Source organism: Bos grunniens, chromosome 2 (genome assembly GCF_055505025.1).
Source record: "Bos grunniens cultivar Pamir isolate PY7600 chromosome 2, Bosgru_T2T1.0, whole genome shotgun sequence".
In the NCBI taxonomy this organism is placed as follows: Eukaryota; Metazoa; Chordata; class Mammalia; order Artiodactyla; family Bovidae; genus Bos; species Bos grunniens.
This window is the reverse complement of record NC_141166.1, coordinates 12,412,426-12,658,050: the sequence shown is the minus strand read 5'-3', so window position 1 is coordinate 12,658,050 and position 245,625 is coordinate 12,412,426. Positions and strand designations below refer to the sequence as shown.

The following is a 245,625-nucleotide window of genomic DNA, read 5'->3' as shown; positions in this document are numbered from 1 at the left end:
TCTGTCTGGGGCAGGGGGAAGGATCAGCTCCAAAGAGGAGTGAATGCCAGGCTGAGAAATCAAGGCAATGGGGTCTCTCTCGGTGGCTGGACCATGCCCGGGGCACTTCCATTCTAACTAGGGAGATAGGCACATCAGTGTTTACACCTGAGGTCATTTTACCCCCAAGGGACACTGGATTGTCATAATTGAAGGGCTGCTGCTAGGGTCTTGTGAGTACAGAGCCTAGTGAGTAGAGGCCAGCGATGCTGGCATCCTACAGAGCACAGCACAGTCTCTGTCAACCAGGGCCCATCAGCCCACATGTCCACAGTGCCACCGTGGAGAAACCCTGCATCACACCACAGGTCCCACAGTGGTTGTCATAGTGATGCGCGCTAAAGAAGACCCGTGCGAGGTGCTCTGAGTACCTAACCGAGGTCCAGTCCTAGACCTTCCTCAGAGGAAGCTTGAAAGCGGGCCGTGGGCAAGGCATTGCTTTATTCAGACAGCGAAGAACTGGACACTACGTGACTTTTTGGTGTTTTGCTTCGTGATCCACTCACCCAAAGCAAAGCACTAGAGACTTGAGGGTGTCTCCTTCATCACCTGGCCCTCTGTCCCTGAGCTCTAGAGCCTCACTGGGGTGGACTTAATGAGAGCCCAGTGCGTGCCTGAGGCCAGGGCTGCCTATGAGTGGCGTGGGACTGGCCCGCAGGTAGCTTTATCTACTCATGAAGCCACTTTATGGAGGCGTTCAGAGGGCCATGGGGACACAGCAGCTCTGCCTAAGGGTTTAAGGAAGGCCCCCCACCCCAGAAGAAGTATGGTCACAGCAGTCTCTAGGCCCAGCAGGAGGAGGTGTCCCACGCAAAGCCAGCAGCACACATGAGAGTCTGGAGGCCCAGGAGAGCCTGCCCATCACGGAACTGCCAACGGGCGAGTACAGCTGACACCTTGGATGTAGGGGTGTCGGAAGACTGAGTTGGGAGCCCTCCTTCACAGCAGGAAGGCTCAGGACTTGCCCTCAGGACATGGGGAGGGACTGGAGGGGTTAAAGCAGTGGAATGGTGGGGAAAACTGGCTCTGAAAGCTAGGGGACGCTCCGGTTTAGTTGCGCACCAGCACGTACATGGGCCCCGGCGTCATCCTCCTGTCTTTGGGAGCATCTTGTGTGTCCTCTGGAGAATAGGACTCGGCTTCAGCCTGGGACTGCGAAAGGTCTGCAGGTACCCTCTGGGTAAGATTTGCCACCTTGTACACCTGGGCTCAGAATCAGTCCCAATTCACCCAAATCTCTCCTGTTCTCTGTCCTTGAGGTTAGTGGGACAGACGTTCTTGCAGCTGGTCAACGTGGGCAAGTGCAGAAAGCCTGAGAGGGAGGGGGAGGCCACCCGAGGCTACAGGGGTGAAGGTTAGGATGAGGCTCATCAGGGAGCTCCACAAGCTTGGGCTTAGGGGCTCTGATGAGCCTTCAGCCATGGAGACGGATCTGGCCCCTAGTAGAGACTCAGAGCGGGCAGACAGAAGGGAAGAAGGTTCATAACACCACAGCACAGTTAGAGACCTCATGGGTGGGGGAAGGGTGTGCAGAGTCCCCTGAGAGTAGCACCTCTGGGGGTCTGGAGATGATTTGGGGGAGTGGAGGGGGCTACACCATGTGGCACTTGGGATCTTAGTTCCCCAACCAGGGATCGAACCCATACTCCTTGCATTGGGAACATGGAGTCTTAACCACTGGACTACTAGGGAAGCCCCTGGAGCTGACATTTGCCCTGGGTTTAAAGGATGATATTTTCTCAGGCAGGGAAGGGAGACAAGCATTACAGACCAAGGGACAGGTTTAAGTTAAGGCAGAACATTTATGTCAGAATCTACTCCTTTACCCCAAATACCATTCTACTTCTAAGAATTAAGACTGATGACTTTTAGGTGGCGACATGGGAGGCTGGAATAAACACTTTTCCCGCCTCCCTAGCAGCTGACAAGATCTGGCCCATGTGATGTAAGCAGAGGTGGGAGGTGTCTGTTTCTTAGGAACCTCTTTAAAATAAAGCTGACATCCATCCCTGTACCTTTTCCTTCCCCTTCCACCTTCCCCCTCCCCAGGAAACAAACATGGAATTTGCATAGCCATCTTTGACCATGTTGAGAACAGAACAGCAACAAAATCAAAGGAGCCTGGGTCCCTGAGACCCAAAAAACCCTGACTGCCCACCTCAGGATTTGAGAAATAAGCTTCTGTGCTGTTTAAGCCCCTAGTGTTTGGGCTTCCTCTGAACCTACTCCTAACTGATACATATTGTCTGATTTAATTTATATTGAAATCATGTCAGACCATCTGAAGCTGAAAATTTCACAAAATCACAATCTGAATAGTGGCAGTTTGTGATTACCAGCTAAGGAATTCAGACTTTACCCTGTGGGCAGTAGGGAACAAAAGATTTCTGAGCCAGATGATCAGAACTATGCTTTAGAAAAATCTCTCAGGCAGCAAGCTGGAGGACAGTTTAGAGGCCCTAAAGAAAGATAATCAGAAGCTCCCAGATAAGGAAAGTTTCCCTAAATTCTGAAGACCAACATAGGGATTACCAACGTTTAATGAGGCCAGCAGAGGAAAGGAGCCTAAGACAAAACAGTGTCAGAAGAAGAGAATGGATCATCTCTTACTTAATAAGTACAAGGGGGCAGGGGGAAATCCAGTACAGGATATTATTTTTAATTTTCAGGGCATGTGGAGTTGGGACAACTCTTCTAGCCCACCAAGTAAACAATATCCTTTTTAAACGGCAGGAGGAGGAAACTTTGGCTCCAGGAGACTGAAAGATGACAAACGGGCATGACCTAAACCAAAGCCTGGGCACCCCTGAAGTCCTGAAGCGTCATGCCTGGCTTTCCCTGTTGTCTTCCAGTAGCATCCGCCTACTGGTTTCTACTAGCAGGCGCCTACCGCCACTGCCATAATACTGATGACTGTCCGGTGTTGGGACACCAGTTAACCCCACTTTCCTCAGGGAAAGTCTGAGGCAGAAGGAAAAGTTTCTTGCATTAACCTGTGGGCGTTAGGCATCTCAGTCCTGGTGCCTTGCAGCTCTCAAGCTCAGCCCCACGGTCACTGGCAGGTTCCATGCCTTGGGCAGGATGCTGGGCCCAGCCAGGACAGCTGAAGGAAATGGTGGAAGCAGAGAGACTCCTGGCACAGCACCTGCCTGCAGGTGAAGGCAGGAAGATCCTGGGAAGACAGGTGAGCTGACATTACCTGAGGGGGAGGAAAGCTTGCCCTGTGTCCCTGCCATTCTGCGGTGTTCAGACGTTTCCACACGCACCGTCATTTGATTTTTATAGCTTCCCTGTGTCATTGAGGTTTTACTATCACCACTTTTCCAGAAGAGAAAGATATATGGGGAGAGGAGGTGAGCTGCTCGAGGCCACACATCAGGAAGCAAGCTGGCACCACAAGCCAGGCCCCCTGACCCTATCCAGTCACTGGGCCAGTCAACCCCCGTTCCTTTGGCCCCACAGTTGGCCCTGAGTTCCCTCTTTTCTCAGGACTCCTTGATTTTGTTCAGTGATAAACGACATGTCACCCAGTTTCCCTGAGTCCACGTCTCATGGAGAAGCATGAGAAAAGGAGAATAAGGAGGCCATTGAAGCAGTCCAGTTGAGAATTCATTCACTTATTCATTCAGTAAATAGTCTGAACACCTGTTATGTAAAAGGCACTGTCGAAGGTGTTAGGGATACAGCAGAAGACAAAAAAATCCTGGCCCCTGACACCAGAGAGTTTACATTCTGGTGGAAGAGAAAGCCAGTGAAGGCGCGAGTAAGTGAGGTGATTACAGAGCACAGCAAGTGCTGTGGGAGAAAAAAATACGGTGCTTTCATAGTGGCAGGGATGGGGGCGGGGAGGGGGGAGGTACTCGAGAGAAGTTGGGCAAGGAACATCTGAGCCCTGAATAAGTCAGCCGAATTTCCAGGCTGGGGGAACAACATGTTCAAAGCCCAGTGTCTGAATAACATGACGAGGCCTGAACTGGCTTAGTAAGTGGGAGTGGAGAGGAGTGGATTCGTGAATACTTACAAGGAAGGACAACAGGATAGAGTGAATGGAGTGGCACCTTAGCTGGAAGGAGGTGCCCGAGTTAGGGAGCTCTTTGAGCGTGAGGGTTTTAGCGACAGGCCTTTCGCCTCTAGGGGGCGCTCTTCCCATCTGTACAATAGGTTGAGCAGATGATATAACCACCAAGGTTGATGCTGCTGCTGCTGCTAAGTCGCTTCAGTCGTGTCCGACTCTGTGCGACCCCAGAGACGGCAGCCCACCAGGCTCCCCCGTCCCTGGGATTCTCCAGGCAAGAATTCTGGAGTGGGGTGCCATTTCCTTCTCCAATGCATGAAAGTGAAAAGTGAAAGTGAAATCGCTCAGTCGTCTCCGACTCCTAGCGACCCCATGGACTGCAGCCCACCGGGCTCCTCCGTCCATGGGATTTTCCAGGCAAGAGTACTGGAGTGGGGTGCCATTGCCTTCTCCCAACCACCAAGGTTAGCACTTCAGAATACTATGATCCTCACACTTTCCTAAATATCAAATGGATCAAGATTACAACATAAAAATCAGCTCTAAAAGTAACAGGATAGGGACCTCCTTAGGGGTCCAATAGTTAAGACTCCAGGCTTCCAATGGAGAGGGCAAAGTTGGTTGGATCCCTGGTCAGGGAACTAAGATCTCAAAAGTGACCTGTGGCATGGGGAAAAAAGATTTTTTTAGAATAAACCATGGGAAGTATTTTCTAAAAAATTTTACTAAGCTCAGAGTGAGGAAGGCCTTTCAAACTACAACACAAAATCCAGAATCAAAGTAAAATAAAGGATAAATTCGATCCCATGAACATCTGGTGTTTTTGCATGGCAAAAAAGCACTCTAGGCAAAGTCAAAAGTCAACAAACCGGGAAAAAATATTTGCAACTCATTTGACAAAGAGCTAGTGAACTATAAACCTGTAAGAAAAGTGGGCAAAAATATAAGCAGACATAGAAAGACACAGCAGAAAGAGAAAATTTATCTCTTAAATATATGAGGCTTACTGCACTCAACTGCAAATTAAACTACCCCGAGATACCATTTCTCATCTATTAACTCAGCTAAAGATCATAAAGTTTGATAACGTGTTGATGAGGAAATGGAGAAAGCTCCTTTTGTACTCTAATGAATGATTTTCAAATTTATCAGTCTATTAAGTGCAGAACTGTATGTATAGTACACCACCATTTACTTTGTATGTGTAAAATACTTCTAAAAGGACATTTACAAACGGATTACATTGCCTCTAGGCCACCAGAGGTCAGAGCTGGTTAAGGTTTTTCACTGTATAACATTTGAACCAGTTAATGAATTATCCGTTCAACATATGATTTTTAAAGTAAATAAAAACAGTAAAGAAACAAAACTTCTTTGTGGTTCTAGGTAAATTGGATTAGTGAAAAGAGACCCAATATTTATCGAGCTTCTACCACGTTCCAGATACTGTCCCAAGCTCTTTCACATCCACTTTTCGTCACCCTGGTAGTCCACTGAGATGGGATAAATTATTCTAATTTTACAAATTAGAAAATGGTCCAGTAATGTAGCCAGTATCAAGCCTAATCTGGCTCTAGTTCCAGCCTTCTTCACTTTCCACGTTGGTTTCATTAAAACAAGTCCTATTTTTAAAATAATACTGCTGTTACTTTATTGGGCACTTATGATGCGCTGGGATGTCCTATACTTCTCAGAACAACTCTGGAGGGTTGCAGTTACTCTCCCCTTTTATAGAGAAAACAAACGGGACTCAACGAGGAGGGCGTAACGAGCCCAAGGTCACAGATATTTAGATGACTAGAAGCCAGGTTTAATTCCAAATCTCCTGCTCGAAAAGTCGAAGCCACTCCCGGTGCAAAGGACAAAAGCAGAAACACTCGCAGGATTGTGGACGGAGGCATGGACGCTTCCGGGGGAAGCGGCGAAGCCAGCGGGCTACGCTGCGCGCCAAGCTCGCGAGAGAACGTGCCCACGCACCCGCCCGCACCGCCTGTCGATCACCTGGCTCCGCCCCGCGCCGGCGCGCCCGCGGACAGGCCCCGCCCCCGTCCCTGGCCGGGCGGGAAGCGAACGCGCTCTCTCCCTCCCGTTACCCTCCGCCTGCGGGGAGGCGGGAGGCGCGTGCTCGCGAGCTGCGTGCTCGCGTACGTCACCGGGTTCGGCTACGTCCGTCCCGCCGCCCGCCCGTTGCCGCCGCCGCCGTCGCCGCGCTCTCGCTTCGCCGGCCGCCGCCTAAGGGGGGCTGGGGCCGGGCCAAGTAGCCGCCGCCGTTGCCGGGATGCCACGGGTGTACATCGGCCGCCTGAGCTACCAGGCCCGGGAGCGCGATGTGGAGCGCTTCTTTAAGGGCTATGGGAAGATCCTGGAGGTGGATCTGAAGAACGGGTGAGGAGGACTGAAGAGGGGCCTGCCGTGTGGGGACGGGGCCCCCGGCGGTGGCGGGAGGCCGCGGGGACGGGAGAGGGACGCCTGCCCCACTAGGAGCTGTTACCGGCCATCTCCGGCTCCGCCATAGTAGCGGCGCCTCGGGGGCGCGGGTAGGCCCCAGTTCCTACTGCGCCTGCGCGGGTGGGGGTGGCGGAGGGATAATGGGAGCGATGGTGAGCCGCTGAGTGGGACGGGGGGGAGGAAAACCCGAGTGGGACTGGGGCTGCGGGCGGGAGGGCACACAGCTCCAGGGCGGCCTGGGTTTTTCCTTCTCGGGCCCTGGGACCGGGGCCTGGTTCGTCTCCAGCGGAGACCGACCTTTCCCGCTCTGAGGGCTGCTGGAAACAGATTTCCTGCTTCCTTTTCACTTCTTACCCAGTTTACTGGATCAGATGGTCACAGCGCATCTCTCCCAGGGACGGGAGCTCTGAAGGGACCAGCCCCCCCACCCCCGCCTTCTTTTTTTTAGATTTGCCATGTGCTATTCTTTTTTTGGGCGGGAGACTCTGGTTTGAATAGTCTAGGGACGGTTTCAAAAGTATCGACTTGGGGTTCTGAAAGCCTTCACTGTTCCCTCTACAGAGGTAAATTAAAAGTCTTAGCCACCTATCTTTTAAGACTGCGTACAGTTTCCATGCTGGGGTTTCCGTTCCTCAGCTTGCCAGGAAATTGCTCTGAGGTTGTCGAATTTGTTGGAGAATAGTGGCCACTGTGAGTTGTCAACTCGTTGATGTAGACGGAGACCTAGAGTTAGAAAATTGCTGACTTCCTCCCCGGCTATGGTGTGTTACTTGTATTCTGATCTATCTTGGTAGAGCAGGGCCCACAGGAGCTACAAGTTTCAGGGATAACAGATGAGTCAGGACTGGAGAAGATACTCAACAGGGAAAACTGAGAACCAGGAAATGTTATGTAGGACTTCAAAGACACGGATATTAAAAAAAGGAGTAGGGGAAATATTTTAGGGTACTAAACCTTGTATGTTAGAGAACTCTTGTCTGCCCCCTCCCCTTTTTAAGACCTGCTCTGCAACAGGTCTGACATGACTAGAGTTTATTCCCCAAAGTAATGCTAGCAGCTAACACTTGAGAGGTTTATGAAGTTTTAATTGAACACTGGACAAACATCGTAAGCTAGAATGTACTCAAACTGTTGGCTGAGTTTAAAAAGTCATTTCAAATTGTTAGGAAGAATCACCTTCTTATTAAGGGAAGTGTCCTCCGTCAAGTGTTCATTATGAATGCTAATTTCTTTCAAAGTAGAAGGCTTAGGACTTTCTTCATTTTGTGCATTAGAGCTTTCAGCTCTTAAGTTGGGCAGGGGGTTGTTACTGTGATAAATATGTGTCTGAATGATTAAGTTCAAACTCCCGGTTTTCTTCAGAGCCCAACCAAGTTGACAGAATAATTAAATTTTGGGGAAAGCATGGGTTTTGAAAGCAGACAGGCCTGGGTCAAATCCTATCTTCACCACTTACTTTCTATGAACAAGTGACTTCTCTGATTCTGAGTTTCCTCATCCACCAGGAAAAGGAAGATTAGAGATAAGAATTGTAAAGCATTTGGCTTATAGCTGTAAATGGTTTCTGTAATCAAAGGGATCTGACCATGATCCTAAGGAGACAGCTTGTTAAATGTTTAGTAACATGAAAGCATATTTGGTGAGGTCTGTTCTCTAAGGTTACTCAAGTGATAGCAAGAAATGATGTTGATACTAATGGGAAAATAATTAATGGAAACTAATTAATGAAACAAATATGTTGATAACAACCAAGATGGCTGTTGATGTGCTGAATGAAGGGAGGAGGCAGAAAAACAATTCCACTCTTGAGTAAATTAAGTGCCTACATTTGAATTAAGAAATGCTTGCTCTCTGTTTAAACTCAGAAAGTGAAACTTGGAGCAGTTTGTTGGAAATAGGCTTTGAAGTATGGATTGATGGGGTCTTGAAGTGAAGTGTCTGGGAATAGTGTATGTCCCAACTGGTGATGGTTGAATGAGGAAGAATTTTGAAATACAGTAAACAGCCTAGCTTGGATGAGTCTAACAAATGATCTAGAAGTTTAAAAACATAAATCAGAAACAACTATAAGGTTTTACACTAAATATTCAAAATCACGTGCTCTGGAGGGAGTAGTTGAGCAACCTGAGAAATGGTGATACAAGACGAAGAACCACTGCTCCTTGCAGGACCGTATATACATGGGTCTCTAGGGGGACTATTCATTTTTGCAGTTGTGCAGCTAAACCGTGGGATGCATGAAATCTGCGGTTGAAAGTCAAAGGAATGAGGAATGGGAAGTCATTCTAGGGATTTGAAGGCAGGTGTGACAGACACCAAACTGGTGCACCTCCTGGAAGCATTCAGGAATCCTTGCAGAGGAAAATGACTTCTGAACAAAGCAGATAGTTGTATTTCAAACACAAATTGACTGGAGTAGATGGCAGTAGTGCAGAGGAGTTTAAAAGGATGGCATAATTTAGCAACATATGTAAATTTACAGTCCTGAGAACTTAGGAAGCATAATAGAGCTCCTTGAGAATCACTTTTAACACATCTGGATTGTGATTATAAGTATCTCTGAAACTGAAAAGCAGAATTTGGATGGTTAGGGCTTTGAAGATTGCTGAAGAGTTGGAAATTTGTAGAAGTGAGATTCATCAGTAGACAGTAGATAAGTTGAGCTGAAGGACTGTGTGTAAAGTTCAGAATTAAATAGGCATAATGCAATGGTATAAATAGAAAGGTTGACCAAACGAGGAAGCAGATGAACTCTCCAGAGGAGATTTAGTATCCAGGAGAACCTTTTATGGACCCTCTTGGGATCAGGAGAAGGGAGATGTATACAGGAGTGCATTGCCTGCTTTTATTGTACCAGGTAACCCTAATCTAGATTGCCTTTGTTTTAGAGAACTCCTGGAAAGATGGTTCAATTTGGGACCACGAACACGTGCTGTAAATCTCCCACGACCATTTAGGCCTCTCCAGATCCCCTCTGGTCTCCATCTGTATGTGCCACACTGACTCCAGCAGGAGCACTGGGGGACCAGGGGTCAAGGAAGCAGCAATATTAGCACCCGTTAGAGCCCTGCCAGCTCTGTGGTAACTTTTGCTGTCTTTGATTATTTGTGAATTCTGTGAACTTTCTTTTTTGTTAGTCACTTTTTTCTTTTTTCATGTAAAATGTAGATAGGTTTTTAATACAGTATTTTGCCACACAATATTGTAGTCTTGCTCATAGATCTTTATATTTTAATTTTTTCCATATTTTAGTTAGTGAATGAGACAGATCCTGTCCTACGATTATTTTATTTGCCTAGTAGCTGGACAGGTAAACCCCCAAACCATTGAGGAGTTGGGGGGGGCGGGGGTTGGTTTTTTTAGTTGGTTAAATCTGTGAATTGAAACTCTCCAGGGAAACTTTGCTATAAATTTTAAAACCTGTGTTTCATATTACAGTGAAACTGTGAACAGCCAGAATTTTCAGAGGTGTAATTGGATTTTCATGATATCTAAGTATTACCAAGAAGTTCTTTGTTTTCACCCTTTGCTTAAAATTCCTTCAAGTGGAAGATACCTTAATTTTTTAAATGTATTAAGGCTTCAGCGAGTTGCATCGTTTTTCTGTTAGTTCCTGAGCACTGTAGGACATTGTTAGGCCTGAGATACTGGGATAGAATCTCTGCCAACCCCAGAACCTACACAGGGATGTTCTCTTTTGACTGAATCCTTGATGAGAGCTTGTTTTTCTTCTTGTTTTTTAAAGAGGCAATAAGGAAAATATAATTGAATTTGAAGTTATTGGTTTCTGGCTAATTGAACTATTCGTTTATTATTAAAAACCCATTCTTGGGAATTCCCTGGCAGTCCAGTGATTAGGACTCAGCGCTTTCACTGCTGAGGGCCTGGGTTCAGTCCCTGGTCAGGAAACTAAGATCCTGCAAGCTGTGAGGTGTGCCCCACCTCCACCCCCAGAAAAAAGCCCATACTTAATTTGTATGACATTTCAAAATACTGTTTTATTTCTGATTAAAAATGACATTCTTTGCACTTAGACTTTGCCTTTTCTTGCATGCACTTCTTCAGCCTCCTCACCTCCCTTTTTCACAAGCTTGGATTCATACTGTTAGGTTCTGTTTTGTAACCTGCTGCTACCTAACAGTCTGATCCTCTTTGTCATTAAGTGATCTCTTGCAACCTAGTTCTTAAGCGCTACATAGTATTCCCACATGTAAATACTGTTGAATATAGTGTACATAAGCGAAACCATGTTGTACGACAAGGCGATTGCCTTTGGTCTTCCACTATTTTGTACATATATAAATATCTTCCATATAAATATGGAAAATATCCTTTATGTAAATCTTAGGGCAGATTCCTAAAAATAGACTTGGAAACAAGAGTGTATACCATTATCCCTCAGTATACTCACAGGATTCGTTCTGGGACCCGTTGCAGATACTCAAGTCTATGGACGCCTAGGTCCCATAGTCCACTCCCCACACCCACAGGTTCAATCAGCCACAGATGTGAAGAACTGACTATACACGTTTTGAACTTTGGCTACCTTTTGGTTTCCATATTATTTATTTATACTTTCACTTGCCATATTTAAGAGTTCCTATTTTTCTGAACTTACTCTTGACCATAATGTTTTAATATTATGACTTTTTAAATTAGAATATCCAAATATATGTGTTAGAAGTTATCTTGCAGCCTTTAAGCCTTATCCATTTAGCTTACCAAGCATAACAGATTGAAGAACTTTTTTAAGAATAACTTTTTGACTGACTAGAAAATAAATACAGGTTCGTTGTAGATAATTTAGACAATACCAAAAGCATGTAGAAGTTATCATTAATAATCCTTTTAACATAGACAAGGTTTTATGTGCAATTTTATGTTCCTCTTTGTATGCTTAATTTTTCTCACATATTTTATTCTGTTACATTAAAGTCTTTCACATAAACATCATTTAGTGGCTACCTAAAATCCATTGTATGGCTGAATCATGCTTTACCCAAGCATTCTTCCTAGGTTGTCTCTAAATTCTTGCTGTTGTGTGTAACCTTGTGATGGATGTCATGTGCATAAAACTTTGTTTACATTTTTAATCATTCCTTAGAACAGGTTCTAGGAAGTAAAATGCATGTCACAGCAGGAGTGAACACTTTGAAAGCTCTCCATGGGCATAGCCAAATAAGTGTCCAGCAAAGCTACGCCAGTTACACTCGTACCAGCAGTGCCTGGGCACACCCATCACAGCAGCTCATCAGCAGGAGCAGTTGTGTTGTTTAAAGTCTTTGTTAGTTTACCAGGTGAAATGGTTGCAGGTGTCTTACAAGAGCTTTTCTTAAATAAGAAATCATGAAAAAACAGGACTGTGGATTAAGTAGCATCTGTCACTGTTTTGTTCGTAATGTAACTGTTACAAATGTGACCAAGTTGTTTTTGTACCGAAGTCAACATACCTCCAAAAAAATATATATATATATAGTATATATATATATATTTTTTTTTTCCCCTTAAGCTGTGGGTAATTTTTAAATTTCTGTCATTTTAAAAAGTCAGTACCAAGAAATCATACCATGCTGTGATTTGACCAAGTGTTACCTACCACCTTAAACTGCCCTGGCTTGAGACTCCCACTCCTTGTTCCTGGTTTCCCAATCAGTTTGTGAAAAGAATAAACATCTTCTACAGTAACCTGTCCAAGTCATCTTAAATCTCTATTCTCACTTTAATAGCTTGCTCCTCCTTTCCTGATTGAGGTATCAAATGAATTTAAGGGCCACGTGAAATGTTCTTCCCTTCTTAAAAAGTAGGCACAGGATGTAGACTAGATAAAATGTGGTTTGGGTTCACAGGATTTTCTTATTCTTCCACGTAGCCTAAACAGAAGATTGTATTTTGAGTTCCTCAGAAGAAAGATGCTCAAAGCATCTGAGAGAATACTCTTGGGGATAGTATTTATGAATTTGTAAGTTAACACTGAAATTTTAAAATAAACAAGTGTTATCTCTAGTTTGTACTGACAGGGAAACTGAGGCACAGGAATTTAGAGTGACTGGTCCAAGGTCACAAAATGAGTTATTGACAACTCTGGAAACTGAAGATCTGATTTATGCACATACCAGATACAACATGGGCGGTGTAGGTCAAAGCTGCTTTCACGCTGTTCCAGATGGTTCAGTCCTGTCCTTTGGGGCCTTGCCTCCAGCGGTGAGAAGATAGTTCGGGTTCCACTGCCAGAAGTCCTTAGTCTCTCTGCACTGGCTTCCAGCAGACCAACAAGTGAGATAGGTGGTCTGTTTTGTTTTAATGACATTGGCCCTGGGCAGAGACTGCACCTGATTCTCCTCAGGCTACTGTTTGAAGAGCTAAAGGCTGGTGTCAGCTTTGTGATGGCTGAGAACCAGGTAGGATTTTGTGCAGGTAAAAGGCGTAAACAGTCTCTGTTGTGTTGTCATTGCTAGGGCTGTCTGGTCTTGGAGTATCCTGGAGGTGAGGGGTGGTTTGTGCCCTGGATTTGCACGCCTGTGTTTTCAGGAAATGCCCTACATGACTCTTGCTGTATGTGGAGATGAAAGTCTAGAGGTCCTGGAACGGCACCTCTAGATTCCTGAAGAAGCACTCGGGGCCCTCCGCCAGGGTCCCCAGCCATGTCTTGTGCCTGGATGCCAGAGGCAGGCCTTCATGAACACCGGCCCCCAAGACCCAGGGTGAGTGGGAGGACTGGAGGCAAAGAGGTGAGCAGGAGGCTCGAGCAAGGGGGTCAGGAACCACAGACCAGATGACTGACTTTGAGAAAAGTTACTTCATGTGGATGAAACAAAGCTATTGATCCATTAATGTTTAAGGAATGTGAAACATGCATTAAAATATTAAGTGAATTAAATAATTTTCACGGGAAAGGCATCCCCAAGGTAGCACGGGGAGAGGCATCTTTAACCCAAAACAAACAGAGACTGTGAGGCGGTTATGAGGGACGTGGAAAGAGCCAAGATGGTCCCAAGAGGCATAACCTCTCAGAGGCTTTAACGTCTGTCACCCTGCTTGTAGTGTCGTTTAGAGGTAAGTACAAACTGGTTTTGTTTGTAGCTTTGGTGTGGATCCAGATAGTGTTGTCTGCTGAGTGTACACCTTTGTTTCATTAACTGCAAGTAACAGTGATTGTATCTTCCATTCCAAGAGTTTTATTCTAAATCAGCAGTACGACTTTCATCTCTTTGAGTTCTTTTAAACTGTTTTTAATTTGTGATCGAGTCTTCATGAACTTCAAGTGTGTCATCAGAGAGTAAAGTTAGTCTCTCAAGTCGTGTCCAACTTTCTGTGACCCTGTGAACTATACAGTCCGTGGAATTCTCCAGGCTAGAATACTGGAGTGGTAGCCTTTCCCTTCTCCAGGGATCTTCCCAACCCAGGGATCAAACCCAGGTCTCCAGCATTGCAGGCGGATTCTTTACCAGCTGAGCCACAAGGGAGACCCAAGAACACTGGAGTGGTAGCCTGTCCCTTCTCCAGTGGATCTTCCCACCCCCAGGAATCGAACTGGCGTCTCCTGCATCACAGGTGGATTCTTTACCAACTGAGCTATCAGGGAAACCCCATCAGAGAATAGTTGACCTCTTTTGAGACTTCTTAATTTCATTTACCCTTAATATTGATAAATGTCAGGAAATTGAAATGGATGCAGGTGTGATTGTGTTTACCCTCCTTTAAGGAAAGCAGCCCTGTTGACTTTAAAGGTCACAGTGATACATTCCATTATGACAGAGGGGTTATGGTTGTGATAGATTGAGCCACAAACTATTTACAAGTGTGTTGCTTACTAGGGGTAGTCCCATTTTGTAGGGTAGGAATATGGTAACTGCATATGAAAGGGAATTTTCTTAGTTCATTTTTGAAATAGTTTGGATAGTTGAAAAAAAAATGGTAAATAAGCTCATAGACCGGTTGCACAGTAAAACTAGGTTTGAATTTGGTTATAGATTCCCCTCTTCCTCCTGCTTTCTGAAGGAATTTTGTATTATCACTTAGTTTTTAGAATAATGATTATGTCTGTTCTTTTTTCTCACTCCAGTATGTGAATATTCCCTCAGAGATGGGCTGGTCTTCTTAATGACTATATCATCTTTCTGTATATTCCTTGACTGGTGTTGAAATGTTGATAATTGACATACAGGTTTGGTTCCACTAGTAGCTTAGAGAATGTTCGCAACTTGTCAGTATTAGTACACATCAGATGCAGAAATGATATTCCTTGTCATTTAATATTTCTCCTAAGATGTTAATATTCATGTGGGCATTAGTCTTCCACAGCACGTAATTTGATGTAGCTGGTTTTCTGTGCTAGAGCTTACATTTCTCAAACTGTCTGCTCTATGGAGCACTTCTTTCCACTGGCATGGAGACAGAAGAGCATGGCAATAGTGTTAATATTAGGTGAGGACCTAGGTCTAAAGAATCCCAGATATTGGGTTGCCTTTATTTAACTGTTCTAAGTCTTCATTTCTTCATCTGTGAAATGATGAGGAAAGCTCACAGTTGTAAACATTATTATAGGGAATAATAATATTATTATATGAAAAGGGAAGGAGGTGGGCTAGAATAGTCATGTTAATAGTGGTTTGGAAAAAAGAACAAAACAGTGGTTTGGAGTTAAATTATAGATGCCTGTCATCTGCAAAGTATTTTTCTAGTTGCTGCTATAATCATTGTTTAATTGAAAGTCTGTAAACCTTATCATATTCTTTGATTTCTGGTCTGTTTTTTTTCCCACACCATTCATGCTTATATTTTTTGGTCCCAGTTACCATTCCTTACAAAACTAATTAAACGCATCCTTAAGTACATAATACTGTCAATGTCCATTCACATTTACCACCTCTAGGCCCAACTTTCCATCATCTCTATGCTGGTCTAATTTTTGCTGAGCCTTAAAACCAAAGACCGATTCCAGGGGTTAATATGGGGCCTCCAGAATGGGGACTGCACAGAATAATCTTATTTTTCCTCTATTCTTCTAGTCTGTTATGTTCTGAACCCACACATGTTTTCGGAAGGACCAGATGGCTGACACTGGCTAATGGGAACCAAAAGAGGAGTGAAAGTAACCTGGTTGTCACATACCCCAAGCTTAGAGGTTCTTCACCTGCCCCAACATCAATTTCTTTTTTGCTCTGGAGAATTTACCCGACTGTATCAAAAAAAATGTTAATATAGCCTGGCTTATCTGAGATTAGATTATCAAGCCAAGCAGCAGCATTTGTTGAATTTGAAAGAATTACACTCGGGACTGTGGGAGAGAAGAAACACCTGCCTTTACAAAGGCAGTGTGGCCTTGTGGCTAGGAGCTCGGGTTCTGGAGTCAGGTGGGCCTGGGCTCTAGTCCAGCTGTGCTGCCTGGGAGCTCCTGGACTCTGTGCGAATGGCCTAACCTCTCCCAGCCTCATTTTCTCCTTGCAAAGTGGGAGTAGTAGTGCATTCTTCACATGTCATGAAGAATGAATGAAATATTATAGATGAAGTATTTACTTGTGCCAGGCACTATTTAGATAGTAGCGTTTGTTAAAGAGCTCATAATCAAATGAGAAGATAAGCACAAGGAAAAAGAACAAGGCTTGACATTTTTCTACTGTTTGAATTACATTTTAATACTGAAAGAAATATGTGAGACCTAGTCAATTCTGCCTTGATTAAAACTTAATTCCATTATATTCTGTTAAATCTGGTGGAAAAGGAAAAAAAAGAACAAGGCTTGAAAGGTCACCAAAACATTATCATGTAAAACAAAAAATTGAATAGAAGTGCTAATGGAAGTTTCTGGGACTCATGGAAGAGAATTCTCAAGTCGACAGAAGACGGTGGTTCTGATTCACCTTGTGTGATCAAGGCATTCCAGAGTTAGAGAATGGGTCAACAAAGATCTTTAGGAGTCAGTATAGACCTCTGAGCAAAAGAAGGATACAGCAGCTGGCTTTCCCTGCTACATTGAAACAGACAAGTTGCCTAAGTAAAAGTAGCCACATTCTAGAGCAAAGTGAGGTGAGACCCTGCTTGTCTACCAGAGAGGAAGAGAGCACCCTGAGAGCCCAGCAGAGGGAGCGCACAGTAGAACGAGGCAGTGCCCTGAGGGGATCACCAGGGGGAGGCAGTCAGGGGCGATGACAGGGCGGTTAGGAGTGAATATAACGGTCGGGGGACCGAGAAGAGAGGAATCATGAGGTAGGTTTTCTTCTTTGAAGGTGGGGAAAGATCAAGTGCAGACTGAGATGTGGCCAACGTTTGCAGACCAGGAATCCACACTAGCTCTAAGCAGAGAGCTCTTGGTGTGCGGGAACTGCCAGTTTGCCGACGTGAAAAGAGCCCCAGACTGGGTACTGGTGAGCCCTGAAGTCGCACCCCAGCTCTGCCACTCAGTGAGCACGGGTAAGTCATCCACCTTCCACGGGTGGCCGTGATGGCCCTCCCTCCTCGGAGGCTAAAGAGGGAGGCCGGAATGCCCAGAGCAGCCTCCTTCCTGTCTCAGGATAGAAAGGATCTCAGGAACCCACTTTTTGTGGTAGCAGCTCCTAGCAGTGGGTTACATACAACCCCCAGTTACTGGGGTTGTCAAATTGGAACCGTAATCTGTGACCCAGGGCAGTGAATGGGACATTGGTCAATTTTATTTTGAGAGCCTGACCGCTGCTTCCCTGGAATTCTGCAGACTTTTGGTATTGGGGATAGTAACACAATTGTCACAAGCTTTCTGAGTTGGCTTCACCTGAGCACTAGAGAGTTGGTTGCAGAAGTGCCTTTCTGCAGTTTTCCCAGCACTTTATGCAGAGAGCAAGAATTTGTTTTTTTATTACAGTCCTGTCCGTGTGCCCCTTTTGCACCTCATGACACAAACTGACTGAAGCGTAGGACCAACACTGAGTGCTTTGAAAGAGAGCTGTTTCGATTCCTGTTCACTGAATGCCATTTCTTTCAGGGTAGATTTAAGGGCTGTGCCCTTAAAGTACATTGCTTTTGACCCTAGTTTCAGGGTTCAAGCCACCCCATGGGTTAACTTCAACAGATGAAAATTTTTCCTTGGCTACAGCAACATCCCTAATCCTGACCAGCCATGGAGAGGTTCGGTTCTTGCCAGTGAATGTGGGAATGGCTCACCACATTGGGAAAACAAAACTCACATCCTGCTGATGTTGGCTGAGGACTGTCATGTCCACATACAAAGAAAAGCATGTGGCACAGTTTTAGGACAAAGGTGAGCAGAGATCCACCATGGAAAGGGGCAAATGTTTCTTACAGAGCGAGCATCCAAGGCGTGCCCCGCAGTGAGCAGCGCTGGCGGGTGAGGGCAGGCACACGCATGGAGGCTTGCTTCCCCTCGCCCCTCGGCCCCACTCCCCGTCAGTCAGCTGGTGGTGCACACCCCCTCAGTCACCCCCATTCAGGGAAGGTGTTTGGAAGACGGAGGTGGCCCTAAGCCCTCCCTAGAGGGTAAGGCAGGCTCCCCATTCTCTGCAGTAGGACATACAGAGTGGTGTTGGGGACCACTGGCGTAGGTTATTAGGATCAGGGGATGTGCACAATATCCCAACCTCGGGTGGTCATTCTTCTTGGGTGAAAAACTGATCAACTTTTCGAAAACTGAAGTCTTGGAGTACTTCAGTTTTAAAAGTGTGTCATTCCAGCTCCAGCATTTCAGAGTTCTGACTGACAGTCTGAGCAGTCCGTTAGCTGTTGAGTGGGGAAGACCTGAGCATTGGCAGTGATGTAAGAATGGATTGAGGTTTAGAACAGCCCACGTAACTCAAAGGCTTTTGTTTGTAGTGTCCAGATTACCTGTCAATATTCAGTAAGAATCATGGTACTCACTTTTCTTAGAAAATGGCAGGGATTCCTCTTCCTTCATTTTTTGACTAGATTTGTCAGGATTAAACATATTCTAGAGGAAAACAGTTCGGGGAAAGGCAGTTGTAAAAGAACACTGAAGAAAGGAATTTTTCTTTTAATTGGAAAGATTTGCATTTAATAGGTAGGCCAGGCTTTTTGTTCCTTTACACAGGCAGAGAGAGAGGACAGATGTAACGTCTGAGAGTCAAGCCAGAGGAGGCATACTGGTGGGGTTTTGGTTTGTGTTTTTATCAGTCCCTGCCTTAGAGGGATTTTATAATCTGTCATAGGTTCATTCTCCCAAATTACTTCATCTTCATTCTCATACTAGAGTTACTGAAAGATGGTCATTTTTCATAGAGAAGAGAAAGGATGTCTGCAGCTAGAATTAAGAAATTTATCTGCTAGGTTGTGACCATAAGGCTTGTGTACAGGTCATCTCAGTGGAATGTCTGAGTGCACGCATGCCAGCTCAGTGTGCACGCATGCATGTGTGTATTTTGCATCCCTACTTTGGCAAAGAATTCGAGAGGAGAGTACTTTAGGGGAGAGGAGATCAGTTTCATGGTGGTGGTTTTGTGTTTTTTTTTTTTTTGCTGCAAAGCACAAAGGAATTTTAAGATCTATTTAGAAAGATTCTCTGATGTTATCAGGGAGAGCTTTACTTTCTTAAAGGCACAAAAATTTAATTCAGAGACAAACTATTTAAATAAAACTAAAATTTTGTCCCATCATTAAGCCAGAGGAGGACTAACTTTATCATACTTGTGATGTTAGGAGAAACCTGAGAGATACGTAGTATAGCTCCCTAGGATTCAGAGAAATAAAGTGATTTTAACGTGCTTTCAGAATTGGTTTGCAGTGGAACCCAGACTAAAATCCAGGCCAGTTCCTGCTGCTCCAGTCCTAATGGAGTTCTGAAGTCAGGCCGCAGTCTGAACATCTGCTGTTTTAATTGTTTAATGCAGTGTGCCTCAGTTTGCTCATCTGTAAAACAGATAACGGCACCTGGTTCTTGGGTACCGTGTTTATTAAATAAGTAACGTTTAGTACATAGAGGTTACTTAATAAATATTCAGTACCACTTTATTGTTGCTATCTAGTCTTCTGCCTGATTTAGGGAACTCATTCACTCTATTCAGTGAAGTGAGGTCATCCTTTCAGTAAAACGGATCTACATGAACAGTGATATGGTGGAAGCAGCCACACACTGATCTGATCTGATCTTTGCTTACAGAACAGGAATCACACCAGGCATGGTGTATGGTGCAGGAGGATATTTGGCTTTGTCTTCCAGGCCCACCCAGCAAGTCAGTGACAGAGAAGAGTGACAGTCAGGTCCTGATTTAATCTTGGACTGGACTTTGGCATTAAAACGTTACAGATAGATTTTGTGGCTTTTCAGAGTGGTAGCCAAGATTTTTCTGTGGGATAAATTATATCTTAAGTCAGCTGTTTTAATAGGTGTTTAAGATATCCCCCAAAAATGTGGCTACTAAGTAATCTGCTCATTGGGACTTCTTAGAAATGTAGTAAATATTAGGGAAGAACTGCAGGGGTCCTTTTCTTCTGATGACACAAATGGATCGCTACAACTCAGAGAAAAGTTTTATTGGGAAGGTGTGCCTTGCTTGAGCCTCAGCTGCAGAGGAAGATTGATCACTGTGAGCATTATTATTATTATTATCTTTTTTTAGATAACTGTGTCTCCACTTAGCAGATTGTCACCTTCCCTCAGAGGCAGGATGAGCTCTTAGTGTGCACAGGGTGATCCTGGAGTCTGGGAGGATGCTCTGCCACAGAGTTCTGACCAAAGCATCGCTTGTCAACACACATCTGGCTTTCTATTTCAGGTTACTTGCAGGGCTTGGGGTCTTGCGTTCTCTGACTCCCAAGTGGTTGTAAACCCTAGTTGTTTTGAAGAAAACAGGTGTTCTGTGATGTCTTAATATAATCCTCGCAAATCAGCTGTTGTCCTTCTGACATCACATCAAATGAATTAAGGGCATTGAATGGTGCTGAGCCAGTGTGAACGCTTAGAGGGGAGGGGAGGCCACTTCATCATGCCCGTGTTGGATGTTTTCTCTCATCCCTCTGTACTTGGCATCTGGGCAAGTTGGCAAAGCAGACCTGTGACCAGTCTTGACAGTTAAGCAATGTACTTCTGGGGGCAAGGTGTTTTATTATCTATTTAGAAATAAACTAAAGTAGAAAAAAAAATTTTAATCAGCTCTTTAATTTTGTCTCTTAAAGTGATAGCGTAGCTTTCCTGAAGACCCACTCTACTTGGGAAAAGACAGCTAGCTGCAGTGTATTTTATCTGTTAGAGATTTTTTATGATCATAAAGCACTTTTTAACATAGTACATTTTACTGATTTTGAGAGGTTTTACTTGCTGTATCAACTATGACAGTTATGGGCAAAACCATTCTTAATACGCTGCTGGGCAGTTCCAGCTCATGGAAGTGTGAACCGTGCTTTAAAGTCTCCATAATCCATAAGCTGAGCCAGGTGTGTTCTGAATTCTGTTCCTGTAGAACATTTCTTATTAAACCCTGGGTGTTTCTGTGTTACTTTTCTTTAATGGAATTGAGCTTCAGTGACTCTTGAGGTTTGAATGCCACTCACAGACATTTCAGCATAACAAAGTTTTTAGCTGTACATTGTCACCTTGAGAGACTCTTTAGTAAAGGAAGACTTCCTCAGTTTTGGTTCTCTTAACATGTTGCTGAGTACAGCATTACCTGCTAAAGAAAGTGGAATAATTTTGGTCAGGCTGGATGAACTTCTGGCAGGTCTTAGAACTTGTTTTTAGTCTCAGTAGGTTTAAACCCAGAGGGACACCAGTCAGTGTCTGTGTACTTAGCTCTGTTAAAAGTTTAAAGGTGTTGATTGTAACTTGTGTGATTGAGATGGTTTTGATTTTTCAGTATAGACAGTTCTCACAAAGCTAGACTTTTCACGGCCACATCAGACCAAACTAAGTTTATTGATAATATAGTTTATAGGGCGTTTGTTTGACTTTGCTTATAAATATCTTACAAATTTTGCATTTGGGTTTTATAAGTTTTTCCCTTCAACGGGCATTAACAGGATTGGGATAGGAGGTTGTTTTCTTTTGGATCTGTGTTAAACCACCAAACCTGTTTGTTTGCTGGGAAATTCCTAGCAGTACTATGTAAAAGAAGTTTGCACAGTTGTATATAGATTTTAGAGAATTTTAGCCTACCTATAAACATGGAAGTGAATTTGGAATATCCTGAAGAAGAGAATAGCTCCAAATTTTTTTCATTGGTAGTTTTTTTCTAAAAACTAGGGTTAGTCAATTCACCTGTGACTTGTTTAGGTAGAGAAAAGGGGACTTTAAAAGCTTTTTTCTTTCACTGAGAAGAATTACAGTACTTTTTTTAAACTTGGTTTATTATTCCAAGCATGATCTAACAGTTAAGACACAGTGCCTGAATGTAGGTCTAACTATTCTCTAAGATACTACTTTGAGGCTAAAGCTAAAAAGATGAGTTTTTACTATGAGTTGAAAGAGCAAATATTCAATCTTGTAGGACTACATATTTTAATACCTTATACCAAGCATCCCTGTGGAGGTCTTTGCAGTTGCCACCAGCTACTTGGGGAACAGAAGAAATGATCTCTGTCTATTTAGCCAGCCTCCTACTAGAAATACAGGAGTCAACCTTGAGAAGTCTCCCTGCCCTTTTGCGTGCCCATGGACACAAAACTGAATGGTTTCAGCTAAAGGGAAGAGAAAGCTGAGCCGTAGTTTGCCAGACCTGCCTAACCTTTGCTAAGCATGAGCCTCAGTGCTTTCTCTTTGTGTTAGTGAAACCGGTGTCAGAATGGTACCAACCAGGATTTTGTTTGCTCTTTTCTAGATATGGGTTTGTGGAATTTGATGATCTGCGAGATGCAGATGATGCTGTTTATGAACTGAATGGCAAAGACCTTTGTGGTGAGCGAGTAATTGTTGAGCATGCCCGCGGCCCACGACGAGATGGCAGTTACGGTTCTGGACGCAGTAAGCATTTAAAGGGCATTTGTATCAGTGACATGCCTCTGTTATTAAATGTTAATTTTTTAATTAATTGATTAATGTTACATTAAAATGTATTGATTATTTAAGCCATTTGATTTATAAATTATGTATCTTTTTAAATGTAAAATTGTAAATAAACATCTTTAATAATGTTTAATTTTAATTAAATTGACATAAATTTCTTGTTTTAATACTTTATAAATATGTTTAATGATGTGTGTTTGTGTTGTTGTTTTTTTTCTCTGTAATGCAATTGTTTAACATAGATTTAACAAAGACCTCAATGTTTTAATTAAAAGAATCCTTTGAGGCTAAGATGACTGCCTGTTCCATTTGCTGACCTTGGGTTACCTTTCCATGCGTGGCTCTTTGAACCATTGTGGCCCTTGGCTGACCAAAAACAGGAAGCCATGTGACGACCGCAACCTTTCCCCATTAGACCTGGGTGGTGAGGATCCCAAGGGTTAGACACAGATGAGATTAAACTGAAATAGGTGCCTGAAAACTTTTTTTTTCCATATAAAATATTCACAAAAATTTTAATCACTGTGAGTAACACCAGTAACCGATTTAGTAATTTGGTTACTTATTTCTAAATTGTTAATAATTTGTAATTTATGCATGTTAATTTTAAATATAAGTATTAATATATATACTTACAACTTTGTAAATTAAATTAAATTTTCGTGTTAGCTGATTGCTTATTTTAATCTAGATTAGAATTAAGGGTGGGGATAGAGTTAAAATATATATATTCTTTGGGGTGGGGGTAGATGGTATATTTAATAAGGGGAATGTGTGCTGTGTTGTTTTTTCTTTTTCCTCCACTGAAGTAATCTCATCTATTTGAACCTTCCAAAGGTGGATATGGTTATAGAAGAAGTGGCCGAGATAAATACGGCCCTCCTACACGCACAGAATACAGACTTATTGTGGAGAATTTGTCAAGTCGCTGCAGCTGGCAAGACCTAAAGGTTTGGGCCCTGTTAACCTTCTGGGATACAGTTGGGCAGGAGTTAAGTTTGGGAAAGAGGTCATTTTATACAGGCCCAGGCACACCGAGAAAGCTTTCCCAGAGTATCTGAAAATTTTCCAATTAAAGTTTCCACAGGAACACAATCAGAACCTCACTATCCTGTATGTTACAGGACCGGCATGCTGGGGACAGCCTATGTTATATGAAGTTTTCTCTGTGGAGAATGTTACAGAGAGATCACAGTGTAGTTTTGCCCTAATAAAAGAAAAAATTACAACTAACGGTGTTTCCTGCAATATTAGTTGTAATATGCAAGTTTGTGTCAGCTTCCAACAGAGAGCCTCACTGGTGAAAATAACTATCTGACCCATGTTCTTTTCTAAGATTTATTTGTTTTTCATCGAATTTGTTTATTGTTGTTATTTTTTTTGGCCATGGAGCTTGTGGGATCTTAGTTCCCCTATTCCTGCTGAAGATCGAACCTAGGCCCACAGCAGTGAAAGCTCGGAGTCTTAACCACTGGACAGCCAAGGAATTCCCTATCCTGAAAAAGTTTTAATCTCAAAAGGGAAAAAACCTTATTGAGTAGTGTCTTAACCTGAGTGGTCTTAGGAGGGCAAATGTAAAGGAGGATTGGAGTTTCCTATCTCACTTCTTATTAAACAAGTCATCTCTAGCAAAATGAGTGGGTATACTTAGGTTCATAGTTAGGAATCCTTCACATTCAGGTAGTCTTAACTTATCAAAGTGCTTTTACATCTTTTTTTTTTTTTTTAAACTGCTCTGAACAGTCTTTAGCTAACAAAGATGAGATATAGGAAATGTTAGTTCACAGTTGGTCTTAGCAGAAGAGCTGGGATTAAAACATATGCTGGTATTTTTTTCTAGCACACTGTTGGTTGTCAGCATTACAGCAGGCCCTTACTGAGTGTCTGCCAGCAAGACTGTTCCCTTAAGAAATGACTCCAGTATTCTGAAAATTAAGAATTGAACATTATGAATTAAAACTAGAAAGACTTTCAAATTTGGGGTTAAAATGGAGCCTAGCCAACATCCTCAGTTGGTATTACGCTTCCATGCGCTTGGCAATTTAACTCAGGAGAGGAGAGCAGTTGATTTCCTAGGAAGTCAAGGGAGCCTTCAGAGCAGGACTTAGGAGCCTACCTGCCTGGGTGGATTCCCAGCTCTGCCACTTACTGGTTATTTTACTTGAGTAACTTACTTTCCTCTTGGGCCTCATACTGTTGAACTATGAAGAAGATTAATATTCACGTCTGTTGACAAAATAATGCATTTTTATATGAAAAATTGGAATGGTTCCAGGCACAATAAATGCTAGCTATTAACCAAGAAAATGCAAAATAAAATAAGCGAAAGGAATACTGTCAGTTTTTAAAATGTGTAAATGCATGCTACCCACTGGTGATGTTGAGATGAACTGCAGAGAATTGGTCGTTTCACCCACGGTGTGGGTGGTACTAAGAATTACGTTCCGAAGTCTGGATGTTATGTTCAGATCCCAGCTCCTTCGCTTAATATTAATACCTGAATGATCTTGAACAGTTTGCTTAATATCTCTTGTATTTCATTTTCCTGTAAAATGAGAGTAATGATTGTATCTACCTCATGTGACTGTGTATAGGACTGCATTAATTAAATCCTGCTTATCAACAACATTCAATATGTTAGGAGCTGTTATTGAGGATTTGGAAGTATGGCAGTATCTCACCTTGCCCAGGAATAGTCCCAGGTGTGGCATAACATCATAACATTTTCCTTACTCTTTAAGATGTATGCCAGTTTGGATGATAAATCATTGATATATGGGCCTTGTGCCTTTTGCCCAGAATCACCAGTCCTGCAAATAATTCAGTTGAAGTAAAGAAATTTTTGTATGAAGATGTTCATTGGTAGATTATGAATAGTAGCAAAAGACTATATGTAAAGCCTAAAAGTCCCAACAGTTAGGAAGTATTGGACACACTAATTATGAAGAATGTAGGTCATGTTAAGACATGTATACGTTTTATGACACTGAGCAAAGAAATAGTATCAAACAGCATATATTCAGTGTTGGTAACTTTGTAAAATATGGAGAGGAAAGCAATAACAAAAACGAATTGCTATGGGATATTTATGTATTCATTCCACAGATACTTATTTTGGGGTATATTTTATGTATAAACAAACATGGGGAAACTGGCTACAAGACCCTAAGTTTTAAATTTATCCAGATTTCATTTTCTTTTTAAACACTAATCACATCTCCTGTGTTCATCTGGCATGTTGGTTGTATTCTCTCCAGCCAACCAATTGGATTATATTAAGTCCTCAAAGAGAATGAGCAAAGAGCTTTATAGCAGTCATTGCAGAAGCCAGGGCTGGACAACACTGTTCTGTTGTCTTTTTGTCTTTACCAATCCATTATGATTTTGTTTACATTTTACCTTAGATGTTTATCAACAACTATACATGTTTTCAATAAGAATTTATAATGAAATGTAAAAGACTTGACTTAAATATAGTTAAGTTTGAGTTTCTAAAACTTCTATAATCAGAGAACCTACCACTAAAAAAATTGGGAAATGATGGTTAACTAAAAAATTTTATATTCAATTGTAAAATTTATATTCAAACAAAACAGTTTACAGGAACTGTTAAATATTTATTATCTCTACTACCCACCTAATGTCTGATTCTTTAAAGAACCTCAGTAAATAGTTGGTGTGTAGCTGGAAATACCTAAGGTCAACCTGAGAAACCTGGCATTTCTTCTTAAAGGCAAGGGGAAACGTTCATGATGATGATTGTGTTAGGTATTTTCATAAAATGTGTCTCAACCTATTCCGGGATTTTGTTTTTCTTAGGATTATATGCGTCAGGCAGGAGAAGTGACTTATGCAGATGCCCACAAGGGACGCAAAAATGAAGGGGTGATTGAATTTGTGTCTTACTCTGATATGAAAAGAGCTTTGGAAAAGTTAGATGGAACGGAAGTCAATGGCAGAAAAATCAGATTAGTTGAAGACAAACCTGGCTCCAGAAGACGCAGGTCCTACTCCAGGAGCCGGAGTCACTCAAGGTACTGTTGATGGCTTCAAGTGTTTAAGCTTGCTATAAATTCATTAATGAACACATGTTGTTTAGTCGCTGAGTCGTGTCCCACTCTTTGTGACTCCATGGACTGTAGCCCACCAGGCTTCTCTGTCCATGGGATTTCCCAGGCAAGAATATGGGAGTGGGTTGCCATTTCCTTCTCCAAGGGATCCTCCCAACCCAGGGGTCAAACTTGAATCTCCTGCATTGCAAGTGGATTCTTTACCATTGACCCATCTGGGAAGCCCCAAAGAGCACATAGATAATCCATTTTTATTGTCCTGTGGAAGTCTCCAGTACTGTGGTTCTATCTGCTTCAGTAACTCAGAACTTTGACCTGAACATTTATTTGTAAAACTCTTGAACACTTTTGTCATGAGTACAAATAGAAGTAAAGTCCTTTCTCTGAGGCAGGTATCAGTGACCTCCTTTCACATTTATTCCTGAGTCCCCTAGATTATACTATTACTGGGGGCAGCATGACCACTGGCCCATTGGCTACTCTCCCAGATACTCCAGCTACTCAGAAACGGAGACTTTGTCTTATTCAGCAGCTGCTCTGCAGATGGACCAGACACTTGTAAATAAGACAGATACGGTCCATGCTCTCATGAAGCTCAGTCTAGTGGAGATGATGGGCATTGAGCAAATAATTACTATCGTGCTTAGGATGTTAAAGGAAAAGTATATAGCCCAGCTCTGAAGAACTGGCAGAGACTTCCCTGAGGATATGTCATAGAAACTGATCCCTAAAGGCTGTGTTGGACATGATGGGCAAAGAGAGGGGGTAATGCCTTTTTAGCAGAGAAGACAATGTTTTTTGAAGGCCCTGGTGGGGGAATGGACAAAGCAGAGGAGAGCAGCTTGTGATGAGACAGCAGAGAGCCAGTTCCTGCTGAGCCACAGGCCAGGTTGAGGGTTAAGAGCAGTGAGAAGGCATTAAGCTTTCCAGGTTTTGTTATTTTGTTTTTTAACTTTTTATTGTGGACAATATTAAATATATAAAACATTAGAGAAAATATGAACCTCAGCCCCCTTATACTTATTGCCCATCCAGCTTCAGTACTTTTTATTTTGCCCGTCTTGCTTCATCACCCCCTCCTGCTACACTGTTTGAAGGCAAGTCTAGACATCCTGTCATTCCGTCTATAAATACTTCAGTGGGTATCTAACCTTTGAAATAAAATAATGAAGCCACGTCACAACACGTCTGTGTTCAGCTTTCCTCAGGTGCCTCATTACACGTGTATGTTTGTAGTTGGTTCACATTAGAATCCCAGTAGGTCTGCACATTGCAATCAAATGACATGTGTCTCAGTTCTTTAAATCACAGCTATCTCCTCCTTCACTCTCCTTATTCTCCATGCATTTAGTTGTAGAAGAAACGGTGTTCTGTTTTGAAGATTTTCCACAGTTGAAAGTTTGCAGATTGTATTTTTCTGGTGGTGTAGACACATCCCTCTATCTTATCCCCTGTGTTTCCCATAATGTTGCAGTTAGATCTTGAGGGCGCGTAGAGTAAGGCCAGGATTTTAGCAGGGGCTTTGTACTTGTGTTGCATCCCTTGTGTGGGATCTGGATGTCTCACTCTGGATGATGATAACGTTTATCGGCGGGAGCTGCCCATCATACAGCTCCGCAGCAGCAGCCCCCCCAGTGTCAGTGTCTGCTGAGCGTCACCGCTCAAACCATTCAGCAGCAGTTGTAGCAGGATGGCTGTCTAATTTTCTCATTCTTTGTGCATTTAAAGGCATTAGTTCTGTGAGGGATGATTTCCCTCTTATACCCTTTTGCTACCACCCTAACAAAAAATTTGTATAAGAAAAGGAAAATAAAAGTTGATACCTTTATTTACCAGTTTGCAGAATATTGAATGTGCCAAGCAACACCCAAAAGTGGTGATGAGGTTGCTTGTTTAGCATCATTTTGAATAAATTATTGGATCTTTGTATATTTAGTGTTTGATGCATTGCAGTCAATTTTTTAGTGACTCAAATTATTGGCTCAAATTATTCTGTCTTTGGTCATTGGGAGCCCTTCAAGCTGGCTTCTGTGTCTTTTGATTTTGTTTGATTTCTGTGTGAATGTGCTTTACTAAATACTTACCCAAATTTTTCATTACAACATTTTTAAACATTAAATATTGACAGAATAGTTCATGAGCACTCATGCCCTCCCTATAGCTTCAACAGTGCTGAAAGTTTGCCTTCCTCTGTGTTTATAGACCCACCCTATGCATGTATTTTGCTGTGCCATTTAAAGAGAAGGTGTAGAAACTGACACTTCATCCCTAACTAATAATATGTCTCCAAGAATGAGATTAACCACACTTATATTTTTTTACCTAACAACGTTATTGGTGATTCCATAAAGTCATCTAATGTCCAGGTCGTATTCAGGTTTCCCCAGTTGTTCATCGATGTCCATGGAGCTGTGTTTTCTCCTGGCCAGGATTCATCCAGTCATGTGTTGCAAGGAGTTGGGTCTCTTCAGTCTGAAGTAGCCTGCCTATATCATTCCCCCCTCCCACCCCATGACATTTACTTTTCTTAGTCTCTTTTTTTAAATACTGCCCCACATTCTGAATTTATGTTTTCTCTTTATATTGTTGAACTTATACTTTATTCCCTGAACTTCCATAAACTGGAAGTTAGGTCTAGAGGGATGTGATTAAGATACAGATTAAGTATTTTGAGCAGTTCTTTCTTAGATAATAGTGTCCAGAAATCTTTGAAAGTCTCTGTCATGGTGATAAGTCCCATCTTTGCTTTTCCTGCAAAGGCATTGGTCATGTTCCCCAAGGAGCCCTGGTTGCTTTTGATAGGAAACGATAGAGTCTACAGTCTTGGTACTAAAGGTTTTTTAAACTTGAAGTGTACAGTTGACCCTTGGACAAGTGGGGTTTGGGGCACCAACCATTCATATACAGAGTTCCCACACCCATGGATTCAACCAGCTGCAGCTGTGTAGTATTGCAGGCCATACTTATTGAAGAAAACCCCATGTGTAAGGGGACCCAATGCAGTTCAAACTCATGTTCTTCAAGAGTCAACTGTATTTAAAAACAACTCTCTGATCTCAGTGAATTGTATGACTAAGTGAAAGGCAGAGGTGTATTCAGGAAGGCCACTTAGGGGTCTTTGTGGTAGCAGGGAGAGTGGTGGTGGCTTGGGCAGGGCGGGGGGCGGCTGACGTAGTTAAGTGGAGAAGATTAAGAGGAGAGTCGCCAGTGCAGAAGAGAGTGAGGGAAGGAGGCAAGTCCAGGATGGCTGTGGTTTCTGGTGCCAGGAGCTGGTGAAGCACAGTGGCATCGGTGGGAACAAGGAAGAAACCCAGCAAAACAGCAGGTGCCGGGGAAACGGGCGTTGGGGATTGGAGGAGTGTTTGCAGGTGACTATCTCTGGGCCCAGTGCGTGGGAGAGAGTTCGCTTTCAGCTTGGTGTCTGGAAACTTCCAGGGTGGTGCATGTTTGGTTGAAAAGATGTCTTAATTGACTATTCACTCAGTGTTTTGTCAGCAAGTATTAAAAGTACATATTTGTTCCCCTAGGTCTCGCTCTCGAAGCAGACATTCTCGTAAGAGCAGAAGCCGGAGCGGCAGCAGCAAAAGCAGTCATTCTAAGAGCAGATCCCGGTCCAGGTAGGCGTTCCTGGAATTCACACAGGGCCCACCTGCACCTGGTCCCGCTTCGATGGTCACTGTGTTCCCAGCCTTCCCTCACCCCAGTTTTCTCAGCTCTAGGACTGCAGTCGTGGGGGTTCGGAAGGCAGTCCTGGGCCAGAACGAGCCGGGCCTTCCCTTGTGGGGCAGAGCTCCACAGGTAGCTGTAGTCCATCTCCTCTGACGGGGCCTGAGGTTTGAAGTCCCACGCAGCGTCCCTGTCTCCCCAGGTCAGGCTCCCGTTCCCGGAGCAAGAGCCGCAGCCGCAGCCAGAGCCGTAGCCGCAGCAAGAAGGAAAAGAGCCGCAGCCCCAGCAAGGACAAGAGCCGCAGCCGCAGCCGCAGCGCCGACAAGCGCCGCAGCAAGAGCAAAGACCCGGCGGAGGAGAAGGTGCAGAACAGCGACCGCACCGGCAAGTCCAAGAGCCGCAGCCCCAGCCGGCACAAGAGCAAGAGCCGCAGCCGCAGTCAGGAGAGGGGCGCGGAGGAGGCGCGGGGCAGCGCCAGCAGGAGCCGAAGCAAGGAGAAGAGCCTGCGCAAGAGCCGCAGCCGCAGCCAAGGGGGCAGCCGCAGCCGGAGCCGCAGCAAAAGCAAGGACAAGAGGAAGGGGAGGAAGAGGAGCCGGGAGGAGAGCCGCAGCCGGAGCCGCAGCCGCAGCAAGAGCGAGAGAAGCCGGAAACGGGGCGGCAAGCGAGACAGCAAGTCGGGCAGCGGCGGCGGGAGCGGCAGCAGCAAGAAGAAGAAGAAGGACGACGCGGACCGCTCGCAGTCCCGGTCACGCTCGCGCTCGGGCTCCAAGGAGCGGGAGCGTGCCAAGTCCGAGTCCGGCCAGAGGGAAGGCCGAGGGGAGGGTGAGGATGCCGGCGCCAATCAGGAGACCCGGTCCAGGTCGAGGTCCAATTCCAAATCGAAACCAAACCTTCCGTCAGAATCACGCTCCAGATCAAAGTCCGCCTCAAAAACCCGGTCTCGGTCCAAGTCTCGGTCCAGGTCTGGGTCCAGATCGCCCTCCCGGTCTAGATCCAGGTCTCACTCGAGGTCCTAACTGGCCGCGGCCACAGCTGGAACTCCCCGAGACGTCTTTTTGTACATGTTTGGTAGCGTAGCACAAGTGATTGGAGTAGAACATACGTCACTACTGTACATTTTTAATTCCCCTAATGGTGTGTCTACAATTGTTAAATCTAAGTGCTTCCTCTCCATAAAGCCTCCTGGGGCCAGGCCTTCCTGCTCGACTGAAAACAATCTTCTCTTTGAAAACCCCTTTTACTCATGGCCCACGGTAGAATATCCAGAATGCCTTGGCGTTCAGGCCTGGCCTTTCCTACAGGGAGCTCAGAACCTGGATGGCTTTAAGGCTGGAATGATGTCATAGGTAGGTATGGTGAGTTCAACCATTTTGCCCTTGAATTGATGCCCTTTGATGTATGCCATTTAGTGAAAGTGCTAAGTCTTAAGTTTCCTACCACTTTGGTTTCATATTTTTGGACTTAACAAAGTTGTGAATAGCAAGCACAGTCAAGGAAAATTGATACCTGCAGTAACCCATAGGAAATAAACTGTAGAGTTCCATATTCTGGTATTGTGATTATATTGTTTTATATTAAAAAAAGAAAAGAAAAGAATTTTTTTTAATTTTATTTTTCCCCGTCTTGCAAAGTATAGTGACCCCTGTTTCCATTAAATTTGAATAAAGACTATTTTTGCTTGACAAAATTTCATGGTGCTTGAATTGAAGTTATGTTTTCTGATCTTTCTTGATATCTTTTTCTTAGCATAAAAAGTTCATGGTATTATCGCTGTTTTGTTCCTTGAGATCACCCACGGGTAGGAAGCCAGCACTTTGCCTGAAGGATTTTTCTCACCCAACAGAATATGGTCACGTTTCCTGGAAATTTATAATTCCTTCCTCTCAAGACACTTAGAGCCAAGCTGATGAGAAAAGAATCAGTTTAGCAACTCAGCATCACTGGATGAGCTCCTGAACAGAGTTGTCTCTTCTGTGCTATTTGTTGAGGGTCTTGCCGTGATCCGTCTGAAGCGTGTAGTACATCGTCTTAGAATTGGGCTTAATCAGAACCGGAAGAAAAACCATTCAGGAACTTTGTCGCATTTGTCCTCTGCATCACTTGTCTGACCCGTCTCTAGAGGAGGTTCCAGAGATACAGTGCTTCTGGTCTGGCCTCCACCCTTGAGGGGCTGTAGAAAGGCATCCGTCAAAGCCGCAGGGAAGCTGGAGGGCCTGTGTGGCTCTGCAGCGAGCTTGGGAGGAGAGAGCGCCACTTTGCAGACTGCACGCACTGGGGGCTGTTCCTAGGCTTAAAATACCGTCCTGGGCCTGTTATAGACCACACCCCGTACGACTCACAGGGAAGACCCCGTCAGTGTTTCTTGCCCTCCTGGAGTTTGGTTGCAAGTGGTAAATCCCACTAGGGTAAAGCGGGCACTCGGAGAAGGGAGTTGGAACTTCCCCTAGGTTCAGAGGCATCAAGGAGGAGACAGCACTTAGGCTGAACCTTTGGAGACGGTGGGTGGGATAGGAGGCCTTATTGAAGGAAATGGTTGTGAGCAAAGCCGGGGAGCTGGGAAAGCATGGGGAATAAGAGAAGGAGGTTTGTCAAAGTGGATCAGGTCAGAGGACTTGTAAATTTGTGGAGGAGGAATTCGGCCCTTGGGGAATGTAGAAGATACGTAAATAGAGAAGGCAGGTTGTAGAGCTGTGCTGCTGGAAGGTGGACCTGAGAGCTTTCCCTGCAATCCTGTGTCATCCTGACAACGTGACAACTCCGGCCAGTAGACCTCCCAGTGCCTCAGATTTCAGGTTGGTCTCCAGTTGTCGTTTAGTCACTAAGTCATGTCCAACTCTGTGTCTCTAGTTGATGACAAGGATTCAACATCCCTTAATTTTATCCCTGTAAGGCTGTGAACATCTGTTTGAGGGGTTTTTTCTTCCAAGTTTAAATTTTTTTAAGCCTAATTTTTAAAAATTCACTCCAATTTTAGTCTCTAACACAACTTTCTTTTCCCAAATTATCATTGTTCATACTCACTTTTAAACAGTTATGTTGTGTTCATATAATTGAATGAACTTTGTCATGATGTCCACCTGCCCCCAACAACTGCTAGGTTAACATTGGTAGCTTCTGTGGACCAAGCTCTGTTTTTGCAACTGCTGTGATTAAATTTGAATTGCTCTGTCACTTCATCAAGACTCAAAGGCATGCCTGGGAGTGCCCATTTGGCCAAACCAGGTCGTCGTCATCCCAGATCCTAGATGCCAAAGAGCAGTAAAGAGGGTGGCTCATTTTAGCGTCTACGATGCAGAACGGTACATTCATCCCCACAAAAATGCATTCAGTAGGGAATTTCCCCAAAATTGGACCCCGCCAAAGAAACACAAATGCCCCTATAAGTCAACTTCAGGATGCTCAATATCCTGAAGTACCCTTCTTTTCATAGTTGATCTGCCTCTCCCCTGCCTCCTAAAAAGAGTGAAAGACAAAAATAGGAACAGAGTAGAAAACTAGCAAATGTGGTAGAAAACTATGTCAGTAACCACTTCAAATAATATTCTAAGTAACTGGGTTAAAAAAACAAGACCCAACTATATGTTGTCTTTATTATTTAAAATGGGTTTCCTGTAGACGTAGAAGTAAAGGTGTACAGGAAGATACCATAGTAACACTAATCAAAGGGTAACTATTTCAAACAAAGCAGACAAGAGCAAGGAAAATTATCAAGGACAAAGGCACTGCATAATGATAAAGAGGTCAGTTCTCCAAGAAGATAGGCCTAATGTGTATGCACCTAACAGCAAAGCATCAAATATATGAGGCAAAAACAACCATAAGGAGAAGGAGACAAATTACTATTCAGGTCAATAGACAGTTGAACAGTGCCATCAATGACTGGATCTCGTTGACAGTTATACTTCCGCCTAACAGCAGCAAAATACACACATTCCTAAGGCTTACATGGAACATTCACCAAGATGGACTACATTCTGGGCCACTAAACATACCTTAAATTTAAAAGAACAGAAATCATCCTACGAATGCTCTCAGACTACCGTAGAATTAATCTAGAAAAGTCAACAGAAAGATAGCTGGAAAGTCCCAAAGTACTTGGAGATGAAACAACACACTGGTTTTTGGTTTTGGCCATGCCGTGTGCTGTGGAGGATCTTGGTTGCCCGACCATGCCCCCTGATTTGGGAGCACAGAGTCTTAACCACTAGACCAACAGGGAAGTTCCAAGCGATACACTGCTAAATGACACGTAGATCAAAGGAGTCTCAAGAAAAATATTTTTGAGCTAAAGGAAAATATAACTTCAAAATTCGTGGGATGCAGCAAAAGCAGTCCTTAGAGGGACATTTATAGCATTAAATGCATCTATTTAAAAAGGAGCTGAAATCAGTAAGCCGCTTCAGGGAACTAGAAAAAGCAAATTAGGTCTAAAGGAAGCAGAAGGAAAGAAATATTCGAGCAGAAATCAATGAAATTAAAAGCAAGAAATCAACAAAAGAAAAACTGAGTCCTTGAGAAAATTGATAAAACTTCTAGGCTAACCCATAAAAAAACAGAAAACATGATTACTAATATCAGAAACAGGAATTTAGATCAAGGTGGTAGAATAGGAGGACATTCTAAGAGCTCACCTCCCCCCATGAACACATCAAAATTCCACCTACATGTGAACAGTGCTCACAGAACCACTCACCAAAAACTAGCTGAAGAACTCCTGTACAGCCGAAGGTGCAAGAAAGATTTCCATGTAACCAAGTAGGACAGACAGAAGGCGGGTCGGGACCTCCAGCCTTGGGGAGGGTCTGAAAGGAAGAGAAGGTCTGCATGGGTGGACCCTCACCCTGGGGAGCAAGCAGGTCAAGTCACAGACTGGGTAGCCCAGTCTGGGGTCCTACACAGAGGAAACAAGCCCCTTTGGCTACTGGGAGAACTGCAGGCACTGAGGGCTGGAGAAGCCTAGACTACTCGTGAAGGGTGCGTGGCTGCTGGGTTGCCAACAATCAGAGCAGAGAGAGCTCTGCACTGGCAAGCTATCACCTTGCCACACTGCAAGCAGGGTAAACACCGCAGCCCCACCCACCCCACACCACAGCTTGGTGCGGGACCTGGGCCAGACAGGTCCTGGGAAAGACCCAGAGGTGGCTTGGGGGCCTGGGGTGTGGCAGAGGCTGCAGTCACCACTTAGTCCTGTGACAGTACCACAGGAGACAGCATGATACGTTCAGTCTCCCAGCCTAGAAAAAACTCCAGCCCCACCCAGCCCACCCCACACCACAATTTGGTGCTGGATCTGGGGCAGACAGGTCCTGGGAAAAGACGACCACAGAGGCACACCAGGTCTCTGGCAACAGCACAGCCGTCTTGATTCCTGCAGCCACAATGCCCTGACTGCCAGCCTAACAAACACCCTAGTCGCTCTCTCTCCATGCCTCAGCCTTGCATTAAATCGGGTACAACCACAACAGAGAAGTAAGTGACCTTGGGCTACATCTGAGCTGAGCATGCTAAGTCGCTTCAGTTGTGTCCGACTCTTTGAGACCCCATGACTGTACTCCGCCATCCTCCTCTGTCCACGGGATTCTCCAGGCAAGGATACTGGAGTGGGTTGCCATGCCCTCCTCCCAGGGATCTTCCCAACCCAGAGATCAAACTTGTATCTCTCAGGTCTCCTGCATTGGCAGGCAGGTTCTTTACCACCAGCACCACCTGGGAAACTCTGAGCTGACCCAGACACCTACAAAGGCAAGGCATTTGACCTCTGAGTGCATGGGCCTCACGTGCTTCAGCTCTCCCATCCTTTGGGGCAGGGCAGGCAGGCACTCAAGGAGAATGACCCTTAAGTCATTCTGACCTTTAAGATGACCCTTAAGGTTCCTAATCCAACAACGATGGAACAGACCCCACCCCTGACAGAGCAGCAACTGCCAAGGGAGCCGAGACGAAGTCCCTCCTCATGCCCTGCACAGGCTTTAGAATCTCCAACACCAACCACACCCCCTACCAAAGTGATAGCAGCCGCAGACCCAGCGGAAAGGCATGCCTGGCCTCCTCATCAAAAGCAGCTCCTGTGGGCCAAAGACACCGGACGCGCACAGTCCACACAGGGACGTCCCCACATGAAAACACCCTTTCAAGACAATAGGTGACTGTTTCTCCTAAATTCATAGAGACAGAAAGTCAAGTAAAAGCAAAGAAAGGAGAGTTAGTCTCAATTTAAAGAGCAAGAGAAGTCCCCTAAAGGACAAATAATGAGGCAGAGCTCACCAATCTACTAGAGCCCAAGTTCAAAAAGGTGGTAATAAAAATGCTAACTGAATTAAGAAAGAATGTCAATATAAATGCAGAGCACTGTATCAGGGATCTAGAAACTGTAAAGATGAACCAATCAAAATAAATAATTCAATTTCCAAGATAAAAAGCAACCTAGAAGCAATGAACAGCAAACTAAATAAAAAGGATAAATAAGTGACCTGGAAGATAAAATAGAAATCGCCCAATCAGAACAGCAGACGGACGAATGGGAAAGAAAAAGCAACATACAAGATATATGGGATAATATAAAACATCTCAACCTATGCATAATAGGGGTTCTAGAAGAAGAGAGAAAGAAGGGGATCAAAAACAATATGAGGAAATTATGGCTGAAAACTTCCCAAACCTAAAGAAGGAAACGTAACCAGGTACAGAAGCAGAGAGAGTCCCAAAAGGATGAACACAAACAGATCCACACCAAGACACATAATTTAAACGACAAAAGTTAAAGAGAGATTTCTAAAGGCAGCAGGAGAAAAGGAGCTATTTACAAGGGAACCCTATAAGGCTATCATCTGATTTCTCTTCAGAAATTCTGAAGACAAGAAGGGAGTGACATGACATATTCAAAGTTCTAAAAGGGAAAAACCTGCAATCTGAGATATTCTACCCAGAAAGATTATCATTTAGAATAGAAGGAGAGAAAGAATCTCTTAGACAAGCAAAAGTAAAATAATTTAACAGTACTAAACCTATCTGAAAAGAAATTTGAAGGGTCTTTTCTAAATGAAAAAGAAGCAAGAATCTGTAGGAAAGAGAAAATCCCAATAGGAAAGGCAAATATACAGTAAAGACTGATGACCACTTAATAAGACAGTATTTAGATTAAAAAACAAAAAAATTATAAAATTGAATATAGCTTCAATAAAGAGTAAAAAGATAAGTATGAAGATGTAAAAACAGGACATCAAAACCACAAAATGTGGGATGGAATCTACATCTAAAAATGTATATCTTTTAGAATACGTTTGAACTGGAATGACTATCAGTTGAAAGCAAGGAGACATAATTACAGGTTAACATACATGAACCCTGTGGTAATCACAAATCAAAAGCAAATAACAGATTCACAAAAACCAAAAAGAAAGGAACTCAAGCATACTACAAAAGAGAATCAATTCACAAAAGGAAAAACAAAAAGAAAAATGAACAAAGAAGAACTACAAAAACAACTGAAAAACAAGAAATAAAATGTCAATAACCACATACCTATAATAATTACTTTAAAGGCCAATGGACTGGGAATTACGGGATTAACAGACAGCTACACTACATAAAGTAGATAAACCACACAGTTACTATATAGCACAGGGAATTATATCCAATATCTTAAAATAACGTATTATGGAATATAATTTTTTAAATGAACCACTATGCTCTACACCTGAAACGAACACAATATTGTAAGTCAACTAGACTTCAGTTAAAAAAAAGAGAAAGAAATGAAAGGTGCCATTGCCACTGATCCCATGGGCATTGAAAGAAAAATAAAGGAATATTATAAATGTCTCCACAAATTTGATAATATGCAAGAAGTGGAACAATTTCTTGAAAAACACAATATACCGAAACTAACAGAAATAATCAAACATGCTTGTATCTATTAAAGAAATTGAAGCTGGGAATTTCCTGGCAGTACAGCGGTTAGGACTTGGCACTTTCAGAGCCAAGAGCCAGAGCCCAGGTCTCATCCCTGGTCACGAAGCTCAGATCCCACAAATTGCTCGCTGCAGTCAAAAAAATTAAAACACTTGCTTTAAAAATAAAAAAAAGAAAATGTAATGATAGGAAAAAAAAAATAAGGAAATTGAGTCAATAATAACTTTTCAAAACAGAAAGTTCCAGGCCCAAGTGGCTTACTAGTGAATTCTACCAAACATTTAAGAAGAAATTATACCGATCCTCAAAAATAGAAGCCCAAGGAATACTTTCTAACTTGAGACCAGCACCAAAATCAGACAGACATTATAAGAAAGGAAAACTATAGACCAATATTCACGAACAGATATTAACATCCTCAACAAAATATTGGCAAATAGAATCCAATGATATAAAAAAAATTATACACCATGATCAGGTGAAATTTATTCCAGGTTATGCAAGACTATTTCAACATTCAAAAGTCAATTAATGGAATTCATCACATGAACAAGAAAAGCGACATGGGCATATCAACAGTTGCAGAAAAAGCATTTAACAAAATCCAACACTTGATTACAAAAAAAACTCTCAGCAAACTAGAAATAGAAAGGAACTTCTCAACTTGATAATGAAATCTACAAAAGGCCTACCACTAACATCGTACTGAGTGGTGAGAAACTAAATGCTTTCCCCTAAAACAGCAATAAGACAAGGATGTCCCCCCTCAGCACTCCAATTCGACATCACTCTAAAGTCCCAGCAAATTCACTAAGACAAAGGGACTAGAAGGTACACAGGTAAGAGAGGAAAAAATTTTAAATGGTCTCCATTTAGAAATAGCATGATTAGTAGAGAATCTCAAGAATGACACCAAAACTCCTGAAACTAATAAGCGATTATAGCAAGTTTCCAGGATACAAAATTCACATACAAAAGTCAATTGCTTTCCTATGTACATCAATAAAAATTAGAATCTGAAATTAAAAACAATACCAATAACATTAGCACCCTGCAAAATTAAATACTTAGATATACATCTAACAAAATTTGTACCAAGATCTCTGGTGAAAGAAATCAGAGAACAAAAACCAATGGAGAGATATTCCGTGTTCATAGGTAGGAAGACTCACTATTGTCAAAAACGTCTGTCCTTTCCAACTTGAGCCATAGATTCGGCGCAATCCCAGCAAGTTATTCTCGGGCTATTGTTACCAAAAAAGTTTCCCTTTGCTGGACACGCAAGCAAGCCAAAATGCTGACATGCCAAGGTTTGCAGCAACTAGAGGCTTACCCACAGGGCAGCCAAGCAAGAAGATGGGAGGACGAATCTCATGTCCACCTCCCCAAAAGGCAAGGAGCTTAAAAAGAGGCAGGGTGGTCTGAGGCACCGGGGGCGTGGGGCAAGGTAATTGGGGAAAGCTGCAGTAACTCATTCTATGCAGGTATAACTAGGTTACAGGCCTCAGTGAGTTCAGAGGGTGGCGTTTCTGGCCCTCTGATGGCAAAAAGGAGACACTCACACATGCCCTGGTGGAAGGGCCAGGGGTCCGAGCCAGTCTTAACCAACTAGAAGCAGCTGACTCCAAGTTCGTAGACAATAACTCAGGCAAATGTGTGATCATGTAGGCTGGTGCCACTTGGAGGTCATGCCAGTCTTAACCTCGATTAGCGAAGGTGGGTAAAATGGATTTAACCCACGGCTTCACTATCAACAAACTGATTTTCCAGTTTACACAGGCAAGCAGAAAACCCAGAGTATCCAGCACCGAACTGAAATTAAACAAAGTCAGGGGACGTATACGACCCACCTTCAGGACTTACCCTGGGCTTCAGTCATCAAGGCAGGTTTGTACTGGCTAAAGACTAGACAAAATAGACCGATGGGACAGAATGAAGAGCCCAGAAATAGGCCCACTGGTCTTTGGCAAAGGAGCGAAGGCGATGGTGCAACACAGAAAGGAGTTTGTTCAAAAACAGGTGCGAGAAGGGACTTCCTGGGTGGTGCAGTGGTTAAGAATCCCCCTTGCCAACGCAGGGGACATGGGTTCCATCCCTGGTCCAGGGAGATTCCTCAAGCCCCAAGGCAGCTAGGCCTGTGCCCTCCAACTACTGAGCCCAAGCCCTAGAGCCAGGCTCCACAACAAGAGGAGCCCCCACAAAGAGAAGCCCCCACACCACAATGAAGAGTAGCCCCTGCTCACCGCAACTAGAGAAGGCCCGCACGCAGCAATGAAGACCCAGCGCAGCCAAAAATAAATAAATATTAAAACAGGTGCCGGAACAACAGGACCTCTACATGGAGAAAAACGATCCTAGATACAGCCCTTACAGTTCTCACAAAAATATGAACTCCAAATGGATTGTACACCAAAATGTAAGACGCAAAACTACTACAAGATAAGAGAGGAGAAAATCTAGGTGACTTTGGGGTTGGTATTGACTTTCCAGCGTAAGACGCTGATACAACAATCCATGAAAGAAAAATCGATCTGCTGGACTGATCATTAAAAATATCTCTGTGAAGGGAACTGCTAAGGGAGCGAAAAGACAAGCGGCAGACTGAGATAAAATATTTGCAAAACACATATCCGACACAGGACTTGAATCCAAAATATATAAGGATTTTTTTTAAATTGAAGTATAGTTGATTTATGATGTGCCAATCTCCGTCAGTGTCGGCAAAGTGACTCAGTTATACACATATATGTTCTATTTTATATTCTTTTCTGTTATGATTTTTCACAAGATATTGAATTTAGTTTCCTGTGCTACACAGTAGGACCGTGTTTATCCACTGCATACGTAAGAGTTTGCAACTACCAACCCCAAACTCCCAGTCCGCTTCTGCCCCTCTCCCGCCGCCTTGTCTGCAAATCTCTTCTCAATGTCTATTGGCCAGTTTCTATTTCCTAGATAAGCTCATTCGTGCCGTGTTTTAGATTCCACATACATGTGATATCATATGGCATTTGCCTTTCTCTGTCTGAGTGACTTCTCTTAGTATGATAATCTCTGGTTGCATTCGTGTTGCTGCAAATGCCATTATTTTGCTCTTTTGGGGGGCTTTCCTGGTGGCTCAGATGGTAAAGAATCTGCCTGCAATGCAGGAGACCCAGGTTCGATCCCTGGGTTGGGAAGATCTCCTGGAGAAGGGAATGGCAACCCACTCCAGTATTCTTGCCTGGAGAATTCTACAGACAGAAGAGCCTGGCAAGACGCATGCAGTCCATGGGGTCACAAAGAGTCGGACGTGACTGAGTCACTAACACACACACACACATGGCTAAGTAATATTCCATTGTATATATGTACCACATCTTTATCCATTCATCTGTCAATGGACATTCAGGTTTCCATGTTTGGGGTATTGTGAACAGTGCTGCTATGAGCATAGGGGTACATATATCTTTTTGAATTCTAGTTTTGTACAGGTATATTCCCAGAAGTGGGATTGCTGGGTCATAGGCTTAAAACTCAACATTCAAAAAACTAAGATCATGGCATCTGGTCCCATCACTTCATGGCAAATAGATGGGGAAAAAATGGAAACAGTGACAGACTTTATTTCCTTGGACTCCAAAATCAGTGTGGACAGTGACTGCCGCCATGAAATTAAAAGACACTTGCTCCTTGGAAGAAAAGCTATGACAAACCTAGACAGCATATTAAATTGCAGAGACGTTACTTTGCCAACAAAGGTCTATTTAGTCAAACCTATGGTTTTTCCAGTAATCATGTAGGAATGTGAGAGCTGGACCATAAAGAGGGCTGAGCGCCAATGCTCTCACACTGAGGTGTTGGAGAAGACTCTCAGACTGTAAGGAGATCAAAGCCATCAATTCAAAAGGAAACCAACCCTGAATATTCATTGGAAGGACTGATGCTAAAGCCGAAGCTCTAATTCTTTGGCCACATGATGCAAAGAGTCAATTCATGGAAAAGACTCTGATGCTGGGAAAGACTGAGGGCAGGAGGAGAAAGGGGGCAACAGAGGATGCATTGGTTGGATGGCATCACCAACTCAATGGACATGAGTCTGAGCAGGCTCCAGGAGATGGTGAAGGACAGGGAGACCTGGCGTGCTACAGTCCATGGGGTCGCAAAGAGTCAGAGACGACTGAGAGACTGAACACCAACAAATGGCAATTCCATTTTTCGTTTTCTGAGGAACTTCCGTGTTGTTTTCCACAGTGGCTGCACCGACTTACATTCCCACCAACGTGTAGAAGGGTTCCTTTTTCTCCACACCCTCTCCAGCATTTATTGTCTGTAGACTTTTTAATGACAGCCATTCTGACCAGTATGAAGTGATACCTCATTGTGGTTTTGATTCACATTTCTCTAATAATTAGTCATGTTGAACATCTTTTCATGTGCCTACTGGCAATCTAATGTCTTTTTTGGAGAAAAATCTATTAAGGTCTTCTGCCATTTTTTGATTGGGTTATTTATTTCTGTTGTTGGTGAGTTGTAAAAGTTGTTTGTATACAAAATACACAAGAAGCTTTTCAATCTCAACAATAAAAAAAATAAGCCAATGTATTCATTTACTCTTTGGCCACACTGTGCAGCATTTGGGATCTTAATTCCCAAACCAAGGATAGAACCAGCACCCCCTGTATCAGAACTTACACCTGGACCACCAGGGAAGTCCCCATTTAAGCTGATTTTTTAAAGGAAGTTTCTGCAGGCCGCCTGTTATGAAACTACAGAGCAATCATAATGTTCTTGGTGCATTAAGACTCCAGCAGAAACTGGGGGGACCCTACTGGATGACGGGTGAGCATCCAGGCAATTCAGGACGACCAGCAGCAAGTTCCAACCGGCTGGTAGAGGGGGATCTAGTTCCCGCAGATTTGGAGAGAGGGGCGTGGCACTGCCTCCCCAAGATGCTCTATAATGGGGATGGCTCCCCCAAAGTAGAAGTAGGAGGCTGGGGGGAGGGCAGTCAAACACCCACAAAGTTCTGCTACCTATTCTCAAAGTCTGGTGTCATGTCCTGAGGAGGATTCAAAGATGAAGCAGAGATGAACCAGGCACGGGACTTCTCTTCAAGAAGCTTCACGACCTAAGTGTCCATTCACAGATGAGTGGATAAAGAAGAGGAATGGCATACTGCAGTGGAATACTATTCAGCCTAAAAAAGAATGAATCTTTGCCATTTGCAGCAGCGTGGATGGACTTAGGGTCATGCCAAGTGTAATAAATCAGACAAATGCTGTATGATATCACACATCAAATAGCATATGATTCCACTTATACCTGTAATGCAAAACACACAACTAGTGAACACAGCAAAAAAGAAGCAGATTCCCAGATACAGAGAATAAACTAGTGGTTACCAGTGGGCACAGGGCGGGGAGGGGCAAAATGAGGTAGAAAATTCAGAGGTACAAACTTATGTATAAAATAAGCTACAGCCAACGTTTAATAATAATTATAAGTGAAGTATAACCTTTAAAATTCGTGAACCAAGCATTCCCTGGTGGTCCAATGCTTAGGAGTCCACCCTTTCACTGTCAAGGGTGTAGGTTCAATCCCTCTCCAGGGAACTAAGATCCCGCAAACTACAGCAGAGAGGCCAGTAACAAAAATAAATAATAAAACATTTTTAAATAAAATTGTGAATCACTATATTGTATACCTTTAACTTATATAATGTTATCAGATCAGTCGCTCAGTTATACATCAACTATAGTTCAGAACTTCCCAGGAGGTAAAGTGCTTAAGAGTCTGCTTGCTAATGCAAGGGACGCAGGTTTGATCCCTGGTTCTGGAAGATTCCACATGCCTTGGAGCAACTAAGCCCGTGCACCAAACTACTGAGCCCATGAGTTCTAGAGCCTGTGAGCTGCAACAAGGAGCCCGCTCGCCGCAACCACTGAAGTCCACGCGCTCTAGAGCCCAGCACAGCCAAAACCACACGAACAAATAATTTAAAATATTGTTCAACAAAAATTTCTTAAATGAGACTCAAGAGTTTCAGAAAGCCTCATTTTTAATGCTAAAAGCCGAATTTAAATTAATCCATGCTTGGTGCAGGAGTGCTAGCTGGATGAAGCAAAAAGGCCAGGACTTGAAATGTTGTTTCGTTTCAGCTAATGTTTTGATTTACCCCTAGGTAAATCAAAGAAAAGCAGAGTCACACAAGGAAAAAAGAGAGAGAAGAAAAAACAAAAGCAAAGCCAGCACCGGCACGTTTGGTGTGGACCTGCCAGCAGAAGGCAGGTACGGGACTGTCCTCAGCAGCTTTAATTGTAAGGGCCGGAAACCAGAAACAGCCCCGAAGTCTTTTCAGTAGGAAAGTGGATAAGCCATGGTGTGTTTCTGTAACAGACGCCCTCGGGAATAAATACGAATAAACTACAAATGGAGAGGAATTTTACAAACTAGAAAAGCCAGACACACAGGTGAACACGACCTTAACCCCAGGTATATAATACTCTTGCCTGGAGAACCCCATGGACAGAGGAGCCTGGCGAGCTGTAGTCCATGGGGTCGCAAAGAGTCAGACACGACGGAAGTGACTAAGAACACACATACAAACTTCTTCAACAGCCCCAACTACACTATAGCTGTTTAGAAAAAGAAAAGAAAACTAAACTGTAATATTAGAAGCCAGAACAGTGAGTACTTTGGGGCTGAGGGAAGAGAAGGTGGTTGGAAACGGCCTCCTGGGGTGTGCCTGGTGGGAGTTAGGTGGGAATTTGCTTCAGGAAAGTTTTTGGACCCTCAGGTTTTATGTGCATTCCTGGATGTGTGTTATATTCACAATGAAAGAGTTTTACCAAAAGGCAAGAGGAGATTGAATCAGGTCCATGGAAATCTAAATTCCTTTTTTCCTAGATAGGATCCTTATCCTTATTTCACACTTTGCAGGAGACCCTGGTGTTTCTTAGAGAGTCTGTTAAGAACCTGAAGATAGCCCTAAGAAAAGCAAATTAGAACAACCATTGGTAGTGTGTTTGCCTGGTATCCATTATGAACCCGGGCTGTGATTCCAACTGGGCACTGGGAGGCAAGCAGGAGGGGCAACGCTGGGACCCGTGATCCCAGGCTTTCATCCTGAGGCGACAACTCAAAGAAAAGAGCTCCAAGTATATACAAAGGTATATACTGATGCCATTTATAAGAAGAAGATGCGTGAGAACCATCCAAGTGGGACCACAAGGGACTCTCCACAACCTGTGTCCTAAGTCCCCTCCCAGGCCATTTCACAGCTCCCCACCCCAAATCACTGTGCAATTCCCTCCCTCAGTCCTGAGTTTATGTCTGAAAAATCTTACAAAGGCTTAAGAATCAAATATCATTCCGTGAATCACCTTTATTGGGAAGGCTTGAATTACTTGAAATGGACACTTCATGACCACACACATCCCTGGCTCTGATGTATGCTGTCTTTGTCATTTAGCCGCCATTCATGTTGACTGTGGGGTCTTTCAATGACTTTTTAGCCATTTTAGGGTTTTCCCTCAAGCACCTCTTGGCAAGAAATCTGAGCAGTCTCTCGGAGCATCAGCAGTGGTTCTTCCAAACCAGAAACTTGTGCCAGAGCCAAAAGTGTCACAGACGAACGGCGAGTGCTCCAGACAGGGACATCTTAGCTTGATGGCCGGAGGCACCAGTGTGCCAGTGAAGAAGCTCTGCCGGGACTCGCGACTATCTGAGGACATCGTCTCCTCCTCCGCTTGGCAATCTCCTCTTACTGGAATACGATCTGGGACATAGGCTCCCAGGAAATAGCAGTAGGGGCCAAGTGAGTGATCTGATGCTACCTGTGTGCCAGGCACAGTGGGGGCGGGGGCAGGTTGGTTACCAGTCACCAGCTCTGTAAGGTCCGCGTGCTGTCCAAATTCTACACATGAGGACATGAGCGATGCTAGGAAGGTGGGGATTCTCATTACTTTCTTGCTCTGTGACCCTGGACAAGCCCCTTAAACTCTCTGGGCCATAGTGCCCTCCTCTGGGAAACACGAATAATAATTCATATCCCCTATCTCCCAACTCAGTGTGGAAAAGACTCTGAAGTCAGACAGACTTGGCCCAGAGCTTTGATCCTGCTCCATATGCTGTGTGACTTAGAGGATCGGAGGTCATTTCACCGCAGAACCCGGAAACCAGAAATAATCCAGTCCCTGCTACACTGCAGGAAATGAGGTCAGTGGCCTCCTGCAGGCCGGGTGTAAAGCGCTCAGTGAGTGAGGGGTTTCCTCCAGCCCCAGGCGCCTTTCCTGCACCTTGAGAGCTCGCCTCACATCAGCTCCTCCATGGGGGCTGCCTCCTCCGGTCCCCACCTCCCGGGTTGGAGCTTCGAGGTTGGGGGCAGGGAGTTGCGGGCATCGGGGAGGGCACTGCAGCTCCCCACGTCCGTCCCCTTCGAATCATCTGTAAAATGGGCAACAAAGCTACACGGATGCGGGTGCCCCCGGGGCGAGCTGCTTTCCGCACCTCCCGCATCGGAAGTGAAGGCTGGCGGGGCAGGGGGCCTCGGATGGCCCCTCTGCAATGGGAAAACAGTCACCATAACTGTCAAAGGACGTGCGGCCTGTCTGATTAAAAAAAAGCCAGGGTCTGCAGGCCGGAGCTGCGCGGCCGAGCCAGGGACACGGCCAGGGACGAGCGTGGAGGTGGGCAGGGAAGCAGGCGAGCCTGGGGCAAATAACCCAGGGCTGGAGTCTGGGCTGAGAGCAGACAGTCCTGGGGGGCCCACCCAGCCCTGTCGGTACCATTTCGTGTCTCCCAGCCGATCACAGGGCTGGGCTGGGCCAGTGCTGCACTCCCTGGGGCGTTAGGACATCGCAGGGGCTCCACGCCGGGCGAGTCTGACTGCAGCCTCCATCCACCCCACGGCCACCCTGGCTTTGTCCCCTGCGGCCCGGCCCCGTCTCCCCCGACGTCCCCGGGGGGCAACCCTTTCTGTCGCCTGCAACCTACGGTTTGCAGCAAATTCATCCGTGAGAGCCCAAGGCCGGCGACCCCGGGTTCGCAATGACCGCCAAAGACCAACACCTGCGCGCCCAGGATCACCGCGTGGGGAGTCGGTGGAGAGACGGGATTGGGCCGCAGCTTTTCTATTCCGAGAGCCGGGGCTCGGCGACCCCTGGCGGGCCTCGGCGGGCTGGGTGCAGTGCCAGGGACTCTCCGCCAGGTGGCGCCCGCACGGGCCCGCCGCGTCCAGGCTTCCCGGGGCAGCCGGTCCACAGGCTCCCTGGCTCCACGGCTGTGTCTGTGACGCGTTTCTCGCCCCCGCCCCTGCCTCTGGCCTGGGTACCAAGCCTTCTGCATGGCCCGGAGGCAGAGGACTGCTGCCTGAAACTGGAGTCCTGCCTCACTGTGATGGGAGAGGGTGAATTGGGATGACTTGACTCTTCATCTTTCAGTTTCCTATCTTTTTGCCTTTTCATACTGTTCATGGGGTTCTCAAGGCAAGAATACTGAAGTGGTCTGCCATTCCCTTCTCCAGGGGACCACATTTTGCCAGAACTCTCCACCATGACCCGTCCATCTTGGGTGGGCCTACACAGCATGGCTCATAGTTTCTTTGAGCTAGACAAGGCTGTGGTCCTTGTGATCAGATTGGTTAGTTTTCTGTGATTGTGGTTTTCATCCTGTCTGCCCTCTGATGGAGAAGGATAGAGGCTTGTGGAAGCTTCCTGATGGGTGAGACTGACTGAGGGGGAAACTGGGTCTTGTCCTGATGGGCAGGGCCATGCTCAGTAAATCTTTAATCCAATTTTCTGCTGATGGGTGGAGCTGTGTTCCCTCCCTAGAAAACTAAGATTGTGGCATCTGGTCCCATCACTTCATGATAAATAGATGGGCAAACAGTGTCAGACTTTATTTTTCTGGGCTCCAAAATCACTGCAGATGGTGACTGCAGCCATAAGATTAAAAGACACTTGCTCCTTGGAAGAAAAGTTATGACCAACTTAGGTAGCATATTAAAAAGCAGAGACATTACTTTGCTAACAAAGGTCTGTCTAGTCAAGGCTATGGTTTTTCCGGTAGTCATGTATGGATATGAGAGTTGGACTATAAAGAAAATTGAGCACCAAAAAATTGATGCTTTTGAAGTGTGGTGTTGGAAAAGGCTCTTGATAGTCCCTTGGACTGCAAGGGGATCCAACCAGTCCATCCTAAAGGAAATCAGTCCTGAATATTCATTGGAAGGACTGATGCTGAAGCTGAAACTCCAGTACTTAGGCCACCTGATATGAAGAACTGACTCATTGGAAAAGATTCTGATGCTGGGAAAGACTGAGGGCAGGAGGAGAAAGAGACAACAGAGGATGAGATGGTTGGATGGCATCACCAACTCGATGGACATGAGTTTGAGTAAACTCCGGGAGTTGGTGATGGATAGGGAAGCCTGGCATGCTGCAGTCCATGGGGTTTCAAAGAGTCAAACGCAATTGAACGACTGAACTGAACGACTCTTCACTGGGCTGTGTGACCTTGGACATGTCACTCACCCTCTCTTGGCCTGTTACTTTATCTTCACAGTACACAAAGCAGTTCATTCAAGACCTTTGGGTTCTGGCACTTGACCCCAGGTTGTAGACAGAACTGGCACCAGTTCAGGGTTGCAGTGTGGGGTCGGAGAAACTGGACTGTATGATCTGAGAGCTTGGGAGCCACTCTCTGCGGGATCAGGGTGACTGATAGGTAGACGGATAGATAGAGCGTCCCCACTGGTCCCTGGCTTTTTTGGCACAAAGGATGGGAGGATGCCTGGCTGGGCATGCCGCCAACACCAGGGCTCCCCTGACCAAGGGGCCTTGCCCACAGGATTCTCACCTTGAGAATCCCAGACTCCAGAGGGGCCAGCCTTACCCCCATCACCAGTGCTGTGGCACTGCCTGGCTCATCTGCAGTGTGACTTGTCACCAAATGGAGGTGCCACACCCCTGGTGTTTCTGTGGCAAGGACTCCTAGCCATCTCCCGGCATCCATTTCCCAGCCTCCCTTGGAGCTGAGTGTGGCCACATGCCCTAGTTCTGACCAGTGGGAAAGAAGCATTCCATTCTCCCTGGTTGGTCTGCAGACTCAGGGACAGGGAATACTAAGCATCTTCAACCATGAAGATAGGGAGGGTGCTGCACCCTAAGGATGACAGAGCAAAAAGATGGAAGGAGCCTGGGTCTCTAACTCTGCTGGTGGTGGGGGTCTCCTTATTGATGCTGCACAGCTAGTGCTTCAGCTATAAAGAGAAATACATGTTTAACTTGCTTAAAATCATTGTTCTTAACTTCTGCTCTAGCAACATCAGCAGTTTCCTTGTTCGGTCATTGAAATAAGACAATCATACGACTAGCTGCTATTTAACAAGTGCTTACTGCACCAGGTGTATTAACCAGCTTTCACTAGGTTATGCTGCGGTAACAAATTAGTCCAATTTCAGTGGTGTACAACAAACACAGGCTTCCTGATGGTGTTACATGTTGGCCCTGTGAGTTGTCTGCAGCCCTGCTCCACTCAAAGACATGCCTCCCTGAACAGTGATGCTGTTCCTAACTTCCAAGGGAGGAGGGAGAACACGTAGGTGTGATTTTCTTGGGTGAGGTTTCTTGCTCTGAGGTTCCTACTGTGACCTGTCTGCTGTGAGCCCTCCAGAGGGAACAAAGGGGGAAAAGATCTTTGCTGGGACCCTCCAGCTGGGACCCTCCTTTGCTGGGCACACGTCATGGCTGAGGGCATGGGTGCCAAATAGGTGCCCAAGGTCACATTTCTGGCCAGCAGGAAATCTTGCTAGGAGATCACTCAACTCCCAAGGTCCCATCTCTTTCCCCTAGCCCGGCAGTCAGGACCTAGCACCCTCCTCCAGGCTTCAGAGAGAATCTACATTTCTAGCCCCTACTCACTTGGACCTCCTGACCAGTTTCCCACTTCCAGTCCTTGGCTGATTGGACCAGGGAGAGACACCTGATCCAAGCTGAGCCAATCCAAATATTCAAGAAATTGAAAAAGGACACAGAAGATGAGACAGAATATTGGAACTAAGTTAATAGCAGTAGAAATAGTAACAGTGAAAATAACGGCAGCTAAGGTGTATCAGGCGCTTCTGGGTAGGATCTGTGAGCGCTTGACAAGTATGAAATCCTGGTAACTGGTGGTAGTCAGATGAAGTGATCTGAGTCTCAAAGAGGGGAAAGGACTGCCCTGAGGTTATCTGGGCACGCATACCTCTGTCTCTCCTGGGATTAACTTCTTGAACAGGGCATTCTAGGATCTTCAAAACCTGGTACCAGATCCCCTCCTACCCCATCCCCCACTCTTCCCCCAGCTTTCTCCAAATGACTCACAATTCCTTTCCTTCCCGCCTCCACACCTCTGCCCTTGCAGTGACTTCTGCCTGATCTCCAAGTCCCTGCTTAAACACCTCCTCTTCCAGAAAGCCTTCATCATCCCTCTCCTCCACTGCAGATGCCCTGGGCCCCCAGTGCTGGACACAACCCAGAGACCACAAGCGGTACTCCCTTTGTGTGTCCACCTTCCCTGCAGATCGGCCTCCTTAAGGGCGGGGCCCCCTTCGGGTGGGCACCGGGTGCTGAGCCCTCTTGTGCCTGTCCCACTTCATTCTCTTGGAGTGGGGGATTATGTTTATATCACAACACCATTTTACAGAGAGTGAAAAGGAAGGCTCGGGAATACAGAGTGGCCTCCCCTGGGTCACACAGCCTAAGTGGCTGAGCCACAGTTCCAGCCTCAGTCTCAGATGCCTAGGTCTGGGCCCTGATCTAAATCACTTCCTTCTCTTCCTTCCTTCACTCCTGTCTCTGAAAAAGGAGGCGGGGAGGGTCCCAGGGCAGGGGTGAAGCAAGGGAACTGGGAGGGGTCTGGGTGGGCGGAGGCCAAAGCAGCTGGCTTCAAAGACAGAACCATAGGGCCTGGGAGGTGGGGATTGCTGCTTCCAGACACTTTTCCCCATGGCTTTCTGGGGCTTCATCTCCTTCTGCAGGTGGTAAGTTTCCCCGCCTGCTCCTGGGTCAGCCCCAGCTCCATATCACGCAACTCCTCTCCCGTGTTCTCAGAGAAACAATTCAGGTTCCATACCGACAGTCTGTAAAGTCCTTCCCCAGGTACACAGGGATCCAGCCTCTCCTCTGTTTTCAGACCTCCAAGGGCTCACAGTGCCAGGGGGTTGAGCCCCAGATGTTGAGTCTCCTGTTTGAAGTGCTCTGTAATCTGGCCCTGACCCCCTTTCATGCCATCCTCTGCTCCCCTCTAGCACGTGACTCCCACCCATGCCTCCAGATTGCCTGCCTGCTCCCCTGGAATGTCTCCCCGCTCTGCAGCCGGAAAAATACTCTGACCCTGAAATCCAGCAGGGGGACTCCTCCTCCATGAAGTCTTCCCTGCTGCCTGCCCCAGACATGGGGTCAAGCTGCTGCTTCCTCAACTTTTGGTGGCTGGTCTTTTTACCACCCCCACACGAAGCATCTGGATGAGGCCCAGGGCTGATGCCTCTCTGGTCCCCAACAGCCAGCCCAGAGGAGGTGGCTAAGGAGACACAATCGCCAGCCTCAGCTTCACGTTTTATTGGTGTAAGAACCAGCTAAAGGCCAGAAAAACTCTAGCGTGGGGCTCCATCCTCATCGTAGCCCTTTGGGGTCGTTCCAGCCATTGTCCCCACTTTGCAGAGGAGGGAAGAGAGGCAGAAAGCAGGGGAGCTGATTGGGCCGCAGTCATGGGACTAGTGGCAAGCTGCATAACATCGTGGTTAAATCCGGTCCCCAGCGGTGCCACCGACCGGCTGTGTGACCGCAGGCAAGCCTGAACCTCACTGTCCCTGTCTCTGTACGTGTGACAAGGGGTGACGACGATGCCTCACTCTCACAGCTGCCTGGCACACTTAGGGAGGTTAACAGGTATGAAGAGCCCGGCAGCAGGGAGCTCTGCGCAGTGGTGGTATTCCTGCTGTTGTCTCTCTGTCTAGGGGCTCAGGTAGGGGGCTGGCTTCATCCTGTCCCCCCAGGGCGGGGATCTCAGCTCCCTGCCCTTCCAGTGTCACATCGGCTCGTCTCTGGATTGCGGAGGGCAGCGGAGATGGGGAGCTGGTTCTGCCTGTGGCACCAAGACACCTGGTGAGAAGCCCAGCTTGCCAAGCTCAGAGCTTCCCTGGGTGGGAGGAGATGGCTTTGGGGTCCATATCCCAGAGCCGTCTAAGGCCTTGAGCCCCAGTGGGACCTGTGACTCTGGGGCTTGAAGCCCAGCTCGATATTACCAGCCAGGTCACCCTGGTCGAGGCCCCGCCCCTCTGGGGCTGTTGGTGTCCATCCCTGTAACAGGGGGCCTCGGGACTGGGCTTCTGGACTCTACTTACCCATCAGTTCTCTCTGAATGGGCACCCCAGCCCTTTCCTCCCTGGGAAGGTCACATTACACAGGCAGGGGCTGTGACCTGGCTGAGGGCACCCAGCAAATGACTGAGCAGCATAATCACACCGGGAGCTCAGAGCCAGGCTTCCACTCTGAACCAGGGTTCTGGATTCTTAGTTGAGCCTGTGGTTCCGTTGCAGGTTGGGGGGAAGGGGAGCCCACTGGCACAGGGTTGTGAAGGTTTTAGAAACCTCTGGGGCTCAGGCAAGAAATCCAGGGCAGACTAGCCCCAGGCAGATGCACTGTTCTAAAAATGATGATGAGAGAAGATGGATTCCCAGGTCCTGTGGATGTGTGGCCCCAGGGTGGGGCTGGGACATGCAGGCGTCACTAGTCGCTTCCTCCCCATGGTGGCTTCTGGAAAGCACCTGGAGCCTCAGTTAGGCAGGAACCTCAGGGTCACCGTGTCTGTTTCTCTGCCTTCACAAAGAAGGCTCAGGGTAGCACGCTGACCACTGTGGTCCCTAGGGGACAGCTCACCCAGGCCCCTCCTGGTTCAGAAGTGGAGGGGTCCAGGTCACACAAGACCAAGGCACAATTTGAGATCAGTGTCCCAATATTGAGACACTGGCTGTCTACACACCTGCACACCCACAGGGCTAAACCATCAATGGGCTTCCATCTGTGGAGGGTCGGGGGCACCGGTCAGTCTGACTGCGTGTCTGTGGGCAGGTCTCTTTGCTCCTCTGAGCCTCATCTGTAAAGTGGGCGTAATATTGACCTCCCTGAGCCCTCAAGAGAATTGAAAAGGGTTGTGTCCAAGAAGAGGGGCCCTTTTCTCCCCAACCACCCCAAATGACCAAAGAAAGTTTCTCTGACCCACAAACTCTGTCTTTGGGGTCTGAAGTCCACAGGCAAAGGGGGAGCGGCTGTTCGGTGGATGTCCGCTTTGTGCCAGGGGCTGAGCACGTGGACTCTAACCTTCGAAACACTAGGAGTATTACTCCCCGCTTTTTTGCAGATGGGGAAACAGAGTTTTGTTTTGTTTCGTTTTCTTACCTCCTGTTGCCTGAAATGGGCCCCAGGGGTAGAAATTAGGAGGGGCCCCAGTGGCGGGGGAGATGGGCCAGTTGAGGGCCAGTGGTGGGCAGGCACTGAGCTGGGCACAGGGGTGAGCAAGAAAAGCCGAGTCCTGCCCCTCAGAGCTCATGGCCACAGGGGACACAGACAGGACATAGACTCAGTTCCCTAACACTGATTCCAATTCATCTACGTGCAGTGCTGCTGCGGGGAGTCTTGTGTGTGTGTGGGTAGGTGGTGGGGGGGGGCGGTGGTGGGGAGGAAGGTAACAGAAGGGTAGAGGACGGGCTGGGCTGGGCTGGGGGCCGAGGGGAAGCCCTGCGAAGGTCTGAAGGATGAGTAGGAGGCACGGGGACAACCAGGGGCGCGGGAGCTCCCGACAGGGGGCAAGGCACGTGCCAGAACGCAGAGGATTTGGGGATAGAAACAAGCTCAGCTACCCAGGAGGCATGAGTGAGAGGGGCAGGGCTGGTTTGTGGAAGGAAGAGGGATCTAAACTCAACTCCAATACTCTTGCCCGGAAAATCCCATGGACAGAGGAGCCTGGAGGGCTACAGTCCATAGGATTGCAAAGAGTCGGACACGACCGAAGCGACTTAGCACACAGTACACAAACTACACTTGGGAAAAAACTGGGGAGCCCCCTGAGGGCTTGAAGCAGGGAGTGAGTGAGGAGTTCAGATTCACCCACCTCTGAGACCTGGGTTCATCTGATCGTGAGTAGAAAGATGCTTGGTGCCCACCTGGGGAAGAGCAAGGCCTGGCCTGCAGCAGGACAGGGGCACTGGGGCACTGATTCAAGATCCCTGGACCAGGGTCCACAGGGGCTTGATGGATTAGACAGAACCGGGAGAGGAAGGTGCCCAGATGACCCTGAAGTATCTGGCCTTAGGCTGGGTGATGGGTCCACTCACAAAGTGAGAAGAAGGGAAAGAGCAGGAACCGACTGCTCCCCGCTGTCCAGGCAGATGGCTGGCTGCTGGAAGCGGGGTTCCTCCTGGGGCCCAGAATGGAAGAAGCCCCAACACTGGGGAGGGCAGAGTCCTGAGGAGGGCAGAAGGCGGGAGGAACAGGTGGTAAACGGCGGAGCAGAGGGGGCAGCGGGACGAGGCCCTGGAGACCCCGGGTTGGCCTCTGGAGTTGGTGACCCAGTGAGCCGAGAGGGGCAACGGGGTCGGGTGGGGCTTGGGGAAACGCTGAGAGGGCGGATGTGGGGTCCGTGTGTGAGGAGCGCACTGAGGGCGAGACGAAAGGTTCTCCAGCGGAGCAAGAAGCGGGAGGAGGCAGGAAGGGGGCTGCGGCCCCTGCGGAGCGCCAGCCACGGCCCAGACGCGAGCTCGGGCCGCAGCAGCCTCGCGGCCCACGCGGGCGGCAGGAAGGCGGTCTCGGACCCGCAGGGATGTGGCTCCGGGGGCCGAGGCTCGGCCTTGCCCACTTGCGGCCTCCTCGGGGACCCCGGCCTCCGCGCGGTCGGCCTACGGGGGAGGCCCCGCCCCCGGCGGTGGCCTCGGTCTCTCCCGAGGATGCTTGGTCACCGGTGGCGGGGCAAGGCGGCTTCCGGGGCGCCTACGCCACCCCTGGTCTCCTCGGTCGAGCCAGAGGACCGGAGCCTGGGTTCGAGGCCCAGTTGTGCAGTGTGGCTCCGGGACCCGGCAGCGGGCTTGGGGGTGGGGGGGGACCGAGTTTCCCCTCCTGGCCCCCCGGCGCACAGCCGGGTCTCATTACCGCCCATCCCCCTTCACGAGCGCCCCGAGGGCCGGGGGGTCTCGGCGACCGGGGGAGGGGCGGGTTATAATCAATCCCAGGCCGGAAATTCCTCCCGAGGGGCCCTAGCTGGGCTGCGGGAGTGGGGTGGGGGGGCGGCCGGCGCGGAGGCTGGCAATCTGCCCGCACGTCCCCGCCCCCTCCTCCTCCGAGTCCGCCCCCCGCATCATGGAAACTGGGCCGCCGGCCGACCCCCTGGCTCCGCGCCACATTCTTGCCTCTGGGGGCGGGCGGGACACGAAGGCCTGGCAGCCCCCTTTGGGCCGGTCCGCGGGGGGCGCCGCGGATTTCCGAACCCGCCTCCTCATTTGAGACCAGCACCGCCTCCCCACTCCCGCTAGGCAGCATCTTCTTCGGCGAGGCTAGGGAGGCCGGCGACGCTCCATCCGATTCCCTCGGCTCTGAGAATCCGGTTCTTCTCTATTTACCTCCCCGCCAACGTGATTGGAGCAGGGCATGGCCACACACTCCAGTATTCCTGCCTAGAGAATCCCAAGGATAGAGGAGCCTGGCGGGCTACAGTCCATGGGGGTTCCAAAAGAGTCAGACACTACTTAGCAACTAAACAGCAAAGTGATTCCTCTCCCGAGCGCTCGGGGGCGTACCCCGGGCTGTGCCCCTCTAGTGTGCCCCGCCCTTAACGCCGAATTTTCACCCCTCGGCATCTTGTGAAGCAGAGACCATCACGCCCATTTTACAGGTGAAGACTGTGAGGTTCAGATTCAGGAAGGTTCAGATAGTAAGGTCGGGCGGAGCAGGAACTCTGGCCGCCTCCTCGGGAAGCTCCCCGGACGGCGCTTGGCACCTGTGGGCTCTCAGTTGCCCGAGGGTCCTCTCCGGGGCGCCTGGAAGGGATGGACTGTGCGAGGCGGGGGAGGACGTGCGGCTTGCCCTGGGTCTGCTCGCTCCGGTTGCAGGGCGAGGCAGGGGTCTCAGTCTTCCCACGTGGGGAGGGCACCCTCCCAGGCCTTCTGAAAGACGTCAGCCGGGGACTTGGGGCCCTCGGATCCTCCGAGTCACCGGGCGCGTACACAGCGCTTACCTTCGAGCCTCGGCCTTGAGACTCGCTGCCTCCTTCCAGCCGTGGGGCCGGGCCGGACACTGGCTGGACACCGGCCGAACTGGCCCCGGGGCTCCCGGTGGGCGGGGCGGGGGCGGGGCCGGACCGGGGCGGGGCCGGGCCAGGGGGCGGGGCCGGGCGCCAAGAGTCCACGGAGACCGCTGCAGGGCTGGAGCCCAGGCGTGCGGACTCGGACCCGGACCCAATCCGGCGCTGAGCGCCAGGTAAGCGAAACTAGGGGCCTGGTGGGGTTCGCCTCTCCACTTTCCCCAACTTTTTGTTTGGTCGCTACCTCCAGAAAGGCCCTGGGGGTTGAGGGGGAGCGGGAGCGGGGTTCCCTTTTTTCCCGCGGCAGGAGTGTGGACGCGCGTGGAGGCGGGAGCCCGGAGTGTTAGGAATCCGGCCCTCGGCAACTTCCTGCGACCAGGGATCTTCGGACTGTGTCTCCAAGTTGCTGCCTCTCCCGGGGTCCCCAGCGTCGACTCACGCCCTCCAAAATCTCAGTGTTTCTGAGCTTGTCCCCATCCCTCTCTCTACAGGCCTCCGTTTCCTTCCCTACCCGCCGGGACCGGAGGGTGGCTCGAGAGTTGGGACGGGGGCGCCAGCTCTGGGCTGGGGCTGGGGTGGTCATTTCTCCAGTTTGGGGCTGGGGAAAGAGCTCCATACTCAGAGACCAGGAGGGGAACGGGCCTCCCCTCCTCCCAGGACGCTCCCAGGGCTGTGCCGAGAAGTGCCCGGGGTTGGGTTCTGTGTGGACGCCCCCCCGTCCTGCGTGGCGTGCGCTGCGTGACCCCAGCAGACCCGTCCACTTCTCCGGGCCGCAGTTTCCCTCTGTGAACCCCAGGCCTTGGACGCGGAAGACGCCGGGCTCCATGCTAGGGCCTGGGCCTTCAGCGCTTCTGTCGGAGGCAGGGATGGGATGTCCTGCTTTGAGCTTTGGGGTGCGGATGGGGAGAGAGAAGGGTAACAAGGCCGCCTTGCTGGGGCCTCAGCTACGGGTTCCAGCGATGCAGCTGTTGGGAAACCAGACTGGGGCAGTCAGGACGCACTACTGGACAGCGAGGTCCTAACCCTCCTCTCCTGCGGGGCCCGGAGCTCCTGGGCCGGGGCACCGTTTCCTCCCACACCCTGTCTTTCGTGGGGGCTACATCACACGTATCCCGGCTACTCCCGCCCGGCCTGGATTCAGTCCCTCAGGCCGCAGGCCGGGTCGCACCAGCAGCTGGGAAGGGCTTACGCCTGGCGGCCCAGACCCTGGGGTGCAAGGGCGGTGCTGCTCTGGCTGGGACGCGGGCCACTAAGGCCTCGGGCTGAGGAGGCCGGAAAGGAGGCCAGGCGGCGGGAAAGGGGGATGATTCATCCGGAGGAGCCCAAATTGGAAACGCTGCAACCTGGGGGCCAGGAGAGGAGCTCACCGGCAAGGCCCGGAGCCTGGCACCCATGGCCCCCTGCCTCCTGCCCGGACCGTAGATGGGCGGCTGGAGGAGGGGAAGGGGGCTCTTCGCGGAGTTTCAAGAAATCCTGCGCAAAGTCTGCCGCTGGTTTTGGTCTGAGCGGTCTTCTCTGAGTCTAGCTCAAGTCTGTCTTGCTGCAGCTTCAGTGCTGACTGAGGAGGTCTGGAAGGAGGGGGCGGGCAGGAAGAGGCTGGAGTCCGTGACAACCCCCCCCCCCCCACCACCACCACCTTCCTCCGCTGCGGTACGTGTAGCGCAGAAGGGGGAAGGGGGGCCCGCGAGCGACCCCGGCGGCCCCGGGCGGCCAAGTGCCCCCTCCCTCCTTTACTATATGGTGCAGCCACGTGCGGGGGTGAGCTCGATCGCGGGCGGGACTTACCCTGCAGACGCCGCTGCCGGGGGCCCTACGCCTCCCTGAGCCAGGGACCTGCAAGCTGGCCAAGAGGGCGCCGGCGGCCGGAGCCCCGCAGCCGAGGATGCGCCAAGGAGCAGCCCGCGCCCCCCTCCCTCGTCTCCGCCCGCGGGTCCGGCCAACTCCGGCTTCTGCCGCGCGTCCCTGGCTCGGAGCTCCGCTGCGGAAAACCCGAGCGGGGGCGGCTCCCCGCCTCGCAGCCCGGGAAAATCCGGGGGTGGCCGCCAGGGATCTCCAAGCGTCCTGGGCGAGGCGGCCCCATCTTCCCTCCCAGACTGGGGCCCCCGACCTGGCGCTCCGACCGTAGGCCCGTCGGTTCACTCCTTGCCTCCCCACTTCTCTCCGCAGAGCGCCCAGACGGCGGCGAGATGACGGCCGGGAGCCCTGGAGACTGCGGGGAGGTGCGGAGGAGCCCCGAGGGCCGCGTCTCGCGCCTGGGCCGCCGCCTGGGCCGCCGCCGGCGCGCGCGCTCCCCTCCTGAGCCCCTGCGGGTGCGGGCACGGCTGCGGCTGCGCTCGCCGTCGGGGGCGTTCGCGGCGCTGGGGGCGCTCGTGGTCCTGGTGGGCATGGGCATCGCGGTGGCCGGCTACTGGCCGCACCGCGCCGGAGTCCCGGGACCCCGGGCTGCGAACTCCAGCGCGCCTCCCCTGAGCGAGCTGCGGCGCGAGGGTCGCGGCGCCGGCCGAGCTCACGGCCCGCACGAGCGGCTGAGACTCCTTGGGCCGGTGGTCATGGGCGTCGGCCTATTCGTGTTCATCTGCGCCAACACGCTGCTCTACGAGAACCGCGACCTGGAGACGCGACGGCTTCGCCAGGGGGTGCTGCGGGCTCAGGCGCTGCGGCCCCCGGACGGCCCAGGGTGGGACTGCGCGCTCCTCCCCAGCCCCGGCCCCAGGACTCCCCGAGCCGTAGGCTGCGTGGAACCAGAAAGCTGGGACCTGTCCCCGCGTCGGGGTACCTCACCCGTCCCGTCAGTGCGGAGTCTGCGTTCAGAGCCAGCTAATCCTCGCTTGGGGTTACCTGCCCTGCTTAACAGCTACCCACTGAAGGGCTCAGGACTGCATCCACCCTGGGGTCCGCGGCCCCAGGCCGGCCATGTGATCATCACCGTGCAGCCCTCTGGCTCCTGCATCGAACATTCCAAGTCTTTGGATCTGGGCCTCGGAGAGCTCCTGCTGGGGGCCCCAGCGGCTAGGGACTGTGCTCACCGAAGCTGGCCACGGCTGGACCGCCTCAGTCTGGGGGGTTATGCCAAGTTGGGAGCAGGAGGGGACTTGGGGGCCCGGGTCTGAGGAGGAGGGGCACAGCCTGCTGTGAGGCTGCAGCGTGGACCGTGGTACAGCCCTAGGAGTCCTGATGTCTAGTAGAGGTTTCAGTCACATCCCAGCGGGGGAGGGGGATGGATGCTCCAGCCCCAACAGCTGCCAAGGCCTCCTGACTTGCATGTTGGCAAAGAAATGCCAACTGCACAAGGGTTCAAAAAGCTAGAGAGGTTGTGTTTTAATGTGGACTCTGGAGACCAGCAGGACTCAGCCTCAGGAATTCCTTCAGCCTCCAAAAGTGGCCTTAGCCCTAGACAGATATGAGGGGGCTGGAGGCCCAGGGGATACATCTGGTGGGTGTCTTGGCACACCCCAAGTGATGGGTGAGGGTCCTCAGACCTGGAAGGTAGGTTGTGGTGTTACAGGCTGGGACAGGCTCCCTCCAAGGTGGCACTGGTGCTGGGGTTTGGGCCTCTGGGAAGATGGGCAACGCCGTAGAGTTGAGACCTTCCACTGCCATCTGGGACTGAGCCTTTAACTCCCACCACCTAAACCTCTTTCGCCCTCAGCCATGCTGGGTACATCTGGTAAGGGCTATACTACTGCCAATGCCTCCGTACTAGGCTCTGGCCCTTCCCCAAACAGGCCTGAGAAGCCCCCTTCTCTCCTTTGTCGTGTGGCCCATGCTGTGAAATCTTTCTCCAGGTGGCAAAATGCATTTGCCAGTTCTCAGAAATCCTTTTATATGTTGAAGCACCCTTTTGGTCAGTGTGGATAGCCTTAGAAAATGGCTTGGATTTGTGTCTCCCTGACCCATGTTTTTCCTAAGTTGCCAGTAGGGGAAGAGAACTTTAAAAGTTGATCAATCTTCACAGAGTCAGGTTTTTTTTTTTTTTTTTGAGTTTATTGAAAAATGCAATACAAGAGGAAGCAAGACCAAACTAAACAGTAGTATCTAAACACTACCACCACTTCTCTTACTACAAAAGACCCAGATGGCAGACCTAAATATTGCCTATTTAATCTAAGGTTGTTGTCAATTTGATCCGGCTGCCATAGTCTCCTATTTTGTTGAGAAATGAAAACAACTACTTGATATGATTCATAATTTTTTTTTTTTTTAATTTACAAAGCTCCTTCATTTTTGTCACCAAAATAAAACATTTGAGAGAGATTTGTAAAACCAGCCAGCCCAGGGACTGAGATACTGGGCAGGTATTTCCCATGAGCATTCCTTGGTGTTGGTCAGGCCGTAGCTCTGGCTCCATTTCCAAAGGTGGACTGTTGCCTCGCCACCCTTAGCTGCCCTGCAGAACACACGGCGGGGACTGGGGGCGGGCAAAGATTCCCTGACAGGTCCCTGCAGCCAGGCTCTGTGGGGCCTCAGCTGATAAATTCAGGTTCTGCTTTGTGGGTGGGTGGGTGACAGAGACCTCAAGTGGCTTGGAGGAAATCTTTATTTCTCAAGTGGAATAAAAATCAAATTGCAGCGAGAGTTGGTACTGTGGTGTGTCTGAGTCACTTTAGGAAAATGGCTGCTAAGTTGTTGACCCTGGAAATGAACTCTTCTCCCCTCTTCACCATTTCCACCTGGACAGTCTGTTTTTCTTCTCACGCACGCACGCACACAATTGCAAGAAGGAAAAAAAAAAATTCAAACAACCGCCAAACACCAAGTTCGGTAACCAGAGAGGGAGGAAGATGAAAGAGGCTTGGGAGGATACCCCTCGCATTGGCTTGTCCATATCATGGCTTCACAGTGCGGCAGGGCATTGGAGATCTTCTGGTCCAGTTTATAGTCAGGGAAGCAAGGAGAAGTGAAGTGAGCTGGTAACAGACCGAGGGGAAGTTCAGGCCCCCGATGTGTGGTCCAGGGCTGTGAAAGCAGCCACTCTGAGCAGGTATCACGGGATACAGGGGCATCAGATTCCTGACGCACGTGCCCTGCCCTCTTCCTTTGCCCATCTCCATTCCACAGGTGTCAGCTCTGGGCTCCTGCAGGTCTTCCAAGCAGCAGAGCTGGCCACTGGCAAGCAAGCTCATCTGGCACATCTGCTTGATGTGAGCTGGATTCCCAAGGTCGCCACCACTCCGGGTCACAAAGCCCTTGGCTTGGGCACCGCCCAGAAAGCCCCGTCACTCCAGACCTACGCTCCCAGGCTGTCAGTCTGTTCCTGAGACAGGGCGCTCTCCTTCCCCTACGGCCGTTGACACATCCTACCTGAGCTCCTCCCTGTCCCTGCCCAGAGATAGAGCTACCTGTGGGTTAGTAACAGTCTCAAGGAAGGACTCAGAGAAAAACGCACACACGTGAGATCAGTTCAAACCAATTGCATCTGTTGAGACAAAGTTCAGCCAGTGGACTCCAGGCATGTGCTGCTGGGTCCCACTGCAGGGAGCAGAGGCTTGTAGCCGCCTCTGCTCACCGCCCTGGAGCCCCCAGCGATGGCTGGGTGTGACCCACTGTCCACCTCAGGGAGCTGACCTTCTGTCCTAGACTTAGGATTCTAAGACCGTGTAGGCAGATCTGTCTACTGGAAGATTAGAGAAGGCCTACTGAATAAAAATGCCCCCCGCCCCCAAATCTTTACCAGGAATAGTGGGATTGGGAACATCAGTTCCTCATTTTCAAAAACAAACAAAAAGAAACCTTAAACCCACCACAAAAATCAAGCCACGAAACCGGACAGACCTCAGATGGCAAGTGGGGATGAGCGGAGCTGGTGTTTGTGCCCCTTTGTTAAGGGGGGTTTTGTGGGGAGGGAGGCCCGTGAAAGCCATCCCCCTGCTCCAGAAAGGATAATCTGCAAGCAGGTGCCGCTGGTGAGGAGTAAGGTCATGGACCACAGTCGCCTGCTGGGTTACACTCCCTGTCACCCGAGGATTAGAGAGAGAGGCCCAGGGGTGGTCTCCTGGAAATACATCCAAGCAGATCTGGCTGAGTGAGGCAAACCCCAGCACACCCTCGTGTCAAGTGCTTCTGGCCCAAAGTGCCTACTTCCCCATGAGTTTTGGTCTCCTGAGATGGGAGGTGGCAGGGGGAGCTCTTAGCTGAGCCACTGCTTCTGATGAGGTAAGAGGGGAGGGAGGGCAGGAAGGTGAAGGCCACGGATACAGTCAAACATTCACAGTATCAGATATGTCTGAAGCAACGTCTTATGTCTTTGATCTAAAGAGGCTCCAAAGAGAAAGAGTTGGGGGAGAGGAAGGGAAACAGCGCTGCATTCTGAGCAGAGTCTCCACCTCCGCAAAGGGATGGGGGGCACTTGCCTAGGGCCTGCGCCTTAGGGCAGCCGCCCTGCCTGACATTCTGGTAAAGGGACATCATTGGCTCTGAGGAAGGGCTGGTTTATGAAGTTTCTGCAGTCGCCTACAGAGTATAGACTAGGGGAGGATCGGGGAGGCCCCGTTAAGCTGGCTTTGTCCCCCCAGCACAGCTGACAGTGTCATTGGAGGATTTCCAGGATGCTATGGACCCTGTCAGTGTAAGTGGGGAGGGGCTGGTCTGAAGGGGTTCCAAACCACCCCATTTAAAAAAAAAAAAAAAGAAAAAAGCTCTTTAAAAACAGTCCATAGAGTGAAAAGTTGCACAATTTCTGGTATCACAATATAGAAAAAGGTATTCAAAAGGATCAGTGATGTCTAGAAGACTTTCTTGGTATAAACTCCAAATAGAAAAAGAAATTGATTTTCTGGTGGTTTAGAATCAATCATCTTAAAAGTCTGAAGTCTAACTATTGCTGGTTAGCTTCTTTATCATTCCGCTGGTTTTTCTCTGGGATGGCAGACGGGCAGGGGGTCAGGGGTTGGGGGGAGAGGGTGGGAGAGTTCCTAGAGGGAAGAAAGAAGCAAAGTTTTAAAATCTTGCAAAGGAGACCTCCCTGTCCCCCTGCCAAGTTCTTGAGGCCACAGGTGACAATCAGGGCCTGAGTGGGTTTTACAGGGCCCCGTCCTACCTGGTGACTGATGGCTTCTTCAAATTATTTGTAAACTACTTTTAGGCATGGATTTATCTGGAACCCTGGCTCCCCAAAAGTCAGCTACCCTGCTTCCAACTCTCTAGTCTGGCCCCAGGGCTTCAGCCATCTCTCTCCTACCCTCCCAAAAGCCTCATTTCTGGACAAGTAGTCCTGGTTTTCTTGGTTTTGTTCTCTTCCTCTGACCTCCCAGGTCTCGACTCAGAGAGCCCTGTGACAGCAGAGAACACAGCAGCAGGGAGAAAGGGAGGTGGGAAAGCAAGAGGGTGAGGGATGATTCAAGAGGTGGGTGGGGTTTACATCCACGTGTGGGGAATCTCTTCCAACCCATCACTGACGGGACTGCTGGGGCAGGAGGAGGACATCTGGCTGCTTTAGTTGGGCGCCAGGGACTTAACAACCACCCACACCCTCCTCCTCAGCCTTCCTCCACCTTCAGTTGATCAAGTGCTGATGTGGACCCCTCTGGAGGGATAGGTCCGCCCCCCAAGAACAGCCCCTACCTGAGCTCACTCCTCAGAGATTTCGGTTTCCTGGTGGACGACCACCTTGGTCACTGACATGTCTGGGTGCTGCTCCTTGGCCTCCTTGATGGCCTGCACCAGGACCTGAGGAAGACAGAAACGACGCCCATCAGACAGAAGGCAGGCTGGCTAGTGAAGAAGGAAAGGGTCACGGGACACCACTTCTCTGGCAAGTTCAACCTTGCTGTCTGAAGAAGCAGGGCCGAGGGCGGGCTGAGCCACACTGATGACAGCTGAACCCATCCCGGGCTGCTTAGGGAGGGCTGGACACAGGGAAAGCTAAGAGCTGTCTTCAGGAAGTCAGGGGGACTTCAGAGGTGACAGGCTGGGTGGCTCTGGGAGGATTCACTCAAGACAGGGCGTCTAAAGAACAAAGCAAAATCTGTGCTCAGTGCAGGGTAACCAGGAGGCTCAGGACAGGAGAAGAAGATAATAAAGCATGCTACAAGAAGGAAGAGATGTCTTTGGCTGAAGTAGAGAAAAGAAAGGAAGGGAGAGTGGGAGGGTGTGTGATATGCCATTACTTATTATTATTTCTTGATCTTCACAACTCAATGAATCAAGGTAGTATCCTTAATTCCATTTTATAGAACCAAGGTTCAATGGTTAAAATGCTTAATGTTTCAGAGCTACTAAGTAATACAAAGGGGATTTTCACTTACATCCATCAGACTTTCCCCTTTACCAGACTGGTTTTCAGTTTCAGCAGGAGGTGGAAGGGCATGATGACCCTGTTTTAGCATCTGGAGGAGTTTTGATCATTTTAGGAAAGCAAAAAGGAGCAGATGAAAAGTTAAAGAAGAGTAATGACACCACTGGGCTTCCCTGGAGGCTCAGCGGTAAAGAATCCGCCTGTGATGCAGAAGACACAAGAGACCAGGCTCAGTCCCTAAGTCAGGAAGATCCCCTGGAGGAGGCCATGGCAACCCACTCCAGTATTCTTGCCTGGAGAATCCCATGAACAGAGGAGCCTGGGCTACAGTCCACAGGGTCACAGAGTCAGACCCGACAGAAGTGACTGAGCACGCATGCACGCACAATGACATCGCTACTCCCCTCGGGCTGCAAGTCTCGGAGCCTCAAGCTCAGAGCACCCCAAGGTGGAAGAGCCCAATACAGCCTTTGGGGGATGGCCGCATGGGATTCTCAGAGACAGCCTGTGCCCCACCCCACTCCTCCATCAGAAAGGGCTTGAGCTAGATTTGACTGGCTGATTGTTGAATCTGGCTCTTAAGACTACCCCTAGGAGGGATGGGAAGAAGGGAAATCCCTCTTCTGGTCTCCTGACTCCATGAAAGCCATTCCTGGAACTGCTACCCCTACAGAGCCCTGCTCATCCCCCCTCATCCTGTTTGCTCAACCAAGGCCCCGCCCAAGCCCTCTCTCTGGTTCCTCTGGTCTACACCTGCTCTCTCTGACAGCCTGCATCTTCTTCAAGAGCCCCCTCCCCATCCAGAGCCCACCATGTCTTGTTCCCTCCACGTGTCCCCATGTCTCAGGGACTGGAGGACAATCAAGCACCACTCTGAGCTATCAAGATGTGCATGTCCCTTTGTCACAATAACCTGAAAGAAACCTATGATTATTTTTGTTTTACAGATGGCAAAACTACAGAAGAGAAGTCAAATAACTCACTCAAGGACATATAACCAGTAAGTTACAGAGTCAGGATTCAAGCCGGGTCTGTCTCACAGCAAAGCCAAAGCTCCTTCCCAGGCCATCTAGCACACTAAGCACGTGGCAGGGGCTCAGAACACATCAGGCCGCGTGGGTGGATGCAGGCTGGTAACGCAGCACGATCCCCTCAGCTGGGGCAAACAGGCTGCCAGGGCTCCCACCTGGGCTTCTGCAGCCTCGCTGCTGGGACCCTCAGTCCAGTGTTTTTAGCTGTAAGTCTCAACCCTGCTACCAAGGGAATGGTCAGCACTGCAGCTCAGTTTTGTGTTTTTTTTTTTAAGGCGCTCAGCATATCAGCATAAAGGCCACAGAACTATGGCTCCGCGCTCCTGTCAATGATTCCAGAAGCATTTGCATGCAGTCTCTTCCACCCCCTCTTCTCTGCAGCTTTACTGTTCTAACTTCAGCTCCCAAAGAATTGGGAACATTAATCCTGACCTTATTATTTGCTAATTGCTTCAAGCACACAATTAGCACCTAATTAACATAAAAGCATAGAATTTTAGCACTCACAAGGGCCCAGAAATGATCTAGATCAACCTACTCTCTTTTAGGAGACGAAACAACAACAACAAAAAATCAGAGGTAAAGTGATTTGCCCAAGGTCACACAGCAAGTTCTTGACAGGTCTGGGAAGAAAGCAGGTTCCAAGTCTCCTGAGTCCCATCCTCTCACACGCTGTCCCCGCTGGCTGGCCCCTCCCAGTGCAGAGATCACAGGCTGGTCTGATCGCCTCTACTGCCTCCAGCACAGGCTACAGGATCCCCCCCAAACAGCGGCAGTTTTTCCATTAGCTTGGAGTCCACCGCGTGCCACACGATGTACATCTGTATCTCACTTGATTCTCACAACATCCTTGAAGGAAGATCTAGCTTATAGATGAGGAAACAGAGGCTTGAGGGAGTTAGAGCTAAAATCTGGTAAGAACTAGGATCCGAGCTCAAGTCTTTTTGAGTCTACAGCCCATGTTCCTTTTATTCCACTTCGCTGCTTCCTCAACCTGCGGTGCCCCCCTACCCCCACAGGTCTCGTGGTCTGATTCCCTTTGTCCTCCTTAACTGAGGACTGGAGAAGCTGGGGGGCTATTTGGAGATAAAGCTGTTGTCTTGTGCAAGCCAACTCTGGTATCCATCGGTCAACCCACTGGGAAACCTTCCCACATTCAGAATCTCCTTGGCATCCCTACCTGATCGTGGTCAATATCTGCATCTCCTGTGATCACAATTCTCTTTTCAATCCGAGTCTCTGAAATCCCACCTTTTACAGTCTGCAACCAAAGAGAAAAGTTATCATGTAAGAAAGAAATAAAGAAAGGAAGGGAGGAAAGAAGGAAGGGAGGAAGGAAGGAAGAAAAGAAAAACCCAAATAGCAAAACAAATAACATCAAGCAATCAGTCTGAAAACTATACTCCAAATTTTAATCTGCTGTGGGGTACTGCATAGATAGCCTTCTCACACACTTATTCACAATTTGGACTGGATCTGCTAAAATGAGCACACCTCTGTTCCTCTGTATTGCTAAAAATTCTTAATAAGCTAAACATAATTCTTTGAGTAAATAAAACAGGTGTTTCTTTTTGCTCTTTTCCTGTATATTTTGATTATTTTCAAGAGGAAAAAACTCAGAAGACTATAAACAAAAATGTCATGCAGCTTGAAACTAAGCTCTTTGTTTTAAAACAGTTTCCTATGACTAATGTCAAAAGATCCTCAAATAATGCCCCTACTTGACATATGAGGAAATCAAGGTCCAGATACACGAAGTAACTGGCTTCCAGTCATCTGTGTGTTGATGAAGGAGTTTGGTCAGGAATCTAGATTTCTTACTTACAAGAAAATGCTTTTTCCTCTAGTGCCACTGCAAACATGGATTCTCTATAATTTTCTGGGAGTAGTTCCAATTTTAGATACTTTGTCCCTCTTGCCCCCATAAACAATAGTCTAATGATTCCAATATTTCAGCATCTGAACTAGTTCCCATGGCCTGGATCCTCGATGTGGCATAAAAATTCTTTGTGAGACCTTCTTTGTGAGACCCCCAAGTTCTGATTTTTGGCTTAGAAAATACGGTTGCTTAATAATCCCAACAAAACTTGCCTTTAAACTGACCTCCCCAGCCAGACAGAGGAAGCACTGACCAGGGAGACAGAGGAATGTGTAAAGAGAAAAACATGTGACTCTATGAGACCACTAAAGAGGTAGGGATGCTCAGGGTCTCCCTGGGTTTATTACTGGGGAAAGCACCAGGGCCTTTCCACCTGAACATGGGGAATAACTTGCCTCAGTAAGGATAAAGCTGAAAATCCTTGTTTATGGACTGGGGTTCTTGCAGAGAGGCAGCAAGCCTGGCATGCCACTTGATTTCATAAGGAATTTCTAGCTGTCTGTTACCTTGGTAATTTGAGTTGTGGTGGTGCTGCTGGTGGTCTCGGATGTGATGGTCTGAGCTGTCAGCAAAACTCCTGGGTCCAAGTCACCGTTGCTGTCATCCGTCTGCAGAAGGAGACACAACACATCAGCATGCCTCTCAGGAAGCCTTGGGGGCAGATGCTGGAGATGCAGCTTTGCTCTGCAGTTGTGCATCCTAAAGCAAACCCCCAATTCCCTTCCAGTGATCTCTTACTTAATAAATAAAAAAAATCTCCTGGGAACAAAGCTCCTTCCAAAAAAGCCGGACGAGTCCAGTTTCCTCAGCATTGGGTCAGGGATAGGAGTGGATCAGAGACCGGAGGAGGCTGTGTAACCACAGATTCAAAACCAGTGACAGTAACTATGCATAAGTATACAGCATGTGACAGCTCACAAATGACTTTCAAAACTTCAGCTTTTTTTGATGCTTACATGAGTCCTATCAATATGAGTAGAAAAGGCAGAAACTTAATAGCACTCCCAGGTAAGGTGTGTGTGTGTGCGTGCTTCAGTTGTGTCCAACTCTTTGCAACCCTATGGACTGTAGCCCGCCAGGCTCCTCTGTCCCTGGGATTCTCTAGGCAAGATCTGAAGTGGGTTGCCATGCCCTCCTCTAGGGGATCTTCCCGGCCCAGGGACCTAACCCACATCTCTTATATCTCCTGCACTGGCAGGTGGGTTGTTTTTTTTTTTTTACCACTAGAGGTAAGACTCAGGCTCAGAGAAAGTGAATGGTTTGCCCAAGGACTCAAAACCAATCCTCTCTACAAATCTAGAGCTATTTACACACCACCCAAGGCAAGAAGGAAAGGTATAAACTCTTGGTTGCTAAAGCAAGGCTAGATTCTGAGTCATATGCCAGAACTTTCCAGAAAGAACCAGGAAAGGTCCCTGATGGGGTATAAGGAATCTCGGGCTATCTTCTTTGAAGATCAATATGAAAGACTGGAGCACGTGAGGTATGTTCTTTCAAGGCTAAGTAGGGGGAAATACATAGAATATCTCAATGACACTTACTGAGACCAAAACTATCATTGAAATGGGTCCTCCTCATTACAGGAGGAGTTTAAAACTATTTAAAACGCTGGGCTACACAACTAGTCTACATAGAGAACAAGGGCTGGGGCTACTTCTTGTTTCTCTGGAGCTCACTCTACTAGGACCAAGATAAATATATTATGATCAGGCTGAGAAACGACATTAGCAAAAAAGGAAAAGAAATGTTTGGCAGGAGCCAGACTCCGCCTGATGAACAGTTATCAGCAACCATTTGGGCCAGTAGCAGACTCAGAGCTGCTGACAATCCCTGACCAAGATGAAAAGAAACGAGGGGAGGAGGATGGAGGCTACCTACAGCTACACGCTTTTCAGACAGGCGAGGCCGGAACTGCCTGACACTGGCATCAAACACTGACTCAGCGGGGGATTTAGAGAACTGCAATTGTTTTCATAAAGTATCCTGCAGCAAGCAATGTGTTGGTTACTCTCTTTCTCTGCCTCTTTACAGAAGTCATTTATATTATACGTAGAGGCCTCCAACCCTTTTGAGTAAGGACCACATTTCATTGAGCCAAAAATTTGAGGCATCAAGGGGAGGGCAGGAGGAGGGGAAGAGCATTAGGGAAGAGTCCCTGGCTGGGCTCCCTTCCAAGTAGTGAAGTGAAGTTGCTCAGTCGGGTCCGACTCTTTGCAACCCCGTGGACTGTAGCCCACCAGGCTCCTCCGTCCATGGAATTCTCCAGGCAAGAATACTGGAGTGGGTTGCCATGTCCTTCTCCAGGGGATCTTCCCGACCCAGGGATCAAACCCCGGTCTCCCGAATTGCAGGCAGACACTTTAACCTCTGAGCCACGGTGGCTCAGATAGGTAGGAATCTGGATAAAACAGAGGGAACTTGATGGTGTCATCTAAGTCTTTCACTCATGCCAGCCACCTCTTACCATATTATTGACTAGTTCACTAACACCTTCTTCAGCCCAGACCCACTGATCTACCTTAGATTCAGACTCAACTAATATTTATTGCACTCATGCTATATGCCAAGCATATAATGCAACTGTTACCTCAATCACACCTATCGATATCTGAAGTAGGTTCTATTATTACACTATATAGAAAGTTAACTTTCTATAACTTAACTGTATAGAAAGTTAAGAAAACTGAGGTCCAGAGAAGTTAAATAAACTGTCAAGGTTCTACACTAGTAAGTGTTTGAACTAGGACTGAGGGCAAAGACATCTTGTCTAAAGACTGGGGTTCGGGTCCCAGCTCAGACAGTGGATGGCTATGGGATCTTGGCAAGTCATTCTGACTTTTCTGAGTTTTAGTTTTTCTCACTTTTACAACAGGAAGTCTTGTGCTCTGCTTCTACTGTAGCTGTGAAGATCAAAAGAGATTTGAAAAATAAAAGTATGTTGTAAGTTGTTAAGAATTTGTGTCCCAATATATACACAATGGATATTACTCAACCATAAAAAAGAATGAAATAATTTTGCCATTTGCAGCAACATGGATGAACCTAGAGATTATCATACTAAGTGAAGTCAGAAGAAGACAAATATTATATGATATCGCTTATATTATGTGGAATCTTAAAAAAATGATACAAATGAACTTATTTGTATAACAGAAAAAAATAATAGACACAGCAAAAGCAAGCTTATGATTACCAAAGAGGAAAGGGTGTGTAGCAGGGAGGGATACGTTAGGAGTCTGGGATTAAAATAAAACTATTATATATAGAATAGATAACCAACAAGGACTTACTGTTGGTTATCTATAACCAACAGGAACTATATTCAATATTTTATAATAACCAATAATGGAAAAGAATCTAAAGAATGTGTGTGTGTGTGTGTATATATATACACACACACACACATATACACACATACACACACACACATATATATATATATAACTGAATCACTTTGCTGTATACCTGAAACACAACACTGTAAATCAAGTATATTTCAATATTTTTTATTTTAAATTTATTTATATTTCAATTAATTTATTTTTTAATTGAAGGTTACTTGCTTTACAGAATTGTGTTGGTTTCTGCCAAACATCAACATGAATCAGCCAAAGGTCAATAACATTTTTAATTAAAAAAAAAAGAATTTGTGTGCCAGGAGGTCTAAATCTTCTTGAAGAGCTCCTCCTCTGCTAAACCTGAGAATCTATTACCTCCACCCACCCCCTTATTCCTCCTTTTCTGTCTTGAGAAGGTAGAAGAGGGAGGAGACACTGTTAAGATTTCTGACTTATGCTCTTCCCACATGGGGCCTCTTTTCTTGCCGATGTTTCCAAAAAGGGTTCTGTGGCTCTCACAGTTGCTTATAAAGTTAACCATTCCCTCATCCTATGACACAGCAGTTCCCCTCTTAGGTGTTTACCCAAGATAAGTGAGAACATGTGTCCACAGAAAGACTTGCACGTGAATGTTTAAAGCAGCTTTATTTATATTTCCCCCAAACTGGAATCAACTCAACTGTCCACCAAGAAATGAGAGGATAAACAAATTGTGGTATATTTGTACAGCGGAATACTACTCAACGATACAAAACAGTGGACTATGGATTCATATAATGTGCGTGACTCTGAAAAAGCATCTTTAGACAGAAAAGGGTATGACTGTATACTTCCATTTATATGAAGTTCAAGAACAGGCAAAGACTGGAAAAAGCTATGAAGAAGTTTTCAGGGGTCATGAAAATGTTCTGTGTCCCCAAAATGTCTTGGTTACACACATAGACACATTTATCAAAACCGATCAAACCGAACTCTTATCACTGTGCATATCGCTGTATGTAAATATTACCTCAAGTACACATACATACGTATACATGAAAAAAGTAAAAAACCCTATTCTGGCTCCCCACCTCCTCTCACCATATCCCAAAGTGTAGGAATTATGGACCAATTGAAATAAGGTTCCCAGGTTTACTTGTCTGGCAAGATAATAAAAACAGGAGCAGAAATAATTATAGTAAATAGTAACAATAGCAAATAATTATCTGGTGCTTATCATGTGCCAGTCACTTTTTTCTACATATTACTTATACCATCCTGCACTGTGCTTTTTCATTTACCAATTTATCATGTAGATATTCCCATTAGAAGCTTAAAAAAAAACTGTAAAGAATTACCATAACTGGATGTACTATATATAATTTATGTAACCCGTTCCCTATTGAGGGGCACTTGGGTGGTTTCTATGGTAGTGACAACTTAATCTGAAATGCACATTTTATGTACATTAACTTATTCATTCCTTGCAACAACCCTATGAGGTAGAACTATTATTAGCCCCATTTTACAAATGAGGAAACTGAGGCACAAAGTGATTTAGTAACTTGACTGGATACTAGTAAGTGATGAACAGGTTCAAATTCAGTAAATCCAATTTCAAAGTCAACACTTCCCCACCATACTTCACTGTCTAGTCAGTAAGAAGCAAGACAAACTATAAATTTGTCTTAAGCCTGGTTAAAGTGAAATGAAGGTAGATGTATGCAAGTGAAATTCACTCAGTTGCATCCAACTCTTTGCCACCCTGTGAACTAAAGCCTGCCAGGTTCCTCTGGTGATGGAATTTTCCAGGCAAGAATACTGGAGTGGGTAGCCTATCACTGCTCCAGGGGATCTTCCCAACCCACGAATCAAACCAGGGTCTCCTACACTGCAGGCAGATTCTTTACCAGCTGAGCTACTAGGTAGCTGGTAGCTGGTTAAAGTGTCTTAAGCCTGGTTAAAGTGAAATAAAGGAAGACACATAACAATATAATAATAGCTACCATTCTGGAATAGCCACTATGTACCAGGAAAATATTATCTTTATCTCAATAACCTTATAAAGGTATTTCTCAGAAGAGAAAGCTAAGGCTTGGAGATTGACTTGCTAAAGGTCACAAAGCCAGCAGGTGCTGGAATTAAGATCCAGGTTTCTCGAGGACTTCCCTGGTGGTCCAGTGGCTAAGACTCTGTACTCCCAACACAGGGAGCCTGGGTTCCATCCCTGGTCAGGAAACCAGATCCCACAGGCCACAACTAAAAGTTTGCATGCCACAGCTAAAGATCTCACATGCCACAATGAAGACCAGCGCAGCTAAACAAATAAATGACTATATATATATATATATATATATTTTTTTTTTTTTTTAAGAAGATCCAAGTTTCTCTAACTCCAGGGCCCACAGGCTTTATCTTGTACATCATGGGGCCTCCGTATTTCTCTTACATGCTAGCATATTTTAAAATGAATTTTTGTATGGGATACACTCAAACCATACATGGGCTTCTGTGGGCAGAATGGCACTAACAGTTTTTAAGTAATTTATTTTGAACCATTAAAAGTTTTTTTGATATGCACATTACAAAATTTAAAATATTCAAAATGGAGATGAAATGTCAGTGTCCCTCCCACTCCTGACCACAGACTGAAGTCCCAGGCCTCTTCATCCCAGGCCATCCAGTGGTGGGTTTTTGTGTTTTTGAGCACCCACTCAAGAGACAGTATATTCACATATAAGCCTTTGTATCCATACCTATACATACAACCCTTTTCCCTCACATAAACAGCATATTATTTATACCATATTGTACTGCATTTTCTTCATTTACCAATTTATCACATAGATTATTCCCATCAGAAGCTTTTTTTAATGGTTGCACATAATTACCTTAATTGGACGTACTATAAATTGCAAACCTGCTCTCTATTGACAGACAGCTGTTTCCATGGTTTCCATGGTAGTGACGGCTTAGAGAGTTCCCTCCCATATGCAAGTGCTTCTTTCAAAACGCTCCTGGCTCACTGTGCTCAATCTTAAAGGGACGTCCTCTGCCTTCCTCTGCAGTCCCCACCACTGCCAAGTCCTGTTCATCCGTCTCTGTCTCTCCTGACATAGCTCTTTCTTCTCGTTTCCTCAGGCTACACTTCAGTTCTTCACAAGCATCCCCCTAAACCTGCCAGAAGCCGTATCCCTGTCCCCAGGCAGCCCCTCCTTTAATAGATTCAGCACACAGCTTTAGGAACCATCTTCCAAAACCACTGCCTAAATGAGGCTACTTTATCACCACTGCCAGAAAACCTGAAGCCATGGAGCAAGTCATTATTTACCAAACTCAAATTCCACAGCTGAGACCACAAGAGGGAGAAGCCGGAAGCACACCACGTTAACTGAATGTCTATGAACACACCAAGCGCTGTCCAGACGCCACTTCGCTTCATCCTTCTCCAAAACCTGCAGTGGTGGGTAGTACTATCCCCATTTTACAGGCAGGAAACAGAGGCTTAGAGATTAGTGATTTGTTTAAAGTTATCCAGCTAGTACATGGTTGAGCTGGGATACAAATTCCACTTGTCTAATTGCAAAGAATGTGCTTTTAATTGGCAAGTGACACTGCTGCCCAAAGGTGGATGTCATCACCCAGCTTATGGTGATGTGAGGATTAACCGAAAGGATTTGTGTGCAACCAGCCAGCCAGAGCTCCACGCGGCCGCCTCCTTCCCATCATGCAGGCTTCAGCTAAAATGTCACCTTTTCGGAGAGGATTTCCTTGACTATTCCAGGCCCAGAATAGCAACTCTTCATGTTATCGCATATTGTCTGACTCTTGATCCTATTTTAGTTCCTTTAAAGCACTTATCACTGTCTGAAATGTATACATCTGGGTTTTATTGCCTGTCTCTCCAGACTGGAACGTCAGTTCCAGAGAGAAGGGCCTGTGTCCACCCTGTACATTGCTTTGGCCTAATACATAAATGCTCAAATACTTGCTGCAGTAATGAATAAACAGTTCAGTTTACAGACAGAAAAGTTTTTTGTACTTTTGGTTTCTGTGAATGAAAAAGGAAATGACTCAACCTAAGCAAAATGAGTTCATTCAAATTATTAACAAGGAAGGAGAAATTTTACTAAGAGTAGGAAGTAAACAAAATTTTAAGCACTAAATTCTTATATGATTTTAAATTTAATTGTAGTAAATTGATTCTAAATATTTTAGCTCTTACTTCCTTTTTTTAATATTTTATTTTATTTTTTTTTAATTTATTTTATTTTATTTTTAAACTTTACATAATTGTATTAGTTTTGCCAAGTATCAAAATAGTTCTTACTTCCTTACTTAGACTTCCCTGGTGGCTCAGACGGTAAAGCATCTGCCTACAATGTGGGAGACCCACGTTCAGCCCCTGGGTCAGGAAAATCTCCTGGAGAAGGAAATGGCACCCCACTCCAGTATTCTTGCCTGGAAAATCCCATGGTTGGAGGAGCCTGGTCCTCCGTGGGGTCCATAGGGTCACAAAGAGTCGGACACGACTGAGCGACTTCACTTTCTTTCTCTTACTTACATTTCAGGTGTGGTGTTCAAGTACCATCTTACACAAGTTTCACAACAGAATCATGAGGTAGATACTAACACGATGCAGGCGGGTATGGGGGGTGGAGCGGGGGGCATCAGGGATCCCAGATGCTCAACCGCTTGTTTAAGTTAATATATGGAGAAGCTGGGACCTGAGCTCAGGTTTGTTTGACCCAAAGCCCATGTTCTCAACCATCACACTGGATTGTCTTCCCTAACTGAACTCAGTGGATATAAGCCATCAGATCCAAGATAATTTTGCTTTTAATAAAGTATCTGGGGACATCTTGAGATGAGTGATCTCTTCTGAAAAGGACTGCCCCAGAAAAGCCTAGTATTATTTGCAGCAAGTGATGAGAAACCCTGTGTAGAGAGGTGATTTATCATGTTTACTGGATAGTCTCTGGTTCTGAAACATTGAACCGTGTCCCACCTGGGCAGCCTCGTACGTGATGGTCTTGGTCTCCGTGTGGACGATAGGGACGTCTTTGGTTGGAATTTCACTTTTCACAGCATTGGCAGTGTCTGAGATCGTGACGGTCTGAGTCTTCACCAGGGGAGGCTGTGAGGCAGTAAAGAAAGAGAGTTACCGGAGTCCTCTGGAGGCTGTGGCTACCTAATCTTCTGACATTGATCTGATCAAAGCAAAGGGCTAGCTCAACCTCTGCCCAAGCCTTGGACACTATTCCAGTGTAGCCCTGACAAGGTGTCGAATCACCAAGGACATTAAAGAACAGCACTACTGTTCACTTTCGCAGGCTTAATGGAAAGCAATGGTATCAGACAGTTACGAATGGTGAAACAGAACACTTCAGATGGACCTTCAGAATTTGAATATAAAACTATTTGCCAAAGAGCAGTCACTTCTGTTTGTCCTTGTGACTGTACCATTAAAATTAAGGAAATCAGCCACATTTCCTCCCCTTAGTACAAACGGTACATGACATAGCACTGGCATTGGAACACATTGCCCTGCAATTCATTAACTTCTTTCAAATCAATGTCAGACATTCACTTTGGAGTTATTGAAAAGAAAACAATATTGGAAAAAGTGGAGAGAAGATAATCAGTTTTACCACCACCTGGTGATTAATCTCAGAATTTCCAGAGAATGAACTTAAGCGAAATATCAAAGGTTTCCTGTCCATCAGCTCACCTTCCCCAAGACTATAAATCACCCTGAAACTAGCATATGATTGTGGTAAAGTTAAGTGGCCATCCACCTTAGCATAGGAGATTAGTGCCTATGATCATGGAAGCTCCCGTGAGTGCGGTCAGTGGGAGTGGTGGGCTGCACTATTTGGTGCAATACATAAGCCATTATTTGGGGCCTGACTCCTCATTTAAAAAGTCAGTTACCCCTTTTAATTGATTAAGAGTATTTGAGTTTTGGGGGCAGGGTCTCAGAACACTGAAGGCCCCTCATCACAGAAGTCTCAGAAATTCGCCTCTTTACGAAGCCCGTTCTCAATCGAGGAAAAGAGTTTTGGGGGTAGTATTAATGACTCTGAATACATTTACTTGTAGTAATCAAGAACTGCAATTTTACTCTGTGATTTTTGAAAAGAGCCAAGAGGCAACTGTCCTCACCACTGCCACCACCACCTCCTCCGCAGAATAGATTCTGGCCCTCTCCCAAAGTGAGTCGTTAGATCTGCATCACTGAATCAGTTACTACCTGGAAACTTCGAATGAGGGTGGGGAATTGGTTACCCACACGAGAGTCAAGAAATGATCCGTTTTGCTTTCCAAGTGGCTTTCCTGGTGCAACACGTTGCTCACTACTCTCTGCCTTTTTCTCACCAAGTTGCAGCTGGGAGGAAGCTGGTGATACTGAGGCCCGTAAGGCACTGGCCTGTTCCTCCACTCCTACACACTCCCCACTGGGACCTCTCAGCTCTTCCTTAATATCAAGAGAGCCAGCTGCCCCCAGCTCCTTCTCTTCTGTCTCCTTGCTGCTTACAGGGAGGGAGCCAAAGTCAAAGATTTTTGGAGACTCCGGTGAAGCGGTCATTTGGCTCTTACTAGGAATTACTGAACGCTTGGGGCCCTCCCATTCAGAGTCGGGGTTGGTAGATGGCCCCGTGGTCACGGCAGCCACCTCCTCGGTGCGAATGCCATTTATATTCTACAAATGAATGAACACACACAAGAGTGAGAAGATTAGGAGTAGGTGGGGAACACAGTGAACTCTGAGAATCAACAATGATTTCTAAGAGGCCTCGAAAATATTAATACTAATATAAACCAGGAATCTAAGCTCCTGAAGGTGGTCAAAAGGAAGAATTACTTGCTGTTCACTAAACATGTCAGCAGCTTAAACAATTCCAATCCCATTTTAGTCATAGTTCTACAGCATGGTTAATCTGAGAAATGATTCTGATGTGCCTCACAGAGGAACAGTTTGTGTTAACTATGGACTTCTCTGTAAAACATACTCTTCATACTCAGAGGGGAAACTATTCCTAAACACCTAACTCATTACTATGCACAGGACACAGGGCAATTTATGAGTCGATAAAACATAGCTGGATGAGTCTGCTCAGACTGAAAAATGTTCCATACATCTCCAAGCCATATGTATCATCATGCTGGCCCATGATGGAGAAGCTGAAATCTAGACTTTGGTTGGCAGAGATATGGACGGTGAGTACATCCAGCACAGACAATCCAATCATGGTCAAAGAATTAACTACAATATCAGAAATAGTGAGACAATGCTTTTAAACAGAATAAACATGATTTATCAGCAGTTGAGAAGTATTTCTCCATGGATGAATGACAATGTCTCCAACTCCTGAGAGAAATAAATCCTGGAAACATAGAGTTCCCTCTTGGGCTACATGTCTCACATCAAAGGATAAACAGATCTAAAATAAGAACTTTGAAGAGAACGTGGAAGAGAAGGTAACATCACAGTGTGTGGACCTATTTCTAACGCTTAAAGAAAAGTGCTGTGGTTGGAAGCAGAGTAGGAACTCACATAGCAGGAAAAGAACACGAAGCATGTGAGAAACGAACAATCTAACAGAAGCCAAATGTTAGGAAAACTGGCATGCGCTCACCAGAGAGCTATAAATAAGCCACGTAGGCCTGAAATTTTGGTAAAATCAGTTTACCATATTACATGCCATATAGGAAATTAACAGAAAAGCACTCTTTTAAAAAGGTGTTCCTGGAATAGACAACTTATGCTTGGACCAGCCTACACGTTTTAGTGCTGCAATCACACTATGTGTATTATATTAAAAAAAAAAAATCGTTGCTGCTCCTTAAGTTGTAAACCAGTCTACACTGTGATGAATATAAACCAGCGGTCTAGTAAGAGAAGAAAAGATGCACTGCACTTCAGAACTCCAGGCCAACTTTACCTCTAAGAACAGTCTAACTTAAGAGCATTTCAAAGTGGTACAAGTTGAACTCACATTAGGTAGGTCTTTCATTGACTGATCATGAATATTACGTAGGACATGAAAAACGGGATTGAAAGATGACAAGAGAAACTGTCTTTGTCTGAAGGTATATCAGAGATATATAAACTATTCATGCTAAGCATATATGAATTTCCTCATATTTAAAGTGAGAATAATACTTGGTTTGACTCACAGGGTTCTGAAAGATCAAATACAATAGTATAGGAAAGCACTCTGTAAATTCTCTATTACCATGTAGATTCACTTAATTCAATCAACATTATCTGAGCACCAATAATAGGCTAGGGCCTGGGGGACACCAGAATGAGTTTGTTGTTACGTTACTAACACTCTGTACTACTTTCTAAGGCACTTATCTCACCATTTCTTTCGAGTCAGACAAGCTGTTATGGAGCTGCCCAAAATAGATTCACTGGTAATAAACAGATAGGCTTTCTCAAATTGCTGTATGCTAGCTCTAATGCTGTGAACAGCATATCCAAACCCAGTCACATGGAGAGGCTTCTCCAGATAATTTTGTCACAACTGAGAAGGTTGATTAATAACCAGGAAAATGCCTAAGATAATCAAGGAAGAGCCAATTTTATACCAGTCTGACCAACTGATAATCAAACATTGCTGAGGCCAGCACCACCTGGCCCAAAGTTGCCTACTGCTGAGTAAAATTAGATAGATTGATCATTTTTTTTCCAAAGCAGGAATTGAGGAGACCAAGGGAAAAGCTGTGGCCACAGTAATATCAATTCAACAAATATTTACTGATCACCAAATACGTATTAGTCATTGGAAACAAAGGAAAACTGATAACAGTTGGGTTGGATTACTACTTAGAGCACTCTCACATATGGTCGAATCAGCCGCTCCAGTTGGCTCCGCTGTCGAGATCTCTGGGACAACACAGCCAACTACTTACTGGACACTCTCCCAGGCATATGGGATACAATATGCCCCAAACTAAACTCATCCAGTCCACTTTAGTGTGTCCCGTATCTGCTCTTTTCTATTCCCACACTTAATGTCTCCATTCAGGCTCTTATAATGCCTCACCCAACTTACTGCTAATGCCCTAAACAAATTTTCTTTTCCTTCTTCCTTTCTCATCTCAATCCTTTCCTGAACACATCCTTTATTCTGCTGTGAAAGTGTTTATTTCTAAAAATGAAACACTGAAAATTCCATTTTTCAGCTTAAAGTCCTTCAGTGACTCTTCACTGACTTTTGGTTAACGTTCAGGTCCTTTTCTAACACACAGAAAATACTTTAAAATATGACTCCTCTCTCTCTCTCTCTAGCTTCACTCTGCTACACCTCCACATACACCCTTCTCTCTACTAACTCAAGACAATTTGCAATTCTTAGAACAGAGCATGCTTTCTTTTGCCCCTGTGCCTTTGTCAATATTGTATTGTTCCTTCTGCCTGCAAGTCCTTACTCAGCTCATGTTAGTTCTTCTGGAAGTTTTCTCCTGGATGCCTAAAGTATGTTTAGATACTGCGACTTTCATTCCCACTGTACCCTGCCATCATTGGTTTAGTCATCTGTCTTTTCCATCAGACTGAGCTCCTTGGGGGATAAGGACTTCTGTAGTTCTTAGCTCTATATCTCTCTTGCACAGTTTTTGGCACATATAGATGTTCAGTAAAAACTTGCTGAAATTATACTAGATAAATTCAGGAGCCCTGAGAACTGTTTTGCCTCAAGCTATTCAAAAACTGAAAAGGCTCGTTTAGAAAGAACATAAAAAGTGGCCCCCTTGACCAGACCAGCATTCAGTGTTCTACATCAGAGGAAAACTAACATTATGGCATGTTCACCATGTGACAGGTACTCTAGCAAGTTTTCTCTTTTCATTTTTCACAACCTCATTACGAGGTAGTCACTATTTCTATTTTATAGATGAAAAAATGGAGAGGGTAAGCAGGCGAGAGCTGGGAACTAATGGAACTAGAGTTTAACCTAACCCTAAGGTCAGTGTCTGATTCCAAAGGCCATTTCTACCCATGGCAACAGAAAGTATTTCTAGTAGGCCCAAAGGACACATCCTATTACATTCAAAAGAATATACAATAACCCTGACTTTTCTTTTGGGAAGTACAAAAATTGCCCAAAGTCCTCTCAGCGGAGTCTGATCTTAGTGGCTGACACCATACTTTGAAACATAAGCAGATGGCTGGAAAGCCAGAAGAAGTGATTGGGGCAAAAAGAAGATATAAAATCCTTATGACATAAGACACACACAATTTGGCATCTAACATGAGTAAAGAATTTTAACTGACAGTGCTGTGCCTTTGGCTATGACCATCAGCATGGACCATTGGATTATATAAGATTCTGCACAGCCCCATATACCAAACTGGCCTGGAAACTTTAAACAGATCTTCTGAAGGATATGTCACAAGGTTGTCTAGTTGGTTTCAAGAATATGAGAAGCAAAAATGTTAGACCAGTATTTAAGTGAGCAGGAACACTGTTTGACTGAAAACTCTGTTTTACTTAAGAAGTCAGTAGTTCCTGCTAAGTATGATAAACCAGTATTTTCTTTGGGGGAGAAAAAACTCTTGATTTTTTTTTTTGGAATTTTTTTTTCCTCCTAAAGCCTTTATCTTGACAATGACTTACTCAAACAGATTATGTCACAGGATCATCAAGCCCTGAGCATGTATGTGCTTTTATGAGTTATAAATAACCTCTCTCTTGACTCAGGGATTACAGATATTATTAAAAGTGGGATATGGGTGTTTTATATGTATTTCGCTGTTATTTCATTAAATGCAAACCAGTGTCTTCCTTTTTAGGTTATTTTTGAAGGAAGGGATTTATCTATTTTATTGAAATAAGTACAGTTATGCTGACAAGACTCTCTTATCCTATAAGCATCACAGTGAAGATAAATCCTGAAATCTTTCTAAAATTTTGCTGCATAAGCAAGAGCCATATACTGTTGTTTTTTTTTTTTTTCTGGAGGGTCTATGTAGTAATTCTCTCCATTTTGTCACTTGTTCCTTGCCTAGTAAAGTCCAATTTTACCTTTAGTTGGCAATGGGAAAATAGTTCCTTTCTCTGTTAAAAAAAAAAAAAAAAGAACCTGCTATTGTCTCACTTTATCTTCGTATATATTAAAACCCTGGGTAGGCAGTTGAGGACCAAGTGAAGAACAGCTTTTTCACTGTCAACCTTGTCACATGATTCCAGGGATACATTTTGATTTCAGGACCATGATTAGATTGTTGGAATGAGGGAAGAAGGCAAAAATGCTAACTTCAAAGACTAAATCTTCCTCTTGATAATATACTATGTTTTATTTCTTATCCATTTAAGAATTATACTTTCTAATATGTGTAATTATACACATGAAAAAGACCTCAAGGTATACTAAAATATCAATAGAGGTAGGACTGCAAGTAATTTAATTTCTTTCTTTGTGTTTTTCTGTATTTCACAACCTTTTAAAAATGAATATGCATTACCTCTATAATAAAAATGCTATTAAATGATTTTTCTTATGCAAGCTTTTACACTGGTTTCATAATGAAATGATCTGTAAAACCTGAGGAGTCTGGTAAAAAATCTATGAAGGAAGTGCTAATAAATCCTTAATATCCTCCAAGCCTTTGAAAACAGTTAAAAATAAACCTTAATGGTTTCCTAAATGAAGAAGTAGTTAATGGAAAGAATAATAAGAAATGTCAGCAACTGGTAATGGTATACAAATTCTTTTATATGGAGAATATAATATAAAACACTAGTAATTTAGTGTTTTGAGTGGGTTTTGAAAGTCAAAGTCAATGGTGATGGACTTAATCTATTTGAGTGGAAAAAATAGCTCAAATTTAAAGTGTAGCTTAATTACATTTTGTTTAATGTTTTCTGATTTAGAGATGGCAGTGATATTCTCAGGCATATGAATAAAAATATGGCTGTATCTGTGAGTTGTCACAGGTTTTCTGAGAATGTCTTATTAGACATCTGAAGACACATGGAAAATGATCATTCACTTGCCAAAGTCACAAAAGCACTGGGAATATAAAATATTAAAGTATCCCAAGACCTGATCTGAACATTAGCTCTAGATTAGTGATACTGACTATGGATAAACACATACTTCACATCAGAATGCTTTATATTTCTTTTGTGTGTGTGGGTTTTATTTGTTTTGGCTGAGTGCTCTATACCTCAGGTTGAAATCTTCTCTTACTAAAATTAAGTACAAGACATCAGAATGAACTGGCCAAATTCAGTAAATAGCTGTTTAATTGTCACCTCAGAAGAGAATCCTCTTTTAGGAGATTTTGAGATAAATAAAAGAAGGAAGTCATCCAATTTCCAGGGTACTTAGATTTAGCTGAATGAAGATATTAACAATGATATATACAAACAGCAGTTAAGTATGTCTGCATAATAAACTCGGAGCTATGTGGTGGTTGGGGCAATGATGAAAGCTTGGGGAGAAGGCAAACTTTAACAGAGCTGGTGAGTAAGCTTAATTACGGTGTCGTGTGTGTGTGTGCGTGCATTTTCAGGTATTATAACATGACATAAACACTGAAATAAGCCAGTCAACAATGTTATTGAGTCCACCATTAGCAGAATTAGACAGCTAACAGAACAATGTTAAAAGAAGGAAGAAAATAGAGTCACATCAGCTACAAAGCTAACTTCTAAAGAGAGCCTTGGAATCAAGGTATGCTTACGTTTTCAGAAAAATGCTTCTCCTTCATATTCTACTCAGTGGTTTCCAGGATCTATTTTTAGAATACCAATGAAAATTGTATCATCAAATATACACATGCATGTGCAGTCATTATAGACAAATTAATAAATATTGCACTTGCTGAAATCATACAGGACAAATTTTAAGAGAAGGGCAATTAGCAGGATAAGGTGACATTTTGTTTTATCAAATTGATTAAATTGAGAAGCAGGAAACATAAATGATGACTGTGAAATAATTTTCTTAGTCTGGCCAGACCAAAATACAAATTCTGTCACTAAATGCATAACTATCCTGTCTTAATCCACTTTACCAGTGCCATCTTAAAGAGTCTCTAACGCTCGCTTCCAAATCAGCAAGAGTTTCACTTTTACATAAATATACTTAGAGGCTTAAGCACAAAAAAACAGAAATACTCTTTGATGAAGAACAAATAATTATTACAGTTATAAAATGTCTTTTGGTTTGATGACATCGTGTTTCTAGTTTGTTTGCGTTTGGACCCAAATCTGATTTGCCTCAGAACTGGTACTTGAAGTCTGATTTAATTACTGGGAATTTAAACTATTAATCTATCTGTTAATAATATTTCCAATAAATGTGTAAATGAAACAACTATTTTCTTCCAAACAAACTATTTTCTTCTGAATGATTTTAAAGCCAAGAACCAGATTACCCCCAAGGCCAAAAAAAGCTGTGAGACACTCTGTCTCAACAGTAGGCAAGGCTTCTTTTCTTTTTCTCTTCTGTATTTTGGCTGCACCATGGCATGCATGATCTTAATTCCCCAACCACGGATCAAACCCACGCCCTCTGCAATGGAAGTGCAACGTCTTAACTGCTGGACCACCAGGGAAGTCCCAAGGCCTCATTTCTCATGCCCATCTGCTGGTTCCTACTGACTGAAAGATCCTATTTCAGGTTCTAAGACTTTCTGTGAAATAACCTGAGGGATTTAAGGCAAGTTAAGGGCAGTCCAGGGTTAATAAACCAACTCATTAGTGGTTGGGGATCTTAAAGCACCATTTTTAATATGTAGTTTTATAAGTCACTAGAGTCTCACAAATTCCAGCCTTCTTAATTTACTTTCTGTAACTTTCATCACATTTTTACCTGGGGACTAAGTGACTTAGGGTATAGCTGTGGCATAACAGAATACCATTGAACTGAAACATCAAAGACCTGCGTTGCAGCTCTAGTTTTCTCACTTAAAAACTGCCTGTTCTTGAGCAGTCCTTGAACTGCTCTGAGACTCAGTTTTATCATAGAAAGCCAGAACACCACTATATACCTGATATGGGTATTGTGAGGGTTAACTGTGTACTGTGTTCAAAATGAAGTGCTAAGCAAATACTAGATATTATTTGTCGTTGTATTTCTCAAAATATGCCTTTTTGCAAAGAAACACAACCCAGAACTAGTCCCTATATGAGTGTTTCTTAAGTATCCAAATTAGCCAACCCTATGGATTTAACTAATCGTAAAGGAAAGCAACCCTGAATATTCACTGGAAGGACTGATGCTGAAGCTGAAGCTCTAATACTTTGGCCACCTGATGCAAAGAGCCAACTCATTGGAAAAGACCATCATGCTGGGAAAGACTGAAGGCAGGAGAAGAGGGCGACAGAGGATGAGATGGTTAGATAGCATCACTGACTCAACGGACATGAATTTGAGAAAACTCCAGGAGATAGTGAAGGACAGGGAAGCCTGGGGTGCTGCAGTCCACGGGGTCACAAAGAGTCGGACACTACTTAGTGACCGAATAACGACACCATGGGTTTAACTGAGGCCGGTCTTCCTTGCAGCTTAGCACGGTCTGAGTCAGGTTCTCGTTATATTTTAGAGGATATCACCAGGTAGAACTTAGAAGAAAGAAACTGTGACAGAAGATAATAACTAAAACTGATACACTCTGAAGATATTTAAGTATTCCTGAGCCAAGATTCTCATGAAGAACACTGGATAGGCTGTTTTTAACAGTTTTAAGAATATTTCTGATCAGTTACAAAAAGTACTATTTTAAAGCTTCATAGATTTATTGCTGTTTCTAAGCCTAAAGTATATCTTTTTGTGTTACTACCCAGATTCTGTTTCCAGAAATTACTGAATTTTCTGTAAAAAGAGGCTCAGAGTCAGCATACTGTCTCTATAATCATTTCACCCAAAGGAACCCTAAATCTCCTACATCTATTAAACTATCATTGGGTTTCCCATTTTCTTCCTTCTATTCTGCCGTTCAATCAAGTAAACCGAGAGTCAGAACTGACCTTGGAAATCATGCTTACTGATATGATCAAATCTGTAATGTCACCATCGTCTTTGCAATGACTGTGTGGCCTGGTGAAATGCAAATGTCTCAGGGAAAGTTAATACATTAAACGTTTATCAGCTTTTCTGTATGTCAGAAAAAAAGGGGCTTGGGGGACTCGTTAGACTTACTTATACAATTTTAAAAAACAGGTTTTGATAAGGCAAAGGGAATGAGCAGAAGGTGGCAGTGGGATTGAGGGGGAGGGGTGTGCACAGACACACATACGCCCACAGAGCACATTACCCTTGCTTTGCAAACCCAGTAAGAAACGCTTTGCACTGCAAATGACCACAGAACCAGCAGGAATCGAGGTTATCTTGCTAAAGCACAGAAGGAAGATACCCAGCAGAAGAGTCCAGCTCCTGGTTCTGAACTAAAGTAAACAATAAATATTACAGTCACTTAAATGATCAAAATGTATTTAAATAACACCCCCAAAAGGTCTACAACATGCAAACTAAAAAATGTAGACTCCAATCCTGATAAAATCAGTTAATTGCGAGTGCTTTCTTTCCACATACTTCTCTCTAACAAAATATGGCAAGTTTATGTCTTAGCAAAGAATGGCTTTAAATGCCTTGGGAAAAAGCTCTAAAAAACAGAACATATGTCTTTATACATTTACTATATTATTAATAGTTATAATCTTATCCCTATTTTGAAAAATTAATAATATCAGTATTTCCCTTGGTTGTATGACAATGCTAACTTGGTGATTTTTTTTTTTAATTTGTTAAGTTAAAACAAATGCTTTTAAAGGGGCACTTGCAATAAGAGATAAATCAGATGTGGTAATGGCTTCTTTTGTAAAAGCCATGTGTAAACAGCACATAAAGATGACAGGTCAAGCAGCAGTAGCCCATTCTTCAGCCAAAAAAGGAAACAAATGAAGAAAGGAGAACAGAAATCACCCAAAATAAAAATGCCCCCTGGCCCCTCCACTCCCAAAAGCTTCATAAATAATAGGTTTGATACACTTTTGGTGGAAAACTCAGACCAACTGGCAGTTTAGAAAAGGATATTAGAATCACAAACACTCAAGATGGGGATAAACTAACAACAGAGTGACCAAGCAGCTAGCAAAAGATGATTCTAAAATTCCATCTTTCCTCTCTAGCGTGTTGTTTTTTTTTTGGCCACACCACACAGAGAACAGGGATGGAACCCGGACCCCTGACAGTGAAGCGCAGGGTCGTAACCACTGGATTGTCAGGGATTTCCCCTCTATGGTGTCATTCCTAGTCATACAATATGTTTATCTTCATCCTACATTTTCTTTCTTGTCTATATCCTCTCCTACTCTTTTTTTTTTTTTTTAAATAAAGCTAGTGTGCTACTGGTGGTCCTTGGCTAGAAATACATCCTTGGGGTGCTCGCTAGCTTCTCCACAAAATTTGAGTCATTTTCATGGTCCACTACTATTCTGTCATATAAAAACTACATCTGGATAAAGGAGCTTATTAGGAAGACACTGGCCTTTATTAAATTACAGTTGGTAGAACTGCCTATTGCAGGAAAATCACTCGAATGCAGCCTTTCATGAATGCCAGCAAATGGAATTTGCCAATGACAATTACCCTTCAAAAACAGTTTTTATCATTTCCTAAATAGAGCTGTTATTAGATTATCCCCAGAATAGGTGAATGCAAAAGCAAATTGCTGTAAAATATCAGTGCCTGATGCAAAATTTTAACTATTACATAATAGAAAATTTTGCCTTAACACTGCACTCACCAGCAAGGACTCCACAGATCAAATGAGGGCTCTCAAACCTGAATAGAGCTACAGAAATCAAAGTGATTGAGCATACATTAAAGGTTATACTACACACGTCTAGGAGACCAGAAGCCTTTGGTCAGCCAATTTTATTTCATTATACTAAGAAGAGTTGAGTTGAAGAGATGGAAAGCAAGAAGCTATAATCAGCATAAAAACTCTGATCACTTAGTATGGAACACAAACATATTTGGCAGGATTTCTCAGAAGTCCCAATTCCAAAAATGATTAAAGCCAATAACAAGCACTTAAGAAAAACATGATACCCCGATCTGATATCTAGAAAACAGCATCTTGGTTCCACAGAACTACATACAACAGAAAACAAGGATCAGATATTAATTAGCTGTGTCTTCTTTTCCTGAAAAATCCTATAACAATGAAAATGGCTTTCCATGTTAACACTTTCAATCAATTCCCAAGAGGAATGTAGAGAAACACTACAAAATTGTATATTACTCAGACATGGCCACAAGGTACATGCTTTGTGCTAGTAAACAGACCACTTCAAAGTGTGTAATGTTGGTTTTAAGTAACCACCTGCGTAATACAATAGACCCTAGGACTGTGAGAATAGATAAGAGGTAAGGTTTGCCCATGGTTAAATAAGAGATTGAGCAGTGAGCCTTCTGTTAATTATAAAAGCAAGCTCTCTTCACACCCATATGTCCATACCTGTCCATCTGCTGCAGTAAAAAGAGAGAAAAGGAAAAAAATCTCTTTTTCCTGCAACATATCTTCGTTTCTCAATATGATCAGAGAGGTATTAATAACTACTAATTTGTAGAGTGCTTCTTAAAAAAAGACAAATTCAGCATATTAAAAATGCTTCTAACAGATGTGATAATTACATGTGTTGTAGTGACTGATTATGTGGGTTAGAAAAAAGTTATTTTTAAAACTTGGTATAAATAAGTCAAATCGTTCCAAAGCAGATTTAAAACATTAATATTCTCAGAACTGAATGCATGTCAATAAATTATCTCTGTTTTAGGACTGAGCGTAAGACAATTACTGGGCCACAGAAAAGAGTGAAAATATGGGGAAAACAAGAGAATTGTTCTACAAAGACTGGCTGACAGTATCTCTTGCCGATCTGCTGAAGCAGAGGTTCCTCCTCACCCCGCTTTTGGGTAGTGGGTCTATATATGTGCAGTATCGCTGACTCCTGTTTCTTTAATGATTAGTATCAACCAGAATCAGACTTGCAATAAGATTTATTCATGATCAATTTACATAATAACAGAGCAAATAACGTGAAAAAACATCAAAGAAAATATCCCCCAAAGAGAAGTATATCTTGCTCAACTGCTAATGGATAAACAATTTATTCCACTGAGTGTCGTAGCTGAAGGATCCTGGACCAGGGGACTCAAAGGAACATAGTTTTAGGAATGTATTACAGAGCACCTCCCAAAGCTAGTCACAGATATGAAGAAATCCTTTAGAAAACAACCATGTTGACTAGGGCACAAAGATGCCTCCAAAAGGATATAACTTCCTTTTAACTTATTGATAAATACTGCCCAAGTAGGACCTGAATTAAGGAATTCCTCTCAGAGAAATTTCTTTCTTTTGAAAGGGGAACCTTTCAAATACCTCCTTTAGTCACCCAACCTTAAATTTATACACTTTTGGTGTACCAAAAGTTCAGAGTGAAAATCATGTCATCTTCTTACCATGTTCACTAGATATCTTTAAAACCTGGCTAAAGAGAAGGTGAATTTGGGAACCTTAAAAATCCAACAGAACAGAGGGGTTAACTGAATCTGTCACTGAATATGTTAAGAGCACAGTTAATAGAGAACAGTCTAGAAACTGCCAGAGGCAGGGGTGCTGCGGGAGTGATGATATTTTAGCTTTTAGTTCACGTGTATCCTGGCTGCCAGATAAATAGGAATGAGTGCCTCGTCTTTTGTTTTCCATTTTCAATCATAAACAAGACCAAAAATACTTCAACACTGAATGAAGATGCTAAGGTAGTGACTACAGCTCTTTGAAACAATACAAAGGAATAAAGTCTAACTAATCAGTTTTGTTTCTCTAGACCTATGTTGGGGGGTCAGCAGACTACAGCTCGAAGCCAAAGCCAGCCCTCTCCTTGCTTCTGTACAGCTGTGAGCCAAGAATGGTTTTACGTTTTTAAGTGGCTAGGAAAAACAGAAAAAATATTTAGTGACACAAATGATAAGAAATTCAGATTTCAGTGTCCACAAGTAAAGTTTGATTTACTTTATGGAACACATTCATGTTTCTTGGTTTATTCTTGTCAATGCTGTTTTTACTCTACAACGGCAACGTTGAGCAGTTTTGACAGAGACGCTATGGCCTGCAAAGCCTAAAATGTCATCTGGTCCTTTACAGAAAAAGTTTGTGATCCCCTGGCCTATCTGATACACAAAAACTCTTGACAGCTCAACAGTTTGATACATTTAGTGTTTTTATAGCATGTAAAACACAAGACAAATGTACCAAACTGCTCTTGGAAATGTATTTTAGATAAACAAAATGTCAAATAACAGGTACTCTTAACGACATCACACCCCGGGATGAATTTACACACATAAACAAGTACCCTGGTCTCGATAATATTAACATTCTGTAATGAAAATAGTTGATTATTACTGTGATAAATGGACAAGAGCTTTTAACTGCATCAAATTATAAGATATTAACAAGAGAGATTGACAACATCATAGAAGTATATGTAGATTCTGTGAATAAACCAAGGACTGTGCTACAGGATTAACAGGAGGGAGAGAGGCTTCTGGGCTGAAGAGGGATTGTTTGGGCTACCTGCATGTACTGACTGCTCGTGTGGGGATCACTTGGTACAAATTTGTGCCCCAGTACAAGAGATTCTAAGTGAAAAGTTAGACTTTATCCATTACTGTAGAACTATTTAATTCAATTTAACAAATATTAATTATTTGTTATGTATCTGAGATACAGAGGTATCTTTGGCAAAGAGATGAAACAAGGTTTCATACCTCTGAGAACCTCATGGCTTTGAGGAGACAGGCAAAACTAAAAGAGAGAGATTAACATTTCAAAATTTTAGTATCACTTTCTCTGGTGGGGCTCTACATCATCATCAGAATGTTATAAGTTTCTGTAACTGTATCATATCAAAGTGGAATACATCAAAGCACGTGGGGGTATTACAGGATGCAAACCAGAGAAGGCAAGCCCCAACTCCTTCATCTAACAGACAAACACCCCCGTGTGCCTTGTGATCTATGGTGAGGCTGAGATCTCCAGGAACTTCACAATGTTCTTTTAGAGAGGGAGAGTCAATGGGAAGGGACATAAAACTGAAAAAACCACTGGGAATTAACCAAAGGATAATGGAGCCAGAAGGAAAAAGAGCTGATAAAACAAGAAAAGCTAGAGGAAGAAAGCAGAAGGATAATCTGCTAGGGGGAAAACTGGGACAGACCTGGATATCAGATGGCAAGTTATCTGAGGGCAAGAACTGTGACTCGTTCCAGCACGACTTACTTTTAACTCTGTGAAGAGCTTATAACGTGGGAGATGGAAAATTCTTCAGAATGCCTCCATTTAGGACCCAGACTTTTGAAAGCTACAGGGAAACAGACTTTGACTGAATACATCAGTGATTAATACCCAAAGATCTAGGATGTCCAAAGACACAATGTGTTATATCCTGGGAAATAATTCATCACAGGCTAATCTAAATGATACAGCACAGAAGAATCAAGCACTGGAAGGGAGAGGAGTTGGACTGGGGACCTATCCAATCCTAAATTTCTGATAATGCTGCTTCTTTGCTTCCCATCCCTGCAACACATTGCCTAGAGGGCAGTGATTGAAGAATGGATATCAGTAAACAGTGGTTTGCCTTTAATTCTAATCCCCTGTGTTGCATTGAGACGGATTCTGTACATATGGAAACTCTTCTTTAAAGAGACAGTAGAGGAGAAGGCAATGGCACCCCACTCCAGTACTCTTGCCTGGAAAATCCCATAGATGGAGGAGCCTGGTAGGCTGCAGTCAATGGGGTCGTGAAGAGTCGGACACGACTGAGTGACTTCACTTTCACTTTTCACTTTCCTGCATTGGAGAAGGAAATGGCAACCCACTCCAGTGTTCTTGCCTGGAGAATCCCAGAGACGGGGGAGCCTGGTGGGCTGCCGTCTCTGGGGTCACACAGAGTCGGACACGACTGAAGTGCCTTGCAGCAGCAGCAGCAGAGGTGAAAATGAGAGATTTAACTGCATCCTTTATTGATTTGGGGGACCTGAAAAGAGAGTTGGGACTCTATGCCTCTCCACCTCCTTTAATCTTTAAGAGTAGATTTAATCCTGTTATTTACCCCAAATGGGATTCTGACTATGATAAACTGGAGGGCTCCCTTCTAGGATATCAATCACAAAAGATTAGAAAAGCATTCTCAATGCAGATGTTTCCCTGGCAATTTGTCATCTGTATGTTTGGTTAGACTATTATTAAAGTTATTTAGCTTTCCACCTTTATTTCTGATCTGTGGGAGTAATAAACCACTCTACTTTCTCTTCTTTTTATCTTTCAAGTTCTAGTATGGCAGGAATTTCATTTACATAATGAAATACTCCATGAATCATAGCTACCCCCACTTCCTCTTCCAACCTAACTTTCTATGGCTTCCTCACTTAAACAACTTCTTAACTGTTTCAGGCATCCAATCCTAAGGTCCACACCAACCTGTTTCTTTTTGCACTGTTCTTTGTTCTGACACAGTAAAAAGAAGATCCCAAGGCATGAGGGGTAAAAGCAGCAGAAATGAACCAGACTTATGGCTACTCTTCCCTAGAGTGTAGCGGAGGCAGATTGAGTCATCCCACAGGTAAAGAGTTGTCTCTGCTCCTACTACCAAAACTACAAACAACAGGGCTCATTTGAGTACAGTGGGAAAAGGCAGAATTTCTATATGTAATAGAATCAACATAACAATAATCTCTCTCAGTATGACAGAGAATGCTGCAAAGAACTTTGGGACTTTAAAATTTCTATGAAGAAGAACAAAAGTGAAGAAAACTTGGTAGAAAAGTTCTATATAGCTTTACTCTGCTCAATACTCTAGGCAAGAAAAAAGCAACTTCCTAGTGTTTCATACTATTTTTGAATTTTCTGTCTTCCTTTCATAATTACATGGTCACTGGTAAAGGCTAAGTATAAATTTTGACTGGTTATGCCTTCAAAAAATAAGCAAACCTCTGATGCAAAAAATGTCTTATATTCTCTTCTGTAGGAAATATTACAATAGTGACTTAGGAATGTAGGAAAAGGTGAATTGTCTTACATCCACAGGAATTTAAGTAGTATTTAATAGGAAGAAATGTACTAGGATCTAAGATGACAACAAAATCTAGTCCACAGATAATCCCTAGTCTCATGTTACTCAACAGAGTTGGTATCTTCTCCCTTCAAAACTTTTGCTAAAGATACAAAGAAGTAATAGAACTGACCCATGAAAACTGAAGCTCCTTCATAATCCACATGTCTAATAATCCATATGTCTAGCATAAGAAGATGGCTAAAAGACAGGTCCAAAATATAGATGCGGGATTTATTTTCAAGTATGGTCCACTCGAAGTATACCACAGAGGTAAGATGAATTGCTTAAGAGTAAGAGGAATTCTTAACTTTAGTTGTTTTAAGTGTTTGCTCAAATGTCAATAAGGAGTAGATGGAAATAAATACAGCTATCTAATTGCTTACTTTTATTTTAAAAAAATCCAGGAAGCAAATGTGTCTGCTTTTTTTTAAAATTTCTAGTCCCTAAAAGGCCAAGCATTCCATGCCCACCAGAGCTCCTGGTTCCTGGAACATTCTCAAGAGGTAGGTTTGTCTCTACGTTATTAGGTGGAACTCTGGGCACCAAGGAGTTAAGTCAGCTTCTCAGAGTCACCCTAGGAATAAACTACTAGCAAAACCAAGGCAAAAACCCAAGACTTTTTACTTAGTCCCAATTGTTTTTCACTCATCAACCTGTTGTTAAGAAGGCTGAAGAAAAAAAAAAGAAGATTGAATCAAGCTAAAACCAACACACAGTTCTTTGGATCTGTCTCTGGTATCAAGAATGAAATGAGATGTGAGAGGAAAACCAAGACTATTTACAGCTTTATGTTATACATATGGACAGCAGTGTAAACTATTTTCCCTAAGATAACTGTGACAGGCATATCTTTTGAGACTGCACCAGCCAGCTTATTAGTCAAAGGACTGGCCCTTCTCTTCTCAACCATTCTTACTCTATTAACAGAAGAAAAGGCCTCTCCTTTGACCATCTGAGAACTCCTGCTGCACTTCAGAAAACCGAAAAGTATTGCTGGCTTACACTAGAATTTTAATGGACTTGAAATCAACTCCAATACAAAGGGAAACACAACTCAAGGTGATGCTTACAATAATGAGTAAAAAGCTATGTACAAGGATGAAAACTGGAAATATAATCTGAAACAGTTATAAAAGCATCAATAAAATCCTAAGGTTATTTCCTTGTTTCTTGAAAAAAATTTAAAAGAATCTAACCGATAACTATAGTTTTGTTATTTCATAAGCAAAGTTCCCATGTCTATTTCAGATAAAGAGGAGTATTATTACGATCACTTTCTGTCTTACAGAACAGCTCTGCAATATCTCAGGTTGATTCGAGGTCTCTCTCTCCTTATTATGAGTATAAACAAATATGCTTAATTACAAAATATTTCTTATAAACAAACATAGCCTGTGACATGAAAGATATACACTTATACCAGATTTTAAATTTTAACTTGCTTCTCACTTCTTTCCCATCTTTTTGGAGAGCCTATAATAACCTAGTCACAGTTTTCAGGAAATGCCATAGTATTATTTCTACATGTCTCCAGAAAAAAGAGAGTAGCAGTGGTGGGTACTGAAGAACTAAAGAGTCTTGGCTCTACCGTTCTCTCTCTTTTTTTTTTTTTAAACTCTAAGAAGCTACCACCTTAAAAAGTCTTGTTTAGAAGTTTCATCAGCTGGAAAGTGTTGAGAAGTAAAGTGCAATAATCTCAGTTTGACAACTCTATGAACTCAGATTTCAAAACAATATTTGAGACATTAACCAAATCATCCACATTGGTACATTCAAGTGCCATAAAAAACAGGCTACATGCAAGATTTCATTAATACTGAGGGGAGAAAAACAGGTTAGGCATCTGAGTAGGGTTGTGAAGAGACAGCACACGCATATTTACTTCAGGGAAGCCTTAAAAATCAACATGCAAACAGAAGACACGTACTTGTCACAACAGAGCCTTAGCTCACAAGACCATGGATTAAAGACAATTAATTTCAACACACATGTAAGAATAAACAAGTCTGAAGTCTATCAGAAAAACAAAATATATCAATATATACTTTAACCTTATCATAATGGCTAAATATTGCTTTTAGCAATATAATTACTTAATTCAATAAAGAAGTAACACAGTATTCTAATTCAGAGAAGGGTATGCATATGTCCAGATCTTCAAGAAATTTGTTATTCCAGGACTTTTGAAGATGGCAGAGTAGTCTGGAAAATTCAGCCCTGGCTGGAGGTTAAAGGGCACCAGCACCATTTTCCTTATACCATCAACATTACATTTGTGGAAAATGCGTTTAACTTTTGCAGACCTCTTCTGTACATTGGGCAGGATAAAAGTTGTTTGTCCCTGTACACCTCAGAAACATACATAAGAAGGCCACGGAAGTCAAAAGCCCTTTTCAGAAAAAGGCTTTTGTATGTACTGACTTGATATCTCAAGAAAAGGAGTGGTTATGGATTCATAGATTAAAATGTACCATTTTAAGGCTTTGGAAAGTTTAGCAAGTTGAATTTTTTCTTAAACTACAAAGCCCATGCCACACAAGTAACTATCAAGGATTGGGAAGACATTCCATCAAATGTGTCTACAGGATACCCTGCTTTGTGAGAAGCACTGGAGAGGAGTACTGAGCAACAGTAAACAGTAAGAACATGCAGGATAAGAGAATTAAAGCTTCTGGGCAAAGTACCAACCTGCTGCATGCTTAAATCCAATTTGCCTAAACTTGTTAAACTTCAGTGAGGAAAACTGGCTTTGGCAATCCATGGCTACTCCTTTGTACCCCATGATATATCATCTATAAAGAGTAACATTGTATTGACAGGACATGATCACAAGCGCTCCCCTGGGACAGGAACTATCAAGATCAGAGGGTAACACACAGGAGGTAACACAGTAGAAGCGAACGACAAAGTTCAATGGTTTTAGTCTTGACATTTCAGACGAGCCCCCTGTTTTCCGATCACAGAAAGACCAACCACCAGACAGCCAATGCAAGAACCAGGAGAAAAGACATCACGAAAGGAACACGAGGAGATGAAAAAGTACTAGAGTAGAGGTGGCACTTTTTGAGAAACTTGTGATCCTCAGGGATTGGAATAGAAACCTTGGGAAGAGTTTCTTCATTTTCTTGCTGGGGCAAGGCTCTTTCAGTAGATCTCTCTTGCCTTTTAACTTTCTCTTCGTCCTGCACTAACAGAGCACGTTCCTGTGTCTGCTTTCACGGTAGAAGATCAAGAAAGACAGAGAAAGATGAACAAAATGACAGATGGAAAATGCTCAAAAATGATACTTGGGGATGTGCAAAGGATTTGGGAAGATCTTTTGGACACTGTATTTTACTTTGCTTTGGCAATTATCCTAGCAAAGTTTCTAGAACACAGTAGGGTACTCAATAGGTAATTTTCTGAGTGAATGAATGAAGATCAAAAATCCTCAAAGTTCAAGGAATCACTGGACTTCATTAGTTACAGTATTTATTCCTCTTTTAAGGATATTCACACCAATTTTCAGTCATTTTTCATTGCTTTGGTGCTGCCAATTTTTCTTAGATCAACTGGGCAAAGCCAATAATCAAGCATTCTTCTTGCCATCAAAAAAGTTACTTTTATTACAAATAGAATGGCAGAATATAAAATGTTATCCTCATATCTCTTCATATAGGCTTAAAAAAACTGCAATAGTTCATTCAGTATGGCAATTAGCTTTTGCTCAAGGGAATAAAAATCTTAATCCTATACATTTCAAAGATTGCAAAAGAAAAACAAAAGTATAAAAGTTTATATGAGCCTCCAAGATCTACCAGAAAAAAAACCCTAACCCAAACCCTCACAAATCTCAATAGTTACAAACTCCCTCCCCACCCACTCAGAATCATGATTTAAAATAATAATAAGGACCATCACAAAGGTTTATACATCATATTAAGCAAATGTTTTTGATACTTTTATGGAAAATTATTTTTTCCCAATTGAGAAATTTTTCTCCCCCAGCAATTCCTGTACTCTGCCATCCAGTCAAGACAGATGTTTGCTACGAAAGGAAAAACTTGGCTCTAAGTTCTCTCAGTTGAGCCAGCCTTCTCTGATCTGTTGGGAAGTTCGACACTGGTTCTTTGCACGCCCCTAAGTGATATGTATCAGGGAGAAAGTAGCTGGGGGACTGGTCAGCAAAACAAGGAAGAAAAGGAAAATAAAGGATGCAAAATTATAATGATTTTTAAAAGAACATAAGAGGGAGAAGAAAGACAACATAAAAAGAACAGGGTACAATTAAATTCGTTTTTCTCTCTGAATACATATTTACATCTTCATGCAGCTTTTCAACCAGCCATGCGCCGAAATAAGCAAATTGAAAGCTGCAAAATGCAGCAGTGAAAATGTTACATGTGTTAGGTCCAAAGGCGGTGGATATGAATTTACTAGTATTGCCAAAAGAAAAAAATCACTGAGCAGCTGCTGTTCAGCTTGGGGGCATTATGTGCTTAGTGCCACGACAAGAGCCAATTCTGATTGAGAAGCACAAGTCATAACGGCAGCTTTACCTCTGGCCCACCAACCTTTCTTTCCGAGGGAAGGACAGAGGTTTTCTTCACCTGGTCACACACAAATTATATAAAATTCAGTTGCCTTGCAATGCAACAACAATGCTGTCAAAGGTGGAAGAGGTATCCCCAGAGAACAGAAATACTGCCCTAATTATCAAAGAAAAAGTAAGATATGCCAGAAAGTGGGATTAACCTATATAAAAGGTTATCACAGTATAGTCCTTATGTATTACATTATTCATGTAGAGGGGTAACACCATAACCCTAGAGCTAAAGTACTCCATATTGATCTAATTTAATTTGTAAAAGTCATTTCTTCAAAATCCACAGAATGAAACAGATATTCCCTAAACCAGCCCTGAGATGGTTTCTGAAGGGTTTCTATTAAGACACAAGACTATTTTCTGGAAATGGAGACTGGTTTGAATTTACCAAACTTCATCCAAGAGAGTACTAAGTTACTTTTTCAAAGTATTTGAGCATCTTTTATTACCTGCAACGAGTCAAAAAGAAAACATATTTAGAAAATATGCAGTTATAGGTTGCAGGGTTAGCCAGGTGAGGTAGCAACAAGTGCTTTCTCATGAGGTCATGGGCTTATAGAAGGTAGTCACTGTCTCATGCCCCAGATTTGGGATACGGAACTAAGGACCAGGGAGTGGAGGCTGAGAGGACAGAGAATAGGAAAAATTGCATCCTATCATCCCCAGTAACATTTTCACTGCCCATCATTCAGGAATTCTCCACCCTTCTTGGTGAAGTGGGTTCAACTCTCTTTGGACAGCTGTTAGCCAGTTTTAATCACATTTTGAAAAATATAAAATGTATCCTTTGTGAACAAACTTTTACTATCTTCTCCAGTTCCAGAAACTAAACAGTAAGTTGGAATAGTTTACTATGAACTCTGAATATAAAAACTAAATTTTGAAAAATTATTAAGATATCACTTTACCTTTCTTAAATAGAACTGCTATTGTTTTTAGGGAAAATAAACATATAATTTAAAAATCATTACACTGTGACTATGACTATATATATACATACACACACGTACATACTTAACCTGTACAGGGTAAAGATTAAGTAAAGGATTTTTGAATACATGCTCAAACTAACTTTCAATATGTTCTCATTACACAGATTCATTTATTCAGGTGTAGGATTTCTAAAATAGGGAATGACAACAATAATAGAAAAAGGACAGCCTCTAAAAGGTATCACCACCTCTAACTGTGACTATCTTAAAAAAAATAGTATTATTAAATTTGACGTTACTCATAAAATAAATCATCAATAGTTCTTCTAAAACTGAAATACAATCATTAAGACTTGGTATTCTCCATTTTCTGGCTTAGAGGCCGCCTCAGTTTATTATATAATTGTGGTCAACCATTCCAGACATTTCTAAGTTGTGCAAGTGTTCAAACAGAGTTTTTAAAAAATGCTTATCCCTTTCCAATTTTGATCTTACTAAATTTAGTAAACTCTCTGGCCCTTGAAGGCACAGTTTGGACATAAAGTTCTACTGGCTTATGGTCAATTTGTAAACATACACTAGCCAGAAGCATGCAGCTGCAGAGACAGATCTCAGGGCCTAATCATCAACTGGTCGCTCTAAATGGCTCCCATAACTGGACTGGGTGGTCCACGTGACTTAAAAAGTTAAGTGTCTGATCATGAATGTTATAAAGCTGGAATGAACTGATGAGACACCAAAGCTAAATTTCAGCTCTAAACTTTCAGGTACAGATTATCAATATACAAAAGCATTTATTTCACTCATTCTCACAATTCATCACACAAAGTACTCACTCCTTCTCCTGTAGGGATCTGCCCATTGATGTTAAGTGTTCGAAAGGGAGAGTGAGTGGATAAGCGTTTATCCCATTCACTAGGCCGTGGTTCTGGTACGGATTCCATGAAGTTCTTTTTCAGCTCACTGATGCTGGCATGATGTTTTTTGATCTCTTCTTGACTTTTGTCTAAATCCTACAGTTGAAAGGACACAGATGCAAAACAATGAATACTCAGGGAAAGACCACACCAATGGAAACCCACAGAATACTATGGGCACTGGTAGAAAATAACTCCACATCCAGGACAGATGTTATTAATCCATAAATTACATTCAGATTGTAAATATACAATATGGTATATTTTCTTGTTTTTTGTTTTTTTTTTTTTAACATGGTGCTTTTCTTGGAAGCAGTAAAGCATCATCACTCTATAGCTCTTAGCAGTTATAGAACCTATAAAGAGCTCACTCCTTAATGTTACAACTCTTTTTCCCATCATGTCACAGCGCTGGATCTCCAACTCCTCATCCCAAACAGGTAATCCTACAGCCCAATTAGCCTCAGCTTGATAGGAACTGATTAAGGCTCAGCTCAGGCAGGATGGAGATAGCAATAGATAAGGAGAAATTGTTAAAGGAAGGACATGGTGAAAGATTTGACTCCCACTACTGGCTGCCTTGCCTTAATGAACTGTTACTGCACAGTATCCCTCTATCTCTACCTGGAGAGAGTTTTGCTTTCTTAATACCTGGTGGCTGTTGCTGGGTTTCGGTAAACAGGAATAACCCCTTCTCGATACAAAAATGTATTGTTGAAATTCCTGGCTCAAGCCTCCAGAGCAGATTGTTACTATTTCTGAGTAATTACTCAGGATATACAGTATAATGGAATTTTTTTCTTTGTCAATAGTATCCACACACACTAAAAGCCTTATGTTTTCTACCTTCTGACAGCTTTACTTCATCCCTTAGTACCATTCAAAATAAGAACTGTCTTCTAGTAACTGTCAATGGATAGGGAGCAATTTAATAAGAACTTGTCAAATACCTTATTATATCTCACTGACAACTTAAAATAACTATTCGAGCAGATGTGACTACCGGACAACTAGGGGAAAACTCTCATGGGGGATATTCCAAGGAGAAATGATCAAAACTGGACAAATAAAGCTAGAAATGATATAATAAATAACATTCAAGTTTATGTAACAGGAGGCAGTAACCAACTTTCAAAAGACAGACTAGGCCAGAAATAATCTGGGAAATACAATGTGAAGACAAAACCTCAAATGTTCTTTGTCCAACATATTTCTTCAAAAAACTCAAAAGATCTGTGCTTGAAATCAAAACATGTGGGAGCCTGTCACTTGATGACTGCTAAAAATTCTGTGTTTATTATATATCAAGGCAGTTCTGTATCCAAGAAAAGCACAATACTAAATATATCTCTTAATACGCTCTGTGAATTTTGAGGATTAGTCTTTTTTTTTTTTTTGGCTCCATGGGAAACAGCCTCATTTAGGGGGTGGGGTGGGGAAGGAACTTGTTTAAACAAAAAGTTGCTTAAAAAGTTTCTCCTGGGGCAATAGAGGCTTCAATTAAGTAAATTTTCTTCAAAAGCAATGTCAAAGAGAATACAGTAGAAGAAAAAGAATCAGTGAAGCATATGACACAATTTTGATTCAGGAGATACTCATTCAGAAAATTCATTTAGTAGTCTATTCTTTTTATTTTTGCAAAACTGAAAGAGGTTTACGTGATCTGAGATCCAAGAGAAAACTAACCCCAAAAGGGCAATCCTGTAGCTCCCCCATTGCCTGCTGGGGTGACATGTGAGTATAGCTCATGAAAATGGGCATCACCATGGGGAAACCACAGTTTGCACTTTTGTTCTAGCTGAAAGCAAGAAAATCATGATTACTAGCTAAAGAAAAGCAGAAACAAGCTCTGTCAACGACTCCGAAGTTGGCTGAACAACTGAGACCCACCAGACATGTCTGGCTCTTGACCTAGCTTCTGACAAAAATCAAATCTGCTCAGGCCAAGAACAACTAAACAGGTTTGGGAGGGTTAAAGGTGGGAATGGAGCAAAACAAAAATGATCAAGAGATGCTACGATAAAACCATAACTCTCTGGGTTATTAGCCTCTTATGAGAGGCTGGTGATTTGTTACTTGGCCTGCTTAGCTTTTGTTTGGCTTGGCATCTAAGAAAATAAATGTTTCAATAAAATCAGTAGCTTCTGAGGGAGCTTTCTCCAACCTTTTTAGCTGGCTCTGTTGGAAACCTGTGGGGGCACGGAGGAAAATTAAAATTTCAAAGGGACCTGTTCCAAATAGAAATTGTCATAGACACTTGCTACAGGTTCTCTTTGGGAGATGGAGGAGGCGGCAGCAGATCTAAAAATGAACTCGACCTTATTTGTGCCAGAACAAAGCATTAGTGGGGGTGGGGTAGGAGTAGGGGGAGGAGAGAATACTTTTAAAAATCTGCTAGTATGACAGATAACTTGAGAGAACTTCCTTAAGTGGCGGGGGGTGGGGAGCGGTGTAGGGGGGAACTTTTACAATATAGAGAATGATGGTTAGCCAAACTGTTTTGGCTGTTTTCAGGTGAGACACTTTTTGATGCCTATCATCCTACAACTTGAGCAGCAATCAAACCAAACACGTCATTAAATAGAAAATATTCTGAAAAGGTAGTTAGTAGCTTTAATTTTCACACACACACTTGTTTAGAAATTCCCTCTCATGGCTGTCAATGAAATGCTGGGAAAAACACATCACACACAGGGACTTTGTGAGTCTCAGAAGCCATAACACACCTCACGGAACAAAGGACAAATATATGATTGGTACTGCAGGTTCCAGTTAAGAGGAGGGATCAAAGACGGGCAAGCCAAGAAACAGGCATGTTTGGAATTGGGAGACGTTACACTGCTTGATAATAAGGAGATCAACTGACATCTGTTATTCTTCCTAATCTCAGAAGTGGAACCATTCAGGTCTAGTTTCAGTTACATGCGAAAGCAAAGAGATCTAGCTACCAAGTTTAAAATGTCTTAGGATCCAGCCTAAGAAACTCCATGTTACATGAGGTAAATATATATAAAGTACTTGGTATTGTGCCCACCATGCAGTACATGGTTAATGAAAACTGGCCATAGTTTATTTTTATCAAAGTATATTATATTATACCTAGCAGGCACTCAAAATATATGTATTGATAAAGAATAAGATGAGATTAATTAATTCCTGGAGGCTAAGTTCTATCTAAAAAAATTTCTTCAAACTTCCACTTTAATAATACTTTCTGTTACATATGTTCATCTTTCAGGTCTCAGCGAAGTGTTACCTCATCAGAGACAACTTCCCTGTCCACCTTATTTGGAGCAGATCCTTTTTATTAGCATGGCATACTATTTTCTTCATAGCTTTTATAATAACTACAATCATTTTATCAGTTTATTTATTCACTGTTTCTCTCTTCCACTTGTCCCTACACTGTATGCTTCCTGAAGGCAAGAGCCATTTATCATCTTCCTGCTGCTGCTAAGTTGCTTCAGTCGTGTCCGACTCTGCAACCCCATAGACGGCAGCCCACCAGGCTCCCCTGTCCCTGGGATTCTCCAGGCAAGAACACTGGAGTGGGGTGCCATTTCCTTCTCCAATGCATGAAAGTGAAAAGTGAAAGTGAAGTCACTCAGTTGTGTCTGACTCTTAGCGACCCCATGGACTGCAGCCTACCAGGCTCCTCCGTCCATGGGAGTCTCCAGGCAAGAGTACTGGAGCAGGGTGCCATTATCATCTTCCTACACAGTTATATTTCCTTTGTACTTGAGTTAAATCCATGATGTCAGAATGGATTCTTGTGGTTCTGTCTTGAGTGGAGTCATAATTAGGTCATTAGAGAAGAGTTTCTGATGTGTAAACATGATCTGTTTTTTCACAGAATGACTCCAATTTCCTTCATTTTTCCTCATAGAGTTCCTCCAATCTTCTAGTTAGTTTTATATTTCCTTATCCAGTGTGGAGTCTGAAACTAGATAAAGTATACTAATATAAGTTTGGTGAAAATCTGATCAATATTGAATATAATGACCTTACAATTCCTATAGCAGATAGTATGTTGCTATTTCTGAATGGGAGAAAAGTGTAGTTTAATAATTATATGGATCCCAACACAAATCCGAGCTTTACCAATTTACTAGTCTATAATAACCACAAAGAAATTACTTAATTTCTCTAAACCTCAATTTTCTCTTTAAAATAAAAATTCCATACCCATAGACTTGTTTTGGGCTTCCCTTGTGGCTCAACTGGTAAAGAATCCGCCTGCAATGCAGGAGACCTGGGTTCGATCCCTGGGTTGGGAAGATGCCCTGGAGAAGGGAAAGGCTATCCACTCCAATATTCTGGCCTAGAGAATTCCATGGACTATACAGTCCATAGGGTTGCAAAGAGTTGGACACAACTGAGCGACTTCCACTTTCAGACTTGTTTTATAATTAAACTATCTTATATCATACGAACTACTCATTAAATGCCAGCCTCCCTTCTTTCCTTCCTGTATTTTACTTTTTTTTCCCTGACTACTCTTTTGTCATTTTCACACGTCCATTTTGAATTGTGATCATACTTTTCCACACTCTCTAGGTTCAGAAGATTAAAAAGCCATACAAATTTGATGCTTGAGACATATAGGAATTTATACTCTTGGACAAGTCAAGAAACTTTTAAACAGTGATACAGTTCTTTCTAAAAGTGGGTAAAACAATGGAACCATGGGATGCAGAGAGGTAGTCCCAATCATATATTTTGGATAAGTATGAGAAATGGAAACTAAAGATTCACAAGTAGAGATGGTTGCATATCTTCATGTTTACCAACATGCAAAAGCATCTTAAACCTAAAGTTCTCTCATGCAATGGCATGCAAAACCAAACGCAGCACAGAAAGAAGAAAGGGGATCAGCGAAGAATGCAGGTTACAGGCAACCAACTGAAATAAGCTTCAAGTTCATACAAACCTCCAACATTAAATTGCTATGTCTGATATAAATGTTTTCACCATCTAGTCTCTCTCTCTTTTTCTGTGAAAATGAAAGAGGGAAAAACAGAAAAGCATAAAAAATTAAAATGTTGTTCTTGCGGGAAAAAACTGCAAATTGGCAAACCAAAAAAATATTTAAAATTAAATGTCCACAGCGAAGCATATGCCAACATGAAATGGTCACAGAACCACAAGGACACACAGAGGACACAATTACCAGCAGAAAATGGATGGCCTTGTTCATGAATGATGGGAGAATGCGATGATGATATTTAAACAGACAGTGCTCCTGGCTTCATTGGCTTCTTACATAACAAGCTGTTTTATGTTGCTTTTTGAAGCTAAGCTGTTTGAGGGTTATCTTAAAACGCATGACTTTAAGAAGTCTTGAATCTCTGTGTTCCATGGAGTAGGCAAATGCTTTAAAATATTATTTAGCTTTTTGACATTGTTTCGTATTTAGTAATACTGCAGGACATACATCTCTAATGCCTTCCATAAGAAAGATCTAAGGACATTTTATACAGAGTCAGTCAATATTCTATTCAGTAAAAACATTCATCCCACTCCCTAGCTAAGAAGAGTGAGACACAGAACAGCCAAACCCATAATTATTAGCAATACTGGGAGTTGCTGCTATGATGGTTTCCATAATGCTGTTGTTTAGTTGCTAAGTCGTGTCTGACTCTTTATGATCCCATAGACAGAAGCACGCCAGGCTTCCCCGTCCTTCACGGATCCCCAGAGTTTACTCAAACTCAAGTCCATCGAGCATAAATACTGAATGCATACTGTTGATTCCAAGCATATGGTGCCACTGTGAAATATTTCTTATATAGTTTAAAGGATAGATTTGGCCTTCACTTATTTCATTGTATTTAAGAAGGTGTTTTCATACTGAAAAAGTTTATTTTAATGACATTTTTCAATATACAGTACAGGATTATAATTTCTTTAGTATACATATGTGTGTGTGTATATATATATACTTTTGTGTGTATATATGTGTGTGTGTGTGTGTATACATCTGCTACTTGAAAGTACTCCTGGCTTAAGAGAAATCAATGAAAAGAATGGATCACTGTCTTTTTAATGCAATATGAAAGTCAGCAGGGGTGATGGTAATATGATTTTGTGAAAGTGAAAAATGGCTAACCTTCCTCATTCTTATCAGATCTTCAGGTTTCTCTGCAAGCTTCTGTTTTGCCATTATTAAAAAAAAAGAAAGAAAAATGATAAAGTATTGTCTCATTGAAGTTTGTTTGAACCTTCATTTTATATATATGTATAATTTTTTTTTTTTTTAAGGAGCAGGGAAGACGGGAGAAGAAAAAACTGGGGAGGGAGGGAAAAAGGAACAAGCGGCCCGCTGGCACAAACCTGCGTTTGGTCACCGTTTGGGGTGGGTACTGTGACCTCGATGTGGGTTTTTTCCACCTACATTTAAGAAATAAAGTGGTAAAAACATTTCAGGTTAGTAGGTTTCTATGAATGGCAATATTTCCAAAACAGCCACATCTTTAGGTGGTTATGAAATAAACTGATATGATGCAATTGTACAGGGGGTGTTACAGGGAAGGCCACTGTTCTCAATAACAATCTGTCAGTTCACCATCACATTCTCAAGGCTGAAGAGGTAATATGGACAGCCAAAGGATTAAAAAAAAAAAAAAAAAAATTAAGGTAATTATTCTATTGATGAAGAAAACATGTTTCTACTTGTTTCTTAAAAAGTATTTACTAAAAACAATAATTTAGGCTTTAAAAAGTCATGTTTTCCTTTTTAAAAAATGATGGAGAAGTATTTTAAATGACAGTTAAAAACAAATTTACAAATGAAGATACTCATGTGTGACATATATGACAGAAACAAAAACAAAGTCTTTACACTTAAAGGACACATAAAATAAATCACATATGACACCAAACAGGTAAATACAAAAAAATTCTGTTAGTTGATCAATCTACTTAAGAAAGCAGTTTAACCCTTGAGTTTATTAGGCAACAACATATCACAATAAACTCAATGCAAATGTTACTGATGCATGCAGTTACTTCCAAGGCTGATTTATAAATAAGCACACACAGGGCTCAGCTGCAACATTCAACACACTGTACTCCCCTCTCCAGGGAGTGGGAGCCCATGTGTTCGGTGGGTGTGAAAGATTCATCCTGAGTAGTAGGAAGATAGTAACTAAGGCCTCCTGCTTAGCTTTGAAATACCTTTAGTAGCAGTCATTGTATATGCCCCAAGTGGAGTAAGCATAAATTTAAAAAACAAGACTGTTAAGAGAAAGCATAATAGTAAGCAATGCCTAAAGCACTGGATATATCAAAATGAGAAAAATGTTTTTATTAAGGGTCAAATCAATCACTCTCTATCTTTACATTCTTCACAGAACTTCATTAATTTGTGATTTTGACATATTCTTTGTTTTTGGCTTCCAAGCGGCTTGCTGGATCCTAGTTCCCCAAACAGGGATGGAAACCTGGGTCCTCAGCAGTGAAAGCGCAGTCTTAACCGCTGGACTGTCAGGGAATTTCCTTGACATCTTCTTCTTGATCACATTTGGCAGCCTTACCTCAGAATATTATGTCATTGTGCTGTTTTCTCTGGGACTGAATATAAGGAACATAAGATGACAACGAATTTTGTGATGCTGTCAAATCATAAGCACATCTGGCTACAGCCCTTTTAACTGTGGGGGTAAGTAACAACTTGGGTTACTTCTGCTCTGAATCCCACCTGCTTTGTGGCTGTTCACAAGTTATTTCACCTTTCTGAGTTTCAAGTTTTTTATTGATAGAATGGAGACAATATCTCCATAGAGTTGTGAATGCTTAGCAAATGTAAGTTTTGAATTATTTGGTAAAGCTTAAATTACTTGTTTAAATGAATAATGACTTCTTGCTTTGGGTCCTTAGCAATCCAACAGCAAGAAGTTGAGAGCCTCTACAGTTTAAGAATGGAGACCAAGTAGTTCTGCATATGCTCCTATAGAGAATATTAACTGAGATAAATATGCACATGAAGAAAGGTACTGTCTCCACACCTGCAAAATAGGCCTTGTCAAATGACTCAAGATGCCAAAAAGCTCTCTCTATCTGGCACCAAATTAGTGTTAGGTAATAAGATTTCCACAGTTACAGGGCTACTTTATTACTACTGCTGCTTTATATAGTAAATACAGCTTCAGGCACATGTCATAATTAGTTTCTAACTGCTACAAATAAAATTAACTCAAGTCACTGTTAGCTCTGTCACTAGTAGTAGAAGGTTATCAGAAGTGGCCTTCAGTCTGATCTCAATACAAGTATCTGAAAATGCATTTATATAGAATTAACCAGCAAGAAGGCCCCCTACTGGCACCTAAATGGTGAGCATGTAACAGGAAGTGATCTCTCCACTCCGCTGAGGTCCCAAGAGCAAAGGGAGGGAACCTATTCATGAAGATACTTTTGTCTGCCAGATAGGTGAAAGAACAAGGAAGTAAGCACAAAGCCAAAGGAATCTTAGCCACCAGAAAGATTCCCTTGCCACTTCCGGTAATTCAACATTTTCAGTTAGCAATATAAATGAAAAGATAGTCAAAGTGCCAGGTGAGCTACCCTAACATTAAAAACTGAAGTAGTCTAGCATCAAAAAGGCACGGTTGATACTGAACCTTGTGGCCAATGTCAAGCACATTTGGCTAGATACAAAAATGCAAACACTTACCCTTCATTCAATCTCCCCCTACCTCTGGACTCGAGTTGGTCTCAAAGGACAGTGAGAACTATGTCACACTGAATACTTTTTTAATACAATCAAAACAGAGCCAGACTGGCCACGCTTTATAGATGAACTAGATATTGAACTGGCTCCAAAAGAACAGAATTAATCAATCTATCTGCCAAGGTGAGAGCACTTACTAAGGTCTTACACAGTTTTACATTTCTTAACAGACATATAAAAATGTAGCTTTTCTTATAAAGATTGTTTCTATTAATTTCTGTTGTCAACAGTGAGACTTGTATTTACTTTAATAAATCTGAACTGACACCTCAACTCCATAGCTGCTTAAATGCATTTTTAAAAGCTCATCAACATATAAAAGATTAGTTCAGGTACAGTTACTCCTGGGAAATCTACTAATGAAACTTGAGATTTTTCAACAAAGTTCAGTGACTGTGGTACAATCAACTCAGAACTATAAACAATTCAGTAGCGTAACTTTCCTTACAGAATGGATCTTCTTTTTATAAGTTACTTAAGATTTGAACAACCACATATATGTGCTTCATATAGTATCTGGATATTCTTCGGGCACGTTACATATATATCCATTTTAGGAGATCAAATTATATTTTAATCATACTAGCTGAGCTTACTCTTAGAAAGGAATGTGCAGATTCCTTCTGGATGAGTAAAAATTATTTTTAAAAGCAGATGATCACAGTGCTGGTGACTTATACAGACTCAGTTTTTAAAATTTAAGTTGGGTAAAGCTGTGTGTCACCTGAAAACATCTGGGAGAGCTTACAGTCTTCATGACATAATTCTTTGAAAATATTTTACAGGTTTACAGGGAGTTACCTTGTTTCAGAAAGAGTAAGGAAGAAATAACTTCGTTAGGATTTAACAAAAACCAGTGCTTTGAGAACCCTCCTGCTCAAGGAGTCAACACCTCTGAACCAAAAGTGAGTGAGCTGGACCTCTGGGCTTATGACATACCTTCCATGCTTCCGAGGGCTCTGGCTCAGCATCCTCAGGCGGTGCCTCTTCCTGTTTCACTTCAACCTGCACTGTTTCCTTCTGCGCTTTCTTGACAGGCGCTCCTGGGACACCGCCTTCTGCGGCTGGGCTCGGAGCAATGGCTGGTGCAGAGGTGGGCCGAGGACTTCGGTCTGCTGGCTCAACGGCCGCTGCTGCATGAAAGAGACAAAAGTGACAGAGAAGTGAAGGCGAGAGTCACTGTACCACCTTCACAGCCACCAGGTGAAAGAACTGTGGCTTCAGGACACATATGAGTGTTACCGTGTCCAGTGGTTAACACACAGAAGGTAAAAAATGAATTCTGGCAGGAGACCAACGGCTATAATGGACAAAAAAGTTAGAAGAACCCTGACAGAAAAGCTAAAAAACTCCTGATGATGATCATATTCTATAAAGGGTGGGATGGGAGGCAGGACGGGGGTGAATGTGGACAACAAAATATTAAAAAAAAAAAAATGAAAAGCTCATTTTATTAAAAAGTTGGCAAGATTGTTTAACCTTGTAATCTATTAGCTTTAAGAACTTGTTAGGTAGTCTATGAAGGAGAAAAAGGGTTAATTAAGTCTGATTTCTTCCAAGAAGACTTTTTGAAATAAAGATGCATTTATTAATAGGTGATTTCAGTAACCTAAAAATATATTCTAGAAAAGAGGATTAAGTCTGATTTTTCTGTTAAGCCTCCTTGGAATGATTACAAAATAACCTGGGATAAAGGAATCTTCTTATAAGACATGTACACTTTTTGATGGTTATTGAAGAGCAAATCTTTGAACCAGACACTTTCCTTTTTAACTTTTTCATTAAAAAGTAAAATTCAATCCATTCAGCTAGTTTATGCCTTTCGGCTGGGGCATTTAATCCATTTGTAGAATACTCTCTGACATAAACTGAAGCAAGATATTTTTTGATCCACTTTCTAGAATAATGAAAATAAAAACAAAAATAAACCAAGGGAACCTAATTAAACTTAAAGCTTCTGTGCAGCAAAGAAAACTATAAACAAAACGAAAAGACAATCCACAGAATGGGAGAGAATATTTGCAAACAAAGTGACCAACAAGGGATTAATTTCCAAAATACACAAACAGCTTATGTAGCTCGATATCAAAAAAACAAACAACCCAATAAAAAAATGAGTGGAAGATCTAAATAGGCATTTCTCCAAAGAAGACATGCAGATGACCAAGAGGCCCATGAAAAGATGCTCAACATCACTAATTATTAGAGAAATGCAAATCAAAACTACAATGAGGTATCACATCAGTCAGAACAGCCATCATCAAAAAAGTCTACAAACAATAAATGCTACAGAGAGTGTGGAGAAAGGGAACCCTTCTACACTGCTGGTGGGAATGTAAATTGGTACAGCCACTATGGAGAACAGTATGCATGTCCCTTAAAACACTAAAAACGGAGCTATCATATGATCCAGCCATTCCACTCCTGGCCATATATCTGAAGAAAATCATAATTCAAAAAGTTACATGCACCCTAATACTCATTGCCCCATTATTTACAACAGCCAGGGCATGGAAGCAAACTAAATGTCCATCGACGGATGAATGAATAAATAAAGAAGCTGTGGTATGTATATACAATGGAATATTACTCATCCATAGAAAAGAACAAGAAAATGCCACTTGCAAGGACACAGATGGACCTAGAGATTGTCATACTGTGTGATTAAGTCAGACAGAAAAGACAAATATCATATGTTACCACTCATATGCGGAATATTAAAAAAAACAGTGTTATTGGGTTGGCCAAAAAGTTTGTTGAGGTTTTTCCTCAACACATGAAAAGATGCTTTTTGGCCAATCCAATACAAATGAGCTTATTTACAAAACAGAAATAGACTGACAGATGTAGAAAACAAACTTACGGCTACCAAAGGGGAAAGGGGTGGAGAGGAATACATTGGGAGATTGGGACTGACATATACATACTACTACTATAAAATAGATAACTAATAAGAACCTACTGTATAGCACAGGGAATTCTACTCAGTAAGCTGTGATGACCTATTGGGAAAGCAATCTAAAGAGAATGGAGATACATATATATTATATATATATCAGGTGCATATATGCACCTAATTCACTGTGCTGTCCATCAGAAACTAACACATTGTAAATCAACTACACTCCGATAAAAATTAATTTAAAAATAAAATAAATTCAAAACCTTTGGTCTTTACTCCTTAAAATAATCAAAACAACACTTTGAGTTCTACCCTACTCTCTTTCAGAGTCTTATCAATCTGCATCATCACTCCCATTCTCTAATATATTCAGAGCAGCAGTTCTCAACCAGGGGTGATTTTGCCCCCCACTCCATGAACGTTTGGCAATATCTGGAGACATTTTTGGTTGTCACAACTGAGGAGAGACGTAGGAAGGGGTACTGGCTCTAGTGTGTACAGAATAAGCTTGCTGGTTCAGTTCAGTTCAGTTCAGTCGCTTAGTCGTGTCTGATTCTGCGACCCCATGAACTGCAGCACGCCAGGCCTCCCTGTCCATCACCAACTCCCAGAGTTTATCCAAACTCACGTCCATTGAGTCGGTGATGCCATCTAACCATCTCATCCTCTGTTGTCTCCTTTTCCTCCTGCCTTCAATCTTTCCCAACATTAGGGTCTTTTCAAATGAGTCAGCTCTTCACATCAGGTGGCCAAAATACTGGGCCTTCAGCTTCAACTTCAGTCTTCCAAAGAACACTCAGGACTGATTTCCCTTAGGATGGACTGGTTGGATCTCTTTGCAGTAAAAGGGACTCTAAAGAGTCTTCTCCAACACCACAGTTCAAAAGGATCAATTCTTCTGTGCTCAGCTTTCTTTAGTCCAACTGTCACATCCATACATGACTACCGAAAAACCATAGCCTTGACTAGATGGACCTTTGTTGACAAAGTAATGTCTCTGCTTTTTAATACGCTGTCTAGATTGGTCATAACTTTCCTTCCAAGGAGTAAGCGTCTTTTAATTTCATGGCTGCAATCACCATCTGCAGTGATTTTGGAGCCCAGAAAAATAAAGTCAGACGCTGGTTCCACTCTTTCCGCATCTATTTCGCATGAAGTGATGGGACCAGATGCCATGATCTATGTTTTCTGAATGTTGAGCTTTAAGCCAACTTTTTCATTCTACTCTTTCACTTTGATCAAGAGGCTTTTTAGTTCCTCTTTACTTTCTGCCATAAGGGTGGTGTCATCTGCATATCTGAGGTGATTGATATTTTTCCCGGCAATCTTGATTCCAGCTTGTGCTTCAACCAGCCCAGCGTTTCTCATGATGTACTCTGCATAGAAGTTAAATAAGCAGGGTGACAGTATACAGCCTTAACGTACTCCTTTTCCTATTTGGAACCAGTCTCTTGTTCCATGTCCGGTTCTAACTGTTGCTTCCTGACCTGCATACAGGTTTCTCAAGAGGCAGGTCAGGTGGTCTGGTATTCCCATCTCTTTCAGAATTTTCCACAGTTTATTGTGATCCACACAGTCAAAGGCTTTGGCAATAAAGCAGAAATAGATGTTTTTCTGGAACTCTCTTGCTTTTTCGATGATCCAGTGGACGTTGGCAATTTGATCTCTGGTTCCGTTGCCTTGTCTAAAACCAGCTTGGACATCTGGAACTTCACGGTTCATGTATTGCTGAAGCCTGGCTTGGAGAATTTTGAGCATTACTTTACCAGCATGTGAGATGAGTGCAATTGTGCGGTAGTTTGAGGATTCTATGGCATTGCCTTTCTTTGGGATTGGAATGAAAACTGACCTTTTCCAGTCCTGTGGCCACTGCTGAGTTTTCCAAATTTGCTGGCATATTGAGTGCAGCACTTTCACAGCATCATCTTTCAGGATTTGAAATAGCTCAACTGGAATTCCATCACCTCCACTAGCTTTGTTCATAGTGATGTTTCCTAAGGCTCACTTGACTTCACACTCCAGGATGTCTGGCTCTAGGTCAGTGATCACACCATCATGATTATCTGGGTCGTGAAGATCTTTTTTTGTGTGTGTGTGAAGATCTTTTTTGTATAGTTTTCCTGTGTATTCTTGCCACCTCTTCTTAATATCTTCTGCTTCTGTTAGGTCCATACCAATTCTGTCCTTTATCGAGCCCATCTTTGCATGAAATGTTCCCTTGGTATCTCTAATTTTCTTGAAGAGAGCTCTAGTCTTTCCTATTTATTGTTTTCCTCTATTTCTTTGCACTGATCACTAGGTTAATTAACCCTAATTTAGGGCAAAGACTATATATAGATTGCTTTAGAGGGAATATACAATATATGCTTATGACAAAAGCTTGATCTCACAGAGTTAAGAGCTGTTTTGGTTTGGATTACTGGGCATCTAAGTTTCACATCACTCACTTTAAAACAATCACTCATACTCTTTTTATGATTTTTATCTTCATTCTTTCAGGAACTAAAAGAGGACATCCATATACTTTGTAGTAAGAGCTCGCTGGCAATGTTTAGAAATGTAGTGTGTTTCCATATGATTTAATAGTTCTGATCATCAACCTTCATGTGCTGAGACTTTAAAATCTTAATTAAATTACATAGAAATCTGTATAATTTTTTATTACACACTTTCCAGCATTCTTAAATTAAGTATACTGAATTTAACTTTTCCTAATAAATTTAGACTCATAAGCAATAAAAATTAGGTAAAATAAAAGGAATTCCATGAATCAGGACAGATTAAAAAATTGAGATTCACAAGTATGTCATATATACAACACCAAAGAAGAAATGCTTGATGTACTGTAATGAGCTCTAGAGAAAGAAATCACTCCTCAGGGCATACACAGGAAAAAAACAACAGAAACCCAAGGATCTAATTTATCTTTCAGTAGAAACTCTGTAGCCTCTTGCAAGTCCCTGCTCCTCATGGGTGCTCTAAGCCCGTCAACGCAAGAATGGCAGATGGCAGACCAAATCTAACAACACAGGGGAATGTGACAAAATATTTTGCTCACAGTTGTGTTAAAGTATCATTATACATGTGTATTCACACCTCCTCTCAAAGAATTAATTCGACTCTGTCTGGCATCAGAGAAGCACAGCCCATTCTTTCACCATGTGTTATTTTGCCACTTGCATTTGGTTTTAATCCAACACTAATATTGCAGAGCCAAATGATTTAAGTTTTCAGTATTCCTAGCCCTGGCAATCTGTGCTATATGTGGAAAAGTAGGTATAAGTGTGGTAACTGGCAGTTAGAAACAGAGGCAGAAAGTTGCAACATTTGCAAAATATGGAAGATATTAACTCTATGGGAAGTTCAGCTCAGCTGCTCAGTCGTGTCCGACTCTGCGACCCCATGGACGGCAGCACACCAGGCTTCCCTGTCCATCACCAACTTCCGGAGCTTGTTCAAACTCATGTCTATTGAGTCAGTGATGCCATCCAACCATCTCATCCTCTGTCCTCCTCTTCTCCTCCCACCTTCAATCTTTCTCAGCATCAGCATCTTTTCCAATGAGTCAGTTCTTTGCATCAGGTGGCCAAAGTATTGGAGTTTCAGTCATTTCAATGAATATTCAGGACTGATTTCCTTTAGGATGGGCTGGTTGGATCTCCTTGCAGTCCAAGGGACTCTCAAGAGTCTTCTCCAACATCACAGTTCAAAAGCATCAATTCTTTAGTGCTTAGCTTTCTTTATGGTCCAACTCTCACATACGTACAAGACTACTGGAAAAACCATAGCTTTGACTAGACGGACCTTTGTTGGCAAAGTAATGTCTCTGCTTTTTAATATGCTATCTACATTGGTCATAACTTTTTGTCCAGGGAGCAAGCATCTTTTAACTTCATGGCTGCAGTCACCAGCTGCAGTGATTTTGGAGCCCAAGAAAATAAAGTCTCTCACTGTTTCCATTGTTTCCCCATCTGTTTCCCCAACTCTATGGGAAAGTTGGATATAAAAATACATTACAAATCCTAAATATTAGTAACTTTAAAGTCACACCTAGATCTTTGTCTTTTTTTCTTACAGGTTAATATTATCCCAAAAGTATGTTGAGCAAAAACTTAACTATGTACACACTGATATGCAATTCAAGCATAAAATATCACCTAGGACCTCTGGAGAGAAGCAAATTCCTTTTCTCCATAAAAAGTTATAAAAAGTATGGATCACAACAGAGAATCATGGTAGTGACTGTGGTTCTTGTCTTTTTATTTTTTTATTTTTCTTGTATTTTTAAGCAACTTGATATATAAGTCACATACTATAAAATTCACCCATTTAAACTGTATAATTCAATGCTTTTTCATATATTCAGTGTTAGAGGTAGTGATTACTTTTTAAGATATTCTGGCTTTTCAGTTTTATGAGTTCGTTAGCTATTAAAAGATTTTGGTGCATATATAGAGAACACTTAACTCTAAAAATTTGAATTATTTCCCATTTCTGAAGGTCTAGACAAAGAAGAGTCCTGGTTGTGATCAGTTTGTGGGCCCATTAACTCCAGTATTATATTGCTCTTATCTGACAACAATAGAATCAAATTATTTATTAGAGCAGTGATGAGTAAAACTCAAAGCGATCATATTGAGTAAAAGGACTCTTAAATTCTAGTTCTAGCTCTGTTCCTAGCACAATTTCTGCTAGGATGGCATAGGTACAATGGGTATGCAATGGGTCAGTGGTTCCATTATCAGAGGAGCATGATTCATCTTTGGATCTTGAAGAAACGAACAAAAAAACCCAGCTGATGCTCATCTCCACCACAGACAGATGTGGTATCTAAGAGTGAAGCTTGGGCATTTGTTTTGTTTTAAAGCTCCAAAGATGACATGGACATATTCCCCCAGCAAGAATCACTGCAACCAACTACTCACAGGACGGATACAGCTTGGCGTGTGAACCTGGGAAGTTATCTGACTGTTTTGTGCCCCAGTTTCCTCAATCATAAAACAAGAATTCCTAAACGCTTTTTGTCCACTAGATTGTTGGCACTAATAAGAATATATAGAAATGATTTGAAAATCAAAAAAATGCAACAAAAATATAAGCTGAAAAATCCTTGTCATCATTATTAAGCATATTCTTGTGACCTCCTACTCTATCATATAAATTGGGATCTGAATCAGTTTTAGTTCTTTAGCTGGTGAAGCAGATGCTCTGAGCACCAGATATAACAAAAGAGAAAGGGAGTGTTCATTAAAATGAGGTCTCTTATAAGTAATACTTACTAAGTTTCCCTAATACACCATCTTGAGCTTAGAGGGTTATATTAATGAAAAAAAAGGGAGGCCTAAGAGGGGAAAGTTTCTCTGTTAAGAAGAATGGAAAAGGATCCGGGAAAAGGAGGAAAAATAGTTTTTATAGACACGTTTTCAAATTCTTATACTGAGCAGACAGTACACAGAGAAACAGAAGATGTTTGAAAACAGAACTACAAAAAAGTCCTACTCAGTTTATATGCAATTTAGATGTTTAAAAGATAATATATAAAAAACATTTAGAACAGTACCTAGAGCATGCTAAGTGCTCAATGAACTGCCTAATGAACTCTTTTATCCTTCCTCTTCCACAGAAAAGAAGTTATCCTGGTGAAGTATAAAAAACATGGCACTGACAGAACAGTTTTAGATATTCTTAACTCTGTCACTGACTATGTGACATTGGGCAAGTCACTTAAATTCTAAGGTTTAGAATTTAATAATGATGAAATAATAAACATCAATGGATATTCTTTTAAGAAATTAGAAAAAGAACAGTTCAAAAAAGTAAAAAGAAAATAATAAAAATACTAGCTGGCAAAAATTAAATTAAAAATATATTACAGGAAGAAAACAAAACCCAAAACTGGTTCTTTGGAAAGATTAATAAAATGAACATATCAGTTGCAAGCTTGTTAAAAAAAAAAAATAGGGATAGGTGTATAATACCAATATGAGGAACACAGAAGCGAACACTGCTGTAGATCTTACAAATATTAAAAAGATACAACTTTACTGCAATAAACTTGAAAATTTAGATGGATTGGGCATTTCCTAGAAAAAGCACAATTACCAAAACTGAAACAAGAACTAGAACATCTTAATAGTCCTTTCTAATAAAGACATTGAATCTGGAAGCAAAGAACCCTGCCACAAAGGGATCTTTAGAACCAGCTGGCTAGAATTTATAGGTGAATTCTTCCCAAACATTAAGGAAGAAATAATACCAATCTTACCCAAACTCTTCCAGAGAGCAGAAAGAGGGAATACTTCTCAATTTACTTTGAGGCCTGCATAAACTTGATACTAAAACCTGACAACATTTACAAGAAAGGAAAATTACAGGCCTATCTCTCATGAATATCATTGCAGAAAGCTTTAAATGACATAAGAAGAATATATTATGATCAAATTGAGTTTACTTCAAGAATGCCAAGAAGGCTTAACAATGGAAAGGCAATCAGTTTAAGCCATCATGTAACATAAAGAAGGAGAAAAATCCTACTACTATATCAACTAATGAAGTGAAAAGCATTTGATAAAAATCACCATTCATTCATGGTAAAAACTCTCAGAAGTTTCCTTCTCTGATAAGAGGTAGCAATGTAAAACCCAGAGCAAACATCACACTTAATGATGAAATACTGATGCTTTCTCCCTGAGATTGAGAGTAAGACAAGAGTATATAAAGAATACCCACAAATTAATAAAACAGGCAGCCCAATAAAAATACGAGCAAAAGATTTGAACAGGCACTTCAGAAATAATGATATGCAAGTAGCTATAAATTATGAAAAGGTACTTAAGTTCATTAGTCATCAGGATATGACTGAAAACTTTTTTATGGTCAAAAAAGTTCATTCAGGTTTTTCTGTAATATCTTACAGATTTCCCCCCTAAGAACACAGTGTATAACTTAATAAGAACTGGCCAATATTAGTCAATAGACAGAGACATCAAGGTTTTTTAAAATCTTGAACTATGAGGTTTCTACAGCCAGAAAAAGAGAAACAGTCAACATATGATTTCTATAAGTAATAGAAGAGTATTTCTAAGTAAAACTTTCTAAATTGGTCAAAGTACCAAAGCTCAATAACCCTTGAACTGTTGATTATTTTGCTATTAGAAAAGATACATCAGGCATAATATCTATATAACAAGGAAATTTCATTAAGTGGAAAATGCCATGGAATATGGTATTGGATAGACGTGGGTTTTTGTTTAAGCTATCTGTGAGATCTTGAATAAGCTGCTTAAAATTTCCAATTACAGTTTTCTCACTAAAAAATGGGGATAAAATAATGGGAATGATAGCTCTCCAAAACTAAACTGGAGGTAGGGTGATTTATTGGACAAGAAGGCAATGCCTGATGCCATTATAAGAATATGGCAGGATTTCCCTTGTTAAGGGAAGAATCTGGTTGAGAATCCAATCGCCAATGCAGGGGACATGGGTTTGATCCCTGGTCCAGAAAGACTCCACATGCCACGGGGCAACTAACCGTGTGCCACAATTACCAGGCCCGCATGCTACAACTACTGAAGCCTTTGAAACTAGAGCCTGTGCTCAGCAACGAGAGAAGCTACTGCCCTGAAAAGGCCGTGCACGGCAATGAAGAGTAACCCCTACTCACCACAACCAGAGAAAGCCCACGCAGAGCCACGAAGACCAAGTGCAACCAAAAATTAAATAAATTTCTTATTTTTAAATAAGAATATGGCAGACATGAGGACTGAGTCTTCATACCTTAGACTTAACTTGTCCAACTCTGCCCCTCTCTCAGACTTTCGCACTGTACTAAATGATCAAGCCTAGGAAAAACCTTGATTTTCTTTTCCTTACCATCTCCAACACTTAATTTACCAGTAATCCTGTCAGACCTGGCTTCTGAATTATATCCCTGATCAGTTCGCACTATCTTTAATGCCAATATTCAAGTCCTAGCTGCTGCCATCTCTCATGCAAATCCAGCAACAGACTTCACCATTATTCTGCTTTTCTACCCCTGGAGTGGAGTAGATCTTTGCACTAGCCACATGTGTCTATTTATATTTAGTTAAAAATGAGTTTCTCAGTTTCATAGCCACATTTCAGGTTCATAATGGCCACAGGTGGCTACTGGCTATCAAACTAGACATCACAAAATAGAAGAAAGTTCTATGGGACGGCACTGATCTAGACACCTGCCAAGCTCACTCCTACCTCCAGGGCTTCATACTCACTGCTCTCTCTTCAGGAATGTTCTTCCCCCAGATTTATTTATTTAACCTCATAATTCAGGTTTCAGTTCAGATGAAGCTCCTCAGAGAAACCTTCTGAATTCAGATTGGACCACTCAGTCTGACTTATTAGAAAAGACCCCGAAGCTGGGAAAGATAGAGGGCAGGAGGAAAAGGGGACGACAGAGGATGAGATGGTTGGATGGCATCAACGACTCGATGGACATGAGTTTTAAGCAAATTCTGGGAGATGGTGAAGGTCAGGGAAGCCTGGCATGCTGCAGTCCACGGGGTCACAAAGAGTTGGACACAACTGAGCGACTGAACAACACTTCAGCCTGAAGCAGCTTCTCAACTGCCCCATCTCCAGACACTGTCCCTCCCATCACTCTGGCTGTTTTCTTTACAGCGCTCACCACTATCTGAACGTGTTTTATTCTGCTTCTGTTTCTACCCATAAACATAAGCCCCATGAGAACAGGGCCACGTTTGCATGTTCACACCTATATCCCCAGTAACTAGAATAATACCTGACACACAGAAATGTACAACAAATTGCTGAACAAATAAATGAGTTAAGTATCCAACAACCAACATGTACTCCAATCCACTTACCTGCTATCATATTTTGAGAAAAATTATTTAATCTCTGAGCTTAATTTCTGTGTGTGTGTTATCCACTCAGTTGTCTCCACCTCTTTGTGACTCCATAGACTATAGCCCGCCAGGCGCCTCTGTCCAAGGAATTCTCCAGGCAAGAATACTGGAGTGGGTTGCCATTTCCTTCTCCAGAGAATCTCCCTGACCCGGGGATCGAACCTGGGTCTCCTGCATTGCAGGTGGATTCCTTACCATCTGAGCCACCAGGGAACTTAATTCTTAGTGCTATCATGAAGAATAAATAAATCAAAGACTACAATCTGCCTTGTAGAGAAAAACCAGAAAGAAAGAAACCTGACGTGCAGTACAGGAACAGAAGTTCTGCTGCTTGATAATTTCCCAGCGTGGCTAACCCGTTCCTGATTCCTTTAAAGTGAGTTAGGCGTTTCTGATATATGCTCCCACAATGCGACAAACCAGAATACAGCAGCATAGTTCTGGATAATAATTAACAAAATAATAATTCTGTGGCCAGAACATTAACAATATCTTAATGATACTTAATATTTTAGTATCAATTATTAGGTGCCAACCACTGTGCTAAGCAGATCATCTCATTTAGTTCTCATGAAAATTTGAGGTAATATTATAGCCTCATCATACCCACTTTATGAATGAGAAAACTCAAACAGATGAAGTAACTCATTCAAGATAGATCATAAATGTAGTGGCCGAGACTGGGAACCAGGTCTGATTCTGTAACTCGAACCTTTAACTACCGTACCACGCACCTTGCTTTTACAGTAGACAACACAGAGCTGCAATCAGCGATACTCTGTTTTGTTACTGCCTTCTGAACTTTTATTTATTAGCCACCTCTTTTTAGTGGCATAAATAACTGAATATGGCTTGGGAACTCCCTGGATGTTCAGTGGTTAGGACTCGGCACTTTCACTGCTGGGGCCTGGGTTCAATCCCTGGTCAGGGAACTAAGATCCTGCATGCCATGCGGCACAGCCAGGGAGAAAAAAAAGAACTGAATATGGCTTATTACTTCATTTTATTAATGTTAATGCTCTAAAATCCTTAAGACTAAACTTAGAAAAACTGAAACAGGTCTTCTGTCAGTATATACAATCATGAAACATTTATTTCCTCCTCCTTGTATTTAAACAAAATTTGGAGACTCCAATAATATGATTGTTTTTTCTGTCTATAATTGACACATGACAAATATTCTAAACTTTTCCAATGATTGCCACAGCACTAGAGTGAGGCAGACTCTCTCCTTCTTTTCTACTTCAAAAATAACTATTTAAGAATGTCCAAGAGGGAGTTAGTATAGTATTTTACATTCGGTTTCTCCCTGTGGCAGAGAATTTTGAATTCTAATTCTAGTGGTATTTAACCCACCACTACCTGGCAGTGGGACCCTGATCTAGTTACTCCTCTCTCTGAACCTTTTTTCTCCTTTTCTTAAGGTGATTTCACTAAAGTATACAATTAGTAAGATCCTTTTCATTTTCCACTGACCTTCTTTGATTCTTTTATAGATAACCGTACTGTCTTTGCACCTGATCACATCCGATAACACATTTCCTTTCTCTCTCTCTAAAGAGTTAGGATGACAAGAAATCATTAATTCTCAGTACAAACCTCCATCAAGGCTTCGGGATGCCCGTTTGCTTGCTGTGCGCTCAAAGTGTGGGGCAGGCCTGTCAATCAGAGCACTAGCTTGCCTGGTCTGAGCCTGAGTTCGGCCACTGTATCGGAATTTGGATCCCAGGGCAAGAAATTTGCTTTTAGGAATGGTGTCTGTAGATGTCAGTCTGGAGGGAAAAAACATAATAATCATATATTATATACATTATCTTACTCTAATGAGACTGAAATTAAAGCCAAAATCAAGAATTAAAAAGTTTCATAACTCTCATCACTTCAGTTCAGTCGCTCAGTCGCGTTCGACTCTTTGCGACCCCATGGACTGCAGCACGCCAGGCTTCCCTGTCTATCACCAACTCCCAGAGTTTACTCAAACTCATGTCCATCGAGTCAGTGATGCCATCCAACCATCTCATCCTCTGTTGTCCCCTTCTCCTCTAGCCTTCCATCTTCCCCAGCATCAGGGTCTTTTCCAATGAGTCAGTTCTTCATATCAGGTGGCCAAAGTATTGGAGCTTCAGCTTCAGCATCAGTCCTTCCAATGAATATACAGGACTGATTTCCTTTAGGATTGACTGGTTGGATCTCCTTGCAGTCCAAGGGACTCTCAAGAGTCTTCTCCAACACCACAGTTCAAAAGCATCAATTCTTCGGCACTCAGCTTTCTCTATAGTCCGGCTCTCACATCCATACATGACTACTGGAAAAACCATAGATTTCACTAGAGAGACCTTTGTCGGCAAAGTAATGCCTCTGTTTTTTAACATGCTATCTAGGTTAGTCATGGCTTTTCTTCCAAGGAGCAACTGTCTTTTAATTTCAAGGTTGCAATCACCATTGGCAATGATCTTGGAGCCCAAGAAAATAAAATCTGTCACTGTTTCCATTGTTTCCCCATCTATTTGCCATAAAGTGATAGGACCGGATACCATGGTCTTCATTTTTTGAACTTGAGTTTTAAGCCAGCTTTTTCACTCTCCTCTTTCACTTTCATCAAGAGGCTCTTTAGTTCTTCTTCACTTTCTGCCATAACGGTGGTGTCATCTGCATATCTGAGGTTATTGATATTTCTCCTGGCAATCTTGATTCGAGCTTGTGCTTCATCCAGCCCAACATTTCATATATAAGTAGGGTGACAATAAACAGCCGTGACATACTCCTTTCCCAATCTGGAACCAGTGTGTTGTTCCATGTCTGGTTCTAACTGCTGCTTCTTGACCTGCATACAGATTTCTCAAGAGGCAGGTAAGGTGGTCTGGTATTCCCATCTCTTGAAGAATTATCACTATACCCCTGTAACATTTTCATCATTTTATATATAAAAGAAACTGAACCTCAAAAAAGGCTACTTGCTTAAGGTCACATAGCTGTTAAGAAATAGGGTAGTCACAGAATTCAAGCCCAGGGCTCTTGTTCTACACTCCTAGAATAATTTTGTCAAACGCACTCCAAACTCAATGCCTGGTAATCTATTTAATAGGTTTTTTAGTGTATTTTCAACTCAGAAACCTCATCTTCTTTCTACACAGTACTCTCTGCTCTCTTTTGTCATGGCATTTACTTCACTGAATTGAAACAATCTATGTTCTAGTCTCCACTATGAGACTGTGAGCTCTCTAAGGATAAAGAATAAAGACTGACTTATTCATCTTTGTGTTTTAACTTCTGGCATAGTGCCTGGCTGAATCTGGCCATTCAGTGAATGTTTGCTGAATAAATGTATACATACATTGCTACATCAAATACTACCAAAAAGAGAGTCCTCCCCGCCCCTCTTTGGGGTAGCTTATTTTAATTCAGCAAACACTTTCTTTTATGTAATGAAGCATTGTTGTTTAGTCACATGTCCAACTTTTTTGCAAGCCCATGGATTGTAGCCCACCAGGCTCCTCTGTCCATGGGATTTCCTATGCAAGAATACTGCAGTGGGTTGCTATTTTCTTTTCCAGGGAATCTTCTCGACCCACAGATTGAACCTGAGTCTCCTCCCCTGGCAGGTGGATTTTTTTTTACCACTGAGCCATCTGCTGCTGCTGCTGCTGCTGCTGCTAAGTCGCTTCAGTCGTGTCCGACTCTGTGCGACCCCACAGACAGCAGCCCACCAGGCTCCCCCGTCCCTGGGATTCTCCAGGCAAGAATTCTGGAGTGGGTTGCCATTTCCTCCTCCAATGCATGAAAGTGAAAAGTGAAAGTGAAGTCCCTCAGTCGTGTCCGACTCGTAGCAACCCCATGGACTGCAGCCTACCAGGCTCCTCCGTCCATGGGATTTTCCAGGCAAGAGTACTGGAGTAGGGTGCCACTGCCTTCTCCAACCGAGCCATGAGGGAAGACCAATGAAGCATTACATGTCAATATATCCTCTTATTTTGATGCAGTGGATATAAATATGCTATCCTACAAGCAAATACACCAGATGCAACTGAAATCTATACCATAGATATTAAACATTCAAAATAACTTTTTTTTGGGGGGGGGATAAACTAGGAGTTTGGGATCAACATATACACACTACTATATTAAACAGATAACCAACAAGGATCTATTATATAGCACAGGGAAGGATACTCAGTATTTGGTAGTCATTATAAGGGAAAAGCGGAGAAGGCAACGGCACTCCACTCCAGTACTCTTGCCTGGAAAATCTCATGGACGGAGGAGCCTGGTAGGCTGCGGTCCATGGGGTCGCTAGGAGTCAGACACGACTGAGCAACTTCACTTTCACTTTTCACTTTCATGCATTGGAGAAGGAAACGGCAACCCACTCAAGTGTTCTTGCCTGGAGAATCCCAGGGACGGCGGAGCCTGGTGGGCTGCCGTCTATGGGGTTGCACAGAGTCGGACACGACTGAAGCGACTTAGCAGTAGCAGTAGCAGTATAAGGGGAAAGAACCTGAAAAAATATATATATATAACTGAGTCACTTTGCTGAACACCTGAAACTAACAGAACATTGTAAAGCAACTATCATTCAATTTAAAAAAAAAAAAAAGAAAAAAAGTTCTTTTTATTCTTCCTCACCTTCATTTAAAACTATTTCTTGGTTTTAAAGTAGATGATGGAAGCATAAAGAAATATCTTAATGTCAATAATTAAGATTTTTTAATTTAGTGTAACGTGTAACCTGATGGTTTATTTGAAATGAGAATTGAAATGTTATTTTCCCTGACTTATTTTTCTGTACACTGTTCTTTAGTGCGAAGTATGACATAAAAAATACAAATAGAAGAAAAAGATATCATGGTTCTCTCTCTTGAGAGCCATTTAAAAAGAGTCAAGTTTATTTACGAATGACATGGCATAAGGTCTGGCATTTGCTTCAAAATAATCTGGGAAGTAGTAGGAAAGAGTGGGTGGGGATACAGATGAAACGAGATTGGCACTGGGGTGATAATTACCCCGGTGATACCAAGCTGGGGTTTGGTACAAGGAGAGCTCATTATATTATTCTCTTCACTGTGCTATACATGCAATTTTCATTTTCTTAAAAAGGCTAAATGACAACAACTAGTTGGCTCTCCTTTCAATGTGAGTAATGATCTGCCTGCTGGATTTTAAGTTCCATTAGGACTGAGACCAGCACTACTAGAGGTTATTCCCAATGTCTGTATGAAGGGTAAGCACACAGGAAGTGCTTGGCAGATGAACAGAGGGGCTAAGCATGTGGCCTCAGGAAAAGTAAAGGAGATGAAACTTTCTTCTGTCTTCTGTTTATCTGATACAATTGGGCTTCAAAGGTGGTTCTCTCTGCTCCCTTTCTGGGGTTGATTAGAACCAAGATAAGGATCAGCTTCAAATCTTTAACCTTGTTAGAGTAAGAGACCCACAGCAGGTAGTTAGGCACTCCTTAGAAAAATTCCACATGGAGGTCAGTCAGAGTCCCTCTTCCTGGTAGGGCCGGATTTAGCCCCCTAGGGCAATCCCAGAGCCTCTTTTAAACACAGGCTCCTATTCCTCACTCCCTCCTCCTTCCGCCATACACAGAAAGATGCTCTGGGCGTGTGGAGGCCGTGTTTTTCAACCCAAAGGAGGGGAACTAGATTCATTTTGTCTTGCTTAAGATGATCTCACCTCAGCTAAAGAAAAGACTACCAACCATACAAAGAAGGGAATTTCAACAGCAGGCTTAAAATAGAAACACGCATAAATAATTTAATCTTGAAAAATACTGAAGTGAGAACAATACCTGAAAAACGTGTGATGCTCTACACAGACTTTCCATAATTTCTTAGCTGCTCGGTAACTGGGAAGTTTGAATCCGATGGTACTTTCGTACTGTTCTTGCTGTAAGTATACAGATAAACACGGAGCACAAAGTATTAGTCAACTACTGAAACAGGACCAGAGAAACGAGGTGCTACGAGGAGATGGCTGCGAATGAAAGAATGTTACTAATCTAAGGACATAAAACAGCACTTGAAATTTCTTCCAACTTAACAAAAGAAATTTGTACACTGAGGGTGGTTTTGCTATACTATTTACACATCTTATTTTGTTCAGAAACACACACGCATACATACACCGTACATTTTCTGAGACATAAATAAGTCATGTTTTGATTATCCAGACACTGTTCTTCCTGCATTTAGGATACTAGGCTACTCAATAATCAGGGACTGGGATAACAGATGATTCTTCCAATGAACTAATATTATTATGCAGTCATTTTTAGAAATAGAAACTAAAGATTGTGGTTCAAACCAGATTCTTGAATTATTAAATATCTTTTTTTTCTTTGATTGCTCGTTAATTTATCTAGATAACCTCTTTGACTGAAGCAAACCACATCCTGCAGGGCTACTGGAAACACTGTCCTGCTCCTCTTGCCTCTGTTAATGTCAGTTAACTTCTAGCGCCTATTATGGCCAATAGCACTGTGATTGGATAGTATCATCTATATTTTTACACACGAGTTTCTTCATGTGTAACTGAGATTAGAGAAGTTACTTGCTCAGTCTCACAGCTATTAACTGGCAGAACCGGAATTTCATGGTTTCCCCTACACCACACTACTTCTAAATCATCTATTGTAGTCATAATACTACATTACACTTCTCAAAATCCTCCTGTTGTTCTTTATTGCTTTCTAAAGTAAGACTTTTGCATTTTTAGTATATATTATATAGTTAACATTTAAAAAAACAGAGGACTTTCTGTTTTTTAGTATATATTATATAGTTAACATTTAAAGAAACAGATGGGAAGTATATATATATATATATATATATATATATATGGTGTGTTTTCTTTTCTGCCTTCCAACATAAAAAAGGAAGCCTGCAGAGGGAGAGACTCTTCTATTCACTGTTCCTAGCCCCTAAAATAGTGTCTGACACAAAGAAAGCTGTCAAAAAACATTTGTTGACTGAATGACTCTTGTATTTGGAACTCTTTAACTAGGCACAGGTAAATTATTACGGTCCTAAACAAATGCTTCAGCGATAACCCTTATCCGAAATTTTAAGGCTGCACATTCAGTATTTCCATGCTGAAACAATGAGTCATTTTTCACCAGTAGATGGTGATATACACACAGAAAAGCTTCTTTACATTAGTAGGGTGCTTTTCTGCTGAGAGCTTTTACAGCTGTCATCTCATTTGATCTTCAAATCAACCTTGACAGAAGAAGGTACTATCCCCCTTAAATGATAAAGAATGCCTGAGATCTGTCAAGGGTCTTTTACTTAGTAGGTGGCAGAATAGGTATTGGAACTTTTTTTTTTTTAATTTAATTCGTACGTGAACAAGTTTCTGCTATACCATGACAGGGCTTTAATATAAAAGTTAGACTTAGCCAGCATTGGTATATCCTGAAAATTGACTACTAACTAACAACTGAGTTATCTGGTACAAAGTTGAACATCCAACTCTACTACAAATCTAGAACTTGACCCTGGAACACATTTCCAGTCACTACCAGAAACTACACATACAAATAAATTTATTTATATAAGATAAGGGATTTGTGGTGCAAAATGAAAGTAATTTAAACTCACAGGTTAAATATCTCATGCTATTTAATTTAAAAATATTTTCCATCAAGTTTTTACCTGGAGCAAACAAGGAACAAGTTTATTAATCCAAATTTCACTGCTGGCCTTGGTGTATTTGCTTACATGAAGAGAACTGTCCAGAAAACCAACAACAGTAAAGGAAGGAAGAAGCATCATGGGACTGATTACTTTAGGAAACAAAATACCAGCGCCTAAACAGTTGGCTGTAGAGAGGGAAACAGGCGTGAAGAGCTGTTTTAGACATGATCTGTGTTTGATTCAGGAGGAAAGGGAATCATGAGCTCTGTACCTCTCCAGGCCGAATCTTAATGAAAAAGCTGCTACGTTTGTAAGAAATCTTCAGCACTTTGGGCCAAGGAAAGCGGTTAATTCTCAGCTTTTCTTTGTAAACCAGAAGGCCACTAGAGCAGACACCTAGGATGATATCCACGCCCTCCAAGTCCTGAGGAAAAAAGAGTTAGAATGTCAGTCTTGAGCCAAATGCTCAACATAGCTGACTCTTATTAGACAATCTGAAGCTATCAACAACCCAAAATAGTTACCCTAACAACTGTAACCCATGGAATTACTTGGTCTACGTCAAAATGTTGTTACTATACCGCGTTTTAAAAAAATCATCATTATTACCTATCATAACTATCTTTAAAATTCCAAATGACACTCCTTAATATTATTTCTATAATCTGCTCTAAGGAAATAATTCAAATCACAGAAAAAGCTTTATACATGATAATGTTCAGAATGTTTTAAGAGTGAAAAACTGTATATAACCTAAATATCCAAGCATTAGGCTTAAATTTTGTCCATCCATACAGTGAAATATGATGTAGCTGTTAAAATAGTTAGATTAGACTTTGGAAGATAAATGGGAAAATAACTATGTTGTTAACATTAAGTGAAATAAAGCAGGACAAAATTGCATATATAATTTGATTCCAAGAATATAAAAGATTTTCATAGAAGAAAGATGTGTACACCAAAATGGTAATAATGCCATTCTTTAGGTGGTACAATTACGAGAAATTTTTTTATTTTAGTTTTCTATACTTTAATTACAATAGACATGTATTGTCTTTTAAAAAGCATTCAAATGTCAAAAAACTAACACATGTATGTAAAAAATTCAAATAATACAGAAATGTGTAAAATTTTAAAAATCTACCCTCATCCTTCCATACTCTTTAACAGTAACCAGTACTACTTTGAAAATTTCCTGAATTATCCTATTTTCTAGGCACATACAATTATGTGTGCATAATACATATGTGTGTGCTGTGTGTGTGCTAAGTTACTTCAGTTGTGTCCAACTCTCTGTGACCTTATTGACTGTAGGCTGCCAAGGTCCTCTGTCAAAGGATTCTCCTGGCAAGAATACTGGAGTGGGTTGCCATTTCCTGCTCCAGGGGATCTTTCCAACCCAGGGATCGAACCCATGTCTCTTATGTCTTCTGCATTGGCAGGTGGGCTCTTTACCACTAGCACCACATGGGAAACCCCAATATATACATACATACATGTAAATATATTACTTATATATATGTCACCTTTATAACGGAGAAGGCAATGGCACCCCACTCCAGTACTTTTGCTGGAAAATCCCATGGACGGAGGAGCCTGTTAGGCTGCAGTCCATAGGGTCGCTAGAGTCGGGCACGACTGAGCGACTTCACTTTCACTTTTCACTTTGATGCTTTGGAGAAGGAAATGGCAACCCACTCCAGTGTTCCTGCCTGGAGAATCCCAGGGACGGGGAAGCCTAGTGGGCTGCCGTCTATGGGGTCGCACAGAGTCGGACATGACTGAAGCGACTTAGCAGCAGTAGCACCTTTATAATGAGGAAAACAACTAGAAAAAAATTAAAATTCAGTCCTTGAGGGTGGAAACTATATCTAACTCATTTCTGTATCACCCCAAATCCTGTTATTGACAATATGCTTGGTAAGTGTTTACATTGAGTTTGTTACCTGCCCGTATTATCAATCACAATTGATTCAAGGAAAATAAATTTCACCTGAGTTCATCTCTACAGCTGACTATTTATTTAGATAAGTAATAAAAACTCAATGTTACATGCTTCTAAATGACTCCTTTCCCCAAAATGAGTACAGAGAAACATATTAGTGTCTACATGTGCTATGTACAAGCACAACAGAGAGAAAAAGAAATAATATTCAGCTTCAACTCAATGACTACATAACACAATTTCCCAGAAGATGCCCCCTTAAGTTCTTAAAGCCTGTGGGTACAATTACATCCCTCTTTTAACTAGACGTTTTGAAGAAATAATTTGCTTTACAGCATTTGGCAAAGGAATATGCTGCCTGATTGCTCATGCATTCCTGATAACTACTGAATTCACACAAGCCTCCAGCAGAAATTGGGAAGCAAAACCTCACCAGTTCAGTTCTGGACCTGACCTGATCTTCTTACCATCTACTTCTGAGAGTCACAGAAGTTACAATACCCAGCCCCAAACAATCCAGAGCAACATCAAGAAAACTCACTAACATACATAGGAATCTTATTAGGGTTATTAGAAATCCAAATAAGGAAGAAACTTCAGATACAGATATTCAAGTTGGGAGAAGCCTGAAAGGTCACTTTAGTCCAATTACCACAAAATGTTTGAAGGTCCTTTTCTAAATTGCTACCAATTGATTATTCTGCCTAACCTGGAATATCTCCAGAGAACTCTGTCCCTTCTGAGGTAGTCCATCCCACCTTTGAAATAGCTCTGTTAGACAAACTGCCCAACTGAGTCAAACAGTATCTCCCTGCAGTTCCCAGTTTACCTGCTCCAGTGTTACATCTTAGAGGCACAGTAAAACCTCTGCTTCACACACTAAACCCATAAAGATTGCTATTATATCTTCCCTAAACTTTCCCTTCTGTGGGTTAAGTATCCCTATTCTTTTGCCTGTTTCTCACTGGACATGGGTTTGATTCATCGTATATCCTAGTTAAATTTCACTGAATGAACCTCCGATCATCCCTTGAGTCTTTTCCCTCACAAACTCCTCAACCTCCCCAGCCATTTCAGTAGCTGAAGGTGAGAGAAGTCAAGACATCCTGGCATTATTTATTGTGTTAGACTGTCTTGGGTTGAATGGGGATGAAAGCTCAAGTTTCCAGTTACCTAACCCAGTGGTTCTCAAGTGAGCCATCTGTGTTCCTCCTGTGGGCATCAGAATCACCTGGAGAGCTTGTTAAAACAGAGAGCTGGGCCCTACCCCCAGAGTTTCTGATTCAGTAACTCTGGGATGGGAACTGAGATGAGCGTTTCAAACAAGTTCCTAGACAATGCTAAGTGATTCTCAGATTCAAGCAGGAAGGGATATTCATTCATTAAATCTGGAGACTAAGCCTCTCCTCCACAGTCAATCAGAATATCTGGGAGGAGCTCAGGAATCTGTATACTTAACAAATACCCCAGGTGATTCTGAGGTAGGTAACTGGCTATGAAACAAGCCTCGCTGTCACTCTGCATTTGCAAATGTATCTGCATTTTAGGAAGTTACCATTTCTTCTGCTCTTGGCACTGTATCTTTTGATCTTTACAGTTGCTTAGGTGTGAAACCTCGTTCTGCTGGTGGAATTGCAAACAGGCAACTCAACTCATATACTTAATACCCTTGACTGATTCAATGGACAGACAACATTCTAACAAGAATTACTATCTCCTCTGAATGTTTCATAATACCCTAGGTAAAGGTTGGTATGAGGTACTATATGACACAGGTCTGATACATGCATATTAATAAGTTACCATTACCTTTGCTTTATGAAGGTCAACACCATACATAGACAACTTTTTGGCATTCTCAAGAAATTCCAGGTCAGCCTGAGCTGGAGTCATGGACCTTTGATAGAAGAAATAAAAAAAAAAGCTTTCAGTGTCAATGTTTATAATAATAGCATTTGTATATCACTTTTACTTTACATAAACATATAAATGTATACATACCAATAGATATGTAGATGTATTTCATGTTCCTAAAAATAGAACATTATATATGGAAAAGGACTCATCCCTACCTGTGTCTAAATAATTGAAATATGCCTTAGAAAAAGAGCTCTTGGAGAAATAAAAAGTTACCAAAAAGCTATTAGAAGAAAAGTTTTTTTTTAATCCTACTAAAATTCTTTAAAACTGCCTCATCCACCATTAGTTCTGTTCCTCTCTCTCCTTAGCCCTTTTCTTCAACACACATAAACTCCTCCCACTAATTTATCTTGCCAAGGAGGTGACCAAATTAAATCCTCTGAGGGCATGATACAGTTTACAATATCCTCTTAGCTGCCCTTTTCTCTCCATATCCCTGAATTGAGTTATTATGGAAATTAAACAGGAGGGCAGCTGAAGTTGCTTAACTGGGGATTCTTAATGGGGGCAGGCTTGATGAAAAGAAAATTTCTGGTAACAGATGGTGTCCTGCCCACTGATCTAAACAAAATAAATTGGTTAATAGAAGCATGTAGATAAAAGGGCTGCTCTCTCTGTTATTAAGATGTCTTCATTACAAAGCATATAATGAATCAAATTTGTTTGAAAACAATCAGCCTCATAGTCTAAACACTCACTATGACAGTCTTTCCTTCTTCTTTATAACTTTCTTCTCTTTTGAAAAGAGCTCATGAGCTAGGTTGAGCTTTAAAGAAAAAGATATTACTCTTAGTGCTGCACAATTCAGGACCAATCAAATAGAACTTCATAGTAACAATAATGCAGCCACACCCCCGAAGAAAAACCACCGTAAATGCCTGTTTCCCAAAAGACTGCCTGCCTCAAGCTATGAAAAAGCAGCGGTGACCTATTCATTTAACAAGAGAAAGTCTCTTTCAAAACCATGTGTCTTTATCCTCATTAAAAAGAACAAAGGAGGACTTCCCGGTGGTTCAGTGGTTAAGACACCATGCTTCCAGTGCAGGGGGTGTGAGTTTAATTCCCGGCTGGGGACCTAAGATCCCACATGCTGCCTGGTGCCGCCAAAAAAGAAAAGAAGAACAAAGGGTTCCTTGGAATAACAAACCCCCTCCCCAATTAAAAAAAAAAAAAAAATCTGGAAAGAAACTGCATACTTGTTAATGACTCAGCATCCCTGAATAAAAACTTCTGCAAGCACAAAAATATCACACCTGAATGCTATTAATGACTAAAATTGAACATACAAAAAGAACGGGGAAATAAGCACTTGAACAAGCAATTTTGCATGTTCAACTCATTAAGAACGTCTCAGGAAAGTTTTACAGTTTTTTCTCTCACTTTAATTATACACGTTTCTAGTTAAGGTTACTCCCACTTTCCAGATTTGGGGCATTTTGTTGTTGTTGTTAGTATTATTGATAGCTTGAAGTTTAGAATTTGAAGCTGGAATGGAGCTAGATTATAGAGTCCAACACTTTCATTCTGCTGATAAAGAAATAGGGCTCAAGGGATTACATGATCATGGGCAAGTTATAAGTCTTAGTTTAAGGCAGCAGGCTTTAGCCAGGACCCAAGTCACATCATTAGAGCTGGCTCCTGCACTTAAGAGTATGACATCAATCTCCTATAAAGTAAGAACTGTAATAATACCTACTTCCTGAGACTAGTATCAGAAATGATTTTTTTTTAATCTTTGGATGTAGCTGGAGCGTGTGTGTGTACTTATTTACATCTCTATCTATCTATCCATCCATCTATGCATCAGAAACAGTTTTTGCTGAAACCTGCAGTTTTAACACAATACCATAGGAGTCATTTTAGTTTCCTTCTCACTGTAATTTCTACCTCCCTTTACTGACAGTCAGAAACTTGACTCCCATTATCCTTACTACACTAATTTGATCAACCCCGCCCTGCTCCCCCATACAGAACCAATCTCTACCTCCTGCCACTGACTCCTCCCCGACATGGATGCCCTCTTCACTGGCTTAGACTCTGAATTCCCCATGCTAGGCTGCTTCCCACACGTGTCCTCACTCAGATTCTGACCCCTGGGGTTAGGCTACCCCTTCCTTAGACATCTTCACCCTGCTCAGGATTCAACACCGGTATCAGGTACCACTCCATACGGATGTCCTCTGCAGGCCTTACCCTTACATGGACGCCCTTCTCACTCTCTTCTGCGTCTGATAACCACAACCACGTGCCCACCCATGACTCCCTTTTCATCCTATTTGAGCTCTGACTTCTCCTGCAAGGCTGGCCCCCCACAACAAACACTCTCCTCACCCTGTTTAGGCCCCAGTATCCCCAACCAGACTGCCTCCCAGCATGGATGACTATCTTGCTCTATCCCACCTAATGGCTGTAGAACACAATTGATTCAGGAAGCTTTTTCTGATTATAAAAATCATACATTCATTGTATAAAATTTGGAAAATATCTTTAAGAGCATAAAAAAAAAAAAACAGAAGAAAGTTTCCCATAATCCCACCAACCACAGATACCTGTGCATGTCAATGCAATCATATTTTACAATTAAACCACAAATTAAACTTAATTATTTTTGACTTAATGTTTTAAAGATTGTGTTTTTTCCTATATTTTCCAAGACTCTTGAAAATAGTAACAAACTAGCTGGAAAGAGATTAGACGGCTCTAAACTATTAGGAGTACTGTTTTGAATTAATTCGGTACCACTTAATAATTTACTATTTGAAATTATTGCAGCTTACAAGAAGTACCTAACCGGAGAGTTTGGCACAGGTTAATTTTCGCTCATTAAAAAGAGAAGTTATAACAAAGTTTCCCTGTATTTATTTTGAGCAAACTGAGTCAGGATACAGAGCCACTCAGTGAGTTCCAGTGTTAAATGACAGCTTTTTTTCCTTTTTTTTTTAAATGGGAAAAGCTGCTTTATTCAGGAAGCCAGCAACCTAGGAAGATGGTGGACTAATGTCCTAAAATCATCTCCAAGTTGCTCGTTAGGAGACAAGGGTTTTTAAGGCATCGTGAGGGAGGGGGTACAGTTTGCATGATCAGCTCGTGTACAATTCTCAGGTTGGTTGGCATAAAGGCAAAGTTTCAAGCATCACCCATCTTCTGGATTTCAACCAATTTGGGGTCCACATGCTTGCAAGTCAACAGTTTTCATCTGGTGGGGGATGTGACAGCCTTTTAATAACATTGTTGCATCTCCAGATTAAAGACTGTGGTTTCAAATAATTACGTAGGGGACAAGTGACAACTTTACATTATCTTCCTAGTCCCCATAAATGTAGGACAATTAATTTTAAGCCTTGATTTGCTAGTGTACGTTTAATGTGAATTATAGCTTCACAGTTTCTGTCTCGGCAAACAAAGAGCCACTACTAAGGATTCCATGTATGTAGACTGTCTTCTCTTTATCTGAGGAATGGGATCAACACATAGTAAATGCTTCTGCCTAAGCAGAAGTCTCTTTGGACTGGTTAAAATGTCACATTGTCAGGACATAATTAAAATTCCCATTTGGCTTTCTGTTTGTGAGGACTGCCAATCTTTCCAAAAAGGAGCAAGTAAATTCCAAGATGACAGACCTCTAAATTTTCTGATCATGGAGATACATCACTGCTCAATTTCTACCCATACACCTCACAGAACATCAACTGGAACATATCCATCCATCTGTCCTCTGAGATCGTTTCACCTATTTGGATTTAAAGTCAGTTCCCAAAAGCAGTTCTCTAAACCCAGACTCACACTCATTACTGGCAAAATGGAATAAGAATTATTATTTTCCTAACAAATATTGGAAATTTTATTATATACTAATCATTGTGCAAAGCACTTTACATGAATTTCTGATTAAATAATCACAAAATTCACAGTATCATCCTTTTGTTTCAGATGGAAAAATGGAAACTTGGAGAGCTTAGGTAACTAGCATGCATGTGTGCTACGGTTGCTGCAGTTGTGTCCAGCTCTTTTCGATCCTGTAGACTCTAGCCCACCAGGCTCCTCTGTCCAGGGGATTCTCCAGGCAAGAGCACTGGGAGTGGGTTGCCATGCCCTCCTCCAGGGGATCTTCCCAACTCAAGGACTGAACCTGGGTCTCCTGCATTTCAGGCAGATTCGTTACCATCTAAACCACCAGGGAAGCCTGGGAAGCCCTTAAGTAACTTACTAAGAATCATAAAGCTAATAAGGAATGGAGACTGAATTCAAAGTAAGACAGGCTGACTCCTGAGCCCAGGCTTTTGCCTTAGTGCCTAGCTCAGTGGTTCTCAAAATGTTGACCTCAGGATCCCTTCCCTCTCAATAATTACTGAGGACTCTAAAGAGCTTTTATTAAATGTGGGTTATTTCTATCAATATTTACTATAAAGGAAGGTAAAACTAATAAAATTTGAAACTACTGATTAAATCTTTAAAGAATAACAATAAAAAACTCATATTTTAACAACTTTTTTAAAAATAACAACATTTTCCCAAACTGTTGTTAAGCAGCGGCATTGTTCTCCATATTTATAAAATTTTTTTAATGTGTGACTTAGAAGACAGCTGGATTCTTCTGTCTAACTACTTCTGAATTCAATCTATTGCAATAGTTGAATTTGGTTGTAGTATATGAAGAAACCTGAGCTCATACAGATATGTAGTTGGAAAATGAAGAATTGATGATTAAAAATCTTCTTTGATACTTACTACACTAAAACTCAACAATGGCAATTTTCTAAGGGGGTTTCCAATGTGAAATCTGAAGACATAATGGTGAACTTCTGTAACCTGTTATATTAAAATCCATTGGCCTATCTTGCCTTTTGAATGGACTTTTTATTGTTATGCATGATTTTGTAACATCATGCATTTCATATCTGAAAAATATTGGCTGACTGAATAATCCAAGTCCTCCAAATGCTGACACATTTCATTGTACAGTATTAAAAGAAGATAATCACATGCATTAAAGTCATCACCAACTCCATCAGAAAAGTCTTTTAAGTAGTTGGAGCCTGTCAAGACCATGATGGCAAATATAAGTTTTACAAAATTCTAATTTTCTCTTAAAAGCTTGAATTTTATCATTAGCAACAAACAGTCAGTTGTTTACCAACCCTTAAAGGACTGGCTCATTTCTTTTTTTTTGAGAAAATGTATGCCAAACAACCAAGTCTGAATAATCATAATCATTAATCATAGTTATTTTTTTTCAAATGAAAAAGGTGTTGCACTAAAAAAAAGTGACGAATTCAGCTGAGAATGTAAAACGATTATACAAGTGTTTTTCCTCAAGATAACTGTTGTACCTCAGTATGCAGCACAAGTGCTTTCTGGGTACTTCCTGTTAAATCACACAGAATATTAAACAGAATGTATTTAAGATTTAAAATAATCAATACTTTTTACTACTTCATCATGAAAATTTTTAAGTGAACAGGCAGATTTTAAAATATTTCACCTTTCAACTGCAAGTTAAAAAATAAAAGTGCACCCTAGTGAAGCATACAATGACCAGTAGTACAGTTTGGTGCCAACTGCCTTGATTTGTGCTCCACCATTTCAACAAAGGGCTTCCCAGGTGGTGCAGCGGTAAAGAATCTACCTGCCAACACAGGAGACACAGGTTCAATCCCTGGTCAGGAATATCCCCTGGAGTAGGAAATGGCAACCCATTCTTGTCTGGAAAATTCCATGGACAGAGGAGCATGGCAGGCTACAGGCCATAGGGTCACAAAGAGTCAGACATGACTGAAGTGACTGAGCACACATGGCTTAATTCAAACAGTGGTTATAAAGACTGAATATGATACTATACATAAAGTGCTTAGCATGGTATCTGGCACATAATAACACACACATAATAATTAGCTGCTTATGATATGATGATGACTATGTTAACAATGCATAAAGGAGAATAAGCATTGCATGAAATTTAGACTGCAAAGTCCTCCCAAACCTGAAATTCCATTATGACAAATATATGTCAAAATCATCAGAGACAGAAGTAAGGCATCAATTATAATCTAATACCACTATTTTCTGCTGTTGTGCTCAACAGCAGCAGTAAAATATTTTCTTTTACCATTTTATTGATTGCTCAAAGATTATACTAATAAAAATTATTTTTAAATTATTAGATAAAAAGAACACTTCCCTACAATCCTGACATCCTAACAAATAATTTTAATTGCTTCTTTCTACCACTTACTTTTGCATACATGTATTTGTGTGCATAATTACATATTTTACATATATATATAAATTTCTAGAATTATAATCAGAATATTAATAAGTTTCTTAAACACATATTTTGCGCTTCCCTGGTGGCTCAGCAGTAAAGAATTCGCCTACAGTACAGAAGACATAGGTTCAGTCCCTAGGTTGAGAAGATCTCCTGGAGAAGGGAATGGCTACCCACTGCAGTATTCTTGCCTGGGAAATCTCACTGACAGAGGAACCTGGTGGGCTATAGTCCATGGGGGTCACAAGAGCTGGATACAATGTAGTGACTAAACTGCCATCACCAAACACATATTTAAGGACAATACAACATCCTTTAAGTTAGAATCATCAACTAGTTGAAAGTGATTCATTAGTGCTCTTAGATATCAAAGTATTGTAATGTATATACCCAAACTTGAAAAACTAACCTTGGCAATTATCTGTAGAAACAGCATGATCTCATTAGAGTGGGGTAATTGTTATAAGACTACTGTTACATAGATGAAAGACTTTAAAGTTCTTATTATGGTTCTCATGACTGAGGGACTGGAACCTACAGCGGGAATAAGGCAACTAGAACTGGGGGACCTTGAGTTAACACTCTTTTATCTGAAGCATCTTAATCCATGCAATCCTATTGGAACCACTCTAAGGAAAATAAGATGGTTCAACAGCTAGATAGACTACTGTATGACCACTCAGGATTTCTCAGCAGTGTGACCTTCTAGGGCATCCTAGCCTAATTCATGCTAACATAATTCAAGGTGCCAACTCAAGGCCAGGATCAGACATTCTCCTTGATATGCCTTAGGCAGCTGGTAAAATTTAGCTCGGAAAAGTCACTCATATAACAATGGGATATATTGTAGGAAGAAACACTTTTTTCTGGGACATTAATATTAGCTAATGTTTATTAAATTTTTACTGTGTGTAAGACGTTGTATTAAGTTTTTACACCTATGACATTTTCTAACCCTATGGATCACCCTATTTCCTCTGAGGTAATGATCTCTATCAGACATATAAGGAATCTGAGGTTCAGAGAGATTAAGTGAATTACCTGAGGTCACAAGGCTAGGACCAAGCAGAACAAAAATTCAACCCAGCTCAGTCTGACTAAAGCTCTTGTTCTTGACCACTGTGTTATATCTCTCACATTACCAATTATTTTCAAGAAAAAAGAAAAAATTAGTGAATTCAAGAAAGAATTTTAAAATATCTTCAGGGGTTTTATGAGGCCTCTTAAGTCTATTCTTGCACAAAGACCCCAAGTTAAGAACCTCTGCTCTAAAGATCTCAAGGTCATCTAATACAGTATAATACATTTAAATCTAAAAAAGAAAAGGTAAAAGGCAATAGTAATAATAGCTTCCATTTATTGAGCACCTGCTATGTGCCAGCCACTGTGCTTAGTGCTTTACATATATTACCTCATTTAGTTTTCATCCAACAGTGCAGCACCATTACTCTGAAAACTTAGGTTCAGAAGGCCTAGAATCCCAAAGAACTGGGAGGGGACTGAGCTCAAGCTGACTCTTTCTCTGTCACCAGTTCCCACTGAGGCGAACACTAAAATCATCCCAGGTCAAGGATTTAAACTTACTGTCAAAGTGAAGACAGCTCAAACTCTGGAAACATACTTACCTGTACGACTTATGCAGTTCCATGACCTTCTCTTCAAGTTCCTTGGTCTGATTTGGGGCCAGTTTAAAATCACTAACATAATCTGCGCCATGGAGTTCTGGGTCATAGTCTCCCAGCTCAGACTGGATAGTGTAAGAACCTAGTAACGCTAAGGTTGCGAAGGAACAGGGCAGACGTCCTGAAACTATGTCCTGCCGAAGCTGAAGACATAGGTAATACCTACAGCCAAAAGAGAAAAGACGTTACTGCGTCAGTGACAGAAACAATAACAAAATATAGAGAGAGAGAAAGGAAGAAAATGGGAAAGACAGGGAGGGAGGGAGGAAGAAAAAGAGCAACTAAGTAAAGATGAGTTAATATTAACAAACTGTTCAATCTAAGCAGAAGGTATATGGTTGTTCATTGTACTGTTTCAGTGTCAGATAGCCCAAACTGGGTTCTTTCAATTTAATCATACCTTCCAGTTTTCCTGTTTGGTAAAAGAGTCTGAATTGGTTAACTCAGTCAGAACAAGGGCTAAGGAGGTCAGGGCCATGATTAATTAGAATCATATCTCGGCTTTGACTATAATAAGATATTGAATAACATATGCATCAGCAATCATTTTTGCTGTCTATGATTAGTCACTACATACATGTTTTTTAAAAGTCAGAGCAATGCCAATCAAATCATTGCTGCGTCGCTTCAGTTGTGTCCGACTCTGTGCGACCCCATGGACTGCAGCCCACCAGGCTTCTCCATCCATGGGATCCTCCAGGCAAGAACACTGGAGTGGGTTGCCATTTCCTTCTCCAATGCATGAAAGTGGAAAGTGAAAGTGAAGTCGCTTAGTCGTGTCTGACTCTTAGGGACCTCATGCACTGCAGCCTACCAGGCTCTTCCGTCCATGGGATTTTCTAGGCAAGAGTACTGGAGTGGGTTGCCATTGCCTTCTCCAATCAAATTATTAAGAGTCTTCAACTCCTCTAAAACATAGGTAGTTAGTACAGAATTTTAGGGATTTGTTATTTGTATATATAATAAACCTTAACAAAGAAAGATGAGTAAGTAGCAACTCTAAGAGAAAGTATTACTTGTGAAACAGAAATAACCAAGATAACTTTTTCAGACAGAGATATGGCATCTCAACTTCAAGAATGTACTAAGAATAACTAGATAACTTTTTTAATGGTATAGACTCTTAACAACCAGACTTTTTAGGAGTCTTAGGTTATTCTCTTATTTGGGAGAGTATATGTGTCTGAAATCAGACAGTTGACAGCAAAATCAGAATTAGAAAGTATTTCTCAACAACAATTTGATTGAACAAACACTGCCAAATACCTACTATGTATATATAAGGCTCTACATAAGATGCTATGAATAGAAATATTTACTGTAGTACTTTTCATTAGATATTGTTCTTCCATTTTCCTTTTTTGCTAATATTTACATAGAATCCAATAAAGGACACTTTCTTAAAAGGAATCAGTTAGCTGTTTTTAAAGAGTACAAGATTTATTTCATAAATTAAGCAGGCCCAAAAATTACTGAGAAAGATCCAATTCATGTATCTAATCCTACAATTTAAAAGAGGAATAGGAAGAAAAAATAAGAACACTGAGACTTTAGTTTTTTTGATCCCTTAAAAAAGAACATCACGAGAGAAGAGTATTTAAAACAAAAAAACAGCAGAGCCCTATTCTGCCACTCTATTTGTGTCCTGTTCTTTGGAGGATGGCATGGTTTATAGAGTCCCTGTCAACAGCATGGCATAATATCCTTGATAAGCAAGGTTAATTCCCTGCCAATTTCCTCCAGGTAAGTCACAGATATTTGAGGTTTTTTGCCTCACTTATTGTAAGCCTGCCTTGAAGTAACTAGAAATTCTTTATCTTAGGTTTAATAATTCATCATTTTTCTTTAATTCTGAATGAAGAACTCCCTGGACCTTATGATAATGAAATTACTTATTACATATTTAACTTAATACATTATTTACCTTGTTATATCTTCTGTTAACTGTGCTGGGTCAGGTGGGTAAAACTTTACATTAAATGTGAAATTCCAGGGGACACCTGTAAAAATAAGTGAAGAATTTTATACTTATGTCCAAGTTTCTGGTTGTTAGAATTACCTAAAAGTATTTTTTTTTTAATCTTTTTTTCCCCTGAGGTCTTCTAATATTGATACTTCTTTGCTCTGTGGATAAAATACTACCCTTATTTAAAAAGAAAAATAAGAAAGTTGTTTAGAGACCATCTAAGAAGTTATCTCATTTTTTATTACCAGACTTAATAGTTTTGCTTATAAAATAATATAAGCAAAATAACATGAAACTATCCTCTAGGTCAACATGTTTGTAGCAATGGTTTTCAAAATGTGATCTATATACCACTCTGGGTCCTTAAAAGCCCTGCAAGTGATTCATGGATGTTTTCTTTTGGTATTGGTATTATTTATTTGTGACATCTCTCAATATTATGTCAAATAAACAAAAAACATTCTTCCCAGTCATATGGGTGAGATTAGGAGATTACTTTAGAAATAGGAAGGAAGAGGCAATATACGTGGCTCTTAGAAACTATAGCTCTAATAAAATATTTTGGGTATGAAAACTACAAGAGTTCAATCCTAAAACTCATACAAGTGTTTTACACTTTTCATATGCAATGAAAATCAGGGATTATGAGTAAAAATTAAGTGGAGAATGCATTTCAGTTTCTCCAGCTATGTGCTACCAGTTCTAGGTTTTTCTAACGTGACTGTTAGTTTCCCAAACGGCAGTGCCTGATCTTAGTAGGATTGGTTATGATGCTGAGAGCTGCATTTAGTTCAGTACTTACTGCATTACCAGGCATTAAGCTGGCTCTCTTATACTTCATTTTATTTATGAAGAAATAGAGGCTTAAGAAAATACATAGCTAATGAATCCAGGGTTCTCTTACTCCAAACCCCATGCTTTTAACCATTGGACTCTATACCCTATAACATACATCCGTTTCAAACATTGTTATGTTTTACATCCATAGTATTTAATCTCCAAATATCATTTTTATTACTATTGGTTGCAATGACAAAATGCAAATTACAACCTGAAGTAGTTTGAATGTCTTAATGAATATGTAGTTTTAAACATCTGAAACATTTAATACAAGAGTCTCTTGGAAATGGTTGAAATTTTCCTTCAAAAATTGAGTTAAAAGGCAAATTCCAGACAGTACAACAAACCTGTCTCAAATCTAGTCACTCTTAATGTCTACTATCAGCTCACTTTCAATGCTTCTTCATATCCCCAAAACTTAAAATGGAACTTGGATTAGAAAAGCAACCACATAATTGTTTCTCATAAAAGGGGCAAATGGATAGGGGGGCAGTATTTACAGTTCAAATACTGTAAAACATTGTCTATTGTTTCATTTTCTGATACGATAAAAACATCAATCTAATCACCGTTAACTCATAATTCCCACATAGGCTTTTTAAAAAGGTGACTTCCATGCTACCTATAAAAAAAAGTATTGGCTAAAGGAAATCAATATGGGAAACAAGATAGCTTAAAAAATGTTCAATAAATGTGAATTCAGCATTTAAGAACTTTAAACATAAATTTAGTTGTTTCATAACATACATAAATGGCAATTTTTTAATAGGGTAGGAAGACTAACATTAAGGAAAGCAAATAAGCAACAGTTTACAAAGTGTGATTTTTTCCCCCCTCTTTGAGCTAACTGATATAAAAAGCTTGATATCACCCACAGTTGGTAGGGAAAATAAGTACTTTCTTCCATTGCTGACGTGAATATAAAATGGTAGGACACTGCAGAGAACAACTGACATCTATCAAAATGTAAAATGTATATGCCCTTTCACCCAGCAGTTCCACTTCCATAAATGTATCTAAACACACACTTAAAAGTGGTCACGTGATACACGTGCAAGACATTGTAACAGGGTCTGGAAACAACCTAAATGTACTTATTTAGCAAGCAAAGGTTACATCACCGTGACATGCTGTGGAGTGAAAAAAAAATCAAGGCAAAGAACAGTACACATAGAAAGCAACTGCAAAAGGTGGGGGTAGAAAAAACTACATATTACAGGAATGATTATCTAGGCAAAGATTTTCCCTATGAGGATACACAGTAAACCGGGTACAGTAGCTACAAAACTAGAAAGGGGAACTCCTGGGGAGAGAAACTGAGAGGTGAGGGCAAAGTGGGAAGAGAGAGACCCATTTTCACTATATACTCTTTTATACCACTTGAACACACTTTGTGTGTGTGTGCGTGCACACACATTTTCTAAAGGGTAATCTTTGTCTCCCACTATAAAGGAAATTCCTGAAGGTAAGATTTTTTTTTTTCTGTTTTATATATGGTATATACCCCGAGCACCTGTAACAGTGCTTGGCATATCACAGATGCTCAAGAAATATTTGTTGAGTGAACAAATGACATAAAGTAATGATCTCACAGCTTTGTTGTGAAGGTCACATGAGAAGGCTGCTGCCGTTGGTGCGTCACTAAGTTGTCTCTGACTCTTTGTGACCCCCAAGGACTGTAGCTCGCCAGGTTCCTCTGTCCTCCACTATCTTCTGCAGTTTGCTCAAATTCATGCCCATAAAGTCAGTGATGCTATCTAACCATCTCATCCTCTGTCACCCTCTTCTCCTTTTGCCTTCAATTTTTCCCAGAAACAGGATGTTTTCCAATGAGTCAGTTGTTCACATCAGGTGGCCAAAGTATTAGAGCTTCACCAGGACCAATTTCCTTTAGGATTGACTGGTTGGATCTCCTTGCAGTCCAAGGGACTCTCAAGAGTCTTCTCCAGCACCACAAGTTGAAAGCATCAATTCTTTGGCACTCAGCTTTCCTTATGGTCCAGCTCTCACATCTGTACATGACTACTGGAAAAACCATCGCTTTGACTATAAAGACCTTTGTTGGCAAAGTGATGTGTCTGCTTTTTAATATGCTGTCTAGGTTTGTTAAGCCTTTTCTTCCAAGAAGCAAGTGTCTTTTAATTACGTGGGTGCAGTGACCATCCCCAGTGATTCTGGAGCCCAAGAAAAGAAAATCTACTGCTGCTTCCACTTTTTCTCCTCTATTTGCCATGAAGTAATGGGACTGGATGCTATGATCTTAGTTTTCTGATTGTTGAGTTTCAAGCCAGCCTTTTCACTCTCTTATTTCATCCTCATCAAGAGGCTCTTTAGCTTCTCTTCACTTTCTACCATCAGAATGGTGTCATCTGCATATCTGAGGTTATTGGTATTTCTCCTGGCAATCTTGATTCCAGCTTGTGATTCATCCAGCCTGGCATTTCACATGATATACTCTGCATATAAGTTAAATAAGCAGGGTGACAGTATACAGCCTTGTTGTACTCATTTCCCAATTTTGAACTAGAAAAAAATGGAGACTGGAAAAGCTCTAATATTTTTTAACACTAAAATTTCTGCCTTCTACCTCAGCAAAACTTTAATGATGTTCCTGACAAAAGTGTGTAACCTGAAGATTCATATACTATGAGGAAACATCAGACAAACTCAAAGTGACCACTCACAAAATAACTAGCATGGACTCTGCAAAACTATCAATGTTATGAAATATTTTAAAGACTAAGGAATTGTTTCAGATTAAAGAAAACTAGAGCAATGTGACAACTGAATGCAAAGCATCACCTTGCATTTTCGCTATAAAGAATATTATTGACACAAGTAACAAACAAGGTCCATAATTTATAGTATTGTTTCAATGCTAACTTCCAGCTTTTAGTAATTGTATAATGGCTATGAGAGAAAAATCCTAGCTTTTAGGATATGCAAACTGAAGTTTTTAGGGGTAGAAAGCTATTGCAACAGCAATTCACTCTTTTTTCTTTTTAACTGAGGTGGAATTCACATAATATTAACCATTTTAAAGTATACAATTTAGTACATTTAATGATACAATTCACTGGCATTTAGTATATTCACAATGTTGTATAACCATCACCTCTATCTATTTCAAAACGTTTTCATCACCCACAAAGGAGACTCTGTAGCCATTAAGCAATCGCTACTCCCTTGCCACCCTCCTCCTAGCCCCTGGAAACCTCTAGTCTGCTTTCTGTCTCTATGGATCTATACTTCATATGAATGGAATCAAACAATATGTGGCCTTTTACATCTGGCTTCTCTCATTTAGCATCATGTTTGAAGCTTATCTATGCTGCAGTATGTATCAGTGTTCCATTCCTTTTTGAGAATAAACAATATTCCATGGTATACATGGAATATATATAACATATTTTTTATCCATCATTCATTGGTGGACATTTGGGTTATTTTCTCCTTTTTGCTATTGTGAATAGTGCTGCTATGATGCAACTTACTCTTAACTGGTTCAGAAAAAAGGTCATGTGTGTATAAGAGAAAAAAAGATTAAATGAATGTAGTAAAATACCAACATCTGAGGAATCGAATGTATTCCTGAAGGGTATCCAGGAGTTCTTTGTACCACTCTTTCAACTTTTAAGTCTGAAATTATAGCCAAACATTTTAAAAATTTCTGCCTTCTAAGTACACAGGAAAACAGGAACTATCTCATACACTATTGGTAGAGATGTAAGCTAGTACAATCAATTTAAAGGAAAGCAATTTGGCTATATCTGATAAAACTGAAAACAAACATACTCTATAATCTAGCAATTCCACCTTAAGGTATATAGGTTAAATCAGGGCTGTTTTAAACTGTGAACTCATGATCCATTGTGAAATCAGTTTAATGAGTCAAAATAAGCATTTTAAAAAACGAAAGAGTATAAAGGAAAAAAATTCAGAAGAGGAATTCCCTGGTGGTCCAGTGGTTAGAACTTGGTGCTTCCATTGCCAGGCCCCAGGTCCAATCCCTAGGTGGGGAACTAAGACCCTGCAAGCCACGTGGCACAGCCAGAGAAGAAAAAAGTCAGAGGATATCACTTATAGTGAAGAATAAGAACTGTTTTTTGAAATTTTCTTTTCAACTGAGATGAATTTCAATATCATGTTCATAAGAAAAGCTAGCCACTATGATTGCTATATAATTTAATTTATATACATAAGAAACGCAGGTTCAATCCCTGAACCAGGAAGATCCCCTGGAGGAGGGCATGGCAATTCAATCCAGTATTCTTGCCTGGAGAATCCCACGGACAGAGGAGCCTGGCAGCCTCCTGTCCATGGGATCGCAAAGAGTCTGACATGACTGAGCTACTTGAGCACACAGCACATGATGTTCAAAAAGATAAAACATAAATTTTTAAATTTCAATATGTATTGTAGGAAACATTGAAACATCAGGTACTAAAAAAACATTTTAAAAATACAATGGAATCATTAACACAAAATTCAGGACCTCTGCAGGGAAGGAGAAGGGGGTGCATTTAGAAAGAGCAAACTCTGGGCTACAGAATTTCTTAAACGTAATTTGTGTTCTTTTATATATCACTATTTTTCAGCGGTATAAGGATTTCTTGCTTTTGCTCTGTGCTATGTCAGAAAGAGATGGAAGTAGCTAGCCCAACTCAGCAGGTAAGAGCACTCTCATTCACAACCAAGGAAGTTAAAGAAAGCTAAAATCTAAGCTGGGAGAAGGGAGAGAGACTGATTGACCTTAGAAGAAAGTTCAAATGGAAAAAATTAGGTTGGAGGGAAATTTCAAAAACACAGCCAAAGCAATACTGTCTATTGTATATGGGTATGTATATATGAATGAAAAATATAACATGGACTGAATCACCCCAAATTCATTAACATACATTTCCATGAACAGATTTTGCAGAGGAAAACAAAAGAGATAAACCTTACCTGTACTGTTCTATTTTAAATGTAAAATATTAACCCATGTTAATTCTGGGGGATGGGTACATGGGTATATGGTACATTAACTTAATACTTCTCTATATATTTTTTGAAATACAGAAAAAAATCTTGCTGGTGAATGTCTATTACAAATTTAGATATTCATACTTTTTTATTCTACTTCTAGGAATTTACTACAGATACATCTAGGTGAATGAGTGCCAAGTGCTAAGTTGCTTCAGTCATGTCCAACTCTTTGTGACTGAATGGACTGTAGCCCATAAGGCTCCTCTGTCCATGGGATTCTCCAGGCAAGAATACTGGTGTGGGTCGCCATGCCCTCCTCCAAGGGCTCTTCCTGACCCAGGGATCAAACCCGCATCTCCCATGGCTCCTGCACTGCAGGCAGATTCTTTACCACTGAGCCACTGGCCAAGTCCCCACATCTAGATGCACATATACATATATATGTTGCACATACACACACACTATACATATATATATATATGTACATGGAACAACAGACTGGTTCCAAATAGGAAAAGGAGTACGTCAAGGCTGTATATTGTCACCCTGCTTATTTAACTTATATGCAGAGTACATCATGAGAAATGCTGGGCTGGAAGAAGCACAAGCTGGAATCAAGATTGCCGGGAGAAATATCAATCACCTCAGATATGCAGATGACTCCACCCTTATGGCAGAAAGTGAAGAGGAACTAAAAAGCCTCTTGATGAAAGTGAAAGAGGAGAGTGAAAAAGTTGGCTTAATGCTCAACATTCAGAAAACTAACATCATGGCATCTGGTCCCATCATCACTTCATGGGAAATAGATGGGGAAACAGTGTCAGACTTTATTTTTGGGGGCTCCAAAATCACTGCAGATGGTGACTGCAGCCATGAAATTAAAAGACACTTAGTCCTTGGAAGGAAAGTTATGACCAACCTAGATAGCATATTCAAAAGCAGAGACATTACTTTGCCAACAAAGGTCCGTCTAGTCAAGGCTATGGTTTTTCCACTGATCATGTATGGATGTGAGAGTTGGACTGTGAAGAAAGCTGAGCACTGAAAAATTGATGCTTTTGAACTGTGGTGTTGGAGAAGACTTTTTTTTTTTTTTTTTCTGGGTGACTTAACAACAAAAGTTTATTTTCTCACAATTCTGGAGGCTGAGAAGTCCAGGATCAAGGTTCTGACTGACTCCGTTTCTGGTGAGATCTCTCTTCCTGACATGCAGACAGTGCCTGCTCACTGTGCCCTCACGTGGTGGTGAGAAAGAGAAAGATGCCTCTCTGATGTTTCTTCTTGCTGCTGCTAAGTCGCTTCGGTCGTGTCTGACTCTGTGCGACCCCAGAGACGGCAGCCCACCAGGCTCCCCCGTCCCTGGGATTCTCCAGGCTAGAACACTGGAGTGGGTTGCCATTTCCTTGGAGAAGACTCTTGAGAGCCCATCCTAAAGGAGATCAGTCCTGGGTGTTCCTTGGAAGGACTGATGTTGAAGCTGAAACTCCAGTACTTTGGCCACCTGATGCGAAGAGTTGACTCACTGGAAAAGACTCTGATGCTGGGAAGGATTGGGGGCAGAAGGAGAAGGGGACGACAGAGGATGAGATGGCTGGATGGCATCACTGACTCGATGGACCTGAGTTTGAGTGAACTCTGGGAGTTGGTGATGGACAGGGAGGCCTGGCGTGCTGCAATTCGTGGGGTCACAAAGAGTCGGACACGACTGAGTGACTGAACTGAACTGAACTGGAAAAATGAAAGTATTAGTCACTTACTTGTGCCCAACTCCTTGCAACCCCATGGGACTGTAGCCTGCCAGGCTCCTCTGTCCATGGGATTTTCCAGGCAATAATACTGGAGTGGGTTGCCATTCCCTTCTCCAGATCTTCCCAACCCAGGGATCAAACATGGGTCTCCTGCATTGGCTGGCAGATTCTTTACCACTGCACCACCGGGGAAGCCCTTTATATATATTCACTGCAACCCAAAATATATGTATGGTGCTAAAACTTTATAATCATTAAAAAAAATTTAAACAAATGAAATGAATTTATATATGTTAATATAAAGAGTACCCAAATTATATTAAAGATTGCTTGCATATGCATATTAAATACATATAGAATATACATATTTATCTCAAAATATATTTGTAAAGTATATTATATATAAAATATAATATACACATTAAATACATATTTATATTAAAATGTATTATCTATATACACTCAGAAAATCTCTGGAAAGAACACAAGAAGTTAGTTTAAGGACAGGGGAAGAAGGGAAATTTATCTTGTTTCATATTCATCTGGGTCTTTTAATTTCATACTTCATATTTTAAAATTTTAAACTATTAATACATATGACATAATACACAGAAGACACAATATAAAACAATGTACAACATGACTGTATTTTTAAAAAGCAAAATTTATATATGCCTAGAAAAATCTTGCAGATTACACCAATTTAATAGTGATCCATCTGGAGGGTAGGATTTAGGGGTCTTTTACTTTCTTCATGATATATTTTCATTATGTTTCAATTTTTCACAATGAGTATATATTACTTATAGGATAAAATTATCTTTTTAAAAACCCAAAATCTTTCCATGGACATCAACAGTGGACTGGTTCCAAACTGGGAAAGGAATACATCAAGGCTGTATATTGTCACCCTGCTTATTTAACTTATACGCAGATTATATCATGTGAAATGCTTGGCTGGATAAAGAGTAAGCTGGAATCAAGATTGCCGGGAGAAATATCAATAACCTCAGATATGCAGATGACATCACCCTTAAGGCAGAAAGCAAAGTGAAACTGAAGAACTTCTTGATGAAAGTGAAAGAGGAGAGTGAAAAAGTTGGCTTAAAACTCAACATTCAGAAAACTAAGATAATGACATCCAGTCCCATCACTGCCTGGCAAATAGGTGGGGAAACAATGTAAACAGTGACAGACTTTATTTTCTTGGGCTCCAAAATGACTGCAGATGGTGATTGCAGCCATGAAATTAAAAGACTCTTGCTCCTTGGAAGAAAAGCTATGACTAACTTAGACAGCATATTAAAAGGCAGAGACATTACTTTGCCAACAAAAGCCATCTAATCAAAGCTATGGTTTTTCCAGTAATCATGTATAGATATGAGAGTCAGACCATAAAGGAAAGCTCAGCACGGAAGAATTGATACCTTTGAACTGTGGTGTTAGAGAAGACTCTTGAGAGTCCCTTGGACAGGAAGGAGATCAAACCAGTCAGTCCTAAAGGAAATCAGTCCTGAATATTCATTGGAAGGACTGATGCTAGAGCTGAAGCTCCAATACTTGGGCCACCTGACTCAAAGAACTGACTCGTTGGAAAAGACCCTGATGCTGGGAAAGACTGAAGGCAGGAAGAGAAGGGAACAACAGAGGATGAGGTGGTTGGATGGCATTACCGACTCCATGGATATGAGTTTGAGTAATCTCCGGGAGTTGGTGATGGACAGGGAAGCCTGGCGTGCTGCAGTCCATGGGGTTGCAAAGAGTCAGACACAACTGAGTGACTGAACTGAATTGAAAATCTTTGCAATCGGTAAATATCAATCTTCTCTTTGGAGCAATGAAATATTTACATTTTGATATTAAGATTTTTGTTACAGATATGGTTTTTCTTTCCCATATTGAAGGAAAGAGGTTTATTATTTTGAAAAGTTCTTTTTAAAAAAATGACACTTAGGTTATTTTTCTTAGTAAGAGTTTTCTTCCCCAATAGCCTGAAAATCTACTAGATAGTCTTCTCTACTCATCATAAACTCTGTTTTAACTTTTCTCCCTAAAGAGTTTTCTAGTACAATCATTTACTCCTGAGTAATATTGAATATAAAAAGTATCCTCATTGAAAGGGGCTTGGAATCAAGTTTTTTCTTGTCATGTCTCAACTATTCTAAATATTTTTTACTCTGACTTTCATTTTAAAATGAGATTTTACAGGCAGGGAACAAATATGGAGAGTTGCCAGTCCAAATTAAGAAATATAAATAAACAGGGTCTAAAGGGAAACATTCTACCATAACAAAAGTGTTTTCTTTCAAAAACAAATGAAAAACAAAATTTGTTTTCAGGTGATACAGTTAAAATTTACTAATCATGATTAATAACATTTACTGCAGTTCCTACAAGTTTACTGAAAAATAAACAAAACTAAGGAAGGCCTGGCATGCTGCAATTCATGGGGTCGCAAAGAGTCGGACACGACTGAGCGACTGAACTGAACTGAACTGAATTGAAGGACTTCCTTGGTGGTCCAGTGGCTAAGAATCCACATTTCCATTGCAGGGGGCATGGGTTCAATCCCTGGTCAGGGAACTAAGATCCTGCATGCTGTGGTCAAAAAATAAATATAAAATAAAATAAAAGGACATCTAGTCATAAAGGAGGGGAAAAGTCTCTACCCCTTTAGATACTGGACCAGGGGCTACAAAATACCATGTATGGGCTTAGTCATGTCTGATTCTTTCTGACCTCATCGACTGTAGCCTGCTAGGCTCCTCTGTCCACGAAATTTTTCAGGCAAGAATACTGGAGGGGGTTTCCATTTGCTATTCCCAGGGATCTTCCCCACCCAGGGATCGAACTCACGTTTCCTGCATTGGCAGGCAGATTCTTTGCCACTAGTGCCACCTGGGAAGCTCACAAAATACTAATCTAGACATTTTCAACCTAGAAAAATCTATCCCAAAGCACAAGTTTGAGCATGGTGTTTAGCAGTATTTTGTGTCAATGGGCTCAGGGCAAAGAGAAAACCACAATGACAAAGGGCCACTGGCAAAGGATTTCCATTCTTCGATCCTTTTTGTTCCTTCCACAGTTCCTTACATTGATTTGAAAGAAGACTGCTGAAAGGGAACAAAAAAGAACTACAGAGAGGAAAACATGGAGAAGGTTAGAACTCAATAGTCCAGGACAATTTAAATGGAACAGGATCAGGCAGCAGCTCTCAACTGTAGGCTGCTACAGTTTCAATCACTACCATTTTGAGAACTGACTTCATATCCTTTTCTTTTCTATTCTTTGTTCGTCTCCATCTTCTGTTTCTCTCTGTCATTCCTATCTTCCCCTACTTTGCCTAGTTGTAAAAAAAAAAAAAAAAAAGAAAAAAATCAAGATCTGACCTACATCTCAATAGTGTCTACCTCTGCTGTGCCTTTCTATTATGGAATCTCTACCTTTCAAAGGAAGGCTTTATCTCAATTTCAAAGCCATATGCCATAGCCAGGATTCTAAAGTGACTCACCACTAGAAAAGGTTGGAAATCCTCTGACCTACTTTAAAAAAAAGAGAGAGAGCCATAAAATGGCTATATTCACTTACCACGAACTTGCTTTTTTATTTCTTTGGCAGAATCCAGCCATGTCTGTAAAAAGAAGAAAAGGCATTCACATAGAACTCCAAAATATATTAACCACAGAGTACCAGTAGCAGGGTTACGGACCATCTCCAATAGTGTCTCCAGGTCAACCTACATTTCCAACGTTCTTTGCATTTGTTTCACATAGTATAGGGCTTCTGATCAGAGAAACAAGGAGTCAGACAATTGGGCTTGAATCCTAGGTCTACTACTTCCTGGCTTAGTGATTTTAAGCATCTCTGTACCTCAGTTTCCTCATCTATTAGAGGAAATAAAATGCGATATTAGAGGTAGTGCCTACCTCAGAGTTATTGTGAAGATTAAGAGAGTTAATATATCAAGTTTTTAGTAAATAAGAAATGTTAAATAAGCACTTGCTATTTTTATTATTCTGTAAAGCTCTACAACCAGGATTATTGATATCACCCGGACCTTAATTTTCACTCCAACTTTAACCTCCAGTATCATTCGAGTTCTCCATGTCAGCACAGTACCTGGTACACGGTTCCTGCTCAGTTAACGTTTACTGAATGAATAACTATTTTGCTTTCTCTGACTACTCTTGCCCACACTAAATTCTTCCTTCCCTGTTCTCCAACCACAGTTAAAGTCTGCACACCACGAAGGCAGGACTCCTCAACCCACTGTGGACCATGCAAAACTAACAGCACTTAAAAAGAGCCTCACCATTTCATAGGCAACTTGACTAAATTGAATTGTCTAAGAGATTTTTTATTGACATAAGACATATACAAAAAAGTACATAAAACATACGTACAGATCAATAAATTATCAAAGTGAACATACATCATTATAGGTACCCTAGGAGCCCATTCCATGCCTCCTCCCAATCCCCGCCCCCTCACTATTCCCTCTCCCAAAAGTTTAGAATGGAATTTCAGTTGTATTTAGAAGAGTTAGGTATCTCTTCCTCACCCTATACCACCCAGGGCAAAGTCCAAGGTGGCCATCCCTGCTCTACCCAAGGAGTGGGCTTGATCACCACAATCTTACATTATATATTATATTATTTTGAGGGCTCCTTTGGTGGCTCAGATGGTAAAGAATCTGCCTGCAATGCAGGGGACCCAGGTTTAATTATTCAATTCAGAGCATTTTATTTAGCCAAAAGGTATTTGTAGAATACCTCCATGTGCTAGGCACCAAAGTTACAAACAAGAATTTAAAAATAGTGATTGTATGGAAGAGGTGGGTGGGTGGGTGGGTGTGTGTGTGTGGGTGTGTGTGGCTGTGTGTGTGTTAGCCACTCAGTCATGTCTCACTCTTTATGACCCCCAGGCTCCTGGAGAGGAATATCAGAGAAGGCAATGGCACCCCACTCCAGTACTCTTGCCTGGAAAATCCCATGGACGGAGGAGCCTGGTAGGCTGCAGTCCATGGGGTTTCGGAGAGTCGGACACGACTCTGCGACTTCACTTTCACTTTTCGCTTTCACGCATTGGAGAAGGAAATGGCAACCCACTCCAGTGTTCTTGCCTGAAGAATCCCAGGGACGGGGGAGCCTGGTGGGCTTCCGTCTCTGAGGTTGCACAGAGTCGGACATGACTGAAGCGACTTAGCAGCAGCAGGACTGTAGCCTGCCAGGCTCCTCTGTCCATGGGATCTCCAGACAAGAACGCTGGAGTGGGTTGCCATTTCCTTCTCCAGGGGATCTTCCCGACCCAGGGATCAAACCCGGGTCTCCTGCATTGCAGGCAGATTCTTTACCATTTCAGCCACCAGGGAAGCCCATAGAAAAGGTTAATAGTGAACAATCAATACGTCTTTAATTCTTAGAGACAGTTAGAAAATGTTTCTCAAAAGAATGTTTAGGGGGGAAAGGCCCTATGTTTCCCAGGATTCACTAGTCCACTGGCTTCCCCAGAAGGGGTTTTTGCAAAGATGAGAGAAACTGAAACTAGATTATGATTCAGAGACATCAACTTTTTTGCCCAGAAATATTTTATCTGAGGAAGGGGGACAATAAGCCCTTTTTTACACAGCCAGGTTTGTACTTTGCTGTATAAACAAACAAATTCAGCTTTTTTATTGGACACTTTTTACATGACTTTATACATAAATATATCAATGAATATAAATAAAGCAATTTAATGTTTTCTCATTAAAAAATAAATAGGCTAGTAAGAGCTACTATAAGGAAATAAAACTTGCTGATACGACAGAGGGCAGATGACACTAACAAAGGCGAAAAGTTTTCAATGCAACTAACAGTTTTGTACCAATGTAAGCCCTGGAAGTTCAACTGCAAACTGAAAGAATTTTCACTGCTGAATGCCTTCAGATGAGCCAGTTCCCAGCAATTTAAGAATATTGGGTTCATAGAAAAATTATAACAGTGATTTTTTTTTTAAAGTAGGTACCAGTACTTAGTGACTTTATTTATATGCCAAATTCAAGTGTTCTCAGATACTGTAACATACACCTGAATGGGGTACACACACATAATATAAAAACATTCGATTTTATCTCACTGAGACTGTATAACACAAAATACTTCTCAGAATATTTTTCTCAGTTCATGGGAGAATTTGCTAACTCACAGTGGCAGAAAGCTTTTCCCTGTGGTTTTAGAGACATTGAGTTACCTTCGATCTTCCCTTACTAAGTTACACTATATCTTGGAGAGGCAGGCAGGCATAAATACATTCTTAACAACAATAAATGAATTAAACCAATTTTGGCAATGAGGACCAACCTAATTGTTGTAGTTATCTGCTTCAAAATCAGCATAGGAAGAAATACAAATATATGTTTAATAAATACTTTCTGATAAGAAAAAAAAAGCAAGTTGGGGAGGTCAGTTTCTTATATTACAAGCAGTCTTCTCACCTTTGAGGTTGCATTATCCCAAATGGCCAGACCAAAGTAGTCTTCTTCCAAAAGATTGAGGTGTTCACATACTCGTTTAAGTAAATCTTGTCCCTTAGCATGTTTCTGCAAAGATATACATATTTTGGTTGAGGTTTCTACTTATTCTTTTATTTATTATGAAATAACATAAAACATCAGGTTCCAATTTCCTCTTTTCTCCTTGGTTACTAACACTTTCAGATGGCTACCCAGTGTAAACAGAACAATGTAACGAAAGTCCTGTTTCTTAACTTGTCGGTTTAAATATGCATCACAGAGATGGTTGCTTGGAAATGGTGCTGCAATTCAAAGCAAAATCCCACATTCCCTGCATCAAGCATCCCCCATCCTCCATCTTAAACATTACATTCTTTATTTTTGGTGCAATATTTCCTGAAGCTTGCTGTGGGCTACTGTCAGTCACCATGAGCACCTGAAACAGCTAAATCAGCTGTCGACACTGATGTTAACAGTGGCTATGGAAATCATCAAGACTATCATTCCCAGAACAAAAGTCTCAAGTCAATGAGCTGTGTCTCAACTCATGGCCATCTCTTTCAGAAAAATGCATAAAGTATAAGATTTTAGATGCTCTATAGACATTACTCCTACAATTGTGCTCCAAATAATTTAACATTCTTCTACCTAGAAAATCAAACCACCACCAATTTGAGATACTTATATTCCTGTTTATAGGGCTGCTGCTGCTGCTAAGTCGCTTCAGTCCTGTCCGACTCTGTGCGACCCCATAGACGGCAGCCCACCAGGCTCCCCCGTCCCTGGGATTCTCCAGGCAAGAACACTGCAGTGGGTTGCCATTTCCTTCTCCAATGCATGAACAGAAAAGTGAAAGTGAAGTCACTCAGTCGTGTCCAACTCTTCGAGACCCCATGGACTGCAGCCCACCAAGTTCCTCCATCCATGGGATTTTCCAGGCAAGAGTACTGGAGTGGGGTGCCATCGCCTTCTCCGGTTTATAGGGAGGAAATGCCATAACTTAGGGACTGAGATTTAGAGTCAAAAAGTCCCAGCCTTTTCATTTACTAGCTAAACAACATGAGTTGATTCAATTAATATTTCTGAACATTACTTTCTCATCTGTAAGATAAGATTATTTATATCTGGTCTACCTAACAGCTGGAAATGTTGAAAAACTTAAACATGATAATACCTTTTGAGAAATTGTTTTAACATTTCAAAAAATTAGAAATCATTGGCACATCTACATGACACATACCCTTCTCTCAATGAGCTGTTATTTTTAATGACTATTAGTAATTCACATAGTTGCTAATTCATTTTTAGACTTATCCCATATCATTACATCATTTTCTTCATTTTCTCCCTTCTGTGTTTCTAAAGGACAGAGATGATTTGAGAATTCTTCACATACAGGTCCCTACTCTCTTCTTTATACTTCCAAAATTCAGAAGTCCTAAAAAGTAAAAGGTGACGTTTATTTTGTTTTTGTTCAAAGCTCATCTGAAGGGAAATTCTAACCTGATCCATTATGGGCTACTTTTCATTTTTATTTATCCAACTTAGAGTCTTCATATATTTTACCATAGAAATAACATGCTTGGTCCTGTGCCTACTGCTACACACTTGACTGGGTGTATTATAAAATTTCCATGCCACCAGGGAAGCCCGAAAATTTCCACAGTATGTACTTATTGCTTTTCTAAAGCCCCAAATATTTTGAATACCGAAACACATCTGCCCCCACGTGCTTCAGATAAAGGGATTCCTATCTAGATCTTGATCTGAGTGTGAAGAATGAATGCGGAATAGCTTTCTCCATCTCTAGACTAGTTAGTAGTGAGAAGCAGAAAGAGCAGACCCTAGATCTCCTCTAGTTACTAGGAATAGTAGCCATTTTTAAAATGCAACAGTGTATTTTTCTTGTTTTTCAAAACTTCAAAGGGGAATTTCTATTAATAAATACAATATAATATTTTAGACTACTTATTTGTGCTTTGATATATTTGCATATAAATAAATCAAATTCAAAATAATGTTATATACCTAAGATACAAGTATATATGAGTTATATGTATTAGAAATAATCTCAATAATTGCTTTTTATCAAGCATATTATAATTGATAATTACTGCTCTAATTAAAAAAATAGCTGATAGATTTTCAAGGATTTTAACTTGTCTTGAAGCAAAAGAATAATTAAAATATTAATAACTCTGACATTTCTATTCTTGATTCAATTATTTATTCTTCCTGGAAATAAGAGAATTTTAACAAATGGCATTACTTGATGTAAGCTTTTTATATCCTATCTCATGGAGCTAAAGAAATGCATTCAATAAACCAAAGCTTATTAGAGTTTAGATCTGGGAGAGCAAAAATGAACAGGTAAGTAATTTTTTTTTTTTGACAAGTACAATTATGGGGACTGCTAGACCTAGAAACTGAGGCTATCCTGGGAAATCTAGTCATGGAAGGCCACTCTATAAATAACCTTTTTTTTTCTTAAAATTATTTTGGGTTATAAAAGTAACACATACTCAATTCACAATACATATATTTGGCAGATACAGAAAAAACTGGAGATGAAAATAAGACTCACTCATAATCCTTCCACACCTCCACCCCTAGAAAATCACAATTAACATTTCAGTCCATAGAAACAGTCATTATACAGGGTCTTACCTCAGACCACAGCACCGCTTTGAAACATGAAACAATCTGTACGCGTTCTAACTACTGGAAATCGAAACGCACCCACCTCCACCACACATTCGTAAACTGTGTCATCCAACAGAGAAACCTTGCAGTGCATGCTTCCGTGCCTTCTGAGGGATTTCTGGGGAGCTTTTAATTCTCTCTCTGCTTTTGATTCAGGACCTTCTTCTTTTACTTCTATTTTAGAGCACTCCTCAAGTCCTCCTTCTTCCTTAGTCTCAAAATCTGGATCTTCTCTGTGTTCTTCCTGAGCAGGCTACATAGCCATGACATCACCAAGTCAGTAATAAAGACACTTCATACAACATGCTGTACACATGTTTGCTTATAATGTGGCTACCAATAAAAGCACTAACTGAAGAAGAAAACTGTTAAATACAAGTGATAAGAAGATTAAATAATTTTTTTCTATAAGAGATAGGATCTCCCCAAAGATCCACAGATTCTGCTAGTCTCAAAACTTTATAATATAAGGTAAAATTTGCTCTTTTTCCCCTAAAACTGAAGTGGGTAGCCATTCCCTTCTCCAGGGGATCTTCCCGACCGAGGGATCGAATCTGGATCTCCTGCATTGCAGGCAGATTCTTTACCAGCTGAGCCACCACGGAAGGCCCCTGATACAAGGTAAAATTCTATCTTCAGGTGGAATGTCATTTTTCAAATCAATAAATGAAGGTTTCAGGTAAACTAGAGCATACCAATCTGTTGCTCTCAGCACTATACATTTTTACTGGCTATACCATTATCTATTCTTAAATTCTATCAAAATCTAAACATCTTTGCCCCTTGCTCCTCAATTCTAATGAGGTAGCCTTATGAATTGCAAAATAGGCTGTTATTTGTCATGCGGCCTAAATTTTATGAATGGCTAAGAGGGGTTCCTGACCAATTTAGAGCAAAAGGCAACAGATGTAGTAGGCTAACAATTGCAAATACCAGTGATCTAAATTTTTACCAGGTATCAACCATGACAAATGCAAAGAAGATTCAGAGAAGCAAGAGATCCACTGAAATCTGGATCCCCTAGGGCAATCATTAAGTCATTTCAAAGCAATACAGGTAAGTGAGACGACATTTTCGCATACCCCTACTTACTTTTTACACAATAAAACTGCTGAAAGATTCTTAACCGAACCTCACTAATCCTTTTCTTTCAAAAGAAAACATACTTGACATTTGAGAAGGAGGATTTAATTATTTGGCTCCTGCTCCTCCTGCATTAGATACTAGTGAAGTGAAGTCGCTCAGTCGTGTCCAACTCTTTGCGACCCATGGACTGTAGCCCCCCAGGCTCCTCTGTCTGTGGAATATCCTATCTGGCCTATCCCCACTCTACTAGTACTCTTCATGTCAGTACCCTGTTTGTTGCCTTTGTAACATTTATGACGATAAATAATTATTTTGTATTTACTACTTTTTTTGTCTCTTCCATTAGACAATAAAGTTATCAAGAGTAGAGATCATGTTTGTTCAATAACAACAACAACAAACATTTATATAGAAATTACAATGGGTCATTACTGTTCTAAAAGCATTACTTATATGAACTCATTTAACCCTGTGGGAAGTGTACTATTGTTATCTCCCCTTGACAAATAAAAAATTGAAGGCAGAAAAGTTAATAAGGTAGGATCATACAGTCAACAAGTCACATACCAGTCAGACTCCAGAATTCATGATCTCTTTGCCGTATTGTAGTTTTTTATTTACCAATGTCTGTCCAGCTTAGGGCCTGGCACACACAGTAGGTTTTCAGCAAATTTGTTGAGTGAATAAATTAAAAAGTATTTAAAAATGACGCATGGTTTCCAAAAAACCCAAAGTACCCTAGATGAAGGCCAGTGCAATCCTACAATGCAAACTCAATTTTAAAAAATCCTGTATAGAAAAGGACCATTAAAATGAAATTCTACTATGAAATCAATGAATGAGATTTTAGTTAAATCTAAAATTTGTCATTTGTTTCAACTTTAGTACAAATGTTATGATCTTTAGACAAAACAGACTAATCCTGATTCAAATGCTAACTAAAACAAGATAGAGATTTTTCAGTACATAAAGCAAAGGGGGAAAAAGGCAGCTAAAAACCTCTTGAAACTACCAGGCTTCCTGAAACATAACATAATTTAACTCCTTTGGTATTCCTAAAATTAAATTAAATTAATGACACTAAAATATGTGGTTTCTCTGCCTTTACTGTTTATATATTTTATTAACTAAGTAATAACAGCTAACATTTACTCAGTGCTTATAGTATGTCAGACAATGTCTCAAGAGCTTTACATATGTATCTTTTTTAATCCTCATAATGCCCAAGTATGGTGAATATTATTATCCTCATTGTACGGAGGAGAAAATTAATAAAGCAAAAGTGTCACTTGTCTGTGACTGAATCTTCTAGTCATGTACTATAAATAAAACTTTGTCTTCAGCCTACTTTAACTAATAACAAATACATAATAACAACCTTATCCTAAATTTTACTTAGAACTTTTAATATACACGCAATATTTTCATAAATACATATGTTATTTTTTAAATCTAATAAAACTATATAGCCCAAGTCTGAAACCTATAATAGAAACATACAGGACTTACACATTTTACAATGTATAATGCCCACATGTTTCAAAAATAAAATACTTAGAAAACAACTCTTAATTTGTAATTTATTAAGCCTGAAAACAAATGACATGCCTAGAAAATAGTTTGAGTTGCAGTACTAATATTTTCCCAAGTGTTTTGGACCGATGACCAGGCTCACACTCATTCTCAGTTTAACTACACTAACAATTAAGCCTCCCCACAACTACTATATATTACAAAGGTGATATAAAAGAGCTAAATTTCTGCATCTGTATCTTACACTCTGTGGAAATATGACCTAGTTGTAGAAAACAACAAAGATAAGGTAGACATAGTTCAAACTTATTACCTACTTCTGGGTGGCCTCAATCTATCCCAAGGCTTTTATAAAGATTTCCATAAAAGAACTACGTTTGTTGATAAATTATCCCATTTCTAATAATTCCACCAAAATGAACTCTGAACCACTTCACTTCCTTCCCCCTCACCATTAAAACTCCTGGACTTGTTCCATTATTACAGCAAAATGTAAATCCATTTGATACATTTCTTTCATTTTCTCTTTTTTGATTTAGACAGTATAAGTATCTTTTTTTAAGTCTTTATTGAATTTGTTAAAGTACTGCTTCTGTTTCATGTTTTCATTTTTTGGCCAGGAGGTACCTGGGATCTTAGTTTCCCCACCAGGGATTGAACCTGTGACCCCAGCACTGAAGGTGAAGTCTTAACCACTGGACTGCCAGGGAAGTAACATAAGTATCTTGACCACGGGAATTTCTTTAGAGCAGAAACTCCAAATTGTTAGTATTACTAACAATACTTCAATCAACTAGCTAGTAAGAAATCCTTCACCTCCCACTCAATCCCATCCTCTTACCTGTGTTTCTGCACTGCTTAATGAATGGAGATCCAAGGATGGGTCTGTTTTGAGCTCAGGTTCAGGAGCTGCAATTGGGGCCTTTAAAATGATTTCTTCATCAAGACTGGCTCCAAATTCTATCTCCTTCTGGCCTCCTTCACCTTTCTCTTTAGCTGACTCTACTTCTTTGCCTTCCTCCTCAGACACCTGAGATTTAGGCCTTTTGAGAAATGAGGAGAACAGCCGTGACAGGCCCCTGTTTTCTGATGTCCGCTCCTTGTTCTTGGTCAAGTCTTCATGTGTTGGAGTGTCTCCATTAGATGTTTTCAGCTTCTGCTCACACTGATTATCTCCCTCAGCTGCTGTTTCAGAAGCCTCTTCCAACTGAGTTTCCTGTTGACCGGAGCTTGTGGCTCCCTCACCCTCTTCCTTCTGCGGTTGGTGCTGTGGATTTTCAGCCTCAGCCACTAAACTCTTCTCTGTTGTCATGATGTTGCTATTAAAAAGAAGATGGCAAAGGGGGTCTCTTACAAACAGAATGCATTACTGAAGGCAAAACCCTCAATCAGGTCAAGGGTGACAGAGTTAGTATCTTTAGGTATTTAACCACCAACAGACAGTGCTCTCATCCATTAAACATGAGACTTTCCATTAAAGCACAAAAATATCTTACCTATACACCCTGGATAAATTATTAATGCTTGACTTGCTAAAGTTATGACATAGAGAAATTAGCTTAAAATAGGACCCCCTGAAAGCCAGCTTAGTGAAATGCATATTTTAAATTCAAAGCTCAAAACTATGTATAGCACAGTTTTATCCCTCCTAAAAAAAGATCTTATTTATACACTGTTCTTTGACAGCATCAATCTGCGGGTACAAGGTTTGTAGAAATTATCTGCAAAGTTCTCTACATCCCAAGAGATGATGGGATTAAGATTCCCCAGCTCTTCAGTCTTATTGTTTATATTTCTCAGAATGCATATTAAGAACAGAAATGTAGAATTCTGATCATTTATCAGACTTGGCAACAGCAATGACAAGTATACAGTTAAAATAATCGCAAAACAAATCCTTAGGATTTTGTGTTACAACATTAAATCGCCAAAGTCTCTGACTTGAAGTTTTTTAAGATCTTTTTTCCTTCTGACAAATATGATTTAGAATACTCATCATTTTTAAGAGCAGCAGGTAACTATTACAAGAGAGGAAAATAGATAATAGAGAAAAATAAAGATGAAAAATAGAGAAGAAAAATATTGATTAGAAAGCAAATACTGATTCAACTGTAAGAGAAGAGAAAGCAAGCTGTAGGCCTCACATATTCAAAAACTTGTTGATTTCTAGCTTCTTTCTCTCACAACTCCCAGTGCTATTAGTCAAGTTGCATAATAATGCCAAAGAGTAATGTCACTAAAGGGTAACCACCATACCAGGGAACAACTGAGTAATGAAATTGACTAATTACTTTGCCTAGTCAAGGCTATGGTCTTTCCAGTAGTCATGTATGGATGTGTGAGTTTCTTCACATATATGGACTGTGAAGAAAGCTGAGCGCCAAAGAATTGATGCTTTTGAACTGTGGTGTTGGAGAAGACTCTTGAGAGTCCCTTTTACTGCAAGGAGATCCAACCAGTCCATTCTAAAGGAGATCAGTCCTGGGTGTTCTTTGGAAGGAATGATGCTAAAGCTGAAACCCCAGTACTTTGGCCACCTCATGCGAAGAGTTGACTCACTGGAAAAAGACTCTGATGCTGGGAGGAATTGGGGGCAGGAGGAAAAGGGGACGACAAAGGATGAGATGGTTGGATGGCATCACCGACTCGATGGACATGAGTTTGAGTAAACTCCGGGAGTTGGTGATGGACAAGCAGGCCTGGCGTGCTGCAATTCATGGGGTTGCAAAGAGTCGGACACGACTGAGCGACTGAACTGAACTGAACTAAATAATGACCTTACATTTTGATTCACTGCTATACCTAAAAGTACTCCACCCAAAAAGCAGTGTTTACATTGTCTTTGCTTCTGCTCCATGCTGTTTAGATGAAGTACATCTAGTTTGGATGCCAAAAATCTGAACTGATGAACCATATTTGGCCCGTTCCATCCTCAGACCCTTTACACTTGCTGTTCTCTCTCTGATTTTCCACTCCTGTATATTAGAAAGCAGGTCCCTCCTCCTCATTACTGCCTCTGCTCAGATGTCACCTCTTTACAAAGGCTTCCCAATCACATCCTATCTAAAATAATGGCCCCCCAGATGGTCTCATAGCATTTATTACTATTTACAATTATCCTGTTAACCGGTTTTTGTCTTCTTTCCCCCCAGCTAAAATTTAAGTTCCATGAGGACAGAATAGTACCTGGCACATTACAGGTATTTAAAAAGTCTGTTGAATAAATTAATTTCAATTGAATACACTTGACAAAAACTGCAAAGGTCTCCTCTAAATTATTTAAGTAAATCTACTTCAAATGCATAGGTCCTATGCTAGGGATACAACAGTAAACAAAACAAGTAGGTCTATGTCATCATGGAGTTTATAGTCTTGATTCAACTTTAATCAGTATAATGAAAGAATATTTAAGAGAATTCTTATTTACAATATGCTGCTGGCTGCTGCTAAGTCACTTCAGTCGTGTCCGACTCTGTGCAACCCCATAGATGGCAGCCCACCAGGCTCCCTTGTCCCTGGGATTCTCCAGGCAAGAACACTGGAGTGGGTTGCCATTTCCTTCTCCAATGCAGGAAAGTGAAAAGTGAGAGTGAAGTCACTCAGTCGTGTCTGACTCTTAGCAACCCCATGGACTGCAGCCTACCAGGCCCCTCCATCCATGGGATTTTCCAGGCAAGAGTACTGGAATGGGGTGCCATAAATCTAAATAATTGTGTATAAGTGGAACAAAGTAGTGCAAAGGGAAGGAAGCTAATGGCATCAAGCACTATTTCTGTGTCAGGCCCCGGGGTCAGGGACATTATCTACATTATTTAAAGTAAGCCTTTCAATAACCCTGAAAGGGAAAGTGGAACTGCTTAATCTCATCGTTGAAGAAACTAACTCAGAGTAAAACTGGCCCAAGGTCACACTGATAGTAGGTGACAAACCACTGTAAGTGATACTGAAATAAATAAAGGCATATTAATAAAAGGAAAAGCCTTTATATGAGTTCTTACTGCTGATCTACTCAAATTATTCTATTTTGAGCATTAAAAATATTTTTAAATAATCAAAATATTCACAGAAGCATATTCTCCAGTTTCATCTACTAAGTCACCAAAACTAGTCTATGCTAATAAAAAACACAATAAGGCCTTTATAAACACTACTTAAACATTTACCAACCAATGTATATTCTGAATTTGCTACCCTTGAGTGAGGTACACTTGTCTTAATTCCTCCTTATATTAGGAGTAGGCAATTGATTTTTCCAAGGTTCTTTTTCTTTAATCTCTAAATAAGCAAACTTGACCCAGAAAGAAAACATGAATATCAAACCACCAGTTACTCTTAAAGAGTTATGATTTAAGAGCACCAATTTACTTCAAACTTCCTTCACAAAAATAAACAAGAGGACAGGCTGAGGATTGAGTGCTATTTTCCACGGATTTTGGATATGATTTTATCATTCATCTTACTGAAAAGACACAGAAACCACTTCTACATTGAAATGTTCCTACACAACAGACTTTACAACAAGGTCTCTCACAAAGATCCATAAAAAATTATAAATCTTTCGTGAACATTTTAGCAGACATGAAAATCGCTTAAATTCAATTCTAACAATCTTTTACTTGTATTTTTCAATAAATAAAGAGTATTTTTCTTGTGTTTTCAATTTTTATCATTAAAAAAACTGAAAAGATCTTCTAAGGATATTCCTATAATTTCTTTCCCATGAAAAGATGTCATCTCAAAATAGCTGAATGAGTATGAGTACTCAATTGTTTAAAACACACACATGGTTACAATTTGTATGCTATATGTGTGCTTGTTAAATTTTAATGTGTGCTGAATCACCCAGTAATCTTAAAATACAGATTCTGATTCAGCAGGTCTGGAACGGAGCCTAAGACTCTACATTTTTAACGAGCTCCCAGATATTGCCAAGGCTGCTGGCCCACTGACCACACTTTGAGTAGAAAGGCAGAGAAAACTATTATCTCTTTGGAAACATACTCAAAATGTCTCAGAAACAAAGATGGGAGAAAGCTACCTTCAGAAAGTAGAATGTGAACAGCAAGAAATAGTTGACACAATAAATGCCCAACAAATGCTTGCTGAATTAATGAATGAATCAGCAAAGAATGCAGTATACTATTAAATGTGGAAGCTGACCACTAACATGTTTTTAGAACTCATTTGGTATTTAATCAAAAGTTAATCGAATCCTTCTACCACAGATCTGTGGCAATTTCAAGTTGTCCATGCAGCCCTGACACCTGATTACTTGACACCTGACTTTCTCCATCGATATGATCTCTTGTGAGGCTTCCCTGGTGGCTCAGCAGGTTAAGACTCTGCTTCCAATGCAGGAGACATGGGTTCAATTCCTGGGTGGTTAGACAGTTCCATTGATATGAACCTCTTTGCCACATTTAGGAAGGAATGATCAAGACATATGAATAAAGAATTAGAAAACAATATCTATCAATATAAAACCAATATACTTTGCCACACATAATTACACTCATGCTTAAAAAAAAAAAGCTAAATACAAGTAAAAAAGAGATGAGAACACATTATAAAGAACAGGTACACAAGCAGAAGGGTAAAAGAATTCTCTTAGAACATACAGAAACCAACCTCAGGTAATACCATAAATGCAAGAAAACAACCAGGGAATCAGACAACACATTTTCAGCAGAGACGCTACAATTCAGTCTATACAAGGATAAATGGAATAAAATTAATTATTAACAACAGTTTTCATATATGTCCTTTCCAGCCATGCACACGTGGGTAGCAATGCATTTAGTAAGCGTCACAAGAGCAAAAGGAGGTAGGGAGGATGGGGAATATTACAACTGAAACCAATAAGTCAGGCAAGTATCTCCAGTTAACTCTGAGACTGATGAGAATTAAACAAAAAATAAAAAACACACACAAAAAAGTCCTACAGGCCATTTCCTAAAAGCTCAAATAAACTCATCCTGACAAATCTGTTACACACGCAGCCAGGTTCTTCACAGTACAATAGGTAGGATGCGTAACCAGGAACAGAGATACAAAAAAGTCAAGCAGCAAAGACAGGATAAATGCTCCATAAACAGGCTCTTCCTGTGTAAATGATACTATTTTTATTCTGGATACAAAACCAAAAGGAGTCGTCTGTTTATTTAATGTCAGAAAAATGTCTTCTGATTTTAAAAAAGGGAATAAAAGATCAACATAGCCAAGAAGACAGTGATGAGTGGTCTCATTCCATCGTGATCCTAATCCTTCAAACCCGAGGAATTATACTCCATCTGTTCTCAAAGATACACTTACTTTAATAGTGTACATCTGTTGACTTCAGGCAAATCAGATCTTCACAAACCTGATCCTGAGCAGATTGCAAGGGCCGGATGACATCTTTCATTTTTTTGGTATCTCTTTCTAACAGTACAGTCAGTGCCCCACTAATGTTTTTTAGGTGGAAAACTTGGTAAAAACACGACAGTTTGAAATGACTAAGAAAATTTCCCTTACAGGCACCATTTAATGATAAAATTTAATTATTGGTAATACTCCTCAACTTAGTTCACTGAACATCTATCAGTGTTTACTGGGTGCTAATCATATATAAGGTTTTGGCTCATCTGAGAGGGAAACAAAAAGGACAAAATACAATTCTCAAGGAGATAAGACATATACACAAATAACCAAGACACAGGTAGTACTTGGCGCTTAATCAGGCAAGGCTTCATGAGTGGAACCAATTAAGCACCAGAGAAGTACAAAGTACTTTCAACTAGAGTGATCACAAAAAGTCTTGTAGAAACCGTTTTTTAAGCTGTGCTTTGGAGGGTGAGCACAAGATGTCAATAGAAAGCAACCTGAAGTGCGAAGAACAGATGAAATTCCAGATGAGGAACTGAACCAGCACTAGTAGAATACTGTAGCTATCCAAGAACTAGTTAAGTAGTCCAGACTAGGTGATATGGGGCTACAAGGACATAAGGTGAGAACAGGTACAATTTAAAATGAATCATAGGAGAAGGAAATGGCAACCCACTCCAGTATTCTTGCCTGGAAAAGTCCATGGACAGAGGAGCCTGGCAGGCTGCAGTCCACGGTGTTACATGACTGAGCATGTGTGCATGAGGGTGGAGGGTCAAGGGTTGGTAGCAATAAACTGGTAGAACTAAAAAAATAAAAATAAAATGAATCATAACTGAAATACTAATAATAGTAGCTACCATTTATTGAGTACCTATGAAATACCATACATTACACAATTTACCACGTTATCCTAGAATCACTCTAAACGGTAGGTGTTTTCATTGCCCAGATAAATATAAACTGGTTCTGGGAGGTTAAATTTTTTGTCACAGATCACAGAATTAAACCATGTTTTAATGAAACTATTAATATACTACAAGCTGATGGTTCTATTGTAAATTCCCAGAATAATGTCTATCTTTCCAAATCTGGGTACTTCTATCCACTGTTCTCTGCTAAAGAAACCCCTATCTGGAACTCTCCTACGCTGTTGGTGGGAATGTAAATTGGCACAGTCACTATAGAAAACAGTATGGATGTTCCTTAAAAAACTAAAAATACAGCTACCATATGATCCAGCAATCCTACTCTTGGGCATCTATCCAGAAAAGACAAAAACTCTAATCCGAAAAGATACATGTACCTCAATGTTCACAGCAGCACTATTTACAATAGCCAAGACATGGAAATGACACAAGCCCCCAACAACAGGTGACTGATTTAAGGAAACGTGGGGGGTTGTGTGTGTATGTATAATGGAATATTACTCAGCCACTAAACGAATAAAACATTGCCATTTGCACAACATGGATGGTCCTAGAGAATATCACACTAAGTGAAGTAAATCAGAAAAAGACAAATATTATATCACCCATATGTGGAAGCAAAAACTAATGCAAATAAATCCATACACAAAACAGAAACAGACTTACAGACACAGAAAACAAACTTGTTACCAAAGGAGAAAAGGGAAGTGTGGGGAGGGATAAATCAGGAGTACTGGGTTAACCAGAAGCAGAAGATATTAGGAAGAGGGGGCAAGAATACACAGAAGAACTACACAAAAAATATTTTCATGATACAGATAACACGATGGTGTGATCACTAACCTAGAGCCAGACATCCTGGAATGTGAAGTCAAGTGGGCCTTAGGAAACATCACTATGAACAAAGCTAGTGGAGGTGATGGAATTCCAGTTGAGCTATTTCAAATCCTAAAAGATGATGCTGTGAAAGTGCTGCACTCAACATGCCAGCAAATTTGGAAAACTCAGCAGTGGCCACAGGACTAGAAAAGGTCAGTTTTCATTCCAACCCCAAAGAAAGGCAATGCCAAAGAATGTTCAAACTACCACACAACTGCACTCATCTCACATGCTAGCAAAGTACTGCTCAAAATCCTCCAAGCCAGGCTTCAACAGTATGTGAACCGTGAACTTCCAGATGTTCAGGCTGGTTTTACAAAAGGCAGAGGAACTAGAGATCAAATTGCCAACATTCACTGAATCATCAAAAAAGCAAGAGAGTTCCAGAAAAACATCTACTTCTGCTTTAGTGACTCTACCAAAGCCTTTGACTGTGTGGATCACAACAAACTGTGGAAAATTCTGAAAGAGATGGGAATACCAGATCACCTGACCTGCCTCCTGAGAAATCTGTATGTAGGTCAAGAAGCAATAGTTAGAACTGGACATGGAACAACAGACTAGTTCCAAATCAGGAAAGGAGTACGTCAAGGCTGTATATTGCTACCCTGCTCATTTAACTGATATGCAGAGTACATCATGAGAAATGCTGGGCTGGATGAAGCACAAGCTGGAATCAAGATTGCTGGGAGAAATATCAATAACCTCAGATATGCAGATGACACCACCCTTAAGGCAGAAAGTGAAGAAGAACTAAAGAGCCTCTTGATGAAAGTGAAAGAGGAGAGTGAAAAAGTTGGCTTAAAACTCAACATTCAGAAAACTAAAATCATGGCATCCGGTCCCATCATTTCAGGGCAAATAGATGAGGAAACAATGGAAACAGTGAGAGACTTTATTTTTTGGGGCTCCAAAATCACTACAGATGGTGACTGCAGCCATGAATTTAAAAGACGTTTGCTCCTTGGAAGAAAAGTTATGACCAACCTAGACAGCATATTAAAAAAACAGAGACATTACTTTGCCAACAAAGATCCATCTAGTCAAGGCTATGGTTTTTCAAGTGATCATGTATGGATGTGAAAATTGGACTATAAAGAAAGCTGAGTGTCAAAGAATTGATGCTTTTAAACTGTGGTGTTGGAAAAGACTTTTGAGAGTCCCTTGGACTACAAGGAGATCCAACCAGTCCATCCTAAAGGAAATCAGCCCTGAATATTCATTGGAAGGACTTATGCTGAAACTGAAACTCCAATACTTTGGCCACCTGATACAAAGAACTGACTCATTTGAAAAGACCCTGATGCTGGGAAAGATTGAAGGCAAGAGGAGAAGGGGGCGACAGAGGATGAGATGGTTGGATGGCATCACCTACTCAATGGACACGAGTTTGAGTAAGCTCTGGGAGTTAGTGATGGACAGGGAAGCCTGGCGTGCTGCAGTCCATGTGGTGGCAAAGAGGCGGACATGACTGTGTGACTGAACTGAACTAAAAGATACAAACTCTTATGCAAAAAATTAGATAAGCAACTATATAACACTGGGAACTATATTCAGTTCCTTTTAACAACCCAAAATGGAAAATAAGCTGAAGAAAAAATATATATATATAACTGAATCACTTTGCTGTATACCTGAAACTAATACAATATTGTAATTCAAGTACATTTCAAGAAGGAGGAGAAGAAAGGAGCAAATTCCTATCTGTTAAGAATTTATGGATAGGCTTTCAATCTGGCCAAGACTACCCCTATTGCCACCAATTTCAAGTTCACAATTTACGTACATATTTCTCTTCCCATGGAGTGTATGTGAAGGTGGAATGGGGAGACAAGGAAAGACAGACAAAGAAAACAGATTATGAAAGAATGTTATGAAAGATTATGAAAGAAAGGCTAAATAGTTCAGACTTTATTCTGAAGGCAGTGGAGAACCACTGGGCATTTTTAAACAGGGAAGCGGGTAAACAAAGTGGAAGCAGGACAGACCTAGACGCAGAGAGAGGCTCAACAAATGACTGGGTAAATTCAGGTTATCAGTGAATAAATTCACAGTGGGTATCTCTGGGGAAGATGAAACCAATCCTGAGCAGATAAACTTGAAAAGCCTTGCAACTGCCCTTAGTTTTTCTAGCTTGTTCTCATTAGCATGTTTCTCAACAACCCAGGCAATTTTATGTCTGAGCCTGAAGGCATTTTTATAACACTTCATTAACCCACTCTGATAAATGGCTTAACAGAAGAGGTCTAGCATTAGATCCAAAATAGAAAAGAGAAAAGAAGTGAGATGGATATCTCACAGGCACCTTCAATACATGTCCAAAATTAAACTCTTGCATTCTTTTTCCTATACCAGGTTCAAACACACCATCCAGATGTTCTAACCAGAAAACCTAAGTGCCATCCTTGGCTCAGCCTCCTCCATTTCCCTTCCCAATCAAGTCCATCTGTTAGTCCTATAACCTCCCAAATAGATTCAGAACCAGTCTATTTTCCACCTTCTGCACCACTATCCCATTTGTGCAAGCCTCCTTCACTTCTCCTTGTATGATCTCAACAACCTCACCTTGTTCCGTTTTCCTCCTGGCCTCTATTCTATGGTCACGCTAGCCAAGTGCTTTCCTGGCTAAAGTCGTTTGTGCGTGCCATTTCCTTGGACTGGAATACACCCCACCCCCTGCAATAAATCTGGTTTCTTCTTATACCTTGCAATTCAGCTTGAATAATTCCTCCTCAAAGCAATCTACCTTGACAACCCTAATGTCTACATAAGTCTGTCCATAAGTCCCTTCCCTAGTTCTCTATCCCAGTACCTACTTCCTTCCTTCACAGTCCTCTTCTCAATGTATACAATCACACTTGTCATTTACCTGTTTAATGTCTGTCTGCCCCACTCCAGCACCTCCAGCCACACTGTAATAGCCCTGAGAGAAGGGCTGTTTTCTCTTCCATGGTATACTTAGTACCTAAAACAGAACTGGTGCTGCTACTCAGCATAGAACCTAGGACTTTGAACAGAACCTAATACCTAGCACAACACTGCAGACACTCAATAAACATTTGTTCAGCAAATGGATAAATAAATAGGAAAAATAATTACATACGTTTGTTGTTGTTCAGTTGCTAAGTCATGTCTGACTCTTTGTGACCCCATGGACTGCAGGATGCCAGGCTTCCCTGTTCTTTACTATCTCCTGGAGTTTGCTCAGATTCACGTCCATTGAGTCGGTAATGCTAACTAACCATCTCATACTCTGGCACCTCCTTCTCCTTTTGCCTTCAATCTTTTCAAGCATCAGGATCTTTTCCAGTGGGTCGGCTCTTCTCATCAGGTGGCCATGGTATTGGAGCTTCAGCATCAGGTTAAACTTAGGTTTAACCACATTAATTATACATATACAGGATGGAGGTTGTCCAATTTAACAATGAAAGTGAAAGTCGCTCAGTCGTGACAGACTCTTTTCAACCTCATGGACTATAGTCCATGGAATTCTCCAGGCCAGAATACTGGAGTGGGTAGCCTTTCCCATCTCCAGGGGATCTTCCCAGCCCAGGGATCGAACCCAGGTCTCCTGCATTGCAGGCAGATTCTTTACTAACAGAGACACAAGGGAAGCCCACTCAAGTGGGTAGCCATTCCCTTCTCCAGGGCATCTTCCCAACCCAGGGATCGGACCCAGGTCTCCCACATTGCAGGCAGATTCTTTATCAGCTGAGCCACAGGGAAGCCCAATTTAACAATAGTTCATAAGAATTTTAAGGTTTTGATTGTACACACTCCAACAGAGATAAAATCCTAAAGGAGCTAACAATCTTTAGCTACATTTCTAGATTTACAGTGGCCAAAATGCTCATTTGATTCTTCAACATATATTTTCTGAGAATGTTACAGTATTCTAGGCAATATGGTAAGCAGTGGGCTACAATACTGAGAAAGATAAATGTAATTCCTGACCTCCTGGCCCACAATCTCCAATCACAAGATCATGGAAAGTAACAATGTCTCAGTTCTTGTTATATATATTACATCTTAAACCTTACATTCAGCTCTGGACAGTTTAAAGAAGCCAGAGTCTGTCCAAAGAAGAGATATAAAATGATGATGGAATTTGAAAACATGTCATAAGGTAAATAATTGAAAGAAACTGGGATACTTAGCCTAGAAAAAGAGAACAGAGAACAGGGAAGTGATTGCAGCCCTCACAAATTTCCAGAGTTGCCAAATTCTATGTGATTCCTAAAAGAAAACTCAAATTAGTCAGTGGAAATTACAAAGACACAGTTTTCACCTCAATATAAAAGGAAGAGATTTCTAATAATTAGAGATACCTAATAATTAAATGACTTGCTTGGGAATAGTGAGCTTATTATCACTGGAAATATTTACTTAAAAGCTGAATGACCGTCTGTCATGGATGCCAGAGAAAGGATTCTTCCACTAAAGTGGGTTCTTGCATTAAATGACCTCTAAGGGACCCTGGGTGTTCTTCGGAAGGAATGATGCTAAAGCTGAAACTCCAGTACTTTGGCCACCTCATGCGAAGAGCTGACTCATTGGAAAAGACTCTGATGCTGGGAGGGATTGGGGGCAGGAGGAGAAGGGGACGACAGAGGATGAGATGGCTGGATGGCATCACCGACTCGATACACATGAGTCTGAGTGAACTCCGGGAGTTGGTGATGGACAGGGAGGCCTGGCATGCTGCGATTCATGGGGTCAAAAACAGTTAGACACGACTGAGCGACTGAACTGAACTGAAGGGACCCTGATGCTGGGAAAGATTGAGGGAAGGAGAAGAGGCAACAGAGGATGAGATGGTTGGATGGCTCACCAATTCAATGGACATGGGTTTGAGCAAACTCTGGGAGATAGTGAAGGACAGGGAAGCCTGGTGTGCCACAGTCCATGGGACTGCAAAGAGTGAGACATAAATTAGCGACGGAAAAACAAGGTTCCATCCAATGCTAAGATTTTACAGATAGGAAGGAAGGTAAGGAAAAAAACAAAGGGACATTAGAATAGTGGTGCAATTGGGTTATTTTTTAAAAGACTATATTATAAAGTCAGAGTTACTATTTGGGTTTAAATAAGGGGAAAAACCAAAAGTAAAAAAAGGATAAAAGGCCATTTTACTTCTCTAGTCAGAAAACAGAATTCAGTAACATTCCTTCACACAGAAAGAAAACAATGTTCAAGTACTGAACTGTCAGAAAATCTGCTATAAAATAGTTTGTTTCCCAATAAAATCAATAGTTTGTTTCCCAATAAAGTCACTCTCCTCAAAACCACAGGGAAAGTGTTTTTCATTTGTAACTCAATTTAAGTAAGCTAATTAGCACTTTTAGAAAAATAGGAAAACTATTTATGTAAAATATTAAAATGGTAGCTTAAAATACACAAAAGAAGTTCTTTGTGATTCTTCTTTCATCCTCCCCAAATTATTTGGACCTTAAAGTACTCCTTATGTGAACTTTTCTTGCCATATTGAGTGAATCAGGAATGTCACTCAGCATGAACATGCTGTTTTCAACAACTTTATTTTTAATTTAAGTCATTTCCATGGTGACTAACACCATTGAACCAACTCATTCAAAGATATTTTTAAATAAACAAACTCTTACTCATCTCCTTCTAAGAAGACCAAAATATACTCTTTAGTTCCCCACAGAATTCAAGCTTGTACTTAGATGATGTCTAGACATATTCTCAGAGAAGGCAATGGCACCCCACTCCGGTATTCTTGCTTGGAAAATCCCATGGATGGAGGAACCTGGTGGGCTGCAGTCCATGGGACCGCAAAGAGTAGGACACGGCTGAGCGACTTCACTTTCACTTTTCACTCTCATGCACTGGAGAAGGAAATGGCAACCCACTCCAGTGTTCTTGCCTGGAGAATCCCAGGGACAGAAGAGCCTGGTAGGTTGCCATCTCTGGGGTCACACAGAGTCGGACATGACTGAAGTGACTTAGCAGCAGCAGCAGCAGACATATTCTAAAAGTATAATACCTGGGCTCTCCCAGAAGAGTGCACTACCCTCATGATAGTGCTATCACAATAGGAATCACTGAAGATGTGACACCAAAACATTCATTTCTCACAGAACTGAGTTTTACTCCCTTTAATTGTCAAAATGTGTTAGCCATTCTGAACGGAGATCTTTATTAAATGGATTATATGCCCCTTGTTTCATTTAAAAAAAAAACCCAGAGAACATATTAAATCTTTATTGACTTAGTCATCATTATGAACCTCAATTACTATGCAGAGCTAATGTCCTCAAGGACTAGTTGGGTTTATAAGGATGGTGAACTCTGCCATATGGATACCTGAGAACTGGGGTGGGGGGGCGGGTTATGTATGTATCTGCCTTTAACAGTTTTCCTGTTTGTTCATTTCAACAATTAACTTGTATTTCTTGCTGATGTCAAGATGGTCTGCCAATGAGTTGTTGTTGTTCAGTCGCTTAGTTGTGTCTGACTCTTTGCGACCCCACGGACAGCAGCACGCCAGGCTTCCCTGTCCATCACCATCTCCCGGAGCCTGCTCAAACTCATGTCCATTGAGTCGGTGATGCTATCCAACCATCTCATCCCTCTGTCATCTCCTACTCCTCCTGCCTTCAATCTTTCCCAGAATCAGGGTCTTTTCCAATGAGTCAGGTCCTCACATCAGGTGGCCAAAGTATTGAAGCTTTAGCATCAGTCTTTCCAATGAATATTCAGGACTGATTTCCTTTAGGATTGACTGGTTTGATCTCCTTACAGACCAAGGGACTCTCAAGAGTCTTCTCCAACACCACTGTTCAAAGGCATCAATTCTTCGGCACTCAGCCTTCCTCATGGTCCAGCTCTCACATTTATAAATGACTACTGGAAAAACCATAGCTTTGAGTAGCTTCCGACATTTCCTTTTCTAATCTGCTGTTAGTCTACCATTGAATAGGAGGTCAAATTGACAAATGTGTTAAAATTGTGTAAAAAATAAAAGAAGTGCAAAGGAAGAGTAAGATTAATGCTTCACATTATTCATTGAAATAATTTAGTCCCATGGATTTTGTGGTATCTACTTCAGCCCTTCAAATATAAACCTTTGAGGTTACCATTATACTGTGACTAGTTGAGACTGTTGGATGACTTTCAGATAAATCACTCCAATATAATGACATTCTCTTTCTTTACAAGTAGAGATCAAGAGTCTTTAATACTATTATTTATATAAAGTGTTACATTTCATATAAACTCTTTTGGAAAACCAAAAACAAATTAACAGTTTAGCCTGAAAATGTAACAGAAAAGGAGGAGAACTACTTAACAGCATCAAAAATCTCAAGGCAGATACACGAAAATTTCTAGCTGCAAAGGGGGTTTGGCTAAGACTATGGAACTTTTCTTACACTCTTGTTTTTATTTTATTATCTTAGAGAATTCAATCTAATAATACTTACTAATTTTAAACTCAAGAAATTCCCTAAGATTTATTATACTGGCAAACTTCACTTTAGCCAGAAAACTACAGTAGAATAATTAAATATCAAATGTCATCTGATTAGAGTGTACGTATGAATAAAACACTGGATCATAGCTTGCATTAGCAGATATTGTGAAGATTGGAAAATGTGCTGTGGCTGTCATTCAGTATTGTTAAATGTGAAAAATACACTACAGTCTATCAGAAGATAAAATGCTTTCTCATACAGTGTTAACACTGGCACAGAAACAAGATTCAATAATGATGGAGTATTTCAAACAATCCACTATTTGCTAAAAGCATTCAGTAAAATTATTGACTAAGCTTGATGACATTTTTCTCTCTCAAAAAGGAGATGTCCTATTATTGTGTTCTTAATTCTGAGCAATACAGAATAATTTGTTGGTGACATGAATATATCAGGAAACTTGGCAGAAAAAATAATTTCATAAAGTTTTTTTTTTGGCCACCCCAAGTGGCTTGTAGGATCCTAGTTCCCCTACCAGGGATAGAACTCAGGCCCCCTGAGTGGAAGCATGGAGTCCTAAACACCGGACTACCAGGGAATTCCTCACAAAGTTTTTATACTGAGAAAAGAGGTAGGTCATAGTCAAATATGTGAGCTTATTATAAACAAATTTTTAATTGTTTTAAACTTATTTTATTTAGCTGCATTGGGTCTTAGTTGTGGCTGCTGGCTGGCTTAATTGCCCCATAGCATGTGGGATCTTAGTTCCCCCACCATGGATTGAACCTGTTTCCCTGCATTGGAGGGCAGATTCTTAACCACTGGACCACCAGGGAAGTCCCCATAAACCAATCTGTAAACACTTAAAGAAAAGTAAGGCATGACTACATGGCCAAGGAATCTACACGCATATGGAATTTGTAAGGATAAGGCAATTCTGGAAAGTAAAGTTCATTCATTACATTTCACAGATATACATTAAGTGCCAGATTCTTTTCTAGGCCCTGGGGATATGGCAGTGAAATTTTCTCTACATGATCAGAAATTTTTAGAAAACATGAGGAAAGTATTAGAGACAGTCATGAACAGCAGGGAGATTATAGAAATATATAATGAAGTTTTAAAAATAGCATTCCAAAGGACTACTTACAAAAATGATCAACAGTCTGAACCCTAACAAAGGCTAGTGTGATTCCCCCACACCCGAAGGCAAAAAAAAAAAAAAAAGAACAAACAAAACAAAACTTCTAAAAATGGCAAAAAAGAAAGGAGAGGGGAGGAAAGAGAGGAAAAAAGGAAGGTCAAATTCAGCCTATAGCTTTGAGAGAAAAACAGAATAGTGTTAATGTGTGCCAGAGACAAAATTAACTGTGCTCTTTGAAACCAAACAACATAAAGGAGGGTTTATAACCAAAGATAATTTAGGCTATTACACGTAACCTTATATGTTAAAATGTGTTTAGTTCTCCAATCCCAGAAAAACCTTATTTCAAAGTTCAGAAGTGACTTGCCAAATTTGATCTAAGATTCACTAATAAACCTGAGTCTTTACCAAATTCACAGTTAGTATGACTGAATCAGAGTTCAAAAATATCTCAAGCTGGAAAGATGCATCAAAACCGACAAGAAGGAATTTAAAACAATGTAAGGTTTCCACATTGAAGCTTGAAAAATAACGACAAAGAAAAAGAGTGGAAACAAATGTCCATCAATCAGGGAACAGATGGGGACTTCCTTGGTGGTCCGGTAGTTAAGACTCTGTCTGTACTTTTAATCCAGGGGACACAAGTTTGATCCCTGGCCAAGGGATTAAGGTTCCACATGGTGTGTGGTGCAACCCCCCCCAAACATTTTTTTAATAAAAAAAAAATCAGAAAACAGATGAAGTTATTAATAATAAATTCATAGGATGGAACTATAGCAGTGAAAATGGACTGTAACTATACATATGAACACAGTGGAATGTCACGTTTGAGGGAAAAAGCATACTGAAGAGTATGTTTTGTGTAATACTATCTATATAGAATTGAAAAACATGCACTATCATATAAACTGCTTAGAAACACATAGGTAACAAAAGTACGAAAAAATGCAGTCACAAAATGTAAAAGAGTGGTTATTTTTGAAGAGCGGGAGAGTAATGAGAATGGAGACAGGTACCGCAGGAACTCAGCTTTATCAATTATGTTCTATTTTGTAAACTGGGGAATGTTTATCTCCTTCTATTTCTTAAATATTTTACAAAAAAAATTTTTTAAGAATTACATAATTATATTATGGGAAAGACAACTTGGTAGCATTATTTTTAAAAGATTTCTTATGAGCCAAAAATGCAGTGTGGTTTCTAGAAAGATTAACATAATCTTGATGAAAGTGTGGTATCCAGATTATGGAATTAACTGAACTGTTGCATTCCTTATAGTTAACCACAGAGTATTATTTCATTCTGAGCACTACAATTTAAGCAGGACATTAACCAAACCGAGAATATCCAATGACCAGAATAATGAGTAGTCTCGAAACCATAACTGCAGATAATCCATCAAAAGAGGTGAGGATTTTTTTCTCATTTTTTTTTCCAGGAGGCTACGAGACTGAAGGGAGAAACTATAGTTAATATAAAAGCAAGAGTAAGATGAATGGATAAAATATGGTGTATATATGAAATGGAACACTACTCAGTCTTAAAAAAAAATGAAATTCTAACATATACTAGTATGAAATGGCTGAACCTTGAAAACATTATTCTAAGTAAAATAAGGCAGACACGAAGGGACAAATATTATATGATTCCACCTACATAAGGCTCCCAGAGTAGTTAAATTCATGGAGAGGGCAAGTAGAATAGTGGTTAGCAGGAGCTGGGGGGAGGGAGGAATGGAAAGTTATGGTTTAATGGGAGAGTTTCAGCTTGGGATAAAGAAGTTCTGGAGATGGACAGTGGTAATGACTGTGCAATGATGTCAGTATACTTAATGCCACTGAACTGTACACTTAAGATGGTAAACTTTATGTGTGCTTTCCCTTTTTTTTTTAAAGGGGAGAGTACATCCTTTCTAACTTTTCAAATCCTCACTCGCATGTGCCCTTGCAGTTCTAATATTTTCATATATATTACACTGTCCTTATAGCAGTTGCTTATTTAAAATGTTTTACAAAGGCAGCAATTATATCTCTCTTGCTAATCTTTACATCATTTGTGTTTATCACAATGACTGACACTCAGGTTATTGCCGAATAAAAACACTTTTTAGATACGTGAGGGAATACAAAAATGAAAAAGATACAGTTCATTCATGTCTTCAAGGAATTTATGATCCAGTAGAGGAATACATTTTTTGTTTTCTGACTGATAACCCAGTGTTGAAATGGCTATTCCTTCATTTTAGTTAGTTTGGTACCACTATTAAAATCATGTATTAATAAAGGTATAACTGAAAAATACCTTAATTATCAACTATCTTTCATTGAAATACAAGGTCACTATGGTTCGAAAAAAGATAAGCAAAGTCATTTACCTAAGGTCACTCAGCTAATAGCAACTTAAATAACAAATAACTTAATAACTATTAACTCAGCTAATAATTAAGTCTGGGTGGTAGGAATGCAGGCCTTGAAACCTTCAGACCAATGCTACTTTAATTTCATCAACTTAAGGCTTTATCCCTATGAACTAACTCAGAGTTCCCCTGGAACTCAGGGTAACAATGCACAAGACAGAGTTAAGGAAAATGAATCTCCTTCTTAGCTACAATGATCTCAAGTTAACACCAAATACCCTGAACGATGCTTTTAATCCAAACACCACAGTCTACCCAAATGGAACGGGAAATCCTACCCACTGCCCCCAAACCCTCCAGGACATTTCATATCATTCGGAAAAATAGCAAGTCTTTCCCACCACCTCCCCTGCTCCATCCACACTGGTCTTCGCACTGTTCCTGAAACACGCTAGGCACTCTGCACGCAGCCTTTGTGCGTGCTGTTCTCTCTGCCTGGAAAGTTGCTGCCCAGGTAGCCACAAGGCTTGCTTCCTTTGGGTTTTTACTCCAATACCACTTTCTCAGTGAGGCTCTACTCAACCAGCCTACCTAAGCCGGAGTCCCCACTGTACTTCTCCTTTTTCTACGTTAGTTTTCTCCATAGCAATTACTACTCCTGCTGCCGTCTAGGGGTTCGCACAGAGTCGGACGAGACTGAAGCTACTTAGCAGCAGCAGCAGCAGCAAGGACATACTATATAGTCTTTACTAGTTTGTTTTTTGTCTGTCTACCCCACTAGAATATACAAAATGAAAGTGAAAGTCACTCAGCCGTGTCTGACTCTTTGCCACCCCATGGACTATGCGGGCCATGGAATTCTCCAGGCCAGAATACTGGAGTGGGTAGCCTTTCCCTTCTCCTGGGGATCTTCCCAACCCAGGGATCGAACCAAGGTCTCCTGCATTGCAGGCAGATTCTTTACCAGCTGAAACTCCACTGGAAAAAAGAATTTTGCCTGTTTTATTCATTACTACATCCCTGGTACCTAGAATGCGGAGCCAATAAATATCAGTTGAAGAAATAAATGAGCAAATGAAAGAAACTGATACTGATAGGCTTAAAGGCCAGAAACTATCTTCCTCATGATAAGAGATATCGTACATCTTTTGGTGAAGGATAAAGAAATTAAGATACTCCAGACACTCGAGAAGAATACAAAAGGTTTATTTACATTAACAAGATACTCAGATACTACAGATGTGGACATGTTAACTCCTTCTTTCAGGATAAATTGAGGATGGGCAATATATTAGAAACTTTGTGTTACTCTTCTAAAGTTTTGGGTTTTTTTTTTTAACTTACAAATACTATCTGAAAGAAAAACATTTGCTCACAGGAAAATGTTTTTGTTATTTAATTACAAAACAATTAGCTAAATTACTGTGTTGCCTAGCAGCAAAATGAAATCAATGTGCCAAAACCTTGAAAATGCTTGTTCATTCTAAATATTTCTTGGGTCATCCAGAGAGTCTATAACAAAGGTAGCACGTAAAGGAAATCAGAATGATGAGGGTCAATACGAGTGGTGATGACCTCAGATTCCCTAAGGGTATACAGTTCTGGGTCAGCTCCCAGGAGTCTGAGTCCAAAAAGAAGCAGGTCTAGCCATTCCTAACTAACCTCTAGGTCATTCTTCATTCATATGTGTTCTAGAAAAAAAAGAAAAAAAACAAGGTTGTGTTTCAGTGCTGCCGAGAGAATTGTGAACCAAACTAGATACCCAGAAACACTGTTAACTCATTCTGTATCTATTCTGATTCATTCATCTTCTTCTCTTGAATACAGTCTCAGAACTAAAATTGATTCTTTTAAGTAATTACCCTGTAAGAAACCCTATCAGGAAATCACTTTCGAAAAAATTCTTTAAAAGGTAATTATATAAAAAAATAAATAAGTAACTATAAAGTGGTTCCCTGCATTAGATTCTATGAACATTTTTAAGCAGTATCATAAAATTCTCATTGGATGCCAAGAAAATTATAGTATCGAAAACAGAATTTTCCCCCTTCCTTAAGTAACTAACTAGTATTGTAGGCACCAAGCTAAAAGCTCCTAGATGTGGCTGCTATTCTTAAACAATGCACAATCTATTTTTAAAAAGACAGGCAAGAATAAGCACTAATGTAGTAATATATGCAGAAACTAAGTAGGGCAGAAAAAAGCCATTTAAACCAGCTATCAGGGAAGTCCTTTTAGAGACAATCCATGCTAAGTCTTAAAGGATGAGTAGAAAGAGGTGAAGAAAAGAGGAAAATGCACAGTCATCTGGATGAGCACCTAGAAAGGGCATGAATACCTGAATGGGGAACAATCAGCGGTTTCCTACAACTGGAGTGTAAAATTTAGGATGGTAGAAAATAGTACAGCAGTCCTCCCTTATCCTCCCTTATCCATAGGGATACCTTCCAAGACCTCGATGGATGCCTGAAACCGTAGACAGTACCCAAACCAGATAGAACCAAAACCTATATATACATATAAACCTATACATACATACACATACATACACACATACACACTAGGTTTTTCCTATACAAACCTATGATAAAGATTAATTTATAAATTAGGCACAGTAAGAGATGAACATCAATAACTAATAATAAAGTAGATAATTATAAAATAAAAGTTAGGTGAATGTGATCTCTCTCTCTCTCTCAAAATACCTTATGCAGGTATTTTCAGGAAGCAGTTGACTGCAGATAACTGAAACCACAGAAAGCAAACAGTAGAGAAAGGGAGACTACCATAGAGGATATGACAAGCTTGCAACTATTAGAAAGGGGTAGATTAGAGTAGACCCTCCTCTGCAACTTCAAAAATCTATACTTTACTCTCTGTAATACAGGGAGCCATTAAAAGATTTTAAACATGGAAGTACCACAGGAAAAACTGCTTTAAGAGAATCTTCTTTGGTGAGTGAGTACAGAAGACGGAAGAAAACAGAAACAAAGAGACTGGTTGGAAACTCTCAAAACAAGCCAAGATTGAGCCAAGATTGTTGAGACAGAAAAAGAAGATGGATTCTAAAACTACTGAAAAAAAAAGACAGCATGACAGAGTGGGCTACAACCAGCTGAGAGTCAGAAAAACTACTCACTGGCAACATGGCCTTTGGCAAATTAACTTTTCTAAGCCTCAGTTTCTCCATATGTAAAAGCTTCACAGTGTTTTACAAGGATTAAATGAGAAAATGTAAATCACTTAGTTCAGTAATTGCTCTTGGTAAACACTAACTTTATGGTAGCAATTACCATTCATAAAGTAATGTGACCAGGCCTTGATGACTGAATATAAGTCATGAGAGAGAGGAAATTAGGGTTGATGCACAGGTTTTTACCAAAGCAATAGATGAGAAAAGTACAAATTTAAAAGAGGAAACAGGTTTAAAGTGAAAGATGGTTATTCTGTTTTTAGACATGTTAAGGAGTCTATAGGACATCCAAAATAGTTCTGAGTTTTCAAAAACAATCCTGAGTGTAAACACAAGTATACATGCTTAACCTTGGGTATGTAAACTGATCTACCCAGGATTATAATGAAACATCAGAGAATGCTAAACCTCAATCAGAACTCATAAACCATCTAGTTGAGTGATTCTTAATCTTTTTGTTATCATGAGAATCTGATGAAAGGTAAAGACCTTCTCCTCAGAAATCTTCAAAAATAAAACTTCCCAATAATTGGTTAAGAACCTCCTGGTCTATTCTCCTCAAGGAACATGGAAATACAATTTGGCTGTGTTCACTTTTACTGCAAACAAAAGCAAAGTCCAAACCCAAACCCAGGTTCTCAATTCCATACGTTTTTTCTCCACTATTCCAGCAAACTGACATGATCCTCTCAAGCTACGACAAACCTAGACAGCATATTAAAAAGCAGAGACATCACTTTGCTGACAAAGGTGTATACAGGCAAAGCTATGTTTTTTCCAGTAGTCATATATGTGAGAGCTGGATGTGACAGTTGGACCTTAAAGAAGGCTGATCGCCAAAGAATTGATGCTTTTGAACTGTGGTGCTGGAGAAGATCTTGATAGTCCTTTGGACTGCAAGATCAAAACAGTCAGTCCTAAAGAAAATCAACCCTGAATATTCACTGGAAGGACTGATGCTGAAGCTCCAATACTTTGGCCACCTGATGCAAAGAACCAACTCATTGGAAAAGACCCTGATGCTGGGAAAGATTGAGGCAGGAGGAGAAGGAGGCAACAGAGGATGAGATAGTTGGATGGCATCACCGACTCAACGGACATGAGTTGGAGCAAACTGAAGGACAGGGAAACCTGGCGTGCTGCAGTTCATGGAATCGCAAAGAATCAAACATGACTTAGCAACTGAACAACAACAAATCAGTTATGCAAAGTTAAAACCACACACACATGCAAATTTAGATTTTACTGACTACAGCTTGTGGCCCTCATCAGGCTTTCTAGATCCATCGGCATTTCCCAATAGTCAATTGTTTCCCATTTGTGCTAAGAGAATAGGCATTAGCACATCGAAAGAAGTAGAAGCATTGGTTGTGGGTTGTTTTTGCTATTTCCCTTTTCTAAAAAAATGAAAAGCTGTTTTTACTTCTGAAATTTTTCTTCCTAATGAGAACTGATTATTTCCATGTAAGAGAATCCTATTACAATTTAATTCAATAAATGCTACTACCACCTACCAAGAAGGTACTAAGAACACAAAGATATATGAGTCCCAAGGTCATCCATTAAAAGCAAAATAAATAAATGCCTAAAACTTTAAGTGAAGGAATAAAAAAACACCTTTATTTGTGCCAACATTTATTTAATTTTGCCTAATTAAAAAAATAGATATGTGGCAAAAGAGAGTCCCATACTCAACCACTGACAGTTCAACATAGCCTGTGAGCTCAGTCATAAAGACCTTGACTGAGGAGCAATGGCTCTGCATTTTGACAGATCTGAGATCTAATCCCAGTTATGTTTCCTCTAACTTGGGAACCTGAGAAAATTACCTAACTTCTCTAAACCTGTCATCTCATTTGAAAAACATTAATGAACTTAGAGAATTATTGTTAGGACTAAATGAGAAAATACACATTATAGTCAGCTATCATTCTGATAGAAAACTAGATTAACTTTTATATATTACATTTGTAAGTTATATAAATGACAGGTGTCCATATTAGCTGATAAATTCATTCTGCTTCATTAAAGTGGAATCTGCTTTTGTATCTATACTATATTACCCACTTTATATGTACACACTTTAATGTATCTAGAGTAGATAGGTTTTATGATATTGTCAAAAGTATGAGTGAGTGAAGTCGTTCAGTCATGCTAATTCTTTGCAACCCCATGGATTGTAGCCTACCCAGGCTCCTCCATCCATGGAATTTTCTAGGCAAGAGTACCGGAGTGGATTGCCATTTCCTTCTCCAGAGGATCTTCCCAATCCAGGGATCGAAACCAGTTCTTCCACATTGCAGGCAGACACTTTACCATCTGAGCCACCAGGGAAGCCCAAAAGTATAAAGTCAAAAGTATACTCTCTCTTAAAAATATACTGCTTCAGAATTCAGTACACTTTAACACAGGCTAGCGTGAACAGATTAAGCAGATATCAAAATAACATAAAAACATATAATACCAAATAAAAGAGATAAGATTTCAAAAGATTATCAATTCCAGTTACTGATAAACATAGTATAATATTTATATTTGGAGTTAAACAATGACAGGCCAGTGGAACAGAGGGGGCCTAATTCTCTCAGGACTAGTCAATATATTTTATTAGGTATCACTAACACACCGTTCTTTCCTTTACATGAGAATACAACACAGAGACTTCTGATTTGCCTTTGGTTAATCATTTATATCAAATAAAACACTGAATTTTTAACTATATCGGTATTGTTAACAGAGAGAAAAGCTGAATAGAAGTTAATGGCATGCAAAAGTGAATAGCCATTTCTCTTACAGCACATTTCTGGTGGTGGTTTAGCTGCTAAGTTGTATCCGACTTCTTGCGACCCCATGGACTGTAGCCTGCCAGGCTCCTCTGTCCATGGGATTTTCCAGGCAAGAATACTGGAGTGTGTTGCCATTTCCTTTTCCAGGGGATCTTCCTGACCCAGGGATTGAACCCAGGTCTCCTGCACTGCAGGCAGTTTCTTTACCAACTGAGCTATTAGGGGATTCCCTAAGAATATATAAAGAACTCTTACAATTCAACAATGAAAAGAAAAATAAACCAATTTTAATACGGGCAAAGGATGTGAATAGACAAGTCTCCAAAGAAGGTATACAAATGACCACCAAGTACATGAAAAGATGTTCAACATCACTAATGCAACTCAAAACCACAAGGAGATAACACTTCATACCCACGGGGACAGCTACAATAAAAACAATAAAATAAATAAACAGAAAACACCAAGTGTTGTTGAGGATGTGGAGAAACTGGTACTCTCATACTTTGCTGGCGGGAAGGTAAAATGGAATAGCCACTGTGAAAAACGGTGCAAAATGTAAAGTGGTGGGGCCACTGCGGAAAGCAGTGCGGAAGTTCCCTATAAACACCGTTACCATAACTCAGCGCTTCCGTGTATGAACCCAAGAGACCGAAAACATGTTCACACAAAAACCTGTACATGAATGTTCACAGCAGCATTACTCACAACAGCCAAAAAGCAGAAGCATTCCAAATGTGCATCAACTGAGGAATGGACAAACAGAACATGGTATGTATATATCTATACAGTGAAATATTATTCAGCAATACAAAGAAATGAAGTACTGATACATGCTATCACATGGGTGACCCTTGAAAACATTATGTTAAGTGAAAGAAGTGAAGTGAAAGTCGCTCAGTCATGTCCGACTCTTTGCGACCCCATGGACTGTAGCCCCCAAGCTCCTCTGCCCATGGGGATTCTCCAGACAAGGATACTACAGTGGGTTGCCATGCACTCCTCCAGGGGATCTTCCCAACCCAGGGATCGAACCCAGGTCTCCCGCATTGCAGGTGGATTCTTTACCAACTGAGCCACCAGTGAAAGAAGCCAGACACAAAGGCAATGCATTGATGATTCAATTTACATGAACGTCCAGACCAGCAAATTAGTAGAGAAAGAAAGTAGATTAATGGTTGCCAGGGGCCTGGGGGGAGAATAGGAAGCGATCACTAATATGTTAAGATGTTTTTTGAGGTGATGAAAATATGCTGGGACTAGATGGTAGTGATGGTTGTACAACTTTTGACCATATTAAAACCCACAAAATATAATACTTTAAGAGCAAAAACCATAATGAAAATGTGTGCGTATATCTATATATATGACACACATAAATGTGTGTGTATATACATTTAACCATAAAGAATACACACACACAATGGAATACTACTCAGCCATAAAGCAGAATTAAATAAAGCCATTTGCAGCAACATGGATGGACCTAGATATTATACCAGAGATGATTAGTGCAGTAAGTCAGAAAGAGAGATACAGATACCGTAGGGTATCATTTATATGTGGAATCTAAAATATAATACAAATGAATCCATCTACAAAACAGAAATAGATTCACAGACACAGAGAACACACGTGTGATTGCCAGGGTAGGAGGTGGAGGAAGGAAGGATGGGCGTTTGGGATTAGCAGATGTAAACTGTTGCATATAGGCATAGCATGTATGCTCGGTCATGTCGGACTCTTTGCAGCCCCGTGGACTGTAGCCCGCCAGGCTCCTCTGTCCATGGAATTTTCCAGGTAAGAATACTGGAATGAGTTGCCAGTTCCTACTCCAGGGGATCTTTTTGACCCAGGGACTGAACCCACATTTCTTGCGTCTCCTGCATTGGCAGGCGGATTCTTTTCCACCGTACCACCTGGGAAGCCCATTATACATACGATTGATAAATAAAAAGGGCCTATTGTATAGCACAGGGAACTATATTCAATATCCTGTGATAATCCATAAAATGGAAAAGAATACAAAATATATATATATAAAACTGAGTCACTTTGCTGTACACAAAGTCACACATTGCAAATCAAAAATATTTCAATAAAATTATATTTTTTCTTCAATATTTTTTATTTGAGGTAAAGTAAGCTTTCCTTGCTAAAAATAATATGTAATGCAGAGAATTTAAAACAATGAAAAGCATGAAAAACAATAATTTAAATTATATAAACCCTCACCACATATAACCATTGCTAACATTCTGGTGTATTTCTTCCTATTTTTTCCTATTCTATGGTATTCTAGTCTACTGATATGTGTCTGTATTGTTGTAAAAGCATTATATTGTTACAATAAACTTTAAGTATTAATATAGCAGAAGTTCCTCATTTATTATTTCTCAGTTTCTAACCTTTCCTGGCTAGTCTGTTTATTCCTTTAGATGAACCCTAAAATTTTTTCAAGTTATCAAAATTCCACTTATATATTTCTCATAATATTAAATTTGTAAATCAATGTTTGGAAAATGACACTTTTACACTATTGGGCCTTTTAACTAAAGTATGCTATATCTCTCTATTAATGAAAGACATTGTATATCTTCTTTTGTATAAGAAGAACAAATTGATAACAGTTTCCTCTAAAAATTTAAAAGCACTCTCAAGACATACAGAACTCCTGGATCTGGATCTGGAAAGGAAGACTCAAACTTGAGTTATGACAGTAATTTGCACGAGTATAAAGCTGAATTTTTTATTTTTCCTTCATGAAAGTATGAGTTGAGATAAACATTCATATACATAGCTTTTAAAATTGTATTACACGTTAACACACACGAAGACACAACTTCAGCAGTCAACAATGGTACCTCACTTCATCCTATGAAGTAGACAGAACAGACATTATCCCCATTTTATCAAAAAATATAATCTTAGAGTGTAACACAATCTATTCAAGATCCTAGGATGTTAAAGCTGGGACTGTAAACCAGGTGCTCTGATTCCTAGGCTGGTTTACATTCATTAGGGCTTCCCTGGTGGCTCAGCTGATAAAGAATCTGCCTGCAATGTGGGAGACCCAGGTTCAACCCCCGGGTTGGGAAGATCCCCTGGAGAAGGGAACGGCTACCCATTCCAATATTCTGGCCTGAAGAATTCAATGGACTGTATAGTCCATGGGGGTCACAAAGAGTCGGACACGACTGAGAAACTTTCACTTACATTCATTAAACTAATGTTCTTTAGCTTTAGTGTGCTACTCTCTCCTTCATTAAACAAACCACTCAACGAATGCAATACATTGTTTATGGGGAAACAGAACTAATCTCCGCATTCTTTTCTTTCTTTATTTTGGCTGCGCTGGATCTTCACTGCTGTGCACACAGGTTTTTCTCTAGTGGCAGGAGCTACTTGCTCTAGTTGTCCCGCACAGGCTTCTCATCGCAGTGGCCTCTCGTTATGGAGCACAGGCTCTCGGGCCCATGGGCTGTGGTAGTTGCCGCTCCCAGGCTCTAGAGCAGAGGCTCAATAGTTGTGCACAGGCTTAGGTGCTCCACGGCATATGCGATCTCCCCTGGATCAGGGATCGAATCTGTGTCTCCTGCACTGACAGGTGGATTCTTTACTATTGAACCACCAGGGAAGCCCCAGCTCATTGTTTTTAATAACTGAACAGTATTCCACTGTATAAATGTCACAGGTTTTACTCAAAAAGTGCCATACACTTTTTTTAAAAACAAGGATGCATGTTCAGTTGCTCAGTCATCTCTGACTCTTAGAGACCCCATGGACTGCAGTCCACCAGGCTCCTCTGTCCATGGGACTTCCCAGGCAAGAATTACTAGAGTGGGTTGCCATTTCCTATTCCAGAGGATCTTCCCAACCCAGGGATCGAACCCATGTCTCTTGTGTCTCCTGCATCAGCAGGCGGATTCTTTACCACTGCACCACCTGGAACGCCCTTTTTTAAAGCATTACTTTTTTTATATGAAGAAAAAAGTTCTATAATCCCACTGGCTGGATAATACCTGTTGATCCTTAAAAAAAAAAAGTAATACTCGAAAACTCAAACAGCACAGAAAGAAATTTGCTAGAACTATAACGGTTACTTCCACTATATAAAAGGTTAAGGTAATCAAACTATAGAAAGAAAAGGGCATGAAGAATTGAGGGAATAGCACAGGTTCATTAACTGTTCACTGAAATTGATTTTTTTTCCCCATAGTGAAACTGGCTATTTTTAAAGACCCATTCTTAAAACCAACAGCCTGTCATAAAAATGTTCTTGCTATGTTTCTGTCAGGCAGATTGAGCATTCTTTTCTTCTTTTGCTTTTTTTTTTGACAGTCTCTCCATATGCCACGATGACGTCTAAAACTACTTCAAACATTCTCTAACTTCCCCTGCACAGCATCCCTCATGGGAAAGGCTTTTACTACATAGTGTGGTTCGACCCCATCAAAACAGGTATGACAGACCTAAGGTGCGCCTACAGGGTACATTGCTCACACCAACTCAAGCTTCAGTGCAAAAGTCTCCTAATAGGACTGACATTCCAGATTCAACCACACTCCAACCCATTCTTCACACTACATATGATCTAGTCTTTCTCAAGCAAAGCTTTCTTCATGTCTTGCTGATAGAATTCTCACTGCTTATTTCAAGGCCAAACTCAAGTTGCAGCTCTTCCAGGAAGCCTTCCCTAAACTCTGCTGCTGCTACTGCTGCTAAGTCGCTTCAGTCGTGTCTGACTCTGTGCGACCCCATAGACGGAAGCCCACCAGGCTCCCCCGTCCCTGGGATTCTCCAGGCAAGAACACTGCAGTGGGTTGCCATTTCCTTCTCCAATGCATGAAAGCGAAAAGTGAAAGTGAAGTCGCTCAGTCCTGCCCGACTCTTAGCGACCCCATGGACTGCAGCCTACCAGGCTCCTCCGTCCATGGGATTTTCCAGGCAAGCCCTCTGTAATTGCTCTTCCTCTTTTGGGAATTTAGAGAGCTTGTTTATGTCACATTATCCAGCATTTTATTAAATTCTGCTTTGCCCTCTTTATTTCATGAATATTACTAGACTGCAAACTCCTTGATGGTGGGGTTTATATCCTAAATGTCATTACATCCCATAGAGCCTAATCAGAGGAACTGTACAGTAGGCACTCAGTGTTTTTAGATGATTCTTCCTGTGAATTACCTTACAGTCACATAAATAGTAAACCTTCACATGTAATTTTCTAATCGTGGAACTCCTAAAGGGTATTTGTAGTTATGTGTTGCATAAAGGCCATAGTAGTAATACTGATTGCAACCCAACACAAAGATTAATGTCAAGCAGCTTCCCAAGAGACAAAGAGATCAATCTGTGACAGTTCTATAGTTTCAAGGAAAAGTTCGTGTTCTTAGATCTGCTGAATAAGCCGGCAGTTATTTACTTTCAGTTCCTCAAAACTAATTTTTCCATACAGCTGTGTTTACTCACACCATGGCTCATTTATGCGAGAGGTGTAAAACAGCAAAGCCCAGATCGCTCCCTCTTTTCTCTTCATATTTTCCCTCGCCTTTGTTATTTGCCTTCCCGCGGCTTGCTAGCCAAAGCTGTAATTAGTACCCCACAGGGATCTATACTTTTCTAATAAAGAACAGCCTACAGCACAATGACATTGTATACACACACAGCCATGTGTGTTCTTAACAAATTAGGAATATTTTGCACATGCAAGACTTCAGTAGCTGAATGGGAACGTTTTACACAGCAGCTGCAACTGACTCACAACACTGACAGCAGATTGATGCATCCCTTTCTCTTACCCTATACACATCTAATTTCAAGGAGGGACTCATTTTACTTGAGACAAAGCAAAATTATGAATACAGGTCCTAAAGCAATCCTTAATAAAGTTACCTAAGATTTGTTGAGAAAATTGCTTCTCAAGTTACAACAAAAGTTATAGTATTTGTTACTTACCAGTTTTCTGTGATTTTCCTGCAAAGTCATAGTTTTCAGTCAATCTGATTGATCGGTGCTTAAGACAGTTACACAGACAACATATACAAGCAGGATCTCTGGCCCTTGTTTACAGTCCCATCACTGCCCAGTCCCCTCTGACTCCCACCCAGCATCACTGTTCAGTCTTCTCTGCAGCTTGTCATTAACCTTGTCAAATTCCGAGCCACACCCATTCAGAAAATGGAGGAGAGCCAAGCAGCAAAATAAATCATCAGATTTTAAAGAACAAAACAACAACAACTCACTTCTTAACATTTAATTTACAAGTAGAAATAGGAAGAAAAGATTTGCCCCTTTTTCCCTTATGGCAATAGGAATGAAAATTCCTTCATTCTTGTACAAACTCCCATTTTAACTGGTCTGTGAGCCTGCACTAGCAAGTGCTGTTAATAATAAAAAATAATAACCAATTTTATTGAAAGTAAAGGCCCCATGGGCTGTTGGAAGCTTTGAAGTTTATAAGATGTTCAAAAAGCCACTATTGCCTGTAGACTAAATAATGACTCCCATATATATTGGTAGTTGCTCAGTTCTGTCTGACTCTTTGCGACCCATGGACTGTAGCCCACCAGGCTCCTCTGCTTACAGAATTCTTCAGGCAAGAATACTGGAGTGGGTTGACATTTCCTTCTCCAGGGGATCTTTCCAAATCAGGGATCGAACCCAGGTCTCCTGCATCTGAGCCACCTGGGAAGCCCCCGATATATATTACTGTTTCTCAAATGTATACAGATGTTGTTACGCTTAATAAAATCAAAATATACTTAAAAGATGTACTGATTTATAATAGCTTTGTCATGTATTTTGTTAATCAAGAATTACTAAAATTATAGCTACAATCCCATGAAGATCTACTAAAATGTTTTATCTAAAGAGGAGTCTACAAAATTAATGGTTATTGAGGTTGAAAATAAGAGTTGAATATCTTAACCTTAGGTAGAAAATCACTTCATGAGACTGGGCTCCTTGAATTAGAACTGTGCATAAGTCATTTTTGTTGCTGGTGACACAGAGAAGTTATTTAATAAATTAGTTCTTGAACTAAACTGAACATGGCCTTAAATTAAGTATGTGAACTCTGGAATCACCCTTCTGCATGTTTTTTCAAGTTGGTGAAAGAATTTTTCAGCCCTAAAAGTCGGAGATCTGTGGAATGTAAAATAGAAATATTAGGGTATCATATGAAGCTAGAGCCTTTCCTTAGAAAAATGTTACTCAGGAACTGGAATTTTCTTACCACACTAATGGCATGTCTAATCTGTTAAGATTCTACTGCAAATGTGATTGAAATGATATTACTCACCACTGGCTCACACAACACACACACAACACTGGATAATGAAAGTTCAGGATCTAAAGCTTTTTAAAGTAGAGTTATCTCTAAAGAAAAACCAAACTATTACATATAAAATTATATGTCTTGGATTTGCTTCACAATAACACGGGGAAGAGAAGCAGGTAGATGATAGAGATGAAATAAGATTGTCTGTGAGTCGATAGCTGTTGAAGCTGAGTGATGAGTACCTGGGGTTCATTACAGTATACTGTCAACTGTTCTATTATATATGTTTAAAATCATTCAAAAATTTTATGTAAGTTTTTAACTAAATCAAGTTTAAAGAGATTGGCAAAGCTATGACAGTAACATTTATCCCAAGTATTACCTGAAATACTGCAATCAGGAAAAGACTCAACATTTATGTCTATTTAGGACTTTTAGAACTTAAAAACACACATCTGAGCACTGTACTTTGCAATTTAAGGGAAGAAATGGCTAAAGTATATTCTTGTGACGAGATCAGCCTTCCAAAGTCTTCATAATTCTCTAGCAAACAATATGACCAGTATTTTACCATCCCAGGGTCTAGGTCCACACAGATAATTACGCTGATGACCTCAGCTGCCCAGGGCGTTATTAAGTGTTTGTAGTGTGTAGACATATGCTGGTTCTTCCCTTGAGCCACTCTATCAACTTATCCCCAAATGGGGAGATGGAGAAACCACAGCTGAGGTCCTGCATGAAATCTGTCACACTGTTTCCAGGAAAAGACAAGTTAAATCTTTATCTTTAGTCTAATTTATACAAGTAATTTATTAACAAAAAGAAATGGGTAAAAAAAAAAAAAGAGAGAGAAACTTCTAGAGAGCAGCCACTATCTACAAATGCTTTTCTTTTGAAATGTGTATAATATACAAAATTGGTAACCTAACACCAACATTATGGATATAGCATATTTTAAAACAGTCTCTTGAATAAATGGTGCTTATCTTTCTGTAAAGGGATGTTTTTCCTTTCCCCTTTCTTGTATCTTCCAGATTTACAATGATGAGTATTATCACATTGATACCCAGGGGAAAAAAGGGTCCCTACAGTTCAGGAACAGAAGAAAACTTAAATTACCACATTATGTAGTGAATTATAAGTCCCATTGCACAACTCAATTTGGCCCAGTTTAATACATAGGCTACAATCTTGGTTTTTTTTAGTCCTACCCTTGCTCATAGTCCCAGTGTAAACTAGACATCTTTTTCTTCATTCTCCTCATGAGTAAGAAGACAGAGTCATCTCTGTTTCTCCATAGGTTGATTTCAAAGGGTAGGTAACATTAATCTTCAAATAATTTCCGAATTTGAAATCTCCTGGTTTCAAGAAATATTCAGAACCTAGAATCTTTTACTAGACCAATTCTGGGCCATATAACTATCCCTCTCATTTCAAGGCTTTCTAACTGATTTGCTTCTGCTCTATTATTGTTCTCCTGTCAGTCTCTTGCTTCACAGTCTCCAAAATATATCAGATCACTTCATTTTTCGGTATCTTTTTTGCTTAAAACCTGCCCTACTTCTAAGCACTAATATACAATGGGATAATGCAAAAATAAACTAAAATTTCATGAGTCTACCTACAATGTTCAACCTGATGCTGGGTTCAATCTGATTATCTGATTCAATCTGATTATTATTCACATGTAGAAGTAGGTTTTTATAAGCACATTTTTCTCAATAATTAAAAAGCAACAACAATAAACCATCCTTAGTAAATGGAAGAGGGCTGTATTTCTTCACTTGGCCTTGATATGCATGTGTGGAAACTGCTGGGTGCCTATCCTTTATGTCACTTTTTTCTTATTAACAAAATCCCCATATAATTAAGGGCAGAATGTGCTCAACTAAAAGGCTACATTTCCCAGCTCTCCTCACAGACAGAGGCACCCGTAGGATATAAATGGAAGGCACTGCCCTTTGGCCTTCTACCCCTCCCCCCACTGCCTTCTAGCCTAGAACACAGATGGCTGGCTACAGTATAAGTAATCATCTTACGACCTTCAGAATAGAAGCCATATGTTGAGGCTGCTAGAGCATAAATTTAGAAGACCAGGTCTCTAATTTCATGGGACCGAGAAAGTTTGTTTTTTTTTTTTCAAATATACACATAGGCAAAAGGTGAACAGGGCAGCAGAGGATGAGACGGTTAGATAGAATCACCAACTCAACAGACACAAATTTGAGCAAACTCCAGGAGATAGTGAAGGACAGGGGAGCCTGGCATGCTGCAGTCCATGGGGTCGCAAAGAGTCAGACATGACTTAACGACCGGACAACAACAATACACATAGGTTTCTCTCTCTAAAATAGATCCATGACTTGAACATTCACACGAAAAAACATTCTGATACACCATATCAAAAATCTGGCTATGGACACTTACCATAGACAGGCAAAACAATTGACTGATTTTTAAGAGACTGGTTCTAAATTAGACAAACATGAATCTGAACCTCTTCAGCCAACTGGCTACCATGTGGCTTCTTGGACACATAACATCTCTAAGCCACTGTTTCTTTATTAAACTGTTGCTAAGTCATGAGCTATTCTGATTATTAAATACTAGCTCTTAGTGCCATGCCTGGTATAATCTTGCAAAGCCAAACATGTATGCCCTCTCACTCGTGTGCTATCATGTCTGACTCTTTGCCACCTCATGGACTATCGCCCGCCAGGCTCCTCTGCCCAAGAAATTTTTCCAGGCAGCAGTTCTACTCCTAAGTATCTACCCTAGAGAAACTCTGAGGTGCTCATCCACGGCTACTCATCCAATACCCACAAATACAAGTAGATATGTAGAAGAATGTTTATGGCAATGTCTGTCCTCGGGCAAATGAACACATTAATTGAGGAGTAGTTACACATGGAATATTATACCATGGTAAACGTAAGTCAACTACAATCACATGAAGTAACATACATGGGCCTCTTAGAAGCAACGTAGAGTGAAAAAACCAAATAGCAGAAGGATTCAAAACACACCATTTTCATAAATCTCCAAACAAGCAAAACTAAATGCTATAATTTTAAGGATACATATTAATAGATTATTTTTTTAATTACTGTAAAATACAAAATGCACAGCAGCAGTTATCTCTGAGGGGAAGACAGGAGAATAGATAGGGGAGAGGAGTAGCATTGGTAATGTTCTTGTTCTTAAGTTGATGGTTCACAAGCATTCCTTTTATTATTATACTTCCTAAATTACATTTTGTTTCACATATTCTTTTAATGTATCAAATGTCACATGTTAGGCATATAAAAATAGTGTGAAAGAATACTGAGTGCTGATTTAAATCATTAAAAAAAGACACTTCAGGAAAAAAAAAAGATATTCCATTCTTGTTCCACTCACATACTTGCCATTTCAGAGCCTCAATAGCCAATTTTTACCATAGTATTGTCCTTCCCAGCTTTCCAAGAACTGTTGATATACTTTGTTTCCTCTCAAAGTCATGACAAATTTCACTTGAAGAAACAAAATTTCTGCGCTTCCCCAGTGGCTCAGTGGTAAAGAATCCACCTGCCAATGCAGGAGACACGGGTTCGATTCCTGGTCCGGGAAGATCCCACATGCCACAGAGCAACTAAGCTCCTGAACCACAACGACTGAGCCTGTGCTCTAGATAGAGCCCAGGAACCGCAACCACTGAAACCCGCGCCCTCTAGAGCCTGTGCTCCCCAACGGAGGCCACCGCAGCGAGAAGCCCAAGCACCACCGTACAGAGCAGCCCCCCTTGCAGCAACTAGAGAAAAGCCAGGGCAGCAGTGAAGACCCAGCACAGCTATAAATTACTTAATTAAAGGAAACAAAATTTCCACATGATCTGAGACATACAAAGTATAGCTTCTATAGTATGAATAGTATAAAAGCTAAGGTATGACCATCTCCACAAAGATGTTTTATAAGGAATCAGGGGAATGTTTAAAGAGAACATGAAAAACACACATTTGTAATTAAGTAACTTCAATTTGTGGCAAACCAAAATGCCCTCTAGTCAATATACTAAAATAATTTAAGCAATTTAGTTAACCAGAATTAGTACAAAATACCCTAAAAAGTAAACATTAAGATCTCCAACCTATTCTGTAGAATATCTACAATTAGCTGCATTTTTAATAGCATCTAAACACTGGAAGAGCCCCTAGCTGTACCTAACAAAAAGAAAGCCATTCATCCTCCAGGGATTAAGAGATCTATTTAAAATTCATAATTAAGCAAAGAATTTGAAGTTACACGCATCCATGAATTTGGTCTCCCCTTCTGCACATGCCCACAGCTGCTGCGTGCCCACTTCTGAATAAGCATGCCTTCTCCCTTGTCTCACTTTTTCTGGTTTTGCCTCACTCTGCCTGTCCTTGCCATACACAGGAGCTTTCCTTTCAGCGTGATGTAGGCTTCTCCACCTCTCTCTTTTTGTGTGCGTTACTTCATTCCACATTAAAAACGTAAAACACCTGAGGTATTCACTGAGCCCCAACGTGCCCTTATAAATGTCTTTAATAGATCAGGAGCACAAATGAGGCCAGTGAACCCTTGGAGAGCCCTTTGAGAGTTGAACCAGCTAGCCATCTTCTTCATTACTTGATTTTTATCGGTCAGAGCTTTATGCTGAGTATTGGGGAGAGGAAGGCGTACAGGAGGAGGCATTGAAACAAAACACAGTCGCTACCAGAACGAAAGGAAAAGTGGAGTCACTATTGCAAGTGCAAGTCTGAGCAGCTGTTAACAGATCGAATGATAACTTCATAATACACATCAACACAATAAGTATAGCTCATCGTTTAACTTAAAGAAAATAAAAGAAAAAGAACATTAAATACCTACACCTAGTACATTCTACTGGTGCACACTGCTTTCTTCTTTTAAACTCCTTTTGTTTCCTTTAGAGTGTCACTATGTTACCATGTAAGATATTCTTCTATCTATTCTCCTTCACAATATTCTGGGTGGGGAAACAACTCCTTTAAAAACCATCAGTTTAAAAACTGCCAAGTAGTCCTTATCATAAACAAACATTAACTGAACTCATATTATGTAACAGGTACATCCTTAAAGATGTACACAACCATCTTTATCAACATGAAGAAGGAGAAGAGGGAGGGGGAGAGGGAGGGAGCAAAGGAGGAAGAAGGACAAAGGGAGGAGGAAGGAGAAGAAAGAGAAGAAGGAAAAGATGACAACTTACGTTCTAGGTGAGGTTCTCCTTAGCAACATATATTATACAAAGAATGGTCTGCATGTAATTATCACCTGAGAACTAACCAAGTAACAATAGTAGGGGTTGCATGGACATAAAGCCAATTATAGCATAATCGGAGATAATTCAGTTCATATCACTATTAAAAACTACTTTTATTACTCCCAAATTTATAGATGTTATAAATAGAATTATAGTCTGCTTCTACAAATTCATTTTGAAATACTGATTTTCTCCCTTAGAACCAAATGAACTGTTATCTTCAAAGGCTTTTACCAAACTAACATTAGATTTTCTTTGTTTGTTCCATAGACCAGGGTTGAAAGCTACACTCCTAGCATGTGTGTAGGGAAGGAATTTTTCTTTTCTCTTTTTTCTAATAAACTGAGTTTCCTATTATTATTCCTATTATAATTAAAAGAACAAAGTAAGACTTCCCAAAGAAATCAGAATGAGAGGGGCTGGAGGGATGAAATCCATAAGGCTCCATATTATCTCAAAAAGGGAAAATATAAAAGGCCAGAGAGAAATACCATCAATATGTTTACAGTGCTACTGATATTTGATGATTACGGGTAATTCTTAATTTTGCATTCATACTTTTCTTTTTTGCTCCAAATTTCTAAAATTCTAGTTATTACTTTTAAAATTTAAACAGACAAGACATTTTAAGTCATTTATTTCTATGGATCTTCTTTGCAGAAAACTATCTCTGCTGATAAATTAATACCATGGTATAGGTAATTTTTGAAAAATATGTCTTAAAACTCAGTGTAGACTCAATAAAAAAGCTCTTCGTCCAAAGAATATTCATTTAATAAAACCTGCCTACAACTACCTACAACTCATTCTTCCTCATCATTTGTCTCCACAACAAAAGTTATTATAATCTGATATACTCTCAAATACTAAGAAATGTGTCTCAAAGACAAAATCACCATCTAGTGATTTTCCTTGAGGCCTTCTTGTTTGCTTTTCATATCCCATACCTCTGGGTAATGGGTAATTCATTCGTTAGGACGTTGAGACATGAAAAGTCCCCAGTAAAAAAAAAAAAAGTAAATGTCATGCTTTCATTTTCTTATCAAGCAACACATTGAATATCCTAATACATATTTCCTGGCACATCACAGGTCAGACAGTTGTAAACATTTTCTTTTAGTCACACAACATACAACCAATCTCTGAATATTTTGGTTTCCCTACTTAGGACTAGAGTAACTCATCTCATAATTTAATGTAATTGGAACCAGACTAGAACAGTTTCCCCAACAGACTTGAACCAACCAAACATAATATCAAAACTGGTTATTTCAATCATTTCCCAAGAAATATTTTGCTATCTGATTTCAGGTGACATATTTTAATGTTAGTTACCTAACTTTCATCAGAGCATTAGCAAGAATTATTTTGAAAGTAGTGTACAGAAAAGGAAAGAACAGTTAAATTCAAGATTTAAGCTCTCAGTTCAATCCCTGGGTCAGGGAGATCTCCTGGAAAAGGAAATGGCAACCCACTCCAGTATTCTTGCCGCCACCCCCCGCCAAAAAAAAAGGCAGCTCAAAGATTTAAGCTCTCAACCCAACTTAACATTTGTTTAAGAGCTACGGTAGTTTGCTTACAAAGACAGCCACCAACTCTTCCTATCAAGAATTAGAGTCACAACATGAGGCCCTGTTTTCCAGCCAGCCTCCAGATGATGAACCACCCTAGCTGAAGCATCAGACATGAACCCAAGCCCATCTTGTGCCCTCCAGCTGCAGCCCCGCCACTGGTGCTCACACCGCATGAAACAGAGACAAGCTGCCCGAGCTCACACCACATGGAGCGGAAATGAACCACTTTCACAAAGTCCTGCCCAAAGCCTGTCAGGCTCGTCCATCCCTGGAAGTTTTCAGGCAAGAATACTGCGGTAGGCCTTTAAATTTTTAAATATCAAGGTCTTAAAAGTACTTTCAGTGATGGACAGAACAACTAGACAGAAGACCAACAAGGAAAAAGAAGAGTTTCAGAACAGAATCAACCAACCGACTGTGCCGCACAGACATCTTATAGAAAACTCCACTCAACAACAGAAAACTACATATTCTTCTCAAGTGCACACAGAGCATTCTCCAAAAAAGACATAAATTAGATCATAAAACAAGCTTTAATACATTTGAAATGATCAAACTCATACAAAGAATATTCTCTGATCACATGGAATAAAATTAGAAATTAATAATGGGATGAAATTTGGAGAATTCACAAACATAAAAATTAAACAATACACTCCTAAATAACTAATGGATCAAATAAGAAATCACAAAAGAAATTAGAAAAGACTTTGAAATGAATGAAAATGAAAATACAACATACTTATGCAGAGAAACCAATGCTCTGAGGGAAACTTACAGCTATAAACAAGCACACTAAAAAAGAAAAAAGGTACCAAATCAATAACCTAAACTTCCACCTTAAGAAATTGGAAAATAGAAGAGCAAGCTAACTAAAACAAAAAGAAAAAAAAAATGTAAAAGTGGGGAGAAAAGGTAAGAGTAGAAACAGACAACATGGAGAACAGAAAACCAATAGAGAAAACCAATGAAATCACATTTTTTCTTTGAAAGTTTGGATCAATGTACAAAAATCAATCAATGTAATACACCATATCAATAAAAGTTCTTCATGATCATCTCAATAGATGCAGAAAAAGCATCTGACAATCCCAACACCCTTTCATGATGGAAAAAAAACACACAAACAAGGAAGAGATGGAAACTTCCTCAATCTGATGAAGAGTATGAAAAACTTACAACTAACATCAACACATACCACACACAGGGAAAAGCTTTCTCCCTAGTATCAGGAACAAAACCAGGATGTTTGCTCTTACCACTTCTATTTGACATTGTACTTAAGGTTCTAGCCAGGGCCATTAAGCAAGAAAAAGATATAAAAATGATTAGAAAGGGAGAAGTAGATTATATCAATTTATAGATGACACAATCTTGTACATTGAAAATTCTATGGAATTCACACACACACACACACACACACCTACTACAAGAAGCAAGTTTAGCAAGATTGCAGGATACAAGATCAACATTCAAAAATCAATCGTATTTCAGACTTCCATGGTGGTCCAGTGGTTAACCAATGAAGGGGACACAGGTTCAATCCCTGCTCTGGAAAGATTCCACATGCCATGGGGCAACGAAGCCCATGGGCCACAATGAGCCCACATTCTAGAGCCTGGGAGCTACTGAGCCCACACACTCTAGAACCCATGCTCAGCAACAAGAGAAGCCATGGGAATGAGAAGCTCCCGCACTGCAACTAGAGAGCAGCTGCCGCTGGCCGCAACTAGAAAAGGCTGATGTACAGTAACAAAGACCCAGTGCAGCCGAAAACAAATATTTTTTTTTAAATGAATTCCATTTCTATACATAAGCAATAAACAATGCAAAAATGAAATTAGGAAAACAATTCCATTTATAATAGAATCAGAACAACACTATTTTCATGTGTCCTTCAAGAATTTACTCAGTCACTTCCTGGAAGGCCTTCCCTTGGCCACTCCCTGGTGCCTAGTAGAATTTTCTTTTCTTCCTCGGTTTTCCTCCTCTGTAATCCCATAATGTCCTGTGCATATCTCCTTATGGAGCTATTCCCACTTTTACTGATAGTATCCTTGAAGGTAGCAATTGTGCCATTTTCATCTCTGAAATTCTTATTTCTAGTACAGTGACTAGCAAAGAATAAAATATTGGATAGATGAATGGTGGAGAGGTGATGGCACAAAATATCCAAACGGAGTTATCCCAGAGACAGTGAAAAGACAGAAATGGAATATGGAATATGGGTGTCAAGATTGGAAAACACAGATCTTCAACTGCTTCAGCCAAGAATCGTACCCTCATTTCTTGCATCTCCTGCGTTGGCAGGTGGATTCTTTACCACCAGCGCCACCTGGGAAGCCCCAATAGAACCTCTAAGAATACATAAAATCTTAGAAAAATAGATGATGAAATATGGAGAAAAAGGCAAAGTTTTTCAATGTGTGAAGGGTTACTTTTATACACTAAAGTAAACCCAGTTTGTCTTGGTCATAGAACATGGTCTCTAATGAGTCAATGATCTATATCATTTGTCATACCTGTTTTTCTAGATAATTTAAAATGAAGTAGAAGAGAAACCTAAATGAGAAATCGTTCGCTATTTTAAAGTTTAGTAAAAAGGGAGCAAGGGAAACAAAAAAAGACTTTAAAAAATCAATATGGACTTCCTTGGCAGTCCAGTAGTTAAGACTCTCCACTTGCAACACAAGGGCCATGGGTTTTAATCCTGGTGGGGGAACTAAGACCCCTCACATGCCAGGCGGCATGGCCAAAAAAAAGAATATGTACTGACCATGTCTAAGATTTCTAGATGCCACAGGGAATGTGACAAAGTACAAGACTAAGTCCCCCACTTACAATCTTGTCACATACAGGAAAAATGATACAAGGCAGCAGATGTCACATATATCTGCAAGTTTCAGAAGAAAATGAAAGAAATCCTTCTTTGAGGAGAATCAATTCTCCCTGGGGCTTCCCTGGTGGTCCAGTGGTTAAGAATCTGCCTTACAATGCAGAGGACACCGGCTGGACCCCTGGTCTGGGTTCCACATGCTGTGGAGCAACTAAGATCACGTACTACAACTACTAAGCCCATGCTCTAGAGCCCGAGAGCCGAGACCACTGAGCCCACGGGCTGCAACTACTGAAGCCCGAGCGCCTACGGCCTGCGCTTGGCAACAAGAGAAGCCCCTGCAAAAACCCCACGCCCTGCAAGTCAAGAGTGGCCCCTGCTCACCAGAACTCAAGAAAGCCCCTGTGCAGCAAAGAAGACCCAGCACAGCCAATAAATAAATAATAATAATAAATTTAACAATCAACTCTCCCTAATTTACCTTTTTTTTAAATTTGGATTTTCATCAATTGAGCTTTCCTAAAAAGATTGATTGTGTTTAGAATGTAACTACATAAAAATCAGAACAGAGATTGCCTCCTAAAGTGGGTAGGGAGGCAGGGATTAGCTGGGAAGGGAACTTGCTGAGATTGTGATAATGCTTTCTATTAGTGATTCTCAGATTCCCAGAACAGTATCAATGCGTCACTGGGGACTTGCTAGAAATGCAAATTCTCAGGCCCCACGCAGACCTATAGAATCAAAAACTCTCAGGATAGGGCCCTGTAATTAGTTTTTAGAAGCCCTCCCAAAATAGAAAATCACTATTAGAACACCACAGCAACGGTCACTGCAGGCAACATCCCTGATAAAAACTAAAAGTAGTCAGCAAAACTTTACAGAGAAACATACTTGCAGGGCCTCCCCCATGGCTCAGCTGGTAAAGAATCCACCTGCCAATGCAGGAGATGCAAGTGACGCAGGTCAGAATGATTCCCGAAGAAGGAAAGGGCAACCCGCTCCAGTATTCTTGCCTGCAGAATTCCATGGACAGAGGAGCCTGGAGGGCTACAGTTCATGGGCTTGCAAAGAGTTGGACATGACTGAGCGTGCACACACACACATGATATTTGCATAGCTTCAAAGTATGTCCCCCAAAATATTTATTAATTCCTGTGGCAGTTTTAACATATGCCCATAAATTTTTTCAGATTCTCCCATTCAGGAGATGGAGCTTGATTTCTGCCACCTTGAATCTAGGCTGGACTTAGGGACTCACTTTTTAGGAAAAGTAGATATTTAGAAAGACACAAAAAAATTAGTAACTTTACAGTGGAGAAACCTAGCAGACTTTACCTTAGTGAAACTGAAAGTCACTCAGTCATGTCTGACTCTTTACAACCCCATGGACTATACAGTCCATAGAATTCTCCAGGCCAACATACTTAAGTGGGCAGCCATTCCCTTCTCCAGGGGATCTTCCCAACCCAGGGATTGAACCCATGTCTCCCACATTGCAGGCGTACTCTTTAGCAGCTGAGCTACCAGGGAAGCCCAAGAATACTGGAGTGGGTATTCTATCCCTTCTCCAGGAGATCTTTCCAACCCAGCAATCGAACCGGGATCTCCTGCATTGCAGGTGGATTCTTTACCAGCTGAGCTACCAGAGAAGCCCAGACTTTACCTTAACCAGGAATAATAACTACTGATACCATATATCTCCTGACATGATGTGATGAGGACACATTACCTCTGTGGTATTCTCCGCAAAAATGCACAACCTATCTAACCATGGGAAAAAAAAAAAAAAAAAAACTGGCAAACTTAAAATAAAGGGCATTCAACCAAATACCCAGCTAGTATCTGCATCTGGGATGGGCGAAGGAGTTAAAAAAATACCCTTTACAGTTTAGGATGATTCATTAGTACTGTACACTCCTGAAAGAAAAGATATTATAAAAATTTACAAAGATAAATGGATAAGTAAACATTAAATCCAAGAATGATTCACAGGAAGTATCTTTTAACAAATAATTGTAATCAATGATTAGAACACAGAATAGGCATTTTACAATCTCCTGGATAATATCTTAAGCTTATTTACTATGCAGAGGTAGGTTTACTATAAAGCTAAAGAAGCTTAAGCTTCAAGGTCCTCATTTGTATTGGTCCCTGCCAAGGCCAAGTGGTAGAAAAAAGACTGAATTATCTTTCTATGGTCTCTATAAAAATGATATTACAAAGTCATAATATGAAAATCTTTAGTAGCATGAATATAGGGGAAATTACAGCAGTGTATCAGGTAGTTAAAAAATATTATGCTGTTTTTCTGAATTTTGTGATGTTTGGGTTTTTCAGCTTTTAAAAGATATAGTTTAGGGAATTCCCTGGTGGTCCAGTGATCAGGATTCAGTGCTCTCACTGGCAGGGGCCCAGTTCAATCTCTGGTTGGGGAACTAACATCTTACAAGCCACTTGGCACAACCAACAGAAAAATAAATAAAATATATAAATTTGTTGTGGTTTATTTTCTCATTCTGAATAAACATTTGTTTTTATCTCTAATTTTGTATTCTTTTTCTTTTAAAAGCCCCTGTTGTTAAGCATTTTGAATATGGATGGAATAATTTAGCCTGCCTCATACATTTAGTACCAAATATTCATTTAAGTATCTCTCCTCCTATCATAGATCTTCAGTATTATTCATAACCAGGTAAAGTAAACCGAAGTATGGATCAAATTTCAATAGAACTTATTTAGAACTTTTATTTCTAAACCCATCTTCAGCCAGGGAGAGACTACAAGTAACAAGGGTGATGAAATAGAAAAGAACATTTCACGGATAGGAAGTATAATCTATTAAAAAAAACACAAGAGGTTCATTTGCAATGACTATCGAGTTGAGCAAAACAGGGTACAGTTGAACAGTGAGAAGATAATAAAAAGAAATTCAGTAAGCTCTTGGTAACTAACAGTGAAGATGGCTATGGCTGTCAGCCATAGCAAAAAACAGAAAATCATGCAGTCAAAGAGGAAAACATGATTAAAACCAATCAAGGACAGTTCTACAAAATGTTAACATAGAATTACCATAAGGCCTGGATCCACTCCTACGTACATACTCAGGAAAAATGAAAACATATGTTCACACAAAACACTGTACGTGATTGGTCACAGCAGCATTATTCATAACAGTCAACAAGTGAAAACACCCCAAATGTCCCTCAGCTGATAACATGAATAAATAAAATGCAGCATGGCCATACAATGGAATATTACTCAGCAATTAAAAGGTATGAGCTACTGATACACTACTGCACAGCCAAACCCTAAAAACGCTATGCTAACTGAAAGATGCTAACCACAAAAGGCCAGATACTGCATGATTCCATTTACAAGAAAAGTTCAGAACAGACCAATTTACAGAGACACAAAGTAGTTAGTGGTGCCTAGTGCTAGGATTATTACAGGTTGGGGAATGGGTATTGACTGCCAATGGGTACAGAGTTCTTTCTTGGGGGAGAAAAATAACCTAAAATTAGATTGAGGTGACAGCTGCACACACTAGAAAACACTGAATTGTATATTTAAATGAGTATATTGTTAATTATATCTCAATAAAGCTATCAAAAATAACAAGGTCAGAAGATGTATAAATCAGAGAAGATGGATTTTACAGAAATGTCACTGAAAACCATAATTATTTTTTATTCATTAAGTGCCCACTGTGTCCTGGCACCAGGTGTGTGTGTGTGTGTGCACGCGCTCAGTTGTGTCCAACTCTTTGCTGCCCCGTGGACTATAGCCCACCAGGCTCCTCTGTCCACAGAATTTTCCAGGCAAGAATACTAGAGTGGGTTACCATTTCCTACTCCAGGGGATCTTCCTGACCCAAGGATTGAACCTGTGTCTCTTGTGTCTCCTGTATCAGCAGGTGGCTTCTTTACCACTAGTGCCACCATATTATGTATTATTGCGTCTTTTCAGCAGTTCTAAAAGGCAGGTCATGTTAAACTTTATATAAATTTAACAAAGAGAGACTGAAAAATAGGGAGGCTAAGTTACTTATACATAGCTGCTGCTGCTGCTGCTGCTGCTAAGTCACTTTAGTTGTATCCGACTCTGTGCGACCCCATAGACGGCAGCCCACCAGGTTCCCCCGTCCCTGGGATTCTCCAGGCAAGAACACTGGAGTGGGTTGCCATTTCCTTCTCCAATGCATGAAAGTGAAATGTGAAAGTGAAGTCGCACAGTCGTGTCCGACTCTTCACGACTCCATGGACTGCAGCCTACCAGGCTCCTCCTCCATCCATGGGATTTTCCAGGCGAGAGTACTGGAGTGGGGTGCCATTGCCATACACAGCTAAACAGTATCAGAGCCAGGATTATAAAGCAAGTTTGTGACTCCAAAGGTCTTTGACTCTGTTGTACTTTTTCTATATTAAAACAAGCCAGAAACCTTGTATCAATAGCCTAGTTATATGTCCCCCTCTGGAAATAATAGTCTGTGATACGAGAGACACTTCCATTAACATTTACACTTAGACTGCTCAGAGCACCCAGTGTTCCATCTGGATCACAACAAGTTACATTTATTGCCACTGTGCTCAGCCCAACTCTGGACCTGATTAAGGACTAGGATCTCTTCAAGCAAACCCTGAGATAAAACTACAACAAACGCAAAGGATAGCTCCTTAGGCATCCAACGATGTTAAGAATCAAAACATGGGGAGGGAATACTTACTGAGAGCTATTTTGTGCCAAATTTCTGAGTTACAATCAGAGATTATATTATCTGAGATAAATGGTCAAAAAGAAGCTCCCCCTCCCACCTCTACTCCCAAACTCCTCTACCGTCTTTTTTTTTTCTACGAATGCTAATTAATAAGCTATGAGTAACAGTGGTCTCCCTTAAGGGTTGTATACACCTAGTGTTGATCACAAGCAAGAAGTGGCTCCTCTCTCAAATATAACCAAAGGCTGGCAAAACAGAGAACCCCTTTTCACCTCTTGGCCTTCCCTGGGTAGAGCACTCTGTATATGCTGTAGGCACTCTCAGGTAGAAATATTAGTTAAGACAGCTTCTGCCATGGGAAGGTAGACATGTGCGTTGCAGTTAAAAGGCGAGGCATCCCAAAAGAAAACCACCAATTAAAGGGGAGTTTTATCTTGTGAAACAGATTATACAGAAACATTCCAGTAACTCAGTGCTCATTTCTCTTTTGTATCTCCTAGACAGAGGAGCCTGGTAGGAGGCCATCTATGGGGTCGCACAGAGTCGGACACGACTGAAGCGACTTAGCAGCAGCAGCAGCAGCAGCAGCAGCCTTTAGCAAAGCCCTAAATGTTCCAGCCTGGTCTCAGCTGTGTACTACAAGAGTATTAAGAGAAGACTCACCTCTGGGGCTGAAAATTAAAAAGAAAGCAACACTCCCTGAGGCCAGCAAAGGATTCCCCAGGGAAAGCTGAACCTTTAGGAACAAAAGTCCTTGCTGGGAGCTCCAATTATCCCACCCCATGTGCAGAATCTCCTTCAAAAGCCAACTCTGGAGGAGCCTGGCTCTTATTTACTAAGAGAGAAAGTAGTTTTTTTCTATCAAAACAGCCTAACTGTAAACTCAGGTCTATCTGATTCCAAAATCCATATTGTTACTGGCTGCTACATCACACTGCCTCCGAAATAATATTAACAGAAAACTGTTCAGCAAAAATATGGGAGAGAATGATTTAGGAGGAGGAGGAAGGGAAGCAGAGAGGAAAGGGAAGGAGGAGAAAAAGGGAAAGAGGGAGAGATTTCTCCAAAGCAATGAAAACAACTCATTGCAGACTGAATGTCAAAAATGGAAATAGTTAATAGTAATGTATGCACTTAGCATATATGAAGAGCAGTACCTACTATACAGCTAACATTTAACATGTGTTAATTCCTTTCCTTAAGAACAAAGAGCATAGTAGAAAAATGCCGTCTCAAGTTTTGGATTTTAAAGAAGTTAAAGTGTGATGACATTAGAACAGATACCCAACAGCAACAATGACAAAAACTCTATATCTCCTTCTTGAAAAAATACTCCGCAAGTGAAAAAAAACAGAATGGGGCTGACTATAAAGCTATTGATCAGTCCTCTGTTTCAAACAAAAAGAGGAACACATTATCTCACTTCTCCAATATATTTAAACACAGAAACACAAATTCACGAATTCATTAACTGCACAATCATTTACTGTTTTATTAGTCTACAGCAATAAGGTAGAACATCTTTTGTATCTTCTAAAAGTCAGAAAGATTCAAGGCACTTCAAATTTCAGGTGGCTTGTGTACAGTTCCCCTGCAAAAACACCCTCCCAACGAACACCAGCCAGACCTCTTCCTGTTTTTCAACCTCGTATGTTTACTTTCACATCTGCTGTGAAAGATAAAAGCAACAATGGGGACATCAACCACATGTCTGCGTCCTACCAACCCGGAAATGAAGCTCTGAAGCCAGAGGTGCTGTGAAACGGGTCTTTAGAAAACTCACACGCAAGCTTAAAACTCTTACAGCGTAGGTCTGAATCAAATCCAAAGGTAGACAAAACCATATATGTTTCTAAAGAGCTATATTGTATTTGAAAGAAAGTGGAAGTGTTAATTGCTCAGTCATGTCCGACTCTTTGCAACCCCATGAACTGTAGCCCACCAGCCTCCTCTATCCATGGGATTCTCCAGGCAAGAATATTGGAGTGGGTTGCCATTTCCTGCTCCAGGGGACCTTCCTGATCCAGGGATCAAACCCAGGTCTCCAGCACTGCAGGCAGATTCTTTACCAACTGAGCACCATAGATGCCCAATTGAAGTATGGAAAATGTAAGGGGCAAGATATAAAAATTCTTCTTCTTAACCAAAGATTATTTTCCCCATGTTCACAAGTCAGATTTTATCAAGGGTAAAAGGGAACTAACGTTCACTGATTACCTGTAGATGACGGGCACACTGCAAGGTTTGTTTCTGTCATTATTATGTATTCTGCATAATGTATCACCTTATTTTATAGAAGAGTAAACTGAGGCATAGTAAAGTACTTTCACAAGATCACATCATTAAGAAATCATCTCAGACTGCATCTCTCCTAACAAGTTTGTGGTTGTACTAAGTAAAGCTGCAGCAGTAAGGAATCTGGGGGTCTTCCCTTGGAGGTCCAGTGGTCTTAACCACTGCACGGGGCATAGGTTTGATCCCTGCTCAGGGAGTTAAGAATTCGACTTTGAGGCCAATTTTCACTTGCTAATTATAAAACTTTGGACAAGTTACTTAACTTTTAACCTGCTACTTAAAATATAAAATGGGATGACTCACACCTACTTCACAGGGCTGTGGTGAGGCTTAAATGTAAAAATAATGGCTAACATTTATCTGGTGCCAGACACTGTCCCACATACCTCGCATATATTAACTCATTTAATCATCATAACAACCTTAAAAGGTATTTTTTATCATCCACACGTTATACAATGAGCAAACCGAGGTACAGAAGTAACTTGCCCAAGGTCACCACCAGTTTAAAAGTGACACACCAAGAAATTAAAACCAGGCATTCAAGCCCTCAGGCTCAAACCTTCAATACCTATGTCATCCCTATAAAGAACACAGTCCAGAGCACGGCTCATAATAAGTCATCATTAAATACTAGCATTATTACTTTATCAAGCACATACAACGCCCCAGTAAATTGTGGCTGAAGGTGTTAAAACAAAGAGGCAGAACGTTAACCCAGGTTATACTCCATGCTCTTCCCATAACCATATGTCTTTTGGACCTAATGCCTCTATTCCTAAGCTTTAGGCATACACTCAGTCATTTTTTAAATTAATTAATTAATGTGACTGTGCCAGGTCTTAGCTGCAGCATGCAGGATTTTTGGTTGAGGCATGAGAACTCTTAGTTGTGGCATGTGGGATCTAGTTCCCTGACCAGGGATCGAACCCGGGCCTCCTGCATTGGGAGCACAGAGTCTTAGCTACTGGACCACCAGTGAAGACCTGCCCAGGCATTTCTAATACTGGATCACTAAACTTCCTTAGGAAAGAAGTCATGTCTTCTACATTTTTGTGATCACATACACCCACAAGGTCCTGCTCATTATAGATAATCAATTGGGTGTGTGTGCCCAATCGCTCAGTCGTGTCCAACTCTTTGTGACCCCATGGACTATAGCCTGCCAGGCTCCTCTGTCTATGGGATTTTCCACCAAGAATACTGGAGTGGGTTGCCACTTCCTTCTCCAGGGGATCTTCCAGACCCAGGGGCTGAACCCACATCTCCTGCATCTCCTGCACTGGCAGACAGATTCTTTACCACTGAGCCACCTGGGAAGCCCAGACAACCAATTAATACATATTAATTAAATGATCATGCCACTCCTCTGCTCAAAACCCTTGCAAAAATTCTCATCTCAGAAAAAAGTGCAGTCTGTAGCATAGCCACCAGGGCACCACACCAACTGTTCCTCCCACTTGCAGCCTCTCTGAACTCAGCTCCTACCATTTGCTCCTAGATGATCTTGATCTTGCCATGCTGGCTTACTTAATGCTTCTCAAACACACCAAACATCCTTCACCTTTGCACCTGTTGCGCCTGGAATGCTCTTCTCCAGATACCATTCAGGACTCTGCTCAAAAGTTACCTTACCAGAGAGGTTGTTTCTGACCACTGTACCTAAAATATCCACCCCACTTCCCTCCCTCTTCACTCCCTTGTTCTGCTTTCTCTGATCCTCACTAAAACCTTACATTTTATCCCTGATTTGTATACTTTGTTATTTGTCCTCTCCCACTAAATGTAAACTCCACAAGAACAGACATTTCTAATCTACTTTCTTCACTGTTATGTCCCAGTGTGCTTAGGATAGGACCTGGTAAATAGCAGATGATTCATAAATTTTTATTAAATTAATAAACGGTAGATGTATTGGGGCTTTCCCAAGGGCTCAGTGGGTAAAGAATTCACCTGCAATGCAGGAAACGTAGGAGATACAGGTTTGATTCCTGAGTCAGGAAGATCCCCTGGAGGAGGAAGCAGCAACCCACTCTAGTATTCTTGCCTGGGAAATCCCATGGATAGAGGAGCCTGGCAGGCTACAGTCCTTGGGGTTGCAAAGAGTTGGACACGACTGAGCACGCATAGATGTATTAGTTGTCTCCTGTCATATAACAAATTACCTCTGAAATTTGGTGATTTAAAACAATAAACATTTATTATCTCCATTTCTATGGATCAAGAATTCAAGCGCATGGCTTAGTCCGACACCTTTGATTCAGGGTCTCTGGTGAAGTTGCAGTCAAGCTGTCAACCAGGTTTACGCTCCTCTCAAAGCTCAACTCTGCCGGAAGAATCTGCTTCCAAGCTCACTTTCATGGTAGTTACTAACAGACTTGGTTTCTCACCATGTGGGCCTCTCCATAGGCTGCCTGAATGTTCTTAGGATATAGCAGCTGGTGATCCGAGTGACAGGAACAGAGCCAGAGATGAGAGAGCCCGAGGGAGAAACCACAGCCTTTTGTAATCTAATCTTGGAAGTGACATCCCACCACTGTGCTATATTCTATTCATCAGAAGTAAGTCACCAGGTCCAGGGCACACTCAAAGGGAAGGGATTACGCAAGGCATAAATACCAAGAGACAGGAATCACTGGGCCATCTTAAAGGCTGCTTACCATAGTACAGATAACAAAAATCCAAAAACACCCTGCCCTTTGGAAGACTAGCTTTTATCCTCATCAGTGGATATCCTCAACTGTGCAGTAGAATTTCAAATTAGACCAGATGTGAATCTCAGGTGGGCTGGGAGTTTGTTCACTGCTGTATCCCCAGGAAACAGAACCACACTAAATCTTTGTTGCATGAATGAAAACAAAACAAAAAAACACCTTGACCTTTGGAAACCCGGTATATCCTTTAAGATATGCATTTAAATATGATGCTATGGTCATTATGCAATCATCGCCCCAATGCTAGTTTTTTCAATCTTATAAAACACCAAAGGGAGTACATTAACTATTAAACATTTCTAGTTAACCAGTGTACCTTAACAGTCATGTTAGAGATAATACAACTAGCAAAGAGATGTCAACAAAAATAGCATCTGGAGAAAAAGGATACTATTGGATGACTCTTTGTGAGTAGATAAGATACATCTTTTTAAAAATGGATTGGATATTGATTGTTATTATGTAAATATTGTTCATTTTCTTAGGTGCGATTATGGTACTGTGATTATGTAGAATAAAGTCTTTATTCTTAGAAGATGCATAATGAAGTCTTTTAGGGGTAAATTTTCATATCTGCAGCTTACTTTCCAAGAAAACACACATACAGAAAGGGAATCAGAAGCAGTCAGATTCATAACCCGGTCTTAAATCTCAATTATGCTCGAATTCACATTCTCACTACACTTCTACATGTCTAGGATGTCCCCAGTGTTATGTATCTAACTACCGTTCTAAGCAGTGTCTGTGTCTGGGGGGCTGAGGAGGGCAGTGAAAGACAGGATATTGACCCTCTGCTCTCCAGAAGCTGACAGTCTTACTGGGAAGCACCAGTTTCAAGTGCAATACAAAGCAACACGTGACAAATCGGGTTTGTAACAAATGCCACAAGAGCTCAGAAAAGGATATCAATAAACTCTCAGAGAACAAAATACCTTTGAAACCTCTTTCTTCTAACAGTTCTCTTATTCTTGGCATCCTTTTCCTTTAACCACTTCTCCTTTACTTTATCTACTTGGCAACAACTGAGTGATTATTTCCTACTAACAAAACTATCTTGAGATGATCTAAACATAAAGCACATATTTTGCCTGTTTGGAATCCAAGATATGATTTTTTAAAATAAAATACTATTCACATTTTCACTGGAAAAAAGCACTAAATATACTGTGTGAATTTTCTTGCCTTCAAAAGCAATTGTGTTATTTCAAGTGTTGAGGATGCCAGAAAGCTTGAAGATTTAAAAATAACCTCACAAAGAGCTTGTTTCCAACACCAGATGGAAAGAAATTACTCTAAAGACACACGTGTGGGAGGACATATATACAATACAACATCATATGACACCATGCAAAAGGTTTATATAATTATGTAATACCATCAAGATTCGCAGGACTCTGCAGGTAGTAAGTTAGCAACAGTGTCGATTCTCTGAATCATTAAAAATCACAAAAGGGCAAGAAATTGCAAGTGGGTGGTAGCAAAAAAAAAAAAACAAAGAGCCTTCACTTTAAGCTGCCTTCCATGTGTCTCCACTACATGATGAAATGGTTGGCAGGTAAAATTTGAGAGCTTAAATCCTTGGAGCTCTTGACAGTTCTGCCTGTGTCCATATGGTCAAAACAACCAGGGGAAATGAATTTCAAAAATCTGTACCAAGTGTATTATCAAGGTGAAACACTTTTAACTTGAATATATGTAGAATTTCAAACTGGTTAACTGAAATACATGCCTGACATATAAATTAAAATAGCATTTCTTTGTAAGATGATGTACTGTTAAAATCCCATTGCATTAAAATGATTATAATAGTGTTATTAATTTACACAAGTATTAATAGCTGAAACACAATCACAACTGAACTTTGGCATAGTACTCCCTAGTCACAAATTAGCAAAAGTATACATTTTGTTACAGTTTTGGGTAACAGGCTTAAATGCAACCAATTCAAAATACTGCTATGCTGTATTGTTGTTAAATCACAGAATTTCTCACTTAAAACTTTTATAACTTTATAATGGTGATGCTATCAAAATATAATATTAAAGTGTCTGAGTGACTATTAAGGCAGAAAGTAACTAAACCTTAGTCTATACTGTGTCCAATGTTACAATTCAGACGAATAAAGGGCCTACCAAAAAGTTTATTTGGATTTTTATAGGGGATGGAAGACACAAGGAGAAACAGATTACATTTATAAATCACAATAAACTATAGGAATATATACTATTCCCAATTTTTTATCTTATTATTTCCACCTAGTTCCAAAAGAAATTGAGGTGTTCCTGTCCCTATTAATAGATAATATTTTTAGATAATACAGCTAATCCTTGAATAACAGGGGTTTGAACTGTGTGAGTTCACTTATACTTAGATTTTTTCATGCGTGAACTCTACAGTACTACATCATCCAAGGTTGGTTGAATCCTCAGAGGCAGAATCACATACAAGGAAGAACCACACATACAGAGGTCCGACTATAAGTTACACATGGATTTCCAACTGTGCAGAACGTTAGCACCCCTAACCCCTGCATTAAGGATCAACTACAATGCAGAATTATGGACATACACTGAATGTAGATAGAACAGAATTAGATAATATAAATAGAGCATCTGTTGCTTCTTCCAATTTTATCATTATATTTAATCACAGTTTCTATTTTATCAGATAATCTTGCCTCTTCCTCCCCACTCTGCCAAGATTACACTATCCCTATCCAAGCTCTACTCTACACAGTTCAGAAACAACGTTAATTTCTATAAGCAGACGTTGCCCTGAGAGGTGAGAAAGAAGACAGCCTAGATTAATTGGGAGGAAACGACCAAAAGAACCCTCAACCATGGAAGGAAGAGAACGGCAATCCAATACACAAATCACCATTTAATCCACATGGATTTAGGTTGGAGATAATCAAGAGGTACCTGCAGAATCAGGACTGGTCTTAATAAATACAATAATAAAACAACAAAGAATGAAATAAACAATAAACATGATACCAGAATGGCTCTGGAATTTCTCTTGGGAAAGGACTTTTTTAGGGGGGCATACTTACTTAGGGTGACTTGGGGGAAACTGATGAAAATTAGGAGGTAGGGTATATTAAAGTCTCTCCAAGTCATTCCTTGAATTGTTCTGGCCACAACCATGGAATGTTGCTTTTCTTCAAAGTTCAAAAAGTCGTCAATTTATTTTCAAATACTTCAAGGTGGGTACAATCCCACTTAAATAAAAATAATTAGCAAAAATAAGTGTAAACAGACTTTTATCATAATCAGATTTTCCCACTATAACTTCCCTAAAACCAACATTTGAAGTAGTGTCAGTGAGGAAGTAATTCTAAGACCGGCACTCAAAACATCAAAGTTCTCTTTTCCAACACCTCCAATTTCTGAATAGTGTTTACTGCTATACCTCTTTTATCCTTCTCCCTGTGTATTCATTAAATAACAGCACAGTAAATCAAAACAGAGCGTAGTAAATCAAAATACTGATCTAATGCAGTGTGCATACCAGGCAGATTGTTACAGTGCATTTCCTGCACACATTCTGAAGCCACTCATAAAGAGTCACCAGTGACGTACCGACAAACTTAAACAACAAAACTTAACATTCTATTTAGAATCTGGCTCTTCTCTAACTAAAAGCTATTACAAACACAATGAACCAATTACCTTCCAGTACTTCTAGATTCTCTACATAAATAAGACTTGTAACTTATCAATTCAGAGGGCCCTTTAAAAATTTTTTAAAATTTAATCTTCGGGGGCTTTATTCAGAGAAAGAAAGCAAAGTTGTTCATAAGAAAAAAACTTGCTAGAATTATTCTTGTTTAGCTCACAAATAAAATTAGATGATTCTAAGCTTAAGCAGTAGGTGGAAAAAAAAAATCCTTTAGAGGTAGCAATGAATCTGTATCTGAATAGGCATGTGACCAATCACAAATTTGATGGGACTTTTGGAAAAATACACTGGCAGCATTTGCTCTGATCTTCTTAGATAATAAGGAAACAGATTGTGATCTAACGTATGCACCTCTTGATTTCAGAACCACATTCAGCCCCTGATAGCTGCCAACATTCCCAAGTTATAAAACCGGATCACCAATATTAAATTAGATTTGGACATTCAGAAAACAATATAAGCAAGCCCTATCACTCACGTCACAAATCACAGACTTCGTATTTTAAATCACAATCTACTGATAAGCATATCAAAGTACCTAGAGAATTCAAGAATCCTGTGACTTGTAGGGAACTCTTCTGACAAGCTTAACTCCGAAGCTTTTTTTTTAGGAAACCAAACAACACTGTAAGCACACTATCTCCCATAAAATGAATCTGTTTAAAATGAAGTCTATAAGCTAAGGAATGAAATGGAAGGCTGGCTCTGTAGTTTCCAAAAATGTTAAAGTCAAGCTGCATACAAAACAACACACTGCTGAATTCTAAATGTGAGGTGCAAACCTGACAAAAGAGAAAAAGAGGAAAAACACATAGGTCATATCTCAACAAAATGCCACAACTATTTTTTTTAGAGACAGGAATCATTTAAAATCATTTTTTAATTTAGATATTAGCTTAGAAATGTTTCTAAAAAGAAAAAGGAGATACAAGTACCTTTAAAATGAAAAGAGGAAGATTTGTGTGCTATTCTGTTTATATATAAATTATCATATCACATTATTTTATATATTATATTGATGATAAGCCTACTTTGTAAGTCCCTTGGACTGCAAGGAGATCTAACCAGTCCATTCTAAAGGAAATCAGTCCTGAATATTCTTTGGAAGGACTGACGTTGAAACTGAAACTCCAATACTTTGGCCACCTGATGTAAAGAACTGACTTATTTGAAAAGACTCTGATGCTGGGAAAGATTGAAGGCAGGAGGAGAAGGAGACAACAGAGCATGAGGTGGTTAGATAGCATCACCGACTCAATGGACATGAGTTTGAGTAAATTCCAGGAGTTGGTGATGGACAGGGAGGCCTGGTGTGCTGCAGTCCACGGGGTCACAAAGAGTCAGACACGACTGAGCGACTGAACAGAACTACTTTATTAAGGCTTCTCAGGTGGCGCTAGTGGTAAAGAACCCACCTGCCAAAGCAGGAGACAATCCCTGGGTCAGGAAGGTCCCCTGGAGAAGAAGGAAATAGCAACCTACTCTACTATTCTGGAGAAACCCCATAGAAAGAGGAGCCTGGTGGGCTCCATGTGGTTGCAAAGAGTCAGACACAACTGAATCAACTGAGCAGGCACACAAGCTTACTTTAAAATATAGGCTTGTTTACCATATCTACTGCTGCTGCTGCTGCTAAGTCGCTTCAGTCGTGTCCGATTCTGTGCGACTCCATAGACGGCAGCCCATTAGGTGCCTCTGTCCCTGGGATTCTCCAGGCAAGAACACTGGAGTGGGGTGCCATTTTCTTCTCCATACCATATCTACTACTTCGACACAATAAATATGATTTGAGTGTTTAACAAACATTAAGGAAATGTCAGCTCTTAGACCACCAAGAAACGGAAGAGATGTAGAGAAGCCCACTTAAGAGATAAAACTTTCTTCTATTAGTTTAGTCTGTTTGTTGACAGCCAGAGTTTTCAAGTGTCCAACCAGTCAACTGGTGGAGTTCTTAGCTCTGAGCAGAATGGAACCCTAAGAGGTTTTCTTAATCTACCACCAGCCACCTTCTACCACAAGGGTTGCGCATACTGATGGGGCATTTAGGACCTAATCCTTTTAACAAACACCACTTCAAATTCAACCAGCTGGCCATATTAATGAAGCTCAAAGAAAACTCAAAACAAAACCAAAAGTTCCATCAAGTCCCTTTCACAAAGGGACATTTCCCCCACACTTCAAATTATTAATATGGAACATTCTTAAAGAGAACTGAAAACAGAAGGAATATACTGATAAACGACAAGCACAGATGGAAGCTCATGGCCAAAGGTACAAATGAGAAAGCATGGGTTATTACTGAGTAGTTAGTTCTTTTTGACTGGAAAATACAAGTAATAAAGAGAATAAAGGTAGAAAGGTAGACCAGGGCCACACTATGTACAGACATACCTAAAAGACATTTGGTTATAAAACACTGGTATAAATGTTGGGAGAATTTTGATGAAGTCTAAAGAGTCAGATCATTTATTGATATTTCTAAGCCTGAATTCAATTACACAAGGGGAAAAAAGTATAGTTTTGTTCTAGAAGAAAGAGGAATCAGAAGGTTAGCATGCTGCAGGTAAGTTCACTTTGAATAGTAACAAAGATATACCATACTTCAGTTTCCCCAGGGATATAAATAATGCTTATCTTTACCTTAATTATAATCTTGCTGTAGAACGCATTCTGAATTAGCACCTTGATATCAAGGCAATGTGATGCTCAGTGTTTATATTCACTTTTTAATCTGTCATTTATTGAGAGCTTATTGTGTACCATATATTGTTATGTACTCCACATGGATTATATTAATAACACCTCAAGAAACTATTTTATATAGCCAAAATTGGTCAGCTAGCAAAGAACTTATTGTTTCCAACTTACAGAGCAGGAAAATGAAGAGTATGTAAAGTTTCCCTAAAAAGTAAGAGTTAATGCTGCATAACAAAACTGAGATGAGAATTATATTAACAGCACTGGGTACAGTGTACATCCTCAAGAGAGTATAAATTCACTATAATAATATCCAAGATAGAAGACATCACTATTTCTTCCAATCTTCCCTAAAAACAGAACAGAATAGCAGCTGTGAAATCACACAGACTACTAAAAAAAAAAGAAAAGAAAAGCTCGGCATCTCTTAAAAAGAAAAAAACTAACTCCTAATCAGCAATACATGCCAAAAAACGACAAGTCTCCACAGACTAGTCATTTACGGTTGGGTACAGCTAGAGAAAAAAACAGGATGAGAGTCGCTATTCATGTGGCCAGAAATCAATCCCTCGGCAATTTGTTTCACGTGAGATCACTTTCACTCTCAAGAGAACGCTGGTTTCTGGGAAGAACAAACCTGTTTTGGCAAACCCCCACCAGGAATAACAGCCTGGCGATACATCTCGGTGGACAAGCCCAGATACTACCCTCTCCACAGGTAAAGGCAGCCCAGCGAGCAGGAGGAAATACGTCCAAGCCGACAGATGCACAAACTGAAAAAGGAGGTCACGAAGCTGGGAGAGTCGGTTTAACCCCTTGGTCTCTGGGACCCGGGAAGACTCAGTGGGAAAGCATAGAGACTTGGGGTTGGGGGGGGGATTTTTTTTTTTTTTTTTTTTTTAATGATATGGGTATCTGTGGCGGGAAGGCCTTCAAGTCCTTGCAGGCTCCCTCCACCCCTCACAACTGAGCCTGACTTCAGACCGCCCAGCTACCTCGTCACCGAGAAATCGCTCTGCGGCTGCACCCCACACCTTCACCACCCGAAACCTGCAACTCGCCCCCCACCTGCTTTCCTTCAAGGGCTCCTGCCCACTGTACCATGACTGCCTGACCAGACGGTACCGATCGCCCCCTCGTCAAAAATGCACCCGGAGCCTAACTTTTAAACGCTCCCCTCCAGCGCCACCCCGGCCTTATTTCCCCCTTAGGCCGACCGCGTCCCGGCTCCAAGCCTTCGGTCGCCGGCTTGCAGAGAGGGCTTTGCGGAGGCCGTGCAGCCCGCGCCCCCCGGCCCGGGCCTGCGGAGGGGCTGGAGACAAAGAGGCAGGGGCACCGCCGCGGCCTCCAGGACCGTCCCCTCGGGGACAGCTCCGCGCCCCCCACCCTCCTACCCCAGTTCCGCTCGCGCGCCGCCACAGCCTAGCCTCACCGGTGGTTCTGGGGCCCGGGCTCCTCGCGCCCGCCGCCGCAGCCGCCAGACGAACAATGGCAGGAGAAGGCGCGGGCGTCCGAGGCTCGGCCCTCTGCGGCTCGCTGGCCCTGCGGGCTGCAGGCGGACTGACTGACTGACTACTAACCCGCCGGCCGGAGGGAGGGAACGAGCGAACGAGCAAAGGGAGCGAGCGGGCGGCCCCGGCGCGCGCCCTCCCGCCTTCCCTCCGCGAGGCGAGGGCTGGCCCGGCCCGCAGCCAGCCCGCCCCGCGAGCCCCTCCCTCTCTGTTCGCCACAACATTGTAGTAAATTTCTATTGGACGGCGCCGGAGGGAAGGAGGGGGCCGGGCCCGCGGCCCGCCAGCCCATTGGCTAAGGCCGAGTTCTCGCTCCTCACGTTTTCCCCCGCCCTTCCCTAGGCCGGTAAAGAGAGGGGAGCGGAAGGGAAAAGAAGGGGAAAAGGCCAGGGGCTAGCCGCGTGTGCGCAAGCGCAGGTCGAACCGGCTCTCAGGTCCTTAAGTTCCCAGGGGCCCCGCGCTACTCACGTGGGGAACAGAGTAGCTAATGCCCGAGACGAAGGTGACGCCCTTTCCCGCTCCTCTCCCCACCCCTTTACCCCCCAGGAGGGCCAGATAAGGGTCTGAGATTTGGAAGTTGCTCCCAAGCTAACCACGCTCGCTGGCTGTCCCCCAAATGCACCTACTGACCTTGGATAAGTCATTCAGTTTTTCCGGGCCTCGGTTTCCCCACCTACTAACTTGACATCTCTAGGCGCCATTCGAACCCTGACAATCGATGAGACTTTACCTCTCCTGGTAGCTGTGTTAAGACCTGAAATGGATGCTGAGTGTTGCGGCCACGCCAAGATTTTAGCTGTCTTCTGCATTTACGGGTCTCCTAATTTTGCTGCGGCACCCTCAAAATCGTGAGAACTTAGCTTCAGAAATCTGGTCTCCAGCTGAGCTTAGAATAGCTCTCACAATTGCCTGATGTGCCCGTTATTTCCTTTCATTAGCTTCAGAGGCCACTTGAACCTTCCACACTCCCTACCAGGCTGGTGTCTAAACCAGCGAGCAGAAAGAAGGCTCGGTTTTAAGCATGGTAAGAGGTAAGAGAGTTCTGGTATTCCCATTTTAGAGATGAAGAAACCCAAGCAGAGAGGCTTAGACCTGCCAGGATAAGAAGCCAGGCAATCTGACATGGGAGCCTGTATATGCCAGCTAGGCTGTCTCCTTGTATCTAATCCTAGACCCCTCACAACTCAGCTTGGCCTCTAGAAACAGACTGCTGCTAAGTCGCTTCAGTCGTGTCCGACTCTGTGCGACCCCATAGACGGCAGCCCACCAGGCTCCCCCATCCCTGGGATTCTCCAGGCAAGAACACTGGAGTGGGTTGCCATTTCCTTCTCCAATGCCTGAAAGTGAAAAGTGAAAGTGAAGTCGCTCAGTCGTGTCCGACTCTTAGCCACCCCATGGACTGCAGCCTACTAGGCTCCTCCATCCATGGGATTTTCCAGGCAAGAGTACTGGAGTGGGGTGCCATTGCCTTCTCAAGAAACAGACTACTTGAGTTCAATTCTCAGTCTCCCTGATTGTTTGGCCTACTCTGTGCTTGTTCCCAACCCATAAAAGGGGATAGTAACAAACTCCTACCTACCTCATAAGAGTTACTGTAAAAATTAAATGAGTTAAAATATGTAAATGGCTTAGCTCACAGTAAGATCTACCTAAGTGTTAATTATTCCTGCTATTTGGAGACTAAAATATGGACTGAGAGGCGTGGGGCTCGCTGACATAACAATAATATATTTGGTAAGCACTAAATTGTCAGCACTGAGCTGAGCACTTTACATGGTTATCTGTTTGAAACATCCTAAGAGACCCTTTAGGATCACCTGATTACCCTATCTAAAACAGCCTCCACTAACACACCCTTATTGGAGAAAGAAATGGCAACCCACTCCAGTATTCTTGCCTGGAGAATCTCAGGGACAGAGGAGCCTGGTGGGCTGCCGTCTGTGGGGTCGCACAGAGTCAGACACGACTGATGTGACTTAGTAGCAGCAGTAGCACACCCTTGCCATGCTTTAATTTTGCTTCATGGCACTTCTACCTGACTTTCTACTGTATACTTATCTGTTTGTCCCTCTCAATAAATTGCTGCAGTTTAGACTCACTAGATCACAAGCTCTGGGAGGGCAGGGACTTTGTCTTTTTGTTCATCCCCCAGAACAGTGCATACTCAATAAATATTTGCTGAATGAGTGAGTGAGTTATCCCCATGTTATATAAAAGGAAGCTGAGACTTAGGTGGCTTGGCCAAGGTCATTCTGTGTAGTAGGGTGAAGCACCTGTGCTTGAATATTCTGGTCCCCTGCCTCAGGTCCTCAGGTTCAGGGAGCTCTAGCTCTACCACCTATGTGCCTCAGAGGTCCCCTTCACCTGTCAGACCTGGAAATCTGGTGCCATGAAGGATAAATCCTGAAGATCAATCACAAGACAGCTCACCACTACCATCCCCGTGTTATCCAGCAAATACAGATTCATGAAAACCAATATTCTCTATGCCATGAACTGCTAGGCAAGGATAATAGTTTCTGTTTAAAGAGGCTTGGTTGGAGTGGGTAATATTTAATAATCATCACCCTGAAAAAAAAAAGTGGGGTTCTCAGACTAGAAGAAAACAGCCGAACATAAGGCAGATGTAAACCACTCAAATTTAGACTGCCGTGTGACACCACATCAAAAACTGTTGGCGCAGGCTTTAGAATCTTAAAATATTTAAATCCAGTCCTGGCTTTTAATTCTTAGACTGGAGATGAAAGGGCTTTGGAAACTGTAAAGTACTATCCACACATGAGGGATTTTTGTTAATTAGTTAGGTATACACCATAGCTTGTTAGGCTAAGTGCCAGATCCTTGGGCATAACTGGGCCTAACACATAGTAGAGAATGAGAAGAAAAATCATGCCCAATCAAAGGCAGAGAAACTACTCTAACTCCTGTGCCCATCTGCCCTCTCAGGAGAGGCCTCTGCAAACCAGACATCTGGTCCCAGCTCACCCCACAGAGGCTGCCTTTGAGTACAGGGTAAAAGGTCCCAAGCACCATCTCTGAAGCTAATTTCCTTGGAAGAAACTCAGCTCCCTCCCTCCCTCCCTGTCCTATGCTCACGCCTGGGTGGCGGCTGTGCCACGCTCCAAGCCCCAAGACGGGGTCTCTAGCGGCCATCTCTATGCCGCCTGCCAGCTGAGCCCGTTGCTGCCTCCCCCACCATCCCTCCTGTTTCAGGCCCTGCAAGCCGCCTCTCAGCCCCTGAGCGGTCAAGGGCACTAAGGGGAAAAAGAAAAAAGACGGCATGAAAGGGTCCTAATCCTTCCCCATTACAAACTGAGCTCCAGCAAAAAAGCAACACCAGCTGCACAGAAGAGGGTGAAATTAAATGGTGAAATTAGGTGGTGACCACTGAGGAAGGCCAGGGAGGGGAGATGGGGCCTCCGATGACCTGGAAGAGATGAGATTGGAAGAAAGCAGGGGTAGGTGGGGGAACAGTTGGAGACTGAACCATTCCCAAATCTGGGACGTGGGTGGATTAGGGACACAGCTGGCCTGAAGCCCCAGTGATAGGGCTCATGGAAAGCATTTGTTGGTTATGGGGGTAGCAAGAGATGAAGAAGGCTTTGAAAAGCTGGGCCCACCAGCAAAGTGTTCTGAACAGTCACTACTGAATAAAAACCAACCCTGGTACCGAAAGTACATGAAGAGTAGAGCTTTCCATACGGCCCCTGATAATAGAATTTAAGTCATTTTATAGCTTTTAAACACAAATTATAAACAAGCTATAACAAGGCAGAAAAACTGCTCTTTTTACAATGATATGCCTTTCTAGGGGATTACTTTTAGTAGTACTTGCATTGTTCACAAAAAAATAGTCAAATAATTTAAAAATTTTAATCAGCATAAAGCCATCAATCAGAAATAACTTCCATCAATATCTTAGTGAAAGATTTCCCTTCTAGTACCTCTCCTATCATATACTTTTTTGTATATATATATTAAGTCACATGAAATTGCTGATTTTATAAGTTATTAGCAATTGCATATGGTTCGGCCTAATGCTTTTTTAAAATTTAGATCGTATTGTTTCAGAACCAACTTTTTTTCCTCCTAATAATATATTATGACACCCACAGTGCCCTCAAGTGGATGTACCATAATTTAATTAAATTTAAATGTTAATCATTTAGGTTATTTCCCCTTTTTCTCTCTTTTTACTTTTTTCTTTTTTCTCTTTTTTCTTTTCTCATTTTTTTCTTCTTTCTCTTTTTCTGTTTTCCCATTTTTCTCTCTTAATACTTGACAAATATCCTTTTTATATCTAAATTATACCCATGATTATTTTTTAGAATGCATTGACTGCAACATATGTATATATATGTTTTAGTTACAGCATACAAAGCTGCCTGTGCTAGCCTTTGTCAAGAGAAAAGCAAAAGAAATCAGCAAATGCAATGAAAGACAACATCTTAAATGAATACTCTTACATATTTGAAAACACAGAGCATGTTTTGACCCCTCTGATAGAATGCACTTTGCTTACAAAAATTGTGTTAAGCTCTGTTTTAGAGAGTTCTCTGTGCATAGTAAAAGAAAAAAAAAAAAAAACAGTAAATATGATTAAAATACATATATTGGAGTTGGCAAGTTATGTCCTTTCTTCTATGAAGACACTCCAAGAAACAAGGGGCAAAAGGGAAGGAAATTGAAATTGTAAAAGAGATTCCAGTGGACAGTCACTGAGGTATTCTTTAGGCCTCCAGATTCACAAAATGTAGAACTAGATAGGCCCTCAGAGATCAACAAGCCCAAGCTACATGTAAACAATTTGGAAAAGGAGTCCAGAAACTGGAAGAGGCTTGCCTGAAGTCACACAGCACAGGGGTGGCAGAGTCCAAACCAGGACTCAAGTTTTCTGACCCCTACTACAGATTCTGTTCACTTCCTTCTTATAAGTCCAGCTCATTCCTCTTCTGAAGTTGGACGCCACAATAAATTGTACAGCCATAAAACCTAGGACTATCTGAGCCAGAAGGGAAATAACTTATTATTAAAAATAATGACCATTATATTTATTAGATATTTACTATGTGCCAGGCACATACTGAGTACTTTATATGCATTAATGCACTTAGCCTCATAGCACCCCTGAAAAGTGTTATTAGCCTCAATTATAGTCTAAGAAACTACAGTCTAGAAACATTAGATGATTTGTGCCATGTCACACAGCTTTAACTAAATCTGTCTTCTACCTCTGTCCTCTGCTACACACGGCTTTCATGTCACTCTCAAGAAAGCACTTTGGAAATTAGATGAAGGAGCAACATCAACGTCTGTCCCAAAACCCCAGGGAAAGGCTGCTGCGGCTGCTTCTGACTGGAGCCCTGGGACATTTAAAGAGGGACCCAGGGATCTGACCTCCCACGACCCTTCCAATCCCCTTCTCTCACCAGCTGGACTGAGCCTAATGGCCCTGATCCAGCCAAGCTTCCAGCTCACTCAAGCTTAACCCACTAATTCTCTCTCTCTCAGGCAGGGAACCCTCCAGGCCCAGAGGGTTTCCCAAGAAACATGGGGACAGGCTCAGTGCCACCAGCTAGCTGAGCCCCTTCTAAACCTGCTGAAGTCAGCCTGCCCCAACCCTCCCTTGGGAGAGGGCAGAGGAGGAGCTATGATGAAGCAGGAAGGAACTGGGGGCCAGGCTTGACTTGCCCTAAGATCCTCCAAAGTTGCTGAAGCAGGACAGTTCCTGAACTGTCTGTCCTGCATTCAGCTAGTCTCCATTTCTAAGCCTTCCAGTGACTGAAGTTTTTCCGTGGAGGAAAAAAGAGAGAAATCACTACAAATAAGCTCCAGCCTTAGCTCTGCAGTAAGTTCACTGTGTGGCTCTGGGCAAGTCACTTTCCCTCTCTCTTAGCACAGGCTGCCTTAACAAAATGCCATAGACTGGGTGGCTTAGGCAATAGAAATTTATAGAAATTTATGTTCTCACAGTTCTGGAGTCTGAAGTCCAAGATCAGGGTGCCACCTGATTCCAGTTAGATTCCAGTAAGAGCTTTCTTCCTGGTTTGTAGACAGCCACCTCTTCTCAGCCCCCCACATGGCAGAGAGACAGGGAGCTTGCTGGTGTCTCTTCTAACAGGGACACTAATCTCATCATGAGGGCCCCTCCTCATGACCTCATCTAACCCTAATCGCCTCCCAAAGGCCCTGTCTCCAAATACCATCACGTTGGGATTAATGCTTCAACGTGAATTTTGAACAGGACACAAATATTTATCCATTACACCCTCTCTGGGCTCCCATTTCCACATCAATCAAACGGAGGTGCCTATCCAGGACGTCACAGTGTAGCAAGAAGGATCAATTATGTAGGCGGTGCAAAGGGTTTTTCAGATGACAGGCCCACATCTGCACTGAGTATGAGTTATATTGTTTATTTTTATTTTATTCTGCTGTCAACCAAGCAAGGAAAAAACTCTCAATCCCAAGGCAAAAGCCTCCCTGGAATTGAGGACACACTGGTCCCCCTTTCCTCAGCCCGCAGACATTTATTGAGCACCTCCTGTGTGTGGGCACTGGGGACCATGGAATGAATGAGGTGAGTCCAGCAGCCCCAAGAACAGACATCCTCCTCCTCATCCCATATTTGGCTGATGGCAAGAAGAGGTAAAAGGATCGGGGGCTTTTGAGGTAGGCAGACCTGGGTTTAAATCAAGGCTCCACCAGGGACTTCCCTGGTGGCCCAGTGGCTAGGACTCCACACTCCCAGTACAAAGGGCCCAGGTTTGATCCCTGGTCAGGGAATTAAATCCCACACGCTGCAACTACAGATCCCACATGCCACAACTAAGATCTGGTGCAGCCAAATTTAAATATATACATTTAATCCTTATTAAAAAACAAAACAATAGCTCCACCACTAAGATGCTATGTGAGTTCAGGCGAGTCACCACTCCTCTTCCTTATCTATAAAATGGGGATGACATGTGCCAACCATTGTACCAAGTACTTTTTATGCAACATGTCACTGAACCTTTCCAACAGCCTCTTGAGGAAGGTATGACTATAATGCCCATTTTACAGATAAGGAAATAAGAGTCTCAGAAGTGAAAAACTTCCCCAAGATCACCCAGGTAGTAAGGGTCAGAATTAGAATTCAAACCCACATCTGCCTAGCTTTATTGCTGGTGCTCTTACAGCTTACAGATTGTTTGCATTCCTGTAATGGTCATTACAATAATACCAGTGTACAGAACACTCTCTGTGTGCCCAGATCCTTTACCTGCATTCTCTGATTTAGTTCTCACAGCCCTATGGAGTGGGTACTATTTTAACCCCATTCTTTAGCTTTGGGAACCGAAGTCAGAGAGGTGAAGCAATTTGCCTAGTGTCACACAAGCTTCCCTGATAGCTCAGTTCGCAAAGAATCCGCCTGCAATGCAAGAGACCCCAGTTCGATTCTTGGGTGGCTTGATTCCTGGGTTGGGGAGACCCCTGGAGAAGGGATAGGCTACCCACTCCAGTATTCTTGGGCTTCCCTTGTGTCTCAGCTGGTAGAGAACCTGCCCCCAATGTGGGAGACCTGGGTTTGATCCCTGGGTTGGGAAGATCCCCTGGAGAAGGGATAGGCTATCCACTCCAGTATTCTGGCCTGGAGAATTCCATGGACTGTATAGTCCATGGGGGTCACAGAGTCGGACATGACTGAGCCACCTTCACTTTCACACAGCTAAGGAGAGGTATAGTGGGGAAGCCAAGTATGTCTGATTCTAGAACCCTATCCTTGCCCACTACACTATCCTGCCTCTCTTTCCCAGTGAAGCCATGTAGGTGTCTTTATCTGTTTATCTCTGGACGAGAAAGCTGAAGCCCCGCAAAAGTTAACAAAAAGCCTATGGGGACCCAACAACTCAGCTAGCAGCTAAGCAGGGACTTGAACTCAGGCTCCTGAGTCTTAAACACTGGATTATTTCCTTTACCCATAATACCAGAATCCTGGGCATCAGAAAATGCCTCTATGGGACTTCGCTGGTGGTCCACTGGTTAGGAATCTACCTGCCAATGCAGGGGATATGGGTTTGGTCCGTGGTCCAGGAAGATTCCACATACTTCAGGGCAACCAAGTCCGTGTGCCATCACTACTGAGCCCACACACCCTGGAACCTGTGCTCACAACAGGCAAAGCCACTGCAGTGAGAAGCCTGAGCACCGAAACTAGAACGTAGCCCCCGCTTGCCAGAACCAGAGAAACCTGTGTGTAGCAACAAAGCCCCAGAGCAGTCAAAAAGAACTTTAAAAAATTTTTTTTAATTTTTTTTAAAGAAAGAAAATCCCCCTGTGAGCTAGACCTTTGGAAACCACACCCAGCTTCTCCAGGGGCATGGGGATCCCTTCTGAACCAAGCCAGGCATGGAGAACCAAAGGTGTAAGGGAGAAGAAACTTTCCAGAACACTGCTTGGAAAAGACAGCAATTAAACTGGTTATGCAGCTGCCCTTAGCTTTGGGCACCTCTGCCTTGGTCTCTCTAAGCCATGGACCCATAGCTGGAAGTGGGGGGTTATAGAGGAAGCTGCTCCAGGCCTGGGGCCCCACTGGCCAGCACAGCTGTCTGCTGTGATTTCTGCTGAGAAACAAAAAGCTCAATCCTCTAGGCCTAAGTGCTAATTACCAATAACGACATAATAACCATGTGGGCCCAACAGCCAAACAGTCCCAACTAGAAATTCTGCATAGCTCAGACTTAGGAACAAAAGATCTGGGCACTCCAACGGAAACTGATGCCCTGGCAGAAAATGTCAGAAGCTAAAGGGCTTCAGGATTGACCCAACCAAAGTATTATCTGGCAAATGGAGAGAACGATGACCACTCACGCAATTATTTATTAATTTATTGTGTTTGTGTGTATGTATGCATGCTCAGATTAGTGCTAGAGAAGAAAGCTTCATTTATTCATTAATTCACTCCACAAGGACCTCCCTGGTGGGCTAATGGTTGAGAGTCCACCTTCCACGCAGGTGTTTGATCCCTGATCTGGGAAGAGTCCATATACCACAGACCAACTAAGCCCACGTGCCACAGCTACTGAGCCAGCATTCTCAACCCTGTGCTCCGCAACAAGAGAAGCCCTCACAAAGAGAAACCCGTGCACCGTATCCAGCCCCTGCTTGCCACAACTAGAGAAAGCCTGTGAACAGCAACAAGGACCCAGCACAGTCAAAAATAACTTAATTAATTTTTAAAAATTCACTCCACAAATATTTGTTGAGCACCTACTATGTACCACAGACTCTTCTAGGTATAGGAGATATGACAATGAACAAGACAGACAAATATCACCATCATCTCTGAGCTTACATGCCAGTGAGGGGAGTCAAACAATAAGCAGATACTCCATAAAATATTGTAGGTCAAAGAATGGTAAGAGATGTGGATAAAAATAAGCCAGGAGGGAGGAGAGGGAGTGTTGGCATTGCAGTGTCACACTGTTAAACAGAGCTGTCTGGAAAGGCCTTACTGAGCAGGTGACATTTAAACAAAAAAATTAAGAAGATGAGAGAACAAGTTATGGAAGGATCTGGGGTAGGTGTTCCAGGTTGAAGGGCCAGCAAGTGCAAAGGCCCTGGGGTTGGCGGTGTGGCTGGTAGATTCAAGGACTTGCCACCTGAGATCAAACCTCCAAGTCGTTAACAGAAATAGGAAAGAAAAGGCATCAGCTAGACTGATCACCTACTGTATACTTGAGCTCTCTTACACCTTAGGACAGTTCTGGAGGTAAGGATAATGCTCACTTGTCTCGCTGCTTTACGGTTGAGGAAACAAGACCCAAAGAAGAGAGGTAATGATCCCACAGAGGCTTCCCAGGCGGTGCAGTGGTAAAGGATACACCAGCCAGTGCAGGAGACTCAAGAGATATGGGTTCGATCCCTGGGTTGGGAAGATCCCCTGGAATAGGAAATGGCAGCCCACTCCAGTATTCTTGCCTGGAAAATTCCATGGTCCCAGGAGCCTGGCAGGCTACAGTCCACAGGGTCACAAGAGTCGGACACGACAAGCACACACACACACAGTGAGCCCACGCCACACCACTAGAACAGGCAGGTCTGCTTGCCTCCGGTTTTCTCCAGCCTCCCTGCTGCTCTTCTCTGTGCCCCGCCTGGGCGAATCTAAGTATGTCTGTGTTGAGTGAATGAACAGATGGGTGAATCCTGCACATTCTCAAGCCCTGCCTTCTTCATGAACTGCTCCCTAACTGGCCTTGGCTGATTTCTTCTTGCATCTGCTAATCTCAGAATGACAACAATAACAGTCATTTCAGTGTGCCTGCTATGGAAGGAGTACTCTACCTGAATTATCTAATTTAGCCCTTAAGTACCCATGAAAAGCTGCTAATATTTTTCCCATTTTACAGGTGAGAAAACTGAGGGAGAACACCTTGCTAGGGGCCCCATGGCTGGTCAGTGGTGAAGCTGCAATCTAAACGGAGCTCTCTCTTGGCCCCCAAATCCCTTCTTTTAATCCTGTAGTGTTAGTAGAAACCTCTGACATCAATCCATCCCCTTCCTTTTATAAATCAAAAAAAGGCTCCAAGAGGGCGTGGGGAAGGGATGCCACCCTCCAGCCCCCAGTGTAGCAGTCCTTCCACTCCACCAGATTTGGGGCCTGGACCAGGTCTGCCCTTCGAGACCTATCTCGCAGCCTCTGCGAAAATCTTCATGTCGCCTTAGCTCCCTGAAGACAGTGCCAGAGAGCTCAGAAGCCACCTCTGCCCCTGAGCCCTCAACTGTCCCCACAGTAATAAAACCAGCCAAGGCCTGGGTGACACAAGACCCTCCCGACTCTGCTTTTCCCAAGCACTTGCAGTGGCAATGGAGCAGAGGAGGCTTCAGAAGGGCAACTCTGTCCTCGTGTGACTCCTGGAAGAGAGGCCGTGCTAGGCATGGTGCCAGGAGGGCAGAGACGGGCCAGGGGCAGAGGCCAAAATCAGGCCAAGGGTGAGGCTAGAGTGTTCCAGCCAACCAGGAAGGGGGAAGTGGGGGTGTGGGTCGGGGGGGGATGCTGAGCCTCTGACTTTGAAACCAGTCTACTGGATGTCATCTGTTCAACAAGAAACTATCGACTACTCCAAGTCCCTAGATTGAGACGTTCTCAGAGGCAGCAGTTACCACAGTTGCTATAACAGCTGTCACAGCAGCAATCACAGTTGCTCCCTACCACTGGGAATTCTCAGGTGGCTTGGTGGCAAAGAATCCACCTGCCGATGCAGGAGATGTGGGTTCGATCCCTGGGTGGGGAAGATCCCCTGGAGAAGGAAATGGCAACCCACTCCAGTATTCTTGCCTAGGAAATCCCATGGACAGAGGAGCCTCGGGGACTATAGTCCATGGGGTCGCAAGAGTCAGACATGACTAAGCAACTGAGCACACACACACACACACACACACACACACACACACAATGATCCCGTATCAGTGAGCGACTAAACAACAACCTACCATTGAGGCCTCATTGTGCTGAGCCTCAGACTGAGTGCTCTATTCACCTTACTGCCAGTCCTCACAGTAAAGTCACCCCGTTCCACAGCAGAGGAAAGCGAGGCTCAGGGCGGTGCCATAATAGCCAGCATCACAAGCATTCACAGGACAGTGCAAAACAGGTCCGGAGACCTACGTTCCTGCTGTGTGACCCTGCGCCATCAGCCGCCTACTCTGATCTGAGTTTCCCACATCTGTACCAAAAGAGACTTGGTCACCAGCCTCTGCTGTAAAATCCAAGAGACTCAGGGATCCAGTTCCACCCAGACTACGGGGCCACCCACAGATAACAGGACATGACATTTGCTCCTCTCCCAATCACACAGAAAAAAAAAGGGCCCGATTATCAGCTTGCAGGGGAAAAAAATTAAGCTACATATTTTCAAAATTTCAGTCCCCTTTTCAGGGCTGCTGCTGCTTTTGGCCTCTAGTCTGGGAGGAGCTTCCTGGGTGGGGAGCTGGGAAGAGTCCAGGCCTTAAGACCACATGTCCTAGAGCCTGAGGCCAAGGGGGGCAAGGGACAGGAGGGAACATGTTCGGCTGAGGGCCAGGACCCCTCTGGAGATATGGGGCTGTTTCTTAATCCTTTCCTTCCTTTGTTGGCCAGCGCTGGCTGCCAGGAGAGGCAGGGGAAGCAGTGGGCAGAACCAGGGAGACCAAGAAGTCCAAATCATCATGATTTCAGTAAAGCTGCCTTTGACGGGGGCCTATGACATTCAGACACCATACAAGGCCATTTGTGGGGCTTACCTCATTGAAGCCTCCACCCTTCCCTGTGAGGAAGACCACTGTCCCCATTTCACTGAAGTGGAAACTGAGGTTCAGGGAGGGCAAAACAACCCATAAGTGGCAGAGCCAGCAGGGACCCCAGTTTGTTGACTCCTGAGAGAGGCAGCCGCTGAGTGTGACAAGAGTTGGAGTGAGAGGAACAAGGAGGGAAGCTGGAGGGTGGGTGGGGAGAGGGCACAGTGGAAAGGGCCCTGGCAGTCTCGGGGGGTGGGGAGGCGGGGGCAGCAGTTACGAAGGCGCAGGAAGAAAAGGGTACCAAGTGTGGGATCTGGGCCTGCCTCCCTGTCCAGCCTCATCGAAATCAGCACTGACCTCTCCCTTCCTGCTCCAGCCATACCAAACTAGGTACTTAGGACCTGAGCACATGGGGTAGGTTCGAGCCTTCACACATGCTGTTCCCTATGCCTAAGAGTCTGTTCCCTCCACTGCCTACCTAGAGAGCTCTTATTCATCATTCAAATCCCAGCTGAGCTATCTCTCCCCCTGATGCCCAGTGTTAACCACCTGCTGGTCTGGGCTCAGTCACTTCATGCTTCCTGAAGGGGAGGAACCTCCTCTCTGCATCATCTTTGTGCCCCGCTAGAACCTGGTACACAGTCTATGCTCGATAGATGTTTGTTGTCTCTGCTTGTATTTTCTCATTGAAACGTTGAGGCAAGCAAAACAGGTTTTCTTTTCTTGAAAAGTTTATTACTTTTCACTTTTTTTTTCCCCTTTGGCCTCACCTCACAGCATGCGGAACTTCCCCAACCAACTGACCGGGGATCAGACCATGCCCTCTGCAGTGGAAGCACAGAATCTTAACCGCTGGACCACCAGGGAAGCCCCCAAAACAGGTTTTCTCATCCACACTTTCAAGGCGAGGACAACAGGGAAAGAGAGGAGGTGATTTCCAGGGGCCACACAGACATCAATGGCATTGGCAGGGCTAGAACCCAAGGCTTGTCTGCATCTCACAGCCCCACCCGGCCTCCACCCCCAAAGAGCTCCCATCCCTGCCAGAGTCACCACAGGGGACCCCTAAGGCAGGAGGAGGGGAATGGGCCCTGGGGAACTGAGGCAGAAGGTGCCAGGAGCAGACAAGGGGCTTTTACCCCCTGACCCAGCTGTGTCCCTCAACAGAGACTCCAGCAGGTCCCATCACCCCCTGACCTAAGACATCACCCTCACCTCTGTCCCCTCCTGCCTGCCCACAGGGGTCCTTTGACGCCCTGCAGGCTCTGGTTCTGCTTCCTGGACAGAGCTCACAACCACCCATGGTGCGTGTTCCCCGCTCCCCAGCTCAGTCCCAGGCCCCATATCTCAGCACCGCTCACCTGGAGAGTTGCCCTGCCCCTTCCCTCCTGTCTGTGTCCACACCCAGTGATCCAAGTGCAATACAAGCCTGACCACCCCCTTCCCCAGCTTCATGTCCAATGGCCCCCATGGCCTCCACGTCAAGTCCCCTAACTCCCCTGAACCTGTCTCTCCAGCTGTGTTCCCGAAAGTGCAGGTCACGGCTCTGTACATAGCCAAGCAATTCCTTCCACTAGGATGGCTCTTTCTCCTTGTCTTTGCCTGAAGAGACAGTCGCAGGCCACACTTTGCATCCATCAGAGGTGGAGCTGGTAGTTCCCATTTCCTCCTCCCCAGCCAGACTCCGACATCCTCAGGGCAGGAGACAGTGGGGGCAGAGATGACACAGATTCACCTCTGTGCCCCATGCCCAGCACGGGGCCAGGCACAGAGTGGGTGTAAGTGAAAGCAGACAGATAGGAAAGGAAGGGACATTCTTACTTCCAAGAGGCCTCCTCCCTTCCCACATGTGGGCGCCTTTCAGAACCTGTTAGATTGGTGACTACCTACCCATCCCCAGCGGGTTCCTCCCAGGCCTGGTCTCCACTGTCTCAAGAGGGATGTTTTTGTAATCCCAAAATAACACTCATAATTATAACTATAATAACAATAATTGCTATCATTGAGTACTCACCGTGTGCCTTATGTACACTATTTAATCCTCATAAGAATTCTTAAAAGGTAGGCAGGTTATTTCTTTATTCTCATTTTACAGATAAGGACAGTATGGTTCTAAAGGGTTAAATGTCTTGCCCAAGGTCACAGAAAGAAAAGCAACAGAAAGCAATAGATCCAGGATTCAAAGCCATGTCTATCTGACTCTCAACTGCCACGCTATCAGGGCTTTGGCTTTCTGTTCTCTCCTTTCAATACTTTTGGAGCACCAGACTGGGTGGGGGTGCCGTGTGTGTGTGTGCGTGTGTGTGTGTGCGCGCGCGTGCGTGCAGCAAAGAGTCCAGCAGCCCCCACCAACCCTGTGCTGGGCGATGGAGACAGACAGAAAAGACTCAGACCCAGCCTCTACCTTCGTGGGCCAGGTGAGTTACACACAAAGAACTGTGGCCGTGGGGTGAGCAGACTTGGGTCTGAGCCCCAACTCTACCCCCAAATAACTCTGTGACTCTGTAACTCACTTGCTTTACTCAGCACCAATTACATCATCCATAAAGTAGGGGCCATAATGCCTACCTCATAGGGTCACTGGGAGGACTAGATGAAATAATGTGTCTGAAATAACATATAACAACCAGCCCAGCATATTAAAAAATCCAATAAGCAGCAATAGTACATATGAGGACTCGAATCTCAGAATCCCCAGGCCAAGGTAGGATGCAATTCTCCAGGCTCCCTCACTGGAGCCTCCTCAGCCAGGGCCAAACACTGACAGTGAGGATAGTCCCTGCTCCACCCCGTTTGCTCATTGAATAATCCTTTGAGGGAAGTATGTTTTACTCACCCTATTTTAACAGGTGAGGTAACCAAGGCCCAGAGATGGTGGGTTATTGAATCAAGTCACACAACCAAAAAAAAATGGCAGAGCTGAGTCCTCCATTCAGCTACTTCCACACTGGGCAGAAGCCAGCCCTTATCCCTGGACCCTGGCCAGCCTGCTGGGGAGTCTGGGGCTCCTGACTCCTAGATTCTAGTTCCTCCTGGGTGTGAAGTTAAAAGTAGGAGAAAGGAGCCAAAAAGAGGAACCCTTTACTTTGTCCCCTCCCAGAATGAGCCCAGGGTGGGGAGGAAACCAGCAGTTACCAAGCAGGGCCTTGTGCCCAGCACTTCTCACTAGCTTTTCCCGCTGCCCACGTGGGGCAGGTGTTAGGATATGCATGTCTCTGATGAAGTCTCCAGGACTCAGAGAGGGTTGTGTCTTGTCCGAGGTCACACAGCTAGGAAACTGGCAATCTTGGGAGGCAGAGTCCCTCCTCATCCCTCCCGCCTTCAGCCCTAGACCTCCCCAGCAAGCAGCCCCACCCTGCTGATGAAATCCAGAAGCTCCATCACTCCTTCCCCAGACCTAAGTAGAGGGCCCTGAGTCTAGCTGCCTAGGCCACTATCTCTGCTCCCTGATGCCTGCTTGGTACTTGACCATGCTCAGTTCAGAGGACTCAGGGCTCACTTAACAGAGACCTGACCCCAAGGAATTCACCATCTTGGGAGCAAAGCGAGGACTCGTGTTCACTGAGCCCCTATAACGCTGGGCACTTCACATGTGTTAGCCTTTTAATCCAATACAAAGCACATTGATGGGTGCACCGTGACTCCGAATTTATATGTGCTTTCATTCAGAAATATTCACTGCACATCTACTACGAGCCATTCTATCCTCAGTGCTGGGGGACAGCAGTGAGCAGGAGAACAAACATCCCGGCCCCTTGTGGGGTTCACAGGAATAAAACAACAAACATGCTTGTATCAGGCAGGTGTTAATATTCCCACCTCACAGAGGCAAAACTGAGACGCAAAGAGCCACCTAGCTTGCACATGGCAGAATGAGGATTCTAGTCCAGGCCAATCTGCCCCAGAGACCTTTGCATTGTGTCACGTGACCCCAAAATCACCACATCAGCATGCCAGGCATCCGGCGAGAAGTCAGCTGGTTGCGACAGGATCCTAACTTCAGAGTTAGGACCCTCCCTCGTCTCTTCCTCCCCAACCCCAGGCCTCCCTTTATACTTCCCAGTGGCCATTCCTTAGCAGAACCAGTACTCACCCAGAAGCAGCCACAGGATCCCGCAGCCGTCAGGGAGAAGCCATGGAGCCATCGCCACGGTGACACATGGAAAGAAAAAACAGCAGTGAGACACAGTACAGCCAGCAAATGCATCTTCGGGGTCCCTCCTCGGCCTGAGCGTGGGCCCAGGGGAACCCTGCCCTCCCTATGACTCAGGGGTTCTTTGGCACAGATACCCCCTTAGTCAGAAATCTGATAATCTACCTTGAGCTCACGAGCTCTCCCAGGGCCCAGCCCACTGGAAGCAGCAGGATCCCTGTGCACAAACATTAGCTGAGCACCTACTGTGTGCCAGGTGTCAGTCCTTGCCCTCATGGAACCTACAGTCAGTGAGGAGGCAATCTTACAATAACTGAATTGCAATTGTGATGAGCGCTTCAAGGAGGAGACTTGAGAACTTGGCTCCGTACCCTGGCTCTACGACATACTAGCTTTGTGATACCAGGCCCATTTCTTCATTTCCTTGCACCTCAGTTATTCTTCTGTAAAATGGGGAAAGTATTGGTACCCACCTCCAGGGCTGTTGTGAAGATTGAGTTAATATATGTAAAACATTTTGAAGAATGCTTGGCACACAGTAACAGAGGAAACTCTTCAGAAATGTTAGCTACTGTTACCATAGGGAGCTGTAGGCGTGGGTTTCAGAGACCTCTAGTGTGGGTCAGGCCACCACTGACCTGAGAAGGTAGAGATGAAAAGAGATGAGAGGTGAAGCTCTGAGCCCAGTGCCTGGTGTACGGTAACTAATTCCTCAATAAATAGTGGTGACATTTATTGGTGACATAAATAGGACTGTTCTCCAGCGCAACCCCAGGATAAAGCATCCCTGCAGAGCTGCTGTCAGAAATGCTCCCTCCCCACAAACATGCACCTAGAACTACAGCTTTGAACTGAAAAATAACCAGCCTTCTCACCTGATTCCACAAACGCCTCTTCTCCTTTGACCTTCCTAGTGACCAAGGAAGTGGACAAAGACAGAATGATTACTATTCCCGTTTTACAGATGAAGACAGTGAGGTGATGGAACTCTTCTCTGTGTGTTCTTGGGCCCTCATTTCACATCTCCAAACCGAGTTAAGTGGTTGAGCCAAGAGTCCAGCTGGCACCTGCCTGGATTTTGCTCTCCCTTCCATTTCCCCTTCAGTCTCTGCAATACTATGTGTCCAGTCCCAAACAAGCCTTTGAACATCTCCAGCTTCAGTCCCTTCCTCTGAAATCTCGAATCATAATTAGAACTGCAGCCTCCTGAGCACTTACTGTGCATGGCACTCTGTGCCAAGCCTTTCAAATGTCAAACAGCCAGCCCAGGATCCAAGCTCTCCCTCCACAGGCTCAGTCACTGCTACCTGACCCCTCCTCTAACCCTTGACCCCATCGCCAACTTCAGCCACTCACCCACAGGCCAAGGAATGTCTGCACTCAACGACTCCAAACCCATGCTTTACTGATGGAGAAACTGAGGTCCAAATTGGCCACATACCCCAGGGTGCCTTTCATGCCTAGCTCTTGCACTGAGCATAGTCAGGCGGGGCTGGCCCTTTGGAGAAGTTCCCTGTGAGGCCCTGACCCACAGTTGCTCTCTCTGTTCCTTACCCCCACCCCCGCCCCCGTTCATTGGGCCCAGAGTGCACCCACACAGCCTGTCCCCCACTTCCCTAGCTTGAACATCTCAGAGCTGTGAGCTCACCCAGCAGGGGTCAGGCAGGTTCTGCAAGTAAGGGTTAAGTAATGCAGGCACCTCAGTACCTACTGGGTGGAGTCACCCTCTTGTAGCTGAATCTGGGCTTTGGAGTCAGACAGACCTGGCTTAGAATCCCCAACCACTTCCTAGTTATGTGACTCTGCTCAAGTCAATTCACCTCCCTGAATAGGGATAATACCTATTCCCTCATGAGGATGTTGGGATTATGAGAAATACATAATGTTGCATATGAAAGGCTTGGCACAACACACCCTGCATAAGTGCTCAAGAGGCTACAGTTCTATGATTCAAGAACACAGGCCAAGAACAGGACTTGAGTGCCCATTACACTCAACTTTGCCCTTTATCCCCATTCTCTCCCCTCCCCTCACGTGGGGTGAGGATAGTCCCAAACTAGGTCCTGGGGGCTGCAGTAATGAGTGCTGGAAGATCTTAGAGACTCTATGTTCCTTCACAGAAAGAAAACTGAGACCCCGGAGAGAAAAGTGACTGCCCACAGATGATCAGGCAGTAGAATCCTGCCCTGTTAACCAACATCAGAATCTTAGGCCCTGGAGAAACTCTGAGTGACCAATCCCCCAGGGGACTGTCATAAAGGTCTACTCCGCAAACCCCCAACAAGTCTCAGGCCACCATGACCTCTACGGTGAGCCTTTCATGGGTATCCTATTCGGCCCTGGTGGCTCAGACAGTAAAGAATCAGCCTGCAATGTGGGAGACCTGGGTTCGATCCCTGGGTTGGGAAGATCCCCTGGGGGAGGACATGACAACCCACCCCAGTATTCTTGCCTGGAGAATCCCCATGAGGATTCTGGTGGGCTATTGTCCATGGGGTTGCAGAGAGTCAGACATGACTGAGTGACTAAGCACAGCACAGCACATTTAGCCCTTTGGCTAGCAGAGCCATACAAGTCACACTGGAGGTGCTCCGGGAAGGCTTGGGGAATAACCACATGAAATTCCTCTCTGGTTCCATAGCTCTGCTCAGGCTCCCCCTCCAGGGGGTCTCTCCATGCATCTCCCTTCCTCGCTTCCACCCTGGCCAGCCTCTGTCTCAGATCCTATCAGCACCACCCAACTCCAGCCAGCAGCACTCTGGGCCTCCAGAGGTCTCTACAGTGTCAGCATCTTCCCAGCCAGGCTGGGATGTTCCTGCCCGGCGCAGCCAGCCAGGCTCCCGGCCAGTGTCCATTCTGCAAACAGGGTGTTGGGCCCCATTCCCACTGGCCTAGGGACCGGGGCAGCCTGAGAGCTTCTGTTGGTACCTGGGGCCTTCAGGAGGGACACTAGCCTGGTCTAGGCAGTTCAGGGATGGGCTGATCAGAAAACAGATGGGTGTCACCCACACAAGACACTCCACCCATATCCCACATCTCCAGGGACCTGGCAGGTCCTGCCTGACTCTTCTGTATATACAGAGAAAACTTCAGGGCTTCCTCACTCCATTCCCTTCTTAACGCACCCCCGCTGGCCTGTTCCCAGACCAGCTACCATTCCAGTCACTGCACACTCAGTGCTCATTTGATTCTGCCAATGCCTGTAAGATCTGGATTATTGACGAAGGAGGAACCTGGGGCTCAGAGAGGTGAAGTGACTCATGCAAGGTCACATAGCAAGGAAATGGCAGGACCAGGCTTCAAACCCAGTTCTGCTGCATGAAAAGCCTATAGGATCCCTGAAGTCCCCTTCTGTCCCTCCTCTCTGCTCCCTATGGCTTCGGAATGCCCTTCTTCCCCTAACTCCCACCTCCTCTGCCAAGTCTCTCCTCCCCACCCCTGGTCAGAATGAACAACTCCCACCTCACTGGCGCCCTTAACACCTTGTTTACATGCACTGGACAGCTGCGATGCAGGAGTTATTTCTGAGGTGTCTGTTTCTCTGACACTCAGAAGGACCCTGAAGGCAGAGAGTGACCCCACCAAGTGCCCCTTAGACCTGAGAGTCTGTCACTTATACCTCCACCCTCCCGCACCCCCCCATGAAAAGTCTTCTGGTGGCCTCCTGTTGATCCCCTCCCTACCCCAGCCTCCTGCCAAGGCCAGTCCCCAGCTTGTAACTGGGGTGACGGTGGGAGCATGCAGTAAGTAGCCTTTGGGGCTCTGCTGCCAGTGCTCTGGGCGCCCCGGGGCCCCACCCTCATCCTTCAGTAGCTGAGCAGTTCTTCCAGGGACCTCCAGCTGCCCGAAGCCCCAACCCAGGTCAGGCTCTCCCTGACCCTGGAGAAAACCTCCTCCTAGAGAAAAGGGCTCAGAAGCAAAGGGGGGGTGGGGGGAAGGAGCTGCCTTCAGTTCTAATCTGGGAATTTAAGGGGTCACATTCAGTCACTCCTTTCCCAGAAGAATCTGTGGGCCTCCGGAGTAACCTCCCCTAATCCTACCAGGTAGTCCTCCCCGCCCTCCTTCTGGGGCAAGCTTGGGCTGAGGTTGGTCTGGACACGTCCTGGCCTCCAATTTGCTGGAGAGAAGAAGTCCTATCCCAACCCACAGAGGTGGGGTCTGCTAGAAAGTGTAGATGAGGGCAGGACAGGGAGAGGCCGGGCCACACACAGAGGAGACGAGAGACACAGGGAACCGGGAGATGAGATCTAGCCGGTACCAGAGCCCGACAGGGAGACCCGGCCGACCGGAGGCAGAGAGAAGTCCCCTAAACCCAGCCTGGAAAGGGAGCTGTGCGGCCGGGGCGGCGACAGCAGAGCCACCCTGGCCGGCAGAGCCGGCGCCCCAGCTCGCGGGTCCCTCAGTCCGGAAACTCAAAGTCAGTTACGTAAGGGCCGGAGCGGGGCGCGGGGGCCGGGACCCAGCTGCCCGCTCCCGGCGCGCGCCGCCCTCCCGCCCGCTCCAGCCGCGCTGCAGCCCGCCCGGCAGGAGCACGCAGGGCCGACAGGGCGGGGTTGAGGGGGTGGGGGGGAAGCCTGGGCTGCAGCCCTTAGCAGAGACCCGCCCGCCCGCGCCTCACCCCGGACCCCCGCCCCAGACAGGCCCGGAACCGGCTGGGACCGCGCGCCAAGCACCCAGCTCCGGACGCGAGCTCTCGGACCCCCTTCCTGCCTCCCCTGCCCCTCCCCGCACTCTGAACTTCGGGAATCCCAGACCCCCCGCCACTGGACTCCCAGTTCGGAACTGGGGACCCGGAACCTCTATAGCGCCCCCGATCCTGAGAACCAGACCTCTCCCCGCTCCCCGCGGGACGCCCCGGGCCCTTGGGGAGTGCGTCCGTCTGTCTCTCACCCCCGTCCCTCCCGGGACCCGGGCTTGTCCGCCAGGAGGTCCAGGCTCACCTGGGCTGGACAGGGCGGGGACCTGGCCGGGCCGGGCCGGGCCGCGTTCTCGCCCTCCGCCGCTCTCGCCCTTTAAGAGGTTCCTGCCACTTTGCCCCTTCGGGGGCCTCCACCTGCACTGACAGGGCAACTCTGGCGTGAGGCCCCGCCCCCGACTCGGGGTGCCTTAGGATTGGTGCAGGCAACTGCCAGTCAGCAGGGCGGCGGGGAGGACGGGGGAGGAACTGGGCGGGGCAGAGAGAGCGTCGCAACCGGGAAGGGGCGAGGGCTCCAGGTGCGGCCTGACGGGACGCCCAGCGATGGCCGGTAGGGTTGCTGACCCGCTGGGTCTGCAGAGGCTCGCACTGGGAGCTCCTGAATTGGCTGGCGCGGTGTCTAACGTCGTATGGCAAAAGTATGATGCAATTTGCCACGTGGTGCTACCCCCTAAGGCTGGAAGGGAGACACGGACTTGGTCACAGGGGACTAGGGAAGTAATCCTGAAGAGGACACCTGGATGACCTGTGCCATCTGTGTCAGAGTCACTACTCTGAAGCTGAGTTTCCTCAACTATAAATCTTGAAGAATATTTTCCTGAGAATTAGCAATATATGTTAAGTACCAAGCGCAGGGCTGGGGCACGGTGGGTGGTCTTCAGTAAATGTGGACTCTGGTCCCCTTTATTCGCATCTTCCCACTATGAGACTTTGCCTTCCTTATCGTCTGTCCCATCAGCGCTGGAAGGGGCTTACATAGTCACTGGTCCAAATCCCCTCCCCTCTGTATCGCATTTCAGAGCTGTGCTCACAGACTTCCACGTGGCTCACTGGTAAAAGCATCTGCTTACCAATGCAGGAGACGAGGGTTCAATCCCTGGGGCGGGAAGATCCCCTGGAGAAGGAAATAGCAATCCACTCCAGTATTCTTATTGGGAAATCCCATGGACAGAGGAGCCTGGCGGAGTACAGTCTATAGGGCCATGGACATGACTGAGCATGCATGAACGCACACACTTTCAGTGATGGGAAGCTTATCACTTCCCAGTTAGGCCTCCTTCATTTTAAACCCGTCCGAACTCTGCTCTTTAGGAGTCTTGCCCACAGAGAACAAACCTAATCCCTCTTCCTTGCTGAGGACTTAGAGAATGACAAAATCATAGGCTATTTCAAGTTGGAGACCCATGAATTCCTTTTGGGGGCAAATGGGACATAGAGAAGGTCACTGACAAGTGACTTCCTGTGACTTCAATGGTCTTTCTATTTGATGGACTCAGGAATCAGATTGCCGAGAGTCAGAACCTGCTACTACTTACAAGCTGTGGGCCATTAAGTGAAATAACCCATGTAAAGTACTAATAAGAACAGTGCCAGTCTCAGGGTAAGCGTTCCCGAAGTGTTAGCCTTTATTATAGAAATTCATGTTTTGCCCCCCAAATTCACCGAAGCCCCCTTTGGGTCAAGTCTTAATCTTTAGTTTTCAGGCCCCAGTCCCTGCCTTCAAGAAGCTCACAGTCTAGCAGAGGAAGGTCTGAGCTCCCACATCTTCTGATAAAGGTGCACAGTCTCCAATGCACCACAGGAGCTATAGTTTCTTTAACCAGAAATCTGGACCCTTGAGACCTTTTCAGTCCCTCACCCAGTGGACCCCATATGGAAAGCTGACACACACCAGGTTCCCAAGCCTACCGACACACCTTTCACTTGTCCACATTCTCACCTGCCCACCAGGTGGTATGGCTCAGCCCAGTGGTTAAGAGTTTGGGATTTGCAGATGATGGAGTCTAGGCTCTTCCACTTAGCCGCTCCGTACCTCTGGGTAAATCCCTTTTCCTCTGGATTAATAATAGCCCCAACTTCACATAGAGCTGTTGGGAAAATTAAATGAGCATGTGAAAATACATATGCAAATACCCGGTAATGGTTCCAGTGTTATTTTTTTTAATTGCTCCCACGTGTATTCGCGCACCCTGGAGAGAGCAGGCTGTGAATGCCTTGATCTAGCCTCCGCAAAAGGGGTTTCCTTCCCCTTTTCTGACTCTCCTCCTCTATCGAAAGGGCGGGGCGCGGAGAATCCCGCAGCGGCCCAAACGCCGCTATTCTAAGGAACTGCCGCAGGCCCCACCCCCTCCTGATGGGGGCGAGCACTTGGCTCCTCCTCTCTGAGGCTGGAGCTGCCTGTGGGTGACTCAGCAGCGCCTGCGCCTGCCCTGGCCTGATAAGTGTGTGTGCCTGGGAATGTGTGTGTGTCGTGAGGGTGGCCAGGGAGGGCTCTGTATTTCTGAGTTTGTGCCTGGGATGTCCACGTGGGAGTGAGCTTGTGATCTTGACCTAGTGTGTGTCTCTCATCTCTGTGTATTGTTGGAGCGGGATAGATGCATTTATGGGTGTGACAGTGTGCCCTTGATGGTGAGTTTGCACAGAGGGTGTGCCTCTGTTTGTGTCTCTGTGTTGTCATATAAACTGGTGCCTCCCCCACCTCCAGCCAGGCCCTGGAGCCCTGGAGCCCTGCCCAGGACCCTCTCTCAGGACGCAGCCTGGGGTTCTTGTTGAAGTGACATGTGCACTTGTGTGGGTGAAAGTCGCTGGCTTGGGCGGGCCGGTGGGATGGGTGGATGCTGTCCCTGCGTGGACTTCAAGCCCCCTGCCCCCCTGCCTCTGCCAGTGAAGTCTCCATCTCCCTCCCCAGACTTGGTGTTATTTGCCTCCTGAGATGCTCCCTCTCAGGGAGTCCTCCAGAGGAGGTGATCACTGTTATTTTACCTGTATTCTTTCATTTGATTCCTTTGAATCCTTATACCTAAAGTGTTCTAAAGAGGGTCTGAGAGCAGAAGACAGCCAAGGTCACACAGCTTTTAAGGGTTATAAGCAGGCAACAGATCTCTGCCCCCCGGGCTGAGTACCAAGTGTGCCTGGAGCCTGGGGGGGACTGATAAGCTTGGGGGGCAGGGAAGGAACCTGTTTTTGTCTCCCCCTCCTCCTCTGAGTTGCCTGGGCCTCCAGCCAACTCCTTATCCTGCCAGAGCCTGGGCCCTGCCATCAGCCTCCACTGGGTGATTGGGTCTTGAGTTGGGTGATAAAGAGGCCAAGGAATGGGCTAGGGGCTTAGAGGGTACAGGGTGGGAGGCAGGGCCAGTAGGAGAGCGTCTGTTGCATCAACAAAACTTAATTGAGCTCTTTATTCAAAACTGACCAATGCCCAGTCTAAGTGAGGAAGGGTGTCACAAGACCAGGTCACAAGGAACAGTGGAGACAGCATGGGAAGCTCAGGCAGGAGGCAGGGGCTGGAATCTGTTGCAGGTTTGAATCCTGATCTCACCATTCTCAGGGGTGGGCGTAGGACCCAGCCAGTCATATTTCTCTCCTAGCCTGACTGTCTCCTCACCAGTCAAATGAGGTCATGGCGCTCATCCTGTCATCCTTTCCTGACTCCGGGACATTAAGACTCTAAGATAATTAGATGGAAAGCCATTTGTAAATTGAAAGTTGCTCTCCATACATAATGGACATTCATTCCTGTTGAGATTCACGGCCTCCTGTGATGAAGGCCCTAAAGCAGCTGTGTACCCAGAGCCCAGGGAAGGGAAAAGGATTCCATCTGCAGGATTAGGGAAGATTGCCCGGAGAAGGGACCTTCCAGCTAGACTTTTAAGGGTGACTTTACTGCATGGAAATGGAAGAGGGCCTTCCAGGGGAGGACAGCCTGCACAAAGGCCTGGAAATAGAATAGTGAAGGTGTGCTCTGGGAGCAGAAAACGGTCCAGTATATGTGGGGCACAGAGTGCACCGTGTGACCGAATAGTGGAAGGCCTTGAATGCCAGGTTAAGAGCTGGGCAGGCGGTGGGGGAGAAGAGATGCTGAC

The 245,625-nt window shown here is 42.3% G+C and overlaps 3 protein-coding genes and 2 long non-coding RNA genes across 55 annotated transcripts in view; 3 read left to right on the top strand and 2 right to left on the bottom strand.

Annotated features, from left to right (window-relative positions):
• Nucleotides 1-6,205: 6,205 nt before the first annotated feature.
• SRSF4 (serine and arginine rich splicing factor 4) lies at nucleotides 6,206-31,865 on the top strand. Of its 8 annotated transcripts, none has more exons than XM_086332555.1 (9): nucleotides 6,206-6,439; nucleotides 16,729-16,912; nucleotides 17,571-17,735; nucleotides 22,258-22,400; nucleotides 22,718-22,866; nucleotides 23,280-23,392; nucleotides 26,262-26,476; nucleotides 30,040-30,129; nucleotides 30,381-31,865. In XM_086332555.1, exons 5-9 carry the CDS (start codon nucleotides 22,776-22,778, stop codon nucleotides 31,192-31,194), a joined length of 1,323 nt encoding a protein of 440 aa, XP_086188681.1. In that variant the 5' UTR covers nucleotides 6,206-6,439; nucleotides 16,729-16,912; nucleotides 17,571-17,735; nucleotides 22,258-22,400; nucleotides 22,718-22,775; the 3' UTR covers nucleotides 31,195-31,865. The 8 variants fall into 8 exon arrangements, with proteins under 8 accessions (XP_086188681.1, XP_086188704.1, XP_086188654.1 ...); XM_086332578.1 differs by having other exon boundaries at nucleotides 22,718-22,912; XM_086332528.1 differs by lacking the exon at nucleotides 22,718-22,866.
• Nucleotides 31,866-55,847: 23,982 nt separating this feature from the next.
• LOC147377543 (uncharacterized) lies at nucleotides 55,848-56,431 on the bottom strand. Its single transcript, XR_015139146.1, has 2 exons — nucleotides 56,336-56,431; nucleotides 55,848-56,138 (listed from the first exon to the last, which is right to left on the bottom strand). It is a non-coding gene; the product is annotated as an uncharacterized LOC147377543 (long non-coding RNA).
• Nucleotides 56,432-56,524: 93 nt separating this feature from the next.
• Nucleotides 56,525-60,976, top strand: TMEM200B (transmembrane protein 200B). Of its 2 annotated transcripts, XM_086332486.1 has the most exons (3): nucleotides 56,525-56,577; nucleotides 57,948-58,051; nucleotides 58,568-60,976. In XM_086332486.1, the coding sequence occupies exon 3, from the start codon at nucleotides 58,588-58,590 to the stop codon at nucleotides 59,509-59,511; it is 924 nt and encodes a 307-aa protein (XP_086188612.1). In that variant the 5' UTR covers nucleotides 56,525-56,577; nucleotides 57,948-58,051; nucleotides 58,568-58,587; the 3' UTR covers nucleotides 59,512-60,976. The 2 variants fall into 2 exon arrangements, with proteins under 2 accessions (XP_086188612.1, XP_086188601.1); XM_086332475.1 differs by lacking the exon at nucleotides 57,948-58,051.
• EPB41 (erythrocyte membrane protein band 4.1) lies at nucleotides 60,364-241,910 on the bottom strand. Of its 43 annotated transcripts, none has more exons than XM_086332303.1 (24): nucleotides 241,738-241,910; nucleotides 237,723-237,757; nucleotides 237,321-237,485; nucleotides 161,604-162,064; nucleotides 158,184-158,396; nucleotides 155,423-155,527; nucleotides 152,536-152,578; nucleotides 141,350-141,425; nucleotides 139,369-139,587; nucleotides 131,368-131,455; nucleotides 127,885-128,037; nucleotides 125,768-125,865; nucleotides 121,579-121,751; nucleotides 109,111-109,304; nucleotides 105,777-105,833; nucleotides 105,553-105,594; nucleotides 104,374-104,436; nucleotides 99,363-99,539; nucleotides 77,115-77,564; nucleotides 75,870-75,998; nucleotides 68,051-68,152; nucleotides 66,846-66,926; nucleotides 63,962-64,066; nucleotides 60,364-63,312 (listed from the first exon to the last, which is right to left on the bottom strand). In XM_086332303.1, the coding sequence occupies exons 5-23, from the start codon at nucleotides 158,235-158,237 to the stop codon at nucleotides 63,968-63,970; spliced, it is 2,403 nt and encodes an 800-aa protein (XP_086188429.1). In that variant the 5' UTR covers nucleotides 158,238-158,396; nucleotides 161,604-162,064; nucleotides 237,321-237,485; nucleotides 237,723-237,757; nucleotides 241,738-241,910; the 3' UTR covers nucleotides 60,364-63,312; nucleotides 63,962-63,967. The 43 variants fall into 43 exon arrangements, with proteins under 43 accessions (XP_086188429.1, XP_086188418.1, XP_086188255.1 ...); XM_086332292.1 differs by having other exon boundaries at nucleotides 241,788-241,910; XM_086332129.1 differs by lacking the exon at nucleotides 237,321-237,485 and having other exon boundaries at nucleotides 241,788-241,910.
• A 2,122-nt stretch (nucleotides 241,911-244,032) lies between these two features.
• LOC147377540 (uncharacterized) overlaps nucleotides 244,033-245,625 on the top strand; it is a 7,097-nt gene continuing 5,504 nt past the window's right edge. Inside the window, exon 1 of the long non-coding RNA XR_015139145.1 lies at nucleotides 244,033-244,171. This is a non-coding gene — a long non-coding RNA (uncharacterized LOC147377540). The remainder of the gene's footprint in view (nucleotides 244,172-245,625) is intronic.

Coding starts and splice junctions, on each gene's coding strand:
- SRSF4 (XM_086332519.1), top strand. CDS start 6,333: ATGCCACGGGTGTACATCGGCCGCCTGAGCTACCAGGCCCGGGAGCGC. Junction 6,440..22,257: donor GAGGTGGATCTGAAGAACGG/GTGAGGAGGACT, acceptor GCTCTTTTCTAG/ATATGGGTTTGTGGAATTTG. Junction 26,477..30,039: donor AGGAGCCGGAGTCACTCAAG/GTACTGTTGATG, acceptor TTGTTCCCCTAG/GTCTCGCTCTCGAAGCAGAC.
- TMEM200B (XM_086332475.1), top strand. CDS start 58,588: ATGACGGCCGGGAGCCCTGGAGACTGCGGGGAGGTGCGGAGGAGCCCC.
- EPB41 (XM_086332078.1), bottom strand. CDS start 162,074: ATGACAACAGAGAAGAGTTTAGTGGCTGAGGCTGAAAATCCACAGCAC. Junction 121,752..125,767: donor GAGCATCACACGTTTTTCAG/GTATTGTTCTCA, acceptor TTTTCCCTCCAG/ACTGACATCTACAGACACCA. Junction 104,437..105,552: donor ATCTGATAAGAATGAGGAAG/GTTAGCCATTTT, acceptor TCATTTTCACAG/AAAAAGAGAGAGAGACTAGA.